Here is a 288,358-nt window from a genome sequence, read left to right as displayed (position 1 = left end):
AATTTAATACTGGTCGCCTACAAATGACAAATTAATCATACAACAATGCCTAAGGTGTACGTCTGACGTTAAACAAACTGTACTAATCAGTGTGTATGGGTGTGCAGATGTGATACCGTTAATTACGTATGCCCATCCACCACGCAAGGTCATATCACATCGGAGGGAAAAAGCGGTTTTTTTAATTGCCCTGAGGCCAAAAACCGCATAAAAATCATCAGTCAGATCGGTTTTGAATTTTCCTCTGGCCAAAGACCGCATAAAAAGCATCAATCAAATAGGTTTTTAATTGTCCTGAGGCCAAAGACTGCATAAAAAGCATCAATCAAAAGCAAATCGGATTATTAATGTCCATGTGACTGGCGCAAAACATGTTGAATATGCTGTCCACTGTTTTCTGCAACAAGTTGAAATCGAGAAACAGCATGTTCCACAGCTGATCAAAGTGTTTGCGAGGTCACGTTCGGAATGTGTTGCGCAATGAGTGCCTTCAAAGCAGTTAAATTTGCAATCACAACACTGAACACATCTTTCAGATAGGCCCACAGCCAGAAGTGACACGGATTACGATCAGGTGATCGTGACGGCCAGGCTGAAGGGAAATGGCGGCTGATAATTCTAGCATTTCCGAAAAGGCGCTTCAGCAGCTGCTTAACTGGATTTGCAATGTGCAGAGGTGCGCCATCTTGCACAAAAATGATCCCATCCACACATTCACGCTGCTGGAGAGCTGCAATGACGTGCAAAAGACACTCATAGTGCTTACCAGTGACAGTACAGGTAACAGGACTGGAAGCACCTCTCTCTTCGAAAAAATATGGCCCTATGATAAATGATGCCGTAAACCCGCACAACACAGTGACATTTTCAGGATCAAGTGGTACTGGTTGATTTGGGTGTAGATTTTCCGCTTCCCATATTCGACAATTCTGTGTATTGACATGTCCTGTCAGATGGAAGTGGTCTTTGTCTGTCCACAAAATCCTCCATGGCCAATCATTGTCCACTTCCATACGAGCAAGAAATTCTGAAGCAAAGTTCTCTCTTGCTGGCAGGTCAACAGGAAGCAACTCGCGCACATGGGTAATTTTGACTGGATAGCAAAGAAGGATGTATCGTAGGATTTTACGCACCGTGCTCACAGGTCTGTCAATGTTCGGGCAATTCTCCGTGCACTACACGTTTGCACACCACCAGTCGTCTCCTCCTGCACTACTGTGGTGACTGCTTCCAGTGACATTGAATCAATCCGTTTCCTCACTCTATCAGGTTGCACACCAAAAGAACACGTCTTTTCGAATTTCCGAATCATTTTCTCCAGTCCCATGGCAGTCATCGTACCAACTCCTTTTTTCAAACCCTTCAGTGTCCGGAACTTCTGCAGAGCGACGTGTGCACACTCATCATTCTTGTAATACAGCTTTACAAGCAGAGCGCGATCCTGCATTGAGACATTCATGGCGAACGTCGCAGACACGAAAGGAGGAAAAGCCGTGTACCCGGTGTGTTTATGCCAACTTCAATGGGTCTCGCTTTCGACAGGTGTTTTCATTTACGTATTCTGACACATACAGCGCCATCTATAGATCAATTTTAACACTATTTTTTTCTTCTGCCATACGCTTTCCCCCTTCTCCGATAATATTCCATTCAATTTGGCGTCATTCTGACCAGTGGTGTTATTTATACAGCGTTTTTAAAAATTAACTTTAATTATAGTCACCCTATACATCAAGACAGGACACGCATGCTGGTACAGTCTATAAATAAAGTGCATTGATCAGTTCCTCTTCTATTTCAGTTCAAATGGCTCTAAGCAATATGGGACTTAACATCTGAGGTATCTGTCCCCTAGACTTAGAACTACTTAAACCTAACTAACTTAAGGACGTCACACACACACATCCATGCCCGAGGCAGGATTCGAACCTGCGACCGTAGCAGCAGCGCGGTTCCGGACTGAAGCGCCTAGAGCCGCTTGGTCACATGGCCAGCTTCTACTTCAGTCCGACCATTGACTGCTGTAACGAGTAGCCAGTGTCAAATCGACTTTGCAAGTGGTGATGGCGCCGGCAAGGGCTCTCGTTTGTCGGATGTTGATGGCTTGCTTCCAAGCATATCATCACCGCACTTTGTTGCAACACCTCTCAACCAATTACTCCAACTACTTTCTATCATCCTTTAACGCAGACCCATAACAATTTAGAGACAAATGGTTCTCTTTTCCAGGAAAGCAACAAAGACAGCAGTCAACTTGTATGTATCCCTATTACCTCAATCGACAAATAGAAGAATGTTAAAAACCAACATCAAGCACAACCACATCGTTGTGATTGGTAGGAAGAACAGAGAAACACATTATAAATACTGTTTGTTAGGGTTTAAAACACATAAACAGTCTGGTACAGGGTCAAACATGCGATCTATTCTGTAGTTGTGTATTGCAGCCCCCAAGCTGGTAATACTATGCTCTTAGGCTAAGGTCACTGTATAAAAATCTATAAGGTGGTTGTCGATAACTTTGGGGTCACACCAGGGTTTTGTGATCCGACATACACTGAAGTGCCAAAGAAACTTGTATAAGCATGCGTATTCAAATACAGATATATGTAAACAGGCAGAGTACCGTGCTGCGGTCGGCAACTTCCATATAAGAGAACCATTCAACGAAATATCAACGATATGGGCTTTCGGATCCAAAGGTCCACTCATGTACCCTTGATGACTGTACGACATCAAGCTTTACGCCTCGCCTGGCGCCGTTGTTAGAGCGGCTACTGCTGCTACAATGGTAGGTTATCAAGATTTAAATGGGTTTGAACGTAGTATTAAAGTCGGCGCACGAGCATTGGGACACAGCGTCTCCGAGGTAATGATGAAATGGAGATTTTCTCTTATGACCATTTCATAAGCGTACCGTGAATATCAGGAATCCGGTAAAACATCAAATGTCCAACATCGCTGCGGTCAGAAAACGATCCTGCAAGAATGGGACCAACGACCACTGAAGAGAGTCATTCAACGTGCCAGAAGTGCAACCCTTCCGCAAATTGCTGCTGATTTCAGTGTTGGGCCACCAACAAGTGTCAGTGTGCCAACCATTCAACGAAATATCTTCGATATGGGCTTTCGGATCCAAAGGTCCACTCATGTACCCTTGATGACTGTACGACATAAAGCTTTACGCCTTGCCTGGTCCCATCAACACCAATATTGGACTGCCGATGACAGGAAACATGTTATTGGTCGGACGAGTCTCGTTTCAAATTGTATTGAGCGGATGGGCGTGTATGGGTATGGAGACAACCTCATGAATCCATGGACCCTGCATTTAAGCAGGGGACTGTCCAAAGTGATGGAGGCTCTGTAATGGTGTGGGGCATGTGCAGTTGGAGTGATATGAGACCCCTAATACATCTAGATACGACTCTGATAGATGACAAGTACGTAAGCTTCCGTCTGATAACCTGCATCCATTTATGTCCATTTTGCATTCCGACGGACTTGAGCAAGTCCAGCAGGACAATGCGACACCCCACATGTCCATTATTACTATAGAGTGGCGCCAGGAACGCTCTTCTGAGTCTAAACAGTTCCGCTGGGATGCCTTGCAATGTGCTGTTCGGAAGAGATCACCCACTCGTACTCGGATTTGTGGACAGACCTGCAGCATTCACGGTGTCAGTTCCCTCCAGCACTACTTCAGACATTAATCGAGTCCATGCCACGCCGTGTTGTGGCACTTCTGCGAGCTCGCAGGGGCCCTACACGATATTAGGTAGGTGTACCAGTTTCTTTTTTTTCTTTACATTTGGTGGTCATCCACGTCAAGCACTCTGTTTCAGTCGTCCTACTGATGTCCACGAAAAATGACTGTTTTCCTGGTTCCCAACGCTTCCATGTCAATTTTTTCTCGTATCCCTCTTGCTGCCACATCCTCGTTCCTGTGTACAAGAATTTTCCTGGGCCTAACAGACGTGTCAGTACTCCCTCATTCTCCATGAATTTCCCCGCACTTTGGAATATTTTCCCTCAATTTATACATATTTTCCGTCAATTTTCATATTTTTACCGATTTTATTTCACTTCTGCTCATATGGTAATGACATCAGTTCTCGCGACATATTCTAAAATTTCTTGCAAATGTGGTACAATTGTCAAGACATAGCCCAACTGCACTCTTTTTCTGTATGTGTGTGCGCCTTTATCAGTTTCACCTGGGGAGGCCCAGATAATACTCCGAACTTACCGCCAGTGAATCCACCTTCAGACACCACCTCGGACATATAGTGAGTTGACTCACCTTCGAAAGCTATCCCGGCTGGAACGGGTGGTGGCTCCACCTCTGAACCACATCCTGGCCATAACGGGAGGTGGATCCACTTTTGAACACTGTCTTGACCGGAACACGTGGTGGAAAATTCAACCTTTCCTCGACAGCAGCGGAGCAGTGTAATTGACAAAGTGTCTTTGGCGATAGTTTCCATATTTCATTATCCATAGACCACTTTTGTGAACATTACTTTATAGATTTCGATCTGTGCAACACAGTTTTCCGCTTAAATTCTCGTAATTTGTCCATCTGTAGGAAGTGGAGGACAGTGCTCCCACACCAACAACAGCAATGTGGTGGGTAACTTCAGTAAGAACCAATCAGAATACTCATTCACAGGAAGTTCCATGATGTCAGAGAGTCCAGGACATAGTTTGTGGTGGGCATAGGAGTCTCTACAGACTGGTTCGAAGAAGATAGGGGCAGAATAAGGTATCTACAGAAGGTTTCGAGATGTCAGACAGTCGCATGGTATCTTCTTTGCTCGAGTGTTCAGAGACAAGTCCAGGTAGACCAGCCCGCTCTGGTTGAGATGGGTGGGATGCTTTCCCACACCCGTCGTTGTGGCTTTGAAGCATTTTCATACCAGCAGGTGTAGCATATCGAAAATTCACCAAAAATGCCAGCCATTTTTCTCGTCTGTATGATTAGCGAAACTGAACAGCTCAAATTTCTAGGTGCTCAGATAGATAGAGATAGTAAGCTGTCGTGGAAAACCCACATTCAGGATCTTGTTCAAAGACTTAATATTGCCATTTTTACTATTCGAACGGTATCAGAAGTGAGTGATCGTTCGACACAAAATTAGTCTACTTTGCTTGTTTTCATTCGCTTATGTCGTATGGTATTATGTTTTGGGGTAACTCTTCCCATTCTAAAAGGATGTTTTTGGCTCAGAAACGGGCGGTTCGGGCAATAAGTGGTGTAAGTTCACCTGTTCGCCAGTCTGGGTATTTTGACATTGGCCTCTCAATATATATATTCCTTACTGTCATTTCTTGTTAGCAATATTAGCTTATTCCCAAGAATAAGCATCTTTCACTCGATTAATACTCGGCAGAAATCAAACATGCATTTGGATTGGATGCAAAAAGGTGTGCAGTATACTGCTGCATCCATTTCCAATAAGCTACCACTCGCATTCAAAAATCTTAGTTCTAGGGGACTGATGACCATAGATGTTAAGTCCCATAGTGCTCAGAGCCATTTGAATCTTTGAACCTGCCCCCTATCCCCTGGTGTCAATATAGCAACATTGCGCTAATGACATCATTAGATGACATCATAAGTCCTCCCATCCCTCTTCACGTTCCCCCTCCCCTTCTGGGTAAACACCAGCCCTCCAACTCCCTTCCCCCCACCTCTTCCCCCCCCCCCTCCCACTACATCCTCGGGAAAAAAAATTACAGGAAAACTCAGTCTGTGCTGAACTGTTGGTGAGGAAGGATTTCTTTACTTTTTCCTTATTTTGAGTGTTATCCTGTTGGAAATTGGCAGGTAAAGCTCTGTCTGTGCTGAGCTGCTGATTTGTTATCCTGTTGGAAAATATTTCCTTAAATTTTTTTCTTGTGTGCATGCTCACCTTGATGTGTGGAGACTGACTGACCTAGTTCACATTAACACCACCAGAGAACACTCGAAATTGTGACATCATGGGTGAAAAAATTCGCAGGAACCAGGGACAATGATGTATCTGATCATGTGAGCACAACATCAGGGATATAAGACGAGCACTGCAGCTCACTAGGACCAGTCAGTGGAAGCACCATGAGACGCATACAGCAGCAGCAGCTGAGACTGTCCAGAGCCTCCCAGCAGAACAGGAAGAAGCAGAAAGGTAATTACCAACTACATGTCTTTGCTATTGACGTTACTTCTTCTTTGTCCAGCTCCATTTCTTTGTCCCTCATGTAACAGTTCTCTTTCTACTTTGTTCAACAGCTAAGGTGACATCCAATGTGTTTGGACTTGCAGCAGTGGCAACGGCCTCCAATTTGTCAGGACCTCCAGCGAGCTCCAACTTGTTGGGACCTGCAGTGGCAGCCGGCATGTGGGATCCTATAGAGCACCTGCTCGGCATGTTGCAGGGCTGTCAAGTTAGCGGAATTTCCGCTAAATTTGACGGATTTTACAACCTGTCAGCGGGTGAAATTTTGCACTTAGCGGTCAACGGATTTTTTAACGGATTTGTGGATTGATATCTGCAAAAATATTTTTCCGTTTAGTTCAGTCTTTCCATTATAGAATTTGAAATTATATTTAGTGTGAAAAATCCTAAACTGGCAACAATATGGCTCCACCTAACTCTTAATAATCAGATTTTGATATAGTGTTTCCCCTGCGTCAACACAACAGAATAATCCTTTCCAGTCTTAGTTCTTTGCTTTTGGCATTGCAGTTACAAGTTACCGCGGACCGAAGTCGGTACAGTGCATAGTGTTGAATTGTTAATGTTTGTGGTACAGTTTATCGCGTTGTAATCAGTGATTTTCTTTACTTTTTTATTAGTTGTCTCATCAAAATGTCTAATCAAAGGGACAAAAAATACACTCAAAAGTTTACAAAAGAGTGGCTTAGCAACAAACAATTGAAAGACTGGTTTCCCGAGATGCCCGCCGATCCTTCTAGTGTGCGATATCGATTTTGCCAGTGCAATTTCAATTTATTGAATCATTCAAAAAGCAAGAAGCATGTACAAGCTGCGGCACCCTTTTCTTCACAGGGGCAGTTGAAAATAGATGCACATGTAGTTAGGCAGTCCAATGAAGTTTCTGCTGCAGAAGCTGCGTTATGTCTATTAGTGTCTAACCATTCCGCAATAAGATCTGTGGATCATCTCAGAACCCTTTCAAAAAGGTGTTTTATAGGTGCTGACCATGTGTCTCAGATGAGTTTGCATAGAAGCAAGTGTAGTGATGTAATAGAAAACAGTCTTTACCCACATTTTAACGCCAGTCTGGAAAAGGACGTAGGAGACGGATACTTCAGTGTACTTTTGGATGAATCTACAGACATTAGTGCCAATAAATTCTTAGCTGCGTGTGTGATATACTTTTCTGAGGCCCAGGGTCGCATTGTTCCCACATTCTTGGGAGTGGTAGTGTTAGAGGAAGGCAACGCAGTGGCAGTAACCAATGGTTTGAAATCTTTGCTTAATTCATTTAATGCGCGGTTTGGGTACTGACTAGCAGCGGTTATGGTAGTCGTCAATAATGGTGTGTATCAGAATATGAAAAGAGAAGTTCCTCATCTTGTCTTAATTCCTTGTATCTGCCATTACGAGCAGCTGGAGGTATCTCCTGCCGCAGCTGAAACTTTGCCCCGGAACTTGGAATGTTTGTAGTCAGAAACGTATTCTTGGTTTTCCAACTCTCCATCTCGTCAAATTGCTTATAGAGAGTTATTCAGTGCAGTAAATGACGGAGCTAATTCATTTAAAATAGTTCAGAAGTGCAATACACGTTGGATCTCTATTTTAGAGGCTGTTTCTCGTGGTTTGTCACAATGGCTTGAACTAGAAATCTAGTTTGAGATAGCAGCGCTTCATGAGAAGTGCTATACTGCCTAATTCCTCCATAACATGTATAGTGATAATGTAAACAAAATTTATCTTCATTTTCTGAAACCTTATTTGGAAGAATGTCAGCTGGTAAATAAGGAATTTCAGTCAAATTCTGCAGACGCATCACAGCTCCTAAACGATGTTGTTTTACTAATCAGTGGGCTCATAAGGAGAATTGTTGTTTGAAGTTATAGAGGCGGTCTTTTAACAGCAGAAGTTCGCAAATATAAGTCACCAACAATATACTTAGGTCATGAATCGAAGTTTTACTGCTGGATATGAATACTTCCAACAAAATTTCATCTGAGGTTGAGAATAGCATAAGAAAAAGATGTGAACATTTTTTTGTTTCCCTTGCTTCTGAGCTAAAACGCCGCTTGCTCCAAAATATAAAAGTGTTGCAAAAAGTATCCTACCAATAGTATCACTGGCCAAGGAACAGTAACAAAAATTGATTTTCGGTGGTCCAAGCTCACTACTTTCCAATGGAGAAAAATCAACAATACTGCGGCGTTCTGGAATGAAATTAAGTCACACAGAGATGCCAGCGGCTTAAATCCTTTCCAAGAACTCTCAGATCTGGCTATTGTGCTTTTGGCGTTACCATGGTCCAATGCAGAGGTTGAAAGGGCCTTTAGCCAACTAAATTTGATAAAAACGTCTCTCCGGAACAGACTAACTACTATTATGGTGAACGCCAAAATTACAATGACAGCTGGTCTTAATCGTGTTGGTAAGTGATGTCACGATTACGAGTTGCCGGAGAATGTTCTCCAAGAAATCGGCAACATCAGAGCATATGCCCCAGGGATATCGTCACTCGGTCCCGCTACTTCAGCAGTGGACACAGAAAACAACCTACTGCAGGATGAGGAGGAAAATGAAATACTGTGGCTTGAACTACATTTATGTGGTGAGTGGAATCTGAACTTCCTTTTAGTAGTAGTAGTAGTTGTAATAATAATAATAATAATAATATCTCATGACGATGACAAAAAATTTCTTTGTAAGTTATCAGTGCATTGAAATTTCGTTTTTAGGAGGCTAAATAACAATAATAAGCATTTAGCGGATTTGAGCAGAATTTTAACTTCAGTTTAGCGGAATACATTTTTCTGTGTTGGCAACACTGGCATGTTGGAGCAGGCCAAGGGGCTGCTATTGTCTGTACCATTCATTGATGAAGACACCCAGCCTGTCCCCAACTCTCAGAAGTGCACTGGGGCTTCAGACTGCATGGTGCAGATCAGTAGTGGACTCTGACATATGCACCATCCATTGAACCACAGAATATTCCAGTGATACTGCAAGGACAGAATATGGATGTGCTGGATGAGAAGATAGTGTACTACTACTATTTACTTCTACATGTAATTAAACTGCTAGAAAATCAAAATGATAGAAGATAGGCATAGAAGCAGCAGAGTGTGACTGACGTGCGGTGATGGAGATCGAAAATGCAACAGAGTGTTAAAGTGCGGTTCACTAAGCTCAAAAGGGAAGAATTATGTCGTGCAATACCATAAATCAAGGCTCAGATGACCGCAGAATGTAACCCATCTCTGTCTCCCGCGGACATTTATTGTACTGGCCTGACGCTAGTTTTGGAACAACACCGATTGTGCCCCAAAGTACCGTTATCCAAGATAGCGGCCGTGACATCACAGCCATAACCCCAGTGACGTCATCCAAGATGGCAGCCGTGACGTCACAGCCACACCCCCTGTGATATCATCCAAGATGGAGGATTTTGGTGGGAAGTTTGAATTTTGGCGGGAAAGTGCCACGCCCCCCTCACCCAGAAAAATGGCGCGAAGTTCAAATTCCAACATGATAATGCTTCACACCTAGGAAAATGGAGGGGAAAAATGGACTTGTATTTATTATTTAACCAATTTGAAGCATGTGTGTTCGCCACTGGGTCTGGACTCCAACTGGCTTAGTTCATATCGTCGCCACCAATACCATTATTCAAGATGGTTGGACCCAGTGTATCCACCACGTGGTGTAAGATTGGACACTCGGCCTACCTCCACCTAACTGGTGGACTATGCTCGCACGCGTTGATTGCCTTATTTCATGAGCGGCTCTGTAGATCCTGATATGCGCTATTTGGACAGTTTACGAGTACTGAGTGTCTACATATCATTGTGGAGAATTATTCAGAAGCAGTTTGCTATTGTGTACTGAAATTACGAGTTGGTTGTATGTATGTGGGCTGTGCAACGTGGCCCCAGGCACATCAGGCCGGCCGCGGTGGTCTAGCGGTTCTGGCGCTGCAGTCCGGAACCGCGGGACTGCTACGGTCGCAGGTTCGAATCCTGCCTCGGGCATGGGTGTGTGTGATGTCCTTAGGTTAGTTAGGTTTAAGTAGTTCTAAGTTCTAGGGGACTTATGACCTAAGATGTTGAGTCCCATAGTGCTCAGAGCCATTTGAACCATTTGAGCCAGGCACATCAGGGTGGATCTTTTGTATCAGTGTGATAGATATACTCTATCGTTAAATAAGTTGTTTGAAAATAAATAGAGTGCATTCCATCCTTACTCTCCCCAGCAGCCCAGAGCAGGCTGAGTCGTTTTCCCACCATTTTCCCTCACCATCTTGGTTTACATCACGAAACGGGCGATAGCGTCCTCTGCTGGTGGTACTGAGTATTAGACCTCATGGAGAGCACATTGTTTGCCGCCATCATGGATAACTGTACTTGCGTCATCAGCTGGTGTCACGGAGTCGTCCTCTGGCTGCGACGAAATGTACTAAGTCAGTTGGGGTCTGGAGCTCGTGGTGAACCCACTAGGTGGCGCCATCTGAGATTACTGTACTTGCATCCTCAACTAAGATCCGCGCGACCGCTACGGTCGCATGTTCGAATCGTGCCTCGGTCATGGATGTGTGTGATGTACTTAGGTTAGTTCGGTTTAAGTAGTTCTAAGTTCTAGGGGACTGATGGCCTCAGCTGTTGAGTCCCATAGTACTCAGAGAGCCAACTAATGTCATACAGCATCCTCTAGTGGCATGGATATGAGCTAAGTCAGTTGGGCTATGGACTCAGTGGCGAATACACCTGGTGGTGGTGCTGTCTCTAATTCTTTAAATAAAGGCTGGTGTATGATTTCGACAGTTGACTATTAGCAAGCATAGTCTTTTAAATGGATTTTTATTTTGACAATTTACGAGTTGTTTGGCTATCTGGAAGTAAACGTATTGCATTATTTACGAGTGGTTAACATGTCTGTAGGCTGTGCAATGCGTTATTTTCGACGGTTCACAATTAGCAAGTGTGTGTGTAAAGCCTTATACATGAGTTATGTAGGAGTAGTTTGCAGGTCTGTATGCTGTGTGGCATGTCAGAGCGTGTGTTCTGTGATGCATATACTCCATCCCTAAATAAATTGCGCCCAAATAAATAAAGTACATTCCCTCCTCTCTCCGTCAGCCTAGTGGGGGCTGAGTCCTTTTACCAGCAACCCCTACAAAAAGGTTGCGCCCTGGAGGGTTAAGTTAGTGGTGGCGAGCTTCGTTTGCAACAATTTTCTTGGGTTGGTAGCGAAAGCGGAAGTGATCTTTCTTTACTGCCAGAATTCAAACTCGGCGCCGCTTCCTAGGAAGAGGTGGCGGTCTGGACCTTGAAAAGCAGTTGGAAGTATACTGAACACCTTTTCCTCCCTATATGAAGTCGAATCACATGACCAATATGTGTGCAGCATTCTAGGAGTGGGGGGTGTTAGGTCATGAATGAACGCCGCGCTGGTAGTGGGAAAATGTGGAACTTCTCATTTGATCATTGAATATTGATATTGTAAATTGAATTATTGAATATGATTAAAATTGAAATGGAATTAAGTAATTGGGTAATTAATAAGTTAGATGAGCGATTTGAGTGTTAGAACATATATGAAAGACCATATCGCGCTCGGCCGCTCGCAGGTCTGTGACGTCAGGAGGTGACACAAGATCGCCAGCTTTCTCTCTGGCGCCGCGTCACGGTGGCGTCCTCTGATGGCACGGATATGAACTAAGCCAGTTGCAGTACAGACTCAGTGGCGTACACATCTGCTTGAAATTGTTTAAATAATAAAGACAAGTCTGTTTTTTCCGCCATTATCGTAGGTGTGCCGCGTTATCATGTTGGAATTTGAACTTAGCGCAAATTTTATTGGGGAGGGGGTTAGGTTAGTGGAGATAGGCCAAGTGTGCAATCTTACACCATGTGGTGGATACACTGGGTGTAGCCATATTGAATAACGGTACTTGCGTCATGATCTGATGTCACAGTGGCGCTCTCTGGTGGTGACGATATGAACTAAGCCAGTTGGAGTCCAGACCCAGTGGCAAACACACATGCTTGAAACTGGTTAAATAATAAATACAAGTCCATTCTTCCCACCATTTTCCTAGGTGTGAAGCATTATCATGTTGGAATTTGAACTTCGCACCATTTTTCTGGGTGAGGGGGATGTGGCACTTTCCCGCCAAAATTCAAAATCCGCCATCTTGGATGACCTCATATTCCAATACTGACACTATCTATCAAATCAATGTACAATGACGCAGCACTCAGGGTAAAATATGGAGACAAATCCATTTATTTACAGCACCCGACTGTGGCGAAATTATTTGGATTAAGGGTTGTGAGATCTCTTGTGCTAGAGAGACTGGAGTGATGGTTACAGTGTATTCAAGCTGTGTACAACGACATTGTGAACTATCTCCATGTGTTTAGTGTACATGTAGGTGATATACAACAATCCTTCAGTTCAAATATCAATGCAGTACCAGAACCGACTCTGATAAGTATAAAGTACAACCACGCTAAATTTACAAATGGAATACCTGAGTTTTGTGATGCTCTCATCAGTCTGAAGGAAATTCGTGCAGAATTTAGCGCATACAAGAAACATTTATTCGGGAAATACTGTAAAAAATGAACCAGTGGATTCTTTTGTTGCTAATGCATCATATGTACCATCGCTGAAGTGTAAATGAAATGTATATAGTATCGCAAATCGTGTGATTTCTTATTTCATAACCCTGTCATTATAATGTAGCCATTGCAGCTCAATCAGTAAAGTAAGTGCGCTGTATTGAATATATATATATTATTACAATTATTATTATTACAAGTGTTTTTTTTCCTATAAAGGCTCATTTCACATCAGTACCTGATGTAGTCGATACCATGGCAGGGCGCATGAAGCTTCCTCATCACAGGGATGTCGTTGTGAGCGACTGGTTCTGTGATGGTGCAGAAGACCAGAAGAAAAAGGAGAAGAAGAATGGAATACTCCTTCCCGATAATATACAAGCCACAACTGTAGGTCCATCCAGCTGCTGTAAGACAAATGTTCTCATGCCGCTGCTAACATACCTGGAAGGAGTCGGCTTTGAGCACGTATGGCTGTTCTCAAAACCACCGTTTCAGCCAAAATACCAGCTATTACAGTAGATATTGCAAGGTGTCGATGATGTGATGTACACAACATAAATTGAAAGCAATGATATCCCCCCATCAGTAAATGTAAAGCCAAACACCGTGTTCATATCTGATGGTGTTGCTGTGGAAAACCAGGATCAGATTCGAAGGTATTGCTGTTTTGGTCGTCATGTGGGCGTTGATATATTTTATTTGAGTCAGGCATATTCCATAATCCCAAAATAGTTGCTGAGGGATTGTGCAAACCTCATTATAGCCTTCAAACAAGGCAGTTTGAATTTGAAGCACATTTACTAAGCACATGTATGATCTGATACGTCAATCAGTGAATTTGTAAGATGTGTGGAGATTGCTGGAATCGCACACAGTACTAGTTTCTTGTTACTGATAAAACAAGAAAACTGAGTGATGGTAAGTGTAGAAGAAACTTCCTAGAGTTCCTGAGAGGATGGGTATAGATAGACAGACCAGTCAATTGTATGTGGATGCAAAAATTCAGGCTCTGGATCATAAAGTTGGGAATGTACGCAACAAACTACAGAGGTATTGTCAGACTCTTCTGAGATTGACCAACTCATTAAATGATAGGGTTAATGTAACTGAAAAGAAAGTAAACGACTTAACTGTAAAGTTCGATGCAACTGAAAAAAATGAGTATAAGATGTGCTCTGTGCAGAACTGCTTAGTATATAACAAGATGTCGACTAAGCATAAAGTCATCAAAACACATAAGGGTGTTCGAGAGAAACTGCAGTTGTTAAGGTTAGGACATTTGGAGTGGGATCAAACACTAAGAGAATCCTTTAAGCCAGTTACCGAATCTTTCGGCCAGTTCTCGGTAAAATTAAGTGACGATTGTGACGATGGTATTGCCGATTTCATTAACCGTCATAACGATACTAGGATAGACAGAATATTCGGTGCCAGCAGGGTACCCTTTACCCTGTAGCTCCTGCAAGATGCAATTTCCACCCCCACACAGCTTATAAGTTGAACTGATAACACAATAAGCATCAGTGATAGGGAATTTCAGAGAACACCAGGTCTGCTTAACGTTATTTTCCTGAGACCTTCGAAAACCCTAAATTATTCAGCTAAATATCTGGAAATGTATGGGGAAATACTGCATATGGTTAATCTACATAAGCAAGTAAATGGAGTCTCAAAAAACGAAAGCAGTGTGCAATACAAAACCATTGTAACACTTATATTGTGAACGAGTGGGTGCTATTCTGTCATTCTGCGCAACGGATTAATCTGAGATGTACCCTTTACCCTGTAGCTCCTGCAAGATGCAATTTCCATCCCCACACTACTACAGAAGTCAGACAGACGCTCGTAACGTTCTAAAGAGAAATGCCTGAAAAACTTACAGCAATAAATATCTTCTGGAGTCATCCGCTGTAAGAAAATGACACAAAAATTCACAAAATTTCTTACGTAACTAGTGGGATACTTGGGTACTGGAGTAGTGCTAGTTAGTGTACGAAAAACATGAAACTAACGAAAATTATTATTTATTTTGCTAAAATTCTGAGAAATCACAATGGCACCTTTAGCTATGAACTGAACAAGTTACTTCCGTGTTCTTTTTTGGAATGTGAAGTTACCTCTCAAGGATAGGATTCGCTAATGAAATTTCTATACAAAGTTTAAGATTGTTATTGACTTTGCAGAATGGCTGAGAGCCGCGCCTACTCAACTTGAATGATTATCCGTTAGAATGTTGCTAGGTACGGTCGAGGCTGTCGCATGTGAAATGCAGTGAAGTGTACTGTTGTGGAGGAAATATGGGGCTTGCAAGAGCTGTAGCGCACAATACAATAAGCTGCGATGACTGCTGCCTGCACCGCTCGCTGCTGACAAATAAGATAACTCTCGTTCTATCTGGATTGACCATCGCCAATCAAACTCTCCCTACACCTTGATGAAGTCAAGGACTCCTATTCGCCCCTAGTCTAACTATTGGCGTGGTATACCGGTCAGATAACCAGTCCACCGCGATGCCATTCAAAAATTCGCTCGCATGAGTTTAACTATAACTCTGTTCACACCACACAATAAGCATGACAGCCAACTCAGTGAACAACGCTTAATCGCAAGGACTCAATATAGAGTCGCACGCCGATTCGCTCTCGACAGAGGTGCTCTGACAGTGAAGTACTGAGGAGAGACTTGTTTCTCGCTCTTTGAGTACACGTACGAGTGCGCACGCTCTCGTTACGTGTTCTCGCTCCAAGAGCGACAACGGAACGGCCCCTCTCCACGCCAGACGTGAAGGGGTATATCTTTCAGTCTCTTCCATTACTCCTTAAGCTCAAGGCGTCAGAAATATCGTCTGCCAATCAGCATAGCTCTTCTAAAACGGGAGAATGACATTTCGTTTAAGGCGATCAATCTGGAAATCTGTAGCATCAGCGTTTGGCGTTTGCTGTCTCCCTGTGAAAATTTCTGAAACTGCGTGCTATGTTGTAAAGAATGCGTAGGCTGGGTGCTCCCACACAATGTACCGGAATTTGCTTTTCAGCCGAACACGGGATCGTTCTTCCTTTCAGTCGGGCAAATGCTGTCTGCTCTATAGGCGGTCACTGGCCGACATAGGCTGAGTCGTCCTCTGAAGGGACCGGCCTCCCGGAGTGCGGTTTGTGTCTCCTGAACTAAAAGCCCCTGCGACCGTCGTGTCTTGAATGTGTGTGTGTCCGCCAGCCTCGAGTATTTCAATCTCAGTGCGCATTTGCGATTTATTAGTTATTTGCATATCGTTTACATGAATTCATAGAACATTGTCTTTATGTTATCGAGTTTGCGTTCGAATGAAGCGTCTTGATCTGCGGAATATGATTGTGAGGGCGGAATATGTAAGCAATGAAGGTCAGGAGACCATGATGTCTTACATACCTCCCTCCTTCTGACAAAATTTTTGTCTGGGGTTTGTCAATGCCGAGGAAAACATTGACAAAGTCAGGCAAAAATTGTTCTTTTAGATTTTCCAATAAACTTTTCTCAGCCATTCTTAACAATTTTTTCTAATGATTTCTTTATAGCTATTGTTTCTATTTTTTAATTCTACAATTTATGTTTTGTTGTTGGGCAAATATAGACTTTACAAAGGTTGTTATTCTTTGTTATTGCCAGTACGTGTCTCTGTTTTTCTTTTTCATTTCCAAAAATTGTTTTTACAATATTAATTTTTCTGAACTCGTAAGTGTACAGTGTATCATGTTTTAATGTGTTTATATCTTTTCTTTAGTTAAGCTTCGCGTGAATGTTCGCAAAAGCTCTGTTGTGTGACTTGGTTTTATTTATTTAGGCATTATTTGTGTCACTGTTTTAAGAGTGAAGAAGTGTTTTTTCTTTATTCTATCCTCCTTCAACCTATTATTAATCAAAACCCAAAACCTTTTTTATATAAAAAACTAACTTGGCTTACAGGGATTTTTGAGATTATCTACTTATACTAATTAATTTTCATTGCATAATACTTTAAGGTCTCTATCACATTATGGGCTTTACATATATGATAAAATAATTACTTTTACAAAAAAGGAAAAAATATTTTTACAAATATATCATTTTCTTAACTGTACATTCGTATTTTGTAAGTCTTTTCGTTTTGTGCTGCATCAGTTTCTGTGCTCGACAATCCCCACTGAAATACTGAAAGGCGTCGACTCATTTGTAGGGGTGTCACAAATCATGAGAGAAGCACTCTAGCATGTGATGCCGGGTCTTACTTCTTGACATTTTCATCATGGAGTGTTACTTTTAACCGACGATGATGACTGTGGTTTACTGCATAAACAGTGATGTCTTGGTACTCCTTTGCTGCCACACCAGGGGCGGTATGGCAGTTCGATGATTGTAGTTGACTACCGATGATCGTCACCCAATATTGTGCTATGACGTCTTGGTATTTCACACGTGGTTCAGTATGGCAATTTGATGATGTGGTAGGGAGAATACTGTTCATTTTGCTGAATTTATTTCTAGGTAATGTTGGTTGGTACTACTTAATATACCCTTTGCCGTTCGCTTGTATTTGTTTGATGATTCAAAGTTTATTTTTGGAGAGATGGTTGTAGTATTTGCCATGCCTCAAAGTTCATGGAAAGACGTTTGTAGCAATTTGCTTTGTAGGATAGGAGAGAAAGGTATCTTGCTGTCTTCTGCCCTTCTTCATCTTGCATCTTCTGTTCTTCTCTTCTTTCTTGCATTCTTTTGTTCTTCTTGGGCTAGGAATATGTGAATTTTAGTGTAGGAGTGATATAGGATTTGTAGGATCTGACTGCCTTTCCAAATGTTACTTGATGAGTTTGTAGATCTTAGTAATTTTTTGTACCTTCATTGTCATCTCGTCGTATTATGATTCTCTCCAAGCTCTTCTGTTGTGTAGCAGTGTCATGACATATGAAATGTCCGTGCTGTGCCTTGTCCTCCTGAAGTCCAATCTGGTTGCAACGTGCAATTCTAGTGTAGCGTTGGTCTTCATGTTGTTGTTATTGCCCTAAGTGCTTTCTCAACATGTCTGTACCCTCTCTGTTGCTATCTCGAAGCATCTGGTGTTAATGGAGCTGGTGATTGGTGTTGGTGGCGATGTCCCTCTGATGCGTAGAAATATTTACAATTTTTGTTTTACATATATTTGTTAGTTACAAAAAAAACTCTGATTTTATATAATGCAAAAAACTTCCTATAGTGGCAAAAATTATTGTATATATATGATTTCTTTTCTTTATTCTAATTATGTACTACCACTTCTTGATTCTTTTAATTGTTGTGTACCATTTATTGTTCGTGTGCATGTTGTAGTGTACTTGATACTACAAGAGATTGTTAGTGTGTATTGTGTCTCTTTTTCTTTTAATTAATGTGTTATTTTGTTGATCTATTAATTTAACTTTTATTTAGTGGTTAGTATAAGATAGGGTGGACGTTAGTTTGCCTAACCTCTTCCGCATTTTTCAATTCAATCTTTACGTTTTGTAGTATTCGGTGGCCTAACTTCTACATCTGGTTTCTCTTTGCTGTGTTGTTCGTGTCTCTGTGGACCATAATTTCCTCTGTAATTATTCGCGCCCTGGTCTCGCCAGTTGTTGTTTCTAACATCGTGGCCTCTTTCAAAGTACCCTTGACCGTTGGCATTTTGATTCCTAAACCCATATCCGCCACTGTATGAGTGTCCATTACCGTTCGTATTTCGGTATCAATTATTCTGGTTATCGTTTCTATGCCAATTGTCTCCATTGTGCCACTGTCCTTGTCTGTTAAATTGCCTGAAATTATTGGTGTTAGGATTACGACTATTACTATTGGAATATTCGTTCCTAGTCCTCTCCTTTTGCTGTTCCCTTTCCTTTCTTTTTTCTTTCACCTCGTCTTCTTTAAACATAAATTCAAGTTCCTTTAAAACTTATTTGAATTCTTCGGTATTTTCATTTTTTCCTACTGTCGCCTGTTGTACTTTACCGGTAATTTCATTCTACATAGACGTATCAGCTTTCCGATACTGTATGGTTTGTCTAGGCATTGATTCTTTTTGTCCATTGTATCAAAGAATTCTACCTCGCTTTTTTCTCCTGAGTTTTCATATGGTGTCATCTGAAGTAGCTCATATTTAATTTCGTTTTGCGCCTCCTTAGACCAATATCTTTCGAGAAATGCTGTTCTGAACTGTAGGTAAGACGTACAGGTAGCCGCAATCTTTTGCGTCACCTCTGCTACTGTCCCTGACATGTGTGCACAAATGAAGTCAAGTTTGTGAGCTACGCTCCAGTGGTTTGGTAAGCCTACTTGAAACTGATCGATGAATGTGCGTGCATGCAAGCTACCGCCCTCTTCCTTGAAATGCTGAAATTTTCTAACTGTAAGGAAGTGGTCTGTATCGTATCTACTCATAAATCCCGTTTGTGGCTGATTCATGGACTCAAATAATCTGCCACTGCTTGTGTCGTTGTGTTTATTCTCTGGTAATCTACTGCCTGTCTGCCTATTCTCAATTTCCTGACTCATGTCCGCGTCATATCGTATCATTGGTGAACAAAAGTGTTGTTCGTGTGTTACTACTCTCGTCGTTCGCGATATAGTACCTGTGCTGCTATTATGTTGTGTCATTGGATTTACTGGTTCAGTTGCCTGTCTTTCGATTGGTATCGGCTGAATGTATGTGTTCCGTTTTTCTAGATACTGTGCCCGGTCCTGTGGCATGTCATGTATTACTTTAATCGGGGTTTTCTGTTTCGATTTCTGCGCGAGTGTTACGTCTAGCCTTGGTTCTACTTGAACTTTCTTAGACGGCGCGTGTTCGTGTGCTGAATTAATGCTTGACGTGTCAGTTGTTTCGCTACAGGTGTAATCGGTCACGATCTTTTCTTCGATAGTTTGTATCAACTCTGTTCGTAGCTTTTCAAACTGATCTTTGTTTTTAAGTTCTATTTTATTGATCCGCTGATCATATCTTTTCAGTGCAACCTTTGCGACCTTGCTTTGAATTTCTTGTTCTTCCGAACTTTGTATTGCTGTTCGAGTGGCTTTTTTCGCAAAACGTTCCACCTTTTTGTCAACGTTTACGATGTCCAATTGGACCTTGTCCACGTCAGAGCGTGATTGCTGCTGACCTTGTGTTAGTACCTGAATTCTTCCTCTAGATTCTTTCGCGCCTTTGTTTATCTGAGTGATCTGACTATCAATTCTGGCGATCCCTTCTTCCATCTGGATTTTAACCTGTTGGATCTATGTCTTAATAGCCTGATTATCCTGTTTTAATTCCTGATACTGTTTTGTCATCTGTGTATTAATAGCCTGATTCTGTTTCGTCATACTAGCGTTCATTTTTTGTAACATCTCCATGATCGCGTCCTGTCCTGTAACACTGCCTTCTGCTGAACTCTGTATTCTTGATCTATTGTTCTCTACTCGGTCAGTTACGTCGTTTACTGGGCTATGCTGTGGCGTTTCTAAGTTTGATAACTGCAATAACCCGTGCTGTCTGTGTTGAGGACTTGTTGCGTTTGTCATTGAACCATTACGTGGCGCAAACAACTCCGCATTCTGCCCTCTCTGTTGTGTATGTCTTGTGTTTGCAGGTACAGTTGCGTCTGTTACGGAACCTTTTCGTGGCGCTCGTAACTCCGCAAAATTCTGTGTCTGTTGTTGGGGCGTATTTAGAATGATTAGAGGTTTGGATGACTTGACCTATTACAGGCTGATCTTGTAGATGTGAGGGAGTATTCACATGTGAATCACGGTTTCAAACATATTCTAATGGTCACTGATATATACTCTAAATTTGCTTGTGAAAACAAAAATGGGGAGAGATGCCGCAAAGGTAATTGATCGTTTGTTGCAGACAAGAATGAATCGATGACTGGACAACTTTCAAACAGATCACAGTTGAGAATTTTACAACACATGTTCCAAGACCATGATACGGCGCTATGGAATACAGCACCACTCAACATTCACCCACTTGAAGGCAAGTTTCGTGGAACATCTGAACAGAACAATAAAAGGTCAAATATGAATGCATTTTAATCTTCGCGGTTCATACAAATGATTAGATATCCTCCCACAAACAATTGCACAGTATAATGGAACCAAGCATAGCACAATAAAATCGCTACCAATTACTGTTCATGATAATGGATTCCTAGATATGGTACACAACGCATTAAAAGGCTAGATCCACGCAAACAAAAGCTTAATGAGGATGATTTGGTATGTATTTAATAGCACAAAATAGCATTTGAAAAGTCATACCTACCAAACTGGTCAACTGAGATATTTACAGTTTCCAAGGTGCAAAGAACGAATCCTAGGGCTTATATCTTAAAGGATAGTAGTGGCACTGCAATTGCAGGATGCTTTTACACAGAGGAATTGCAGAAAAGCTCAGAACTACATGTGTTTCTTGTAGAGAGGGTCATCAGACGTTGAGAGAATAGAGCACTAGTTAAATGGCTTGGTTTTCAGGCCCTACAAAACTGTTGGACGGATGCCGCCGATTTCCTATATAACAGGGTGCATAGACCGCAACTACTATAGTACTATAACATGCGTCAAGAAGACCGATTAGAGGAGGTGGTGGTTTTCTCGACAAACTAATGGTCGAATTACACGTTCCTGCATATTACTATTGTCGACCTGAAACAAAGCTTCAAAACGATTAGCACGCAGTGATAAGAGGATTAATCTGCTTGAAGATGCATGTGTGGAACACGATACTGCATACACAGTAAATAAACATCTCTCAGGCCGTCACGCTGAAGATCGAATTTTAGCTGATAAAGCCAAGGCAATACGTGGAAAAAGGGATATTGGCATAGATCAACGCATTGCGGCACTTGCAGTTGAAAAACCATGGTGGTAAAATTAAGTTTGGCTTGGGGATGAATTTCAAACAAGTTATGAATGCAACACATCTCACACTAAAGAAAAAGGAGAAGACGATTGAGAAGAAGACGGAACAGGGTGTTTGAAAAACAGTATCCTTACAGTTATGTACATTATTTAGCTAAAAGCGCTCTGAAGCATAAAGGAGCAGTTAAAGAGGGTTCTGCCAATACCCAAGACATCAGATGGAATTATACCATTTCTCATTAATTATACCCTTCTTTATTCCAGCCTTCACAGGTCTCTCAGCAGTGGGTTCACTGGCTGGCAGTGCTGCAGCTATTGCCACAACAGTCAAGAACGCACAGAACTCGCAGGAGCAGCTAGAGGAAGCAAGAAGGCATAAGCCCATGATGGAAGCAGCAGCCATCAGGAAAGGACTATACATCAAACCGTACAGGAAAGGAATAGGTGTCTTCATAAATAAAAAAAAACCATTAGCTATTCTACTGGGTAGAGCGCTTAGAAATGCATACCTGTTCAAGTTTGTTAGAAAAATATCCAACATTCCAAGATTCCCTGGTGTGTTTATGTGAGACACATTACCGAAGTCTGTTTGGGAATCCAGAGGATAAGGAACTGTGAGTTTACATGTTGCTGGAGGACCTGGAAATCAATAGGTAGCGTATCCTGAAAACATGTAAATCACGTCTAGTATTTTAACTCATTTGGTTACCTGCAACCTCCAGAAGAATTACAACGATACTTCACCTGCAGAAGATATGTGTACTATTCCTTTCAAAGTTACCAATACTTTAATACATACCTATGTGGTCATCTATGCATCATGTTCCTCCTAAGGTTTACGAAGAAGGATATACAAGGAGGTGCATTAAGCAAGCATCCATTCACCAGTTGAGGTTCAGATGCAATGTCATACACTCCGACTTTGAAAGAACGATCGTCAGTATTACGGGTAAATTACTTCCCACCGACTGATTTAAGCATTGAAGGTCGGAGTACTGAGCTGATTAGGATGGAGATGCACAGTAGCGTCCCAAATATCATAGTGGCTAGCAATAAAATGCATCTGGAAATTAATGGTAAAAAATAAATTGTTGAAATGGAACCCAGTGCAAACTATATTGACGACTCAAACGAACCTTTAAAACAGTCTGGAAAAGGGGTCGAGCTATGTGCAAACAACAATACACTCAAATCTGAAATAAGTAAGGTGAATGCAATGATTGAAATCAACCAGAAAAGTTCAGTAGGACAACTACTGCTTTTCACAAAGGAACAGGTATTGAAGAAGGATTCTGATAAGTTTTAGAAGTCTGATCAGACAGTGAATACTACCTGTCAGTATAAACTATGTCGAGTGTAACACTGTAAGGAACTCCTGTCTCAACGATAGATTGATTCATACAATTTACAGATTCTTCCCGTCAGTTGGATTGGGGTATAAGTTCGTTGAGATTGCCACCAATGATATATACGTCCCAGTGACAGTTCCGACAATGGACTATCTGAAGCTATGTATTGTGGTCCAGAATAATTAACTTGTCGTCTTCCGTGGTGAGGAAATCATCATGTGACCACTACTAAGGCGTGATGGGCGTAACGCATAAAACCAGCCTACACAAACCAGCTCTTTGTAGCAGAAACACAATGTGATAACATATGCGAATTACAAGTTTTTTTAAATAAGTAGGCTTGAAACCCTGCAGTGATGTCGCTCAATATAATAGTCCCAGTAGATATGATGAGCGAATTATATGCATAAACCTTATGCTTCAACCACATTTAATAAGAACGACAAAATTACGAGTGTCATCCAGCACCAAGAAGCTTTAATCCTCCCATGCAAGAGTTTCATATATTTGAATTGGTGAAAATGTATGGTTCTCCTATAATGAAGTCGAAGCTTACGCATAATGCTTTAGCATTCTTGTTTCAGGAGGTACGATATGAACTTAATAGGGTTGAGATTTCTTAGAAGTAGATACCTTAGGGGTTGCGAAGCAACTCAAATCGCTTGATACGGGCAAGTCTTCAGGTCCAGATTGTATACCGATTAGGTTCCTTTCAGATTACGCTGATACAATAGCTCCCTACTTAGCACTCATATACAACCGCTCGCTCACCGATAGATCTGTACCTACAGATTGGAAAAATGGCGCAGGTCGCACCAGTGTTTAAGAAGGGTAGTAGGAGTAATCCATCTAACTACAGACCTATATCATTGACGTCGGTTTGCAGTAGGGCTTTGGAGCATATACTGTATTCAAACATTATGAATCACCTCGAATGGAACGATCTATTGATACATAATCAGCATGGTTTCAGAAAACATCGTTTTGTGCAACGCAGCTAGCTCTTTATTCGCACGAAGTAATGGCCGCTATCGACAGGGGATCTCAAGTTGATTCCGTATTTCTAGATTTCCGGAAAGCTTTTGACGCCGTTCCTCACAAGCGACTTCTAATCAAGCTGCGGGCCTATGGGGTATCGTCTCAGTTGTGCGACTGGCTTCGTGATTTCCTGTCAGGAAGGTCGCAGCTCTTAGTAATAGACGGCAAATCATCGAGTAAAACTGAAGTGATATCAGGTGTTCCCCAGGGAAGTGTCCTGGGACCTCTGCTGTTCCTGATCTATATAAATGACCTGGGTGACAATCTGAGCAGTTCTCTTAGGTTGTTCGCAGATGATGCTGTAATTTACCGTCTAGTAAGGTCATCCGAAGACCAGTATCAGTTGCAAAGCGATTTAGAAAAGATTGCTGTATGGTGTGGCAGGTGGCAGTTGACGCTAAATAACGAAAAGTGTGAGTTGATCCACATGAGTTCCAAAAGAAATCCGCTGGAATTTGGTTACTCGATAAATAATACAAATCTCAAGGCTGTCAATTCAACTAAGTACCTGGGTGTTAAAATTACGAACGACTTCAGTTGGAAAGACCACATAGAAAATATTGTGGGGAAGGCGAGCCAAAGGTTGCGTTTCATTGGCAGGACACTTAGAAGATGCAACAAGTCCACTAAAGAGACAGCTTACACTACACTCGTTCGTCCTCTGTTAGAATATTGCTGCGCGGTGTGGGATCCTTACCAGGTGGGATTGACGGAGGACATCGAAAGGGTGCAAAAAAGGGCAGCTCGTTTTGTTTTATCACGTAGTAGGGGAGAGAGTGTGGCAGATATGATACGCGAATTGGGATGGAAGTCATTACAGCAAAGACGTTTTTCGTCGCGGCGACATCTATTTACGAAATTTCAGTGACCAACTTTCTCTTCCGAATGCGAAAATATTTTGTTGAGCCCAACCTACATAGGTAGGAATGATCATCAAAATAAAATAAGAGAAATCAGAGCTCGAACAGAAAGGTTTAGGTGTTCGTTTTTCCCTGCGCTGTTCGGGAGTGGAATGGTAGGGAGATAGTATGATTGTGGTTCGACGAACCCTCTGCCAAGCACTTAAATGTGAATTGCAGAGTAGTCATGTAGATGTAGATGTAGACACATAATATAGGCATAGATCAACCCTTAAAACATATAACTCTGCCTTGTACTCACCTTTGCAAGGTTTGGAAAATGCAGGATGGTTCATAGGTGAGCCAGTGGGCAGAACAGCGGACGACCGCAAGAATATATCTGAAACTGTTTACGGGGTACTTTGAGGACATGTAGCGAATCATTATGAATGCTAGACAGGCGCTAATGCTGGTATGGAGTGTGATGGATAACAACTCATACACTCAAGGACACCAAGATGGGAATGAGATCATCTTCAATAAAATAATGTGGAAAATGCCTCACATTACTGTCGCAGACGAGGAGTGTTTGAAGCTTTCAAAAGTTCTAAATGCTGGTGCATATCTGCCACTAAGTTACCATTCATAAGAGCTTTTTGAATACCCAGTGCTACAGATGCCAACCACACAAATGTGGGCTGTTAAAACGTCAATTGGAGAAACCTGGATTGATCACACTTGCATTTCAGACCAGTAGAAGGGGGGTATATAGCAAATGACTCCACTGCTTTTGACAACTGCAAGTTAACTAATACCAGAGCCTACTCAGCGCACGGAAATTCAAGAAGCTGGCACCAATATTAGTAATAGACTACTAAAACCAGAACGAGATAATTAAATCAGGACCGATAGATGTACAAATAGAATTTGAATTTTCAGCAAATTTCCCAGAAAGCACTGCAGCATATGCTCTAGTTCCACATAACTGTGAGATTATCTGTTGCCCACACACTGGTGCTGTGCAGCGAGCTGCATAAATGAACAGGTGTTGTGCCATACCCAGAGCATTTCACAATGGCATCTCAAAGTGTGACCATCATTGCAGACGTTCAACGTTTCTGTGATAACGAACGCAGATTGTTCATATTTAAACATATTGTATTCATAGCAATCACAGAAGATGCTGGTGTAACAGAGGCATTCTCAGCAAGCACTGCATTGCCAAGGTCTTTCAAGGATGCGAAGTGTGCTAAAACACAGAGAAGTGCAAAGTGGTTAACACGTTTATTCCATAGAATTCAGTGGAACGATTCAGGGATGTTCGCCGGCCGAAGTGGCCGTGCAGTTAAAGGCGCTGCAGTCTGGAACCGCAAGACCGCTACGGTCGCAGGTTCGAATCCTGCCTCGGGCATGGATGTTTGTGATGTCCTTAGGTTAGTTAGGTTTAACTAATTCTAAGTTCTAGGGGACTAATGACCTCAGCAGTTGAGTCCCATAGTGCTCAGAGCCATTTGAACCAGGGATGTTCTATAAAGATATGGTGCCATCGCTTTCATTATCCGGCTGCACAGATACCATGTCAAAGGCAAGGAGATCACATGGATGCGTCGCATCTTAAGTATGCAGCTATTCAAGACCTGTAATTCTAAGGCGCCTTGCTGCCCATCGACTCAAGAAGAAGATGTGTGAAAATAGTGTTGTGTCTCCTTATGAAAACGAATAATCACTTTTAAATTGGATGAGAAATAAACGAATTTTTACCTTACATTCTGTGTACTTTTTTACTGATTTCAAACTGCTCACACTTCAATAGTTATACAGTACGCAACTTTGTCAAGGTACTACGTCTGTGGTTCTCCTCAAGCACAGGTGGTATAAGTTTTAGATGTGTCTGCTATATGACTTTGGAAGCGTATATGGTCACTTTTCACCTGCCCGCATAACCCAATACGTGAACATGGTATGCAAAATCCCATGCAACCATTACGCATATTTTATTATTCATAATTTTAAACTTCACCTTCCTTAACAGCACTCACATTGAAAACTAATGTCATATGTGTGTCCTGCAAACCGTTTATAAATACAGTGTGATAGGGAATAGGTTTTCTATTAATAACAACAACAAAAAAGTATGGTAACGAATTTCATTTATTCAATTCTCGCAGATATATAGATACAATTTGGATCTTGAGATACAGTATCATTCTTTTTTTCTCACAACAGTGATACAATTTGGTTCTTGAGATACAATTTGGTTCTTTTTCACATAATATTTTTCAGTGCAGAGATACTTTTTTATTTACACACTATAACTAATAACAATAATTATGAGTCCACCCAACAGTAGCACTGGTTGAGCATTAAGAATTTTCAGAGACACAAACACTGACTGAATATATTCACAATTTCTTAGATGGCTCACTGGTAGAAAATATTCACATTTTTTTTCGATGGACTTGGTATTATATATACACTCCTGGAAATTGAAATAAGAACACCGTGAATTCATTGTCCCAGGAAGGGGAAACTTTATTGACACATTCCTGGGGTCAGATACATCACATGATCACACTGACAGAACCACAGGCACATAGACACAGGCAACAGAGCATGCACAATGTCGGCACTAGTACAGTGTATATCCACCTTTCGCAGCAATGCAGGCTGCTATTCTCCCATGGAGACGATCATAGAGATGCTGGATGTAGTCCTGTGGAACAGCTTGCCATGCCATTTCCACCTGGCGCCTCAGTTGGACCAGCGTTCGTGCTGGACGTGCAGACCGCGTGAGACGACGCTTCAGCCAGTCCCACACATGCTCAATGGGGGACAGATCCGGAGATCTTGCTGGCCAGGGTAGTTGAGTTACACCTTCTAGAGCACGTTGGGTGGCACGGGATACATGCGGACGTGCATTGTCCTGTTGGAACAGCAAGTTCCCTTGCCGGTCTAGGAATGGTAGAACGATGGGTTCGATGACGGTTTGGATGTACCGTGCACTATTCAGTGTCCCCTCGACGATCACCAGTGGTGTACGGCCAGTGTAGGAGATCGCTCCCCACACCATGATGCCGGGTGTTGGCCCTGTGTGCCTCGGTCGTATGCAGTCCTGATTGTGGCGCTCACCTGCACGGCGCCAAACACGCATACGACCATCATTGGCACCAAGGCAGAAGCGACTTTCATCGCTGAAGACGACACGTCTCCATTCGTCCCTCCATTCACGCCTGTCGCGACACCACTGGAGGCGGGCTGCACGATGTTGGGGCGTGAGCGGAAGACGGCCTAACGGTGTGCGGGACCGTAGCCCAGCTTCATGGAGACGGTTGCGAATGGTCCTCGCCGATACCCCAGGAGCAACAGTGTCCCTAATTTGCTGGGAAGTGGCGGTGCGGTCCCCTACGGCACTGCGTAGGATCCTACGGTCTTGGCGTGCATCCGTGCGTCGCTGCGGTCCGGTCCCAGGTCGACGGGCACGTGCACCTTCCGCCGACCACTGGCGACAACATCGATGTACTGTGGAGACCTCACGCCCCACGTGTTGAGCAATTCGGCGGTACGTCCACCCGGCCTCCCGCATGCCTACTATACGCCCTCGCTCAAAGTCCGTCAACTGCACATACGGTTCACGTCCACGCTGTCGCGGCATGTTACCAGTGTTAAAGACTGCGATGGAGCTCCGTATGCCACGGCAAACTGGCTGACACTGACGGCGGCGGTGCACAAATGCTGCGCAGCTAGCGCCATTCGACGGCCAACACCGCGGTTCCTGGTGTGTCCGCTGTGCCGTGCGTGTGATCATTGCTTGTACAGCCCTCTCGCAGTGTCCGGAGCAAGTATGGTGGGTCTGACACACCGGTGTCAATGTGTTCTTTTTTCCATTTCCAGGAGTGTATGTACACTAAAAACTGCTCAGATTTGGATGGCTAGTGTCAGGTGAATCTTAAAAACTCTTCTCTTTACATGACATGAAGGGACTATCTACAAGTGTACACTTTTTCAATAACTACTGTATTTATAACTATGCATTCTGTCAGCACACATGGTGAGCATATATTTTACACAATTTTTGGTCTATTTACATAATCACTGCACACCATATATTTGCAAGTGTACAGCTGTGTCAGTACATATGGTACGCATATACATTTACACTAAAAAAACTTTGTCAATATACTACATCTGTGGTTCTCCTCAAGCACAGGTGATATAAATATGATAAATAGGTCATACCATTCCGCGTACATACACTATTCACATGCACCCTCACTCTCTCTCATTCACATCACTCTCATCAGCTGAATAGTGTAAGTATGGGTGAGTTTCAGTCCCATCCTCACAACATGTCATGAGGTGAGAGATCGAGTTTAAATTGCAACGTAATGTACACTCTTTGACATAAAACTTGACCGGCGGCCGGCCGCTTCAGAGGCTAAATCCGCGCCGATCGCGACATGGGACAAAGAAACTGGCCAACTCGCTAATTCTCTAAGTCCGGTTATCTGCACAATCTGACAACACTGTAGACTGCGGCACTTCCTGGAGGAAAACTTGTCCCAAGATAGAGAGACTCTAGGCTGATTACGCCTGTGGTCTAGCGGTAGCGTGCGTTGTTTCTGTTCATAGTGTCAGTGGATCGAGAGCAGCTGGCATAAAATATTTTTATAGCCTCTTCTGTCTGAATGCTGAAGACGTGAATGTAATGGTAGCGCAGATTCAATCTATTTCGCTTTGTGACACACCGATATCAAAATTTTATCTAGTAACGATTTTGCGGCAGATTTCCTGCAGACTGTCCTCCTCTGGAAGCCGTATGCGGCAAAGCTCCGGGATCCATTTGCTGGCTACTGGCAGCGGCCGTGGAGACAGCAGCGGCGCTGCACTCCCCCGTTCTTTATCGAAAGCGCCTGCTACCGCTCATCGCTTTTGATGATTTGAAACGCTTTATTATTAAATGTTGCTCCACAGAAAATTTCTACAATTTCCATTCACGCTCAAAAGCAACGGAGACAGACGCCCTGATTAGTAGGCGGGTAATCGGCAAGAGCTGAGTATGGCCCGAAATTAATTTTATAGACTGGGACGAAATTAAACCACCTCACTACATTCGATGAATTTATAAATGCTTCATACCTCGTTTCTTTTCCTTTCAAACTTAATTATTTGTGCAACTTTTGGTCAATGATTGGATGTTTTCGTCAAGCCAGAGTGAGCGTCTGTGGTGTAAAATGTATTACAGTTCTTGTTTCATTCCTTATGGTAAGTCTATGCGATAAACTGTGTGAATACCTTGCAATGCATGCTCTGTAGCAGTGCAGGCACACTGCACATTTGGAGTTCCATGTATGGGTTCATGAAGTATTTATTGTTGATCGGAAGTGATAGTTAAGGTCATCAGATTTAATCCAGATAAATTTGTCGTTTTGAAGGTTTCAGAGAACGGAAAGGAATTGCTAACGCCGGTGTTAGAAAACGTCTACAGTTAAATGCTATTGCAAAAATTTAGAAGATGTGAACTATATTAATGAACATGTGCACTTCATAAACAACCTTCTGACATGTTAGACCTATATGACGAACAAAGCTCAAATTTATATCGTTGACAGTCGGTTTGAATCTTTTCAGGACCTATTTTACAGTGAAGCACCTTGGAATTTGCAAAGCAGAAATCCATGATATTAACTTAATTTACTAAGTCGAAATCGGACGAAGATTGATGTTTAAAGGCATTCTTCAGATTTCGCATAAGAAATGTTTACTAGCAGTTTGCAACACCATTAATTAAAATGGAAAATAAAAGGTTTTAGTCAGCGGCTTCTACCGTGATTCGAACTTATAGTACAAGCACTGCAACGCACAAGGGAACCTCTGAGCTAACGACACACTGGCGGCCAGAGGCGGACTATAGTCACTGCGATGTTGCCTGAGCCTCAAAACGCAACCTTAAACACAGAAACAGAGGAGATGGAGATTACTGTTTTAACGTCCCGTCGACAACGATGTCATTAGAGACGGAGCACAAGCTCGGATTAGGGAAGGATGGGGAAGGAAATCGGCCGTGCCCTTCCTAAGGAACCATCCCGGCATTTGCCTGAAGCGATTTAGGGAAATCATTGAAAACCTAAATCAGGATGGCCGGGCGCGGGATTGCACCATCGTCCTCCCGAATGCACACACAAACAGGTGTTACTTATGTGAAGAACGCCGTTCTTGGAGTCCAGAAATTAAATATACTTTCTAATTGTGTCATCTTGCAGTGGATTATATCGTACGAGTCTTCGATGTGGAAAACGAATGTTAAGTGAATTTAGCGAGGTAACGCCGACCTACACCCGGAAGTAAATGCACTATCAGAGTGTTGACAAATACTTGCTACGACGCTGTCATTTCTCGGCTCTCTGACGAGGCAGCTCTTCAGCGAAATGCTTGCCGTGATTCTCCAATACGGTTCTTCAGAGTGGAGACGCGCGCGCACGTTTGGTTTTTATGCGGCGTTCTCCCCTGGTGGTTTCTGACGTCGCCTTGTGGGCTATGTATACATATGAGACATTCAATTATCATTAATCCAGAATGATACAAGTTTCAGCTTCCGGCGTGGAAGAAGGCTGTTGACGCCGACATTATATCATTTCAACGTAGGGAAAGCAAAACGGATCATTCAATGTTTCTCATTCAACATAAAGCATGTGAGATAAATTTCCGTAACGTTCATAATCATCTAAAAATACAAACGAAGTAAAAATACACCGGAATCTTATTCGAATTGAATATAATGTAAGATACCAAACGCTTTGCACCTCGATGTCGAATTTGTCCACTTGCAATCGTTTGCAGCATGCACATAGATTGTCATGATTACCACGAGAATGAAGAAATATGTTGGTAAGGATGGAAGCAAGAAGAGACGCAGTCAACAAATATTCTATTCCTCATGGCATTCATTTCATTTGACACGTAAGAAGAGGTAAAGCGGGAATTTACTTTCGTTAACACGAAAGATATGCCGCACATATTGATAACGAGGAAGTCTGCGTCTTCATACGTTTCCTCCTTGAAATCTGTATGCTCTATTATATACTAAGTAGCCCGATCATTGTTTCAGTAATGTTACCCTCTTGTTTGACCCCGTAACGATGAACAGATTCCAAATGCATGTCTCTGCGTGAAAGTAGCTGTTCGAACCCTTCCTGGGTTGTTTTTTGTGTTTTATTGCTTGGAATTCCTGAAGCAGACCACTGTGCCTTCCCCCCTCGTGGGTTAGGTCTCAAAACTAAACCGCTTTGTATCCAATGGCATAATTTATTCATACAGCATCAGCATAAGACTCTTGCGAGTGAGAGAATGACAATAACAATCGTAACAAGAACAAGCAAATAATGAATGATGTTTATTCCAACGCAGAACGAGAATGGCTTTAAATATAAAAATCTATATCTATATCCATATCTATTGATCTTTGAGTTGGCACAATGAAAATATATTCTTAGCATTTAGTTACTGAATTTAGTTCTGGATGTTTGCAGAGAAAAGGAAAAGTCGGTACTTCTCGCTAGTGTAATATAATGTGAACCAGCAACTACCCTTTCCTTAGAACACGACTCAAGCAGGTCCTCAAGTAGGCACTGCTGCACTCTGTTCCCTGACATTGCTCTGATGACGGTTAATGCAGATAGTTCCGATTATGAAATACAAAACGTATTGCAGGTTAGTTCCTAGGATAGTAACATTAAATTTGCGTTGTAGACGGCACATGAACGTGACGACTATCCATATTACTCATCAATATAAAAAGACAATATTTTGGGAATTTAACAGGATTACTCAAAATGAATTCTGAAATTGGGTGACTGACCGCACAGGTGCTAAACGTCGTCAAGAGTATACGATGTCCTAATCGCATTAGGAATATGAAGATCGTCTTCGACAGCTCGCAACTTTCACATTGCTATCCCCACCCTACTCCAGACAGCTCTCGGTGGAGTTGCACTACGTTGCCGATGTTATGGAAGGCCTTCAAACCGACAACAGACCACATATTGAAAAATACAAGCGAATTCTCTTGCAGCGTAAGCTTATTGTAACTAATCTAAAAATTATTGGAGAGGAACATTGTCCTATTCAAAAAAGTAAAATGTTACACACTGTCGACGTCAAACGGACATTATCTATGTCCTGTCTTGTGTCCTACTCATCTATAATATCAAGTGTACTATGAAAATGATTATATATAATGGATTATAAGGTAATGCATTGATACCAGATGGTGGGGGCCGGCCGATGTGGCCGTGCGGTTCTAGGCGCTTCAGTCTGGAACCGCGTGACCGCTACGGTCGCAGGTTCGAATCCTGTCTCGGGCATGGATGTGTGTGATGTCCTTAGGTTAGTTAGGTTTAAGTAGTTCTAAGTTCTAGGGGACTGATTACCTTAGAAGTTAGGTCCCATGGTGCTCAGAGCCATTTGAACTATTTAACACAAAATGACATTAAAAATTTAAGTTATTCACGAGCAGCTAGTTGAGAATATGTATGAACATTAAATGACACGACGAACCGTCATGTTCTGCATATGGATTCAAACCCAGCTCATGCAGACTAAGCAAAGATTTCGTGACTGACAGAAACTAACAGTCATTCCTGATTAGGCATACAGAGAGTGATATACCTCGATTTTAGACAGTATCAGTTAGCAAATATCAACTTTAAATTGCATAACGCAAACATTTTTAACAGACGCGAATTCCTACCCAGCATCTATTGTCCCTGTTAACGAACTACGAGAGATGTTAAATATTGCTTCTTCACAAGTAACTTACTTGAAATGCCGTGAGGTAAAGCTGTGTGTTGGACACGGATTCGAACCCGGAACCTAATCGGATTGCTATCGAAGCACAGTCAAATGTGACATATCGGAATTTCGCGGCAGTAACTAGATGTTATAACTGAAATGACGAGACGAAAAATTAATTTTTTCCTTCCCAGGACTCCAACCCGGCACCTATCGCTGTTATATTCTAGAGAAAACTAACGTTAAATATGGGTTTGTTGCACCAGCAGTGACATGTGAGCATGTTTGAACTGAAATAATATGACGAAGAGTTCAGCGCTCACTGGGAATAGAGCCCCACACATATCGTTGTTGACTACACACAAAGAGACGTCAGCTACCGAATTTTTCTCCACCAGCTGCTCAGAATAGCATCTTGAACTTACAGTCATCTCGCAAATAGTTCTGTGTCTCACTGGGAGTTAAAAACGTCAGATATCGTTAGTGTGACAGCGAATGAAAATACATTAAAAATCAAAATTATTATCCACCAGCAGACAGGTGTTCTCATGCTAGAGCTTGATAATACATAATTAAATCTTTAGTGCCGGGCCAGGATTCGATCCCATTCACGCATAATATGTGAAGGTGTTGAGGAATCTGCAGTTTTGAACAAACAACAAATTGTAGCCGAGCTGTATTGCCACGAAGGGATCAAATTCCGCGTTAAGGGCGGTCTGAGTTGCATTCCCAGTTCAGAACCAATTTTATCGACATACAGAAGCTCAAATAAAAGATGGAATAAGTGTCCTGTGACCATACATAGCGTTTGTGTCGTCACTTGAAATAAATAACTAGTATAAGAAAGGTTACTGGTGGTAGAGTTTCTACATGTCGCCACTCCAGACTTTATTGTGGTTCAACCTACCGTCTACTTGGTAAAGAAGGAATATCATCTTTAATGTGAATTTTCTGACCATGCAGCCATTATATCTCCTTCACTTGGTGTAGCCAGGAGAGAATGGAATCTGTCTCTCCCTATCTAAAATCATTGACAGAAGTGGGAATCGAACCCAGACCATAGGTATAACAACCTACCATCCGTCCAACAGACCACGAAATCCTCTTCTCTGCGAGTCATTTTTCTATCGTAACGCAGTTGCGCCACACTGGATGAGAATTCTGACACACAGGCTCCCTGTAGTAATTTGCAGCATGTTTAGTAAATTCATTTACTTGGTTGACCGAATCACCATGAACTAGCTGCCTCGGCTACCCAGTGCATACATTCGACTATTTTGTAATCACAGAAATAAAATCACGTTACTGCCACCTACACGTAACTGCCAACATTGTAGGATGCAGAAGTTTAAATAAGAAGTGTTCCTTTTCACTTGAGCTATTCTATTGCGCTATCTGTTACTAGAAAACGTCGTTCAGTCCAAAAGAAAAGCTGTAACTGTTTGTCTCTCAGAAGTCAAGACATGGCCATATGCATAATCTCACAGTGCTGTGGAATCCAAAAGTTCTGGAGGAATAGTTGCCGAGCTCTGGAGCTGTTGTAGTTCCGTGTCAGCTTGCAGCATAGATAAGATGTCGCGAGTTCGAATACATTCAGTGCTACATTTTTTAAAACGCAATTCTGCTCTCTGCTGAAGTTATCAATCTAATGGAACTTTGAACAAATTCCCTTCACTTCTCAACCCAAAGTAGTCGCATGTGGAAAAAGGACTAACTACTGTGACATTTTGTCCTATTCAGGTTTAATAGACAGCAGGCAGCAGATGCATCTCGAAGATGTGCAGGGAGAGCGCATCGTGCCATAATATGTCAGAAAAGTATTTTCTACATTAGCCGTCGTGTGGTAGTGATATTTTATTCTTCTTCAAACTTTGATTGACAGCTTTAACTCAGAACAAATTTTCTACATGCATGTAATCAATAAACTGCATGTGCATTGTCAGACTGTCATAGGTAACATCAGAGAATTCGCATATATCGTTGATGATTAATTTCTCTCTCATGTTTACTATTGTTTTAACAACACTAAAGGAAACCTTACGAAAATTGTGCACTGTATTATAAGAAATGAAATAAAACTAACGATGATAACCTTACGACGAAAGTATCTGTACACAAGCATGCCTCTATCGACACGAATTAGTAAAATACTACTCACTTAGATTTTGATAGGGTCTGTGTTTAATTGGTATGCTGTGTCATACTCAAGAGGTATGCAAATGTGGCATTTCATAAATATAGTTACGTATTCCTAGAAACCCAAAATTCGCTTGTCAGCAGCGGAAAGAGGCGTTACCTGTTGTGCAGCATTGTAAGTTTTTCAACATTGCACTATGAGCTGAAAGCATTTTCTTGCGATTTCCGTATTGATGTTTGATCTGACTGCTTGTAGCTCTTTCACAGAAGGGATAAAAACGTTTCAGTCAGTGAGACTGGAACTGCGAACCGTAACAGACGCTGTTTCACATGTCAGCACGTTACCACAGAGCTGGCGAGGGCGTATGGGTCTCAGCTTCCTATTACGACGGCAATAGTAACTAGAACTCGTAAACCGCTATTTAAAGGTCGAGATTAGTTGCAATTTCCACCTGCAACGACTTTCTTGGGCTGAAAACCGTAAATTTTCAATCTTTTGTTACCCTTCAAGCTATAATAACTCAGATTATTCAATGGAAATGACAGGTAAAATCAAGTGAACTTTGAGGCTTAATTCCGTGCACACCAGGAAGTAACTCGTCGATCACAGAGTTGCCAAACATACGTTGCCTTGTTGCCAAATCTCAGTTACAGTACCAGCAGGAAGAAGACGAACCGATGTGATCCTACAGCGGTCTGGGAAGTGACCATAGCTGGTGTCTCCAAGTCGCGGCTGCTACGGCCTGGAATACGTAATGCGTCTGATTCGCTTTCTGTAACTAGGTTTAGGGACTGGAGTGTAGTTACTAATAATACTCAGAACTGACTGCAAACTGAGCATCATAAATCAGTAACTCTCATTGTTGTTTTTATATTTCTTTCGTAAGTGCACTCAAAACTAAGAAAGTCATTCACAGGCGTTTTCCTGCCTCGCCGATAGTCGAGCAGAACATACAAATAAAAATAAAAAAGAATGTGTGTGTGTGTGTGTGTGTGTGTGAGAGAGAGAGAGAGAGAGAGAGAGAGAAATAAAAAGCAATGAGAGAGTGTGTAAAAAATTGTAAAGAAATTGAATCATGGTATTTAAAGAAATCTTTCATTAAAATGACACGTTCCACATCATTACGAAATGTCGTATTCATGATCTATGGAACAAGAGTTAATCTAATGTAATGTAATCTAATCTAATCACATCATATTGATTATTAGCCATGAAGAGTCATGAACTACCGAAAGTTTTGCCAATACCAGTAACCAAATCTAAACTTGAAAATAAAAGACGACAATTTTTGTAATAAACCGTGACTCCTATCAAGACCCTTTCATCCCTGTTATCTAACCACGAAAGATGTCTGATATACCTCCATTCTAAAGTAACAAAGTGTGCATGCATTTAAAGATGAAGTGCATGATGTGAAGTTCTGTGACGGAGATACGAACCCAACACGTAATCCGATTGTTAACTAAGAAAAATCAAATGTTACGTATCGGTTTTTCTTACGAGCCGCTAGGTGTCTGAATCTAAAATAAGGATACAAACTTTTGTGCTTAAGCGACAATCGAACTGCACACCTACCGCGCATCCACGAATATAGCTTAAGTATCAGTTGCTTACTCATGAACAGTAAGATGTGTGCGTGTTTGACCAGAAATAACGACACCTGTTGCGATTGTTGGCAACACATGAACAGACATTGAAATTGCGCGTTAATTTTCACTAGCAGGTGGGTGTGCACTTGATAAAGCTAGAAATGAAATTATGAATATTTTTGTACTGGATCAGGTTTCAGACCCACATACTTACCTTTGGAAGAGAGCTAGAGAAGATTGCAGTCTTGGGAAAAGGAACGAAACGACTGAACTATACTGTTCCGAGAGATTCAGATCCTCGAAAGAGGAGATACGAATTCGAATCACAGTCCAGCACCAAATTTTTAAACGTCTCTAGTTCAATCAAGTACAAGTAAAATAAGAGCCCTGTCCCTTTAAATGGCTATCGGTTCATCAAATAAAATAAAATTTTCTAATGTAAGTAAGTTTACTGGCGACTGTATTTCTGTTTACCATGACTTCCGCTTTGTCATTTCCCAACGAAAACTGGCTCTGCTCAGTTGGTTATGAAGGAACGTGATGTTTAATGCGGATTCTGGATTATAACGTCTTTCTCTTGAGGTTACCAGAGGTAAAATAAATCTGTTTGTGCCTCTTAAAACTAAATGCCTGAACCCACGCATTGCACCTGTGATAGCTCGTTCCACCAGACCATTGTGGCCACATTACCCAGCCCCAGGAGTGTGCTGTAACGGATGATGTGCTTAGCTTACAAAATTAGTCACGGTGGAAAAAATGCGAGTCTATTAAATGGTCAAGTAGAAGCAAGCTTCTGACGCAGAGATTATGCTATTCTCATGTCAGCAGGATGTAAAGACTCTTCTAGGCATCATAGGCTGGATGTGAAGCCATTTTGATTTTTCACAAATTCAGCAAATTTCTTAGTTCGAGAAAATCCACTGTGAAGTGTGAAGTTGCCGGATAATTCGATTATTACTGTTATTATTAATATCATTTTATTCATACTGCTGCTGTAACACAAGTGCTTGAACATCATTTAGTATCTTTTGGTCACTATAGAAGTAGTTTCCCAAGAACAGGTTCTTTCCCTGTCTACGGAATCCTTTTCATGTTAATATCAAACACCAGCAATTACTCGTAGATTACATTAAAACTAAAGTAATTGACGAAGACGTTACTTGGTAACAAAAACGCACTGCCTTTCTTCATTTACTTTCGCCTAGAAGTGGCTATCGAGTACTGACAAACCAAAAGGCAAGAGATCTTACTGCCTTCCGATATACGTTGCTGTTAGTTCTTCCACATGATTTGGTCGACATGACCTGTTTCAAGTAGTGTATGACAGACAGTGTTTTAGAAAATCTATTGTTTCCCTTTGCAATAAACAGAAGTATTTTCATTCTAAGCTGTCTAAGTACAAAATTTTCGCAATATTAGTGCACATTTAATATTCGCTTCTATAATGTATAAAAGTATTTCACAGTCGCAAAGCTCGCATCCGAAACGTTGACCTTACACTTAGTCGCTGACCATAAATTCTAGCTCAGAGTGACACCAGTTTAAATAACCTAATGTAGCGAAGACTGTTTGCCAGTGCTCTTTCTCACCGGAAAATACGCAATTGACTCATTTGGCTCCATAAGTACACTGTAACAGTAATTTCTGTGTGAAATTTGTCAATAAGCTTTCGCCTTCCAACCGGCAAAATACGGAAGAGTACAGCCGGTAAACAAATCACAAATCACGATTTAGTGCCGATAAGACGATTTCTTTAAACATTGTCGAAGCTGAGGGAATTTATTTTCTGCTTAAATCGTCTTAAGCAGCAACGTTCACAGATATCTCAAATAGGAAAAAGCTGAATATCCAGGTACGAAGGTTGTAAAACAAACTTCCCACAGTTTGTGTCAGGTTGATCTTTTCGTCTGATAACACTGCTTAAGTATTTTGTCTAAGAGGTATCACAAGTAGTATCCCTGTAGCTGTGGGAATCATTGGTTGAAAACGAGTTTAACACCAATGGGTACAGTGCTGCTATATTTTCAAAATTATTATCAACTTAAGTCTGAGTTCATCCACAAACTGAGGCGTATTTATAATATTGAAGCTAGACTGTGTATCCTTGTCTTTCTTGAGTGGTCACTGGAAGGCGTTTACACACACGTATACAATACTATGAATACTTCGAACGCTATGGTTAACGTTGCTCTCATAAACTACTTTTTTTTTTTAAATTCTTCTGGGTCTTAAGCGAGCAATATGTGTTGTAGATACAGTCTCAGACCAAAAAATTGACCGCCGAGTCGTTCACGTAAGGTGGACAATACAGTCATGCTCCTCTCAGAATTCTATGTCTGGCAATATGCTCGATCTAGCAACATGTAGACTGCGGCACTTCCCAGAGGAAGTCTTGACTCCAGTCTTAGTACATTACTCTAGACTACGACCGTAGTCTTGAGGTTAAACGCGAGACCAGCTAATATGATATTGTAGATTCGCTTGAATTACACTCATAGCTTCAGCACCGAGAGGAAAGGGGCGATAAAAATTCTGTCGATATGTGCTTTCGGTCGCCAGACGTCATATTAGCTGGTCTCGCGTTTTATCTCAAGACTACGGTCGTGTTCCATCAGCGGTACGAATAAAATGATAGTAATAATAACAGTAATAATCGAATTATCCGGCAACTTCACACTTCACAGTGGATTTTCTCGAACTAAGAAATTTGCTGAATTTGTGAAAAATCAAAATGGCTTCACATCCAGCCTATGATGCCTAGAAGAGTCTTTACATCCTGCTGACATGAGAATAGCATAATCTCTGCGTCAGAAGCTTGCTTCTACTTGACCATTTAATAGACTCGCATTTTTTCCACCGTGACTAATTTTGTAAGCTAAGCACATCATCCGTTACAGCACACTCCTGGGGCTGGGTAATGTGGCCACAATGGTCTGGTGGAACGAGCTATCACAGGTGCAATGCGTGGGTTCAGGCATTTACTTTTAAGAGGCACAAACAGATTTATTTTACCTCTGGTAACCTCAAGAGAAAGACGTTGTAATCCAGAATCCGCATTAAACATCACGTTCCTTCATAACCAACTGAGCAGAGCCAGTTTTCGTTGGGAAATGACAAAGCGGAAGTAATGGTAAACAGAAATACAGTCGCCAGTAGACTTACTTACATTAGAAAATTTTATTTTATTTGATGAACCGATAGCCATTTAAAGGGACAGGGCTCTTATTTTACTTGTACTTGATTGAACTAGAGACGTTTAAAAATTTGGTGCTGGACTGTGATTCGAATTCGTATCTCCTCTTTCGAGGATCTGAATCTCTCAGAACAGTATAGTTCAGTCATTTCGTTCCTTTTCCCAGGACTGCAATCTTCTCTAGCTCTCTTCCAAAGGTAAGTATGTGGGTCTGAAACCTGATCCAGTACAAAAATATTCATAATTTCATTTCTAGCTTTATCAAGTGCACACCCACCTGCTAGTGAAAATTAACGCGCAATTTCAATGTCTGTTCATGTGTTGCCAACAATCGCAACAGGTGTCGTTATTTCTGGTCAAACACGCACACATCTTACTGTTCATGAGTAAGCAACTGATACTTAAGCTATATTCGTGGATGCGCAGTAGGTGTGCAGTTCGATTGTCGCTTAGGCACAAAAGTTTGTATCCTTATTTTAGATTCAGACACCTAGCGGCTCGTAAGAAAAACCGAAACGTAACATTTGATTTTTCTTAGTTAACAATCGGATTACGTGTTGGGTTCGTATCTCCGTCACAGAACTTCACATCATGCACTTCATCTTTAAATGCATGCACACTTTGTTACTTTAGAATGGAGGTATATCAGACATCTTTCGTGGTTAGATAACAGGGATGAAAGGGTCTTGATAGGAGTCACGGTTTATTACAAAAATTGTCGTCTTTTATTTTCAAGTTTAGATTTGGTTACTGGTATTGGCAAAACTTTCGGTAGTTCATGACTCTTCATGGCTAATAATCAATATGATGAGATTAGATTATATTACATTACATTAAATTAACTCTTGTTCCATAGATCATGAATACGACATTTCGTAATGATGTGGAACGTGTCATTTTAATGAAAGATTTCTTTAAATACCATGATTCAATTTCTTTACAACAATTTTTTACACACTCTCTCATTGCTTTTTATTTCTCTCTCTCTCTCTCTCTCTCTCTCTCTCTCTCTCTCTCACACACACACACACACACACACACACACACATATTCTTTTTTATTTTTATTTGTATGTTCTGCTCGACTATCGGCGAGGCAGGAAAACGCCTGTGAATGACTTTCTTAGTTTTGAGTGCACTTACGAAAGAAATATAAAAACAACAATGAGAGTTACTGATTTATGATGCTCAGTTTGCAGTCAGTTCTGAGTATTATTAGTAACTACACTCCAGTCCCTAAACCTAGTTACAGAAAGCGAATCAGACGCATTACGTATTCCAGGCCGTAGCAGCCGCGACTTGGAGACACCAGCTATGGTCACTTCCCAGACCGCTGTAGGATCACATCGGTTCGTCTTCTTCCTGCTGGTACTGTAACTGAGATTTGGCAACAAGGCAACGTATGTTTGGCAACTCTGTGATCGACGAGTTACTTCCTGGTGTGCACGGAATTAAGCCTCAAAGTTCACTTGATTTTACCTGTCATTTCCATTGAATAATCTGAGTTATTATAGCTTGAAGGGTAACAAAAGATTGAAAATTTACGGTTTTCAGCCCAAGAAAGTCGTTGCAGGTGGAAATTGCAACTAATCTCGACCTTTAAATAGCGGTTTACGAGTTCTAGTTACTATTGCCGTCGTAATAGGAAGCTGAGACCCATACCCCCTCGCCAGCTCTGTGGTAACGTGCTGACATGTGAAACAGCGTCTGTTACGGTTCGCAGTTCCAGTCTCACTGACTGAAACGTTTTTATCCCTTCTGTGAAAGAGCTACAAGCAGTCAGATCAAACATCAATACGGAAATCGCAAGAAAATGCTTTCAGCTCATAGTGCAATGTTGAAAAACTTACAATGCTGCACAACAGGTAACGCCTCTTTCCGCTGCTGACAAGCGAATTTTGGGTTTCTAGGAATACGTAACTATATTTATGAAATGCCACATTTGCATACCTCTTGAGTATGACACAGCATACCTATTAAACACAGACCCTATCAAAATCTAAGTGAGTAGTATTTTACTAATTCGTGTCGATAGAGGCATGCTTGTGTACAGATACTTTCGTCGTAAGGTTATCATCGATAGTTTTATTTCATTTCTTATAATACAGTGCACAATTTTCGTAAGGTTTCCTTTAGTGTTGTTAAAACAATAGTAAACATGAGAGAGAAATTAATCATCAACGATATATGCGAATTCTCTGATGTTACCTATGACAGTCTGACAATGCATATGCAGTTTATTGATTACATGCATGTAGAAAATTTGTTCTGAGTTAAAGCTGTCAATCAAAGTTTGAAGAAGAATAAAATATCACTACCACACGACGGCTAATGTAGAAAATACTTTTCTGACATATTATGGCACGATGCGCTCTCCCTGCACATCTTCGAGATGCATCTGCTGCCTGCTGTCTATTAAACCTGAATAGGACAAAATGTCACAGTAGTTAGTCCTTTTTCCACATGCGACTACTTTGGGTTGAGAAGTGAAGGGAATTTGTTCAAAGTTCCATTAGATTGATAACTTCAGCAGAGAGCAGAATTGCGTTTTAAAAAATGTAGCACCTAATTTATTCGAACTCGCGACATCTTATCTATGCTACAAGCTGACACGGAACTACAACAGCTCCAGAGCTCGGCAACTATTCCTTCAGAACTTTTGGATTCCACAGCACTGTGAGATTATGCATATGGCCATGTCTTGACTTCTGAGAGACAAACAGTTACAGCTTTTCTTTTGGACTGAACGACGTTTTCTAGTAACAGATAGCGCAATAGAATAGCTCAAGTGAAAAGGAACACTTCTTATTTAAACTTCTGCATCCTACAATGTTGGCAGTTGTGTGTAGGTGGCAGTAACGTGATTTTATTTCTGTGATTACAAAATAGTCGAATGTATGCACTGGGTAGCCGAGGCAGCTAGTTCATGGTGATTCGGTCAACCAAGTAAATGAATTTACTGAACATGCTGCAAATTACTACAGGGAGCCTGTGTGTCAGAATTCTCATCCAGTGTGGCGCAACTGCGTTACGATAGAAAAATGACTCGCAGAGAAGAGGATTTCGTGGTCTGTTGGACGGATGGTAGGTTGTTATACCTATGGTCTGGGTTCGATTCCCACTTCTGTCAATGATTTTAGATAGGGAGAGACAGATTCCATTCTCTCCTGGCTACACCAAGTGAAGGAGATATAATGGCTGCATGGTCAGAAAATTCACATTAAAGATGATATTCCTTCTTTACCAAGTAGACGGTAGGTTGAACCACAATAAAGTCTGGAGTGGCGACATGTAGAAACTCTACCACCAGTAACCTTTCTTATACTAGTTATTTATTTCAAGTGACGACACAAACGCTATGTATGGTCACAGGACACTTATTCCATCTTTTATTTGAGCTTCTGTATGTCGATAAAATTGGTTCTGAACTGGGAATGCAACTCAGACCGCCCTTAACGCGGAATTTGATCCCTTCGTGGCAATACAGCTCGGCTACAATTTGTTGTTTGTTCAAAACTGCAGATTCCTCAACACCTTCACATATTATGCGTGAATGGGATCGAATCCTGGCCCGGCACTAAAGATTTAATTATGTATTATCAAGCTCTAGCATGAGAACACCTGTCTGCTGGTGGATAATAATTTTGATTTTTAATGTATTTTCATTCGCTGTCACACTAACGATATCTGACGTTTTTAACTCCCAGTGAGACACAGAACTATTTGCGAGATGACTGTAAGTTCAAGATGCTATTCTGAGCAGCTGGTGGAGAAAAATTCGGTAGCTGACGTCTCTTTGTGTGTAGTCAACAACGATATGTGTGGGGCTCTATTCCCAGTGAGCGCTGAACTCTTCGTCATATTATTTCAGTTCAAACATGCTCACATGTCACTGCTGGTGCAACAAACCCATATTTAACGTTAGTTTTCTCTAGAATATAACAGCGATAGGTGCCGGGTTGGAGTCCTGGGAAGGAAAAAATTAATTTTTCGTCTCGTCATTTCAGTTATAACATCTAGTTACTGCCGCGAAATTCCGATATGTCACATTTGACTGTGCTTCGATAGCAATCCGATTAGGTTCCGGGTTCGAATCCGTGTCCAACACACAGCTTTACCTCACGGCATTTCAAGTAAGTTACTTGTGAAGAAGCAATATTTAACATCTCTCGTAGTTCGTTAACAGGGACAATAGATGCTGGGTAGGAATTCGCGTCTGTTAAAAATGTTTGCGTTATGCAATTTAAAGTTGATAGTTGCTAACTGATACTGTCTAAAATCGAGGTATATCACTCTCTGTATGCCTAATCAGGAATGACTGTTAGTTTCTGTCAGTCACGAAATCTTTGCTTAGTCTGCATGAGCTGGGTTTGAATCCATATGCAGAACATGACGGTTCGTCGTGTCATTTAATGTTCATACATATTCTCAACTAGCTGCTCGTGAATAACTTAAATTTTTAATGTCATTTTGTGTTAAATAGTTCAAATGGCTCTGAGCACCATGGGACCTAACTTCTAAGGTAATCAGTCCCCTAGAACTTAGAACTACTTAAACCTAACTAACCTAAGGACATCACACACATCCATGCCCGAGACAGGATTCGAACCTGCGACCGTAGCGGTCACGCGGTTCCAGACTGAAGCGCCTAGAACCGCACGGCCACATCGGCCGGCCCCCACCATCTGGTATCAATGCATTACCTTATAATCCATTATATATAATCATTTTCATAGTACACTTGATATTATAGATGAGTAGGACACAAGACAGGACATAGATAATGTCCGTTTGACGTCGACAGTGTGTAACATTTTACTTTTTTGAATAGGACAATGTTCCTCTCCAATAATTTTTAGATTAGTTACAATAAGCTTACGCTGCAAGAGAATTCGCTTGTATTTTTCAATATGTGGTCTGTTGTCGGTTTGAAGGCCTTCCATAACATCGGCAACGTAGTGCAACTCCACCGAGAGCTGTCTGGAGTAGGGTGGGGATAGCAATGTGAAAGTTGCGAGCTGTCGAAGACGATCTTCATATTCCTAATGCGATTAGGACATCGTATACTCTTGACGACGTTTAGCACCTGTGCGGTCAGTCACCCAATTTCAGAATTCATTTTGAGTAATCCTGTTAAATTCCCAAAATATTGTCTTTTTATATTGATGAGTAATATGGATAGTCGTCACGTTCATGTGCCGTCTACAACGCAAATTTAATGTTACTATCCTAGGAACTAACCTGCAATACGTTTTGTATTTCATAATCGGAACTATCTGCATTAACCGTCATCAGAGCAATGTCAGGGAACAGAGTGCAGCAGTGCCTACTTGAGGACCTGCTTGAGTCGTGTTCTAAGGAAAGGGTAGTTGCTGGTTCACATTATATTACACTAGCGAGAAGTACCGACTTTTCCTTTTCTCTGCAAACATCCAGAACTAAATTCAGTAACTAAATGCTAAGAATATATTTTCATTGTGCCAACTCAAAGATCAATAGATATGGATATAGATATAGATTTTTATATTTAAAGCCATTCTCGTTCTGCGTTGGAATAAACATCATTCATTATTTGCTTGTTCTTGTTACGATTGTTATTGTCATTCTCTCACTCGCAAGAGTCTTATGCTGATGCTGTATGAATAAATTATGCCATTGGATACAAAGCGGTTTAGTTTTGAGACCTAACCCACGAGGGGGGAAGGCACAGTGGTCTGCTTCAGGAATTCCAAGCAATAAAACACAAAAAACAACCCAGGAAGGGTTCGAACAGCTACTTTCACGCAGAGACATGCATTTGGAATCTGTTCATCGTTACGGGGTCAAACAAGAGGGTAACATTACTGAAACAATGATCGGGCTACTTAGTATATAATAGAGCATACAGATTTCAAGGAGGAAACGTATGAAGACGCAGACTTCCTCGTTATCAATATGTGCGGCATATCTTTCGTGTTAACGAAAGTAAATTCCCGCTTTACCTCTTCTTACGTGTCAAATGAAATGAATGCCATGAGGAATAGAATATTTGTTGACTGCGTCTCTTCTTGCTTCCATCCTTACCAACATATTTCTTCATTCTCGTGGTAATCATGACAATCTATGTGCATGCTGCAAACGATTGCAAGTGGACAAATTCGACATCGAGGTGCAAAGCGTTTGGTATCTTACATTATATTCAATTCGAATAAGATTCCGGTGTATTTTTACTTCGTTTGTATTTTTAGATGATTATGAACGTTACGGAAATTTATCTCACATGCTTTATGTTGAATGAGAAACATTGAATGATCCGTTTTGCTTTCCCTACGTTGAAATGATATAATGTCGGCGTCAACAGCCTTCTTCCACGCCGGAAGCTGAAACTTGTATCATTCTGGATTAATGATAATTGAATGTCTCATATGTATACATAGCCCACAAGGCGACGTCAGAAACCACCAGGGGAGAACGCCGCATAAAAACCAAACGTGCGCGCGCGTCTCCACTCTGAAGAACCGTATTGGAGAATCACGGCAAGCATTTCGCTGAAGAGCTGCCTCGTCAGAGAGCCGAGAAATGACAGCGTCGTAGCAAGTATTTGTCAACACTCTGATAGTGCATTTACTTCCGGGTGTAGGTCGGCGTTACCTCGCTAAATTCACTTAACATTCGTTTTCCACATCGAAGACTCGTACGATATAATCCACTGCAAGATGACACAATTAGAAAGTATATTTAATTTCTGGACTCCAAGAACGGCGTTCTTCACATAAGTAACACCTGTTTGTGTGTGCATTCGGGAGGACGATGGTGCAATCCCGCGCCCGGCCATCCTGATTTAGGTTTTCAATGATTTCCCTAAATCGCTTCAGGCAAATGCCGGGATGGTTCCTTAGGAAGGGCACGGCCGATTTCCTTCCCCATCCTTCCCTAATCCGAGCTTGTGCTCCGTCTCTAATGACATCGTTGTCGACGGGACGTTAAAACAGTAATCTCCATCTCCTCTGTTTCTGTGTTTAAGGTTGCGTTTTGAGGCTCAGGCAACATCGCAGTGACTATAGTCCGCCTCTGGCCGCCAGTGTGTCGTTAGCTCAGAGGTTCCCTTGTGCGTTGCAGTGCTTGTACTATAAGTTCGAATCACGGTAGAAGCCGCTGACTAAAACCTTTTATTTTCCATTTTAATTAATGGTGTTGCAAACTGCTAGTAAACATTTCTTATGCGAAATCTGAAGAATGCCTTTAAACATCAATCTTCGTCCGATTTCGACTTAGTAAATTAAGTTAATATCATGGATTTCTGCTTTGCAAATTCCAAGGTGCTTCACTGTAAAATAGGTCCTGAAAAGATTCAAACCGACTGTCAACGATATAAATTTGAGCTTTGTTCGTCATATAGGTCTAACATGTCAGAAGGTTGTTTATGAAGTGCACATGTTCATTAATATAGTTCACATCTTCTAAATTTTTGCAATAGCGTTTAACTGTAGACGTTTTCTAACACCGGCGTTAGCAATTCCTTTCCGTTCTCTGAAACCTTCAAAACGACAAATTTTTCTGGTTTAAATCTGATGACCTTAACTATCACTTCCGATCAACAATAAATACTTCATGAACCCATACATGGAACTCCAAATGTGCAGTGTGCCTGCACTGCTACAGAGCATGCATTGCAAGGTATTCACACAGTTTATCGCATAGACTTACCATAAGGAATGAAACAAGAACTGTAATACATTTTACACCACAGACGCTCACTCTGGCTTGACGAAAACATCCAAACATTGACCAAAAGTTGCACAAATAATTAAGTTTGAAAGGAAAAGAAACGAGGTATGAAGCATTTATAAATTCATCGAATGTAGTGAGGTGGTTTAATTTCGTCCCAGTCTATAAAATTAATTTCGGGCCATACTCAGCTCTTGCCGATTACCCGCCTACTAATCAGGGCGTCTGTCTCCGTTGCTTTTGAGCGTGAATGGAAATTGTAGAAATTTTCTGTGGAGCAACATTTAATAATAAAGCGTTTTAAATCATCAAAAGCGATGAGCGGTAGCAGGCGCTTTCGATAAAGAACGGGGGAGTGCAGCGCCGCTGCTGTCGCCACGGCCGCTGCCAGTAGCCAGCAAATGGATCCCGGAGCTTTGCCGCATACGGCGTCCAGAGGAGGACAGTCTGCAGGAAATCTGCCGCAAAATCGTTACTAGATAAAATTTTGATATCGGTGTGTCACAAAGCGAAATAGATTGAATCTGCGCTACCATTACATTCACGTCTTCAGCATTCAGACAGAAGAGGCTATAAAAATATTTTATGCCAGCTGCTCTCGATCCACTGACATTATGAACAGAAACAACGCACGCTACCACTAGACCACAGGCGTAATCAGCCTGGAGTCTCTCTATCTTGGGACAAGTTTTCCTCCAGGAAGTGCCGCAGTCTACAGTGTTGTCAGATTGTGCAGATAACCGGACTTAGAGAATTAGCGAGTTGGCCAGTTTCTTTGTCCCATGTCGCGATCGGCGCGGACTTAGCCTCTGAAGCGGCCGGCCGCCGGTCAAGTTTTATGTCAAAGAGTGTACATCTCGTGCCCTCATTATTGAATACTAGTTCGCTGTACCACATGCTGCGGCTGCCAGGAAGCACTGTAAATGCCGTTGCACAGGCACAGCGAGTAATGTTCAGTCATGAGAGCCCTTGGTGCCACATGACACACACTCTTTTCCCGAATCTGGGTGGCACCTCCCAACGTGCGATATGCATATATTTTGGATCTAAGACTCACATACTCCACAACTGGCAACCCATTCGCCTCATCTTTCATAAGGCTGACAACCTTCTTGCTCTGTGAAACAATACCGTAAGGATTATTGGCCATGCAGGAAGATGTGTCGAATGCATTGGCATAGTACTTCATTACTTCATATGGATTCCAGCCTTTGACCCAGTAGATGAAGCTATTCGTACCCATATAATAACTCCAGGTCAGTAAAATGAACTTTCTCAAACTCAAAGGAATCGGTACATATGGAGTTTGGACAGGTCTAATATGCACATCCCCACATAGACAGATTTCATGAACTCTACTGCAGTCTCCGCCACCTTCTTATTGAAGGTTGACTCTTTTAAAATTTGGTCCAGCGATACATTTCCTTATACTTATGTTGTTCTGATATGATTTTCGTGGTGTTTTCTCAAATTTTCCATTGTGTTGCCGAAAATCGGATTATCTGTCAACTTAAAAAATCGTTTTTAAAATCATTCTTCATGGAAGCCCTCTTCTCGGTATTTAAATCAATATATTCCATTGGCAAATCTCTGTACACATCATGCAAACTAATAGGGTACTTGAGGTCTGCCTCCACAACATATCCTACACCAGAATCAGCTGCCACACTATGAATATTTCGACCTAAGCCACTTGAATTTGTTTTTGGACAGTGAGCGAAACTCGCCAATCAGCAGCGATTGTTGCATGGTGTGCCTGTGTAGGTTATTCACATTCAGGTACATGACATAGTTCGAATCAAAGGATGCACTGAAACTTTTGTCCATCAGCTATGTGGGGTAGCTGTGTGGTCTGAGGTCTCTTGTCACGGTTCGCATGGCTTTCCTCCGTCAGAGGTTCGAGTCCTCCCTCGAGCATGGGTGTGTGTGTTGTCCATAGTGTAAGTTAGTTTACGTTAAATTAAGTAGTGCGTAAGCCTAGGGATCGATGACCTCGGCAGTTTGGTCCCATAGTCCTTACCACAAATTTCCAATTTTCTCGTGCATCCATGGGTTATTTGCCTTGGCATGCCTATGGGCACATTGGCAAAGTCTCTCACGTATTCTCGCCCAAAGACAAAAAACATGTCACTGTCAGTCAGTAGTTTGATGCGTGCTTTCATTATCTTGAACACGGTGTCTCAAGACAACCCACGTGCTGTGTAAAAATGGCAAGGTCCAGAGCATATTTGCTCATGCAAACACTCTGGAAATTCTCAAATACATCAGCAAGGAAATGCACGTCTGTGTCTATATACAGCTCTTCATACTCTTATAAAAAATGGTTCAAATGGCTCTGAGCACTATGGGACTTAACATCTGTGGTCATCAGTCCCCTAGAACTTAGAACTACTTAAACCTAACTAACCTAAGGACATCACAAACATCCATGCCCGAGGCAGGATTCGAACCTGCGCATACTCTTATAAAATCGAGATGTTGAACTCCTGCCAATCATTCATTCACAGTATCCTCATACTCTGCATCCAATATGACATCGTCTCCAAGGTTACTGATGAATGCAATTATGGTGGGTAGTCTAGTTTCACCAAGTTCTCCAATACAATCCAGATACTCGTATGGGGAAATCCCCTTCCTTGTCGCTGGCCGGAGTGGCCGAGCGGTTCTAGGCGCTACAGTTTGGAACCGCGCGACCGCTACGGTCGCAGGTTCGAATCCTGCCTCGGGCATGGATGTGTGTGACGTCCTTAGGTTAGTTAGGCTTAAGTAGTTCTAAGTTCTAGGGGACTGATGACCTCAGAAGTTAAGTCCCATAGTGCTCAGAGCCATTTGAACCAACCCTTCCTTGTCACAAGTTGAAACTTCGTGTCACTGTAATTTGTACCTCAAACAATGTGCATATCCTCCTGAGGCAGAGTTTCAGCAAGATTCTGGAGTGCTGCCTGAATAAAACGTAAGGAGCCCAGGAATTGGGGCGTAATTGGAGGCATCATTCGTTTGGAGAATGAAATATATTTCTCAGTGCTCTCAACCTGTTCATTCTCCATAACGAACTCAGCCAAGTGCTCAACAAGAAAGTGAGCATCATACCCGTTCAAACTTTGGAAAAAGATGGTTATGTATTATGGTAATTTATACTTTAGATTGCATATGTTATGGGTGGCACCACAGAATTTACCCATCAGATGACAATAGTCTCTATGAGGCGTTTCCACATTCTAATCTAACAACTGAAAAAAAATTTTCCAATATGAAGAAAGATATTTACTTATGCTGGAAAATAAGAAAATACAGATAGTGCTACATAGACTAAATATAGTTTTAAAAATTAATATTAGATTCTAGTTTGTAATTTTTGACGTTTCTCCAGTACCATAATCACATGATTTGTAAGTGTATGTTATGAGACTAACAAATCATAAATCATAATATCATATATCACAATCAACCGCCTTCTTGTACAAATCATCATTCATCTTTGACTTGGTCATGGGAATGCTGGGGCTGTAAGGCTTACCAACCTCCCATGAAAGCTTTTCAAGCTCAATGAGCAGCCAAGTCGCAGGATTATCCATGAAATATGATTCATGGTGGCTAATATTGGAATCACACGAATATGCAGTGTGGTATGCTGGTGCATATGGTACTTGCCTTTCTGTGAAGGTGATATGTGAGGCTGTAGGGTCACCTTCAAAGCATGTCACAGGAGTGAGGAGGCACTCAAAGTCAGCACACACTACATAAGGGCATTCTTAAACTTCAAGATTTTGCTTTCATCGGTAGTTGCTTAGTAAAGTAGTCCACAAGATGTTCTAATAACCCACTTCTGCAAAATGCATTGAGACACCTAAGGCAAATATGGATTTTATCATTATGCTTACTCAGTTTGGATGAGAGGAGTCATAAAATACCTCTGATCCATACATAGTGACTATTGTTATCACCATTGGAGAATAGCAGCATGTTTACATGCAGCTTACAGTGACCATTGTAATCATAGAAACAAAGGAGTCTGACAACTTTGTTCATAACTTTACCATCATTATTTATTTGTCTTCTCAACACTAGAGTTCTGCTTCAGAGGGTTCAAAAAATAACTCTGAGCACTATGGGATTTAACTTCTGAGGTCATCAGTCCCCTAGAACTTAGAACGACTTAAACCTAACTAACCTAAGGACATGACACACATCCATGCCCGAGGCAGGATTCGAACCTACGACCGTAGCGGTCGCGCAGTTCCAAACTGTAGCGCCTAGAACCGCTTGGCCACTCCGGCTGGCTGCTTTAGGGGGTGTTTAAGTTCACAACATAGCACCATTTTTTGACACTTTATGGTGGGCTATCATGGATCCTTAACGATTCCCAGAATTCTGTTTCCAGAACAGGAATGCATGCATTCAAAGAACTGATGAGGTCTCTGTGCCCTCCTGTTGGGTTCTCTGTACAAGAGAACGAGATGCACTCCTCAAATGCATCCTCAATCACTTCATAGTTTAGGTGTGGCATCACACTACTAACCTGGTGTCCATCTATAGAAGTTGAGGAGAGGGAACTGGTAACAGGCACAGGATCGCTATTACTAGCACCCGAGGAAAGTGACCATCTTGTGGACGAAGCCAGCTGTGGGGTGGAGCAAGATGGCATGTGACGTGGTGTCACATCCTTATGAGGACGCCAGTTCAGATGAGGAGTAGATGCTGCATTGGGCCAGGAGAGGCACCCGAGCTGCAAGGATGGCTGCTATGAACTGTCCACAGCTCCCAGCCTGAACCTGGTTGCCTGCAGTGGTGGCATCCTAGTGGCCTGAGGGGTGGAAGCCTATGGCTACCAGAGCATTGCTGTGGAGGTGACAGAGGCGGCAGGGGCGGCGACGGTGGAGGCGACAGCAGAAGGGGTGGTGGCAGCTGAGGTGGAGGCAGCACACGAAGCCACGAGCCTCAACCCAGCAGGCGAGGCGTGCCTCATATGACTGCATTTTGGTGGTGTCTTTGCCTACCTCGACACCCATGCCACAGTGTACTGCGGAGATGGCAGAGTGATTCACACACCTGGTAGTGTTGTCTTGTCAGCTGTAGAGAGAGAGAAAGAAAAAGAACACAGGTTATATACTCACCTGCTGCTGCTGCAGAGAAAGAAAGAACAATTGATTATATGTGCTACAAAAAATAAAGATGGATACACAAATTACGTGAAGCAGTGGCGATATCACCGTGCCTCCATGATGACTCACATCCCCAAAGTCATCAGACTCTGTCTCCACTCAGTCAGGCGCTAGTGAATAGGATTCATGGAGCCAGAGCTCCTGCTCCATTTCTTCCACCCGCTGGGGTGCCTCCTCATCCGGACTGGCAAGGAGCCACCATTTCAGCTCACTGATAATGCTTCCAAGAACAATATATTGACTTAAAAAACGTATACAGTACTATGAAAAAAATCTGCGATAGATTTATTGAGTGTGGTATAAACACACCCCTTGATCTCCTCAAAATCACTTACAGCAGCAACAACACATCGTTTCGAATACATACACACGCACACACACACACACACACACACACACACACACACACACACACACACACACACACATACACACCAACTGGAACACTATGAAAAAAAATTCTTAGCGAGAATCTGTACTAACATAGCAGAATCGCCATGGAAGGCTGCTCTGGGGATTGTACAGCTCGTCAGCCTGTACCCTCTCAGCTTCCAGCTGCTGGTCAGGCTCGGCCATCATTTCTGGAATGAATGCTGCAATAACAAGGAACCTTTTTTCTAGCAAAAACATATTGCTGCTCATGCTATGAAATAACGAAAGTATACTTCAAAATCTGAACAGTTGCTACTAAATTCGTTCTAAGACATTTATTTGATAAAAACATGCTAGGAAATATACGATTAACACTTGCTACAAAATTCGTTTTAATGCAATCTGAACATTCAGCACAATGAAATAACGAAAATATCTTTCGAAATAACGAACACACACCGATTTGACAAACACTTGCTGATGAATTCGTTTTAACGAAATCTGAATACTCAGAGTAACGAAATAACGGAAAATATAAAACGAAATCTGAAGACTCAGAGCAACAAACACAAACGCTTGCTATGAAAATATGTACTTACATGCCAATTCCTACAATTACTGCCTCGGATGTTTCCCTCCCCCACTGATGCTACTGATGCTGCTTGAAGATTCTGAACACTTCATGGCGGTGTTAGATGATGACAACCCAACTAAAGAGGCAGACAGATGCTCTAACAACAATGACAACTGAATATAGTCACAGACTAGAGCAGAATGAAGATGACTGTGGAGATGGTATAGTTTATAAAAACTCCACCCACTGTTTTGGTGGGAACCAATAGAAACGCTTGTTCAGGGAGAAAACACAGGCCTGCGGATTCAGACACATCAGGTATTGTTCACATCCTTCAGGATCACCCAAGTACAGAATCTAGATGGAAAGACAGGTGCCGGCTAGTGTGGCCGAGCGGTTCTAGGCGCTACAGTCTGGAACCGCGCGACCGCTATGGTCGCAGGTTCGAATCCTGCCTCGGGCATGGATGTGTGTGATGTCCTTAGGTTAGTTAGGTTTAAGTAGTTCTAAGTTCTAGGGGACTGATGACCTCAGCAGTTAAGTCCCATAGTGCTCAGAGCCATTTTTGAAAGACAGTGAATGCCTTCCTGGAAAACCAGATGTTTGCTACACCAAAGATGGGGCAGATCCCCTGTGATGAGTATTGTTCACATACTTCAGGGCCACCTAGAAACAGAATGCAGGTGGGAAGACAGGGAAAGCCTTTGTGAGCGTTCGTCAGTCCTCCCTGGAAAACTCGTTGTCAGCTACATCATGGCCAAGTTCAACATCCTGGTTTTTTCCATATAACTTGTCGGGTGTCTCTGAAGCAAGCGCTTAGACAGGAAACGCGCCGTCCTTGATGGAACCACTTAGTGCTTTTGTCAGGGTCTTTCAAGTGAGCAGGTTAAGCTGAGGAATGCCTCAAAGAACCCGAGAACCCGCTAGTGTGCGACGACACGAAACGCACCGTTCTTTGTTGGTCTTTCTAGGAAGGTCTTTAAAGCTGCTGATACAGGTTTGCTGCCTCAAACACGGGGGGATGGGGTGTTTCACAAGGGAAGAGGATCCTTCAGACAGAGTGCAGGAAGTATGTTGTTAAATTATCCCTCCTTCCAGGAAATATCTTTGATGCTACCGCTAAAAGCCGACATACCACATCAAAGTGAGGCTGATACAACTGCCACAAGACACCGACAAAGGGGAGCCGCTTCCAGTCTGCTGGCGAGTAAACAAAGGCCCGCGCTAACCGGTAACGCAGCCCAGTAGACTGCTAACTGCTGCGGCGAGTGAATGTTCCACCAGCGCCCAGCTCATGTGACGCTCCAGGCGCAGTGCTCTAACGGTGTTTTCTAGTACCACCTATCTGTTTGGACAGGTGCACGTATCTCCATTTGCGGTGCGTATTAGGCAGATGTTTAGATCTTTATTAGTGACGTTTTTGGATCTTTATAGACGCTGTTTTTTGCGGTTGTTATTCGATGACCTGTAACTACATACGCAATTAGAGCAGGGCATCACAGACTGAGCGTTTCACATCAATTTGTAGTGGTATAATTATGTGTGGTAAGTGTTTTATGTTGATTTTGACGCCAACTTCATGGCAGTATTGCATGAGCGTTTGGAAAAAAGCGATTTATTTGCGTATTTCATTACTTTTCGACAGGCCGATAATATTTTTTTCGAAGTATTTTACAACATTTGCACCTTCCAACTGCAGAGAATGATGAGCTTTTCCTACCAAATAAAGAGATCCAAATAAGAGATCTCCTGGAAACTGGTTAAATAAAGAATATGCAAATTGAATTTTATAAATAAACACTATATCCTCCACAATGTAGTTGACATCGATTTCAATTTTGTACCATGAGGCTTTTCCAATCCAGTAGCCCAGCACAGACTCGGCGATTTTTCCCGCCATTTTTTTCCCTGAGGGGTGGAGGTGAGGAGGGGAGTGTGGAGGGGGAGGGGTAATTAGCTTATCAGTTTAATTAATTAATCTGATACCAAAAGTGCGACATTGCCACACCTACACCAGCAGGCATGAGTAGGGGACGGTTTGTCATCTTGAATAAATTAAAAGTAGTGTCGTTTTTTCTTTGCTATACTACTGGTAACGTCTTAGATCTTCTAGCAACAAACAGACCAGAACTTCTCGAATACATTAACGTAGACGAGGATATCAGTGATTATAGGATTGATAGGATCTATGACTTCAGGTATTACAGAGAATGTTAAGAAAGGTAGGAAAATATTTTCCTTAGCAGGAGTGAGAGGATATGAACTGTATCTGAGTAGTCAACATCAAGTATTCAGTGCTAGGGACGATGTGGAGCACAAATAGGAAAAAATTCTAAAGCATCGTCCAATATGCCTTAGACAAGTCTGTTCCGAGCAAGGTCTTAAGGGGTGGGAAAGCCACACCGTGGTTTTCATAGCTGTCAGAAAACTGCTATGTAAACAAAGAGAGCTTCATCTCAGATACAAGAGAATTCAAAACCTAGCTGACAATCAAATACTGAACGAAGCGAAAATGACCATGAGAAGGACAATAGGAGAAGCGTTCAGTGACTTTGAAAGTAAAATTTTGTCAACCAATCTGACTGAGGAGACTCAGAGGTTTTATATGTATGTAAAACTAGCAAGTGCTTGAAATCGTGTATTCAGTCAACCAGGGGCCATAATAATACTGAAATGGAGAATGACAGATCGAAGGCCAAAATATTAAATGAGATCTTCCGAAACTGTTTCACCATGGAAGAGTGTAACATGGCTCCTTCTTCCAATCAACGTAAGAACTTCGAAATGGCACATATTAAGATAACAGACTGTGGAAGAGAAAAACAATTAGAGTCGCTTTGTATTCGAAAGGCATCACGACCAGATGCGATATCTGTAAGATTCCACAGATACTATGTTAAAGAATTTGCTCCCCTTCTAGCAGCAGTTGATCGTACGTCGCTGGAACAAGGGAGGGTACCTATCCACTGGAAAAAAGCGCAGGTTGTTGTGAATTGGCAGGAGCCAATTCACGGAGTTTGGAGGAAGCCGAAAGGCACGCGTTTAAGCTCACGCAGGCTGGCGTGAGGGGAACAGTTATAGGAGTTTAGTCTAGTAACAAAGTACGGATCTTCTGGAATACTTAACTTTAATCCATAATTGGTGTACATCGCTCTTGACGGTACATTAATAACAATCTCAATATAAACTGGTAATGGCGCCTTGCTAGGTCGTAGCAAATGACGTAGCTGAAGGCTATGCTAACTATCGTCTCGGCAAATGAGAGCGTATTTGTCAGTGTAGCATCGCTAGCAAAGTCGGCTGTACAACTGGGCGAGTGCTAGGAAGTGTCTCTAGACCTGCCGTGTGGTGGCGCTCGGTCTGCAATCACTGACAGTGGCGACACGCGGGTCCGACGTATACTAGCGGACCGCGGCCGATTTAAAGGCTACCACCTAGCAAGTGTGGTGTCTGGCGGTGACACCACACAGGTAATTCCCGTTTTCAAGTGGAGTCGTAGGACAGATGCACATAATTATCGGTCTATCTCGTTGACATCAATCAGTTGTAGAATTATAGAATTATGGAACATATTTATGCTCATGTATTATGACATTTTTGGGGTACGAGAACCTCCTCTATAAAAATCAACATGGATTCCGCAAAAACTGAGCTTCCTCTGTTCCTCCACTAGACCCACAGCGCTGTAGACGTCGACGCACATGTTGATGTCGTGTTCATCGACTTCAGTACCACCGTTTAGACAAAATCGATAAATGTGAAAGTATGAGGGTTTCCCAGAAAGTAATGCACCGCATTTTTTTCTCATCCGAAAACAATGCTACGAATGTGAAACATTACATATGTATTATTTGAAGTCTCCTGAGTGAGCGCACCAAGTTCCCGTTATTTCCGACAGATAGCGTAGCTGCAGGACAGTTTCAAAATTAGCGTCTGCAGATGATGTACGTTACAAGCAACGTACCGTCATTGAATTTCTACTGCAGAGAAAGAAATTGTGGGGAATATTCACAAACGCTTGTGCAACGTCTATGGAGCATCTGCTCTCGACAGAAGTACAGTTGAGTCGTTTAGATGCAAAACTGTCCATGTCCACTTTTTAAAAAAATTGAGTTGGCAACTCTGTATTGTATAGCATGACATTGAAATGCTATTTATGCTCAAAGCTCTCCATGTCATATGGAAAACAGCTCACGAAAAGTGTGGTTAGATTCAAAACTGTCCATGTCCATCAGTAAGTTGGGTGCTAAACTTGCCTTGTCCCTTTTGACAAATCGCATTGAAGGCTGGGGTCATGTGACTGTAATGCAAGATGGCTACCATAAGCATGTAAACATTTACTTGTGTGGTCTCTTAAAGCTGTTTATTCTGAACGTTATACACATTTTTAATCTAAATAAATTATAAATTATGGAAGATAATCAAGGCATGACAGAAAGACAGTCTGACCGTTTTAGGAAGCAGGTACGACATGAAGACCAGTGGAAATGAAATATGGCAAAATTGAAGAGGTATGTATTATTTTTGTCTTTACATCATGCAGTAAATGGTGGAAATCTGAACATTAGAATAACAGTTCAGGGTGTTAAGAAAACATGTATACCCTATTAATCGTATTTATATGAAAGTAATAAATACGTGTGTTGACTATTATTATTGGCATGACCTAACATTGACCTACGAATAACTTTTTGTTTATATGTGTGATCTGAGATATTCGTCAAAAGGACTTCCTGAGTATTCAAAATGTGGTCATCGAGTCGGATGGGACTGTGCTAGCCTGACAATGACAGATATTAAGTCTTTACATACCAGCTATTATGCAAAGTGTGATAAAATTTACCAAGGTAATTTCCTTCTGAAATACATGAGTATCAAGACACCTTCGAGATCTCGTTGTTGGTAAGAAAGACAAATCAACAGAGGACAGACAATCTCTTATTTCGTACGAAAAAAAGTACCTGGTGGGTCAGTGAAAGTGAAAGTATATCGTGAAACATTTTTGAACATTCTTGGTGTTTCAAAAGCAAGAGTGCAAAACATAGCACGCCATCACCTCAAGACTGGAGATATTGCTAAGGCGAGAAGAGGAGGTGATCGCCAGACGATGAAGAATGAGCCCAAACGACAGGAAGTAATTGCTCATATAAAAAGGTATTTTCCAACTGAGTCACATTACTGCAGGGAGAAAAGCTGTCGCGTGTATTTACCTGCGACTCTCAACATTAGAAAGATGTGGCGACATTACAATTCCGTGGTTACTCCTAAAAAGCGAGTCACGCAGAATTTTTTTAGGAACACATTTAATACAAAATTTAACATTGGATTTGGGTCTCCAAAAACAGATGTTTGTTCCATGTGCCTCAGACTTTTGGAGCAAATCAAAACTGAAAAGTGTGACGTTAAGAAAGCTCAACTTATGGGGCGAAAGAGACCTCATAACCTTAAAGCAAACAGTTTCTATTCACTGCTGAAAGGAAAAGCAAGACAACCTTCTGACAATGTCCTTTGACTGCCAAAAGAATTTATCCTTGCCAAAAATACCTGATCAGAGTGTCTATTACAGTAGGCAATTATACCTACACAATTTTGCCATTGTAGTAGGTTCCTCTAAATCAAAGTTAACCACTAATAATGTCTTCATCTACACTTGGCCTTAACATGAAAGTAAGAAGAGGTCAAATGAAATATTTTGAGCCCTTTACCACCGTTTGTGCCATACAGACATGAGCAATGTACAAACTTTGAGATTAATTGCCGATGGATGCCCTGGGCAAATTAAGAACACAATAGTTGTCTCAATGCTGTGTCACTGGATGTACAAACATGCGCCAGGAGTAAACAAAATAGAAGTTATTTATCCCGTAACTGGACATTCAGTCATGCCTCGTGATAGAGTTTTTGGGCTCACTGAAAGGCAACTGCGGAAACGAGAAGTGACAGTTCAGCCATCGGAGTACCATACCATCTTGGAACAGTATGGGACTCTTCACATTCTAGGAAGAGACTGGAAGGTAGTTGACTGAAAAGGAGCCATTCAAAATATCACTAAACCCGCAGCATCATTCCCCTTCCAGATAACGAAAGTAAAACGAGTGATCATCATCCATGATTCTCAGAATGCTATAAAAGTCCAAGGGGAGCTTAATTATAATTCTGAAATCAACCTACCAGTGTCTGTATGCAAACGTGGGAAACACTAAGGACACACAAACTCGAGCTGCATTACGAACACGGTTGTTCCTATTAATGAAAAGAAGCTGGAGGATGTGTCAAAACTCCTCGAGAAACACTATGGTAAGTCCTGGATGGAACGTGAATCCCTGTCATGGTACATGACATTACTAGGTTCCAGCGGGTCAGGGGCATCAGTTGAATCAGAATGCCTAGCAGGAGAAGATGAAGACATTGTTCCAAATATGATGTATTAAGTGGATTGCAGTTTGTCAGTTGTTACACCATGTACCTTCAGAAATATTAAAAGAAATTACAACTGAATACACAGTTTTATGTTCATCCCATATCCTCTCCTCATGTACAACTAGTCAGGTTCAAAACTGTCCATGTCCATTTCAGCTGCATGCAAAAGTGGCCATCTGCAAAGTCAGATGCAAAACTGTCCAAGTCCATTTTTATTTTGCTTATATCTTTCATGCATTGAGTTCCTGATTTTTTTTTCAGTAGCCCAAATGGTTTTGTACTAATCCATACTTATGTATACAACATACAGTGTAGGGCAGTGTGTATTTACCAAGTGAAAACAGTTTTTCCACTTTTTCTCAAAACCGGTTATGGAGGACAGTTTTGCATCTAGGCGACTCAGTTAGTCGCGGTTCGGCGGAGCTCCACGATTTGCAGCGGTCTGAAAATTATCCATAGATCACACCTGGCACACCTAACCTAGCCCCCTCGGACTTCCACTTGTTTGGGCCATTAAAGATGGCATTCGTGGAAGACATTTTGAGGACGATGAGGAGGTGATTCACACAGTGAAGTACTGGCACCACAACCAGGACAAGAATTGGTACCGACAGGGCATTCACGCCCTTGTTTTGCACTGAAGGAAGGCCATAGAATGGGATGGAGATTACGTGAAAAAATAGGGTGTGTAGATAAAACACCATTCTTTCATATGTGTAATTATCATTATACTCAATAAAGAAGTGCTGAAGAAAAAAATGCGGTGCATTACTTTCTGGGACACTCGTAATTTCAGGGATACCCCAAGGAAGTGTGATAGGATTGTTACTTTTAACAATGTACATAAATGATCTAGCAGAATGCACTCAAAACTGTTTAAGGCTGTGTGCAGATGATGCAGTTCTCTATGAGATGATAGCATTCTCAGAAGATAGAAACGATTTGCAGAAGGACCTACAGAGGATTTGTGAATGGCGCAGGGACTCCAGTTGAGGCTGAACGTAAATAAATGTAAAATATTGCATGTACACACAAAAAGAAAGCCACTACTGTACAACTACACTATTGATGACAAATTGCCGGAAACTGTAAAATATTTAGGCATATCTATCAGGAGTGATGTTAAGTGTAATGACCACATAAAACAAATAGCACAAAAAGTAGATACCAGACTGAGATCCATATGAAGAATGTCAGTGAAATGTAATTCATCCACTAAAGAAGTGGCTTACAAGGCACTTGTCTGACCGATTCTTGAGTACTGTTTATTAGTCTGGGACCCATATAAGGTAGGGCTAATAGAAGAGATAGAGAAGATACTACGTTGAGTGGCGCATTTAGTTACATGATTGATTAGTTAGTGCAAGAACATTACAGAGATGCCCAACAAACTCAAGTGCCAGATGCTACAAGAGAGACGTCGTGCGTCGCTGAGAGGTTACCGTCGAAATTTCGAGAGAGCACTTTACAAGAAGAGTCAGACGACGTATTAGTTCCTTCCAGATACATCTCACAAAATGTCCACAATAAGAAAATTCGAGAAAATAGAGCCTATACACAGGCTTACAATCATTCTTCCCATGCACCAGTGGCTAATGGAAGGGGAGTTAGTGGTACCAGAAGTACCCTCTGCCACTCACTGTCACGTGTCTTGCGGAGTATTGATGTAGATGTCGATGTGTACTCACATGTGTTTGATCCCATTTAATTGGGGATTCTGTCACATCCCTCTTCCAATAGATGTTGCTGCTAAACAGGCATGCATTAATGTACAGCATACCAAAAAGGGGATAAATATTGCTTCATATGGTCGCTTCCAGTGTGTAATAGAAATTACCTAGAAAATGCAACAAACGCAGGTACACACAAAGCAACCAATGTTTGTGGGCGTTATAAATTCGAAGACATCTCATCATCCACCAAAATCCAAGACCTACTAAAATTCGATTGGCCAAACCCCAATTATTCAGTTCACATTTATGGTCTGCAGGAAGGAAAAAAAAAAAAACAGGAGAAACGTGTACACTGTACAGAGAGAACTAAAGCATAAAGTCGTCAGACCCCTTTACTTTTACAATGTAGCCAGTCAGTGCCCCAAACACGTTCTCCAAGGGTGAGAAGCACACTATATCTGGATTGAAAACGTACCTCCTGCCAAAGTATCAGAAAAATATGGGGCAAAGCATTTTTTTCTGCAGATGCTTCAACTCTCACACATAGTGACAGTACTTAGAAAGACATCTGATTGACTGCTCGAGACAGAAATCGATAAGTGTGGCAAGGCCAACTGTGGATGAAAAGTTCTTAACTTTAAGAATTCTCTCCAGCAGATACGCTGTCCTTTTGTTGTATGTGCTGACTTTGAATGCTTACTAGTTCCTGAGATAAATTGAGGCGGCTGGTTGCGGCGGAGGTTCGAGTCCTCTCTCGGGCATGGGTGTGTGTGTTTGTCCTTAGGATAATTTAGGTTAAGTAGTGTGTAAGCTTAGGGACTGATGACCTTAGCAGTTAAGTCCCATAAGATTTCACACACATTTGAACACTGATAAATTGTGAAGGTGATCTCACGTCGTCTAAAATCACTTTCACAGAAGGACACGTTTTGAGTGTGTTTGCGGGTCAAGATGTATGCTGATGTGATTCCAATCTCAGAAAATTCGAATCATATCTTTGGGATAATCCTGTGAGACGACTGCTCTCTGACTTCAAAAAACTTGCAGTGAGTATTGACGAGCTTCATCGCAACAGCATTTCTATGACCAAATCGCAAGACAATAATGCCTTTTGTGAGCAGCCAGTTCTTTTGTGTGGGTTGTCGAGACCTCTGTCGTCCATCAGGGAAGTTCCATGGTGCATCTCACAATGCGCACTTTAAATACAAATTGCCATGACACATACCAATCTCCTTCAATAATATGAGTGGGTATGATGTTCACTTTCTTGTAGAGCACTTGGGCGATTCGGTGTTGAAGAATGTTAAGGTCAGTGTCATACCTGAAATGTAGAAAACTACATTTCATTCTTCAAGCGAATCACATCAAGAATAGCTTTCTGCTACCGGGATTCATTACAATTCATGCACACATCTCTTCACAAATTTGCTGAGACAGTGCACTGAGAGGATGTGCATATCATGAAAGCTGCATATCTCAAGATTCCAAAGTTCCAGCTTGCCACAAAAAAGGGAGTCTTTCATAATGAATATCTGGATTCGATGGAGAGATTCCATGAAACCACAATGCCAAGTATAATCGCATTCATCAGCAAATTCACAGGCAGTGTCGTAACAGATGCAGAGACTCAGCACACGGTGAATGTTTGGCAGGAGTTCAACATCTCTAATTGAGAGGTATAGGCTAAATTGTGTATGGACACAGGTGTGTGCCTGCTCGTAGACGATTTTGAGAAACTCCAGACAGCATGCCTTGGTACATACTTTCTTGATCCTTCCTTCTATTATATCGCATCAGGGCTTTCATGGAATACAATGTTAAAAAAGACATGTATCAACATCGAACTGTTGACCAATGTTGATATGGTGCTTTTCTTAGAATACGGGATTCTCGGTGATCTTTTCCAATGCATGCAAGGGTAGGCCAAGTCGAATAAACCTATTACTGAGTGAGGAGCAGTGTAGGCCATCTGAAGATTTGAGTTACATCTTTAATTCGATGTAAACAATCTAATGGCATGCCATGCAACAATCTCTGCCATTTGGAGGGTTCTGATGGTTGTCCTAAGATCACATGGACAGATTGGAAGAAGATATCCAAGATGTGGCTGCGGATGCTGGTATGGGATATGGCCTGGTGACATATCCAGAATATTCCACCAATTTATATGACGCGCATAGTGACTTGCGGCTGTTTCCGGAGCACCTATTCCCGTAGAATGGTTCTGTCTCCAAGCTGATGACAATGCTGGAGAATAAGCAGAGCTACATTATTCTCCTGCAATGTCGCATGTCTGGGATGAGACTTATTGCGATCACATGCAGCACCTCCTCCGAGCAGTGTGCCTGGTAGAAGGAGTACATCAATCTTAATACTGGAAAGAGAGCTCTTGGGATGTGTGATTCCGGAAACGATTTTTATAAATAAATGAATAATTCCGTTATTGGAAAAGTCATGGAGAATATTAGAAACCACCACCAAATTTATTTATTTTACCAGTGGGATGGGTGTCGTCGCACAAATTTTAAATGGGTCACAATGTTCAATGAAAGATTAGTTGCTTTGGAGATGGCTAAGGTCTCAGTGGAGTTCACGAAGCCTGTGTATATAGGTGCATGTATTCTGGACATCTCCAAACTCCACATGTACCGATTCACCTACGAGTTTGCAAAACCAAACTTCGCTGATCCAAAGTAACTTTATATGGATCTACAGAGTAAAAGGCTACGCTGGACATGAAGTGATTAGGTACACTCTTGAGGAATTTGCCACGCCTGAATATGTGGCTCATAATCCTTACAGCATAACTTCCCAGAACAATTAAGTTATTGGCCTGATGAAAGATGAGGAGAATTGCATGAAGATTGTGGAGTTTGTGAGGCATGAGACCCAAAATGTATGCATACTGTACAGATGCAGGTGTCACTTGAAGTTCGGCTCACAGGTTGTCACGATGGAGCACTACAAGGAATGTCTGTGCGGTATGGCTCTACATATGATGCATCAAGTAGTCTTCCGCTCATGGAATCATGAAGCACATGCAGCACTGGAACTGAATGTCGGTCTGTTGCTCCATGATGACAAACGCTTCATATGTGCAGATTAGATAGGAACCCTGTTATTCTCACACTATTCGTTCGAGAGTGATTGAGATTGGACACAGTGTGTGTGTGTGTGTGTGTGTGTGTGTGTGTGTGTGTGTGTGTGTGACGTTTTTCTCTTCCCGTTGGATGCTGCTAGTCTCCCATACAGGGTACCTTTACTAAGAGTAGTCAGGTGAATTATCTCTGGTGTTTCGGCAGATACTTGCAATTTCGTTCTTGCAACGTGTAGCTGGAGTCAGCCCAAACAAATACTGGTTACCTTGTCTTTAATGCGACGCCCACTGTCAATGGAAAGCATCGGTTTGTTTTCCATCACAAGCAAAATGATTTTGAACTGGCATTTTTTATGCCCATTCAAAGTAGCAGTCCCAAATTAGTTTATTAGATATTCTTTTTATTGGTGTGTATGAACAGAAACGGTAAACCACAAAGAATAATCAGTACACCAGCAGAATCACTGCTGAATCTCTGCAGCAAAATTGATTATTCTTTGTGCTTTTCTGTTCCTGTGAATACAGGTTGATAAAACGAATAATGCGCTGGACTAATTTGGGACTGCTCTATCGAATGGGCTCATAAAATACCGATTTAAAAATCTTTTTCTTTGTAATGGGAAACAAACTGCAGCTGGGCGTCATATGAAAGACATGATTAGCAGTATTTGTTTGAGTTGACTCCAGTTACATATTGCAAAAACGGAATTGTAAATATCTGCTGAAACATCAGAGAAAATTCTCCCGACGACCCGAGGTAGAGACAAATTGTACATACAAGACGTCCCACCTAAATCGACCACCTCATATATTTCCGAAAAGAAACAAAATGAGAAACTTCAATTGGACAAGGATGCACCTATGTCGGTGGCTCACATGATGGGCAGGACTGCATGCTCCATAAAGGTCAACAATCAACACAAAGTAAGGTTTTTAAATGACACATGTATTTTTCTGTAGAAATGAACACTAGACTCACAATTAGTAATGGCAGGCTTGGTTACACTGTTCGAAACCTCATACATTCTGAAATATCAGGCTTTAAAGAATGGCTGCGGCTCCTTGGTTTCCGCCGTAATGCACAGGACAAGAGTTGCCTGCATTGTCTTGCATCCTGCTGTAAACAGACTGAGTATGCACGTTCTGCCTACCCTGTTCAGTCTTCAAGTGTCTCCTGCTCATGCCTACTGTGCTGATGGTGTCAAACAGGAAAATACACTGTGACGCATGTCGCATACGTTGCAGACAATGCTTTTCCTGTTTTCTCGTGCAGGTCTTCAGTAAAAAGGAGAAACTAGATCTGATGTTAATTTACGGCAAATGCCACAGAAATGCAACCACAGCTGTGGTAGCTTACGCTGAACGCTACCCAGATCGATGGCGTCCTTCACGTCGTAGCATTTCCAGAATCTGCACAAGTCTCACGGAAACAGGTAGCCGTAAAGCATCAACGTACAAACACAGGAAATAACAATGACAACGAAACTGCTATCGTGGCTGCTGTAGCGTACAATTCTGAGGTGGTTATATGACAGATTGTGTACGGTTCTGGAATAAGCTGTAGTAGTGTGTGGAGAATTTCGCATAGTTATACTTTTCATCTGTATCACATGTCACTCCACCAAGAACTGTACGGGAATGACTTTGAATTGCTCATTGAATTCTGTCACTTTGCACTTCCGCAGTTGCCAGGTCATCCTGACTGTCTACGTGATACGCTTGCTTCACAAATTACCACTTGCTTCGTGCGACTGCTCATCAATGAGAGTGGGATGTCCATGTCTGGTACGGCATCAGTGGTACCCATATTGTAAGTCCCTATTTTTATCAGGGAACAGTAGCTGGATGGTAATATACATCATTTGTGCAAGACACTCTACCCCTTCTCAACGAGGACATGGGATTCAAAACACGTCTGCCAGTATGGTTTCAGTATGATGAATGCCCCACACACTATGCACGTGTTTCCAGGGAAGTTGTACATACAATGTTTCCAAATTGGTGGATACGACAGGGGCTCCTGCGATTTGACCAGCCCCATCCCCCGATGTATCGCCATTAGACTTCTTTCCCTGGGGCACAGTAAAAGAGTGTGTACCACAAACCCCAAATGACACCAGAGGATATGCAACAACACATTACTGCCATTTATGGGACAATATGTTTGGAAACACTACGATCTGAGCAATACTCGCCGGCCGCTGTGGCCGAGCTGTTCTAGGCGCTTCAGTCTGGAGCTGCAGTGCTACTACGGTCGCAGGTTCGAATCCTGCCTCAGGCATGGATGTGTGTGATGTCCTTAGGTTAGTTAGGTTTAGGAATGCTCACTTGTTCACGAATTCCACAAGTGTACTGACGCAAATGGTGAGCACTCCAAAAACATCTTTTGAGGTGACACAGGTTCATCAGATGTGACATTACTGGCTATTTGTGAGTGCGTTTTCTGTGCCGGATGTCATGCACAAACTTGAAGTTTCTGTGAGCTATAGGCCACTAATAATTGTGTTTAGGACACTGAAACCACGTCCTATCACTTAATTGTACCTCTAGTTTTCATTTCCTTAGAAGAAACATACATGTTCCATTTAAATAAATGCGACTTTATGTTGAAAGTGATGTTTGTTTACTTTTATGGATTGCGCTTTTCTGTCTGTTGTGAGATTCCCACATACCAGGCTGCAGGACAGTGCACGGAGTACTTCACTGCACCTAATGGCAGAAACCATGGTGATGTTGCTGTTCTCCAAAGTCTGATATTTCAGAATGGATGAGGGGTTTAGAACAGTGAACCATGCCTGCCCTCACTTATTGTACTTCTAGTTATTTCACTTCTGTAGAAAAAACCTGTATAGATATGTGTGTGTGTGTGTGTGTGTGTGTGTGTGTGTAAATCACAAAATAAATGAAAAAGTTATTGTTAATTAAACGATTACTTTTTGTTATATGTTGTTATTTAGCCCTTACAAATGTTGAATTATTTTGAAAGAAAGTTGTAAGAGATAGCTAATTATTATTACTATTCACAATGTGTAGTTACATCTGAAATTGCACACATCTCTTTCACAAGAGTAAATGCTTTTCACATCAGCATAAAGTGTTCAGTATTAAATTGCACTGTAATAAAAGGAATCTGTCGTCCACAAACTTATGACTGCGTGCACAGCTGTCTGTGGCGGATGCCATTACGGCATGCAGGGGCTGGGTGGGCAGAGATGGTGGCAGCCATTGCTGTATGAGGGGTCCGCACAAGTGAGTCTTAGTTGGCAGGTGGGCTTATAGTTAGGCCTTGCCTCTACAAGTCTTATCTTTCTGGCAGGCTGGTGGGGAGGAAACTTTTCTTGCACCCTGCAGGTGAACTTACCTGCCTGTCTCACATGTTCTGACAGCAGTGCCGCGTGGTGGAGAATTAGTCATACTACTCAACCACCAATCAGTGCAGTTCGCCGAAACTACTTGCACACATGAGCACTGAGTCATGTATGTTTATCAGCATTTGAATCATAGGATGGGGATGTGTTGTGACAACAAGAACAATCAATTCTTTCATATTATTATTATTATTTCTTTATTCACATATACACGCATCACACAGTAACTCATTTTTTTTTTTGCAATATAGTCCAAACAATTGTTTTCTATGTCCTTTGAATTCAGCCTGAACGATATCCAGGCCTGTAGGTGTCATTACATACATGGGCATTCCTTCAGTAAATTCGACTTCCACAAATTTTTAGTTACAGGCTCAACACTTACATTCTTTGAAAATAGTTGAATACAAGTGTTTATACACTGTTTCGACTGCTTTATACACTCCTGGAAATTGAAATAAGAACACTGTGAATTCATTGTCCCAGGAAGGGGAAACTTTATTGACACATTCCTGGGGTCAGATACATCACATGATCACACTGACAAAACCACAGGCACATAGACACAGGCAACAGAGCATGCACAATGTCAGCACTAGTACAGTGTATATCCACCTTTCGCAGCAATGCAGGCTGCTATTCTCCCATGGAGACGATCGTAGAGATGCTGGATGTAGTCCTGTGGAGCGGCTTGCCATGCCATTTCCACCTGGCGCCTCAGTTGGACCAGCGTTCGTGCTGGACATGCAGACCGCGTGAGACGACGCTTCATCCTGTCCCGAACATGCTCAATGGGGGACAGATCCGGAGATCTTGCTGGCCAGGGTAGATGACTTACACCTTCTAGAGCACGTTGGGTGGCACGGGATACATGCGGACGTGCATTGTCCTGTTGGAACAGCAAGTTCCCTTGCCGGTCTAGGAATGGTAGAACGATGGGTTCGATGACGGTTTGGATGTACCGTGCACTATTCAGTGTCCCCTCGACGATCACCAGTGGTGTACGGCCAGTGTAGGAGATCGCTCCCCACACCATGATGCCGGGTGTTGGCCCTGTGTGCCTCGGTCGTATGCAGTCCTGATTGTGGCGCTCACCTGCACGGCGCCAAACACGCATACGACCATCATTGGCACCAAGGCAGAAGCGACTCTCATCGCTGAAGACGACACGTCTCCATTCGTTCCTCCATTCACGCCTGTCGCGACACCACTGGAGGCGGGCTGCACGATGTTGGGGCGTGAGCGGAAGACGGCCTAACGGTGTGCGGGACCGTAGCCCAGCTTCATGGAGACGGTTGCGAATGGTCCTCGCCGATACCCCAGGAGCAACAGCGTCCCTAATTTGCTGGGAAGTGGCGGTGCGGTCCCCTACGGCACTGCGTAGGATCCTACGGTCTTGGCGTGCATCCGTGCGTCGCTGCGGTCCGGTCCCAGGTCGACGGGCACGTGCACCTTCCGCCGACCACTGGCGACAACATCGATGTACTGTGGAGACCTCACGCCCCACGTGTTGAGCAATTCGGCGGTACGTCCACCTGGCCTCCCGCATGCCCACTATACGCCCTCGCTCAAAGTCCGTCAACTGCACATACGGTTCACGTCCACGCTGTCGCGGCATGCTACCAGTGTTAAAGACTGCGATGGAGCTCCGTATGCCACGGCATACTGGCTGACACTGACGGCGGCGGTGCACAAATGCAGCGCAGCTAGCGCCATTCGACGGCCAACACCGCGGTTCCTGGTGTGTCCGCTGTGCTGTGCGTGTGATCATTGCTTGTACAGCCCTCTCGCAGTGTCCGGAGCAAGTATGGTGGGTCTGACACACCGGTGTCAATGTGTTCTTTTTTCCATTTCCAGGAGTGTATTTTCACTATTCACACACAAATACTCCACAAAGTCATAATAATGCAGCTCTAATATATGGATGCCAGCAGCTCAGTCTGTCTGCACCAACTGTTAACACACAGTATCGAGCTTACACATTCACGACACTCGATTGTTTTGTGTAAATACATGTGTCCCCTGTCGTTACTTCAGGCATGGATCACTGTATTTATCCACTACTGGAACTTGCTTCCCAAATATTTGAATGTTAACTGGTGTATGAGATGGTTCGTAATCCGTCATCATTTTCTTCTCTATGTACTCCCTCATGCTGCAGAGATAGTCCCACTCATATAATTAATACTGCACTGCAGCACAAACACTTTGAACAATTTCTACTTCTATAACTACTCCACAGTCACCAGCAGGTGCTAGGCCTACATTCATGCATTTAGATCCACCAGCAGTCAAATTGTGTATACATATTGGCAAATAACAGTATCCTGCCGGCACTTACAAGGAATCCCTTGAGTGGGAGATCTCAAGTTCAATCTTTTGTAAGGCTGATTTGAAAGTGTTGTGTTAGCAGTTACGACAGGAAAAATATTAACTGCTAATGACTGGACAAATGCATCAGGAGGGCGGCAGAAAATGAGTGTCTGGGAGGTACAGAGATCAACTTTCTGTGGGATGTATGTATTGCACTTCAGAAAATGGACTTGTTGAAGTTCAAGAAATGCTCAAAATAAACCATTACTTTGCACCATGAACACCAAACGAAAAATAGCGCGCCACAGTGATCACAAAGGTTCGCACCATCAAGAGCGAAGACAAACATCTTGAGAATTACAAACTGTGCAGGCCGTTCAACCAGGTATCCCCTCTTAAAGAATACCTAAAGAATCATTTTGGTGCAATGGTGTGATGAGAACTGATGAAATGTGATGGCAAGCAACTGAATGCGAAACACTCTGTTGTGCAGCTTATCGTAAATTGGCTATCATTTAAGCCATAGCTGCAGATAGTTTGATAATGTGTTTTATAGGCTTGGAAAAAAAACATACATCCAGAGGCTTAATTTGTCCAGTGGTTCCTGGTGGTACCGGTATGAATTGTAATGTCACACACTTTTCAGGGGATCTTCTCTAAAGGAGTATGATTTTTATATGCAGATTGGGAATCAAGCAAAAGCAAGTTATTTTGACCAGCTATTGGCCATACTTGTAGTTCTCTTACGCCCATTTTCCGGCACTTATCGAGTTTAGGGGGATACCCATGAAATCTTTGGTTTTTTACCGATTATCGTCAATTTGACTACGTTGATCACGAATATAAGCCCATTCAATAGCTGAATCACTATCACGACAAACGTCGAACAAATTTACCATACGAAATTCGATCAAATCAGGGAAAATTCTAGTCATTACGAGTTAGTAGAACAAACGCACACAACAAACACCGAACTAGCACTTAACTACACTGTTATTTGACTTTAGTGTAAACTGAATGAGGCGATTTTATCCGAGTGCTTTGATGTGCTATGATTTAGCTTGAATGATGTTTGCAAATAACATATTCGTGGTCCGGTCAAAAAATGAGGAAAAAAAATTTCATTAAAAATTTTTTCTCTGGATATATTAAAAAGTTTTTATCGGGGATGAAAATAAATAACATCTTCGAGATCAACATAGTCTAACTGATCAAAAAGTGAGAAAAAATATTTTCTAAAATTTTGTCCCCCTAAACTCGAACCGCGCGACCGCTACGGTCGCAGGTTCGAATCCTGCCTCGGGCATGGATTTGTGTGATGTCCTTAGGTTGGTTAGGTTTAAGTAGTTCTAAGTTCTAGGGGACTGATGACCTCAGAAGTTAAGTCCCATAGTGCTCACAGCCATTTGAACCTAAACTCGATAAGTGCCCATTTTCCCAATCTTGCTTGCTGTGACGTAAATATTCTCTACAGCCCTTGCAAGGTCACACACACGCAAGAAAGAACCCTAGGTGAGAGAGCACTTCCGACTTCTTGCAGCACAATAAATAACATTCCAGCCAATTTACCACCCAGATCAACAGTCGGCATAATGGTATCCGATTGCGTTATGGCATTGATGTTAGCTGATCTTAATACATCTCTCTTGGCACCTGTAATTTTCAGGTTCCTTTCATAAGCATTTCCTCTCCAAATCTCGGTAGGTCGGAGTTGAAAACAAATTCCTTACTGGACGATTGGATAAGTTTGTTTATCTCATCTAAAACTTTTCCGGCCGATTCCGCCGTTTGCTTTGCATTGGCAAGTTGACGCTTTGTCTGAAATCTCGTAATCTTACGTCTTCCACTTCTGTAGCAGTGTTTGAAGTTATGTAACCACTCACTGCTTCGCTTGAAATCACTGTAATCTACACTCCTGGAAACTGAAATAAGAACACCGTGAATTCATTGTCCCAGGAAGGGGAAACTTTATTGACACATTCCTGGGGTCAGATACATCACATGATCACACTGACAGAACCACAGGCACATAGACACAGGCAACAGAGCATGCACAATTTCGGCACTAGTACAGTGTATATCCACCTTTCGCAGCAATGCAGGCTGCTATTCTCCCATGGAGACGATCGTAGAGATGCTGGATGTAGTCCTGTGGAGCGGCTTGCCATGCCATTTCCACCTGGCGCCTCAGTTGGACCAGCGTTCGTGCTGGACGTGCAGACCGCGTGAGACGACGCTTCATCCAGTCCCAAACATGCGCAATGGGGGACAGATCCGGAGATCTTGCTGGCCAGGGTAGTTGAGTTACACCTTCTAGAGCACGTTGGGTGGCACGGGATACATGCGGACGTGCATTGTCCCGTTGGAACAGCAAGTTCCCTTGCCGGTCTAGGAATGGTAGAACGATGGGTTCGATGACGGTTTGGATGTACCGTGCACTATTCAGTGTCCCCTCGACGATCACCAGTGGTGTACGGCCAGTGTAGGAGATCGCTCCCCACACCATGATGCCGGGTGTTGGCCCTGTGTGCCTCGGTCGTATGCAGTCCTGATTGTGGCGCTCACCTGCACGGCGCCAAACACGCATACGACCATCATTGGCACCAAGGCAGAAGCGACTCTCATCGCTGAAGACGACACGTCTCCATTCGTTCCTCCATTCACGCCTGTCGCGACACCACTGGAGGCGGGCTGCACGATGTTGGGGCGTGAGCGGAAGACGGCCTAACGGTGTGCGGGACCGTAGCCCAGCTTCATGGAGACGGTTGCGAATGGTCCTCGCCGATACCCCAGGAGCAACAGCGTCCCTAATTTGCTGGGAAGTGGCGGTGCGGTCCCCTACGGCACTGCGTAGGATCCTACGGTCTTGGCGTGCATCCGTGCGTCGCTGCGGTCCGGTCCCAGGTCGACGGGCACGTGCACCTTCCGCCGACCACTGGCGACAACATCGATGTACTGTGGAGACCTCACGCCCCACGTGTTGAGCAATTCGGCGGTACGTCCACCTGGCCTCCCGCATGCCCACTATACGCCCTCGCTCAAAGTCCGTCAACTGCACATACGGTTCACGTCCACGCTGTCGCGGCATGCTACCAGTGTTAAAGACTGCGATGGAGCTCCGTATGCCACGGCATACTGGCTGACACTGACGGCGGCGGTGCACAAATGCAGCGCAGCTAGCGCCATTCGACGGCCAACACCGCGGTTCCTGGTGTGTCCGCTGTGCCGTGCGTGTGATCATTGCTTGTACAGCCCTCTCGCAGTGTCCGGAGCAAGTATGGTGGGTCTGACACACCGGTGTCAATGTGTTCTTTTTTCCATTTCCAGGAGTGTATGTTACGGGCAATTTGATGTGCATAATGTGGTAGGTAATTATCATGCACATCCTGTTAATTGGATCAAGCATCCTTAAAATGCGCAAACGCCAGTTTTTGAAACAAGTGCACCTTATCCTCCCTCGAATATATCTAGTATTTCTTATGCACTACGAGCTCATATTGCTGTGGACGTATTCGAAATCTGTTCGTAATTGTTTTTAACTATGTAGCAGGTCGTCTTCCATGAACATAATTATGTTTAGTACCTACTTCTTGGACAACAATTGTCCTTTACTACTGTGCACCGACCAGTACAGCAACGCGAAATGGCATCAAGGAGGCCCTGACCTGTGCACCAATGGAAAGAGCGAGCAGCACCACAACTCCAGGAAGGCAAGAGTTCAGTGTCCCCTGTCAACGCTGACTTAACCAGCCGCCCAGTGCTCGTCGAGCCCAGTTCAGTTGCAGATTTCGAGAGCATCGGTACTGAGTAATAGGAAGATGATACCTAGCCTGCATTTTGCAAGTAGTAATAATGTGTAAAAGTAATTGCATGTAGGAGGCACAGAAAGGACATCAAACCACATCATAACAGAAGTTATGTTTCTTTCTTTTTTGGATACAAATTGTTATAATAATTTGAAAGTGTAATGTACAGACCATTTTGGATTCCACCGGCCATCGCAACTTCTCTCATTCCTTGTCTGTGCTGGTACTGACTCCCACAGTAGCTGACACAACATCTGGCGCCACGGATTCCAGAGTCAGTGCTGCCTTCGCTCTTCGCCGCTTCATCACAGTGCGTCACTAATATTTCTCTCTTTTCTTTCACAGGACTGATTTTGTTCTTTGTTGCATACTAGCCGCAACGCTGGACTTACTTTGTTACGGCGCTCCTCTCTCTAAAATGGCCTCTAACCTGCCTCCTACACCACCTGTGCCTACGCCTCCACTTGCTGCTGGCTTTGATGTAACGCAGTTTATTCAGTTTCAGAACCACCAAACGTCGCAGTTGATGATGGCAATCCAGCAGCTCATTAATAAGCCGCTATTGCATCAACTCCGCCGCAACGGCCAGCCGCATCCACAGCACCGCCTCCGTACATGCGACCATTCTGAGCTTCCAACGAACAACAAGAGGAATTGAACGAGTACTATACTCAATTCAACACTCACTGTGCCACACATCAAGTGCAAGGTACTGTGAAACTTTTTTCTTTCTTGTTAATGTCCGGCGCAGGAGATTAGCACCTTGCTCAGAAGTTATTCGCGACTAGAAATCTGGAGCTACTAGTTTTTGACGATTTATTTTCTACCATCCCTTGTATTACGAGGATAAGGTACAGGTTGGTGCAGCTCATTGCAAGTTCCTTCGATTGCAGAAAAAGCAAGAACACACATACCGACAATGGGTCGCTGAACTTCAGGATCTTACTCGACAGTGTCGTTTTCAGTGTAGCTGGGGACAGTACTATAGTGACGCAATGATTCGTGGTGCAATTACGTTCAATGTCCCAGACAGTAGTATTCATGAACAAATTCTCAGACATTTTGATCCTAATTTGAAACAAATATTACAGATGAAAACTTCCTGGCAGATTAAAACTGTGTGCCCGACCGAGACTCGAACTCGGGAACCTTTGCCTTTCGCTCTCCTGGAGAGCTTCTGTAAAGTTTGGAAGGTAGGAGACGAGATACTGGCAGAAGTAAAGCTGTGAGTACCGGGCGTGAGTCGTGCTTCGGTAGCTCAGTTGGTAGAGCACTTGCCCGCGAAAGGCAAAGGTCCCGAGTTCGAGTCTCGGTCGGGCACACAGTTTTAATCTGCCAGGAAGTTTCATATCAGTGCACACTCCGCTGCAGAGTGAAAATCTCATCCTGGAAATATTACAGATCGTTGAACATCAGGACTTATATGATAGTGCTGTGGAAAACTTTGAGGTAGCTCCCATTTACAGTGTAGAACAATGTTACAAACAGGTATAGCCTTGCAGCCGACCACCACAAGCAAACAGGGCACTGCGCCGTGGACAGAGTAAACAAGTTTCAGAGTGTGTATCTGCTGTGAAATTATGTCCTCGCTGCATTTCCGTGCATGAGAGACAAAATTTCCCTTCAAGGAACGGGACTTGCTTTGCTTGTGGAAAGCCAGGTGATGTACAGTCTGTGTGTTTGCAACAGAAAAAGAACTCTACCCGCATTTGCTCTCGTAAGCGCGGAGCACCTTCTTACTCAGTGAATGTAGTTCTTTCTAAACTGGCTACCGATAATAGTAATGACCAAATTCAGGATGTGCTTTTACTTCGCCCAAGTGCTGGGCAACGACAGTAGAAAAAAGTGTTTGTGAACTTAGTCATTGCCGGACGCTGTGTGTGTCTTCAGTTAGACACCGGCGCTTCCATTACATTGCTTAAGGCCTGGCCAGACAGAATCCGGCCTGCCGCTGCGACGGACGGCGCAGCGGTGGGCCGGACCCGCCAGCGGCCAGGGACGCCACACAGGCAACGGCCGGCCGGCCGGCCGCAGCGACTCTTGATGCGTCAGCTGTTACACTGTGGAAGGGGCCGAACCCCATTATGAAGCTTGCATGCGTAGCGCGATTGTCTTGGCGTTAGACGATTTGGAATCCTCACACGGGACGCGTTATCTTTGTGCGAGGTTTTTTTTTTTTTTTTTTTTTTTTTTTTTTTTTTTTTTTTTTTTTTTTTTGCAGAAATGAGTAACTCGCACTAGCGATACGAAATGGCACTAAGAAGAGGAGATGTTAATAGCAAGAGAGAGAGCTTAGGAGAATAACATCGTCTGTGTATTGATCTAAGAGTCTGACGAAGATAGGTTCTTCAAATATTTTCGTATGTCGCGAGAATGTTTCGAGGAAATGAATCGCCTGGTAAAAAGGTAGCACCGAGAAGTGCACAACGAACTGGAGAAAGCCTTGATACGAGGCACAGCCTAACCATTTGTTTGAGGTAAGTTTTACCGTTTGTGGCCTCTCTGTGCTTCAAACAGAGGTCACATACATTATTCCATTTCAGTTTTGCTGTATCATATGAAAGGTTCGGCGGAAGAAAGTGCTATCCCACAACGTAGTTACGAGTGGAGTGATAAATTTATTTGCAGTGTTTACGAATACAGCAAACGATAGTAACATCTAGTTCCGTATGTCCCGCTAGAGAGAACTTTCTACTTAATAGATTGTTTTGTTTCATTGTATTCATACCATTGTCATTGAATTTAAACAAACATATCTTTGGTCGTTAACTTATCCATTCGTTCTATCGGCATAACAGATTTTAATCTTTTCCAGATACTTGACTACAGGCGACAGTCACCAGACCATAGCTTTCTCTTTTCGGTTAGGACGTTCAACAGTCTCAGATATTGTGAAATAAGTGTGCCAGGCAATATGGACTGTTCTACAGCCCAAGTATTTACATACTCCTACAACAGAGGTGTGGAAGAAATCTGAAGGAGGATTTCTAGAACTATGGGGGTTTCCGGACTGCCTTGGAAGCACAGACGGAAAGTGTATCAGGTTAAAATGCCCGAAGGATAGTGGATTCTTCTGTTACAAACAGTTCTTTTAGCTAGTTCTCCTGGCGATCGTTGATCCATACTACGGTGTTTACAGTAGTCGATATTGGAAGTTATGGACGTCACAGTGACAACACTATTTCCGAAAATTCAGCTTTCTATCAAGAGTATATCGAGGGCAAAAGTATTCTACCTCCAAATCAGGATAGCGTGTATCAGACAAAAAGTTGTATTCTCTCACCTCCTCTGTAAGTCTTTCTGTGTCCATCATGCATGCACTACGAGCTGCAAGACAAAAACCGCCTCAAACCGCTGCTTCCAGTGTGACAGCAGAGCGGTTGAATGCGCCAACAGAGGCAAGCAGCCGCTCCGGCTTGCGGCGAATCTGTAATCTGTGACAACCCGGCGGCGGCCGGTGCGGCAGGCCGTATGCCGGTTCGTCAGAGCCGCACTCTGTGTGACCGCCGCCATACAGTAACGAGCGATTCAACAGTGCGGCCTGCCGGCTGCGGCTCAAGGCCACAGGCCGGACGGCCAGGCCGCATTCTGTCTGGCCAGGCCTTTAATCATGCCACATATGAACAGTTGGGCTCGCCACAGCTGACAAAATCTTGCGCGCAACCTACTGCATGTAAGTCAGGTCATTCCAGTGGTTGGTACATGCAGTTTGCTTGCCACATTCCAGTCTCACAACAGAACAGTGACATTTACAATTTTGCGTTCTTGAGACTGTGAAAATATTTTTGGGTTAGATTCATTTGATTTTTTTGGTCTTCGTATGTACTTTCTGTTTCTGCTTTCAACCCAAAAGACAGTGTTATCAATAGATTGCAGAGCTTCCTGATTTATTTTCTGAAGGACTTTGCAGAGCAAATAATTTTGTGGCACACGTTACAATGAAGGACAATGTGTAACCTAAGTTTTTTTTGGACGCGTCCTCTCTCACATGCACCTAGAGACAAAGCTGAAAGTGAACGTAAGGAATGTTAAGATAATGATGTTATTGCTCCTATTCAGGCTAATCTATGGGCTTCTCCCTCAGTAATCTTACCAAAGCCTTCTGGATGACTTCGTCTTTGTGTTGGCTATGTCCACTGTGAATGCACAAGCAATAATTGATACTTATCCATTGCCTCGCCCTGAAGAATTAATGGACAGGCTTCATGAACGCCACTATTTTTCAAAAACTGACTTATGAGATGCGTATTTGCAAGTTCCGCTAGATGAGGAGTCTTGGAAAGTGTTTGTGGTCAACACACATTTAGGGTTATTCAAATTTTTGCACTTACCTTTGGCAGCGCTTCCGAGCCTGCCATATTCCAAAGCTACTTAGAACAGCTTACTGAGAAAGTTCCAATCTGTTCAAATTACTAGAAGAATATTGTGGTGTCAGGACGTATACTATACTCTTTCAAGCATTTTCAGCTACAGGTTTGAAGTGTCACCCAGACGAATGTGCCTTTTCGTCAGACTAATATTCAGTACTTGGGCCATGTTCGTAACGGCCAAGGTGTCCATCCCCTAAACTCACATTTACAGGGCTTCCGGGCCCTCCCTGCCCCGTGGAACGCGACGCAATTGTAATTTTCGGGAAGTTGACTTGCTATATCCGGTTTATCCCCAACGCAGCCCAGATCGCGGCTATGTTGCATCGTTTGCGCCAGAAGAATGTGCCTTTTGTTTGGACCAGAGAGTGTCAGGATGCAATTCAGAAACTTAAACATGTGTTGCTGAGTGACAGATGCCTTGTTCATTTCGATCCCACTAAGCCTGTGGTTTTGGCAGTGGACGCTTCTTCGTATGGAATTGGAGCTGTGCTTTCGCACAGGTTTGGTTCACAGGACAGGCCGACTGCTTTCGCTTCCAAGCTATTGACCAAGGCTCAACGCAGGTATTCCCAAATCGAGAAGGAAGCGCTCACTATTATCTATGGCGTGACACAGTTTCTCCATTATCTGTTTTTTCGGAAGTTTTACCAAGTGACGGACCATAAACCACTTCCGTCTTTGTTTCATCTGTCCAAACATGTTCCACCACGCATGGCTCAGGAGCTTCAGCGTTGGCCTTTGTTATTGTCACGGAATCAGTACGAAAAACTGTACCAGCCTGCGTCGAAGCATGCAAATGCTGACACCCTTTCCCGCCTTCCTGTTGGTCCTAATTCTGAATTTGATGTTAATGCCGCATCTCGTTGTCAGATCGATGCGCAGGACACCGAACTTTCCCAATGCACTTTAATAAAATTGCTCAGGCTACAGAAGCAGACCATGACTTGAGTCATTGGTTGCACGACATCCGTATGCTTGGCCTCGTCCATTGATAAACATTCACAATTCTTTTGTGCGCCGGTATTTCGCTCGTGAGCATAGCCTCTCCGTCCAGTATGGTGTGATTTTATTGCGAAATGTCTCTGGACAATTACGTGCACTTATTCCCAAAGTTTTGCAAAAAGATGTGTTGGGATTGCTCCGCCAAGGACATTGGGGAATTGTACACACAAAACAGTTAGCGGGGCAGCACTGTGCTTGGCCAGGCATGGGCGCCCACATTGAACATAGTGTCGTGTTTGTGCTGAAACTCTATCGGTCGCGCTGCAAACGTTTTCATCTTGGCCAAAGTATCAATCGCCGTGGCAAAGAGTGCATATTGACTTTGCTGGTCTCTTTTGGAGCACTCGTTGGCTTACTGTTGTAGACTCTTTTAGCAAAAATCCGTTTGCAGTGCCCATGAATCCGACTACATCGCGTGGTACGATTCAGGCTTTGTCATCTATTTTTTTGCTTGAAAGGTTTGCCTCTAATGTTGGTTACAAACAATGGACCACAGTTTACCCCCAAGGACTTTGAACAGTTTTGTATAGCCAGTGCCTCTCTCCCCTTACCAGTGCTCCATTTCATCCTCTGTCGACTAGAGAATCTAAACGATTTGTGCATACGTTCGAGTATCAGATGAACAAACTACGTGCCTCCCACACATGGGACCTTAGTACTGCTGCTCTTCCCTGCAACGTACCACTCCCAGCCCCACGACGGTACGTCGCCATTGGAGCTTGTACATGGCTGGCGCCACTACGTGCTGCTCCAGTTGCTGCACCCACAACAGCGCATGGCGCCACCCACACTCCACGAGTATCGCTTTTCGCCTAATGAGTCTCTCCTTTTCAGTGTGTTTGGTGTCATCACACGCTGGGAGAGAGGAACGATTCTTTGAGATTTGGGCGCTTGCATGTGTTTAATTCAAGGTCCTGCTGGGTTGCTGCACCCTCATTAGAACCAGATTCGTGCTTGTCGATTGCGAGATTATTCTGTAGATTTTCTATCCTCAGATTGGCATCCTACCGGGATCTTGCAGCCGACACATCTGCCCCCAGGGGCCTCTTCAGCATTTCCTGTGGAACCGATGGAGATGGACCAGTCCCCTTCCCTCTGCAGCAACTCAGCTTCCCAGTGCTCGAATAAGCGCCATCGTCGTCATCAATCCCGCAGCCTTCATCATCGCCGCCCTCTCCATTTTTTTGTTGGACCTTCTCAGGAAGAGGATGGGCGCATTTTCAGGGGTTTTCTGACTGACGTTCCCCTCAGAGCACAGGATGGATGTTGGGGCATGGTCGGGGGCTGAGCATCAGTCCCAGTTGTGGGGCTCCCGGCTCTTCATGCCACCCAGCTTCCTCCCCCCCCCCCCCCCACCGTTGTTGTAACATGGCTACCTGCATGACAACGGTGCAGCTTTTTTTTTTTTGGGGGGGGGGGGGGGAGGGTGGAATCTCCAGTCCTAAACCATCAATGGCACAGCTCCATGAAAAAGTATCAAGAAGGTGCTGACCCACACGCCAATGGAAAGAGTGTGCAGCGGCACACCTCTAGGGAGGCAGAGTTCAGCACCCCCTGTCAACGCTGACTTAAATAGCCGTCCATTGCTGGTCGGTCCCATTTGGGCCACAGACTTTCAGGGCATCAGTGCTGGGTAATAGGAAGACGATACCTAGCCTGCATTCTGCGAGTAGTAATAGCATGTAAAAGTAATTGCATGTAGGAGGCACAGGAAGGACATCAAGCCACCTCCAGAAACTATGTTTCTTTATTTTTTAGAAAAAAATTGTTATATTAATTTGAAAGGGTAATGTACAGATCATTTTGGATTCCTGCCAGTGACCATCACAACTTCTCTCGTTTCTCGATTGTGTTGGTATTGACTCTCCCAGTAGGCAACACAATAACTACATCTTACTGGAGACAGGATTTGTAACTTCCTGTCCGACAAGGATGATGAACTACATGGCTTGATAACTGTTTTAATATCACTTTCACTTGTTAAGCACATATCGTCATCATTGTACCCCTCACATACATTGTCTGTTCAGTCAAGCATATATGACACCACACATTCCACTGACTCATCTTGCAGAAACGCTCACGCCTCACCTGGCAATTCTTTCCCGCTTTGCAAGATTCCTTGGGTTCCTTTCTTATGAAATGTCAACTTTGGCAACTGTTGTTGTAGATATAATGCAACGTTTGCTTTGTTTATCATTGTCATTGCTCTGCTTTGTATCAACACCACTAGCACTGTAGCACTGTTGTGAGAGACTCGCTGACCAATCTTTTTAACTATCCTCTGCTGTGCTCACCATTGGATACTTCCAATTCCTCCTCCCCCCCTCCCCAATTAGTGCTTACCAGCCAATATTGTGGTTGCATGGTAGACAATATGTGGAATGTCAAATGCTGTATACATCATTGGCCTTTTGCAACCTTGGACTCAAGGAGTTCCCTGTTAGCTGAGACTTCAGTTCTGGTTGCTGCTGCTGTGGCTATGCTATGGCATAGTCAAATAATGACAGATCCGATATGGGAGACATTCTGTGGATAGTGACTGCTGCTGTGGTGGTTCAGGTAACAGTAGCTTGTGGAACACCTGCATGTCCTCATCCAGACTCAGATCTGTAACAAAAACAACAAAAACCCTAGGTGTAATGAAACATACACACATGAAAAAAATATTAGAGTTGGCTGGACAAAGTACTTACTTACAGTCTTTTTCTGCTTTTGGCTCAATCCCTGCTGATAGTGGGTTGGGTTGGGTAGTTTGGGGAAAGAGACCAAACAGCGGGGTCACCGGTCTCATCGGATCAGGGAAGGATGGGGAAGGAAACTGGCCATGCCCTTTCAAAGGAACCATCCTGGCATTTGCCAGGAGCAATTTAGGGAAATCATGGAAAATCTAAATCAGGATGGCTGGACATTTGACTGAAACGTCGTCCTCCCGAAAGTGAGTCCAGTGTGCTAACCTGCAGATAGTGCTTCATGACAATCCTTTCACTACTGAATACTGACATCACATGATCTCTGCTGGACAAGAGCAAAGTGTGGGAGCTTAGTGGAGTGTAGGGGCAGGGAGGATAGGGAAGGGAGATGGGGGAGAGAAGGAGGGGACAAAGACGGGTATTAATGGTAACCTTGAATCTGCTATTCACCATTTGATCAACTGCATTCTGACACCAAGGTCATTTTAAGGGTATCTCATTCTCTCCTTTGGTGTGCTGGCCACACACCCCTTCTATCCACATCCTCAGCTGAGGATGACACGACAGTCGGATGGTCCTGGTGGGCTACATGTGGCCTGATAATGGAGAGTTTTTTTTTCCCCTCCTTGACACCCTACTCACTCTCTCTTGTTTGGATACAAACTTATTCCAATCACCCATGGTACCTGCTGGTGGCCAGAGTAATCTCCACTTTACACCATCAAGCTTGCATTCAGCACTGCTTAGTTATGGATCAGGTTTGTTTCTCCAGCAGTGTTAATTGTATGTTAACAGTGATGTATGGCAGTATGAATAGATTTAGTGATGAAGAGTAGGCCTCGTGTGTTGGTTCACTGAATGTAATAGATGAGCAGTGCAACAACACTATGACGAGCTGTTCCTGCAAAGATGGCAACCTCATTAAAATACTTTTGCCTTGCTATAAAGGTGCCTACTTAAAACTGGATACTCCCATGTTTGAATGATTGTATATTACAGTCATTTTAATTGATATGAATACATTTTCACAGAAACAAAGGAGACTGGGACAACAAACCAAATAAATCATAATTACATTATTACTCTGTAAGGAACAGCCAGAGAACATAGGTTCCTTATCCCAAAATAATCAAAAGGTATCCCTGAATAACACCTGAATGTTTTTCAGTGGAGTTCTGATTCAGCCTATCAAGTACATACAGGTATGTATGAATATATGTATTTATATATGTTTGTGTATATGTATACATGCTTTTAAGTAGGTATCTGTACTAAACTTTTTCAAGACTGCCAGAAATTTAGTATTTAATCTCTAAATGGAGAATGTCTAACAATTACATTGACATACCCACACTTTCGACGTGTTACCAAATCTGTGATGACAATGTAAGGAAAGAGGACACGAGGATGTAGCATATGAGCTAAATGATTGTTAATGATTATGAAACCAAAAAAAGTCTTTGCGAAAGTTAGAGAAATGGTGGATAAGTTACACAACTTGCTATTAGCTCACAATTGTAGATTTGCTATGACCCAAAGAATACACAAGTAGTGTGCTTTTTCGTCAACCAAAAGAATACACAAATAGTGTGTTCATTGGTCACAAGGACATAACAGAGACATTGCTTTGTCGCCAGTTTTCATTTGAAGACGCACATATGTTTTGTCATAGTGTTGGTGGAATAAAATAAGAATAGCACCATTTTGTTTGCAATGGATGAATTTTGCGTGTTTTTCATCTGAATCGTGAACTGTAGCATTGAACTTTTTCCAGACAACACTCTTCCTGTGAATGTATGCTTTCCCGGCGTATACAGCTGGCGAAGAGTTCTCGGGCTTCCAGCCGGGTGGCGGTGTCTTCAAACTGCGACGTTTCGACGAGTGACATACTCATCATCTTCTGGCGAAGTGCCGAGACTTTGCGGATGCCGGTCCCTTTATACCTGCGGTGTGCCCCCCACCACCTGGCCGCGGGAGGCTGGGTCCATAGGAGCCCGCGGGCGAGGTGGAGGGGGAAGCGGGTGCGCCGTTCGTGTCTCCGTCAGAGCATTGTGATCGCGTCTCGTGAGCTGGACGGTTCTTGTTGCGTTCCTGGCGTATTGCGGCTAATGCTGGATTCCAGGCCGCGCTCAGTTGATAGCCTTCGTCCCTGTTCACAAGATTCTCGTGGACCCGTATTTCTATTGATTCTTTAATGACGCTATCCCAATAGCTCCCGGCTCGGCACAGCACCCTGGTGTTTTCGAAGTCAAAGGTGTGGTTTTCTTTGATGCTATGTTCCGCTATAGCAGATTTCTCTATCTGTCCCAGTCGAACATGCCTGATGTGTTCTTCGCACCTTTTAGAGATGCAGCGCTGCGTTTGACCAATGTACTGCACACCACATTCGCAGGCAATGTTGTATATACCAGGTGTGTTTAGTTTGAGTGGGTCTTTAGCTGAGTCACGACTCCCTAAAGCTAACATTACTGCGCCGGAGCGAGAGGCTATCCGCGCACTGAGGGATGATGCTGACATCATGGTCCTCCCAGCAGACAAGGGAAATGCGACGGTGCTGATTCGCACAGTCGACTACCAACAGAAAATCTGCTCTCTGCTGCAAGACCCAGCCTACAGGAAACTCAACAAGGACCCTACATCGACGATGACCAGGAAAACCGTGGCGCTACTGAAGGACTCAGATCTACCAGAGGCAGTGCAGAAACGGCTGTATCCCAGAGCGCCAACGACACCGCGCCTGTATGGATTGCCCAAGATCCACAAAGATGGGGTGCCTCTACGGCCGATTCTGGACACCATCAACTCGCACAGTTATGGACTGGCCAAATACCTGGCGACACTATTGAAACCACTGGTGGGACACTGCAGTCATCACGTGAAAAACTCCGCGGATTTCGTTAGAATACTGAAGGACATCCGAATACAGAGTGATGACCTACTCGTGAGCTTCGACGTCACCTCCTTGTTCACAAGAGTACCGCTACAAGACGCCTTGGCGCTCCTTAATCAACACTTCGAGCCTGAAACAGTGAAGCTCTTTGAATATGCACTTACGACCACCTACTTCAAGTGCAATGGAGAGCATTATGAACAAGTGGATGGAGTGGCCATGGGATCTCCCCTTGCTCCAGGGATCGCGAATCTTTATATGGAACACTTTGAGGAGGTGGCACTACGAACTGCTCACCGTAAACCCAGGCACTTCTTCCGCTATGTGGACGACACTTTCGTGATCTGGCAGCATGGCAGGCAGGCACTGGAGGAGTTTATGGACCACCTAAACGGCATACATGAAAATATCACCTTCACGATGGAAGTAGAAGAGAATGGCTGTATTCCATTCCTGGACATACTGATCAGGAAGAAAGCGGATGGCACGCTGGGCCATTCAGTATATAGAAAAAAGACGCACACAGACCTGTACCTCCATGCAACCAGCTGCCACCATCCGGCGCAACGCCAGTCAGTACTGACCACCTTGGTACATAGGGCGCACGCCATTTGTGACAAAGAAAGCCTCTCAGACGAATTACACCACCTAAGAGAGGTATTTCGGAAAAACGGGTACAGTGAAACACAGATTGACAGGGCCTTCAAGAGGAGACAGGCTGACAAATTTCAGGAAGAGGAAGAGGAAGTTAGCAAGAGACTCGCCTTTCTCCCATATTTGGGGCCCGCATCGGCCAAAATCGGGAGGCTATTAAGAAAATCTAACATAAATACCGTCTTCCGTCCACCGCCGAAGACGAAAGAGCTGCTGGGCTCAGCTAAAGACCCACTCAAACTAAACACACCTGGTATATACAACATTGCCTGCGAATGTGGTGTGCAGTACATTGGTCAAACGCAGCGCTGCATCTCTAAAAGGTGCGAAGAACACATCAGGCATGTTCGACTGGGACAGATAGAGAAATCTGCTATAGCGGAACATAGCATCAAAGAAAACCACACCTTTGACTTCGAAAACACCAGGGTGCTGTGCCGAGCCGGGAGCTATTGGGATAGCGTCATTAAAGAATCAATAGAAATACGGGTCCACGAGAATCTTGTGAACAGGGACGAAGGCTATCAACTGAGCGCGGCCTGGAATCCAGCATTAGCCGCAATACGCCAGGAACGCAACAAGAACCGTCCAGCTCACGAGACGCGATCACAATGCTCTGACGGAGACACGAACGGCGCACCCGCTTCCCCCTCCACCTCGCCCGCGGGCTCCTATGGACCCAGCCTCCCGCGGCCAGGTGGTGGGGGGCACACCGCAGGTATAAAGGGACCGGCATCCGCAAAGTCTCGGCACTTCGCCAGAAGATGATGAGTATGTCACTCGTCGAAACGTCGCAGTTTGAAGACACCGCCACCCGGCTGGAAGCCCGAGAACTCTTCGCCAACACTCTTCCTCTAATGGAACACATCTGCAGTTGTACACATTGCATCACTTAATTTTTGTCTTTACGTCCTCCACAGTCTCACAAAACACAGCTTTGTTAGAGGCTATCTGATCCCAACAAATGGTCATTTCATCTTGTCAGTGTTTACACCATTCTGAGGCAAATATATTTTGCACTATTTGAATCCCATCTAAGCTATGGGATAGAGGTATGGGGATCCAGGAGTAAAGGTAATATGAAAAGTGTACTTATCTTACAAAAGAAGGCACTTAGAATTATGGAAAAGAAATGTGCCAGGGAGTCCTGCAGAAATTTGTTTAAAGAATTTAAAATACTAACTGTTCATAACCTGTATGTGCTGAAGATAATCATTATGGCAGTAAATAGTAACAAAACACTTAATAAAGAAATACACGATCACAACACTAGAGGTAGAGAGGACCCCACATCATCTCTCATAGAACAACACTCTATGAGAAAAGCCATCACTATGCAGGCATAAAACTACTGAATTGCTTCCATCCTAAAATCTCCAAATTGCCCATTACAAAACTAAAAATGAAATTAAAATTATGGCTCCTAAACAATCCTGCATATTCAATAGATGAGCTTCTAGATTTAGTAAACTCGTATGATGGAAGGCCATCTATCTAAAAATATATGTAATCTCAGATCTTAGACTGTGTCTCAAACTGTAAATATTTGAATGTCAGATATGAATACTATGTCACAAACTGTAGATTCCTTAATCTAAGTATGGCAATAACAATTTTTTATGTATACTCCATATATGTAACTGTTCTCTCAACTAAATTTAGAAAAATTTGTGTAGATAAGAATGCCAGCCAATAATATGTAATCTTAGTAAGTAAGGCTCTGACTTATCCAGAAGACTGGAACAGAAAAAACCTTCTTTGTAATCAGTTGATGTTGGATCAAAATAAATAAATAAAAAGTAAAAGAGAATGAGTCAACGAGTAGGAAGCGACCACAGTGCTACCATTTGCATACTTGTTATACTGGCAGAAATACAGCGGGTAGGAAGTAAGTCAGTAAAGCACTGATGTAACAGCAGTGCCTTGATGTGTAGTGTACCGAACCCTCAATACTAAACTCATACTCATACTCTGTTTATAACTCTAATAGGCAGCCATCTAACATGACCTGAAAATTTTGGGATAGATGAACTGATGACACCATACATCACATTTGTGATGTGATTCATCCAGTCTGTAATGCTGTCTTCAGAGCGAAACCCAGTCACTTGGCTGAATTGAGTCCATTTTGCTCTGTCGATCATCCATCTTGGCACCTTGTTATGAAGAGTTGCACCCTCTGGTAGATGGATATAGAGTAGGTAGTTGATTCGAGATGGCTGCTAACTTCCTACTGAGTGGAATCTGTGATTAATGGAGAATAGAATGAAAGATTTATGGTTAGGACTGAGGTTGTAACAGCTACAAAGAATGTATGATGACCTGGGCTACATGATGAGCCTCACAGCACATTTTATGAACTGAAGCCTCGCAGCAGGAGAAACTGGTTGGACATGTTGTAATATGAGTTTCAGCAGTGCCTCTCGTTTGCTAAGAGATGGCAGTATACTATTACCCTTTATGATGCAACTACTATAACAACAACAGCTCGAAGATCTGTAATCAGGCAAACAGGAGAAAAATGGTGTTCTTTGCAAATTCAGCCACTCCATGTCTGGTCTTACACACACACACACAGGTTTCTATGCTGCGCCAGTAGTTTGTCCTCAAAGTGTGTGCTGTACCAGTAATACATCACTGCAATATAGAACCCATGCATATTATAAAAATGTATGTATGTATGTATGTTCCAAATCTCCTCCTAAACCACTGGACTGTCCAACCAGACTTGGTACACATATCATTTACTGTCTGAAAAGAATCGCTATGGATATAAGAACCACCTACCTACCAAAGACATTGGGGTGAAAAGAAGTGTAGCTCACAACATGCTAACAGACTCTATTCATCTGGTATTTGAGAATGAGAACACTTAGTGTCTTGCAACAAACTTTATAAACAATTTCAAACTGTTAATAAAATTTTTATCTTTGACAACCCCCACAAAATAATGAAAGGAAAAAGGTTTATTGCTTACTACGTTTTCACTGTTCATGCAGTAAAACTGCTGCATCAGGCATTACGTTTTAACCTATTACTTATTTACTACTAACTGTATACATGACACATTTTTCAGACAGCATTCACATACAGCACTGAACGTACCAGTACCTGCAAAATTATATCATTATACAACACATGGTTTAGAAGATGTGAGGTCATAAACATTAAGCTGTGTGAAAACGAAATTTCAGGGTGAAATTCCCTAGAGATACAGGTGAATCATGTGTACAAACATGTTTGAAATATATTAAATATATGTGACAGGTACATGTTTGAGCAAAGCTGTAAATACTACTCCTAAACCTCTCTATCAACATCATCCAACCTTGATGCACTTACTACTTACTATCTGAAAAGAAATACTGTAATGTAAGAACCAGTAACCTCCTAAAGGGTGGGGGTGATAACGTGGAGAGAGAAGGGCAGCGGAGGGGGGGGGGGGGGGGGGGGGGGGAATAGATAGAAGTCTTGTTCTGTTCATTTCACTGGTATTTGCTTGAGTGAATATTAATGGTTTGGAGTATACTTATCATTTTTCTTTTGTCTGGCCCCTTTACTGCCACACTGTCCATCCCTGGTAGCTGAATGTTCAGCACGATGGAATGTCATACCTAACAGTCCGGGTTCGATTCCCGGCTGGGTTGGAGATTTTCTTCGCTCAGGGACTGGGTGTTGTGTTGTCCTTATCATCATCATTTCATCCCCATTGACACGCAAGCCACCGAAGTCGCATCAACTCGAAGGACTTGGACCAGGCGAATGGTCTACCCAACGGGAGGCCCTAGTCACACGGCACTGCCGTACTAACATGCACAGCTACTGTCTCTATGACATTGAATGACTAAATAGAAGGGACTGATGTTTCCCAAAATAGTTTACCTTTGCCACTACACTTACAGTTGCAGGAATTAGTAATTGCAACACATACCAGTGTTGGTAAAAAGACAGTAACTTACTATGTGAGTTACTTCATCATCTCAGCAAATAGGGTAGCAAGATATAATGGCTGCCATTTAATGTTCTGATATAAAGGATACATTTCAGCACATAAATTTCTTAAATTTTTTGACAGTTAGATATAATGTTCCTCACTACAAGGAATTTGTTTTACCACTGCATTTGACATAAGCTGCTGAGATGATGCTGTCATGCTGTTATTTACAGTCAGTCTACACTTCTTCCACATTATTTTCCATTACATACAATGACAAAATATATTTCATTTGAACCATCAGAATGGATTTAGTATGTATGTGTCTACCTTTAGACAGATGAAATCTTCAACAATGAATCCAGAGAGTGTACATGTGTTGGGCCCCCCCATGAACCTTAGAACTTTCTGTGAAGCTGTACCATAAGGTCAACCACAACGGAAGGGTATATGTTGAGAGGCCAGACAAAAGTGAGGTTTCTGGAGAGGGGCAGCAGCCTTTTCAGTAGTTTCAGGAACAGCAGTCTGGATGATTGACTGGTCTATCATTGTAACATCTACCAACATGGTCTTGCTGGACTGGTACAGTGAACAGTTGAAAGCAAGAGGAAACTACAGCCATTATTATTGCCGAAGGCATAAAACTCTACTGTATCATTAACTGGCGATGGCATCCTATTGGGTAAAATATTCCAGAGGTAATATAGTCTCCCACTCAAATCTCTGGGCAGGGACTACTCAGGTGGATATCGTCAACATGAAAATCAAAACTGGTGATCTATGGGTTGCAGCATGGAATTTTAGATCCCTTAATCAAGCTGTCCCCCACCACCCCCTCTCCCCCATAAACCATGGACCTTGCCATTGGTGGGCAGGCTTGTGTGCCTCAGCGATACAGATACCCACACCATAGCTGCAACCACAATGGGTGGGTATCTGTTGAGGGGCCAGACAAACATCTTGTTCCTGAAGAGGAGCAGCAGCCTTTTCAGTAGTTGCAGGGGCAACGGTCTGGATGATTGACTGATCTGGCCTTGTAACATGAACCAAAATGGCCTTGCTGTGCTAGTACTGTGAACAGCTGAAAGCAAGGTATAGCTGTAATTTTTCCCGAGGACATGCAGTTCTACTGAATGGTTAAATCATGATGGCATCCTTGTGGGCAAAATGTTCCGGAGGTAAAATAGTCTCCCATTCAGATCTCCCGGCAGTGACTACTCAGGAGGACATCATAATCAGGAGAAACAAAACTGATGTTCTACAGATCAGAGCGTGGAATAACAGACCCCTTAATTGGGCAGGTATGTTAGAAAATTTAAAAATGGATAGGTTAAAGTAAGATATAGTGGGAATTAGTGAAGTTCGGTGGCAGGAGGAACAAGACTTCTGATCAGATGAATATAGGGTTATAAATACAAAATCAAATAGGGGTAATGCAGGAGTAGGTTTAATAATGAATAAAAAATAGGAGCATGGGTAAGTTACTAAGAACAGCATAGTGAACGCATTATTGTAGCCAAGATAGACATGAAGCCCATGCCTACCAGAGTAGTAAAAGTTTATATGCCAACTAGCTCTACAGATGACAAAGAGATTGAAGAAATGTATGATGAGATAAAAGAAATTACTCAGATAGCAAAGGGAGACAAAAATTTAATAGTCATGGGAGACTGGAATTTGATAGTAGGAAAAGGAAAAGTAGTAGGAGAATATTGAATGGGGGTAAGGGATGAAACAGGATGCCACTCGGTAGAATTTTGCACAGAGCATAAATTAATCATAGCTAACACTTGGTTTAAGAATCATGAAAGAAGGTTATATACGTGGAAGAGACCTTGGGAGACTCGAAGTTTCAGATAGATTATATAATGGTAAGACAGAGATTTAGCAACCAGGATTTAAACTGTTAGACATATCCAGGGGCAGATGTGGACTCTGACCGCAATCTATTGGTTATGAACTGTAGATTAAAACTGAAGAAACTGCAAAAAGGTGGGAATTTAAGGAGATGGGACTTGGATAAACTGAAAGAACCAGAGGTTGTAGAGAGTTTCAGAGAGCGTATTAGGGAATGACTGACAAGAATGGGGGAAAGAAATACAGTAGAAGAAGAATGGGTAGCTTTGAGAGATGAATTAGTGAAGGCAGCAGACGATCAAATAGGTAAAAAGACTAGGGCTAGTAGAAGTCCTTGGGTAACAGAAGAGATATTGACTTTAATTGATGAAAGGAGAAAATATAAAAATGCAATGAATGAAACAGGCAAAAAGGAATACAAGCGTCTCAAAAATGAGATCAACAGGAAGTGCAAAATGGCTAAGCAGGGATGGCTAGAGGACAAATGGAAGGACATAGAGCCGTATATCAATAGAGGTAAGATAGGCATTGCCTACAGGAAAATTAAAGAGACCTTTGGAAAAAAAGAGAACCACTTGAATGAATATTAAGAACTCAGATGGAAAACAGTTCTAAGCAAAGAAGGGAAAGCAGAAAGGTGGAAGTAGTATGTAGAGGGTCTACACAAGAGCAATGTACTTGAGGGCAATCTAATGGAAATGGAAGAGGACGTAGATGAAGGTGAAATGGGAGATATGATACTGTGTGAAGAATTTGACAGGGCACTGAAAGACCTAAGTCAAAACAAGGCCCAGGAGTAGACAACATTCCATTAGAACTACTGATAGCCTTGGGAGAGCCAGCCCTGACAAAACTCTACCATCTGGTGAGAAAGATGGATGAGACAGGTGAAATACCCTCAGACTTCAAGAAGAATATAATAATTTCAATCCCAAAGAAAGCAGGTGTTGACAGGTGTGAAAATTACCAAACTATCAGTTTAATAAGTCCCAGCTGCAAAACACTAACACAGATTCTTTACGGACAAATAGAAAAACTGGTAGAAGCTGACCTTGGAGAAGTTCAGTTTGGATTCTATAGAGATGTAGGAACACATGAGGCAATACTGACCCTATGACTTATCTTAGAAAATAGATGAAGGAAAGGTAAACCTACATTTCTAGCATTTGTAGACTTAGAGAGAAGGCTTTTGACAATGTTGACTGGAATACTCTCTTTCAAATTCTGAAGGTGGCAGAGGTCCCATACAGGGAGCGGAAGGCTATTTACAATTTGTACAGAAACCAGATGGCAGTTATACAAGTCGAGGAGCATGAAAGGGAAGCAGTGGTTGCGAAGTGAGTGAGACAGGGTTGTAGCCTATGCCTGATGTTATTCAATCTGTATATTGAGCAAGCAGTAATGGAAACAAAAGAAAAATTTTGAGTAGGAATTCAAATCCATGGAGGGGGGGGGGGGGGGGGAATAAAAATAACCTTGAGGTTTGCTGATGACATTGTAATTCTGTCAGAGACAGCAAAGGACCTGGAAGAGCAGGTGAAATAAATGGACAGTGTCTTGAGAGGAGGATATAAGATGAACATCAACAAAATCAAAGCAAGGATAAGTGAATGTAGTCACATTAAATCAGGTGATGCTGAGGGAATTCGATTAGGAAATGAGACACTTAAGGTAGTAGGTGAGTTTTGCTATTTGGGGAGCAAAATAACTGATGATTGTCGAAGTAGAGAGGATATAAAATGTATACTGGCTATGGCAAGGAAAGCATTTTGGAAGAAGGGAAATTTGTTAACATTGAGTATGGATTTAAGTGTCAGGAAGTGTTTTCTGAAAGTATTTGTATGGAGTGTAGCCATGTATGGAAGTGAAACATGGATGATAAATAGTTTAGACAAGAAGAGAATAGAAGCTTTCGAAATGTGGTGCTACAGAAGAATGCTGAAGATTAGATGTGTAGATCACATAACTAATGAGGAGTTACTGGATAGAATTGGGGAGAAGAGGAATTTGTGGCACAACTTGACAAGAAGAAGGGATCGGTTGGTAGGACATGTTCTGAGGCATCAAGGGATCACCAGTCTTGTATTGGAGGACAGTTTGAAGGGTAAAAACTGTAGAGGGAGACCAAGAGATGAGTACAGGGAGCAGATTCAGAAGGATGTAGGTTGTAGCAGTTACTTAGTGATGAAGAGGCTTGCGCAGGATAGAGTAGCATGGAGAGCTGCAGCAAACCAGTCTCTGGACTGAAGACGATGACAACAACAACAACAACAACAACAACAATCAGGCTGGTAGGTTAGAAAATGTAAAAAGGAAAATGCAAAGGTTGAAGTTAGATATAGTTAGGACTAGTGCAATTCAATGGCAGGAGGAACAGGACTTTTGGTCAAGTGAGTAGAGGCTTATAAATACAAATCATATAAGGGTAATGGAGTTGTAGTTGTAATAGGGAATATGAAAACAGTAATGCTGGTAAGCGACTATGAACAACTTACTGAATGCATTACCAAAGCAAGATAGACACAAAGCCAACACCAACCACTGCAGTACAAGTTTATATGCCAATTAGCTCCACAGATGATGATGAGACAGAAAGAATGTATGACAAGGGGGCGGAAAAAAAAAAAAAAAAAAATCCTGTAGTTACGGGAGAGGAAAATTTAACTGTGATGGGGTCTGGAATTTGATATTATGAAAAGGAAGAGAAAGAAATATATCAGGTAAATATGGACTGGGGGAAGGAATGAAAGAGAAACCTGATTGGTAGAATTTAGCACAGAACATAATTTAACCATCACTAACACTTGCTTAAAGAATCGTGAAAGAAGGTTTTATATGTGGAAGAGACCTGAAGACATTGTAAGGTTTCGCATTGGTTATATAATAATGAGATGGAGATTTTGGAACCAGATTTTAAACTGTAAACTTCCAGGGGCATATGTGGACTATGACCACAATTTATTGGTTATGAACTGTAGATTAAAACTGAAGAAACTGGAAAAAGAAAGGAAATTAAGGAGATGACACCTGGATAAGTTGAAAGAATCAGAGGTTGTTGAGAGTTTCAGAGGGAGCATTTGCCAACGATTCACTGAAACAGAAGAAAGGTATACAGCAGAAGACGAATGGGTAGATTTGGAAGATGAAGTAGTGAAGGCAGCAGAGGTTCAATAGGTAAAAAGACTAGGCCTAATAGAAATCATTGGACATCCCAGGTGATACTGGGACAAAATATAAAAATGCAAGAAATGAAGCAGGCAAAAGGGAACAGAAACATATATAAAAAAAAAAAAAAAAAAAAAAAAAAATAGACTGACAGGAAATCAAAATGCCTGAGCAGGAAAAGCTAGATGACAAATGTAAGGATATAGAAATGTATATAACTAGGGAAATGGTAGATACTGCCTATGAGAAAATTAAAGATACATTTGGAGAAAATAAAAGCAGCTGTATGAAAATAAAAAGCTCAAGTGGAAAACCAGTAATAAGTAAATAATGGAAGGCTAAAAGTAGTATCCAGAGGGTCTGTACATGGGTAATGAATTCAAACACAATGTTATAGAAAGGGAAGAAACCATAGATAAATATGAGCTGTACCTTGTCCTTCTAGTGGCTTGACCTCAACTTTTGTGTCACTTCAGAGACACATTAACCCATTACAATATTACACGTTCCTTCCTTTTGTAAGCTAAATTATGGCTGCCCTGCGAGGATGAAGTGGGGCTTTTCCCAGCAGCTAATGTGCCAAGAACTGATTGCAAGCATTTGCTCCCAGCGTCCTCTGCAAAAGGGGAACCTTAAACTGTGCGATTAATACCTCAGCCTTGAAACAGAAATCAGTCTGCGATTTCAGTATTAAAAAACTATCAGCTACAATATCAGTAAACTGCTGCAGTCAGATTTATAATATTTTTATGCAGGAATGAGGAAACTGCCGTATTTTGTGATATTTCGTAAAAACTGTTGATTTTGCATTATGTCAGAAAAACTGCAATTTTCTGTTAATGTTTACACAAAATTTTCCTGTCCATAATTATTATGTCTTATACTAATGATTCAGCATAGGACTGTTTACACATTTTATTTTCACATTTGAATTGACATCTTTAGGATCAGCTGCCTGTGCAGGATACGACTGAATCAAATTCTTGTAAGAAGTAAAGAATGTGGACCTGATTGATGGGAGTTTGCTGCTCATAATACAAAATTGAGCATACTAAAGGTTTCCAATTCCATACATCCAGGATTTGTTAGAGAGCACTATTTCTTTAGAATACCCATTAACTGTGAAATATTCTTCTTCTTCTTTTTCTAATGGCATTACAACCTGTGTGGTTCTTAGCCTCTTAAACAAGTTTCCTCCATTCTGCTCTTTCCAGCATAGTACTATGCCATCCTTTGAGAGATTCTATGTCTTCCTCCACATCATCTACCCACTGCTTTCATGGCCTTCCTCTCTGTCTGCTTCCAGTTGGCCTCCAATTAAAAACCTTTTTAGTTGTTCTTCCAGTATTTCATCCTAAGGACATGTCCTAAGTAGTGTGGCTTCTTTTAGCTCATCTATTGTTTGTTCTCTCTAGTGAAACTCTTCTTCTACTAATAATTGCTATATCAGCAGAATACACTCATATCTGGGTTGGCGTTTTACCTACATACCCACATATTTGCAGCTTTTGAATATTCGCAATTCTGAATATGGACAACCATCAGCTCTAGAGTGAAATGACGACATTGAAAATTTGTGGCAGACTGGGACTCAAACCTGGGTTTCCTGCTTATTGCTTGTACCCTTTGGCTATCCATGCACAACTTACAACCAGACTCAAACTTCCACATGTCATCAACCATGCAACTACAACCTGTACTCATACATCCATTATGTATATTCCCATACAGGTGAGACATTTTACTTGAAAGTCACTTGCCTGCTGTCGACAGATAAATAAAGTACTGCAATGCCTGTATGCATGCATGTCCAAAGGAACTTTGCATCATAATTCAGAATAATACAGGCACTGTATTATTGTATTTACTGAGTTCTCCGTCCACTCACACTGCAGACTTGGAATCAGCCAATGTTGCTTAAATAAGTGAAGCATACTTATATGGTAGACCAAGCAGTAACAAATCATTTAGTGTCTGTGCCATAGCAAGACCATCAAAGGCCCGCTTGAAATCTGCATAGAGGTTATGAAGCTCAATACTATACTCATATGTCTTTTCATGTATTTGCCTCAACACAAATATCTTTTCTGTTGTTGACCTATTAGGCCAAAATCCACACTGCTATTCTCCCAGAATCTCGTCTTTGTATGGAAGTAGCCTGTTGTAAATAATACTAGACAGAATCTTATAGGTTACATTAATCTGGGTAATTCCTTGATAATTGAAACAAGTCTTGTCTCCTTTCATATTGGTTGGATTACACCTACGGTCCACTCTTCCAGGATTCTTTCTTGATTCCATATCAGCTTGATAAGTTTGTGGATTTGCTTATGGAGACCAATTGCCCCATTTTTCAACAGTTATTCCATTATTCCCCTTTTAGACAGTGCACTATGTTCCATACTTCCTCTAATGTGCATTGTTCTATCTCCAGATCTGCAATGTAATACAGTGGTTACTGACTTCTGGTACAATTACACTCCAGAATTCCATTAAAGTATTCTCTCCATCTATCTAGAACATCATGTTTATCTGTTAGCAATCATCCCTCTTTGTCCTTACATGCTGGTATTTTCTTGTAAAACTTTCTGCTCTCATTCCTTTGATAGTGTACTTCCATCTCCTCTATCTCTCTCCTTATGGCTTCCCTTTCTTTCATCTTACATAACCCTGCTGCCTCTACTCTCTTTTCATCATATAATGCCTAATTTGAGCTTTTATTTTGCTATAAGCACTTCAGTCTAGCTTCATTTTTCTGTTCCACTGCCTGTCTACATTCATCATCATGCCAGTCTCCATATCTAAGTTTCCTTGTTCCTTCAAGTTTTTCATGTGCTGTTGTCAAAATGGCATTTTAATAGAGTTTCATTCTTTGTCTATAAGGTCATCACCATCTTTTGTTTCTAACTCCTGTCTCAATCTGTTCTGATACTCTTGACAGTAGACCTTTCTTTCAGTTGTTCCATATTCTATCTCTTTACTCTGGTACTGTTTCTTTTGGTAGCCATTGCAAGTTTCTGCTTCATTTTGGCTCCTACTAGATAATGTTCAGAACTGGAACTACCTTCTCGAAAAGTGCACACATTTTCCATGTCAGACACCCACCTCTTCAATACCAGTATACGGCACATTTGATTTGCTTCATTTGTTCTTGGTATCTTCCAGGTCCCTTTATAGATTTTTTCCTTGGGAAACAGGTACTTACTGTCTAAACTCATTCAGAGAAGCAAACTGGGCAACCCTCATACTGTTATTAATAATTTCTTATGTAGACTTTCCTTACCAAACATGCTTCTGAAAGCCTGTTTTTTGCCCAGTTTGGCATTATAGACACCAAAGACTATTTTGGAGCCATATCTATTCTATCTCCTGTAGCTAATCATAGAAAGCATCTACCAAATCTTCATCCTATTCTTCTGTCGGCACATATAATTCACGAAAGTCACATTGTGAAATTTCCCTTTGATACACAGAGTACATATTCTTTTGGAGTGGAAGCAATAGCATATCTATGCACATCACTGGCAACTATAAGCCCAGTTCCGTGCTCCCCTTGCTTTCATCTTTACTTGAATGATACAGGGAGAATTTATGCTTGTGCATCTCACCTCATCCCTTCCATCTGACCTTGTAAAGTGCAACTGCCATTCCTCGTTAAATTATTCGGGATGACAGGCTTTTTACAAGGCAGGGATATCAGACCTGCTCTTGACCCCCAAAATGGAGGGCCAGGCTTTCATTTCGAGGTTAGCTCCCCTAGAGGGGCTGACAATCTAGTCTATAGAGGTCCCTCTACCCTATGGTGTGGGCCATACTTTGTCTGGCTCCTCTGTTGGGGCCAGTCCAACTTGGTGACCCTGCCAGCAGCTACACTACTGCCAATGTAGCCCCCAGCTTTCTCAGATCTCACAAGCCTCCCAATCCAGTATATAAAGTTCCTTTGACAAGGTGGTAACCCCAAGGGAGGAAATCTTAAGTATTAGCTAACAAAAAAACATATTACTGAGGAATGTCAGTGGTATTATTAGGCTGCAGGCACCTGTAGTATGAGTCCCAGTCTTGATTTCTAGATGAAGTGGCACAAATGATGACAAGCTACTGTAGTATGAGCTGCTGTTGTACAGCTTGCTTGGTTTGTTGTTCCACGAGGTCCTGTAGTTGAGCATGCTGCAGCTAGTTTCACGAGTTCCAGATAGTGTTAATTGAACTTGATCCACTGTCCTCACACACATGCTAAGTTTGAGTCCTCTCCATGAAAGTAACACCTGGCACCAATATAACAAAACTGACTATTTCACTATCTTCTACAAAACAAAAAATATACTGATATCTCGAACAATTAGTCCATGCCTTGATGTCACAAATGTGATAGATAGCCAATCTAAAGATCCATTATGAATGGCTGGAGTCCAATCAACCACAGAGTATAACAGCCTGAATAAATAACCACAGGAAAATTCCAAACTCACAGCCAGATAGAATAGAACACAGCGATAGTGAGAGTCACAAGCAAGGTGTGTAGTACCATCTAAAGTGGTTGTGCTTCATTGGACAGTGATGTCATCGGTTCAACCATATTACACAGTCTTGTGGCACTTGGAGCCTAGGTAGTTAGATAACCTCCTTGGCAAGAGCTGTCTGTGGCAGCAGTGATCTTCTTGCTGTCCAAGGACAAATATAACCGCACTGAGGTCACACGCATCTGAAAAGAGGGTGGGTAAGAGGGGGCACTCCTCCCTCCCACTGTAATCTGGAGTAGAGTTTTTATTTGTATATTGACTTGTTAACAGTCAATTCTCTTGGATATAAGTAGTTTCTTGTGCCACCCGTAAAATTTAGGTCTTATAGCATGATGTCTCAAAAGTGACCATCTCATTTATGTAAAAAAAAAAAAAAAAAAAAAAAAAAAAAAAAATGGCAATCTTTACACAGTCTTCTTGGCCTCCTCCCTAGAAAAATTTCTGAGGTCATCAGACTTTTTATTGGAGACATGTAAAATACTGTTTAAGTGGTCCAAATCTGTTTCCACTGATAATGCATCTGTTGTAACCCATTTGTTCTACATTTGTAGAACTGAGTCATAAGTCATGATGCAATTCCATGAACAGTATCTTCAGAGAGAGAGAGAGAGAGTGGGGGGGGGGGGGCAGGGGGGGGGGCATGGATAAAACTGTGTACTTCAGAATTTCTCCATATCCTTGAATGGGGCACTGATCCAGTCCACTTTACATCAACATTAATGAACCATTCTGATGCACTGCAGCCGCGTGGGATTAGCCTAGCGGTCTAGGGCACTGCAGTCATGGACTGTGCAGCTGGTCCCGGTGGAGGTTCGAGTCTTCCCTCGGGCATGGGTGTGTGTTTGTCCTTAGGGTAATTTAGGTCAAGTAGTGTGTAACCTTAGGGACTGATGACCTTAGCAGTTAAGTCCCATAAGATTTCATGCACATTGGAACATTTGATGCACTGCAAGTAGTCTGAACATTGAGGCTGGCAACTATTTTCCTTTTTTATAATTTGCCATGTGTATGCAGTTTTTTTTATTAAATTGTGCATAGGCAACAGCAGTTACAGGAAGTTTGATCCCATCCAATGATTTACTTTCTACTGTGATCACAACTTCTCAAAATGCATTTGATACTGTACTCTGTGAAAACACAATATCTTCTGTAATACAACAATTAAAACTGGAGTATCTTGTTTATATTAAGAAGATTGTCATCTGTTTTGCACTTAAGGCTTCACTTCTTGTTACTGTCATTTAAACAAAGATATAAACTCTTAACCATTTATATCGCCTTTCATGAATATGTGCATTTCTTTATAAATTTTAATTCCACGGTCACTATGGAAACACTATTATCTAATCTGTTATGATGTATAGCTCCTCAGTCTCCTGCATTCAAACACCAATTGATATGGATTAAGGAACTTCAAAATACAACTCAATACAATGACTACCACTTTCGTCTTTCTGAAGGAAATACCTCTGTGAAGGTGCCATGATTATAGATCAATATGCACCTGTGCTGACACACTAACTGAAGTGATTTCAGCATCTGTGATGTATGTTTTAGTTATGAGAGTGACCATTCACTTGTATTAATACCAAACAGATGTAACATCTCAGTCAGTGCTGTGTATGATCAGGTCACATGATGCTTGTGTCACACATGCATACTGGGACAGAACTGAACTACAGCTGAAAAAATTTTGTCAGACTGTGGCTTACTCTTATTGATACTACCTGTACCACTGTCCAACACATGGAAAATACTTCCATGTAAAGAAATAGGATCTCTCATACTCGCAGACATATCTTCGAAGGTAGCCTTTCCTGTCATTTACACACCATGTCATTTACACATCATGGTATTCAGAAGCCTCAAAAACATTAGCCAACAGTTAATATCTACATCTACATATAAACACCACAAGCCACCTGTGTACGGTGGAGGGTACCACTTACCAATATTAGTCTTTCCTTTCCTGTTAGACTTGCAAATAGAGCAAGGGAAACATGACTATCTAAAAGCCACTGTACATGTCCTAAATTCTTGCATCTTATTTTCAGGGTTGTTACACAAAATGTACATTGGCAGCAGTAGAATTGTTCTGCAGTCAGCCTCAAATACTAATTCTCTAAATTTCTGAATAGTGCCTTGCGAATAGTGTTGTCTTCCCTCCACAGATTCTCATTTGAGTTTGTGAAGCATCTCCACATTACTTGCGTGCCGATCGAACCAGTAGGTAACAAATCTTGCACCACGGCTCTGAGCTGCTTCACTGTCTTCATTTAATCCAACCTGGTGGAGTTCCCAAACACTTAAACAGTACTGAGCAATAGCTCAACTAGTGCTCTATACTAGGTCTCCTTAATCAATGAGCTAAACTTTTCCAAAATTCTCCCAAAAGACCAATTTGAGCATTAGCCTTCCCTACTACTGACAAAGTGTTCATTCCATTAGATACAGCTTTGCAACATTAAGCGGAGATATTTAATCAATGTGACTGTGTCGAGCAGGTCCATGCTAATGCCGTATCTGGACGTTACAGGAGTGTATTTTTTTCTCGTCCACATTAGCTTACATTTTTTTTTATATTTGGAGCAAGCTGCCAATCTTCAGACAACTTAGAAATTCTAAGTCACCTTGTATACACCAACAGACACTTGATGATAATGCCTTCCTGTACACCACAGCACCATTAACAAACAGCCATAAATTTTTGCTCACTCTGCCCATCAGATCATTTATGTATATAGAGAATAAGAGCGGTCATATCACTCTTCTCTGGGGCACTACTGACATCCTTGTCTCTGATGAATACTCACCACTGAGGACAAGGTACTAGGTTTTATTATTTAAAAAGTCTTCGAACCACTCACATATCTAGGAACCTAAACTCTATGTTTCAGCCTTTGTAAACTGTCCGCAGTGGAGCACTGTGCCAAATGCTTTTTGGAAATCTAGGAATATGGAATCTGCCTGCTGCCCTTCATCCATGGGTTTGTAGGATACCATCTGAATTTCACATGAGCAATGTTTTCTAAATCCATGTTGATTTGTGGACAGAAGCTTTTGTGTTTCAAACAAATTTATTACATTCAAACTGAGAATATGGTCACAAATTCTGCAGCAGTTCGATTTTAAGGATATTGTTCTGCAATTATGCAGGTCTGTTCTTTTACCTTTCTTATATACAGGAATCACCTGCACTTTTTTCCAGTCACCTGGGATTTTGTGCTGGATGAGATATTCACAGAGTATTCTCTGTGAAACGGAACTGGGATCCCACGTGGACCTGGTGATTTATTTCTTTCAGCTACTTCTCTGTGCTACTGATGCCTATTCCTGTGTCCTCCATGTAAGAATCTGTACAACACTCAAATGACAGTTTGTACAATCCTCCTGCATCACCGATTTCTTAAACGAGAAATAAATGCTTGGGCTTTGCTTTTGCTCTCTTCTATTACACCCCAGACTGGCTGACTAGTATATGTATAGAAGCCTTCAACCCACTTAGTGATTTTGCATATGACCAGAATTATCTCGGGTTCTCGTCAGTATCTTTCATTATGATTGGTGGCAGCTGTATGCTTTGCACATTGATCGTCTTGCAGACACATAAATTTCACTGACTTTTGTCTGTTAACATCTTCCTGTCCTCTTTTGGACTGAGAGTACAACAATCTCCGTTTCCTCAACATTTTTCAAATGTGAATATTAAACCACGGAGGGTCCTTTCCATCCTTAATCCACTTATCTGGCACCATGTCTCCAGAGCAGTATTTACAATCAGTTTGAACTTTGCCCATAATTCCTTCACATTCATCATGTTGAAGCTAAATGATGTCTATCCATTGTGTAAGTGAGATACTAAAACTGCTTATCTGATTTTTCTAGTATAAATACTCTCCCTGCCTTCTCGATAGATCTAATAACTTTAGCAACTATCATCGCTATAATTGCATCATGATCACTAATCCCCACCTCTGTACTGAACGGTTCATAAGGTCAGGTCTGTTTGGAGTTACAAGGCCTAAAATATTTCCATGGAGTGTAGGTTGTCTAACTATTTGTTCATGGCAGTCTTAGAAATATGTGTTCGAAAGTACTTCACAAGACCCTCTGTCCATACCACCGGTAGTGGATCTATAGACATCCCAGTCTATACTCAGTAGATTAAAGTCGCCTCCAACTAATCTGTATGATCTTAGGTATTTCCGTGCTACTGAGTGTAGACTTTCCTTGAATGATTGATGGAGGAATCAGGTGGTTAGCAAAAACATCCAGTAATTAACTCGAGTTCACCTGTGCTTGTTGCTCACGTCCAAATAACTTCACAGCCAGACTCAATTTCAGCCTTCATAGAGACAATATTTTTGTCAACAGCAATGAACCATCACCCTCCTATGGTGTCTAATCTGTCTTTTTGATAACTAAATATTTTTGAGCTTCCTACTTCGTGTTTCACCCAACTCTTGGTTCTGAGAAAAATTTGTGGGTGACAACTTTCCTGGAGGGGAATAAAGTCAAGAACTTTGTTACAATATGTTCAAGGGAGGCTTGAAGTATCAGATAAGACTTTGTTAGAGAAGCCATAACCCCAGACCCAAGAGTCCAAATAATTTAGATTATGGTGGATGAATCTATTCATGCTCACTTTCTAAAGTGTATGAGTCAAGTGAGTATCAGGATGATATACTTACACATAAGAATGACTGGTTACTAATGCACAATTATTTGATAAATAACTGGGACATCAGTATCTGCTGCCTGAAGACATCTTTCTATGCATCAATACTTTGGTGTTTTGCACCTGTTAATTACTCTCAAGCTCATTCTTGGTTTCCACCAATTTCGACACAATAGATGTTCCTACTTGGACTCTAAATTGATATTACTTTCTCTGTCAAATTCTGGTACATTCTATCCCCATCCCGCATTGCTTTTCCAAATAAAGTCTGCAAATTGTGTGTATATCCAGAAGATGTTACTGCTATTTCACTGTGGGAGTAATTCAGTTCATATATTAACAAACAAAAAACAAATATCTACAAATTATATTTTCTCTTTATTCAGGGTAATAAAAATATAAAAATATATGACATCAAATACATAGATCTTTAAATGCCAAATAAAATACTTTGTACTCTATAGTGCAGTAAATCATTGCGTATGCTTTGGAAACGTTTGTCCAGCTGTTGGAAACTTAGGCCTTTATATTTCTTATATATCATGCCCATTTCAACTGCCAAACTGGAATACATCTGAAACATGAACAAATTAAAAAATATGCAACTGTTGAGGCAAACCTATTGTGTAACAACACCACCAGTGCTACATGCTGAGCAATAAAATTGATAAAACAGTAAGTCACATGAAGATGAAGAGAAAAGTAAAGGAAAGGAAAGGAAAAGACTATCAGAAGTTATTGCTCTAAGAATTATTACAATTATCAAATCTCAAGCATTACAAAGTTTTGATTTCAGAGGAAAATTTATAAACAATATGAAGCTTTGCTGGTAGCCATGTATTGCTTCTACATTGATCAGCAAAATGGTGTAACAGAGGGAGAAGCACCCATCAGCCTGAAAACCATGTGCTATTGAGCAAGAGCACATATTCAGGACGAAAGAACACTCATTCAGTACGTCGACACTATGGAATACGCTAGTTAGTGTCCCCAAAAGACAAAGTTGTGGCATCTTACAGCTCCAACACAGCTCCTTGAGGAGTTGACTGGACAGGAAAACCTGAAAAACTTATTTCGTTTCTGCTCAAAGGCAATGTCTGGCCATTCCAGCCTGTTACAGTTTCTAGGGATGGGGGTGCTGCTGTTGGAGAAACACCAGCCAGCCAGCCAGCCAGCCAGCCAGCTCACAAATGTATCACCGAAATCAGACCCTCCATTCTCAGATGTTCATTGTACACAAATGTATCCTGGTGTGTATGGTATGCCAAGTGCTTCAGTTTTCGGCTGGCTGATAACAAGACACAGACCACTTGCAGTACAAGATCTTGCAGTACAAGATGGTACAAGTACCATCCATGGACTTTGCCACCAATAGCTGCGGGCTTCCACCTGGGCTAAAATCTGCATGCTATCAACTTGATGCCTTTGCATCACAGAGTCACCTGCTGGGTGACTACCTTCTGCAGGTTCGAGCCTAGCTATCTGCCCAGCTACACTGCCATTGTTCAATGCCCAATGCAGGCACACACCATCATCTTCGGTCATGCAGGGCAGTGCAGTTGAAACACCACCTAAACCTGTGTTTTGCACATGGTGGTAACAAGCAACTGACGAGTATGGGGCTGCCTCTGTCATCTGTCACTGGCAGCACACTGTCTCACATTGGGTCTTTAAGGCCACGCTGATACTGCAGCCACCGCCACCAGCACTTGCTGCCTGCCTGGCAGAAAGTCACTGACACTGAGTCTTACTGTGTCACACAAAACAACCACCTTCTCTTCAGCTGTGATTCCATCCCTGTAATTGAAATAAATAAAATTTCTTAACCAGAGATGTTTTACTGATGGTCAGCCATACAATTCCAATGACCACCACCTACATAGCCTACGTCCAGGCAAGGAAACAGCATTCCATCCTGACTTGCCAGCAGCCGATTCACCGACCACTATAGGAGTCATGTCCTGACTTCTACAGAGGTACCCACAGAAACTTCTCAAAAACAGTAACTACATTATTGAAATAAGACGAATGGCCTCATAGCTTCTCCTGAATACATCACAATTTTGTACTGCAAAACATACACATCACATTAGTTTGATTACATGTTTTAAAAGGAAACAGCAGTTGTTTAAAAGAAAATGAGATACAAATATGAGTTCTTGTTTTACACACATATTACGAAGTTTCTGACAGTGAAATGGAAGGAAAATTTCTGTTAGTTGTTCCACTTTTAATTGGTATAGAGCAGGTGTGGACAAATAGCAGCCTGCGGGCTGCATGTGGCTCACTGAATGGTGGTGTGCAATCTGCCAAGACAGTCAAAATTTTTATGTAACAATTTATAACTCTTCTGAAATGCAAAGTTAAGCAATGCTTGCAACCATTTTACAAGGTGCATCTCCCCACTAACCTCTGCTTCCACAATGTGGTTACCGAGCCAAAACTATTTACCCACTGCTGGTACAGAGAAACCCTGTCTTGTTCTTTCTCTGCTGCAAAAAATTCTAAAATTATTGATGACTGTAAGCTTGTATTTAAATTTCCTTGTTAGAAGTAACTAAGAAGGAAATTTGAATATTTTTAGCATGGTGCAGCAGAGTCAGCAGCTGTAAAATGTAATTATATTAAATTACAATATAGTATTGTGACAATATAATATTGTGACATTTCTGAAGAAGGCTACATTATTACAGCCAAAACATAAAGTTTCTTTGCTTATGCAACTGGAGGCTGAAATTTAATATAATAAGAAGGAAATAAACAAAACTTGTTTTCATCCAAATGGTTTTCTCAATAAAGTACCTGTGAAAGACACTTTAGGGCTTGAGCAGCTTTGGTGATAAACAATACAAAGAATTTTTAATGCTCCATTAATAAATAGATCTGATGTCAGGATCTTTAATAACCTGCTGAACAAGAAAATGAAGGACTTGAAGAAGTGTGGTTTTGAGAACTGACATTTAAGAAGGTACATACACGACCCCAGGACATCTTTTTCATCACAATGATAATGTGATTATGTATCAATTATCTCTGTGATTAGGTATAAATAACAGTTTAACTGGGAATGTATAAGCAGAAAACAGGGCACAGGTTGTGTGTGTGTGTGTGTGTGTGTGTGTGTGTGTGTGTGTGTGTGTGTGTGTGAGAGGGAGGGAGGCAGGGGGGGGGGGGGAGAGAGAGAGAGAGAGAGAGAGAGAGAGAGAGAGAGAGAGAGAGAGTGAGTGAGTGAGTGTTCATTGTACACACAGCAAATACTCAGATTAGAGAAAGATGGGCAGAAAATTGATCGTATGCTATCCCAAGCATATCTTTTGTGACAAACATATAGAATTTTCTCTTGATCTCCATAGCCAATATGTGAAGAAACAGAATTGAACTTTCTGAGCTGCCAGCACGTCAGGCACCACTGTCAAATCTGCATAATGGCATGTGCACACACATTCCAACAGCTCACATTTCTGTCTCAGAAGGAGATCTAGGAACTTTTCCGGGCATTATTGTTAAGCATTCAGTTTTTCACTCACTACCCACCCAAATACCCGTGTGTGCGTGTTAAAGCGACGTTTGTGAGACATGGTTGTGCATTAGCCCAGGATAAAATCCACTCAGTGGAGTGAGTGTGCCAGCCAGTCTGGATGTGGTTTTTAGGCAGTTTCCCACATCCGAATAAATGAATACTTGGTGGGTACCCAAGTCCCGCCACAGTTACATGATTTAGAAAACTTTTGCACACTCTCCCATGAACAACATTGTACACAGACAGGCTGGGTACACATATTCCATCCCCGGGGGTAACATAATGGCAACAGGAAGGTCATCTGGCCACTACTTAAATTAACCATGCCAAAGCTGTTAATAACCACGCTGACTGTGTGCAGCTGCAGGACGAAGGCACCAGAAAAAGATTATGATTCTGTTTTCATTTATTATTTATTTTTATTGGAATTTTCTAGTATAATGCAGAAAATAAAATGATATGTATTTTGTGTCATGTGAATTCCTGTAACTTTTATTCCCGTGGCATGATTAGTTGGAGCAGAACAGTTACAAAGAAATGTGTGAAAACAAGCATGGTTTGGACAAAATATTATTCACACCCATCTATGATGGAATAGGGCACTTTATAACTGAAAAATGCATTAATCCTCCTGAGAATGAATGGTGATCAATAAATATTTGTGAAGTAGTAGTTCCAGTTTCTTTAGAGATGTGCAGGAGAGTAATGCGCCCTTTGCTATTTTTCTAATAGTGAACAGAATGGTTTGAAAATATTAAAACCTAGCAATTTTAGAGACCAATGAAGACATTATATTTCATCTTCATGCTCCTCAAACCAATGCTGAACATTTCTGGCCATTTGGTTATGCTTGTAGCCATCTTGGAAGTTAAAATGTCTCACTGTAAAGAATATCTGTCAGTGAATCAACATGCCCTTTCACCCTGATTACAAAATTCCCTAAAAACATACCAGCATTGAAGCTAGTACAGAAACTCTTCCATTCTTCATAACTGGAAGCAAACTGCCTCAATTTCATGCTTGCCCCACTTTATCCATACATGTGTGTATCCTGTGGTAGGGAACAGCATAAAAGTGGATTCGTAAAATCAAATTACTTGTTAACATTGGCCAGTAATCTAGTTTTTGGTATTCCTGCATCACTGAAGCCTCTTCATTGTACTCACTTGGCATTAAAACTGGTTTAATAACAGCACCTCAATGATGAATGTTATTTACACAGTTGATCTTGATGTCCTTAGCTGTGAAAGTAGCTTCAGGCATAACCCAAGGGGTTGTTATATGACCATTATTGCTTACAATAAATATAAATGACCATGTAAATAACATAATATCCACATGTCTGTTCTATACAGGGAAACTACAATGTCAGAAAACTGTAGTTAAATACAGGATGACCTGTAGAAGATAAATGTTTGGTGCACATGCTGGAAGTTAACTCTCAACACTCACATATTTACTGTATTTCAAATAAATAGCCACATGATCCATTATTTTTGTTTCAACAATTGGTAATCAATCATTGGAGACAATACCAACCATTAAATACCTAGAATATGCATTTAGAGCAATGACCACATATAATTAGTTATAAGAAAGGCAAATACTAGACACATATTCATTGGAAGTGTCCTATGAAAAAGTAATTCTCCCATAAAGGAGGTAACTTACAAAACCTTCATTCAACTGATTCTTATTGACAGAAATGATAAGTAAAGTGTGAATCAGGGATAAGTTTACTGTTAAAATCCAAAGAGTGAAAACAACTGTATCTGTGTGCCAGAAGTCATATGCATGACTTCATATTTCACGAAATCGCAAAAAGTTTTTTTCTAAATACATCAAAAGGCAAGTCATCTTAGATTATTGTAACATCCCACAACAAGGTTCAAACACTGATAACAGTTAGCACTTTGACCCCACCATAAATCCACTTCACGATCACATTACCCCATCCGTCAAACTCCTTCATAAACAAACCCTCAAATATCTACCTACAAAAACAGGATTCCACAACAACAAAAACGTTCTCAACTAAGCAGATTCTTATATTCTACATTTCTTTCCATGGCTCTTCACTTTATGCTAATACCACAAGTGTTAATCTCAAGTTGTTCATGTTGTATGTTCTCAACTATGGAATTACCTGTCCTAAAACTTTAAATAAATTACAAATTTCTCTAAAAATTGCTCATTGCATTCATGGGGGCCATAATTGAAAGCTTCGTGTCATCCACATTTCAATTCCTAGTCTTTTTGTTCTCTGTTTTTTGATTCACTTCTTTCTTTATATTTTGGTAAGTTTTTACGGTCATTATAATAAACACATCATAGTTAACACAATATAAACCATTTAAACCAGCTTTTACTATACAAATTCACCATAAGTTTCATACACAGCAAAAAAATACCTTTTCCCCTAGAATAACAGCTGATGTGGATTCTGTATAAGTTCTTTCCACAAGTTGGAAAATTTTGCCACTGTAGCACCATCAATGATTCTATGATCAGCCGACCAGTTTATGCACATTATTTCATCCCTCATTATACTTCCATCACTGCCAAATCTTGGAAGTGTCTGTAACAAAACAATCAACAACTTGCAGTAAGTTATTTTATTTCCAAATGAGTTGGATATTTTAGGAGGACAAAATAGTAGGTTCCCATGAGCACACCATGTATAAGAATATGAAACCTTTTCGTTTTTTACACATATAGGTGATTTGAAAGAAATAATTACATCAAGGGCAAAACATCTTAAAAATTAAGTGTTTATAAATGGACTTAATATGATAGAAAATGACTTGGATGAGGTTGAAAGGGTATCCATGAAACATAGCTTCTCTTAGACAAGGATGAAAGTCTTTGATAAATCTAGTGCAAGACAATCCAGGCACATGAAACAGAATACTTGTGTGATGTTTTCAAGTTAACACAGCAATGTACTAAAGGTCATCTAATCTATACATTAAGTTCCTAATTCTGTAATACATGCAGCAGCTGTTGTTGTCTATAGTGTTGAATGAACATCTAGAACAAAAGTGAGACTGTGCTGCTGAACAACCACCACACCATCTTTTCTGCCACCTCTGAGTACAAGGATATGGTGACATGACCAAGCACCACTGTTTGCTTTTGGACCCTTTCCCTGATGTAACATCCTCTTCTGCCTTCAGGCATCCTACCAAGCTGTGCTCTGACTGCCTAGTTGTGCTTTGTCAGGCTCACATTTCTAGTAGTGACCACAGCCCTGCTGTGCTGTTGGCTCTTTTCTTTCTTCATGTAACATGGCCATACGTTACTAAATTCTCTCTCTTTCCCAGGTCTTCGACTGAGTGCTCTCCCCATGAGTTGATGTCTTGGTCACGTCATCAATAAACATGGTGGTACTATTTAATTCTGCCTCCCTCTTTATGTTCTAGTTACACACATCATTTCTTGTTTCTGATGTCTGTGGTCCAAAACCCGTCACAACCCTGAGCAGACAAGCCCCTAATTCCACAAAGGTTAGTTCTGTGATGCTAATCCCATAGTAAAAATTCCATTCAACCACTAATGAAAATACACAAATTGCAATAAGACTGATATAACCGTATCTCTCTTGCACTTCAAATCTACTACTGTGCCTTGTGGTATTTTGACCAGCAAGGACCACTGCTGTGGGATTATTTGCCTAGACATTTCACTTCTAAAAACAATCAAAATAGACCAGTTATATATAAAAATTCAAATTTAGGTCTGGTGCACAAAGGAAAAAAGAAAGAAAGAAAGATGGGACATGCTGAATTCTAAGTCCTCCTGAAGTGGATGAACTGGCAGAATGAGCCAATATACTATTGCTAAATATACACAATTTCTCTCTCCCATTGCCATTAGCACTTTCTCTTCAGTGTTTCAGCAAACTGTTCAGTTTCGACCCTAAGATTTATTCCCTCTTTGAGCCACACATCACAGCATATACATAATAACGTCTCCTCACAGCTGACAAATCCATTGCTTTGAAGTTTCTGTCCCAGCTATTATACCATTTGTTATTAACATATTGGGAAAATATATTCCATATTCACAGCATTAAAAATAACTTCACTTGCAGTAAATGGTACAATGAAATTGAGACGTTGCCTTGTGTCATCTGCGAGTAATTTTTCACAAGTTGCCTCCTGAACACGATTGGTTTATTCTACTATTCATTTGCTGATCATACGAACTTTGTATGCAGCTGTAAAGACATCAGATCCCCACGAAGACAAAGAAAGTTGAACAAATAAGAAATATTGTGAAACAACAGGTTTTCAACTGATATACTAAGCCTTCACAGTCTGTGAAGAACATTAGGGAGACAGCGGCATTTGCAAGGAACGGTGGAAAATATCACTTACTATCTACTGATCAAGCTATCTGTGCCTCCTTTAAAAACTGAAGGTCAATATCAGACTGATAGTAAGAGTACCATAGAGGAAAAATTAATGAAAAAATTATAAGGGGAACACGATGATTATTTTTCAATCAAGAAAAGTTGCCTGAATCCTTCTTGTAAAAGTGTATGATGAGACTGCACAAACTTAGAGAAGCAGTACAATTATGTTGAACCTGGGAGCATTTAACATACATGTGACATTGCTGAAGGACACAAACTATGAAGTCATAATAGGGGAAAGGGAATTCACTCTACAAAACATCATCCCTACTATGGAACCCCAACCAGTGAAATTTCCACAACTTTTAACATAAATGAACTTTACTAATTAATTGTGGCCACAGTGGTTAAGTGTTAGAGACCATGACTATTTGGAATAATTATTTTCATAATAATGTTGCCAGTTACTATTATATTTTAACTTAACGTAACACAACACACTTTGAGCATGTTCTACTCATCTTCTGGTGTGTACACACAAGGGCATATCCATCTGTTATGGTGCCCCATATCCAGCTCAATTTCACAGAGCTATGGGCTATATATAGGTCATTATTACAATAGTATTGCCACCCCCAAAGGCATTTTAAAACTGCCTGCGTTTATTGTCATCCCAGGTTGCATGAAATCGATCAGGAATACCCCTCTCCGATCCCAAAACACAGCAGACATAACCTTTCCTGCCGTCAGTGTTTGTTTGAATTTCTTTGGTGGTGGTGAACCGGAGTGACGCCACTGACGAGATTGTTGTTTTATTTCGGGATGTAGTGGAAACACCCATGTTTCATCTTCCACGATGATAGAGTCCAAAAACTTCTCTTTGTTGCATACCCATCACATTGTTGAAGAAACTTTTGAGCACAGTCAAGGCATTGCTCCTTGTGTCCATCAGTCAGCATCCAGGGGACCCAGTGAGCACATACCTTGCGGTAACCCAACGTTTCTGTTAAAGTTCTTTCAATTGTGCTGTGGGAAGCTTCAGGGATGTGTTCAACAAGCTCACAGATAGTGACCCTCCGATCTTCATGCAGAGCACTGTTGATCTTCTGGACAATCGCATCCGGAACTGGCGGTCTTCAACTCCGTGCTTCATCATGAACTTCCGTGCGACCCTCAGCAAAACCACTGCACCATTTGCAGACATGCTGAACAGACATGCACTCTTCACCATAAACCACAGTCAGTTGCTGGTGAATCTCCATGGGCGGTAACTTCCTTGCGTAAAGAAACTGCTCGAACCTCACACTTGGTGGGAGTGGCGATCAACACTTCCATCTCTGACGACTGCCAAGCCAACACTGAGCGACGTAGCAAATTACTGACGGGCAGGCTCGAGAGCGGGGGAACCACTGCACACGGCACTGTTGTAGGATTTAGCCTAGCACCTTCCCTCGAGGCTGTAGCTCATTGGGAACCTTATTTTTGGTACAATCCTTGTAATAAAGTAAATGAATTGGCAAAAATCATGAAGCCATGGTGGAATAATAATCTATATAATTACTAAAATAAATGTGCTTACAGGTATATTTATAACCAGCATAATGTGATATGAATGCCTTGCATTTTATATAAGTCTATTAATACAGGTATATTGCCCTATGACAATATTATTCTGTTTTTCAACTCATAGTGTTTCGCATTATGTATGTAGATGTTAACGCTTAAATTAGAATCATGGTGCACTGCTTTCACTTATAACTTTTCTGTGATTTCTTGAATGTTCTGAAGATGATCATTAATAATACAAACTGGTTACCAAATAAAATAAAACCTGTTGTGACTAAATACTGGCACAAATACTAGAGAGTAAACTTAACTACAGGAAAAAGATTGCAAATACTAAACAGTATTATTATTAAATTCTATGCCATAACTACAAAACAGGAACATTTTTACAAGCATAGTATGTTCTAGTTACTGACAGATACTCACAGGTTACAGACCCGTGCTCTTTTAATCAGCATGTCTAACATAAAGATACAAGGCAAGTTGTGCATAAATACAACGAAAAAAAAAAAAAAATGGTAAAGCTGTAATCAATCTGAAAGTTGGTTTGAAGACCACAGTGCTGTACTTGTTATGGTCCTATTTAAGGTAGTATGTCCTCAACCTTTCCTCCAATCTATGAAATGACATACCCAGACATTTATGCTTTCTACTACAAAGAGCAGACAAGCAGTTGTGACAACATCACTTTGACAATGAATTGCAATCATTTAGTTCCAGTATGACGGACACAGAGGAAACATGGGCATAGTCGAAACAGATTATAAACTGTGCTCTAGACAAGTACATGCCTAGTAAGTGGAGTGGAGTAAGGATGGTAAAGACCAGCCATTGTTTAGCAGCAAAATTTGGAAAATGTTGAGGAAGCAGATGCTGTTGCACTCTCGGTTCAAAAGAGAACACACAAATGACAACAAGCAAAGGTTAGCAGAGATTTGTGTGTCTGTGAAAAGATCTATGTGCGAAGCATGCAACAACTATCATCATCACACTTTAGCAAAAGATCTGGCAGAGAACACGAGAAAATTCTGGTACAACCTGAGAAAATTCTGGGACTACATAAAAATCGCTAAGTGGGTCTAAGGCTTCCATTTAGTCACTCATTGACCATCTGGTGTGGAAGCTGAAGATAGCAAAACAGAAGCAGAAGTTTTAAATTCCGTGTTTACGAAATTGTTCATGAAGGAGAATCAAATATACCGTCATCTGATCACTGCACAAAGTCCCGTATGTATGATATAGTAATAAGCATCCCTGACAGAGTAACAACTGAAAGAGTTGAAAACAAATACGTTACCAGGCCCGGATGGAATCCCAATTCAGTTTTACAAAAAGTATTCTGCAGCATTGGTCCTGTACTTAGCTTGTATTTATCATGAATCTCTCACCCAGCAAAAAGTCCCAAGCGACTGGAAAAAAAGCGCAAGCGACTCCTATACATAAGAATGGTAAAAGAACGGACCTACATAATTACAGACCAATATCCGTAACATCAGTTTGCTGTAGAATTCGTGAACATATTCTCAGTTTGAATATAATAAATTTCCTTGAGACAGAATAGATTCTGCCCACAAATCAGCATGGATTTTGAAAACGTTGCTCATTCAAAACTCAGCTTGCCCTTTTGATACGACACCCTACAAACCATAGATGAAGGGCAACAGGCAGATTCCACATCCCTAGATTTCCAAAAAGCATTCGACACGATACCTCACTGCAGACTGTTAACAAAGTTACAAGCATACAGAAAAGGTTCCCAGATATGTGACTGGCTCGAAAACTTCGTAATAAATAGAACACAGTATGTTATTCTCAATGGCAAATGTTCACCAGAGACAAGAGTATTGTCAGGATTGCCACAGGGAAGTATGATAGGACCATTATTATTTTCCATACACACCACTGATCTGGTGAACAGGGTGAGCAGTATTCTGCCATTGTTTGTTGATGATGCTGTGTTGTACGGGAAGGTGTTGAAGATGAGTGACTGTATAATGATACATGACAACTTAGGCAAAATTTCTAGTTGGCATGATGAATGACAGAGAGCTCTAAATTTAAAAAAAAAAAATGGAAGTTAATGTGGATGAGTAAGAGAAACAAACCCATAATGTTCGGATACAGCAATAGCAGTGTCCTGCTTGACACAGTCACATCATTTGAATACCTGGGTGTAATGTTGCAACATGATATGAAAATGGAACAAGCACGTGCTATTGTGGTAGGGAAGGCGAATGGTTGACACTGGTTTACTGGGAGAATTTTAGGAAAATGTTGTTCATCTGTAAAGGAGACTGCATGTAGGATGCTAGCGCAACCTGTTCTTGAGCACTGCTTGAGTGTTTGTGATTTGCACTGGATCGTATTACAGGAAAACACTTATGCAATTCAGAGGCAGGGCTTCTACATTTATTGCCGCTAGGTTCAAACTACAAACAAGTGTTACGGAGATGCTTTGGGAACTCAAATAGGAATCCCTGGAGGGAAGGCACTGTTCTTTGCGAGGAACACTATTGAGAAAGTGTAGAGAAACAGCATTTGAAGCGACTGCAGAACGATTCTGCTGCCGCCAATATATGTTTCGTCTAAGGAGCATGAAGATAAGATACAAAATATTAGGGCTCATACGGAGGCATATAGATAGTTGTTTTCTCCTTGCTCTGTCTGCAAGTGGAAAAGGAAAGGAAACAATTAGTAGTGGTACAGGATGCCCTCCTCCCCGCCCTGGTTTGCGGAGTATATATGTAGATGTAGATGTAGACCTGCAGTTTAATGTGGATTTTGAACCACAGAGCAACTTGGCATTTTTCACATTAACAAATGTTAGAGGTGAAGGAAGTGTCACGTGATAAATAAAAATCCTAGGACTGACCAGGGATTGGCTCTTTACCACTGAGTTTCCAAACCACACACCATAATGGCATAACTTCTTATTAAACTTTATGCCACAAGCCTTGTATGTGACACAGGGATGTCGAAGCTGTTTTATGAGGGAGAAGTTATAAGTCTAATATCTAGCCACTCTGGCAATGGTGACAAATATAAAGAGACGTGCCATAAATCTGAGGGTCACAGAAATCACCACATGGGGATGATTAGCAAAACCTCTACTGGAAACAAATATGCAGCATAGTAGGCAGATTAAGCAGTTCACATTTTGTTATTGAAGTTGTAGTTTCACGATTCTAGAACACATCCACTTTGTGGACCTGCACTTTAATTTTCGGACTTGTGGTGTTGTCTAAGATGGTTCTGTTTTTGTTCATCACTACTAACTGCTTTTAACTGTAAAAATAGCACTTTACTGTGTTTTAGGCTATTGATTTTTGGTGTTGGTCTTGGTTTCCACATGCTATGAGGATTGCTGCAGTGACTTTTTTAAATCAGTGTGAGGCTGCAAAACTTTTAGTGACTATGAATGCAAAGCCTTGCAAGTTATTAGTGCATCATAGACACAATGTTTACTGAATTGTGGCAGCAGGAGCTGATGTTGGTGCAACTGCAGCAGCAGCAGCAGCAACAACAACAACAACAGCTGCAGCATAGTCAAATACAGTTTAGGGTACTACAGAAACAGCAATGTGACCTGCTGAAGCACACAACAAAGTAGGACGATCTTCTGTCAGCACCACTGGTATCTGTACCTTTCTTGCCAGTACATACACATCCAGCATCTGACGAATCAAATGAAATTGGGATGCACACATAAAAGTAATGGACGCACACTTGAAAACTGTGCACATTAGCAGTGTGTTGTCATCCATGAGAGTGCACTGCGAAAGAGCAATACAGTGAACTTCCGATACAGCCCGGCAAAGGTGGGTGCCCATTTCAACCATGCCATGCTATGCTCACGCTCAGTTACCATGTTGTTACTGCTTGCATACATTTGCCTTATCTTACTGTGTTCAGTGTATGTTATAGTGATTGGTGTACATGCCACATTCTAATAAAGTTGTGCTAACATTTTTTGTTGTGTTGTGTGACCACGTTACAACACATGTGGCAACGAGGATGGGATTGTTCTCTGCGCTGTCTTCAGTCTCTGATTGGCCCTCCATGGTGTCTACAATGTCTGATGGTGCTACTGATGAGTTTTTATGCTGACTGGTTGATCAGGAAGGGGTTCTCACGGCAGCGTTGCCGGCTCTTAGTCAACAGCAGGAGACGTTCACCACAGCACAACACAATCCAACCCAAGTATTGCAAACACTTGCCTCTGTTTTGGCCAGTTCCGATCCGTCTCAATCTATGTTTCCCCTTGCACCTCCGCTTTTGCCTATCACTACCCTGGTTGTTTAACACCCCCCCCCCCCCCCCCCGGCTTGCAATGAGTCTGTTGGAGAATGGGAAGCCAATGAAAAGCGGTTGAGACAGCATTTTCATGCATTTGGATTGACTGACGTTACCTTAAGCCATGCTTTCTTTTTGTCCCAGGTATCGTCTCGCATGTATCAATGCCTTTGCCAACTGCCACCCCACTACCCCTTGCAGGATCCATCTCACCCTCTTTTGATAACATGTGTGACCTTCTGTCGAAATACTATAGTAAACGGACACACGTCGTTGCCACTTTAGTTGAGTTCTATCGGTATCACAAGAAACCAGAACATTCCTATAAGACCTGGGCAGCTGAGCTTCAGGTTTAAGCAGTTGTCATCATTTTGTCACCAATGTAAAGAAAGCAGTTGTACACTGGCCAAATGGTTCAAGATGCAATCATATGTTTGGCCCCTGATCATGAGGTTCATGAGCAGGCCCTTCAATGTGAACCTCTCTCTCTCTCTCTCTCTCTCTCTCTCTCTCTCTCTGACGTTCTGACTATTGCACTATTGTCTGAGCTTTTGGGGGCTGTGGATACTCAAATTCAATCATGATACGAGGTTGTAGAAGTTCAAACCACTTCCCCCTGCCATTTGTCAGATGATTCAAAGGGGGAGGATATGGTATCAGCAGTCCACACACGAGCAAAACATCACGGTGGCCAATGCAACTCACTGCAGCGGCCATGGCCACAGCAGCAGCACAAGCCCAGTAATGAACACCAACACAAGTGCTCCACATTTCCTTCTTGTCCATCGTGTTTTGTCACTCATGACATGCTGGATTGTCCCAAGTGGTGGGCCATTTGCTGCCAGGGCAAAACGGGCCACATTGTTCCTATTTGTAATTCAAAATTCCAACAGCCTATTGCAGATGCTGACATGGATGTCAATTGTGTATCAACAATCCCTATTGCACCCAATAAGCTTTTTAATGATGTCAAGTTTTATCAGGTTTTGCACATGCAAGTCGACACTGGTTCTGCTGTGTCATTACTCAACTTGCAAATGTACATGGACTTGGGTTCTCCCCCTTTAATGCCAGTATGACATACATTAGTCACCCACAATAAACAAAGCATTCCAATATTAGGTAGTTTCTCAGCCCCTGTCACATATAAATCTGTGGTTTGTCCACTGACTTTTCTGGTGGTGAACAATGCTTGCACCGAAAAGTTGTTTGTCTTGGACGCCTTTAACCTCTTTATGTTTGCTAATTCCAAGGAAGTTAACCTTGTCTCTGATCACGTGCCTTATACACAACTCGACTCTTTATGCTCTGCATTTCCTGCTGTGTTTTTTGCGGGTTTGGGTTTTGCCAATTATTTCAAAACTCATGTCACAATGAAACCTTCGGCCAAACCCCGTTTTTTTCGGGCTTGCCTGGTGCCGATGGCCCTTGGTGTCCAAGTCAAAACAGAACTCAACTGCCTCACGGTCTCTGGAATTGTCCAACCAATTGCATCCCACAAATGGGCTACCACCTTAGCCATTGACAAGAAGCCGACGGGACGGTTATGCCTTTGCGACAATTTCAAAGTTTCTGTCAATGCTCAGTGTATCATTCATACATATCGCTTGCCACGCCCTAACAAACTTTTTGCTAAGCTCACTGGTGATCAGCATTTTTACAAGGTTGACCTCTCCGATGCATATTTGCAGCTTCCCATTGACGCAGACTTTCAATGGCTCTTGGTCGTTAACGCATCTTCTGGCTTGTATCGATACTTGTGGTTACCATTTGGCAGTTTGTCAATGGTTCCTTGAGAAACTCACAAGATGTGTGCCAACTATCTTGATGATATTGTGGTCTCCGGCTCCTCCACCACCGAACATTTCAACAACTTATGTACGCTCTTTTTGGTGTTACAGGCCACTGGGTTAAAATGCAATTTGGAAGAGCACCGTCCCCCCCCCCAAGCCTTCTATTGTTGATCTTGGGTTCGAGGTCGAGGTCTCTAGTTCTGGTATCAAACCTATTTTTCAGAATGCCCCCCCCCCCCCCCCCCAAGCCTTCTATTGTTGATTTTGGGTTCGAGGTCGAGGTCTCTAGTTCTGGTATCAAACCTATTTTTCAGAATGTCACTGCCATTGTGGCTCCTCCGTGTCCTATTTTGGTCAAGGAACTCCAGATTTTCTTTTAGATAAGATTGCTTATTATCATCAGTTTTTGCAAGGGGTGGCGTCAGTTGCACAACAGTTACCTGCCTTACTGCATAAGGGGGCATCTTTCCAGTGGTCGCAGGCATGTGACACTGTGTTTTCCAAACTTAAGTCTATTTTACAATCTGCACCTTGCCTCATAACCTAGTAACTGAGTCAACATTTAGTGTTAGCAACAGATGCATCCCAGCATGGGCTGGGGGCGGTGTTGGCTGATAAATTTTCTGATGGCTCCGAGTGGCTTATTACATATGCGTCAAAGACTAGACTTGATATTCATAAATACAGAAAGAAGCCCTCATCATTGTTTATGCTTGAAAGAAGTTTCATGTTTTCATGTATGGTATAAAATTTCATCTCATCACAGATCACAAGTCGTTAGTTTTGCTGTTTTACCCCCCCCCCCCCCCCCCTTCCTCCCAGTGTCATTGGCAGACAAAGAAATGCATCACCTTCAATGTTGAACGCTATTCCTCTCCTCTTGGTAGAACAAGATGATTCACTTCGGCCCCACAGCTAAACACGCAAATGCTGACGCACTCTCCTGTCTTCCGGCTGGTCCAGGCCCAGTTTCTGATTGGGAGGAGTTACCCCGATCTTCCATGTTGATGAATGCATTCAACAAACTGTCGATGGTCTTCCAATCACTAGCGCTTGGGTCGCACAGGCTAGTGCTACCAATCTTATTTTAAGGCAAACAATACATTGCATACAACATAGCTAGCCTGAAGTGCCTCCACTGCGGGTGTCTGACCACCTTAATAACTACTATGTGTTTCAGCATCATTTCTCTGTCGATACGGACTATTCAGCTCTTCATGTAGTGATTCCCTTGGATCTCTTTTTGGAGATTCTGTAATTGCTGCACTCTGATCACTGGGGTGGAATGGGAAAGGGGCGGGGGGAGGGGGGTTCACGCACCAAGGCATTGGCCTGCCATCATGCTTTTTGGTCTGGTTTGGATAGCGATATCACTGGTTTGGTAATGACATGTTCTTAATGCACATCACAGCAATCTGCCCCAGTGGCAATGTTGTCTGCGTGGCCACAACCTTCGCACGCTTGAGACTGTCTCCACATCAATTTTACCGGCCCTTCTCTTAATGCATGCTTGCACTGATGCATTCTCTCGGTTCCCATGTGATGTTCGTTACCCATCAACTTCAGCCTCTACCACCGTGGCAGCCCTGTAGAAAACTTTTTCCAGCAAAGGACTTCTGGCAACGTTGGTCTCTGATATCGGCCCTCAGTTTGTGACACGGAAGTTTGCCTCCTCCTACAACAACTGCAGGATTTGCCACATTTTTGCCCCGCCCTTCCACCCACAGTCCAACGGTGGGGCCGAAAGGTTAGTTAGAACATTCAGAATGCAAATGAAGAAGTACATATCTTGGTCCCTGTTCAATGTTGCTTTGGATCAATTTCTGTCTTTCTAACGGTTCACACTGTTCAGCAACAACAGCCCAGCCGAACTGCTGGCTCGGGGTGGCTCTCTGGGCATGCAGGTTTGGTCATCACCCAAAATGGCTTCCCAACATCATTTCCTGATGCCGCAGCTGTCGTCACTGCGATGTCCGCATGGAGGAGGGCCTCTGTGTACGTCATTATGACTAGTTGCGCTTGCATGTGGCTGGGTCCCTGCCATGACATATGAGGGGTCCTCCATCACTGATGGATGAACCAATACCATTACCAATAGCAATTCAGCTGCCGTCCACAATGGAGCCATCTCCTCTGCCTCAGCTGCCAACTGCGGGGGACCACCAGACCCTGGACCTGATGTGGACATTGAGCTCATGCCAGCATCACCCACCCAACTGTGTGGGTTGACACGAGAAGGCAGAGGGCAATGCTGAGTGCGCCCCAAGTACTTCTAACCATACGCCCCAGTATCAGCATGTCGTCTCATTCAGAGCCTTGCAGAGGAAGACACCATGGACATCTCGTGAATCCGAGCTGTTCCCCAAGGCAAGAGAAATGAAGTAATGCACACCCACTTGAAAGCTATGTGCTTTATCAGTGTGTTGTCATCAGCGAGAGTGGGCCATGAAAGGGCAATACTGTGAACTTCCGATTGACCGTGATACGGGCGAGTGCCTATTTAAACCCTGCTGTACTATGCTCTCACTCAGTTATCATGTTGTTGCTGCTTGCATACATCTGCCTTATCTTATTCTGTTCAGCGTATGTTATGGGGATTAGCGTACATGCCACAGTCTACAAGTAATAAAGTTGTACTAACATTCTTGGTTGTGTTGTGTGTACACATTACAACAACATCTTCAATGGTTTCTGCTGTTTTGCAACATTAGTAACTTTTTCTGACACTCATGTTCAGTATGGTTTGTTATTGTCTTCTAGTAGTCACATTTATGAGATGGTTCAAAAATTACAACTACTTGTAGAACCTACCAACTATCCATTTTGATATCTTTCATAGTTTGTTGTCTTTATTTTGAGATGCAAGTGCATGTAATGGATAATAGACCAAGTTTCAAGCAGACAGAAAAAAAGTCAGTCAGGCGTATAAATTTGAACCTGGTTGACCTACCTGGTCTTAACCAACAATGAAATTTTCTGCACTCACAGTATAACATACTTCACACCAACTCCTTAATTCTGGATTGACGTTGGCTTATGCATGACAAAAGCGCGTCATAGGCAATGTCATTTCTGAAAGTCAACTGTTAATAGGACATCATTATCCACAGGCGCAGTGGCACAATCACACAAGTGAGTAAATATGCCTATTAGGAATGTAGTTAAAAATTTCTCATCAATGGACATGTCATTCAAAAATGTGACATTATATAGATACAAATTCTAGAAGTAGTGGTGTGACTTATCCCAACACTAGTTTACACAGTGTAATGAAAACAAGGAATGTCTGCGCTGTAAAAAGTATACAAAATCTATCACTGTTTGGTCGCATTTAAATGAGGCAGGCGTTTAGTCCTGGTAACAGATTCTTCACAATTTGGAACTGGCAGCATGCTGTGACATAATTTTCCAAACAGCATGGAAGAACCAATTGCATACATGCCTAACTTTTTTATATCTATGAAGATAAATCAAGCTAAAATCTCTAACAACTGAATTAGTGTGTTAAAATCGAATAATATGAACAACCTACAATACCCGTATTACCTGCTGTGCAGCGGCTGTTTTTGTAACATGCCGCATTGGAACAGTATCAATCAGCTTTACCAGAATATCAAATTGTGTGCAGTGCCAGTTTTTATACTGTTTTCTTTCTTGCATGCTGTAGTTAACAATGTCTAGGTTAATAATGCAATCTAAATGGCACGAGTTCCAAGTCAAAATGTCGTGTGGTTCACTGATGAGAGAAAATGTACAATGAAGTAGATTATGTAGCAATGTTGTAGAATGGGGAAGTATTTGCAACTAAGATGGATTCTATTGGAAAACGAAGTAATACAGTAAATATTTCAAACTTCAAATTGAGATACTCATATTTAACCTTAACAATGCTTTTGAATCTGATCATAATTAATGTGTTGCCATGTTTTAATGCATATTAACATGGAAGTCTGTGTCATAGGAACAGTATTTTGTTTTACAGGTAATTATATGAAACACAAGACATTCCATAGCTGTATTGCATTGCATTTGTGTGGTTACAGTTTCTGCACAGCAAGCAGCATGAGGGGAAAAATCTGAGCAACAGTTCCAGCTATGTTCCACTCTAATATCTGTCATTTGACACCTACCACATAAACTATCTGATCAAAAGTATGCCACGAAGCCACTCCGTCTGGGCTGCACCCTTCTATCAGAGTGGCTCTGTAAGTTACCAGAAAACTATGGAGGGCATTAGGTGCAGTGTTGGACATCATTTTCTTATGGAGCTGAGTCTCGATAGTGCAGATAACACACTCTGCGTAGCTTTTGGAGGCCAGGTGAAAGGACACGGTACAATGATTTTGAATCCTGTTAATGACACAAAACCATCCAAAGTCATCAAAGGTGTATGTTATCCTGTTATCGGGAACTACGGTACATTATATGATCAAAAATAGCCAGGCACCCTATGAAACACAGAAATGACAACTAGATGTCACAAGAGGTGGACTCACAAGTATAAAAGTAAGCCAGGAGCGTTTTATTACCATTAGAGAAGCAGAATGGATTAACCAGGCGAGCTTAGTGACCTCAAATGTGAACCAGAGAGTCAACTGACTAACAAATCCATCATGTCCACATGTCAATCCGTCTAAAGCTACTCAAGTTGACTGTTAGTGATGTGACTGTGAAGTGGAAATTGGAAGGAAGAACTGCACCTAAACTGACATTAGACAGATCTCATGTATGATGGACAGAGATCACAAGCATTGTGGAGAGCATTTACAAAAAAAATTACGTGATATCAGAGAAGGAGTAACTTATGAGTTTGAAAATGCTACCTGGAGTCTAGCTAGCATAATGATTGTGTGTACGGAGTTAAAAAGAATGGGATGTTCAATAGTCCAGAAGCTTCTCATAAGCCACACATTTCTGTAGTCAATGCACAGCAACACTTGAGGTAGTGTAAAGAGGGATGCCACTGGACACTGGATGACAGGAAATGAGTGATCTGGAATGATTAATCACCTGTTCTATGGCAATCCGATTTAAGGGTCTGGGTTTGGAGAAATTCTGGAGAATATATCTGCCATCATGTGCAACATCAACAGTGAAGTGCATAAGAGGTGTTACAGTATGGGGATGTATTTTGTGGTTACAATGTGATACCCTTATCACACTTAAGAAAACACTGAATGTGGAAGGACATAATCACATTTTACAGCATTGTGTACTGTGTACAGTAGTGGAACAGTTTGGAGATGATAACTGAGTCTATCAGCAGCATGACATTACACCTCGCTGTAAAGCAGCATGACATTACACCTTGCCATAAAGCAGCACGACTGAGCAAGGTATGCTCACATTTGGGAGGATGATGGTTCAAACTCGCATCCAGCCATACTAATTTAGGTTTTCTGTGATTTCCCTAAAATGCTTCACGCTAATGCTGGGATGGTTCCTTTGAAAGGGCTCAGCTGGCTTCCTTACCCATCCTTCCTAAAACAATGGGACCGATGACCTCGCTGTTTGGTCCCCTCCCCCAAAAACAAATAGCCAACCGACCAAAACAGCATCTGCGAGCCAGTGGTTTGTGGACAATAACATTCCTGAAATGGATTGGCCTGTCCAGAATCCCAACCTGAACATAATGCAACACCTTTGGGTTGAGTTAGAATGTCAGCTTCACTCCAGACCCCAGTGTCTTACATCACTACCTTGGTTGCAGCTCTTGAGGAAGAATGGGCAGCCATTTGTCCACAGACATTTAAACACCTAACTGAAAGTGTTCCTACCTTTGGGATGAGTTAGAATGTCAACTTCATTCCAGATCCCAGCGTCTTACATCACTACTTTGGTTTCGGCCCTTGAGGAAGAATGGGCAGCCATTCGTCCACAGACATTCAGACGCCTCATTGAAAGTGTCCCCAGCAGAATTCAAGCCATCATAAAGGCAAAGGGTGGAAACACCTCATATTAATGTCCATTAATAAGTGTCCACATACTTTTGAAAATGGAAGGAAGATTAGAGTTTCACATCAAATCAACAGTGCAGTCATCAGAAATGCAGCACAAGTTTGGATTATGAGAGGATGATGAAGGGAATTGGCTGTGCTCTTTTCAAAGGATCCATCCAGCATTTACATGGAGCAATTCAGGGAAATCTGATAATGGTCACAGTAGTCATTACACGAATCCACAGGGCTGCAAATAAACATCTAGTTGTGCTTTACCTCAGGTGCTTTATAACCTGTTAATTACTTCATGTCATCCCATGAATGTGAAGCATGACTTCAGTGAGTCCATAGAAGAGTACATGATCATTTAGGAATATTACAGTATCATAAATGCTGTGTCACTATTCTGTGCACAAAATTTCCTATATTGACTAGATAAACAGCTCTGTGAAACTGGCCAGATGGTTCCTGGTGGATATATAAAAGCAGAATGTGTTTGAAGTACATGATCTGTGTCCAACAGGTACTCATGCCCATACATAAACGTCCTGGTTCATCAGTGCAGCAAATAACATGCTATTTTGGTATCTCATATGCAATTCTAAATTTGGTCTTTCCAGGCTGAAAGGCATTAGCTGTTGATATACTTTCTGGGATGTGAGGTCGTGGTCCAAGAACTTTTCTGCTCCTTACGTTTTGTCCAGGACTGCGCTGGACTTCCTCAGAGGCGCTGCTCTGCTGAGTCTTGCCGACTGACTGGTCGGGTGTCTGAGAGCGACTTATATATTGTGAGAAAGGGGGGCGTGGTTCAGGTGACACGTGATGAGCAGTGATAATCCATAGCAAAGATAAGGTTGACTATCGATTACCACCTTGTCAAAGATAAAAATTGTTAGCAGTTTTGTAGAGCCACTGTCCATATATTGCTAAGTTTCATACCCTCCTCTTTCCTATTAAAATTATCGTTATGTTTATAAATTTCGATAGCTTCTCTATAAAGCCATGGGTAGTAATTTAACGTTGTAGATAAAACTTCGGTATCCGAAAACTTCACTTGGTGCTTGCCTGGTTGAAGAGCATGTTCCGCTACAGCTGACTTTTCTATTTTTCCAAGTCGACAAAGACTTTTATGCTCTTTCAGTCGCGTGTTTATGCTTCTTTTGGTAGTACCAATGTAAACTTTACCACAAGTACATGGAATTTTATTAACCTTATCACAATACTAGGAGGCAAAGTTTACACTCCTAAGATCAACATAACAGATTGGAATTTTATGACTAGCTACTACAACAGTGCAACAAACAGTGAAATTTCCTAATGTTCGTTCTCTTGACTGATGAAGTTACATTTACCAGGTAAGGTATTGTGAACACGCACAATGTATATCAGTAAGCACACAGAAGCCACGATCAGTATATGAATTGAGATTTCAAATCACATGGTCAATGTTTGGGCTGGAATTTTGCATCTCAGGACACTGAACTCCTTGTTTCTTTTGTAGGTGTCATTTTTGTCCTGTTAGAAAATACCCCTTTGCAAGCACATCAATGAATGAGAGCCAGACACATGGAAGGTTGTTGCACTGTGGATCTAATGTGTGATGCTACTAAAATGATAAATTCATGACAGAATAGTAACAACGTTATGAAAAGGATAGATTGCTACTCACCATATAGTGGACAGGTTCAGTTGCACATAGGCACAATAACTATTAAACACAAAAGCTTTTATCCAGAAGGCCTTCTTCTGAAATAGACAAAAGAAAAAAAAACACACACACACACACACACACACACACACACACACACACGCGCGCGACCACGTTTCTGGCTGCCGGGGTTAGTCTGTCCCCTGTAGCCAGACAGTGAGCTGAGTTTCGTGAATGTGTGGGTGAATGTTGTCTATTTCAGAAGAGGCCTTCTGGCCAAAAGCTTGTGTGTTTATTAGTCTTTAGTCTTTAGTCTTTTTGTTGGGCCTACCTGCGACTCAACATGTTCGCTAAATGGTGAGTAGCTATCTATCCTTTTCATAACATTATCATTACTTAAATGAGATGTGACAAGATGGGCTGATTGGGAGTGTTAGCTCATTTGGTAGCGAACAAGGTCTATTCTCTGTCTATGAGAATATTAGAAGTTGTCAGTGTATGAAACTGTGTTTCAGTTATGAGCACTCCTCTACACAGTCATGAGTAACATTTGTACTGACACATAGCAGAATGTTCATATACATATTATTCAGTTCTCTAAGCATTATTTGCACAAAACATGGATTACTTTGAATACATCAATTCATTTGTAGTAATAAATAAAATTACAATGGAAAACAGCAAAAACATGTACCTACTGGCAGAGCTAGTATTGAATGAAAAGCTTCTAAAATTTAGTTGTTATGTATGCAGAGAGTTTCAACATATAAAAGAAAATAATGGCATATTTTCCTCCACATATATGTAAATTAGGAACTGCAAATCGTACTATGAAATTATGAGTACTGAATTAATAAATGAAAGTGAAGTGCACTAAAATTTTACCTGTATCTTTCCAATTGCTACAATTGCAACCTCAGGAGGGAGAATAACTGGAGTTGCAAACATACCACCAATCTGGAAAAAAAACCACAAATAAAATATTGTAAAAATGTATACTAGATACTCAAAATACATTGATAGCATATATTTACTTCATTAGAATCCCCTGTCTATTATCCTCAATGCTCGAAGCCTCACAGGATTCCTGCAAGGGTTCAAACAAAGAGTGCATCCACTCTGAAGGTACCATAATTTGTCATTGAGGCACATATTATTATGTGTGTACACATATAAAACAAAAAGCAACACTGTTAATGAGTAACTGAAAAAAAGGATAATTACTTCTACTTTTTCCACATCATCGAGGACCACATGACTTAGGACGTGTGGAAGGCATATTAGTTATTTTGTAAATATATTATGTATTTATGTTTTTCTGACATGTTTCAAGTCCACAAGGATCTCTTCACTATAGGTCTATGAAATGTATCTAATTTAATCCGAGTTGAATCTCTTCATATTTGTTGTACTTATCGAAAACAGCTCTGGGACCCCAGTTTACTAAAGAAAAACAGATTGCTACTTTTATTGCACCTCTGTATATGACAGATTTACGGGCAGGTTAAAACTGTGTGCCAGACCAGGGATCGAACTAGAAACCTTGCCTATTGCAAGCAATGGAATAGAGGATGTTTATTTCAATTTATGCAAGTAGATTACTGTTTAGAACAAACACTTAATCTAAAATTCCTGTAGCTCGTCCTACAATTGCTGAAGACAAACAGCAGCTTGTAATGGTTCATAGTATTTGTTTCTAAATTCCTGTGGGCCAATTGACAATTGCTTCCAAATCAAAAGTGATGGTTCTTGAGCTCTACAGCAGTTGATAGTTTTAGAGCTTGTTCCACATATGCACATTGCTATTGCAACACCAATATTTTGCACCATTTATATGTTCATTAGGTTGTGGAGCCTGGCTGGTCTACTAACCAAAGAGCCACAGTTCAAGGCAGGATCAGAGAAAGGTGCTACAAAAATGTAACCAACAGGACCACAGAGACTTCTGATCAGACATACAAATGTATTTAGTGCCATCAAAGCTAACACACATTTTTTCTGAGAAGAAATTAAATGTTATTCATATGCTCAATATTGTTGGTCAAGTAGATAGAGGCAAAGAAAAAGAGTTATCTGCATGCAGAAGCTATTGCAAGCCTGTGTATTTATGCCAAGCATGTTTAATCACTTGTTAGGTTTCTTAATAACTGCAGCACAGGAGATGGCAAGCACAGAAGGCTGCACTATCTTGAAAACACTTTCAGCCTAAGCACGTGGAAATTATCTCAGCACCTTCAGCTTTTGAACTTTTCTCTCCTCAACACAATGTTTAGTAGTTCCACCCAACTTTACTATGTAAATCACATAGCTGGCACAAAATTACTGTAAACTATGTTGGCACCACTACCTAAATGGTGTTTGTCATCAGGAGTGCCCTCTGATGAGATCATGCCACGATCCTGCATATAAGCCAGCCCAGGGTCAATCTGAGGCAGTTGTAATTTGATCAGTGAAGTGTGTGTTGATTGGTCTATTAGTTTGGTTTACGGTGTTTACATTTCTGGCTGTTTGTTGCTGACAGAACTCTGATACTGTGAGTACTGGGCAGCGATTCGAACGCTTAGTTAACATGTCTCACATTACTCAGGAGTTGTTTTATAACAGATCTCAAAGTGTCAAATAAATCAGGACAAGTTTTCTGTTCTGTGTTTAACTCACCTTTATAAAAGCAGCGATGACACTGGAACTGTGACATGTAGAAATCACACTCTGAACATTTTAGTGATTTGGAGAGTTGCATTTTCAACCATGAGGAAGTATAACAACTATTAATGCTAACCATGTGGGGTTATCAAGAGGTAATGGCAACATCGTTATAGGCAGTGACAACATTGCCAAATGTAGCAGGAGACTCTTCCCTAATGCCTATGTTTACAGCTTTTCCACAATTTAATGACTGAAGTGAGAGTGGGACACATACTGCTGACAACTGCAGTTGCATTTGATGGCTTGTAAAATTTCTGACATGTAAAGATGGTTTTGTTGGTTGATTGGGGGTAAGGGAGTAAGAGAACGTAATCAGTCCCTCAGTCAAGGGTTCAGTCATCTGAAGATATTGACATCCACCAGGAATGTGCTTCAACGAGAAAAAGATGTAGGATTGACAAACATGGGCATTGAAGGCAATACTGATGCTAGAACTGAAAAAGAAATCTATGGAAAAGTAGAAGTACGAGGGGGTACCCGAAAGAAACCACTTTTTTTTAACTTATTTATTCACATTTTAAGCACAAACCTTAAATCCTGTTCAAACCAGTAGCCACTTGCACTAATACACTTGTCTAATCTTTTATTCCATATTTCAAAACATTGTTTAAATTCATCTTCTGTGATGCTTGACAGTCCCTCCATCTTTTTTCTTCACCTGAGCAACATCAGCAAAACACTTTCCTTTTGTGTCTCTTTTCATTCTAGGAAAAAAAAACCACTGGGCAATGTCGGGTGACTATGTGGAATGGAGGGGTGTGTGAAGAACTGGGGTCATACCATTTTTGGTCAAGAACTGTAATACAGACGAGACTTTGTGAGCAGGGGCATTGTCATGATGGAAAAACCAATCACAAAACCAATCACCCGACTGCCACAAATCAGGATGCTTCTACCACACACTGTTGCACCATCTTTTCAAAATTTAAAGCCCGGTTAACTATGTGACACTGTAGAACAAACTCTGAATAGACAACTTTTCTCTCATTGTAAAAACAACTCAGCATTGTCTTAATGTTTGATTGTACCCGACGAGCTTTCTTGGGGCAAGGCAAACTTGAAGTCTTCCACTGGTGTGATTGTTGCTCTGATTCAGGATATTAAGGATAGCACTAAGTTTCATCACCTGTGAGAATTTTTGAAAAGAAGTTTGGATCATTCTCGGACTCTTCTTTCAAAGCACAGCATGCTTCCATGTGGCCTTGTTTTTGTTCAGCATTTAGCAGCCACCTTTTTCATTGCCAAATCTTCTGTCACAATCCACTACACTGAACTCCAAGTCACTTCTGACAGTTCCACAATTTTTTCAATGGTCTGCTGTCGATCTTCATTGATGACTGCACGAATGTTTTCACTTTTTTCATGTGTTCAGCGCATGGAAGGACAACCAGAATGAGGTTCGTCATTAATTGACATTTCAACATTTTTGAAACGGGAAAAAATCAAACATATGAGTTTTCCCACAGCATCGTCCTTGTATGCCTTTTTAACATTTCAAGAATTTCTGTTCCACTTTTTCCAAGCAAAAAGCACAATTTCACTGCCACACGCTCTTCACAAAAATCAGCCTCTGCAAAAATGACAATCACACAAAACAGTTGTCACTGTAAACTCTCCTGAAACTAGTCCTGACCTCCTCCTGTAATGGCACTCGAATAACTGACTTTGGAATGTTTGCTCTACGCATTCCTATCAGCAAACCACAGTACAATAAAAGCTCAAATGTGTACGATTTCTTTTGGGTACCTCCTCACATATAGATTGGATTGGATTGATCATAGGATAGAGCAGACAAGTGGTCTTTCAGGGCTCACCCAAGGCGAGAGAAACTCCACCCATATCTGACCCCTGCCAACCTGATTAAGGGCGAAGACAGCTACAGAGTAAAGAATGCCCTCTAGTCAGGAGATCCAGAAAAGTAAAAGGGGAAAGGCTAAAAATATAATGGACATTGGTCGGACCATTAATAATAAAACGAGATGAAAGAAATTGTTAAGGCCTCACATGGGCATGCCCTGGGGCTCTGCATGCGAAGGTGGCAGGCTCTCCCACAACTGTCCCACCCCCAATCCATCATAGACAAAGCGTTAAAAAGGAGGACAGCACCCACTAATCAGCAGAGTGCTAGTCCTAAAATGGAAAACAGGGTGTGGTGGAAAAAGAGGCAAACTGCCTAAAAGCAATTACAACAGATGAAAGTAGGGATGACAGAAGCAGCAGGGAAATTAGGCAGCATCGAAGGTCTCCCTAACACAACATTGGCAAGGGATTCTCCCAACCCCAACTACCCTGTCTCCACCTCAAAGGTTGTTTAAAACATAATATCTGACAATAAAAACCACTGTCACAGAGAAAATGGAGTACAAGTTGAATTGTCTGAGAGTCATCTGCCAACAAGAGGGGCAAAGAATTTGGAAGACAAGCATGAGGGGCATTTCACCATGATATGAGCAACTGTAAGTAAGGCTCCGTAAGCACGATGTGGGGGGTAATGGAGGGGGGTGGCTTGTTTTGTAAAATAGTAAGTCACTCTGGTATGACCAATCTGGAAGTGACATTCAACAGTGGATTCCTTAAAGGAGGAATGGAAGGAAGAGTGCCATGCAGCAATAGCCTCCTTGATTACGCAGAGTTTATTAAAGGGGGCATTAGTGCAAGTGAGTAGAGGCTTCAGTTGCACATGCAAATCCATACATGGGAATGTCAGTGGGGGTGAGGAATTGTTTCTTCATTCCCTGTGATACCCATGAGACTAGGGCACCAGAGAAAGACAAAACCACGCAGATAGTATGATTAAGTTCAGAGGGAAGGTCATGAATAGTAGATATCACAGGGTGACAAAAGTAACATCAGTGAATGACCTGGTGACCACTCACTGAGCCATTACATATTAAAACATTGTTAAGGGAGTCATGTCCACGCACCGTGTATGCAAATAGAGTTATGGGTCAGGATGGACTTTGGTACAACAACCAATATACACGACTTCAATTTTTGCAGAATAAAACTGGAAAGCATGGGAAAAGCTCCAATCAATGGTGAATTAAGGCTGGCCTTCAGTCAAGACCACACAGTGAAAGCTGTATACAGTGTGGGGCCAACCAGTGGCCTGACAAGAGGTCACCTGCATGGTGATGGCAATGAGCAAGTGTGTGACACTCCGTATCGAGCCCCGCGGAATACCATTCTCTTAGACCTGTTGGGAGCTGAGTGAAGTATCAACTCTAACCTGAACATCTGTTGGAATAAAAACTGATGAATACAAATGGTAGGGAGCCACCAACGCTCCAGTCATGGTGGATAAGTAAAATGTGATGGTGTCATGCGGTGTCGTATGCCTTATATGGGTCAGAAAAGACTGCCATGAGGTGTGGGCATTTAGAAAAGGCCTGTCAGACTGCTATTTCCAACCTAATCAGACGGTCAGTTGTGGTTTGTCCCTCCGGAAAATCACACCAATAGAGTGACAAAGGATCCCGAGAATCAAGAACACAGCACAATCAATGGGCTACCATGCTTTCACGTAGTTTGCAGAGCATGTTTGTCAGGCTAATCAGCTGGTAACTGTTGATGGATGTTGGGTTGTTGCCCAGCTTAAGCATTAGAACAATAATACTATCTCACCACTGCAAAGGGAAGACACAGTCGAGCCAAATACAACTGAGCACCCAGAGTGAAGCACTTCCCACTCAGTAAATAGTTCATTATATAATTCTGCACATCGAGGGTTGAATGTCTTCAATTTTTCATTTATGGAAGACACCCACACAAGAAGATGGCACCATTGCAAAGTGGGTTGCCTACACATCAGTACAGAGACTGTTGTCAAGGAAGACATGTGGTACAATTGTGGACCTTCAGCATCCAGGAAGACTATGGTGTTTGATCCACAACTAGGATGAAGAGGCATATGTTTCCGCAGAGGAGACGTAGCACTCCCAGTATTCCTTCTTAATGTGTCTACAATTAGATGACGAGCCTAAGGATGAAGTACCTTCAAAGTGATAAAATTGGTCCGTGGTGGAAGTCATTTGAAATGTGGGCTCTTTGGCAATCGTGAACGGCTACTGCATCTCTGGTCCACCATGGCACAGGCCGACAATGGAGGGGGGCTATAGAAAAGGGAATAGCAGTTCCAGTGGCACAGGTGATCGCATCAGACATGCCTTGCAGAACCTCGTCAGTAAAATCTGACAGAGAGGCAGCAAGGTAACAGTAGAGGCATACACCTGTCAGCTGGCTTTTCAAAGCATGGAATGTGGCACTTGTTCTATCTGGTGATGGCAAGGAAGTGTGAGGATCACTGGAAGGTGGTCATTGTCACAAAGATTTTCAAGTAGTGACCAATGCAGTGAAGCCATGAGGCTTGGGAAAGACATTGTTAGATAGATAGCTGAAAAGGTACCATGGGCAGCACTTGAGTGGTAGGAGTACCATCACAGAGCAGAGACAGATCAAGGTCTGTAAGATACTGATCAAACAGAAGACCCCTACCAGATGAAGTGGTGCTCCTCCACAGGGGCATGATGCACACTGAAATCTTAAAGTAGGAGAAAAGGGGTGGAAAGTTGTTGGATTAAGGTGGTCAACTCAAGGTAAGTAAGCAGCCTGCCTAAAGGTCCATAAACATTGCAGATGGTGATCGCTGAGGTCGTTGCACTCTCTCTGCTATTCCTTCCAACCTAATACAAAGGCTAACCCAGTCACTGACCACACTTGTGCAAACCAGTGTAAAATCCTCTCCAGATGCCCTCTCAGGGCAAAGAATGCATGATAACCACAGAGAAGGCATTGTGGCATGGTCATCAGAGAAGTGATTCCCTGTACTGCAATGCAAATTGCTGAAAAGGTGGAAATGAGGCATTGTAGTTACAGAGGTGATGATACTATTCATTACAGTTCCACTGAGTGTCCAGGTTAAATGGCAAGGGGCCAAGGGGACTGGTCATACCTCAGCATCATTGCTTGTCACCAATGGCACTGGAACCACGTCAATGAGCAATGGTTCAGAATCTGATGGTGAGAGGAATCTGCCACTTCCAGGGCCATCAGAATAACATTGTCCATATTATTCTTTTTCTCTTCCTCCTCCTCCTCTGCAGCCCTAAGTGGCTGGGATTCTGGCAAGGGCCTATCTGTGACGAGTGTGAGGACAAATGAAGAGCAGGCAGTCCTGGGATCCACAGGTCATGCACAGTTCCTTTAGCCATCAGGTAGCATTGGATCATTGGTCTGTGGGTTTCCCGGGAGATGGGTCTCGAGAGGGTCTTTCACATAATTGGATGTCACATCAACAGGATGTAGGCATTCACATTTTTACATGCCTCAGAGATGTGGTCAAAAGATTTATATTCCTCTATTTTCTTTTCTTTCTTGAAGACGGAAAACCGGTGATTGTGGAGGATGGTGTTCCTTGCAACTGACACACAAAGTTGGTTGTTCACAATGACTACCTTCGTGGAGTGGTCATCTACAGTTACCACATTTAGGTTCTGCCACGAAGCGAGATGACATATGATCAAAGAGTAAGCATTGAAAGCACCTCATGGGTGGTGCAATGTATGCTTTCATGTCACACTTGTACACTATGACTAACTTTTTTTCCAAGAGAACATTCCCTTCAAAGACAAAGGTGCTTGTACCTCTTTGATTATCCAAGGGGCCTTTTTGGATATGTTGGATAAAACGAACATCTCGCTGATCGAGGTTAGCCTGTATCTCCTTTTCTTTTTAATGCATACAGTCTCTCTGTGGCAGATGATTCCTTGGAGCATATTCAAAATTTTGTATGAGGCAATGGTGACTGGTACATTACCTTCGTGATCACATGCTTGAGGAACTGCAGATTGTGCCGCAGAGGAAGCTTTAATCAATAACAATCCATTGCACATTTCCCCCAAAGACTCAACTTCTCTGAATTTATCTTCTTTTGTTCCACAAAAAATAACTGCTTTGTCATAGTAAAAGTATCCCCATAAATTCAAGTACTGTCCCTTTTCCTAGGGGCTAGTCGTGGCAGGGAGAGCAGTAGGGTTATAAGTGTTCGCACTGAAATGTCTAGAGTTATTTGATGAGATGGCCTGATCAGAATGGCCATTGTATTAGTGTAATCTGATATGTTTCATGTGCGAAATGTCTGTCCTCCAATCAAGGGCTCTCCCCGTGGGCACCCCCAGCTGCAGAAAACACCATCTGGCACATCCACTGTTGGGAGTTCTTAAGCCCCATAAAATAGGCATCTACACATTGGCATGAGTTGGGAGTCAGCAGCTAAGGCAACTACAGTGTTGTCAGGGGGCTCAATTGAAGGGGTATATAACAACCCCACCACTTCAGATTGGCTACTGCATTGGCTCTGAAGTGCATATAAAAGTGTATATAGTGAGTGAGTAGTCACATTGACATCAAAGGCTGCCATCTTGAAAAAGATAGTAAGAGAAAAAAGAGCAGTCAGTGATGAGGAATTGCAGCACAGGACAGAAAGCACGTGCTGCAATAGCTTGTGGACCGATGCTCGGCACGCACATAATCACGAAAGTCATGAGCCCCCTGATGGGGACACAGAAAGACGAAAGGCTACTTTCTTCTCAGGAAATCCCAAACTGTACCATCTAGTATGGAAATGAGAATCATAAACCCAGCAAACATGAGATGCCTGGAATATCTGGTTTATTAAAAGAATATTTTTAGGTGAAAACACATGTTACTGCAGCCAAGTTATAATTCTGGCAGTGAAAAAAGTGTTCCAATCAAACATGCAGACTGGGCCTGTCAACCTATAGGGATTAAACAGGAATTATAATTTTGAACGTTGTGTTGGCAGGACTACACTGATTCTCTAACGAGGGACATCATGGTGCACCTCACCTACAACATGGAAGTGAGGAACCATGTATTTAGGAAGTCAGATCCTCCTCTGACACAAGTAATACAAATAGCTCAAGCCGATAAAACTGCCGATGCAGCACACAGTTAGTTTACAATAACAATTGCCTCTCTGGCACCAGTCAAACGGGATGTAGGGTTCTCATCTACTCTGAGCCTGGACAACCCTGTAAACAACCTCACCAGCAGTGATGGGCCACATTAGTGGCAGTGTCATTGCCTGGCTGCAAAGATTGGTTCCTTCATCATGCAAAGAGTGCATGCCCCCATCAGTGTGTAACATGACACAAGTGTGGCAAAATGGGACACTTGCAAGAAATAGGCTTTAGAAATTCCACAAAACACACACCTCAATCTGTTGAAGTGAGTTAAGTGCAGGATAAATCTTAAGAAGCGCAAACTTCTCAAACACAGACCAGAAAATCTACTTAGATACACCCATAAATGAACACACTGTGAGTTTGCTCCCATACACTAGTATTTTCGCATCCTTACTAGACCAACCCACTTTCTTACGTTTAGGGTTACCATCTTTGCAGGCAACTGAGGCACAAACCTTTGGGCCTATGGGCATTATCATATGTCCTTGCAATGAAGGTTTCAGATTTACTCACACACAGCCAAGTCATTCATCTAGTAAATTTTTTTGTGGTATCTGACCCCAATGTGGACAATGTTTTTGTAGTAGATGCTTTCCATCTTTTTGGATTTACAGTCCATGAAACAGAACACACTATGCAATCTGAAAGGCTTTGCACCATCCTAAAAGAGACTATGTGATAGATATGCTCAAATCTTCTCACCTGGAATAGGGAGGGCCTGGAACAGGGAGGGCAACTGATTTTGAACCTCACATCACACTTAAGGCGGAAGCTGCACTGCACTTCTAGGAAGCATGTCTGAAGCCTTTGGCCCTAAAGTGCAACCTCAATATAGAAGTGGACAGACGCACTGTGAAGATGTGTTAATGCCTATTGCCCCCACCTCACTCAGTTTATGTAACACGGGTTGCCAGATACCTCTCGGGTCTGATTTTTGCCCTACTAGCACGGTGAAATCAATGGCACGTAAACCAAGGGGTTCTGTTGTGGCTATTTGACAAGGTCCACTGCCGAATCCTAATTTTCCCTCTCTTTGAACACAAGTGCTGCACTTCTTGCAACTGTCCACTGTTGTGGCACATCCTAGATGAAAACTTTTGTGAGATAGAACATGTTCTGGGCCAATATTGATTATGACATTGTCCATTAATGTTCCACTTGTCAGGCCCATCAAGCTGCACATCGCTAGCATTTCCCTCCTTGGCCCGGCACTGTGAAGCCATGGGAGTATACCCACCTAGATTTTGCTGGCCCATTTTTGGGCTGTATCTGGCTGGTTGTGACTGACTCATTTTCTCACTTCCTTTCATGTCTGCATGTGCCATATCACTTCTGCCACTACTACTGTAGCCTTGGAAAATGATCTTCAGCCTTGAAGGCACTCCACGTACACTGTCTGATCAAAAGTACCTGGACACCTATTGGTGAGCATTAATATGGGGTGTGTCCATCTTTCTCCTTTATGGTGGTTTGAACTCTGCTGGGGAAACATTCAATGAGGTGTCTGAATGTCTGTGGACAAATGGCTGCTCATTTCTCAAGAGCCAAAACCAGAATAAGACAGTGATGTCAGACGTTGGGAACTAGAGCAAAGTCAAAGTTCTAACTCATTCAAAAGGTGTTGCATTGATTTCAGGTCAGGACTGTGGCGGGCCAGTCCATTTCAGGAACGTTATTGTCCACAAACAGTAACCTAACAGATGCTGGGGATGACAGGTTGCATTGTAATGCTAATAAAAAGCAATCATCTCCAAACTGCTCCTTGACCATCTGCATGACACAATGCTGTAAAATGTGTTCATATCCTTCTACATTTAGCACTTTCTTAAGCACAACATGGGCACCACATCCTAACCACGAAAAACACCTAGATCCCATAACTCCACCTTCTCCATACCCTCCTGCTGGCACTACACACAATGGCAGGTAACATTCTCCAGGTATTCACAAAATACAAACCCTTCCACTGGATTGCCATAAGGCATTGAATAATTCATCACTACAAACAGCTCATTTCATTATCCACCATCCAGTGGTCTCACTCTTTACACCACCTCAAGCAACACTTAGCATTAATTACAAATGTGTGTGGTTTATGAAAATCTGCTTGAGCAGTGTACCTCATTCTTTTTAACTCCTACACACAGTCATTTTGCTACCTAGAAATTCAGGTAGCACTTTAGCACTTTGGAACTCACGAGTAATTTCTTCCACTGAGTTCATTCATGTCCCCCCCCCCCCCCCCCCCCCCCTGGTGGTCCCAGTCCATCAGAGCATGACGTCTATGTGGTCTTGCCTTAGCTCTGGGTGTTCCTTCACTTTTTCACTTCACAGTCACATCACCAACAGACACCTTAGGGGTCTTTGGAAGGGTTGAAATGTCCCTGATGGATTTGTCACTTAGGTGACATCCAAAGATTCAAAGATTGGTCCGCATTTGAAGTCTTTCACCTTAACTGACTGATCCATTCTGTTACTGCTTCTCTACTGGTAACAAAATACTTCTCGCTTTTCTTCAAACTGGTGAGTCCTTCTCTCGTGCTGCCCGGATACTTCTGATCAGGTAGTGTACTTTTGTTTCTAATAACAGGACGGCGTTCAACTTCCATGACTTGCAGTTTTCAGGCAACTTATAAGAGCCACCCTGATTGAAGGATGCAGCCTGGTGTGGTGGTTTCATGGCTGCCCTCAACTACATCCTCTTTCACATGCTCCACCCACCACTGGAATGTCATCATTGAGGCCTCTTCCTTATGGATGGATGTCCCACTGTGAGTGAAAGAGTTCGGACGCCACCTAACCTGGATCTGTCATGGTCAGAAATCTGTGGCACAGTTTCTGACCACCACAGATCTATGATGCATACTGTGGCATCTGCTCATGGCTTTCTGTGGTGCCACTGAAATCAACTTCACCTCCACCATCCTGATCAGTGGCCACCTGCTTCTCTTCCTCAGACCCTTGGTGCTCCTGCAACTTTCATTGAGCTTCGTCCTGTCTCAGCTTTCTACAACCACCTCATGGATCTCAATCTGTCACCCTCCATGGTGGATGCACCATTGAACCACAAACCACCTACTCATTCTCCTGCAGGAGTCACTGTTGATGGACAGGGGGAAGGGTGGACATGTAATAGTGCCAGCCAAAATTACTATAGAAACCAAGCAGCTGGCGCAACGTTACTGTCGACTGCTGTGGCTCCAGTACTAAGATGAATTTCGTCGTCAGAAGTGTCCTCTGATGAGACTATGCCATAATCCTCCAAATAAGCCAACCCAAGGATGGTATGAGGCAGTTGTAATTAAATCAGTGAACTGCACACCAATCATTACATTGCTTTGGTTTACTGTGTGTATATTTCAGACTCTGTTATTGATGGAACTCTGATACTTTGCAAGCTGGACTTTGATTATAATGTTTATTCATCATACCTTGCACAGAACCAGAATTCCATCAATAAACTATCAGAGGTGGTAGTTTGGAGCAAAACATGAAAAACTGTCTATTAAACATAGTCTCTAAAATGCATCCCTATGAGCTATAAGCACTTGTTCATCTTCACACTTTTAGATGTGGTAGTATACACAAAAACATGAAAAAATGTCTGGCAAACACGGGCTCTAATGTGTGTAGCTTAAGAGCTTAACTAATTTTACCATAAGCATATTTAACCAATTCAAGAGATATAGAAATGACAAAGCTAACACATTTTTTTCTTTTATTTTGATACTTACTGAGCCAATATTAGAGATTGTAAATGTGCCTCCAGAAAGATCTTCCTGTCGTAAGCGTCCTTCCAGTCCCAATTTTTGAAGTCTATTTATATCATTTGCTATTTCCACAACATTCAGTTTTTCTACATTTTTTATATTGGGAACTTGAAGTCCTTGTGGACTGTCAACAGCAATTCCAATGTTGTGCTGAGATTTATAAACTATATGTTCCAAGTTTTCATCTAAGGATGAATTCAATATTTGGTATTCTGAAAGACACTTTGATATCGCTTTGACAAAGAATGGCAAATATGTTATTCTTATACCATTTATGCTTTTCATCTGTGAACGTAGTTCCACAAGTTTTGCAACAGATACTTCATCAGCGTAAGTAAAGTGAGGAATATTCTGAAAAAATATAAGGAAGTGTTCAGTTTGTCACACAAACTAAGTTTATTCTCAGAACATTTGAGAAAGTCATATTATAAACTGTACTAACATTTGCTTTTGTCATAGTCTTCAACATGGCCTTTTGAATACCAGTTATGCGAACTTGTTTATCACCAGAAATATCTTTGCTTTCTTCAGGTTGCTTTCGATGTAATTTTTCGTGATAAGCCAAGATGTCCTCTTTTAAGACTCTGCCATGTTTACCTGTACCAGAAACTAATTCTATTGGAACCTGTACAAATAAATTCACTTTTAGTACACGCACAAAAGGTCTACAAACATCACATCTCTGCATACTTGACCTACCTGGTATTCTCTTGCAAATCTACGAACTGCGGGGGTTGCTAGCACTTTATCTATTACTTTCTCTGTAACCTCATCAACTGAGTCAGTCTCTGCTTCAGGCTTTTTAGCACTTTGCAGTGGGATACTCTGTGTTGTCTCAGGACTAACTTCAGTTTCTTTCACTAGACAAAACAGTATTAATTTAGAAATGGAAAGAGTTTCAAAGGTTTTACATCCTGCAGCAACACAAAAATTACTAAAGATTATACTTTTAGGAAACATTTATGGCTCTTTTTCTGTGTATATCAGTTTTATCGTGATTTTGTGTTTTTTTAATTAAATTTAACTGCCAAAAATACCAGAATACTAATTTTGGAAGAGTGGAAGATTGGTAATGTCATATCAAATCCTGGATTGGCCTTGAGCCTCAGTCTAATAATGTTGCTGGTAGAGAACTACCTCCAAAATGTAGATATCTAAGTGTAAATCTTGGTTCCCTGCAGAGATTTTATACATCAACACATTTCATTGCACAAGTTGTATACAGAGCCAAGAAAGAATGAATAAAAGGAAACAACTAAAATGATTCAATAAACTTTTTTCCTTGTTCCTTTCAACAACCATCAGAGATTTAGCACTAGTATGACTGTCATACGGGGGAGGGAGATATAACTAGTATAGATATGTAGGAAGATCTATTCTAATATTCACATTTAGCAATACTGGGAAACCGCAGAAAACCACTGCACCTGGTTAAATAATTGATGGAGTAAACACAGCAGTGTCAATAATTATTAACACCAAAAGATTGTGAAGCATTACATTATGTGCAATAGTTTCAGTTTCTTGAGCCCATAATTCTTTTGGAGACATAATAACATGAACATAATTGGAAAGGGGTTAGGATAAAGGGTACGCAGAGAGAAAATGTTAAGAGTAGGGAAATGAAGTAGGTATGTCACACAGCTGGCTGCCTCACAGCTGAGCTGTCAGTGGGCCTGATGTGTTATGCAGAGGACTTAGTTTCAATTCTCAGTACTGTCAGGGACGTTTCCTTGGTGGGATCACTGAGACAGGATTGTACTCAACCTCATGATATCAGCTGAAGAGTTACTTGAAAGAGAAGTAGTGTCTCCATGGTTTGGAAAGCTGACAATGGCTAAGAGAGCAGTGTGTGACTCCATACCCATCCATACCGCATCCGAATGATTCTATTGGCAGAGGATGACATGATGGTCAGTTGCTATTACATGGTTCTCTGGACCAGAACCTGGTTTCAATATGTCACACATTTCAGGTCACGTGAAACCTATTCTTGAGAGAACAGAAGGGAACTGAATATAAGGCAAGTGTGGTAATCTGTTGTAAAGTTAAGAGGAATCTTCTTAACCATATCTGTCTCTCCCAAACATCACAATGTCCCAAAAATATTCCCTTCCTGGCCAAATGTACTTTTGACTATAGTATTTGAATTTCTTGCTTCCAAAAGTTAACCATATCCTAGAGTGAGTGTGTTACTTCCCCCAATTGATTGAACATCTACATTTATTGTCGACTTAATTTCTACAATATCCTGTTCAAATATTGAAAAAATCCAACAGCAGTTTCCTCTGTTTATAGTTTTTATGCATGTACCAGATGGTATTTCAAAAACTGTCCACATACTTGTCTATTACTTCTGATTCCAGCTCCATTACTATAAGGGCTTTTCCATTGTGAGATATCCCCCTGTCAGAGTCTGTATCTCTATCTGATTAGTATCAGTATACTAAGATCAAAGTAGTAGTGGTGGTGGTGGTGGTGGTGGTGACAGGGGTGGTACATAGCTGGAAAAGCAAAAGTAATTGTGTCATGGAAACGCTGTGCGAACTAAGTTCTGGCTGGAAAACACTGAAACATTTGTACTACATAGCACAGCAGTGCAAGACCATTTAACAGCCCTACAACAGTCTATGTGGGCACAGATCCAGAATATAGCAATGCTGACTCTGTGGTGTGCATTTGGAACACAGTACTCAAGGCACTAGGAAGTCGAATGAAACGTTAAAAATGTCTGAATTGCATTAAAAATGGAAAGACCTGTTGGAGATTAGAGACAAGCCTCAGTCAGTGAAAAAATGGCTGAGAGTCCAATGGGGTTTGTACAGATGGCACCCTTCAACAGTAAATGGAAATTTTCCACTGTACGTATTGATCTGGGTTTCACCTGGTGGATGGTAATGCAAGAGGAGACAGAACAGTCCTGGTGGAGACATATCTGCAGTAGGAGGACATAAGGATTCTAGCATGATCTGCTTGTTCTGCAGATTTAAATCCAAATGAACATGCATGGGATGCTCCAGGCCAAGGGACATAATCCCTGAGACTGCCACCACGACTACTGCAAACCTAAAGGAAGTGTTAGCTTAGAAATAAGAGACATTACTGCAAGCCATTCTGGACAGTGTGACACACAATAAGAGGAAAAGTTGCGCATACTGTATCACCATTCGAGGGTGTTACAACTTGTATTGACTTCTGTATGCCCCAGAGGAGAGACATCACACAGGATGCAGATACTTGCAGCCCATGGCTGGCTTTCTGGTACACTTCACACCCATATCACTGTGACACAATGCTGCCACTCACAGAATCTTCAACTTATGGATATGAGTGTAGTTCTTAATGATGGAATCTATATAACATCACATGTGGATTAAAGATTGGATGAATACAATTAATTATCTCAGAATGACACTTAAACATTATTTGTTCTTAACCATAACTTACTATGTTTCAGCAATACTTGAACAGTCTAAAATAAATCAAACTGAAGAGGAGATACTTAACAAGTATAAGTAATTTAAATGTTTTGTTAGTATTTGTGCTAAAACTTTTGGAGGTGGGAGGGTGGTAGTGAAGGGCATCAATTTACCTGGTTGGATGTGGCACACCACCATTTCCTCTCTTCATCTGAAAGTAGTACGTACACCAAACAACCTCAACTACTTGTTGAGATATATTCCACTCTCTCTCTTCCCTTACAATATTTGCCCTCTACAGCTCCCTGTGGAACTATCGGAGTTATACCCTAATGCAGGGCCAGCCAAACGCTGCACATTGTGCAGACGTGCGGAAGTGCTGCACATGTGCGACAGCAACATCTGTTATTAGACATGTGTCCTAAATGAATGGCAGGGGCTCCACTTGCCCGTTTACGTGGTACAAGCAAGAGTGCAACATACCCAGTCTCGTTTACCCCTGGTGACCGTAAGAGAAGTACTGAGAAATGGCAGGTACTGTGAAAAAGCACAGGATGGGAGATCTATGTTCTCAGTCGTTTAAAAATGACTGAGAACTGCAATTCTTTTTTGTAGCCATTGGTGAAAACTCACAGTGTTTGCTGTGCCACCGAATAATAGGCGGCAAGCATAAGTTTTCAACTGAAAGACACTACAATACATATCACAAAGACGAGTGTAGTGTACTCAACAGTGAAGAACGGCAAGCAAAATTAAATGTCCTTAAGAAAATGGATGAGACACATCAACTCGATTTTACTGTACGTCAAAGTAACTGATACTTCTTGAACTCTTAGTTTCTTGTGTTACATTTATATCTATTTTACTGTACGCTGTACAATGTACTGTTTCCAATTTTCCAGAATGACAACCACACTAAATCTTCACTGTGAGCAAGTTTTAAAATTGCATTAAGAATTGCACAATCTGGGAAACCCTTTTCCGAAGGGAAGTTTGTGAAAGGGTGTCTGATTGATGCTGCAGAACTTGTGTGTGACACGAACGTTAGCAGGTTTCAAGAAATCAGTCTATCCAAACAAACAGTGGCCGGCGATGTGGACAGGCAGCTAATAAATAAGGCTAAAGACTTTGTTGCTTTCTCTGTTGCGCTCGATGAAGCAACAGATCTTACAGATACAGCCCAGGTTGTGATATACTGGTACATACGAGGTGTCGATAACACATTTTGTGTAACAGAGGACGTTTTGCACTTAGTACCTTTGAAAGGGACTACTATTCCAAGCTGTAGAGCAAGCGATTGATGGTGTCAGTATGGACTGGAATCGGTTAGTCTCAGTGACCACAGATGGAGCACCATCAATGCAAGGCCATCAGAGAGGACTCATAGCACGGATGTGCAAAAAGCTACGGCGCACAGACGAGACATTGTATGGAATTCACTGCATTCTGCATTGAGAGATGCTTTGTGCAAAATCAGTAACATTAGCAAATGTCGTGCAAATTGTTGTAAGTACTGTAAACTATCTAAAGACACATGGGCTTACTCATCGCCAGTTTCGGCGGTTCTTGGAGGAATTAGGAGCAGAGTACGGCGACATACCTTACTATACCAAAGCACGCTGGCTCAGTTGAGGTAAAATGCTGAAAATATTTTTTTATTTACGTTTGGTCATAGTAACATTCTTACATGAGAAGGGAAAAAGTGAACCTATGTTGGAAGATACTTGTTGCATATCAGACCTTGCATTTCTCGTGGACATTACATCTCACATCAACAGCCTGAATGTCAGTTTGCAAGGTGAAAATAATTTAACTTCTGACATGTTGGAAAAAGTAAATGCCTTTTAAAGGAAGCTTGTGCTTCACTGCACATTTCCCGACTCTTGGACTGGTCCATGAAAGTGCTAGATTTCAAGAATACATGTCAATAACTGTAAAAATTAAGGAACAATTTCGAGCACGATTTGCAGATGTTACAAGTTTGTCTCCTGTCATTAGCCTCTTTGTTCGACCGTTCTCGTTGTCAGTTGAAGATGCTCCGAATGATCTACAGATGGAACTGATCAACCTACAGTGCAATAAAAGACTGAAGGACAAGTTCTTTGCAGTGCGAAGTACAAAAGAATTCTACGAAAATTTTTCACAACAAGAATTTCCACACCTGCACCGAGAAGCCACAGGAGTTATACCCATGTTCGGGTCGACATATGTTTGTAAAAGATTTTTCTCGGTGATGAAAAGAATAAATCAAGGTTTCGATCAAGCATAAGTGATGAAAATCTTCGCAACTTCTAGCATTTGTCAATGAGCCGTGCTTTTCTGCCCGATATTAACAATATCATTTCTCATGACCAGTGATAAACGTGTTTGGCTTTATTACTTTCATAATTAAAAATTATTGTTTACTAACTGTGCATTATTGCCTCATCTGCTCTATGTTACATTATTATCAGGAAAATTGGTCATTAAACCGATTGTTCCAATGTATACTTACATTTAGGTTTTTTTTTTGTTTTTTAATGTGTGAAGGGCTACGCTCAGCTGAAGTTGATAAAACATAACATTCGTCTAATTGTTGGTTATTATGCAGATTTCAGACGGAACTGATGAAAGATATAGTAATAATGGTATTGAAATAACAGGTGATCATCGAGAGGTCTGCGGTTATCATTCTGTTCAGAGGTCAGTGAAGCAGAAATTATGTGGGTGTAACTGAGGGCACCGAGAATTAATTATAGGAAACCTTGCATTAGTTTAATGTTATTTGAAATCATGGAAGATGCTAAGTGCTCTCTTTCTTAAATACTAGATCAAAAACATTACGCGTATTTACGTGCCATCTGTCAAGCTGCCTTAATAAAAACCCACGGTTGTTAACTGTATTACTAGTCTTACTGGGTTAAACTGTTAACATAAAAGTAGACGTCTCAATGAGTAGACTGTGACAGTATTTTAAATGTTTAATATGTGAAATACCTTCCCATGGTTGGCTTGCAAGCTGTAGAAAGAGCACTAGTATGCGCCGGTACAGAGTATCCCACCAAGTGGATAAAGTGACATTTGTGCATAGAAACGTGCACTACACGGACGCTGATGGCTGCGGCATGCATGCTGTGACCCGGAAGTTGCACATGTGCAGGAGCACCACACACATGCAGAATTTCTGGCCAGCCCTGCCCTAATGTCTTAAGTCCTATCAACCTACCCCATCTTCTGGTTAGTATTCGCCATGTTGTCCTTCCGCCACTGACTCTACAAAGAACCTTATCTCATCAGTCTATTTACAATATAATGTAATACACAATGTAGTGGACAATTAAATTCTGTCAGGCAATTGTGAATCTGTTCGCCAATCATGCCAAATACACAGTATACAAGATAGTGAATTAATATGAAACACAAAAAATATGGAAACAGTACGCTGAAAATGGGTGGAATGTGGATTAACTGACCACTGATGCACAGTTTTTATCAGTATGTTGGATTACATATAAAATCCTGAATTAATTAATTACAGCATAAGAGATGAAATTTAACTTTTTTAACAGTGAGTCATTTATTGGATAAGAACTTAGGACCATAAAAGTAGAAATAAACAATAATGTATAAACAATGCTACAACATTATAATTTAGTGGGAGTCTCTCCTACACAATAGAAACATTACACAACAAACAACAGATTTCTATGGTAAACACAATGCAAAACTATTTATAACTGCACAAGAACACATTATAGTTCTTTCCTGGGAGCAAAAAATTGACTAATTGTAAAAAATTATTTTTCCAATATTGTTCCAGCACACATTACATTCACACCAACCTTAAATTGGAAACAAAGGAGACTTAAGTGCATTACACATTGAGCTACTATGCTGGCATTTAAAAGTATGTGCTGATTAATATACCTGTTCCTTCTGCGTCTTCAGCTTCAATATCGACAAGTGGTTTTCCAACCATTGCAGTGTCGTCGACATTATAATACAGTTTTGAAATTTTGCCATCATAACGACTTGTTATTGTCACAGATGCTTTGTCACTCTGAACTTCACATATGTTATCAAACTGTTGCACCACATCACCTGGTTTCACATACCTGAAAAAGATAAAAATCATCTCCAGAAAATGCATGATCAGTGACACAATACTGAGTTACATGAAAGTGAGTGTAACCTCACACAAGCAAATCATTGTCACAGATGGAAGGACAGCAAGACACAGCAGAATGCACAAAAGGTTAACAGCAATTACTGATGAGACACACACACCACACACACACACACACACACACACACACACACACACACACTAGTGGAAAAAGAAGCTACAAGAGTTGACTTACACATGAACAATCAATGATGTAATAACGAACATGATTGGCGCCACACACCATTCCAATGCACCATTAGAGCTCACAGCTGTCCTATAAGTTCCACCTCAGCACAACATGGGACTCAGTTGCTATCATGTCACTGTAGTATCACACTGTTAGTTCTTAGTCTCTACTTTTGCTATGTCTCAGGTTTTCCCTCTCTGAATTACTTGACAGAATTTATCTGTAGAGCCATCTCCACTTGCCTCATTCCTTGTTGTTTGTTTTCTCTATTTGCAATCGGTGATATGCTGTTGACAGCTGCAGACTGATTATTCCATTTGAGTCATTTCTGGCATTCAATCAAATTTTGGTAACAATAACTGGCAACAAGGTAAAAGGTTAGCATAGTACTGTGGAATCAAATCCTGTGAAACTTCTTGTAAACAGCAACAGCTGCAACAGCAGTTTTGACAACAGCAACAACATCAGCACCAAAGTGAGTTGCTTCATCAACAAAATTCAGCTCTTGAAGGATCAACCGCAGATACGTGGTACCAACCCAGTACAGGCAGAGGTAAATTCCCACGCACAGAGCCACCCACCCACATTTCCGTCATGTATCAGCGACGAAGAGGGATACTTACTTATAGTGGCTGCAACAGCACTTCACTGCCTTTCAAGTCGCAGATGACAGTTTCCAATGGCCACTATTCTTGTCTTGGGCTTCTCCGGAGATGTTTTTCTTACTTAAGAAGTTGGCTACTCTCTTGAATCCTGTAGCTCTCAAATTTGAAGAAATGTGCACTTTATTTCAAATTATTATTCACTAAGATTCCAGGTGGTAACATCATCACTCCTACACACAACCTTGTCAGTCATATCACTTCTGGGTAGCTGATTTATAAGGGTTAAGACACCAATGTGATTGGTAACCTTATATACAGACTCCAGAGACATAGGTGTCCAATTGGCTTCCAAATGAGAAGTATGCAAATCAGCTCAGAAACTAGAAACTAATCATTGGACGATAGTTTGCCAATTGCACCCTCTTTCAAAATTGCATAGGCAAAATATGTGTGCCTTATGGCCCAAATGCAAATAGGGATGGTCCTGACCCCACACCATGCCCCCAGGAATGTGAAATATCCGTAAACCAGTTCCAAAATGGCAGTGTTGTGTTACATCAATATCAGATATATCAATGGCCTCTGAAAAGTCAGTTGTACCCCATTAACATATGCAGCATAGATTTTCATCATGCTCAGACTGCTTCACTGCACATCCACGTGTAGTGTGTCCAGATTGCTGGGCACACTGCACCCACTGTGGAAAAGCTAGGAATCTCCACCTTTGCCATAAACAGTCAGGATGATCAAATTCAGTTCCTCCCATGCATCCAGCAGCTGTGCATAAAGTACAGGCAGTAGTTTCCCCAGGAAATCCTTTATCCAACAAGTTATTTATAAAACTCACAATTATTCCAATGACACCTGTTTCTAAATGAACACTCGCCTATGTTCCCCAGAATTAGTAACATATGGTGAAGGTTCAGATTCAGGGCCAATTCACAATGGACACTGCCTACAAGAAAGTCACAGAATCAATACTGTTGTATGTTGTCGATAGCCACTCTGCCAGAAACATTACACCGTGGATGACTTGTTGTTTGGCTTCTCCATTTCAAACCCAGCAAGGGATGTGCCACAAATTTTGAATCTCATATCTCCTCATTGTCAGACATGACGCCCCATTTCTGCTGAGCATGGTCTACTTCATTCTCCTTACTGATAGCTGTTAAGTAGGAATTCTGTCTACTCCAAGATGTTGCGGTGAAACCAGTTGAAATGAGCACTTGATCAACACCTCTGGAAGTAGTAAAGAAACTCAATTGCTCCCTCTGGCTATGCAGAGACTTAAAATCAACTATACAGGCCCAGACACCAGTAGAAACTCACTGCATACCACATACAGAAAACCTCATCACAAATCTTGCTGAAAGAGAATATTTTTCTAACATTGCTCTTGCGATGCGTATTTGGAAACACCATTAGATGAGGAGACAGGACATTGTAGTTATCAACACTCCCTTCAGGTTGTACAAATACAAATACTCCCTTTTTGGGATATCTATCACTCCTGCAATCTTACAGAGGGCCCCAGAACAGCTAACCATGCCCATCCATATTTGCTGTAACTATCTAGATGACTTAATCATCGCAAGAACTATACATCAAAAACATTTGCACAAAAGAATTACTCAGAGACTGAAAAGAAGGCATCAGGAATTGCATATGCAATTAAGAAGTTCCAGGTATTTTTATTCAGGGCAAAATTAACTTTTATCATGGACCATACACCACCGGTAGCACTATTCGGACCACACTACGCAGTCTACCAGAATGAACAGCACAACGCGGAACACTGGGCATTTTTCCTGCACACCAACAATTTTGAATTTATTTTGTAGCCCCACCAGCAGACATAGCAATGGAGGCAGATGAGCTGGCATGGGTAGAGCAGCGGAGCAGTTTGGAGACATGCCATGGAGGCAGCATGCATCGCTCAATATGGACAGATCCACTGACGGAAGTTTTACTTGCAAGCAGCAGTACACAGAGCAGGCCAGTGCTCACCCTGAGCTCAACCACCATGGACCTCCCCTTGCACTTCATGCTGAGCATTGCTGTCATGTAGTTAGTTGTTAGGGGAGGTGGGAGGAAGAAGAAGAAGAAGAGGAGGAGGAGGAGGAGGAGGAGGAGTAAATGTGGGCACTGATACACCACAATGCGGACTTGCTTCACAACCTTGCTTTGTCCAGCAGAGGGCATGGTGTCTGTTGGGCAGTTCTCTTCTCTGCTCTCACTGCCTCCAAGGCTGTTTGCTGCTTTTGATAAGTCTATGGAAAGGTGGGAGAATTACCTGTGCTGGTTCTTGCTGCACCGCCAGGTGAGGCTTGCACTGATCCAGTAGATATGGTCACCCCATTGTTGTACAGCAGCACAGGTTCATATGAAGTTGTTCAAAATTTGAAGATCTCCACTGAGACTGAGAAATTCCCTTTGACAAAACTTTGTTGGTTGCTTACGCAGTATTTCGGTCATCAAACCCACATGCTGACAGCATGGTTGCAGTTAAACCAACACCACAAGTGCCCGGAAAGGTATATATGGCCTGGATCACTGATTTACAGAGCCTCTTGCACAAATGTTGTGTTGAGTGTCTCAAATACGCTACCTCTTATGCAGACTCATTAATTTGGGATGACATTGTCCAGTTAGCTCCTGATCCTGAGGTTCAGGCTAGGACAGTGACCTTGTCCAACCCTTTTCTGGTTACTATCGCCTGAACTGTGGAATTGCACGAGCTAATGGCAGCAGCATGGGATGTCCTTTCTGATAATTGGCAGGTGGCAAAATTAGGTGTGCATGGTAAACAGCTCCAGGTGCCCCACAGTGTACCCAGACAGCAGTTTTCAGGTTCCTAGCACTATTCTTCCACTGATTGGGTGATCCAGCTGTCCTGCCCCCATTGTCATTTCTTGCCTGTTTGCCGAGACTGCCTGCACATGGAGGCCACATGTGAAATACACAGTTGTCAGATAGAACATTTGACGACTGTTTGTGACAGTCGGCGGGATATGAATCAGTAGTCAGACACCCAAGTCCTTTCCTTGGACTCTGTGGCTGTCTCCGCCACCCTGCACGTGTCACCCCACTGTATTTTGCTAACAGAGACAGTGGATGGGCGACCGGTCAAATTTCAGATAGGCATGGGAGCATCGGTCAGCCTCATTAAGTTGGATACATCACAGGCTGTTGGGGTGCCTCGAGTTGCAACAGCTGCTACAGCAGGCTGTGTCTTATAGTAAAAAATGCATTCCCTTGCGGAGACAGTTCTCCATCTCCACACGTTACAAGAATGTGGAACACAAACTTAAATTTGTAGTGGTCATTTCACTGCTGACTCAAAATATTTTTGGGCTTGATGCTGTTTCTGTTTTTGGCTTCCAGATCATTGATGAAGTGCATTTTGTGTCTCAGTCTGTTCCTTTTCATGATTTGGACTTCTTACTGCAATTACTCAGCCTGCTGTTTGAGAATACTTTGGGCTGGGCAGAAAACTTCAAGGTAAATGTTTCTCTTCTGCTGTCAGTGATACCTAAATTTTTTCACCCACGGTAACTTCCCTTGACCATGGGTGACATGGTAAAGACAGAGTTGCAGCACTGGCAGGATCAAGGAGTCATTTCTCCTATTTTAACAAGTCAGTGGGCCGCCTCTTTGGTGGCAATTCAGATCACTGACAGTGCCATGCGCCTTCGTGGCAATTTTAAAGTGATGGTCTATACACAATGTTTAATGGATTCATATCCCATTCCACAGCAGACAGATTTTTGTTAAGTTGCCGGTGGTGGTGAGGGTGTGTGTGTGTGTGTGGAGGGGGCAAAAAGGCGGGGGGGGGGGGGGGGGCAGTCAGTAATTTCCAAGTATCAAAAATTTATCAGTTTAATTACTTGCCTTTTGGGATCTCATCTTTGCTGGGAATTTACCAATGCTATTTGTAGCAGTTGATTCAAGACACCTTCTTGTGTCAGTTACCTTCATGACATTTGGTTCACGGTCCCTACTCAGGAGGAGAATTTACAACACCCTCAGTCCAGTTTTCCAATGCCTCCTGGAGAATGGCCTTCATTTCAAGCTGAAAAAGTGCAGTGTTTTCTCCCCAAAGGAGCATTTCTTGAGTTGTGCTTAGTAAGGCTGGTTTCAGCTCTACAGATGGCCACATCAAAGCCATCATCAACCTGCCAGTGCTCAAGAACCTGAACGGCTCCAGTCTTTTTTGGGTGAGATTTTGTACTATGCTCAGTTCATTCTCTGGGCCACACCAATCTGACAGGATCTTAACTGGTTTCACCAGAAGGGCGTTAAGTTTGTCTTGTCTGCAGATTGTCAATGGGCTCTTCAGTCTCTCAAACAGAGTTAATGCTCAGCTCCCTGTCTGGCTTCCTTTATGCTGAGTAAACCATTAAGTCCGTCCTGTGACATATCCCAGTACAGCATTGGTGCTGTGCTGTGCTGTGCTGTGCTGTCCTGTGCTGTCCTGTCCTGTCCATTGGAACCCAGATGGCACTGAACAGCCCATTGCTTACACAATGAAAACGCCTTGGGATTAGGTTCCTCCTCATCACTGACCACAAGCCATTGATTTTCTAATATGGCCCATGTACCAAGGTTGGTTGGTTGATTTGGGGGAGGGGATCAATCAGTGAGGTCATTGGTCCCATTGGATGAGGTAAGGTTGGGGAAGGAAGTCAGCTGTGCCCTTTGAAAGGAACCATCATGGCATTTGCCTGAAGTAACTTAGGGAAATAATAGAAAACCTAATTTTATTTGATCCAATATAAATGGTTTTGAAAGCCTTTGACTGTGAAAACAATAGGTTCGTTTATAAATAACTCATCTGCTACCAGTCACGATTTTCTTTATTTTATTTTGCACATGACACGTTTCGGGAAATGATTCCCATTTACAAGTGAATTTTTTCTGTTTGTTATGCCATTTCTATGTGATATTATGGATGTGTGAGAGTCTGCTTCATTTCATTGACTTTAAGTTTCCTTATGGTCCATTTCTGCAGAGTCTCACACACAGCTTCTTGTACATTTTTAACATTGATAACATTTTTTCAATGTTTAAAAGTGTACAACAAGTTGTGTGTGATGTTCAGTGTGTGTGAGACTCTGCACAAATGGACCATAAGGAAACTCTAAAAGTCAACAAAATGAAGCAGACTCTCACACATCAACAACATCATATAGAAATGGCATAACAAACACAAAAAATGTACTTGAAAATGGGAATCATTTCCCAAAACGCGTTGTGCGGAAAATAAAATAAAGAAAATTGTGACTGGTAGCAGATGAGTTATTTATAAACAAACCTATGGAAAATCTAAATCGGGATGGCCAGATGCGAGTTTGAACCGTAGTTCTCCTGAAAGCGAGTCCAGTGTGCTAACCATTGCATCACCTCGCTCGGTCACATACCAAGCTGTTGGTTAGGAGTGCCCACAGACTGCGGTACTGGGCCCCTTCCTCAGTAAATATTGTGATGATATTCCTTACAACCTGACCACCCAGCATGCCAATGCTGATGCGGTATTGTGGCTTCTGATGGGCCCAATCCAGAGTTCGATCAGCAGGTGACTCTTGCGTTCACATTGAATGATGCGTTGCAGCAAGCCCTGTCACATTTTCCATTAAGGGCATGCTAAGTTGTGACAGCTGCTGTTACTGACTGCTTGTGTGGAAAATTATTTTGGCTATCCAGTTGGGTTGGCTGGAGCGCTTCTCTTCTGGTGGAGATCAGGCATGGCATACTTTTTCCTCCTAGCGATCGGCTCAACATTGTCCAGGGGCTCCTCAGGCTCGCCATAGAGAAGAAATGCTGTCAGGTGGTAATAACCCAGCACTGCGTCCTCTCACACTCCAGCTGCTGCATGTGATGCACTGGGGTATGACCAGTGTGAAGGCGTTGGCACAATGTTACATCTACTGGCTGGTGATTGATCGTCACATCAAACATCAAGTGCAGACTTCCAGGGTCTGTGCACAGAACCAGGCTGCATTGCTGTGCCAGTTCTCTCCTTGGGCAGTCCTGGAGCAACTTTGGGCCAGAGTGCACATCAATTTCACTGGTCCATTTTTGGGCAGTATGTGGTAGTTGGTGGTTGACACATTGTCCAATTTCCTGTACGTGCCAAGCTGACCTCCACATGATTGATTCCCACAATTTGTAGATTGTCAGTTATTTATGCCACTCAAGGGTCCCCAGGATCCTCATGTTCAATAACATTGGGAAATTGTTGTCATGGGTGTTCGAAGACTTTTGTGTCCACAATGGTATCCAGAATGTGATTACCACTGCTTCTAACTCGCAGATGGAGCACTTCGTATGTAGATTCGAGACCCAAATTAAGAAGTCCATGTCTGCCTCTTTATACAACAATGCATTGTCGAATTTTCTGGCTATGTACCCTGCAAAACCAGTCAGAGGGTACAGTCCGGCAGAATGTTTGAATGGGTGCCGCCCTTAGTCACATGCCACGGACCAATGTGCCCCACCGTGTTTTCCTCCCGGGGCTGCCAGTTGGATCCAGTCCTTAGGCTGGCAGCAGGGATGGGTGCCAGGGTCATGGTGGGCCACAAAGGTCAATAGTTGTTTGTGGTAGTAGTTGGTGGAGAGCAGCTGACACATCATACAAAGCAGCTGCTTTCACATCCTATTAGGGCACCACCGCTGAAGCCTTCTGGTCAGCTGAGCAGCAAGGTTGATCATGACATTGTTGCAGGGGTGGGCTCCCACTTGTACAGGCCGGCCACCCCACTGCCTCCCTCCTGCACCCTTTGATGCTGCCCTTTTGCTTGCAGCCCTGAACTCAGAGAGGCTCACACTTCCACCGGCCAAAATGGAGCCCACAGATTTCGCTCTGCCTCCTTCCCCTACTGTTTCCTTCCTGACTCCCCTCTGCCAATGGAGGTGGCCTCCTGCCCACTGTCACAGGCAGACTTGCTGTTGCCACATGCATCCTCCATGTCCTTCCACCTTTCCAGCAGAGCCACTGAACTTCGGTGATAGGTCTGCTGTTGCTTTCTCCTGTGCCCTCTCTGGTTCCGCACCGGATGTCACAGCCCAAGAACAGCTACTTTAGGCCCTATGTGACCTATTCAGGGGGGATGGATTTAGTATCCTTGCTAACGGACACTGCAATGAATGCAGATGATCTGGCATAAGTAGAACAGTGGAGTCCTTCAGAAACCTGCCACGGAGGGCACATGCGTCATGTAGTACAGGCAGACCTACTGATGAACTGTTTACTTGCTGGTGGCAGCAAGGGGATTGGGCCAATGCTCACGCCCAGCTCCACTACCACAGACCTCGTCTCGTGCTTCACGCTGAGTTTTGTCATTGTGTGGTTACGCGTTAGTCACCCATGCAAGCTGCATGCTGAGTTTACTGCCGTGCAAGCCTCTACACGGGTTTGGATGCATTGCTTCCTGTAAGTTGACTTGCATGTCGAGTTCTGTTCTTCCCAAAGGGTTCTCTTCACTGGATGTTATCAAGCCACTATCAGCCTGCGATGTGCCCGCATCAATAATGTAGAGTAGAGGCATTGTCATGCCTGTGCAGATATTAAAAATTAAATACAAGGCATCAATGCAACACACACGGGACCTGACCCTGCCTTTAAATAGCAGGACATCTTACGTTTCCCATAAATACAGAAAGGAGATAGACATTTGAAGGATTTCCCATAACAAATGCCCAAATTGCTGCAGACATGCACTGCAAGCCAACCATGAGACAAATGATGCACTATGTTCTTCACAGGTGGGCCACACTCATTTCAAAAGTAAAAAAAAAACAAGAGTTACAAATCTGTTATTTTATCTACCACTATCTAGCAGTTATCAATGATGTCCCCATAATAGTCACTGAGGCAGATACACAGTATGCCATCCCAGCCACAGATTTTACAATTACTTCATCATGGGGACTGGCACAGGTGAAAGCACTACTGAGACAACACACTTGTTAGCTAAGTTTAAACAGGGATGTGCAAACCACAGAGTGCAACTGTTAAGCTAGGTCCTATCAACAACATCCTGCCCACCACACCCCCAACTTTGGCCACAGTATCGCTATGGGAGAGATGAGTTATACTACTTTGTTATGACTCTAAACGCCCATCTCTTAATTCATTCAATGTCTGCTGTCATGCCTACTTGAAATGGGTTCCAAATGCTGGAGCAGTATTTTAGAGTTGGTTTCACTAACATCTTGTACGATATTTTCTTTACAAATGCACTACTCTTTATCAGAATTCATTCAAAATATCTATCTTTCTTTCACCTTGTCTACTAATAAGTTTACATGTTCACCCAGTTGCTTCTTGGTATTAACACCAAATGCTTTACCGAGCAAGGTGGCGCAGTGGTTAGACACTGGACTCACATTCGGGAGGACGACGATTCAATCCCGTGTCCGGCCATCCTGATTTAGGTTTTCCGTGATTTCCGTAAATCACTCCAGGCAAATGCCGGGATGGTTCCTCTGAAAGGGCACGGTCGACTTCCTTCCCCATCCTTCCCTAGTCCGATGACCACGCTGTCTGGTCTCCTTCCCCAAACCAACCAACCAACCACGAAATGCTTAACTCTTGTACTGGATTCCATAAGTTTGTCACTACTACTGCAATTGGATACCATTTGGTTCTCTCTCTTTATTATGGCTATGCTCTTACATCTACCCATATTTAAAAACAGCTATCATCAATAAAATCAGATGCAAATTCCGCTCAAAGGCTTATAAAGAAAGCTGGAACATGTGATGGATACTGACTACTAGCAAGCGTACTAAGAGCCATTAGCCATTAAATACCAAAACCATTTTGTTATTCTCTGCAAAATTAACATGAGCTAGTTCCTTTAACAGGTATCACACTCCACAATATTACTAGTGTTTGATGTTTCACAAAGTCGAATACACTCCGGACTGAATGCTTATCCCGTTCTTCTTCAGACGTACAGTTTTCCTACATTATGGTGATGCCAGAATAATCTCTGAATTTGGAACGTGAGTATAAAATTTTGAATTTACAAATAAATGATTAAGTTTTAATAAAGTGCCTACTGTAAAATGAAAATCTCATGTGCATAAACAGGTTACCACAATGAACAGCGAAGGAAAATATGTTTTCTCATTAATCTTAATTACATAGCTCTTTGCCTAGTCATCATCAGTCCTATTTATGAAGTTCCTTGGCCCAATGAAGTCTTATTTTTCATTGCAGATGTAATCTTCTGGCATTTCCTTTGACAACTAGTTTTTAAATAAGCTTTGAACAATCTCCTCCCCATAATTACAGCTGACAGTTTAACAACCAAGTCTTTCATTTGATGGAAAATGTATGTCGATGTGTGTAGGTTACTTTTTTGGGGCCAGTTTTACAAGTTTCTCATTGTTCTCAAGGAAATTTTTCTTTTTCATCCACACTTCCACAGTTGTTGTGTTCAGTATATACCATGCCCCTCCAATGAAACCTTGATTCTGCAAACAGTCGTCTGCAAACACTGGCTGTATCTGCTTTCATCAAGCATCAATGAAACTCTAGCCACTTATCTGGGTGAAATGTCTTTTATCTCACCTGTAAGCATAAAATTATGGACAACTGTAGCTCTGCTCAATCCACATAAAAGTAAAAAAGTTAACAACTACCAAAGCAATGAAAGTAAGAAATAAAATAATACAATCAAGGAAAATACCTGAACACTTCTAAAGTGAAAAAATGTAGGTTTTCCTACTTTGGTTGATGCCAATCTCTGTGAAGCTTTGACGGAAATTGCTGTTCTCCATTGCATACTACAATTATTGAAAAACAACTGCAAAGAACTTTCAAAGAGAGAAATATGTTGTAAACGTAAGTTAGCACAGATTCTCTGACTGTACATGGTCATATTGAGAAAGTAAGTGTACTGTGACCAGACTGAGCAGTGGTTTTTTTTTATGTCTTTTCTTTTTTTTAACAGTTGGCAACACAGAGCGGTAAAGGGGGGGGGGGGGGGGGGGGGAATCCTCTGAACAGAATAAGCATCACACGAAAACAGTATCATGCAAACTCATGTTGTAGTGTCCACATGCATGAAAGATGTCGGTAAGAAATCCTGCCAAGTGCAAGCTCTGATTTGCTTCCTACTTGCAGAAGGAATAACACCTATCAAAATATTTTCACAAATCAAGAAGGTTTACAGCAAAGATGTTATGAATAGAACGAGTGTGTTTAAGTGGTAAAGGGAGTTCAGTGGAGGCAGAACAAATGTTCATGATGAACAGAGGAGTGGAAGACCTTCCATTTTGACTGATGAGTTGACGCAAAACATTGAGGAAACTGTTTGCGAAGGCTGCCGATTGACAGCTGATGAAATTTCTGTGCTGTTTCCACAACTCTCCAAAATTGTCTTATAATAGAGAGCCACAGAAATGCTGGAATATCACAAACTGTACATGAGACGGGTTCCAAAACAGCTGACAGAGCAGCACAAGTAAAAACTGGTCAATAGCGCTCGTGAGTTTCTTGATCGATTTTGACTGGAAGGTGTGGATTTTCTGAGCTCTAACATGACTGGAGACGAAATGTGAGTGGCTCATTACACACCTGAAACAAAAATACAGTCATCACAGTGGCGTCGGACAAATATCCCATCTGCCAAAAAATTCAAAATCACAATTTCAGGCACAAAAATCATGGTCTCAGTGTTTTGCGACTTAAAAAGGCATCATTTTGGTCGAATTTCTGCCTCAAAGAGTGGCCACAACAATACTGTGAGAGCCTTTAAAAAAAGTGTGCTTAAAAAGAAATAGGGGGTGGTGGGTGGGGGGGTGGGGGGTGGGAATGCTGATGAGAGAAGTGTTCTTGTTGCACGACAACACCCGTCCTCACACAGCCTCAGCCAACAAGACACTCTTGGACTCATTTGGTAGGGATGTTTTGAACCCCTCACTTGGTGCCTTCAGACCGTCATCTTTTCATCTCCCTAAAGACACACATGATTGGAATTAAATTTTGAAATTACGAGCAGGTGCAGAAAGCGCTTCTGAAATGGGGGAATGAGTTAGCAGGAGAGTTCTTTGAGGAGGGTATAAAGGAGCTCTGTGCCATGGTTCAACACGTGCATTGAATGAGATGGTAATTGTGTGGAAAAACAGTCAACAAGTTTATCAACTATATCCTGTATTTTTTCAAATATACTTTTCCTAAAAAAATATAAAAAATCTAGTACACTTACTATCTGAAAATGCCTTAAAATGATAAAATGCTTGAAAAATTGCCTAAGAGTGTAATGATTTGTACAGATCTGTAGTATTTCATCTTTCTGTCAGCTTTTTCACTTTCCATACCACAGGAACCCATCGATATTGGGTGGAAGATTTGTATCTGTTAACTGACTTATGACCATAACTTCCTAGGATTTTCTGATTTATCTTTTGTCAGTACCTGATCATAGAAATTATTGTAGAGTTTGCCATAACCTGACCACACAAGTCCACATGGTGTCATCCTTTAGGTATAAACTTAACAGGTTGAATCATGTGACAAGCCCACTTTAATGCAAGCTTTTTATTTCATCAAATGACCTTCCATTAGGAAAGTGGAATTTCTGTTCCGAATTGATAGATCTAAAAAAAAATAATGGATCTATTTGTTTCAATCTCACATTTGAATTTAACTGCTTGAAAATGGCATCTTTTGCACAAAGAAAACCCTTGTACTGATGGTACTGTAAATTTTACATCAAACCACCCAACTCCACATAAAAGGCATTTTTTCAATTTTTCTATCAATTGAGTGTTCAAAATTCCTTTGTCAAAAAATGAACATGATGATGAAACAGCAATAATAAGACTTTTTACGTAACATATATAAGAACAGTTTACTTTACTTTGAAAAAGTGAGTACAAGGATTCCATCTGTCTTTCGAAAGTATGAAATGAGAGTATCTTTTGAAACCACAAATAGCTTGGGGTCTATTTTGCTGCATATTGTCTATACAAAGAACTTATTTCATGCTTTGGATTTTATAAAATTTGGTTACCCAGACTGTGGGGCCTGTTACGTTGGCCAAACAGGAGGGAGGCTGGAAATTAGGTCACATTACGTCAGAAAGAAAGGAAGCCACAGAGAGACTGAGTATGGCTGCTCATTTACTTACAACAAAACATAGCTTTACTTGCACCAATACATTGCCTCCTACCTTCCAAGCTTCACACAAGTTCTCCTGAAAAGCTTGCGGGACTAACACTCCTGGAAGAAAGGACAGTGCGGAGACATGGCTTAGTCATAGCCTGGAGGATGTTGCTAGAATGAGATTTTCACTCTGCAGTGGAGTGTGTGGTGATATAAAACTTCCTGGCAGATTAAAACTGTGTGCCGGACCAAAATTCGAACTTGGGACCTTTGTCTTTCACAGGCACGTGCTCTACCAACTGAGCTACCCAAGCACAACTCACGACCACACCCCACAGCTTTACTTTCGGCAGTACATTGTCTTCTACCTAAAAACCTTCATAAAGGGTCCTGAGTTCAAGTCTCGGTCCGGCACACAGTTTCAATCTGCCATGAAGTTTCATATCGCTGCACAGTCAGCTACAGAGTGAAACTCTCATTCTGGAAACATCCCCAGGCTGTGGCTAAGCCATGTCTCCACAATATCCTTTCTTCCAGGAGTGCTAGTCCCACAAGTTTTGCAGGGCAACTTCTGTGAAGTTTGGAAGGTAGGAGATGAGGTACTGGTGGAAGTAAACCTGTGGTCACGGGTCACGAGTCATGCTCATTAGAGCACTTGCCTGCAAAAGACAGAGGTCCCGAGTTTGAGTCTCAGTCCAGCACACAGTTTTAATCTGCCAGAAAGTTTCAATCAGCATACACTCTGCCGCAGAGTGAACATCTCATTCTGGGAACAAAAAATAGGTTGTTGACTTTGATGTGAGGCTGTTGCATAAGGGTGAGAAGGGCATGTTCCCTGACATCCTAGAAGAGCTAGAGATCTTTTGCCATCAGAAAAATGTTAGCTGCAACCTGAATAATGATCAGTTCATTATGAAAAATGCTCTTTTTTGGGAATTATTTGAGAACTGCTTCCTTGGAAGCAGTGAAAAATATGACCCAGGGGATACGAAATAGGTCCTGACTTCTTGCCAATATCTAGCAGCCACTGATGTATTACAGTATGAGTATGATGGCTATAATATTGAACTTAGGTAACTTTTTTCAAGTTATTTTGGTTTAGATGCATGTACACTGTTGATAAAAGAAATTTCAGTGTCTTGTTTTATTGTGTTTATAATTAAAAATCTGTACAAAGTGGCACAGAGATCAATAATCTTTACATCCGTAATGGATTGGCAAATCACACCAACAATCTACCCTGGTGATATTTTATACCATCTATGAATTATTCAGTAAATAATATGAGCCTCATACCTTGTCACAACGATTAAAATAAATAAAAGAAAAATTATACAAATCAGTTCCCATAGTCACTGCATGCATAATGTGCCTCCTAGCTGTTCATAAATTTTATGGATCTGATTTTACCTATGCTTTTAAAGATTAAAAGAATAACTGCTCACAAGGAATGAGTCTGGCATTTTTTATATCTTCTGACGTTGACTGTTAAATGTGGTAGTAAGCCAGTACAGCAATGTCAGTAATCTTACTTGTATTTTATTTTATTTTGTTCCTATGTATCACATAGTTCATATAACGGGTGCCACACGACAAACCAATGTGTTCTCTGCACAGCCTACCCTCATTACGCAGTAGTCTTTAATGACATGTGACAAGCGTGAACAACCAGGTGTGGACGTACTAGACCATGTATAGCAACTATGAAATACTGGTACATAACTTAATGTACAAGTGATATAGGCTATGTCGTGACCTGTAATTTCTGTATACTATGCTCTGACTATGTACTACTTATATTCTTAGCACTGATAATGGATAGATACTAGCCAATGTCTGAATCTGCTATAATAAAGCTAGAATGGAAACAATGACTGACTGCTGCTCTTTACCATTTTGAAAGCTCTTTATTTCACAAAATAGGACATAGTGTGGCAATGAAGAATACCATGACTTTCATATTCAACACATGTTGTGAATATGCTGTTGTAACACTTCATGTTCTGAACCTGACCACTCCATGTTTAAAACAAGCAACACTGTGAAATCCAAAGTCAGCGTGTCAGGAAATAAGCACTTCTGAAGATGGCTTTTTATTTTATTGACAATTTGACAAGAGATCAAATTTTAAGTGGACTGAAACAATGGTATCAATTAAAAACTTGCTTACTTTTTATCATTTAGGAGCCCCGCCGCTGTCACCAGTACATTATTTTGTTACTTACAGCAACCAGTAAATTCTCATTACAGACCAGTTCGTGATAGAAGCCTCCAATAACAAGTGGTCAGAATGAATTATTTCTATGTAGTCAACAGTCCACTGACTACAGTCACTTTTGGACTGAAAACTTTTATAATTTTGGTTTTTCTATTCAGGATGAGCCCTGCATTGTGGTTGACATAAATCTGGTTTAGGGGCTCTATGTTTCATTCTAATATTTGTTAAGCAGCACAAATAATTTTGGGACTCAACCAATCAGAAAACAATACTGTTTCTGCCAGTCATGATTAACCCTTTTGCATTATGAGCAACAGCCAAACAAGAATTCAACTGATCACAAAATCAATTTGTCACAGAATCAGTATCATCCAGCACATGGGCAATGCTGTCAGTAATTATTTGAAAACCTACAACTTCAAATCAACTATAAATGCTCAATTAAAAATTGATATCTACTCCATTCTGTTTCTAAAACATCTAACACAGCATACATCTGGGTGCGAAAAATTGTCCCGAGGACCAAAAGTATCTGCACAATTTGTTTATACATTTCCTGCTGTTACAAAAAGTATGGTAAGGAAATGAGCTTTAACCACAGTAATCACACAGATGTGTGTATAGTGAACAGATAGTTTACGCTGTAAGAAAAGAGGATAGTCATTGATATGCCACAGAGCTCATTTCTGAATTTGCACAAAAGATAACTTTTTGTTTAGCAGCTATTCTTAGCAACAACAGGAAGGAAATACAGGGTTTTCATGTCCCATCAATAACAAGATCATCAGAGAGAGAGAGTGTACAAGCTCAGATTGGTGACAGACAGGCCAGGAAGTCAATGGTGACATTATCAAAGACACCATCATAGGTTTTACATGATGTTATTTATGGAAACCACAGAAAATCATATCTGGATGGCCTGATGGGGAGCTGAACCACAACTCTTACAAAAGTGAGTCCACTGTCTTGACCACTTCACTCGGTCTCAATAATGCAAACCTATACAGGGTGAAAAGTATTTAAACCGACAAACTCTGGGAGGTTGTAGGTGACATCAAAACAAATATTTTTCCCTAATGTCATTTTTTTGTATGAGGAGTATTTAAACCGGTAGAGGAAGATTTCTCTGGCGGCAAATTAATTAAACCAACAAACACTTTTCCATTTTTTTATGACCAAGAGACAACACATTAACACAACCCAATTTCAATTACAGTAGATTTTCATAAATGCCTCCATTGACACGTAAACAAAGATTACACCGTCGAATCATGTTCTGTCTGACACGGGCAAAAACCCCAGGAGTATCCTGAATTGTTCCTGCTGCTGCTACTATCCGGGCAACCAGATCCTCTTCTGATCCAACAGGAGTTGCGTAAACAAGGTTGCGCATCTCCCCCCACACAAAAAATTCCAGAGGGGACGTATCTGGGGATCGAGCAGGCCATGGTACAGGACCACCTCTGAACCGCCAGTCCAGGAATCGACGACTGAAATGTGCCGGCGTCCCGTCATGTTGGAACCACATGCGTTGTCTTGTAGGGAGCGGGACGTCTTCCAGAAATTCTGGCGAGAAAATTGTAACAGTGCCTGCCATTTAATGGCCTAGGTAGCAGATACAGCACAATTAAACAGTCCCCAACAACACCGACCCACACATTAACGAAGAACCACACTTGATGAGCACTAGTAACTGTGGCATGTGGGTTATCCTCATGCCAAACATGCAAATTGTGCATGTTGAAGACTCCATCACGCCCGAACATTGCTTCATCAGTAAACAACACAGAGGATGGAAATGTAGGATGCATTTCACACTGTTCCAGGTACCACTGCGAAAACTGTGCTCTGGGTAGATAATTAACTGGTTACAGGTTGTGGACATGCTGTAAGTGAAATGGGCGTAACAATTGCTCTCAAAGGACTGTTCTTACATTCGTCTGATTCTTCCCCGTGTTACGTGCAATTGCACGAGTGCTGATTGAAGGATCCCGCTCCACATGCTGCAAGACAGCTTCCTCAAATTAGAGCGTTCGTATCGTGTGCGGTGTCCCTGTCCAGGTAATCTGCTAAATGACCCAGTCTCACGCAGACATTGGTACACAGCAGCAAAGGTCGTATGATGCAGGATACGGCGATTAGGATATTGTTGGCGATAAACCCGCTGTGCAGCTCGTCCGATGTGATGTGCTACATTGTATGCACCTATCATATCAGTGTACTCACTCCAAGTGTATCGCTCCATAAGTAAACAGAGACAATGCACTACTACACTGGTGGACAGCAGTTGCCTACAACTGAAGAGCATAATACGCCCTCTAACAACTGAAGATCGTAATACGCCCTCTAGCAACTGAAGATCGTAATACAGCCACTAACAACTGAAGAGCGTAATACGACCTCCACCGGTTTAAATAATCGTCATAGGAAAAAATATTTGTTTTGATGTCCCCTACAACCTCCCAGCATTTGTCGGTTTAAATATTTTTCACCCTGTACAATCAATATACAACGAAGAAGATACCTGCAATCCTAATGCACAAGCAGTTATAAGGCATGTTCAGAAAGTAAGTGTACTAGATTTTATATTTTTTTTTAGAAAAAGTGTATTTGAAAAAAAGAAAAAAGATAGAACAGATTTGAATGCAGGGATACAATCAAAAGAGATGAAACCATAAATCTGGAAGATGAAATACCTTTGACATTAACATACCATTCTTTTATAACCACCTCTGTAATACCTTCTCCAATGTCAGACAGTTTGAATGAAACTTTTTCTGCTAATATTGACATTACTTGAAAATTTCTTCGTGACTGGTCTATAAAAGTGACTGGCCTCAATCTCTTGTTAAAAGTATGCTGTGGAATGCTACAGGAATATTTTGCTGTTGTTGGCAGGCATGTTAAAACCTAAGAAAGACAAAAGAATTACACCAAATTACTTGAAATAAAAAGAAAATTAAAATAAAAGATACAGGAAAATAACTGAGGGTGAGTACAGCAGTAACAACCACAGTATAAAAGAAAAGAAAAAAAATAACAGCTAGAAAAATGCTTACAAGTTAGTGAAAGTGAAAAATTGTTGGGGCATCAAAACAGAATATTTGCAAAGCAGCAGCTTACACACACACACACACACACACACACACACACACACACACACACACATGAGAGAGAGAGAGAGAGAGAGAGAGAGAGAGAGAGAGAAGCAACACAATGATAAAAGTATGAAAACAAAGAACGAAGAGCTTGTCATCCTCGCCTACTGTGAGTGATATACAGGAGTAATTCTAGTGCATATCTTATGACATCCTCAAACAATAAATGCAGTTTTGTGTGCATAGCAGTGGAAAATTCTGATTAAAACTTTTGAGTTGAACTGTCACTACAATCCGAGCCTTCACCTTTCATGCCAGTGATTTCAATAAATAAGTCAACTGAGCACCCCACACTACCTGATTCAAAGCTTCAATCTACCAGTAACGTGTTCCTCTTTTGTCAAATTTTGAGAATGACTCTCCAACATACTTTGCCCGATTATTAGCAGAACTAAGGGATAGAGCAAAGAGTGACTTCAAGACAGCGTATTGGTTCTCCACACGATTATCTCACCTAGGAGAGATATTGGAAGAGACAGGATGGAGAACTTTTCTAGAATTTGGAAAAATAGAGTAGCTTGAAGCTTTTTGTTGAGTTGAAGGCGCACGAGCTGAGCAAGAAAGGCAATACCTGGTTCTGCAAATGGTTTTAATCTCTAAGGAGTTTCCATCAAAAATCTAGGTCCTAACTTAGAAAAATAACCCATCTGTCAGAGTTATGATTTACAGAAATAGCCTCAGCACACTCCATTCATTTCTAGGATTCTCACTGCACTGGTTCGGCATCATCAGCATTCATTAGTGCCATTAGAAACGGATCAACAGTCACTGTTGGAGATGGTAATGATATATCGAAAATAATATTTTGAAGAAATAATATTGATATTTATAACTTGATATTATGCTGTCAATACATATACAATATTGCACATTTCCACTATATGCATATTGCGCTATCATAATTTTATTTTCTATATTGTTTTATTAATTGGGTCAAAGCAACTGCTGTTTTTCATAGAGCTTATCAAATAAACTTAATAAAATGAAAATTCATTACATTTTTTAGTACCACAATGACATGTATTAAAAACATTACAGACATTGTTAGATTTTCTTGAAAGTGAAACTTTGAAAATGGCTCAGGATGTGAGGACATATTGGAACTCCACAGTCCACATGATGGAATGATTTTTGGTTTTGTCAAACATGGCAGCATTCTTGTTTCTTGGCCTGAATCCCTGCCAATGCTGACTATTATGGAGCTAGAACTGCTAAAGTAGTTCAGAGCTTAACTTATTTAGTGTGTCAGACAGGAGAATTATTGGGAGAAATGAGTGTCACAGCAATAATGGCAACTCCACTGCTAAATTGTTTCCTCCAGTCAATAAACGTATGCTTTCCAAAAGTATGCTTGATACCAGCTATTCTCAAGAAATTTGACATGCGATCTCAGGAGAGAGTACACACATTTACTTGCTGTGCCTGTTTTTTTTTTTTAATTTTTTTTTTACCCAAGGCTCAAAAACAAGTCTTTCTGGGTACAAATTTATCAGCTAGAGCTCTAAACTAGATTAAAAAAAAAAACATATTGCAGTCCTGGCAGAAAGGTATCATCACTGGAGTCTGAGACTAAAATAGAAACACTAATAGATTCTTCATATACACAGAGGCAACAAAAGTCATGGGATACCTCCTAATATTGTGTTGGATTTCTTTTTGCTCAGCATGGTGCAGCAACTGGACATGGCATGGACTCAACAAGTTGATGGAAGTCCCCTACAGAAATATTGAACCATGCTGCCTCTATAGCTGTCAATAATAGTGGAAGTGATGCTGGTGCAGGATTTTGCGCACAAACTGAACTCTTGATTATGTTCCATAAATGTTCAATTGAATTGACATCAGGCGGTCTAGGTTGCCAAATCATTTGCTCAAACTGTCCAGAATGTTCATCAGATCAATCATGCACAGTTGTGGCCTGGTGATATAGCACATTGTTATTCATAAGAATTCCATCACTGTTGGGGAACATGAAGTCCACAGATGGCTGAAAATGGTTCTCAGCTAGCTGAACATAACCATTTCCAGCCAATAATTGGTTCAGTCATGTCAGAGGACCTAGTCCATTACATGTAAATACAGCCCACATAATTATGGAGCCACCACTAGTATGCACAGTGCCTTGTTGACAACTTGGGTCCATGGCTTTGTGGGGTCTGCGTCACACCCAAACTCTACCAGCACCTCTTACCAACTGAAATCGGGACTTGCCTGACCAGGCCACAGGACTTGCCTGACCAGGCCACAGTTTTCCAATCATCTAGGGTCTGACTGATATGGTCATGAGCCTAAAAGAGGTGCTGCAAGTGATGTCATGCTGTTAGCAAAGGCACTTGCATCATCAGTCGTCTCCTGCCATAGCCCATTAACGCCAAATTTTGCTGCAGTGTCCTAACAGATATGTTTGTCATACATCCCACACGGATTTCTGCTGTTATTTCATGCAGTACTGCTTGTCTATTAGCACTGACAACACTATGCAAACACCACTGTTCGCAGTTGTTAAGTTAAGGCTGTCAACCACTGTGTTGTCAGTGGTGAGAGGTAATGCCTGAAATTTGGTATTCTCGGTACACTCTTGACACTGTGGAAATCTTGGAATATTGAAATTCCTAACAATTTTCAAAATGGAATGGACAATATGTGTAGCTCCAACTACCATTCCGGATTCAAAGCCTATTAATTCCTGCTGTGCAACCATAATTACATTGAAAACTTTTTCACATGAATCACCTGAGTAAAAATGACAGCTCTGCCAATGCACTGCCATTTTATACCTCGTGTATGCGATACTATTGCCATCTGTGTATCTGCATATCGCTATCCAATAACTTTTGTCACCTCAATGTATATGATTACTTCACAAGCTGCTAACACTGAACATTCCCCAGAAAATGTGAGAGCCTTTGTACTGTGCTGTGAAGCTTTAGTAAGCAGAAATATCACTCTACTTGTTGAAACCTGTAGCTACCAATCACAGAGCAAATCCTTTGAAGATAGGGAAAAATCTCAAGCACGTGTACCCGACACACTATTTAAGCAAGACAATATTTAGGTGTTGTTGCTATTTCTGTAGCAGCTAGAAGGCTGGCAGAACAATCACTTAAAAAATATATATATACTTTCCTTTCTTTTTAAGTGACTACCACAGAACTATTAGAAGTCCTTTAAACCAAGACACATTAACAACAATGAACTACTCCCACTCTTACAATAAAGAAAAATCAGCTTTCTGTAAAGTGTGTGGGAGGGGGGGGTGCTTTTTTTTAAGATTTTGTCAAATATCCATTTCTTTAACAGTGACAATATTTTTAAATTAATAATTTTTTGTTAGTATTTACCTTGATACCAATCCTGAATATCATTCCATTGAGCCAACAACTGCATCTACATCTGTATATGTATTCTGCAAGGCACCACACAGTGCATGGTGACGGTGCTATGAGTAGTCATTCCATTTCCTGTTCCTCACAAATGGAACAAGGGAAAACTGACTGTCTATATACCTCCACACGACCCCTAATTTCTCTTATCTTGTCTTCCCAGTTCTTACATGACACATACAATGGTGGCAGTAGAAGTGTTCTGCAGTGTCACAAACACCAGAGCACTCAACTTTCTCAACAGTGTTTTGCAAAAAGAATGTCATCTTCACTCCAGGGATTTCCATTTGAGTTCATGAAGCATTTCTGTTGTACTTGTGTGTTGATCGAACCTGCCAGTAGCAAATCTACCAGCAACATTCTGAATTGCTTCAATTTCTTCCTTTAATCCAACCTAGTGGAGTCCCAGACACTTTAGAACTACTGCAGAATGGGCACAAGTGTTCTACATGTGGTCTGCATTATATATGAGGTACACTTCCCTAGAACTCTGGCAATAAACCAAAGACAACCATTCCCCTTCGCTACTATCGACCTTACATGCCCATTTCATTACATATTACTTTGCACTGTCATGGCTAGATATTTGAACAATGTGATTGTGTCAAGCAGTATATCACTAATATTGTAATCGTAACTTACAGAATTATTTTTCCTCCTCATCTGTATTACTTTACATTTTTCTTGATTTAGAATACACTGCCAATTATCACACCAAATAGAAATACTGTCCAAGTCAACCCATATCACCCAACAGTTGCTCAATGACAATAGCCTTCCATATTCTACAGCATTATGAGCAAACAGTTGCAGATTGCTGCTCACTCTATCTGTCAGGTTGTTTATGTAATATAGAGAAAAAGAGTGGTCTTATCAGAGTTCCCTGGGAGACTTCTGACGATCTCTGATGAACACTCACCATCCAGGACAATGTACTAGGTTCTGTTATTTCAGAAGTCTTGAAGCCACTCACATATCTGGGAACCTATTCTGTAAGCGAGGACCTTTGTAAACAGTCTACAGTTTGGCACTGTGTCCAGTGATTTGCAGAAATCTAGGAATATGGAAGGAGCTTGTGTCTTTCACAGTAGCTTGCTTGGTTGGTTGGTTGGTTAGTTAGTGGGTGGGAAGAGGGAGGGAGGCGGGGGTAAGTGACCAAACAAAAGATCATCAGTTCGTTGATCCAAGAGTGGTGAATGCACATGTAGAGATGTCCATGGAGAACGTTTTCTGATCTAGTCTGGCTAAAAACAAAACAGACATCCTTTGCATTGTCAATAATAAAAGCAAAATGAAGGAAATAGGGAATTCAGCAGGTGAGTGTTCCTGGGGCTCTGCAAGGAACAGGGAAAGTCCCACCCACAACATAGGACAGTGGATTCCTTCCATGAGAAGCAGAAGGAAGTACCCCGTACTGCAGTAGTGTCCTTGATTGTGTGTAGTTTATTAGATGGGACAGTAGCTCATCAGATGTCATTCCACTTCTGAGCGAGCAGAGATCTTATGTCAATATAAGAGCTCCTCTATCCTAACAATCAGTCAGTTCATTCCTGGGATATCCACATGACTTAGAACCCACAGAAAAGCAACTAAGCAGGCAGCACAATGAAGGTTAGTGAGAAGGTCATGAATAGCAGAGACCAAAGGGAAGCAAGAATAGCATTGATCAATAGCATGGAGACTATTCAGTGAGTCAGTAAATTTTAAAACACGGTCAAGGGAGACATGTTTAGTAAAATGGAAGGCTCTGCTAACGGCTACCAGCTCTGCCATAAACACACTTCATGTGCCTGACAATGAATGGTGTTCCATACCAGCAGGAAGTGTAAAAGCATATCCTTTCTGATCCACAGTTTTAGAGCCATCAGTGTAAAATAAAGTAGCACCCTGGAACTCTTGAAGAACTGGACTTGATAGACGATGAAAGGCCACAGGGGCAAGACTAAGAATTCAGAAGACATTGATCCTAATCTGTGGCCCAGGCATCCACGGGGAAGTGTGCAGGTAAACAGGGGGAGCACAGTCCGGGGAGGGGAGATCAATACCTTGACAGAGAGAAGCGAGGCGCACTCCAACTGGTAATCCCACCTGACAGCGGGTATCAGGAGGACAGCACCCTTCGTATGTAAAGAGAATGGGATATGTGGGATGATCAGGGAATTGTTGAATAGTGGTTCAATAGGAGACCAAGAGCTGGTACTGCCAAATCTGAAGAGGGAAGATCTCCATTTTGGCAAGGAGACTGTCTATGGGAATAGTCTGAAAGACACCAGTGGCCAGACACTCGCCATGGTGGTGGACTGGATCTAAGAGCTTCACAGCTGCCGAACCGATCCGCACCCCAAGATGTATGGGTAGGGAAACTGAGAGGTTAAGCTTCTACATACAGCTAGTCTTCAAGTGGTGAATATGGGGCAGCCGGGTCAGAATTTTGTCAAAAAGGATGACCAAAAAACAGGACTGTGCTACAACATCCAGGTGCTGGGTAGCCAAGCCGAGTTTCAGGTCAGGATGGACCGTAGTACAACAGCAGAAATGTGTGACCTATGTTTTTGTAAGGAGAGAATTGGAAACCATGGGAAGGAGCCAATGCAGACACCTGTCAATAGTACCTTGGAGCTGGCATTCAGTAGAGGCTACCGAGTAGGAGCTGTACCAAATGAAAAAATTGTCAACATGTAAAGCAGTGGTGACCAGTGGCCCAACAGCAGAACTAGCCCACAGATGGCGATGAGGAAGAGAGTGACACTCAACACAGAGCTCTATGGATGCCATTCTCTTGGACCTGTGGCGAGCTGACCGAAGTGCTAACTCTTACTCAGAACAACTGGCGGGATAAAAACTGACAAATAAAAGTTGGCAGGGGGCCTTGAAAGCCCCAGTCATGGAAGATGAGTAAAATGCGATGACACCAAGCAGTGTCGTATACCTTAAATAGGCCAAAAAGGACTGCAATAAGGTATTGAGGTTTAACAAAAGTATGTCAGATTGCACCTTCCAACCTAAGCAGATGGTCGGTGTGGATCATCCCTCCCAGGAACCACACTGATAGGGGGCCAAAAGGCCCCAAGATTCAAGAATCCAGCATAATCAGCAGGCAACCATAGTTTGAAGCAGCTTACACAGTACATTGGTCAGGATAATCAGCTGGCAACTGTCACGAGATCTTGGGTTCTTTCTTGGCTTAAGGATTGGGTCAATTATGCTAGCCTGCTATTGTGAGGGGAACGTCATCTTGGCGACAAATATGGTTGAAGACCCTGAGGAGAGGATGCCTTTGGGGATCATTGAGGTGTTGGATAAGGGCCTAGGGCTGTGTTGTGGGACGAGGCAAGAGTCTGAAGAAGTTCCCAGTCACTGAAGGGTTCATTATAGGATTCAGCTTGGTGGGGAGTAAAACATAAGGAGATGTCTTTAACTTGTCGCTTCTGCAGTAAAAAGGTAGCCAGACAGGAAGACGACACTGATGTTGTTGGAAAGCGGGTCACAAGGTGTTCTACAAAAAACAATGAATCGGTGAAAAGACCATCCTGTAGGACAAGACCAAGAACAGCTGTCGATGGTTGGTAGTCCATAAGACAATGGAGCTTGGCCCACGCTGAGATGAAGAGGCATATATCTCCAGTGAAGACACACAGCACTCCTAGCATTCCTTCTTACGGTGTTTGATCAGACAGCAAGCCTTGGCATGAAGTCACATAAAGGTGATAAGGTTGGTCTACGAAGGATGTTGTTTGAATCGTTGCAGGGCTCATCAGCTTTTCCTGAATGGCTACCACAGTGTCTTTGGTCCACCACAGCACCAGCCAACAGTGTGTGTGTGTGTGTGTGTGTGTGTAAGGGGGGGGGGGGGGCAGAAGCTGCAGAAAGAGGAATAGCAAATAGCAGTTTCAATGGCATAGAAGATCGTGTCTGAAAAGCCTTGCACAACCTCATCTATACAATCCAACAGACAGGTGGTAAATGTAACAGCAGAGGTATACAAAGCTCAGCTGGTTGTGTGAAGTACCCAGCAAGGTAGTCGGTCCATTTTGTGGACAAAAGGAAATGACAGGATCACTGGAAAATGGTCACTGTCACAAACGTCACCATGTAGTGACCAATGTAGCGAAGCCACAAGATTACGGAGAAGAGAACATTAGATAGATAGCTGAAAAGGTGCCGTGGGTGGCACAGAAGTGGGTAAGAGAACCATCAATGAGGAGGCATAGATCATGGTCTGTGAGAAGCTGGTCAATTAGAAGGTCCCTACCAGACAAAGTGTTACTCTCCCACATGAAATGGTGCACATGTTTAAGTCCCCAAACAGGAGATGGGTTATTGGATTAATGTGGTCAATTCAACGTAAGTAAGTGGCCTTCCTGAAGGTAGGTCACCAATGCTAATGGTAACCCAAAGTCATTCACTGACAATATCCCTATGAACCAAAGTACAGACCTCTCCAGATGCCGTCTCTGGACAAGTACAGTTCTGACAGAATGCACAATAACAACAGAGCATTGGAGAATGATTTTCAGTGAAGTGCAATTCTTGGAGAGCTATGCAAAACTTCAGAAGAGCAAATAATGTTATGTAGTTCTGATAAGATAACAATAGTACCCATTACAATTTCACTGAGTGATCACTTGACCGGTGCCCAGGTTAGATGTGAAGGGGCCAGGAGGACCTGTCACACAACGGGATCACAGCCTTTCATCTGTGGAGATGGAACCACACCCACAAACACTGGCTTCGAATCCAACTGTGTCGGGGGATCAGGTGTGTCCATGGGCACCAGAGGGGCCTTGTCCCAATTCTTCTTCTTCTTTCCTTCATAACCTTTGGTGGACAAAGTTTGTTCAAGGCGCAATCTGCAGTGAGCGTGGGGACACATGAATAGTAGACAGCCCTGGGACCCACAGGCTATGGTTCCTTCAGCCGCTGTTTGGTGTCAGGCCTCCGGTCTTGTGGTTGCTAGGGAGAGTGATCCTGAGAGTAAGCCCTGTCACCAGTAGATGCTGAGGAAGAACACTTCTCTGGCCAAGTGCAGACAGTTGTTCCTGAAGAAGGCACCATGGGAACCATGGGAGAGGAAGGTGGTGACAGATCTGGTTTGGGGATGATCTTGCTTTTAGCATAATTTATCGTCAGGATGTAGGCGCTCGTATTTCTTCCATGCCTCAGTAAGTAATACGCAGTCAATAGATTCGTATTCCTGGATCTTCTGTTCATTATTGTAAACTAGGCAAACTGGCAAAAACGGATGGTGACATTTTGCACAATTGACACACAAAGTTGGATGTTTACAAGGATCACCTGTTTACAAGGAACATCTTTGTGGTAATTAGCAGTTGCCACATTTTGGGTCCACCATGCAGTGGAATGACATATGTGCAAAGCAAGAACATCTGAAGCACCTCACAGGCAGTAGGACATATGGTTTCACATCACACTTGTACACCATGACCTTAACTTTCTGCTGGGGAAATTTTCTTCAGAAGCTATGAAAGACACCTGTATCTATGTTTAACCTTGGGCCCCTTTTGTACACTCCAAACGGGGGCTCTCCATATGGGCGCCACCCAAACACAGCAATGGTTACATGGCCCGTAAACCATTTCCCAGAGTCCCTGTGTCCCAGCCTGGGCACTACTCCTTGGAAACCACTGCCCAGAGTCCCTGTACCCCAGCCAGGATGGCACATACTCCTTGGCTTACATGGCGAGCTTCCAACTCAGGCACCAACAATATGATCCCTGCATGGTCAGAGGACTACCACCATGCAGAGGTACTTGACAACCCCCTAACAGACTGGCTACCATGCCCGGTTTGCAAAGAACGATAGGATGCTGGTTGGTTGGTTTGTGGGATTGAAGGGATCAGACTGCTAGGGTCATCGGTCCCTTTTTCCACGGACGCGAAACACCCACAAAGAATAAAAACTAACAATGGAGACGACAAGAGACGACACAGGACAATAAAGACTCAGACAGAGACATGACAAAAAAAAATTAAAATCACACACAGTGTGACAGTGGTTGGCCAACCATAGAGACAAAAAAAGGAAAAGCCAACCATCAAGAAACACACTAAAAAACTCAGTCTAAAACCATAGGCCAAAGGCCAGACTCAACACAAAATAAGGACAAACACTTAGGTCAAGTGATAAAACCCCATGCAAGAATAAAACGCAAAACTAAGCCAGCCATGGCAGTGTCATCTGTTGAAAGTGCAGGGAGCGTATCAGGCAGCGCAAACGTCTGCCTGAGTGCAGTTAAAAGGGGACAGGCCATCAAAATGTGGACCACCGTCAAAGCTGACCCACAGCAACATAGAGGTGGGTCCTAACAGCGCAATAAATAGCTGTGCATCATCCGGGTATGGCCAATGTGCAGCCGGCAGAGGACAACAGACGCCTTGCGACAGACCCGCAAGGAAGTGCGCCACACACCAGTAGCATCCTTGATGGCCCAAAGTTTGTTGGGTAAAGGTAGGGTGTGCCATTCTTCACCCCAGGTGCAAAGTACCTTCTGCCGCAAAACTAACCTGAGGTCACTCTCTGAAAGGCCAATCATCAAGGCTGGTGCACCTACATCCTGTTTGGCCAGTGTGTCAACTCGTTCATTTCCCGGGATGCCGACATGACCCGGGGTCCACACAAAGACCACAGAGCGGCCGCAACAGGCTAGAGTATGGAGGGACTCCTGGATAGCTATTACCAGACGAGAGTGAGGGAAACACTGGTCGATAGCTTGTAAACCACTCAGGGAGTCACTACAGATAACGAAGGACTCACCTGAGCAGGAGTGGATATACTCTAGGGAGCGAGAGATGGCGAACAGCTCGGCACTGAAAATGCTGCATCCAGCCAGCGATGAGTGTTGTTCACAATGATCCCCAAGAGTAAGAGCATAACCGACACGACCAGCGACCATCGAACCGTCAGTATAGACTTCAGAGCCTTCAAAACGCGGCAAGGATTGACAGAAAGCAGTGGCAGAGGGCCTCAGGAGGGACTGAGTCTTTTGGGCCCTGTGCCAAATCGAGCCGAAGGAATGGGCGGGGCACACACCACGGGGGTGTATGCAGAGGGGCCCAGAAAAAGAGGTGGAAGAGGGAAAACCTCAAGCCCAGAGAGAAGAGCTCTCATGCGAACTGTGATCGTACAACCCGACCGGGGCTGCCATGCGGGAAGATGGACGACGGACTGAGGGAACAGGAGATGATAATTGGGATGCTTGGGCAAGCTACGAATGTGTGAAGCATAAGCAGCCAGTAATCGTTGGTGCCGGAACCGCAATGGAGGGACACCTGCCTCCACAAGTATGCTATTGACAGGGCTTGTCCGGAAAGCTCCAGTGGCGAGTCGTCTCCCGCTGTTAAGGACGGGGTCCAGCAAGCACAATGCGGACGGGGATGCCGAACCATAAGCCAGGCTCTCATAATCTAGTCAGGACTGAATTAACGCCTGGTGCAGCCGTAGAAGGGTAGCCCGATCGGCACCCCAGCGGTGTGGCTTAAGCAACGGAGGGTGTTAAGATGCCGCCAGCATGTCTGTTTAAGCTGCCGAATATGGGGCAGCCAAGTCAACTGGGTATCGAAAACAAACCCCAAAAACCAATGCATCTCCACCACTGCAAGAGGTTCGCTCTCAAGATAAAGCCACGGCTCAGAGTGAACAGTACATTGCCGGCAGAAATGCATAACGCAGGTCTTGGCAGCCGAAAACTGGAAGCCATGCGCTACAGCCCAAGACTCTGCCTTACGGATAGCGCCCTGCAGTTGTCGTTCAGCAGCTGCAATGCCAGTAGAGCTATAGTAGAGGCAGAAGTCGTCAGCATACAAGGAAGCTGAGACAGACGTTCCAACTGCCACAGAGAGCCCATTAATTGCAATTAAAAACAGGCAGACACTTAAGACAGATCCATGCGGTACCCCAATCTCCTGAACTCAGGAGGAACTATGGGAGGCCGCAACTTGCACGCAGAAGGTACGAAGTGACAGAAAATTCTGTATGAAAATCAGCAGCAGACCCCGAAGACCCCAACCATGAAGCGTAGAGAGGATGTGATGTCGCCATGTCGTATCGTATACCTTCTGCATGCCAAAAAAGACGGTGACCACATGCTGATGGCGGGCAAAGGCCATACGGATGGCAGACTCCAGGCTCACCAGGTTATCGGCGGCAGAGCGGCTCTTACGGAACCCACCCTGAGACGGAGCCAGAAGGCCGCGAGATTCGAGTAGCCAACTCAACCGCCGGCTCACAATGTGTTCGAGCAACTTGCAAAGAACGTTGGTGATGCTAATGGGGCGGTAGCTGTCCACCTCCAGTGGGTTCTCGCCAGGTTTCAAAATGGGGATTAAGATGCTTTCCCACCACTGCGACAGGAACTCGTCCTCAAACCAGATACGGTTGAAAAGGTCTAGGAGGTGCCGTTGGCAGTACACCAAGAGGTGCTTCAGCATCCGACAGTGGATGCGATCTGGCCTGGGAGCCGTATCAGGGCAAGTGGCTAGGGCACTTTGGAATTTCCACTCACTGAACGCAGCATTGTAAGATTCAGGGTGGCGTGTGTGAAATAAAAGGCTCCGACTTTCCAACCACTCTTTCAGGGAGTGGAAGGCCAGTGGGTAATTCACAGAAGCGGAACTCTGAGCAAAATGCTCCGCTAAGTGGTTTGCAAGTGTGGCGGAGTCAGTACAGACTGCTCCATTCAGCAAAAGCGCAGGTACGCTGACGGGGGTCCGATAGCCATAAATTCACCTAATCTTGGCCCAAACCTGCGATGGAGAGATACTGAGGTCAATGGTGGAGATATACCTTTCCCAGCACTCCTGCTTGCATCGGCGAATGAGGCGGTGGGCTCGCGCATGGAGCCGTTTAAAGGTGATGTGTTCCAATGAGGGACGCCGCTTGTGATGCTGGAGGGCCCACCTGCGATCTTTAACCACCTCAGCGATCTGTGGTGACCACCAAGGCACAGTCTGTCGCTGAGGGGACCCAGAAGAACTGGTAATGGCAGATTCTGCGGCAGTAATGATGCCGTTGGTGACCGAGTGAACCACCGCATCAGTGGCATCATTGGAAAGAGGCTCAATAGTGGCAATGGAGGTGAACAAATCCCAGTCAGCCTTGTTCACAGCCCATCTACAGGGGCGCCCAGAAGAGTGATGCTGTGGCAGTGACAGAAAGATCGGAAAGTGGTCACTATCGCACAAGTTGTCGTGCACACTCCATTGGACAAATGGTAATAGGCTAGGGCTGCAGATCAAAAGGTCGATGGCTGAGTACGTGCCATGCACCACACTGAAATGTGTGAAGGCACCATTATTTAAAAGGAAAGGGTCGAGTTGTGCCAACACTTGCTCAACAATGCTGCCTCGGCCTGTTGCCATTGATCCACCCCACAGAGTGTTATCGGCATTGAAGTCGCCCAGCAATAGAAAAGGTGGTGGCAATTGGGCTATCAATGCAGCCAGGACATGCTGCGGGACATCATCATCCGGGGGAAGATAGAGACTGCAGACATTAACAGCCTCAGGCGTCCACTCCCGAACTCCGACTGCCTCTAAAGGTGTTTGTAGAGGGACACTCTCACTGAAGGGCGTGAAGGACGTAGATGCAAATGCCACCAGATACCCTCTCATAAGCTGTCCAGTTTTTATGATAACCCCGAGAGCCACGGAGGGCGGGGGCTCACATAGCTAGAAACCAAGTTTCCTGAAGAGCAATGCAGAGGAAAGGGTGAAAGCTGAGAAGTTGTCGGAGCTCAGCAAGATGGTGGAAGAAACTGCTGCAGTTCCACTGGAGGATGACATTGCCCATGGCCGAGAAAGGCGCGAAGGGACCGGGGAGGCAGATTACGCCACTGGGTCACCTGCTGCCACCGATTGAGTACCTGTGCAAGGGCTATCCATTGTGTCTGAGGGACCGGCGAGATCTAGGTCCTCAGTGGATGCCAGGATCTCCACCTCATCCTCAGATAGAGCTTGAAGGTTGCGGTGGGGTGGGTGCCAATGCAAGTTCCTTGGTCTTAGAGGTCTTCTTCTTGGACTTCTCTCACTGCTCCTTGGGTTTCACTGGCTGGGAGGGCTTCAACGATTCAGTCTCCGGGACAGAGGAAGATCGCGAAGCCCTACGACCAGCTGCTTGTGGGCACTTATGCCACTGACGGACATCATCCTTTCTGCTTGTGGAAACCTGGGAAGGGAGGGACCCAAGGGTCCCCTTGCGAGTGAGAGGAGCTGAAGAAGTTGGATGCTTCTCCGGCTTAGAAACAGGAACGGACATCCCCGATGGGTGGAGGGGGGTGTTGCTCCCGAGGTAGGTGGTGCAGGAGCAACAGGGTGGGTAGTGACCCCCCATGGGCAAGGGGGCATGTGGAGTTGTACAGCTCGGAGATCCGACTGGGATTCACTGAACTGATGGTGCTAGCACAGTTGTCGTAGTGGTGGCATATGAAGAAGTCATTTGAACAGGACGTAGTCATTGATATTTCCTCTTAGCCTCAGTATAGGTCAGTCGGTCCAGGGTCTTATATTCCATGATTTTTCGCTCTTTCTGTAAGATCCTGCAGTCTGGTGAGCAAGGTGAATGATGCTCTCCGCAGTTCACACAGATAGGAGGTGGGGCACATGGAGTATTGGGATGTGATGGGCATCCGCAATTTCGACATGTGAGGCTGGAAGTACAGCGGGAAGACATATGGCCGAACTTCCAGCACTTAAAGCACCGCATCGGGGGAGGGATATATGGCTTGACATCACAGCGGTAGAACATCACCTTGACCTTCTCAGGTAATGTATCACCCTCGAAGGCCAAGATGAAGGCACCAGTAGCAATCTGATTATCCTTCGGACCCCGATGAACGCGCCGGACAAAACGAACACCTCGACACTCTAAATTGGCACGCAGCACATCATCAGATTGCAAAAGAAGGTCCATATGGAAAATAATACCCTGGACCTCATTTATGGGGTGTGATGGTAGCGGAAACATCCCCCAACTTGTCACAAGCAAGTAACCTAGGTGAATGGGCAGAGGATGCCGTTTTTATCAATACTGACCCAGAGCGATCTTTTGGACAAGCCTTCCACCTCCCCAAACTTGTCCTCTAAGTGCTTTACGAAGAACTGAGGCTTTGTTGACAAGAAAGACTCCCCATCAGCTCTCGTACAAACTAGGAACTGGGGTGAATAAGTGTCACTGCCATCTTGAGACATACGCTCCTCCCACGGTGTGTCCAGGGAGGGAAATGTTTTGGGGTCGTATTTCTGAGTGTTAAATTGAGCCCGAGAATGCTTAGAAACTGCTGGCGGCTGGCCAACAGCGAGAGATGATGTACCACGCTTCATTACGGGTCATCTGCCTTGATGCCACCCACTCCGACCAAGGGGTCTCCCCACGGGTGCCACCCAGCACCAGCAAAGGCCACCTGGCAGGATGGTCATTGCCGGGAGTCCCGATGCCCCAGGGAGATAGGCATCTACTCCTTGGCATACGTGGGGAGGTAACGGTGCAGGCATCAGCAGAGCGATCCCTGTGTTGTCAGGGGGCTACAACCAACAGGGTACATGGCGGCCCCACCACAACGGACTGGTTACCATGCTGGACATTTGGTGCAAGGAAGTCCATGGTGGTTGTCGTCTCTGCAAAGAGCAACACTGCACAGTGCATAGTGGAAATCACACCCAGGAATATATCCTCACCCAAGAGATGGAGAACGAGCGGGACAGCAATGCGACGACGAGAAAGCTGGCTAAAGGTCGCAAAGCACGATGAACACAATGCACCATGTAAGGCGCGCTTCCCCAATTGGCACGCTCTTTGGAAGAATTTCGAAACGTGGAGGTCAAACCTGAGAGGGGACCATCACATTTAGGCCGAAATGTTTGAGACTCCTTTTAGTCGCCTCTTACGACAGGCAGGAATACTGCAGGCCTATTCTCACCCCCGAACCCACAGGGGGTAGAAAGGAAGCAAAGTGAGAAAAGCAGAAAAGGTGGGCAGCCTCCCCTGCATAATCCATACTCCTGTAAAATTTGGAAAAGGAGTACAAAGTCAAACCCAACAATCGGACCATGTAGTTCAGAATAAAAAGCTTTTGAATGCCAGAAGGGAAGCCCTTCATCCATGGTTCGCAAGATAATGTGTGAGGAAAGGGAATGCCGAGTTTCACACTAGCTTTCTAAATCCATGCTGTTTTGTTGGTAGAAGCTTTTCTCTTTTAAGGAAATTTATTATATTCAAACTCAGAATATGCTCAAGAATTATGCAGCAAATCGACATATTGGATATTGGTCTGTAATTCTGCAAGCCAATTCTTTCCTCCTCCTTATATATGTGAGTCACAGTGCTTTCCTCCCGTTTCGTGGGATTTGCATTGGGCTAGAGATTTGCGATAAATGCAAGCTAAGTCAGGGGCCAAAGCCAAAAAGGAACTCTTTGTAAAACTGAACTTGGATTCCCTGTGCACTGGGTGTCTTATTTGTTTCGAACTCTTTCCATTGGCTTATCAATACTAGGGACACCTGTTTCAGTGTCCTCCATCCAAGAGTCTGTGTGATAGTCAAATTATGGTATGTCTGTACAATTCTCCTGCAGGAATGATTTTTAAATGCGAAATTTAAAACTTCAGCTTTCCTTTTGCTGTCTTCTACTGCCACACACTGGTTGCTGAGTGACTGACCAGAAATCTTCAACTCACTTAGCAATTTAATGTGGGGAACCAGGATTTTCTCAAATTTTCAACAAGATCTTTTGCTAATGTATAACGGTGGATGTTGTATGCTTTGTGCATCAGTCTTTTTATAAGCACATGAATGTCTACCAGCTTTTCCCTCTCGACAGTTCTGTATTCCTTTTTTTGAACTGAGTGCACAACAACCTCTGCTTCTTCAGAATTTTCTGTCTTGTTACTGCACCGTGGTAGGTCCCACCTTTAATCCACTTACTCAATATGTACTTCTCCAGAGTGTGATTTACAATTGTTTAAACTCCACTCATAATTCTCTACACCCATCACATTGGAACCACATAATGTCCATCTGTTGTCTAAATACGAGTCTAACACCCACTTACCTGCTCTTTCCAGAATACAAACTCTTATCATTCTAGATGGATTTATTAACTTTTGTAACCAATGTCGCTATGATCACACCACGATCATTAATCTGAGTGGGTATTGACACTGTCGATAAGGTCCACCAACCTGTTTGTAGCTACAAGGTCTAAAATGTTTCCATTGCATGTGGGTTGCTGAACTAGCTACTCCAGATGGTTTTCAGAAAGTGTATTCCAAACTACTTTACAAGACTGACTGTTCATACCACCAGCAATGAGAACAGACATCTGAGTCTACACTTGGTGGATTAAAGTTGCCTCCAATTAATATTGCTTGATCAGGGTACTTCCACAGTACTTAGTGTTGATTGTCTTTGGATGATTAACTGCTACAGTGCAGTCGGGTGGCCAGTAAAAACATCTGATGATTAACTTCAGTTCACCCATGCTGGTTTCTCACATCCAGATAACTTCGCAGTAAGACTCAATTTTGGCCTTGACAGGCATAATATTTTTACCATTTGCCATTGTAATTCCTCCTCCTTTGGCATCTAACCTGTCTTTTCGATACACATTCCACAACTCGTTAAATAGGCTATGGAGGGAGGTAAATTCATGGACTTTGTTACAAATTCTTTGGCAATTTACAATTTAAATCTTGAAATGCTGTCTTTACTTTGTACATGACCTGATACTGCCATCTGTGTGTTGACTGGCGAGCATTCATAAGAAGACCTAACCTAAAAAAAAAAAAAAGTGCACTCCACAAGTGCTCTGCTAACAGGGTAGCTGCTTTCTCTGTGTAGTCCACCCCTGAAGTATCACACGGAATCCTACAATCTTCCACCCCATAACAGGTTCAGAAATCTGCTGGCAAGACATTAACAGAAATAGCAGTGCCTTGGGTTGAGATCCTCCACCCACCTCCAAACGAAAGGACTCCAATCAGTTATGGGTACAATACCACAAACTGAAAGCTCTGCTTGCACCCTGCAACTATGGCCAGCAGTCTTCATCACTTCCCCCAGCCACCTGTTTGAATTGAGAATGGCCTTATAAATCAAATGAAAGGTGTCACTGATGCTGATGTGGGCCACAACTCACTGATAATTACTCCCTGCACCCTCAACAGCCTTAGGCAGACTCTCCTCCACATCACAGATGAGGCCACCAGGCGCACCCACTGAGTGCACGTCAGACTTCTTCCTAGTCTGGGATGCTGTTTCTCTAAGGGGCTACTCTATGTGCCTAACATTGGAGCTCTCAATCTAGAAAATTAGAATATTAAGTAGAAATTTTAATATAATTGATTTCTCATTTCTAACTGCAATTTAGAGGAATTATGTTTTTTCTCTGAGCCTAAATTAATGTGATTTCAGTGAATTAATCAATGCTACACATTTTATTATCTTAAAACAAAGAAGTCATTACAGTTTTTGCTTTACAAATCGAGCTACTTGTGTAAATAAACAACCAGAGACATTGAATACAGAATATTTTCTCAACAATGTATTCCTGTTTCAAAACTAACACTGTATTTTATATAAGAACCCTGTTTTTGACATACAGGGTGTTCAGAAATTCCCATTAAAAACTTCTAGGACTTGTAGAGGGGAGATAGTATATAATATTTTGAACAGGAACCCCTGTCCAGAAATGCACCATTTCTGTTCTACGAGTGTTTCAATTCAGATGTTTAACTCATCCACTTTTACTTGAGGGATTGAATTACACATGACGCAACACAATTATAAGGTAACAATTCGAAAGGAAACAATAATGAAACACCCATTTATCACTTAAGCACATATATTTGTATTAACACTTAAACTTTACGTTCTGTACATATAGAATGCTGGAATCTTTTTCATTTTGTAATAATATAAACACAAAATGTTTAAGTGTTGACACAAACAAATGTGCTTAAATGATAAATGGGCATTTTGTTATGTTTCCTACTGTGCCATGCCAAATTCAATTCTTCAATCAGAAGTGGATGAATTACACATCTGTGTTGAAACTATCATAGAGTGGAAATGATGTGTTTCCATACATGGGTTCCTATTCAAAGTATTATATACTCACTCCCCTCTACAGGTCCTGGAAGTTTGTAATGGGATTTCTAAACACCTTATAATGAAAATATCTATATTTCACTTCCTATACATCACAGCATTGCTAACACTCAAGTGATTTATCAAAACGTCAATGTATTGATGCTTCAGAAAATTTTGATGCCTCTAATCAGTGTCCATGTCAGTGGCCTGGCCAGCACAACCATCATAAACCTTGTAAGACCAGGTGTTTCTCAATCATGAGCTGTCTCTCAGGACTGTTCTTAACTCAAACCTAATTAACCCCATATCACAACCATTTTTTTCAGTGGCCAAGACTGTAAGAACCTTGGGAGAAAGTGCATGCCGATTATACAGGCCCTTTCCTCAACTCCAAACACGTAGTATCGATCATGCTAACTTCCAACACATGTGATCATCCAAGTGCACACAAAAATTTTCACAACGGAAGGTATGGTTGATAACCTAGCACATACAATGGAGAACAGCTCTTGGCTACCAAATTCGATAAATGCTGCTGTCACAATGGTGTTAGCCTTATACCACTAACAAAACCAGGGAAATTGAAAAAAATAGTATGGACTTTCAAGCACCAAATACTAAAGACCATTTGGGAGTCATTAGCTAATTATCAAGCAGTAAGATCAAGAACTGAGGACTGTCAACACCTGCCAATGTTTGGTGATTTAAGTATAATTTTGGATGTGGGTGAACAACAGACCTTCCATCAGCATAAGTGGATAAGCTGGGATTTTTCTATGAAATACAGTACCCATAATTTTCAGACATTAGGTCCTGTGGTAACACAATTTCATTTATTCCAATGGTGAAAAGAGTACTACTTAAAATATAACTATGTGGTACTCTGTTCTGTTCTTCACATAGGCTACCATTGGTTGAGTCAATGTGAAAGAAACTATGAAATATTAAGTTTGGTATGAAAGCTAGCCTGTGGCCCAAGAAATGGAATTACATAAGTAAGGGTAAGGCGAACTCTAGATTGCAGTTTATTGGTAGAATCCTGAAGTGATGCAGTCCTTCAACAAAGGAAATTGCTTATAATACTTTAGTTCAACCAGTCTTAGAGTCACTTGCAGATAGACAACGCACTAAACAGAAGGGGCAGCTGAAATGTTGAAATGTGTGTGAAATCTTATGGGGCTTAACTGCTAAGGTCATCAGTCCCTAAGCTTACACACTACTTAACCTAAATTATCCTAAGGACAAGCACAGAGAGAAGAAGGGGCTGCTCACTAAATTCCAAAATCCGGTCTTCGCAGAGGATGTAGAGCATATATTATTAACACCAACTTTCAAATTGCGCAATTATCACCATTCAAAGATAAGGGAAATTAGAACTCATACTGAGATGTTCAGACAGTCGTTTTTCCCTCGCATGGTCCATGAATGGAACATAGAGGGAGGGGGAAAATATGACTTTGGCGTGAATAGTGCCCTCCGCCACACACCGCTTGGTGGCTAGCGGAGTATATATATAGATGTAGATGTAGAAGAAGCCTTTGGGCAATGTAGCTTAGATGTGGTAGCTCCACCTAGTGCTGTAAGCGTATTTTTAGTGAAGGAATACTGTGATAATGTGTCGATGATGCAAAAGGCAAGTCTGATGGTATATTCAAGTAGCAAAAAGTAACCAATAGCAGACCTCGTCTGTCTAAATCCACACTGGAACAGTGATGGCAAATGTTTAGATTCGATCCACCAGGAAAATCTCTTATTACCCTCCAGTAGGGTGCATAGAATTGCCATTAAGCTAATCAGTCAATAACTATCCTTACTGTGTGGGTTTTAGCCAGGTATCAAAATTTGTATAATCATTCTTTCTTTGCAGTGTGTAGAAAAAATGTCTGCTTGCCATATCTTTTTGAATGTTGTTAGTATACCTAATTTCCCATTGCCACTACAGTGATGGAGCATTTGTTAATGTATTGTGTTTGGTTGTGGGAAAGTATCTGTGCACTCCTAATGCACTATCATATTCTCAACTGGATGACACTGACATTTCTGCATAATTCATTGTTAGAAGTTCAGAGGCATCATGGTGACCAGCATGCGACAATAATTTCAGGGATTTTGACTTGGGAATAGTAGCCATTTATGCATCTCAACTTGTCCCAGACTTTATCAGCTGGAGTACATGTGGTTATCAAAGCAGCATAGTGTTCCAGCAGTCTTTTATTCTGTTGTCCAGTAAGATGCTGTTCTCTAGCTCTAGAGTCTCAGTCAAATTGGGTTTGGAGTCAAGGGGTCTGTGCCATTTTATGGTTAGTTTTCTCACTTTAATTGCAGCAGATATTTCTGTGGATCATCAGCGAAGCGACTTGCATTTAGAATATCCCTATGAGAGAGGTACAGCAATTTTCGCTGCTTGCAGAATCAAATTCCTAACGTCTTGCACAATTTCATTGAGTTACTTTGTTTGGTTCATTGTGATTTGGGCTACTAAGGCCTGCAAAAAGGCTCATTTTAAAAATGTAATAACTATCTGGTTACTTGAAAGCATGGGATCAATAAGATGATGGTATTAGTAGTTACTAACACACAAGTCATTTTAAGTGCCCCATTTCATCACTGGTATTAGCGTGGAGCTACATAGCATAAGACCAAAAGAGCAAAAGCAGAGGAAGTACTGTGTGCATTAACGTGTATTGGACAGACAGTGCTGTGCAAACACAACATGGTGCCCTTTCCACATTTGTACTGTTTTTACAAAATACATAGTACTGTTCAACTGTGAGAGGATTCTTATCAGTCTGCTGCTGCAATTCATGTAATGCAATAGACAAAAGGGACTCATCAATGTTAGTTGCTTTAATTTGGCCCAATTACAATAACACACATTACAGTTCCATCGTAGTACAGCAAATATTAGGGGTAACAAAGATGAAGGATGATTAGATTGGTCTGCTGTTTGATCTTGTGCCATCTGTGGGGTAGTTATCCATACTAATGGCTGTGTCTGCCACTGGTGATGCTTGTGGTGGTGGTGGTGGGGAGGAGGGGGGGGGGGAGGGGAGGTCTGTACCATTTGGTATGTTATTATTACTTATTTTCCTTGACCTTTCCTCAACTCTTACCTTTTCTTTGCCCTTACTGTGATGCTTGATATCACTGCTACTTCTGAAATTCCTTGAATTATGATTGGCAATCACATGTTCTGAAATCATGTGCCGCCCCCCCCCCCGCATTTTCTTTGACAAACTGGGCAAACCTTCTAGCACAGAGGATGTCAACCTATGAAATTTGGACACTGGAATGGTTGTTGACAGGGCTGCTCAGCATGTGCTGATCACAGTTACTGCAGATGGGTTCTGAGGTACACTGGGTAAACGTATGGCAAAATCAGTAACAACAAAAGCATCACATAGGTGGTCGAATGTATGGTCAACCATTGCATCTGAGCACCATACCTTTTACTTTTGTGGGAAGGTATTCAATTTGAAACCCGCAGGCCTTGGGCGAGCAGAGTAATTCAGCGGGATTGTAAGTTTCTTTACTGAATCTTCGATTCATTATGTCAGCAGAGGCAGTCAAATCAATTTGGAAAATACAGTGTAGTCAAACCTGAAATGGGAACTACACTTTATTCTGCCGACAAGATGATAGCACAAAGTATTAAAATCGGGACCTAATCAATGGGCATGTGGGCATAAACATGTAACACTGGGAGCAATGGGGGCTGAAGAGAGATACACGGCGGAACAAATAAAAGTGGCCAGGATGAGTGGATATGATTGGTGGTGAATGCATGCATATAACCACACCCCTTGACGTGCACACCACATGTACGCCTGCCATGTGATCCACACAAGTTCAGAGCGTAGCGCAGGTTGTGTCAGTCCAAGTACGGCAATGCAAAGGGGCAATGGTACTCACAGAGGAGCAGTGGGTGTTCGTTGTGGAAAGTTACCTGACAACAAAGTCATGGAAATGGTGTGGTCAGTTGTTTGCTCAGAAGTTTAATGGTGCCAGCAAAGAGTGCCATGCAACATGTAGTCTGGATATGGCATCAGGGATCTTTTTTGAATGAGTCAAAAAACATTCTGTATCATGCCCGCACACCAGAAAGTGTGGCTGCTGATGACCAGAAAATGCTTCAGAGTTCTACTAAATCAACCTGACGCCTGTCACAAAAGACTGGCATCTCACGTTGATCATGCAGACAAATACTCCACCTGGACCTGCACACGCATCTGTACTGAGTGTCTGTTGTTCACCCATTAAAACTAGAGGATGCTCCTCAGCTCCTCCAGTTTTGTGAGTGGCCATTCACTGAGATAACGATGAATGGCTTGGTCATGGATCTGTTCTTTATGTCTGATGAAGCCTGGTGTCTCCTAACATGTCAACTCACAGAATCATAGGTTCTGGGCATTGGAGAATCCGCATAACTTCCACACAAGACCTTTACATGATCAGAAGGTTGGGGTTTGGTGTGCAATGTCTGCACACCGCATTACTGGTCCCATCATCTTTCATCAGACATTGACTATAGCGTGTTAACATTGACAACATTCTGAAACTATTTGTAGCAGCATTAACGGAAGAGGAAAAGACCTACAATTACTCCCAACAGAATCGAGCAACTGTCCATACAGCCAGCTGAACCTTGGGGCACAGTTGCACAATCTTCACGTCTGACAGAGTTTTTAGCAAAAGTCAGTCTGGTCACAGCCCTAGCTGGCCACCCAAGTCTCCTGGTCTGCCAATGTGCGATTACTTTGTGTGGGGAGCCCTCAAGTCTGAGGTGTATCACAACAACCATCACAGAGTTCAAGAACTGCAACAGAACAGTTTGGATGAGACTGAAGCAATTCCAGCACTCCAGCTTAGATCCATCTTAAGCAATTTGCTGACCAGGGCCCAAAAGTGCCAAGAGATGATGGTAGTCACTTTGAACATTTACTATAGTCAGGTTATTACTGTATTTTCTTTCCACTACTGTGTTTGTTTGTATCCCAGAAATCTGTTATCCAGGTCAATTTTATTTGCCCCACCCTGTATATAATCATAGGAGGTGGAATTGCAGCATGAGAAAGGGATTGCTCAGGGCCCTATGTTCACCATGCTCATATCTCTGAAGGAGTAGAGAGCCTTCTGAAGGGACCTGGAATGGACTAAAATTCAACACTGCTGGGATTTCTCAGCAACATGAACTGACAGGGTTATCTGGTTTCCAGCCTTGAGATTATCTTAAGCTGTGCTTGTTTTACTGTATCAATAACCACTCTAGTAGTAAAGATGCAACTTTTCACTCTCAATATGTTAAAAATTACAGTAAAAACAGTATTAAATTGTTTGTATTATCTGTGATGGCATTCACATGGCACATTCAAATTTTATTTCCTTACATGAGGTGACAGATGATGGCAGCACTCATGATGTCAATAGAGACATGTCAACAGAGACTAATACTCAGTGTTCTTAAAATAAGATGCTATAATTTCATTTTACTCAGGCAGTTTGTGTCATAGTTTGCAACTAATCTTCTGTAACTTTCTCTTAGTTCCAACTTACCTGTCCACAGAAACCTTGTCAAACAACATTCCAGTTCAACAGAGAACATTTCTAACAAATTGACCATTTCTGATAGTTTTGTTTTGAACACATCCTGCCATCTACTGAACACCAGTAGAACATGTCCAATAAATGCTTTATTTTTTCCACAATGAAACAATGAATAACCTGGAAATTTGCATATCTGTACATCTACTGTCTATAGAAATGAGTTGTAAGCAGTCAGTTTAAAATAAATAATAATATCAATTACTAAAAGGTAGATAAAAACAGTGAAACTACCACTAGGTGCTAAAAAGTTGGACGTCAACGACTCTTCACAGAACAGGGGGTTCACAGGCTTGTCTGCTCCGTAAAGTAGGATGATGGTGATCTGTGGCATTTCTGCCAAAAGAACACAATGTTGGTGCACGCACAAGTGTTTTGGAGAACATCATTCATTGTACATTGTGAACATAGAGCTCCGCAGCAGATCACCCCACATGTCTTCACACATTGACCCAACAACTTCATCAATTGTAACTGGAGTAGGCACTAGACCAGTGGGATTCGGGTCAACGGAAGCATCTGATTCCACTCGTCTGCTTTGAACCATGACATAAGGGTGTTGTGGTGTGTGACGTCATTACGACATGGAGTTTGAGTTGGTTGTGTTTGTAGATGTCGTTGTGTTTGATGGCGTCTCTCTCTCTCTCTCTCTCTCTCTCTCTCTCTCTCTCTCTCTCTCTCTCTCTCTGTGTGTGTGTGTGTGGGGGGGGGGGGGGGGGTTAGGATGGCGGGCCAAAATTTGTTGGTGGTAAAGTGTTTGTTTTTTTGGGTCTATTTTTCTCGAGTTGTAATGTTTTGTGTATTGAATGTGTTTCAATTTAGCTCAGGATGTTTGGGTTTTCAATTTTTGAGGTGTTGTGGTTTTGTTTTTCATAGATGTAGGTGTTGGTTTTTTCATATCAGTAGTTATAGTTGACCTGTATAGGTCAAGGGAAATGACCGATTCCAATTTTCATATTTTTATATGTGGGTATAGGTGTTGTGGTACCATCAGCTGTGGCCAAGAGAAATGTCTGATTCCAATTTCCATAGTTTTTGCTGTACACGTGAGTGTTTTCGTATCGTCAGCTGCCGTTGACCTATATAGGTCAAGGAAGGTGTCCGATTCCTGCAGATTTTGTAATTATTTTTTTGTTCATCTTGTGTATTTTGGGATCGTGGTGTTTTTTTTTTTTTTTTTTTACTGTTATATTTAGCTTGTCGCCTCCCTAAAAGCCCTGATTACCCGCAGTTGTCCTGTTAGTTTGATTGTATTTTTGGAGGGAGATGTTATTGTCTTATTTATACGTATTTTCGTGTTTGTTGCCGTGTGTATGTAGTGATATCATAGGCACCATATTGGAGACGCTTAGAATAGCCATTTCCACCATATTGATGACATCATGGGTCAAAGCAGACAGGTGGAATCGGACACTTCCATATTCCCTGGGATTTGACTGTTGATCAATGGACACTTGTCAGATCTTTGGATGAATCACATTTCTGCTTCAATAGGTTGATGGTCGTCTTCACAAATGCCATCACTGAAATGAACGGCAGCTCAAAACATGCAGCAGACCATGGGTGCAGGCTGGTGAGAGCAGTATTACACTATGGGAGACATTTTCCTACACTTGCATGGGACCTGTGGTAGTAATCGAAGACACACTGAAAGCTGCAATCAATCTGCATCACTTCATGCTTGATGTCTTCCCTGACAGTGATGTTATCTTTCTGCAGTATAACTGTCCATGTCTCGGAGCCAGAACTGTACTTCAGTGGTTTGAGGAGCATTATAGAGAACTCATGTTGATGCCTCAGCGATCAAATTCGCATGATGTAAGTTCCAAAGAACCCCTCTGGGTCACTATCGGGCACCACCACCTCATACGCAAATCAGTGGCCCTTTATTTATGCGAATTACATGACCAGTGTGTAGACATCTAATTCCACATACCTCCACAAACCTCAATAAACTGCCGGGTCCCTGATACGCATATTCAGTGATGTATTTCATTCCAAAGATGGGCAAACAAACTATTAGGCAGGTGATCATGATGTTTTGGCTCATCAGTGTATGTGTCAACACATTTGGCTTGGTGGGTCAGTAATAAAGTGCCAACTACAGGTCCAAAATTTATGTCACTAATCACTTCTTTCATCTGTGGCAATGTTAGCTAATGTGAAAAATGTTGAGTTGCACTGTGGTATGGAGTCTGGGTTAAACTGTAGGTCCTCCTGTAACTGGCTGAGTAAGTCAGTTCACAGATCAGAGGAAGGCAACAGCATACCACCTCCAATAGGACCCTGCCTAATACAGCACTGTGGTGTTCAAACTAACCTTTGGTTTGATGGCAGCTGTACCTTATTCACAGCTGAGGAATGAAATCATTTTGGCTGATAATCAGGAACGAGGTACACTGACACAAGTATTTGGTCTCACCAACTACAGATTAATGTATGTAACTTGCAGATGCCATTCTTCCCACTGACTCTTTAACTCATCACTTCTTCAACAACTTTGTTAAGTTTCAATACACTGCACATCAAGCCACAGGATTTTCCACACATACTTTCTTGGCTGCAAAATCTGTTAATATAGGCCCTATTTCTCTGAATGCTCATGTTTTCTGGAACCCAGCAGATTGCACATGTGGCTTTTACATCAACTACACACATTGTGTGGTGTAATACACAAAGCAGCTATTAGAGTTACAATATTTTAAAAATAATTGTTACCTTCGGAACTGGAATACAAACGGGGGACAACTTAACTGGGAATTCTCTCTTGAGGTGTAATGTATAACAGTGATGGGTTCTCATATTAGGTGTCTATACTACATACAATTTTGCAATAGTTGCTCAACTGTTGACAGGGATGTAGCAAATGGATCGAAGTGCTTGCTTTCATAAACATTGCTTCATTTATATGTGAATGTAAACTTTTCCGAAGAGTAATACTAGTGAATGTCGTTTTCAGGTTTCCAGCAAGGTGGCAGTGTGAAAAATCACAAAGTTTTCATCGGCCTCATGGTTAGGCCTTAAGGGACTGAACAGCAAGGTCTTCAGTCCCTCAGCCAAGAGATATTTCATCTGGAGTTAGTGATGCCAGCTAGAAATGTGACTGAATTATGGAAGTATGTAGGAGTGGTAACATCGAGGCAATCAATGCAATATTGATTCCAGAGATGAGAAATAGTTTAAAGAGAAGTAAAAGTAATCACTCTGTCTAGTACATAAGTCAGAGCAGACAAGGGGTCCCCCATGGTTCACCTATGGCGAGAGGAACCCCAGCTGCATCTGACCCCTGCCAACTGGATTATGGGAAAAGACAGTCACGGGGTAAAGAATGCCTTTTAGCTGGGAGATTAATAATACAGACAGCTAAAAACGTAATGGGCATCAGTTGGATCAACAATAATAAAATAAGGTGAGAGAAATAAACATGTCTGGAGGTGGGTGGAGGCTCAGGCAGGTGCTTCCTGGGGCTCTAATCCAATGGGGACTGTTCCTCCCACAGTTTACCCAACCTAGATCCATTCCAGTGAAAGTGTTACAGAGAAATGACACCCATTACACATGGGAGTGATACCCCTAAAATGGAAAATACAGAGTAGCCAAAAAAGGGACTAACCACATATAAATGCAATTAAAACACAGTAAAATAGGGTTGACCAAGGCAGCTGACAGAGAAGGTAGGGTTAAGGATCTCCCAAACCCAACATGTGTTTGGAGATGCCCCAAACTGAACTAGAAAGTAGTTTGAAGTTATATCTGAGAATAAAAATCATTTTCACGTAGAAAATGGAGAACCAGTTCATGTTTTCTGTGAGTAGTCTGCCAAAATTATAAGCAAAGAATCTGCAGACAGCCCGGTTAGCATGGAGAGCCAGGAGGATGAGCGTTCTATCAGGATGTGAGACACTGTTGCTAAGGCTCTGGAACCACACTGTAGTGCTGGCTCATTACAAACAATAAAACTATGGGTTAATCTGGTATGAACAGTCCAGGACTCTAACGAGAGCCCAGTGCAGCAGTACTATTGTGGACTTTGTCAGAGAGCACAGTGGCCCACCAGATGTTCCATCTCCAAATAAGGAGGGGTCTTATTTGCACCCACAAATATGCACCTAGGATTGTCAAAATGAATGTTGGGTACATTACAGGGTGACAAGAATAACATAGGTAAATAGCCGGGAGACAGCTCATTGAGTCACTCCAAATTAAAAAGCGGTTGAGGTCTCTTTAATAAAATGTAAAGCTCTGTTAAAGACTATCAGCTCTGCTTTAAAAACACTACATGTTCCCACCAACAAATGTTGTTTCTGATCAGTGAGGATGTAAAAGCATATTCCATCCTATCCATGGTTTTAGAGTAGTCAGTGTAAATTATGATAGCAGCCTCATACTTCTGAAGAACTGATAGGAACAGACAGGTAGACACAAGAAAGTCATGTGCATAAAAATTTATGCCCTTGAAGCAGATTGGTCCTAATTCATGGTCTGGATACTGATCAAGGTGGGAGGGTCTTGTAGGGCAGGTGGGTGAGTAGGAAAACACAGACAGCACATTCTGAGGGAGTTAGGCAGAGGTGCCATCAGAGGGCTTTGAGACACATTCTAACTGTAATCCCACCTGAGGGAAGGTATCTGGAGTCGATGCCCCTTGTATGCAAAAAGAATTTGTAAGTTGGTTGATTAGGAAACTGCTGGATGGTGATTGCATTAATGTGCAAGAGTTTGTACCATCCGAGTTGAAGAGGGAAGATTTCCACTTTGTCAAGGAGACTGGCTACGGGAGTAGTCCAGAAGCCACCAGTAACATCTTACTCCACTATGATGGAAAGGGTAAAAATAATTTCAAAGCAAAAAGTGTCACTGAGCTGGAAATCTGGCAACCATAGTCCAATCAGGACAAGACCAGGGTATGGTAAATATGGAGGAGAGTAGTGCGCTCTGCTTTCGAATGCAGCTAGTCTTTGGTTGACAAATATGGAGCAGCCACATCAACTTTTTATCAAAGAGGAGCCACAAAAATTGGGACTTCACAACAAAGTTCACGTGCTGGATATCCAAGTAGAGATCTGTGTCAAGATGGAAAATGGTACGATGACAAAAATGCATGACCTGCGTATTCATGGGTAAGAACTGGAAGACAATAGAAAGTGTGCCAGTGGATGCCCTTCAGAGGGTGCCTTGAAATTGGCATTCTGCCCAGACTGCAGAATGGGAACTAGACCAAATACAAAAGTCATCAACACACAGCACCACTGGTTGGATAGAGGTCACTTTCCCATCAATGGTGATGAGGAAGAGAGAAACATTCAGTATGGAGTGCTGCACGACACCATTCTCTTGGACCCATGGGGAGCTGACTAATGTACCTATTCTATCCTGAAACAACCAATGAGATAAAAAGTGACGAATAAAAATTGGTAGAAAGCTTCAAAAGCCACACTCATGGATGATAAGTTAAACGTGATGTCGGCAAGCACTATTTTATCTCTTACGCAGGTCAAGACAAACTACAATGAGGTGCTGATGTCTAGAAAAAGCCCATCAAGATTGCTGATTCCAACCTTACAAGATGGTTGGTTGTGGATTGTTCCTCGTAGAAACCATACTATTAGGAAGACAAAAGCCCTTGCAATTCAAGAACCCAGCATAATCGTCATGCTACCACCCTTTCAAACAGTATGCTGAGTATGTTGGTGAGGTTAATCAGTTAGAATCTGTCGATGGACATGTAGTTTTTGCCTGATTTATGGATTAGTACAATGATATTATTTCGCCATTATGAGAAGACAACATTTTCTATCCAAGTGTGGTTGAAGACCCTAAGTAAACAGAGCCTTTCAGATGCTGGACCATCTGATTATGAACCAAATCAAGACCTGGGGCCATTTCGTGTGACAAGTCAAGAGCATGGAACAGTTCCTTATCAGTGAAAGGTTCATTATATAATTTAGCATTATGGGGGTAAAAATGTCTTCAACATGCCTTTCATGCATTCAAAAAGTAGCCAGCTGCGCACATTGTTGGAAAGTGGGTCATAAGGTGTTCAAACAAGAACTGATGCACTGGTAGAAATAGCCCTATGAAAGAAGAGACCCAGAACAGTTGATGGCCTTTGCACGCCCAGAAGACTATGGATCTTGGTCCACACCTGGGTTGAAAAGGAATAAATTTTCAAGGAGGAGATGTAGCACTCCCAGTATTCCTTCTAACTTCATTTAAGTAGACAGTGACCCTTGGCATGAAGCCACTTAATAGCAATGAGCGTGGTCTGAGGGGGATGTTGCTTGAGTCGTTGCAGGGCCCTTTGAAGATATTGAATAGCTATTGCAATGTCTTTGGTCCACCATAGCATTGGTCCACAGTGGAAGAGGTCTGTAGAAAGGGGAACAGCAGCTCCAGAGGCAGTGAGTGATCACAATGGAGACATACCCCACAACATTGTTAACGCAATCTGATGCTGAGGGAATGAAGGTGATAGCAATGCTTCACAATTGACAGCTAGCTCTTTGAAGAGAAGGAGAAGAGGAGGAGAGAATTTATTGGATTAAGTTGGTTCTCTTAAAAGCGTGTCAGTCCCCTGCCTGAAGGTAATTAAATGTTACAAATGATGATAGCTGGGGTCATTCAGACTCTCATGCTTCCAATATGATACTGAGGGGAATCCACTCACTGATAATATCTGTGTGAACCAATGTACAAACTGCTCCAGATGCTCTCTTGGGGTCAGTATGGTTCTGACGGAACGCAAGGCAAACTCAAGAGGTTGAAGAATGGTCGTCAGTGAAATGCGTTTCTTGGAGGACAACACAGATTGCAGAAACAGAAGAAATTAGTGGTTTTAGTTCTGGCAAGCAAAAATAATATCCAGTCTAAATAATATCCATTCTCACTGCATTGAATTATCCTGTTAAAAGTATTCTAGTTAAGCATGTATGACCAGAAGGATAGGTCATGCCCCAGGGTCACTGTCTGTACCAAAGGGGATGAAAACAACAATGAACATTGATTCAGAATGGGACAGTTTGGAGGGGTATGGCACCTCTGGCGTCACAGGAGCGGCTTTCTTCCATGATTTCTTATTTTTCTCTTTCACTACTTTTCACACTTGAGAATCTTGTGAGGGCTTATCCATCATTGGCATAGCAACCAGAGATGAGTGGTCAGCCCTGGGACCCACAGTCCACAGCTCCTTCAGCCACTGGCAGCTATCCATTTGCTGGGCTACAGACTTCTGGGGAGAGGGTTTCCTAAAGGGTGCCCTGTTGATGGTACACACCAGATGAGGATACTGCTTCTCCGGCTGAGTGTAGGGAGCCGAAGTTTCTGCAGATGATCTACATCTACATACATACTCCGCAAGCCACAGTACAGTGCATGAGGAGGATACCGATCGTTTCCCTTCCTGCTCTACTTATAGGTACAGCAATGAAAAAACAACTGGATATATATCTTCATATGAGTCCTAATTTCTCATTTCTTGGCTGTCCTTAGGGGAAATGTATGTTGTTGGCAGTAGGATTGTTGTGCAATCAGATTCAAATACTGGTTCTCTAAATTTTCTCAGTATTGTTCCTCAAAAAGAATGTTGCCTTCCCTAGAGTGATTCCCATTTGAGTCCCCAAAGCATCTCCATAACACGTGTGTGTTGTTTGAACCTACCAGAAACAAATTTAGTTATCCGTCTCTGAACTGCATCGATGTCTTGCTTTAGTTCAACTTCTTGTGGATCGCAAACACTCAAGCAGTGCTCAAGAATAGGTTGCACTAATGTCCTATATATGGTTTCCTTTACAGACAAACAACATTTTTCAAAAATTCTCCCATTAAACTGAAGTTGACCTTTTGCCCTCCCTACCACACTCCTCATATGCTCATTCCATTTCATATCGCTTTGCAACATTACACACAGATATTTAAAAGATGTGACTGTATGAAGTAGGCCACTACTAATGCTGCAGTCAAACACTATGGCTTCATTTTTCCTACTCATCTGCATTAAATACACTTTCCTACATTTAACGCTACCTCTCATTCATCTCACTAACCATGAAAAGCAACAGGATATAGGGTTTCCTGTCCACTCACTCACCGAGCAAGGTGGCTAAGACAGCGTTACTGCAGTGTTCTCATGTTTGGGAGAAGAGGGGTTCCTAGCCCGTCTGGCCATCTTGGCTTGGGTTTTCCCAAGTTGCTACTGTGAATGCTGGGATGAACCCATTGATATGGCCATGGCCGACTTCCTACCCTATCCTCGCCTACTTTGTATTGGTTTTATAAATGTATTTCTTATTTCTGTGATGTCTGATATGTCCGATACTGTTGTGCAGAATGGTCTAAGGACGAATAAATAATTTTATTTACGCCACTGAAAAAGGAAATCGAATCGAGCAATATAAGTTACCCAGGGGGAAAAAAGCGGTGAAGTACAACCTCTTGCCAAATCTACGGGAAGATTGCCGGTCAGCAGTTCGGTCCGTTTGTACATAAAAATTCACCGGAAAACACTGACGTTACCTACACATTAAGCATGCATATAACTACAGTGGATGGACAAAAATATGGAAACACCATACACACAACACATTACCATGTCTTAATACGGTATAGGGAAAATACTGGCATCCAAAACAGCTTCCAGTCGTCCAGGGATGGATAAATACATGCCCTGTATGTTTTCAAGGGAATAATATACCATTCTTCCAAAATAGCGTCAAGTTCAGGAACGATGGTACACGTAGATTGCGATTACGCACGCTCCTCTCCAAAGTAGAACACAAAGGCTCAATAATATTGAGATCGGTTGACTGTGGTGCCAGGGGAAGATGCGATAATTCACCCTCGTGTTCACAAAACCAGTCCTGCGCAATGTGAGCTGTTTAAACAGGGACACTGTCGCCTTGAAACACAGCATCACCATTAGGGGCAAACACTGAACCATGGAATACAACAGAACAACCTGTAGGCTTCGTCAGCATCTGCATTTATATTCAAGCATGCATTTCGCGCGGTGTTTCCGTATCTGAATCATGAAATACAACAAAACAACCTGCAGGCTTCGCCAGCATCTGCAGTTATGTTAAAGCATGCATTTCTCGCGGTGTTTCCGTATTTAAGTCCAACGCCTTGTCCATAAATACATATCAAATGCGCCACAAAAATTCAAGAAGCTGTTTTTACCCTTATAGGAGCTTTCCCAGAAATGTTCTTAACTGTAGATAGGCTCAGAGTTTTTATGTACGTTGCCATAGTTTGTCTGGAATGTACGAAGCTCAATCCAAATCAAATTTAGAACACAATTACGCGAAACAACTTTCAAAACAAACAACTAAACACCAACGGGTGTAGACATTTCTAATAGTAAACACTTCCTGTTTCCTTATCATCTCCTACACGTGTATTCAAAGATATTACCATTGTTAAATTACTTCATATTATCTTAAAAAAAGACCGCCTTAATTGTTTCCTTTTTCTCTGCAGGAAATTAATGTGAACAAATTACCCAAAAAATTCGTTTATTACGTGATTTTGGAAGCATTACAGGTAATTCAAGTATTGTAAGTTTTATTTTCCTTTTGTTTAAATTAAATGTCAGGATATTTCCTCGTTGCCTTTGTTTAATTGAGATAAAGTTGCATTTGTTCCTGGAGCAAACAATTCTGCGACGTCTACATTTTCAAAATATTTAGTTTTCTATTGGCACATCGACTACCGTCATCTGCAGAGCAGTACTGCTCATGCAAAACTGCGTGGTGTGACGTCATATTGGTTGGTAGAGGGGCTAAGCGTTTGTAAGCAGTTTGTTTTGTAGTTCATTTTGAATTGCAGAAACTTATTTAAAATTACTGAGTTCGGTTATTGGTTTGTGATTTTTTAATATACTGTACTCAAATATTATAGTAACTAACCGGAGAGAATGACGTATAGGTTAAACTACGTACGAAACGGGCTGGAATTATGTGCCATTTTTTACTAATGACATTAAGAGGTTTTTGTGACAGTTTATACGCCGTGGCAATTCCATTGCTTGTATCGTAGACAGTTATCATCAGCCTTGAACGTATATTCATTTATAATTATTTTTTTATAGTTCTTTGTAAATTTCTTCATAACGTTCATTGAAGAAAATAAGACTCCGTTGAAATGTCACAGGCTGTTATGCCTACAAATCAGATGCGTGAGAGCCCACCAATGGAGCGGAATATACACGAAATGCTGAAGGATACGCCGGTGATGAATGATAGCAATACAGCTGTACACTCAGGAACAGCTCCCCCGACACCGCAGCGTATGGGCTTTATCCAACACCCGACATCGTTACCTCTAAGTCAGACTGCAGGTAAATATCACCAACTGTTATTTGAACTTTATTGCCTCATTGTTAAGAATATTTTATTCGTTCCTTCGAGTATTAGTTACATCACGACACTCAATGTTTGTAAACATAAACATCGTCTGGTGTTAATTACAGATGACATTATCTATCTGTCAAAATCATCATAATGATTTCGTGTCAGAGACTTAATGTTACCTAATGATATCCGAAACATCGTTAAATGTACATTCACATGTGCTTTGTCTTAGGTGTCATAATACTTACAAAATGAGATGTGTTGTCTCTCGCCATTATAAATAAGAACACAAAGAGAATGAGATGCACACATTGCAGCACAGAGGAGTTTTTCAATTTGGTGGTACACAAATGATTTGTCTTCACAGAAACATAGTAGTTGCTTGTGACATGATTCCTCCATTGAAGTGAGGTGGTTTGTTCCATGTTCATATTCCTTGGATCATGCAGCAGCACTTTTTCTTGACCTATGTGTGGAGTGTGGCATGCTATGGGTGTGAAACATGGACTCTCGGGACAGAGGAAGACCAGAAGCTAAATTCTTTTGAAATGTGGTGCTATAGACGCATGCTCAAAATAAAATTGATCGACAAGGTCACAAACTAAGTGTTTCTGGAAAGAGCAGGTGAGAAGAGAAGCTTCTGGAGTTTCATTGTTAAAAGAAGAGTGCAATTTACAGGCCATCTATTAAGACATAAAGGACTCCTGAACACAATCATAGAGGGATATGTTGAGGGAAAAAGACCAAGAGGAAGACCACGACTGAGGTACATGGATCAAATCGTGAAAGATGTTGGATGTAACACCTATAAAGAAACGAAGAGAAAAGCTGAAAGACGCACAGAATGGAGACAAGCTGCCATTGTAGCTGTTGCAAACCAATCCTTGGATTGACCACTATTTCTTATCAACATACACAAGTCTTTAATGTATGTGTACATCAAACATGGAGACACACCTGTCTCAAAATATGATACCATGTGTTGTCAGCCTGAATTTAGGTTTCAAAATGATCTCTCAATAGAACATGCTATTTTTAAATTCACGAAACAGATTTCACGAAATTTAAGTGGCAAAATATTGGCTGTATTTTCTTTGACCTGTCAAGAGCATTTGATTGTGCAGCTCACTGCATTGTCCCAGTAACTACAAATGTTATGGAATCTGAGATCGTGCTGGTAACTGGTTTTCATTCTATGTAACTAAAAGGATACAGAGTGTTGCAGTTAAAATGCTTGAGGGGTTTTCTTGACAAAACATCATCAGAATGGGAATTCTCAGTATCAGTGTGCCACAGAAATTAATATTGAGTGTGCTCTTATTGTTTTTATATATGAATTATATTTAATTATATATGCAAGTAGCAAAAATAGTTTCCTTTGCTGATGATGGAAGTATTGTAATAGTCTAATGGAGTAACTTCAACACTAAAATCTGAATAATTTCTCCGAAATTAATCACTAGTTTTCTGCCAATGGACTTTCACTGAATTTAGATAAAACACTATACATAGGGTTCATAGTATCGGAAATAATGCAAGAGGATAAATCCGTAAATGAAACAAAATATTCTAAATTTTTGGATTTTTATATTGATAAGAAACTAAACCAGAAGTTGTCTGTGACAGATCTCTTTAAACCTCTAACATCTACATTAAGGATAATATGTGGTATCTGCTCTGGAATGCAGTTTAAACATTTGTGCATACTGACGACAATCTCACAGTCCATTTACTCCTTTATGAAGTGTAGCAATAGCCAATCACAGCTTGAACACAATGGTAACATTCATAAATATAATACTAGAGGGAGACACCAAGCAGTGCGACACAGTCATGAGCACATTACAATAGGATTCAGGAGGACGATGATTCAGATATTCAAATCTTTGTCCATCCAACCAGATTTAGGTTTTCCATGATTTCTTTAAATCACTCCAGGCAAATGCAAGGTTAATTCCTTTAACAGGACACTGCAGATTTCCTTTCTTATCCTTGAAAGAACTGGAGCTTATGCTCTGTCTATATTGACCTCAGTGTAGACGGGACGTTAAACCCCATCATCCTTCCTGGAGGGAGATTTACACCATCCATCACTCACTCTTAGTGTGGCACAGTAGGGAGTGAGATATTCAACCATAAAAATCTTTGGATAAAGGGGAAAATCAGACAATGAAAAAGTTCTGGATGGAATTATAACAGTATTATGAGAAGGGTAGATTGCTGTTCACCATATAGAGGAGACGTTGAGTCGCAGACAGGCACAACAAAAAGACCGCTTTACATTTAAGCTTTTTGTCTAAAGGCTCCAGAGTACAAACACACACACATTCACACAAGCACAACTTGGACACACATGACCACTGTCTCTGGCTGGAAACAATGGCCATTTGTGTGGCAGTTGTGCTTTTTGTGTGTGTGTGTGTGTGTGTGTGTGTGTGTGTGTGTGTGTTATTTTAGAAGAAGGCTTTTTGGCCAAAAGCTTAAGTGCATAACATTATTTTTGTTATGCCTTTCTGCACCTCAATTTTTCCTCTGTTTGCTGTCTAGCTGTCTATAATTTTCATAATATTGTTGTTATTCCATCCAGGACTGTCCATTGTTTGATTCTGCCTAATGGATTTTTTTTTCCATCCCACAACCCAATACTGTTTTCATTTGTTCCTATTCTCTAATGCATTACCTTAATCAGTGTATCTCCTTTTCTGTTCTTCTTTCCTGTGTCTTTTCTGTTGCCTTCAAAACCACACACACTCTGACTTACGAACCATGCTGTATCAACAATCTATTCTGCACACGACACGTGACTGTGTGACTGCACAGAATGTTCGTGCAGCAGCTCATAATCACATTCTTCCTGCCTATATAATTACTTCCATACCTTCAAATTAGTTATACTTCCTCACTCAGTGTCATGTATGTATGTGTGTTATTTTCTGTACCTACCTGTGCCATCTGAACTTAGAATGTTGATGTTACCTCCACCTCCCCCTTTCTCCCATTATTCCAGCATGCACATACTAATTTCATTTAATCAGTGTACACCTGCTGTCCACTCTCTTTCCACACATATCCACCCAACAACCTGCAGCACATTATTATTGTCTTTTTACTTATTTTTCTCTCTGATGTCATTGCATTTTTACATCTGTTTTAGGTAGTTTTCACTATCGGCCATACTCCCTCATGTTTCATCTTTTTCCCCATACTTTATTCGTCTTGTGCCTGTTGTGAATTTTACCCACATATTTTTACTTCTTTTATGCATTTTTTTATCCTCCACCATGGATACTTGCTGCTATCATCTGAGCCAATGCAAACAAGTTTCCTATGCCTAAACAGAACTCAATCCCACATAGACTCCTCCCAACCCACCCCAAAATGGTCTGTGTGACAAATGTCATAAACAACATGGCAACAATAACATCATAATCATTACTGCTTTCTTTTCCAACCGTGCTAAACTAAAAATCAGTCTGTCACCACAACCAGGGTGTTTCTTTACATTTGTTGGCTTCACCAGCTAATAAACAGACTGTTAAAATATGCACCAAAATGTGACATCACAGCAGCCATTAATGTTATGTTACTGGTCAAAGGTGAGTATTAGTATCAAATATAAAATATTCCTCTTGACCCAAAGCTGTGACCACCTATCTGGTGACCTAAAGAATTAAGTAGACCAAAAAATTACCCTTAGATAAAAACGGAAATCATATCTCATCAATAATACAATAATTGGTCAGCATGTTGCCATATTTTTTGCTGATAATGTGTTCTATAACTCTATATCTAACTCCTCCATCATAGCGAGAGGTCACAGTTATGTTCTACAGGACATACCAATAACTAACTATCTCTCTCTCTCTCTCTCTCTCTCTCTCTCTCTCTCTCTCTCTCTGTTCAAAAATTTTTATACATTCAGAATTTTCCATTCATTGTCAGAGTAGACAATTCATGAAGAGTGCAACTCGTTATTATTTCTGTTTAAAGTTAACGCTATTTCCAAAAGATGGTTCTGGTTAACAACCAAACTTCAGGAGGCAGTAAATTAATAGCAAGGCTTTGATCAGGATGTCCAGTTGCTTAAAGAGCATTCTGCAAGAAATTATTTATATATGGTACTTCAGAATTATTGTATATTATTCTACTGCAGTGAAATGGTACCCTTGTTCCCTCAGTAACTGCCGTATGTCACTTTTTGTTAAGTTACAACACTTTTAAGAATATAACATTTTACAAAAGCTACACATTTTATGTCAAAGGGAAAACCACAACCTCTGTGCCAATAACAATTTTTATTTAGCCATCTGGTATCACCATTGTTTTCCTATGCAGCTGATTTAGATGTACAATGAATCAGTTCTTAAACCTTATCTAAGAAATTTAAGTTCACTATAGCTGAAATAAAGTACATTTGCGGTTGACAGATTGCACTGGAAAAGTGCGTATTTGGGGGGGGGGGGGGGTTATTGCGATGATGAATGTATAGCTTGAACTACATGACATATCAGTGTACATGATAATCTTATTTTTGTGTTGAGATTTGTTGGCTTCACCAACTCACAATCAGATTATCACATTTCAACGTAACCTAGAGCTTGGCCTAAGTGAAAGATCAGTCTGTCACCACAACCAGGTGTTTTGCTGTAGCATTTGTTAGCTTCACCAGCTTGCAACCAAATGGTCATATTCTGACCTAGCCTGGGCCTCAGGCTTCGCTTCCGGTCAGTCTGTCTGCACATCCCAGTTTTTGAAGTCACCAAAGAAATATCAAAATCAGTAAACAGTCTTAAAATTCACAACAGTCATATCATTAAAAGTTATTCTGATGATGTCCATATCAAAAACAAATGTAATCAACTCTAATCTTCTGCTGAAAGAAATAATTAAATCCAGTGATGCTCATTGGCCGCCAATGTCAATGAATTGCCATCATCCTCACACAGTGCAAGAACTGTCAACACCGTAAGTTCACTTCGAAGCATGATTATTTTGTTAATTTTCCACAGCCATATTACAGAAAGTCACCTTTGTAATAGCTCCTTGACTTGGGTGCCCTCTTTAGTTCCTGTGACATGTGGAAGCTGTTTAGCTCCTAAGCTGATGATTTATTTGATAATGAGGATTAGATGGTTTGGTTTCGTAAGTTGTAGAAGTTCACTTTTCTTTAACAGGCCTGAGAATGAATTTCTTGTTAATCTGAAATCAATCATGTAAGAAATAGATTTGACAAACTTGGGCTACTAAAGAGAAACTATTATAGCACTTCAATTAATGTTAGCAATAAAAACCAAATTACTGACTGAAATATTGATTATGGTGTAAGCTCCAAAACTTTGTTAATAGGTGTCCCTTGTATTTTCAGTGTTCATTGTCTATGCATTAAATACCATCTATGGACATTCATGTTTTGCTCTGTTCATGCACGAAAGCACTAACTTAGGCTTTTTGTTGACCCTCCTCATATAGACTTTTGCGCAGTTTTCTTCCTTATAAAAATGTTCATGTTCCACAGTTAAATGGTGTAAATAAATACTGATCAATCAGAATATCCCTTCTCCCAAAGATGTTTGCCCACCAGGATATACTGGAGAGCCCCCAAGGAGTTCAGAAAAGTAGGAGAGAGGAGTTACTATGTTTTGAATTGAAGTCTTAAGCCTGGTCAGATGTGTGAACAAGTAGAACAACTGCCTGAAGCAAGTAGAGATCAGGTCCTGGTCTGACACAGTTTTAACCTGTTTTCATTATCATATATAAAATCAAATTTTAACTGCCTTCTAATTTTTATGTACTTGTAAACTTGCCTATCATCTGTTGGGCATGAAGGTAGCTCAGTTAAACAATTGACATGTACGACATATTGTATACAAACACTGTATCAACATGATTTAAGGTACATATAAAATAAAATTAAAAATATATATGCTGCATTCTTGAAAGATTAGAACTATGTACTGAACTGTAACTGGAATCAGGATACATGCCAAAAGACAGACAGTACTATTGTTGTTGAAGCTGGAATGGAAGCTGTGACCTTGACCATATGTTCAAATGACACTACCAAAATTGCATGGCCCAAGAAAATGCAGATGTCCATGGCTGAATATTAAATTACTGCAAAATTTTAATGCAGTATAAATTCGACACAGCAAGTACATTACCAGAAGTAAAATGCTTCAGTCCAGTATGAATAATATTTGTTGACCATTAAGAAATGGACCTTGACAGTTGGTTGAAAAAAGATCCTTTATTTATGTAAGTATGAATTCATGCAACAGACTGACCTGAAGCGAAGCCTGAAGCCCAGACTAGGTCAGAATATGACTGTTTGGTTGAAAGCTGGTGAAGCTAACAAATGCTACAGCAAAAAACCTGGATTACTCAGAAGTTTTCATTAAAAAATAGTGCTCTTTAACAATATCTTAAAGTGATTATATCTTGTTCTGTTATCTGTATAAGACATCAGTTTAGATACTCAGGTGGTTTCTGTATTGAAAATTGACATTGAGATCAGTTAAAGAATGAAAATTGGTAGATAGTTGTGATACCAGCATATTGTCTTCTTTGTCCCATTATACACTCAAAAAACACCCCAAAGAAATTATCTGAATGAAATGGAAATTGGTAGATGTGATGTACAGGTATAGACAAATAAATGATTATAATTCCAAAAATTTTGAATGATTTATTCAAGAGAAAGATCTTCAGAAATTGAGCAAGTCAGTAACGTGTTAGTCCACCTCTGGCCTTTATGTAAGCAGTTATTTGGCTTTGCAGTGATTGACAGAGTTGTTTAATGTCTTCCTGAGGAATATTGTGCCAAATTTTATTTATTTGGCATGTTAGACTGTCAAAATGATGAGCTGGTTGAAGGGCCCTGCCCATAATGTTCCAAGCGATCTCATTTGGGAAGAGAGTCAGCAAACTTGCTGGCTAAGGTAGGGTTTGACAAGCACAAAGATGAGCAGTAGAAATTCTCGCTGTGTGCGGGTTGGCATTATATTGCTGAACTGTAAGCCCAGAATTTCTGGCCATGAAGGGCAACAAAATGAGGCATAGAATATCATCGACTACCACTGTGCTGTAAGGGTGTAGCAGATGACGAACAAAGGGATCCTGCTATGAAAAGAAATGGCACCCCAGACTATTGCTCCTGGTTGTCAGGCCATATGATAGGTGACAGTCAGTTTGGTATCTCACCACTGTCCTGACATGTCTTGGCTGGTCATTAGGGCTCAGTTCAATTCGGAACTCGTCAGTGAAGGCAATTCTACTCCAGTCAATGAGATTCGAGCCCAAAGATTCAGCTGGAGATGCCCTGGGTAGCTGTGGAATGCTAACCTGGCTGTCGCCCACCACACGACCCTCCAGCCAGGAGTGATGGTCTAGGGTGCCATTTGTTTTCATAGCAGGACCCCTTTGCTCATCACCCATGGCACCCTTACAGCACAGCGATATATCGATGATATTCTACACCTCATTTTGTTGCCTTTCATGCCAAACCATCCTAGGCTTACATTTCAGCAAGCTAATGCCCGCCCACACATGGCGATAGTTTCTACTGCTTGTCTTTGTGCTTATCAAACTCTACCTTGGCGATCTAGGTTGCTGGATCGCTCTCCAGTTGAGAACACGTAAATCATTATGGGCATGGCCCATCAACCATCTTGGGATTTTGACAATCAAACACACCAGTTGCACAGCATTTGACACAATATTCCTCGGGGACATCCACAACCCTTATCAATCAGTGCTAAACCACATAACTGCTTGCATATGACATACATCTACAGATTTTCACCCCATTGGGAGAATTCCTTCATGTTGCATCATTTGTTAGTGTATGTAAGAGGTACATGGTGTGTGATGAGATGTTTCCATTTCTGTGCTTGTGAATTTTCTCATTCTCATTTTTAAATCACTTTGGATACATTCATTTCATGCCACTAGCCATTAGTTTTTCATTATATCAGTTTCTTAATTTATATCCCCATGTCATGTAAAAAAAATTGAACATGAAACACTCCAATCGACAGACATCAGGTGCAACATGCTAAATCCTACTGCAAACACACAAAATGTTGTCTCCCTCCTCCCACCCCACCCAGAAAGCAATACTATGAATGCAATCACAAAAACTCTTTGAAACAAAAGTTGTGATCAAAATCATATTATTGTAAAGTATGTTGAAGCATTGCATGAGAACTCTCATTTTGAAGGTGAGAGATAGATATTGTTACACCTCCTTACCGGAACAAAAATGTGTGTCTTGTAGAGTCGAGCTTACGGTTATTTATCTGTGTGCATACATATACACTTCAGAATCTAAAACTGTATGATAATTAGAACACAGATGTTGACTTAAAATAATTGACTGACATCTTGTCTAGTTTAAACACTATGTTATGTGCTGTTGGAAAGTCTGCTGGCTGGTTCACTCGTTGGCTTGTTGTGTAAATCTGAATTTATGTAACTTGGTCATCAAAGAACTAACATCAATGATGCAGTGAACCTTCCTAATCAGTCGCATTAAACATTTACGTATCATTGAAAGTGGATACCACATCCAGTTTACTGCTGGCAGCCTGTTTTGATTGAATTCCTTGTGTATTACCTGTATGCTTAAATATTTGTTTCAGCCCCAGCATCAATGACATCACCATCTATGAATTCAACGCAGAATGGTGATCCTCAAATCATAAAAGCCCAACAATCAAAAATTGAAAGTATAAAGAACTGGAGTATTTCAACATACAAATGTACAAAGCAGCTTATGTTTGAAAAATTGGGAAAAACTTCAAGAACTGTGGATAAAGGTGAGAATTTCAATAAATGTAAAGTCAGTTTGAATATTTTCAATAATAAAATGACCGAATTCTTGTATCCCATAGTTGAGCTAAGCTTCTGGTCTGAGAGCCACTAAGCTGTGTGTAATGGAATAAAATAATAGTTATGATTAAACCTCAAATGTGTAATGCAGTTATCATGTAGATGGTTACAGTATCATAGTACTACTCCATGGCTTTTATATGAAATATCAAGTACACGGAGATTGGTAGATTTAATTATTCCTTCAATTTCTTGACAATTTGATGCAATTTACTTATTCATATACATGTTTTTTATTTCTGTTAACAGTGCCATTACCAATTTTGAATACTCTAAATCCACAAATACACATTGTTCATATGAAAAGTTGTTTTGTTTCTGAATTCATATTGGCATATGTGCTTCATAGTTTACTTGAGTGCTTTTCTAATGTGGGTTTAGCAACTTTTATCTTTTCAAATTTGTTTTTAATCATCATCACTGTAATCTGTATTATTTCAGTGTTTCGCAGTGCTCGAGCAGTTAGCAAAAAATATATGCTTGAATGATATTACCCTTACAATTAAGCAAATAATCAGTGTCTCACGTCTCTCACTCCTAAGCACTGGTATTATCTGGCTCCTAATAATTAAGATGCTTCACAACTATTATGTCGGTTATGATTTATGATTAAATACTGGACGATGCTGAACTCTGATGACTGAATCTAACCTGAGAATTTTACATAAAATGAAGTTGTTATGTAGTTTGCAGTTATATTTAATAATCAACAGAGTGAGTCCTGTAAAACTGAATGGATTATTTTTCTGTTAGCTGTTTATTGCCTTCCATAATCTTGAAATTTTTTGGATAATATTGTGATTGAAAATGTTTGATGAAATAACTGAGAACTATATGGCATGAGAAAAGTTAATTTGTGTAAAATAACTTTTGTTTTATTGCTAGTATCCTCCTTTGACATAAGTCTCCAATAAAAATTAGTTAGAAAGAGTTTAGCGTTGTTTTTCACATGTGTAGTAGATATGGAACTAATTAATGATGTCAGTGTTTCATTGTTTCTAAGTTAATATGTTTGCACTTTGGTGCTGTAGTTTGTGAATAGTATCATAATGACCACTTCATAATTGTTTTCTGCATTTACTGGTGGTTCAGCTTTGTTGTAGGTATCTTTTTCTGGACAGTACATAGTGAAGTGGCACACCTGTAAGACACTGGCCTCATATTCAGCGCTAACAGGGTTCAAATCTCTGCCAGGTCTTTCAAATTTAATTTAAGGCAAATTTCGAAAAGGAAAGCCAATTTTCTTCACCCTCTTGTCTACATTGAACTTTGGCACAATTGTAATAACTTGATCATGACTGTGACATTAATCTCTGATGTTTCATATTGATTTTTGAATTCGTTTTGATAATCTTAAAGTTTGATTTCAAAAGAAATACAGTCTTGGTTGCAGGGAAACAATACTTTTATCGACATGTTTTGCCCCTCTGGGGCATTATCAGAAGATCTGCAAGGAAAAGAAAATAGTATTCATCAGGGTATGGTCCTGTCCTGCAGAGCTTTACTGGAAGTTTAAAAGATTTACTAAAGACCGTACTTTAATATAAAACAAAATTTGTTTTTGTCACATACTATGAGAAATTGATACAGCTACCTATACTTACTTCCAAACTTTACTTTTAAAAAAGGAAGTTTAAATCTGGATTTAAGTAATAAACATTTATAAAAATTGGTTGTGCATGCTTCTTAAAGTACATGTCTAGTGCTAACTATTTGTAGTTAAAACAGGGTGCTATTCAGATGAACATTTTAAAAACTGATAGCACAGAGTTGTAGTAAGTTTGGTTTCTGGTAATCAGCTGGTCATTAAGGACTAACTCTTCATCTATATGTGAGTTCTTTACTATCTCAATTTCCTTAAGGTGGTTTCTCTTTTTGCCTTTGGAGCTTGGTGCAAGATTTGAAAATTATGTAACACATGCAGAACATTGCTTCACCTCCCCATTCATAGTAAGGAAACTAGATTTAAGCCCTTAGTAGTCCCTTGGGCATTCGTAATATCCCAGTTTATACATGCCTGAGGCAGAATATTTATTGCATTACAACTGTTCATTGTGTATGTAGCGGTGTTGCATTTTATCCTGGGTTGCGAATGTTATTCTGCCATCATAATTTTTGAAGAGTTTCTTAAATTGATATGAGATGTTCCCCAGAAAAGGAAGAACAATGAACTTCATCTACTTCCTTATTTATTATTGCTGTTTGGTCTTTAAACAGCTTACCTACTAATTTAAGGTTATAGCCATTATTTTTAGCCACGTGATTCACGTTACTTAGCTCGTGGTTGATAGCTGCTGGGCCTAGTGTATGTCACACAGACAGTCGATCATAGATTTGTAAAACTCAACTTATGTTGCTAGGGGAGGCATGCATCACCTGTGGTAGGTTTACGGTAAATATAAAATACAATACGATTATCTGTAAGCTGGATTTCTAAATCCATGTAGTTGTGGTCCCTGCCTGGACTAATAATGTAGTGAGTGAAGTTCATTTTTGGGTGTAGAGCATTAAATTCATCTCTCAGTAGGGGAATGCTTTCATTAGAGCCTTCAGAAACAATTATTACATTGAAACTTCCTGGCAGTTTTAATCTGCCTGGAAGTTTCATATCAGCACACAATCTGCTGCAGAGTGAAAATCTCATTCTGGAAGTTATTACATTGTCAGCATAATGACAGTAAAACAGAATTTATTTACTAAGACCAGGGCCTTCAATAAAATATTTACATTCAAAAGGCAAGGCAACCGGTAAGACAACTACGCATCAATAATACATCCTCCAATTTATACATGTGATTATTAAAGGAGTAATCATTGTATGTCAATACTACCCTAAGCAGTGAAATCAATTCTGGAACCTCATCGGGTTTGAGTTGACCGTGATTAAAAAGATTTTTTTGTGTAACAGTTATCGTATCCTCTACATGAAGCCTCTTTATGTCGAACACTTTGGTGGTAACACCCTGTCTTTCAATTTCTGAACCAAATCATTTCTGTTGGAGATATAAAAATTGTGTTCATGAATGAACGTTTTATGTATTAATTGCAACAGGAATATGGAGGAAGATTTACCAGGATTGCATATCCCATTCACCATAGGACGTATAGAGGGGTCTTGCTTGTGTGTCTTAATTTGCGCATGAAGAGCAGGTGCTTTCAGAGTCATTGCTTTCATTCTGCGTTGATTATCTGGGCTAATTATGTTACTGCAGCCTACAAGGCATGTTTTATGCTTCTTCACATAATTTTGTGGTGGATCATACTGTATTTGTTTGATGTTATTTGCTCCAAAAAACCTTATCGTCTTAGCAATAATTCTTATATATAACGACCACAGTATTACCGTTATCCGTTCGGACAGTCATCACTTCACCAGACTTAAGCTTTTTGTTGATAGAACTCATTATTGCATAGTCTTTATTCTTGGACTTAGTTTGGAAGGCTTTCTCTATCAGATTGCTAGCTTTAATGTTATTCTGAGTTTTTCAGTCTTCTTATAGACTGCAGTCTCCAAGGCTATTTTTAAGTCGAGTACCGACTCTGTGGCTACCCTGTCATTTAATTGTGGCTGAATATTGTGATTAATTCCATTGCTCAATAGTTCTTTCTGCTGCACATTAAATTTGATGTGTATCATATTTACTTTGTGTTCAGTGAATGGAAATACTTCATTCTTATTGCGTGTATGACTGTGGGCTGACTGGCAGTAAACTTTCCTAGCTTTCAAATTTTCTGGCAGTGTCCTTGTGTTATCAGCTGACTACTTACCCAAATTGTAACATTTAGAATCCTCAGCATTTCATCTAACTCACTGTCATTAAATAGCTTTGCTATGCCCATATAGGCAACTAAAGCAAAAACTGTAAGCATATCGTTTTCTTGATAGAGGCATCTAATTTTGTTGTTGGTAAGTATTCTAGCACATTTTTGCATGGATCTGTTAAGATATTGGTTCATAGGTATTTGTGAATGTAAATAGGAATGTGATTCTTCAATTTCTCCAGGCGTATTTTAAGACAAAATAAATCTGTTTGTTAAATCTTATGCTCAAAACCCACAGTTTGATTGTAATCAGTTTACTAGTAACATTATTGTTGGTAAACACTCTTAATTTGATTATGTGGCAGTGTACTCTAGTGTGTAATCCATGTTAATACATGTGGCAGCCGTTTCACCAACAAATTAGGGCAGCACTGCCTGTGCTAAATAGCAGATACATAAAGTACTATATGCACATTAATTAATTACTTTTTTTTTTTTAAAGTAAAGTTTTCAAGTGAGTACAGGTAACTGTATCAATTTCTCGCAGTATGTTAGAAGTAATGGTAAGGAGGCGAATAATGCGCACCAGATAGGAGAACATTACCTAGTCAACTGACAAGTGAACAGCATGTGTTATGCATGAAAACTTCTAGGTCTGATTGAAATGAGTTATTGCTTAATGCACAGATTATGTTACGTGGTTTCACAACCTGTAAGTGTGGTCCCATGCCAGCTCTGCTTTTTCAACTAACTCTGATGTGTTTAAGGTAAGGTTTGCAACGAGCATAAATCTTTTCATGGTTTTCTGCCACACCTTAGTTCTCAATAGCTGAATTGTACCGTTCTTTGCCCAGCAGGTACAAACAATGGTTCCCATAGATGTGACGAATACAGATTTTTGCAGTATATGGAAGTAAGGTCCTTAGTAAATCTTTCTAATTTCCAGTAAAGCTCTGCAGGACAGGACCATACCCTGAGGAATGCTATTTTCTTTTTCTTACAGGTTTTCTGATGATATCCCACAAGGGCGAAACCCATCAGTAAAAGTATTGTTCCCTCTGCAACCAAGATTATTTTACTTTTGTAATACTGCCCATGGGTACTGTACCTGATACGCCATGGAGAGGGAAGAATGGTTAAAATTTGAAATACCAGTCTGAAAATGCATCTCCCCCCCTCCGTCCCCCCCACCACACACACACACACACACACACACACACACACACACACACACACACACAAAATCACTAGTGCAATTGTTCACATTGCTAATTTCAAATAATGGCTTTTTTTTTCTTTTTGTACAGAATTGGAGGCTCAGATTGAACAGCTGCGAGACACTCAACGGAAGTATTCAAACATCTTGAGACTGTCTCGTGCCCTTGCCAGTCATTTCTATCATGTTGTACAAACTCAGGTAAGAAAACTCATCATTAGTTACTCACAATTTAAAATACGATAACCTCATACCCTATCCCATTTGTCATTTCTCAAAAGTGAATGTGTCTGCTATAAGTTTCAGGTTGAGAGGTTTTGTTTTTATTCATCTATATTGCTTGCAGTTTCATTTTTTAAATTCTTTTTGTTGCAAGTAAAAAGACAGTTTGGAATGGAAAGGTAGCTCAGGTAATAACAGGACCACATTCTGTGAAGGGGGAACGACATACAAGACACTTGAGTAATTATTGTGTGCTGCTGCAGCATTTGAAATCTTTTCCAAGGCTTGGTGGCAGACATTTTGGAAAATGCTGTTTGGTAAAGTTAGAGAATCAGTATTGGAAAGAAGACTGTAGGACAATTCTTGTACCTCCATTGTGTATCTTCCATAGGGATTGTGAGAAGATGAGAGTAAGGTGCACACCAAGGTGTATAGATTTTTTCCCCCTTGACTCCATATGCAGTTGAAGTAGGATAGAAAATTACGAATACTGATATGAAATATCTTGTCATGCTCTGTATTGTAGCATGTGGAGTTATACTTTACAGATGAAGCCAATGATTATAAATAGGTTATTTGTCAGTAATAGATGGCAAGATATGAGCCTGAGTCAGAATATAGCCTTGATTTAGCTGTAAAAATCAGCATCTTGAAGTGGAAAGTTTAAGTTCACTTTTACATAAAAGATATGGGCAGTCTTCCATTGTAGGTTCCAGGAAGTGTGGTATGATGGTAAATGCAATATTGACAACTGTAGCAATATTGCAACTCCACTTTGAGGAGTATATGAGGCAGGAGAAATACAGTGCAATTGACTTTAGTTTTAAGGGTGAGCAGTCAGCAGACATACATCTGAGGATGAAGACCAAATATAGGGTTTCCTGTTTGTCACCTCAGTATGAGTATGAAGCACTCTCATTGCTCAAAATTTTTATGTTAACATCCATTGATACATTGTCCCCTAATGCCTATACACTGCAACTACTACTACTACTACGACTACAAAATTTTGCTTCATTAAATCGAGTGATAAGAGAGAGTCTAATTAGGTAACATATAGTGAAATTGATACAGAATTGAAAATCAGTCATGTGTCTATGGACTTTGTCTTTAACGATTTCCTAGATGGCCATAAAGTTTCTACGTGGCAGAGACCAAAACATCTTACCTCTCAGTTAACGGGATGTCATATGGATGCCTTTGAAATTTAGCTACAAGTTTTGGAGACTGAAGGACTTTGTTTCTTTAAATGTATTGGTTCTGTTGATGGCTATTGGGCACACTACATTAACCAGCACCCAAACAAACAAATAAGGAGCTAAACATTTGTCTTTGGTAAACCCCAAGAAACCCTGTAAACTGTTGATTGTGCCCTTTTGCCACTGCACGGATGTAGTCCTGCACCATTGTATGCCTAGAGAACATACAGTAAACAGTGAATCATATTGTGATCTACTTATGGCAACTTCAAACATACAATCAGGTCAAAACATTTCAGTTTGCTGGACACAGCTATATAATTACATCTCTCCTAAGAGTCTTCTGGTACATTTTCTCTGGTGCTTCGGCAGATATTTGCAATTTTGTTTTTGCAGCGTGTAACAGGAGTCAGCCCGAACAAATACTGCTCATCACATCTTTCATCCAACACCCTGCGTCGATGGAAAGCGTCAGTTTGTTTCCCCGTTACAAACAAAATGATTTTTATAGTGGAATTTTATTTGTCCATTTGACAGAGCGGTCCCCAATTAGTCTAATGCAATATTCGTTTTAACAGTGTATATTAACAGGAACAGTAAAATATAAGGAATAATGAGTACTCCAGCAGTGACATACCACCTTCGCCTGCGCAGAATGCTAAATAGTGCAGAAGCGTAATAGTGCTGATTATTCTTTGTGTTTCACTGTTCCTGTTAATACATATCAGTGAAATGAATATCGCACTAGGTTAATCTGGTAGTGCTCTGTTGAACTGGCATATTAATTTCCAATTTCAAAATTGTTTTGTTTGAAACAGGAAACAAACTACTATATTGCGTCAATGCTGGCTTTTGTAAGACAGAGGTGATGAGGAAAATTGTTTGGGATGACACCAGCTACATATTGCAAGAACAAAATTGCAAATATCCCCCTGAAATACCATAGAAAATGTACCTGACAACTCTTAGGAAAGATACGCTGTATATATTTTTTCCTCTCATGTGGCACTGAGATATCAGTAAAATAGTAAGAGACTTGGATCGACGGCATTAGAGGCAGTGGTGAATACATTTATCAAATCTGTCATAAATATTTCATGAATAAAGCATTTATTCAATTTATATTGTGACTCTCATTCATATTTTCTTATATGGAATTGACACAAGAGAGATTCAATTTTAAACATCACGCGTGACATTCTCCCACCTAAAGTATCTCAGCTCTTGTTGATAAACACCTCCAACCAGTTTCACACAGACGTGCTTTCCATATGGATGACATGAACCATTTCCTTTTTCAACCATCAACTATCCCCATGCTCTTACCACCCGGAATGCTACTCTTCATTGTTTGCACCACCTTCCTACACACATCATCTCCCACGCCCTTGGTCTGGCCACTGTCAAACACTACCTCCCAACGTTACCTTCTGACTCTAAAACCACCATCTTAATCTTTATACGTCTAAACTACCTATATCCACACACATAACTATTTGTTCATTGGGGGGAAGATATACAAACAAACCAGCAGCACGGTCTTGAACACCTACATGGCACCCACCTGTACCAATCAGTTTATGGGCCATTTAGAGGAAACCTTCCTAGTCTCCCAAAAACCTTGTCTGTTTCAGGGTCATTGGCAATATCTTCATGATTTGGACATGTTATCATTCCACCACAGCTCCAACACATACTTTCCCATGTGCTTCATTGTATCTACCTCAGTGCAGTGTACAACTTTCCTGGACATTGACCTCCCCCTCTGATGGGTTTAATCAAACCTCCATTTTTGTAAAGCAAACACTACAACATTGCAGTTTTAGGTTTAGGGTGTTTGAACTATGGTTTTGGGGTAAAGTTGGGCATGAACAACCTCGTTTGACACTGCCAAAACTGGCAAGCATTTGCTCAGTAGCCATCACTGAATGATAAGTGTACTCCACTTTGCTTTGTGTTGTGTGTTGCTCATTGTTTCCTTTTCTACTTTTGAGATGAATGAATGACTAATCCTGGTCCTTCACTGAGTTCAAGTAGGGCTCCCGTGACACCAGAAGGGATCAGGAAGCCCAATGACTATGTTTTTGCGGAAACACAAATCTTGGATGTAGACTGCCAACCCTGTGAGGAGGAGATGGGGGTTTAATGCCAGATCTAAAAAACACTCGAGATGTTCATATCGCCACTATAGTGGGTCCTAGCAAGACTAGATTTATTTCTGGAGGAAACCGATCAGGTACTACAACATACATAAAATATTAGATTATTTCATTAAAACTTGAACAAGATATAATACTTAACTTGGAAACAGTCAGTGTCCACAAGAATGTCACTTATGTATTTGTTACTGCCACTGTACTGTATAACTTATCACTTGACCCCATACGGAATGATAATCTCATCTCAGTGCACGATTTACTATAAACTTCAACACAGTTGTGACTTCTAATACAACTAGTGCTGCTGAATCTGATGTAAGATGATGCAGTTGTAAATGCTGACTGCAGAATTGCAAAGTGGGCTTAGTGGCATTGTAGTGGCATTGTACTCTGATGTAGGTCACTCTTCAGGCAGTGGCGGTGTATTGAACATCTTGAAGACACTCTTACATCAGGCAGTGACTGTCCTTACTTGTGGTTCCGTCGTGAGATGTTCCCATTTTGTCATGGACCTCGTTCTTCGGACAACACCACACAAGACATGTTTTCCACACTGTTCCTCACCCCTCAGGCAGTTGTACATTCTTGTTTGTTTACTCTTGCAACTGACTGCCATGTTAAAACGTTTGTGTTATACCAAGACCACTAACCAGTAACAGTATTTGCATTTTGATAGCTGCCATCCCTTCCCATCCGGAAAGTTACTCCCTTGTACTCTGACTAACTGTAGACAGTGCATCTGCAGTGATGAGAAGTTCCTCCCCAGTATGCTGAAAGTCTTGCTAAGGTCTTCACAGACAGGTATTACCTCCCCCACCAAATCTAGTCTGCAGCCAGATTTTCCACGCCATATCCACACATGCCCTTATATATAACCCCAGCAACCAGTCCACAAAGAAACACTCCTCCTACAGCCCCCAAAAAAATCATCCCATTATCACCCCAGACTGAAACAAGTGAACCGTATCCTTCACCAGGGCATCTGTTTATCATCATATCCTGAAATGAAGAACATCCTATCCACATTCCTTGCCACACTTCTGAAAGCTGTATTCTTATGCCCAATCTACAAAATATCCTAGTCCATATTTTATTAGTTGTGTGTACCATAGTTAGATATGCTATCGATATTCCTATATTCAATAAGTACCATATGTCACAGTATGTGCTGCTCAAGCTCTCTCCGGACTTGGAAACAGCCTCCTGTTACGGTTCTAAAATGTAAAGGATCCAATTATGACTGTTTGTCACAATCTTCAAAATAATAGGTGCACCTAAATTACAGAATAGGATTCCTGTGGAGTGGTAACAATTGAGCATCTGTACACTGTTAATGCACTGAAGGAAGGTGGTCTTTGGGACTCTAGGTGGGGTACAGCATATTCACACACAGAGTTGATTTTGGCATGAAAGGGGCAGAATGGAGACGCATCTAATTTCCACCAGGGATGGGTCTTTGGAATATGGCTATTTTTATTAATCGTACATAATCACTGTGTTAGTAATATTGAGAACAAATGTGTCCAAGGTGACTGTGGCATACAAAGCTAATAACAGACATCAATAAAGAGTAATAACAACTGAAAACAAATTCTCGGCAGTTCGGATTGTTAAACAGTGATTAACATTGCCCCAGAAAACCATATGTGATGAGGTCCAAATTATATCACAGTATCTTTGGTGTAACGTCACATGTGCTGCACTGCTGTTGAAATAGCTCGTTAATATTTTATAAATTTTAGACTTCATTTACTTATTTTAAAGTTTATTTGTTTTAATATTTGCCATAAAAGTAACTTATTAGTGGATTTTCATTAATCTCAGTCTTTCTTCCTGTGTTATTGACTCGAGTGGTCTATTATTCGTGAGTCTGCTTTCGTCGTTTGTCTATGCCTCGTGCCTCAGTAGTGTGTTTACATTTTGCGGCGTGCACTGCAGCTGTAGCGGATGTAAGCTAAGTACTGACAAACTTATTTGTGCTCTGTAATACAGTTATTAAATTTAATAGATTTCAGCGGTGTTGCATGCCGTTTGTGGCAAAATAACGACTTAATAAACTTTTGTAATCGTTCACTCGCTGTGTTTTATAGTTTTTAGTGTGTTGAAGTTGTTAGTAAATTTCGTGCTTTAGTTTTCAACTGACGTTTATTATTCTTTCTAGTGAAATATTTCAGTAAAATTTTCATTTAGTGTTTTAACTTCGCTTAGTGTTACAGTGGTCGTTTTAATTTTTTGGTTTTAGCTAATAATGTTGTGAAGTTTTGCTGGTATTGGTATCAGCTGTGTTGTAGTAGTATTAATACAAGTAGCTTCGTTCTTCGTAGGCAGAGAATTTTGAGACCATTATTGTTAGTTCTTAAATAGTTCTACTGGTGTAACTAACTTCGGTAACGTAGACGTATAGTTTTTTTGAGTAACTGTAAAATTTTTACCATGAGTGAAAAGTGTGGGCTCTGTCGTAGGTTTGTGAGTAGTGGATTACAGTGTGGGATTTGTTCAAAGTATTTTCATTGGGGGGAATGCAGTGGGGAAGCCAGTGGTCATTTTAGGGAGATCCTCTCCTGGGAATGTAGAATCTGTAGTGGAAACAAGTTAATAGAGGAGCAGGAGCGCAAGATCTGTGCCCTTCAGGTGCAGTTACAATGCGCAAAAGGGGAACTAGATAGGTTGAGGAGGGTGAAGGGTGGTGGGGAATGGGAACTGGCAGTTGGCAAGGAGGTAGCTAGGAAGAGGAGGTATTCAGACAGTTTTACTTTGCATACATGCAATAGATACGACCAACTGTCAGACTTGAGTGGAGAGGAGCCTCGTGTAGCCGTAGATGTAGGTAACTTGCAGCAGTCCTCAGCAATTAGGAGGCCTAGGTTAGTTGCAAAGTCTAGCGGAAAGAAGGTTCTGCTGCTAGGTAGTTCGCACGATAGAGGTGTGGGCCAGCAGTTGAAGGAAGTGTTGGGGAGTGAGTACCAGGTCACCAGCATTGTGAAGCCTAGTGCAGGATTGGCTCAGGTGATTGAAAGCATAGGGGAGTTTTGTAAGAATTTTACGAAAGAGGATCAGGGAGTGATAGTGGGTGGAGCAGGGAACAGCCTCGATAGGGACGGGGAATATGATGTAAGTGGTGACTTGGTTAAGATAGCTACTCAAACTGGTGGCACTAATGTGCATTTTGTGCAACTGTTTCAGCGTCATGATCGGCCTCACCTTAATGCGGCTGTTAGGCACGTTAATGTGGGGCTGGGGAGGGCACTGATGGCGGCGGGCATGGATCACATCTCAGTGGTGCCAGTTGGGTCTATCAGTAGATGGTGTTTCACTAGGCATGGCCTGCACCTCAATAGGTATGGGAAGGGGCGGCTGGCTAAGCTTATAGGTGACAGTGTAGTGGGTGGTGGTGGTGGTGGTGGTGGTGGTGGTGGTGGTATCACTCATGGAAAAATTCCTGTAGTAGTTGGTGTTAGAGCTGCACCTTTTTTAGACTGAAGTCAGCTGATAGATATACCTGCTTAAAGGAAGTGCCTCTAACTAAGGGCTCACCTCCAGAGGATGTAATGTTTCCAAGTAGAGAAGGAATTAGCATATTTCATCAAAATATAAGAGGTATTAGAGATAAAGTTGGTGAACTGCTAATAGATGTTAACTCTGAAATTATTGATATATCAGAGCACCACTTGAATAATTTGATAATTCAGAGGCTTCCTTTACCAGGCTACAGATTAGCTGACTGTTTCTCAAGGAGTTCCTTGCGGGGTGGGGGAGTGGCTCTGTACGTAAAAAACAGTATTTCATTTGAGTACATAGACGTATCATGACACTGCACTGAACAGATATTTGAAAGTTGTGCAGCATTAGTTGAATTTAGTGAAACTAAACTTCTAATTGCTGTTGTTTATAGGTCCCCTAACTCCGACTTCAGAGCATTTTTGCTTAAGCTAGAGAGGGTTCTTGATTCACTTTGTAGGAAGTTCCAGAAAGTAGTGCTATGTGGTGACTTCAATATTAATTTTGTACATGATTGTGCAAGGAAAAGGATGTTGGTAGATCTCCTAAATTCATATGATCTGATGCAAACTGTGTTTTTTCCAACTAGGGTGCAGGGAAATAGTAGCACAGTCATAGACAATATTTTTATTCATTCTTCATTACTAGATGGGCATTCTGTTAGTAAAAGGGTCAATGGCCTTTCAGACCATGATGCACAAATTTTAACATTAAAAGGTTTTTGTACTCAAACCAACGTCGTATTTAATTACAAACTACGTAGGAAAGTTAATCCAACAGCAATAGAGAGTTTTTCAAAACTTGTCAAGGAACAAGAGTGGCAAGATGTTTATAGTGCCAATAATATAGATGATAAATACAATGCTTTCCATAACACATTTATCATGCTCTTTGAGAGTTGCTTTCCATTAGAACATTCTAAACGGGGTACTAGCAGTAATGGACAGCCTGGTTGGCTGACTAGTGGGCTAAGGATATCATGTAGAACAAAGTGGGAATCATATCAAAATGTTAGAAGTAGTCACAATCAAGCTATGGTGGCCCATTACAAACAGTATTGTAAGGTGCTTAAAAATGTTATTAGCAAGGCAAAAAGTATGTGGTATGCAAATAGAATAGCTAATTTACAGGATAAAATTAAAGCCATATGGTCAGTTGTGAAGGAAGTGTCTGGTCAGCAGCACAAGGTTGATGATATAAAGTCAGTTTGCAGTAATAATATTTACTGTTACTGATAAATCAGATATATGTACAGTCTTTAACAACCATTTTCTGAGCATTGCTGGTGAATTAAATAAAAATTTAGTTTCTACAGGAAATCATTTAAATTTCTTAGCAAATGCCTTTCCGAGATTGACGTCTGAAATACTCCTCTGTGATACAGACAAGAGGGAGATTGAGTCAATAATTAAATCACTGAAGACTAAGGACTCTCATGGTTATGATGGAGTGTCTAGTAGAATATTAAAGTACTGTGCTGCACATGTTAGCCCTGTATTTAGCCATATTTGTAATTTTTCCTTTAGGAATGTCAGTTTCCTAAGCGATTAAAGTACTCAGTAGTAAAGCCGCTTTATAAAAAGGGAGAAAGGGATAATGTAGATAATTTTAGACCTATTTCTATGCCATCAGTGTTTGCAAAAGTTATCGAAAAGGCTGTGTATGTAAGGTTAATTGATCATTTTATATCACATGATTTGCTATCAAATGTACAATTCGGCTTTAGAAGTCGTTTGACAACTGAAAATGCTATATTCTCTTTTCTCTGTGAGGTACTGGATGGGCTAAACAAAAAGTTTCGAACGCTTGGCGTATTTTTTGATTTAACAAAGGCATTTGACTGTGTTGATCTCACAATATTGCTCCAGAAGTTGGATCATCACGGAATAAGGGGAGTAGCTCACAATTGGTTCACCTCTTACTTTAGCAACAGGCAGCAAAAGGTCATTATTCACAATGTTGATAACGGCTGTGATGTGGGATCTGAGTGGGGTACTGTCAAGTGGGGGGTGCCACAGGGGTCAGTGTTGGGGCCACTCCTGTTCCTTATTTATATAAATGATATGCCCTCTAGTATTATGGGTAACTCTAAAATATTTCTGTTTGCTGATGACACTAGCTTGGTAGTAAAGGATGTTGTGTGCAACATTGACTCGGTTTCAAGTAGTGCAGTACATGACCTCAGTTCATGGCTTGTAGAAAATAAACTAACATTAAATCACAGTAAGACTCAGTTTTTACAGTTTCTAACACACAATTCAACAAAACCCGACGTTTTAATCTCACAGAACGGGCATATGATTAGTGAAACAGAACAGTTCAAATTCCTAGGTGTTCAGATAGATAGTAAGCTGTCGTGGAAAGCCCATGTTCAGGGTCTTGTTTAAAGACTTAATACTGCCATTTTCACTATTCGAACTGTATCGAAAGGGAGTGATACTTCGACACGTAAATTAGTCTTCTTTGCGTATTTTCATTCACTTATGTCGTATGGTATTATGTTTTGGGGTAACTCTTCCCATTCTAGAAGGATATTTTTGGCTCAGAAACGGGCGGTTTGGGCAATAAGTGGTGTGAGTTCACGAACCTCTTGTCGACCTCTGTTCACGAGTCTGGGTATTTTGACATTGGCCTCTCAATATGTATATTCCTTATTGTCATTTCTTGTTACCAATATTAGTTTATTTCCAACAATAAGCAGCTTTCACTCGGTTAATACTCAGCAGAAATCAAACCTCCATTTGGATCGGACTTCCTTAACTCCCGTGCAAAAAGGTGTGCAGTATACTGCTGCATCCATTTTCAGTAAGCTGCCACTCGAATTCAAAAATCTTAGCAGTAATCCACGTGCTTTCAAATCGAAACTGAAGAGTTTCCTCATGGGTCACTCCTTCTACTCTGTCGAGGAGTTCCTTGAAAAATTAAGCTGATTCTCATTGTAATGCTGATAGCGTTTGCTTAAACTTATGGACTGATTTTCTTTCAGGTTCATGAACATTTATTTTTATCTATTATTACTTTTATGTTGTAAGTTCATGTACTGACACATTCCATGAACTTGGAGATTTGCTCCTCAATTTGGTCCTACGGAACTTGACATGTAAATAAATAAATAAGTATAGTTAACATACTGAACAACCAACTTATGAAATCACTACATCATATGCACAGCACAGAGTATATATTCAGAACTTTCTGGAAGTCCATTGATCAAACCCATAACAGTAACAGCTACTATGATAAACTGACGAATAAGTCAAAGTGTTTGACTAGTGCACTCGTTCTGCTTATCTGTGGTGTTATTATTGGAGGTAACGTGCAAATTAGAGGTGAGCCAGATTAAATGTAGCAGGCCGTTATTTGACTGACACTGACTGATGCACTCTGGGTGGCTATTCTCAGTACTGTCATACAAGGCTAGGAAAAAATGAAGGAGGCACTCATTTGCAAAGAATAGTGAACAGGCTTCCACACTGTCTGTTGTGGTATATTGTTGTGGTATATTTTACATGTCACATAATGTGACCACCACCTGTGTTCAATGTCAAAATGCAATAACCACTCACAGTGCAGTGCGTACGAAGCATGTCAGCGGGATGCAGAAAACAGTGCAGTCGTTGTTGTAACATGGAAACAATGATTTATATGATGTCCAAAATGGCATGATAATTGGCTTTCGGGTCAAGGGTGGTAGCATTCCCAAAACGGCTATGCTTGTAAACTGTTTGTGTGCTCCCTATGGCTAAAGTATACTGTCTATTGTAAAATGGCACTACCCAGAATCAGTGCTGAGGCAACTGTGGTGCACCACAGGCTATAGATGATATGGTTAGATGATGGCTGCGGAAATGTGTTTTGGGTGAATAGACGAGCAACTGTAAAGCAACTGACTGCCCAGATGAACCAAGATGCTACCAACAGTGTCTCTTCAGTGTTTCTACATATCAGCCTCTGCAGCAGGTGCTTGCTTCTGCACCCATGCTGACTGCTGTTCATCAGTGACAAAGGCTGGAATTTGCATGTGAGTGGTGACAGGTAGCCATTTCAGATGAGTCACACTTTGTGCTCCATCGAACAGAAAGCAAACACCCTGCAACATTCATCAGAAGGGTCCAGGCTACAGGAGGGACCATTATGGTCTGGAAAATGTTTTTGTGGCATTCCCTGGGTGATATTGTCATTGTTAAAGGCACAGTTGATCAACAGAAGTATGTACTTTTGTTTTTTCCTGGCACAATGGCATCTACCAGCAGGACAATGCAACATGTCACAGCTCACAGTGTACGCGGGTGGTTGGAAGAGCACCAAATTTCCTGGATGTAAATGCAATTGAGAATCTGTGGGACCATCTCAATTCATTTGTTTGTGCCATGGATCCTCAACCAAGAAACCAACCAACAGCTGATCATGGCGTGGTGTAGGCATGGTTCCACATTCCTGTCTGTACCTTCCAGAACCTCATTGACTCCCTTCCTGCTTTTTTTGCAGTGGTCCTCACAGGAAAAGGTGGTTATTTAGGATTTTCTTTGAATTTACTAGAAATATGTAACTGTTTCCATATAACTAGTTTGTTGAAATAAATTCTTTATTCAGCACCATTTTCTACTTGAGGTATTGTAAAGCACACAGATGAGTTTGGACACATCTCCATAATAGGTACACAAAAAATTACATACCATTCTAGTTTAACATGGCATGACCATAAGTTGACACTTTCTCAGATATATCTGTGTAAACCAATCTGAGTAGACTTATTGTTTTGAGGTTATGCCAATCTGTGGCTATGCAATGTAAACTTGCATGGCTTGTGATTTCTAATGTTTACTAGTTGTAAGGAAGTGTCCACTTCCTTCTACTCTGCTTGTCAATAATCTAAAGTAAAAACTGGCCAACAGTATTGAATAGATAGAGTCTGTCTTTCCACCAAAAAGCCTTTGTGGGAGTAGTTATGTCCTCCTTTGAATTTATTTAGACTGTGATGCTCAACAAGAAGTAGTAAATTTCTCTTAACTCTTATTGTGCTTTGGAATTCTGTTGCCACTACCACCAAGGATTGCACTGTTGAGAGCATTAATTCTTCCAACAATACTGAACGCATACTTCAGCACAGTTGTAGGTTTTTCGTGACTGGTCTCTCATTATGCTTTTGCCCCCGTTATCCTTTTGCCTTTTACTTTTTGGGAGAGTCTGAATATTTGCAATCCACTAACAATTTTCTGATATAGCTACAGATATCTGGCTGAACAGTTGTCCAAAACCAGCACTCAGCAAGGTAAACTGAGTGTTGTTCAGCCAAATGGCTGTTACGGCATGACATCTAGAGTAAGTGGACTGTACTTTTAAACTACCATAATCCTCCATGTTAACAATTCATATGTACCAGATTCATCAGGTCAGACAGGATTAGTAACATTTTCCATTGCCATTTGTACACCAGACATGAATTACTTGAGGGAGACCATTTTGCCCATTCACACGATACTAGAAAGAAAGAAAATTTTTTGCTCCCCACCCACCGCCTCAGACTAGATGCCCAGGGACCTCAGTACATGAGAATAAAAATTTGTAATAAATTAAAAGGGAACAAGTTAATGTGGATGAATTTAGGTCCACTTAAAAGAAAGCTATATGAGGCACTGACACGGAAATGTTATTACAAAGTGGATGAATTCATTCAGGACAAATTGGAAATTTGTGCCATACACGATGTGTCACATATTTCAAGAAATATCATTATATGGTTATTATTTATTAGTCTAAAAATCATTGTAACTGTATTATAAATTTTTGACATGTCTCCGGTACGCAAACCAAAGTGGATTGCAAATGTGCATCATAGGATGAATAAAACACAATTCCACATTCATAAGCATATGTGCACCATTGCAAAAATTAAGATATAGACTAAGTGCTCAGTGCCTTTCAGTATATCAGGAAGTAATCACAAAATACCACCACATTGGTAGAGGAGGAGGAGGAGGAGGAGGAGGAGAAGAAGAAGAAGAAGGAGGGGAAGAGAGAGAGAGAGAGAGAGAGAGAGAGAGAGAGAGAGAGTGATGGGGGGGGGGGCGTGAGTTGTCGCGACAGCTGTAGTTGCTGAACTCAGTAAACTTACAGTTGTGTACTGAGTGCCTAGTTACTTTTGTAAAATAAAATTTGAAATGGAGAGAGAGAGAGAGAGAGAGAGAGAGAGAGAGAGAGAGAGGGAGAGGGAGAGGGAGGGGGGGGGGGAGATATCCATACAGGTATGTTGCCAGTACAGTGGCAGTGAATAGTGTGAATTTTAATTTCTTTGTATTTGTAGGATAATTCCATGTAATATGTAACAGTCACAATTTTTAAGGGATGAATATTGACTGTCACTTGATGTAAAATGAGTACACTACCTCTCATTCAAGTGTGAGGAAACTAATAAAGCACTAAAAAAATTTATTTCTTTCATATCTTATAATCTGGTATCACAACTTGATGCTGGAGTGTCTATTTATCCAATATTCATCATAGTTAATGTGATACTTGATGTTCAGGTAATCAGAACACAAAATTTGAAGCGTTTGTAGTGAAAATGTGGTCGCTCACTATTTTACTTTTGATTTATTTTAGGCAATATGTCGCTCTGTACTAAATCTATCTAACCTATTGACATTGTTTTTAAAGTTGGAATGAAAGCCACATCTCACTACAGTGTGGAGAAAATAGAAGTAAAAGATGGCACCATGTGCAAGTAGCCTGCAGCCCAGTCAGAAACAGTTTGTGCAAGTAGACACAGATTTCTCAAATTACTTGTAGCCAATTTAGTGTTACATAATGGAAAAACTGAAACACACATTATAATTAGGGCAAAGCTTCACAAAAGTTTCTTTGCGATTCTTCTCAGTTGTCATTTATTAAATGAATATGATTCATATTACATAATATGTTAGAGTGAACTTTTAGGTCTGGGCCTAATTCAAAACATTTATATAAACTAAATTTTAATGCAGCGTACTTTTTTATTTGAAGTAATAATTACTTTCAGGTTGAAAACATTAATGAAAACTGAACACTGATACAAACACTGATATTCCTGCAGTGCATCCTACAATGACTATTTCTGATGGAAGTGAAGTTGATTTACTAATGCAAAGCCCCAAAAAAGAAAAATAAAGGACTAAAATAAGTTTGCTGCAAGCAAGAAGGTGGTATTTACAGAACAAAGTTGTTTCATTGTCATCTGAAGCAACAAGCAGTGGCAGCTTGTACCTGTGAACAGTAATGGATTTAAAAGCTTATGTGATAAGTTGTGAGCAGAAGGTTTACCACAGATTGTTTCCTTAGTGTTTCCTTTCAAATATGTTTTCATTTAGTTGGTTAGGTTACTTCAATTTCATGAGAATGTCCATTTTCAGATGAAGAAATAAACAGGTAACATTTTGCATTTACTTTGTTTCGATATGGTGCCAAGTTCAATACGTGACTTCATACAAGTCAAAGGAGCTGCCTTCTGCTTTCCTTTCTGTATACTCTATATTCTGTGACAACATGATGTTCCATCCTATAATGTCTGTATGTAGCATTATGCTTCTGGGTGCAGGGAAAACATTTAGCATCGAGTCTCATGCTATTTTAGGTACAGTGATGGTATTTAGCTGCTGAGTTCCTTATAAGTGACATAAAACAAACACAACAAGTATTACTTCAACAGTTGATAGTGATAGTTGTATGACTATATACATTTTTGTAGGGAAACACACAAGCAGAAACAGTGGCCCAGTGCCGCAGTTACCTCAGCATTGCCAGTTAGTGGTGTAGGCAGTGGCTGGAGCACAGGGCATGGAACAAAGACAGGCAGCATATTGGAATCACCATGTAGTACTCTCCGTTTCTTTGTCCACAGATGAATCAATCAGCTGACTTCTTACTCGCACGTTACACACTCTTTGAGTCCTGTCATTAGTGTGTAAACTCATAGTTATGTACCATTGCTCTATACACTCAGTCTGCAGCTATGGTACCTTCTTGCCCTTATTTTTTAAACCATGTTAACAGATTAGGTCTACAGTGTTAAAACTATGGATAAAGGCCATAAGAACAATAACTAAAAACAGTAATCAGGCTCATTGTAAAAAGTTGCTTAAAGAGTAGGGGATTGTAACTGCACCATTTGATTACATTAACCAATCCATTAGGCACAGTAAAATTAACATAAATAATGAACACACTAATATCTCTGTTCATTATTGTATAACAAGAACCAGGATTCACTTACAAGTACCAAGAAAAATTAAACAAAATCCTCAATATTTTCTATTATGAAATCAAAATGTACAATACATTGTCCAAGTAAATGAAAGAGATAATTGAAACAAATAAATACAAAGTAGCGGAGGGAAAAAAGAGTTAAGATTTGTAGACACTTCAAGAAGTTAAACATATGTCATTCTACAACATACTTTTAAAGTTCAATGTGTGTTGTTGGAATATTGTGTGCCCAAGAACTGTGATGGAAAATGCTAATTATCTTTCATCATTTTGATTTCAAAGACTTCTTTTTGAAGGTATGGTGATTGTTTTTCAGGCAAGTAAATAGGAACACACAGTGACTGTAATTGAGATGTGGTGAAAATGTTATGGTCCTGATGTCAGCCGATGGGATTTGTGTGTAATGTTTGCAGTGATTAGTGATGGGTGAATAAACGTGTAACAGCAGTCTTAGTACTAACTAAACCAAAAAGTAATTATACAATTCTATATTTCTCAGCCTTTTATTGTGTTTTATTGTTGTATTAAGCTGACATCCCTAATGTTATTGTAATGTGATATGTGGATAAACAAACAATTATCCAACCAGCTTAGAGGGTTGGCTCTAGTTGCTACTATTGCCAGCCAGGATTAGTCATTTTGTTGCTGCCAAGCATTAGTAGAGAAAAGTGCCTGTAATTTTGGTTCCAACAGTGACAGCGTGTATATTTTTACCATCATGTTAGTCTCTGTAATACCTGCAACATGACACATCATCAGCTTCGAACATGATGCATTAAACCATGTTAAAGAACATCAGAGCAAGGACCAAGGAAATCCTTGACACTTCTAATTTGGTGTGTGAAAGAAGGCGCTTTCTAACTAAGTGAAATCCACAATACTACATCTACATACATACTCTGCAATCCACCATACGTTGCGTGGCGGAGGGTACCTCGTACCACAACTAGCATCTTCTCTCCTTGTTCCACTCCCAAACAGAATGAGGGAAAAATGACTGCCTATATGCCTCTGTATGAGCCCTAATCTCTCTTATCTTATCTTTGTGGCCTTTCCACAAAATATAAGTTGGCGGCAGTAAAATTGTACTGCAGTCAGCCTCAAATGATGGTTCTCTAAATTTCCTCAGTAGCGATTCATGAAAAGAACGCCTCCTTTCCTCCAGAGACTCCCACCCGAGTTCCTGAAGCATTTCCGTAACACTCACATGATGATCAAACCTACCAGTAACAAATCTAGCAGCCCGCCTCTGAATTGCTTCTATGTCCTCCCTCAATCTGACCTGATAGGGATCCCAAACTCTCGAGCAGTACTCAAGAATAGGTCGTATTAGTGTTTTATAAGCAATCTCGTTTACAGATGAACCACATCTTCCCAAAATTCTACCAATGAACCGAAGACGACTATCCGCCTTCCCCACAACTGCCATTACATGCTTGTCCCACTTCATATCGCTCTGCAATGTTACGCCCAAATATTTAATCGACGTGACTGTGTCAAGCGCTACACTACTAATGGAGTATTCAAACATTATGGGATTCTTTTTCCTATTCATCTGCATTAATTTACATTTATCTATATTTAGAGTTAGCTGCCATTCTTTACACCAATCACAAATCCTGTCCAAGTCATCTTGTATCCTCCTACAGTCACTCAACGACGACACCTTCCCGTACACCACAGCATCATCAGCAAACAGCCGCACATTGCTATCCACCCTATCCAAAAGATCATTTATGTAGATAGAAAACAACAGCGGACCTACCACGCTTCCCTGGGGCACTCCAGAAGATACTGTCACCTTCGATGAACACTCACTATCGAGGATAACATACTGGGTTCTCTTCCTTAAGAAGTCTTCGAGCCACTCACATATTTGGGAACCAATCCCATATGCTCGTACCTTAGTTAGGAGTCTGCAGTGGGGCACCGAGTCAAAGGCTTTCCGGAAGTCAAGGAATATGGCATACTTCTGATACCCTTCATCCGTGGTTCGCAAGATATCATGTGAAAAAAGGGCGAGTTGTGTTCCACAGGAGCGATGCTTTCTAAAGCCGTGCTGATGCATGGACAGCAACTTCTCTGTCTCAAGGAAATTCATTATATTCAAACTGAGAATATGTACAAGAATCCTGCAACAAACTGATGTTAAGGATATTGGTCTGTAATTCTGAGGATCCGTCCTTCTACCCTTCTTATATACAGGCGTCACCTGTGCTTTTTTCCAGTCGCTCGGGACTTTACGTTGGGCAGGAGATTCGCGATAAATGCAAGCTAAGTAAGGAGCCAATGCAGTAGAGCACTATCTGTAAAACCGAATTGGAATCCCATCTGGACCTGGCGATTTATTTATTTTCCACCCATTCAGCTGCTTCACAACCCCAGGGATGTCTATCACTATGTCCTCCATATGGGAATCTGTACAAGACTCAAATGGCGGTATGTTTGTACGATCCTCCTGCGTGAAAGACTTTTCAAATGCTAAATTTAAAATTTCAGCTTTCGTTTTGCTGTCTTCTGTTGCCAGGCCAGACTGATCAGTGAGTGACTGGATGGAAGCCTTCGACCCGCTTACCGATTTTACGTAAGACCAGAATTTCCTTGGGTTTTCAGCAAGATCTTTTGCTAAGGTATGACGGGTTGTATGCTTTGCGCATCGCTCTTTTTACAGCAGCACGAATCTCTCCTAACTTTTGCCTGTCCTCATCTTCCTGATCTTTCTTGTACCGGGAGTGCAATTGTCTTTGCTTCCTGAGCGTTCTCTGAATTGTGCTGTTAAACCACAGTGGGTCTTTTCCATCCGTAACCCACTTTTTTGGCACATACTTGTCCAATGTGTGATTTACAATGTGTTTAAAATTTGCCCATAATTCTTCCACATCCATCGTACCGGAAGTAAATGAAGTCGATTCATTTACTAAGTGGGATGCTAACAACTGCTTATCTGCTCTTTCTAGTAAGAATACTCTGCTAGCCTTCTTGACCAACTTTTTAACTTTCGTAATCATAGTCGTAATAACAACATCATGATCACTAATCCCTGTCTCAACACTGACACCGTCGATGAGGTATGGTCTGTTCGTGGCTACCTGATCTAAAATATTTCCGTTACGCATTGGCTGTCGATTTAGCTGCTCAAGACAGTTCTCAGATAATGTGTTGAAAAGTAATTCACACGACGGCTTGTCTGTACCACCTGTAATGAATCCATAGACATCCCAGTCTATACTAGGTAGGTTGAAGTCGCCTCCGACTAATATAGCACGATCCGGGTACTTCTGCGATACATAGTGTAGACTCCCTTTGAATGATTCTAGAACTGTCATGGTGGAACCTGGTGGCCAGTAATAACACCCAACAATTAACTTTATTTCTCCTAGCCCTGTTAAACGTGTCCAGATAACTTCACAATAACACTCTACTTCGACCTCAGTAGACACAATATTTTTGTCAACTGCAGTGCAGACACCACCTCCTACGGTGTCTAATCTGTCTTTCTGATACACGTTCCAACCCTCACTAAATATTTCAGAACTTCCTATCTCAGAGATCAGCCAGGTATCAGCCCCGAGAATAATTTGCGCACCACATGCTTCCTGGAGGGCAGTAAATTCAGGAACTTTATTCCGAACACTCTGAAAATTTACTGCTAATATCTTGATAGCTGAAGTGTCTTTACACTGAGCGCGTCCTGATTTCCCTGCCTGCATGTCAACTGGTGAGTGTTCATCAGGACACCTCGCACTACTGCCTAGCCTATAAAACCCCCATGTGTGCGCCAAAAGTACTCTGCTACTCGAGTAGCTGCTTCTTTTGTGTAGTGCACCCCTGACCTATCTAGGGGCATCCTACGATTCCCCACCCAATAGCGCAAGTCTAGAAATTTGCAGCCAAGACCATCACAGAGTCGACGAAGCCTCTGGTTGAGACCCTCCACTCGGCTCCAAACCAAAGGAACCCGATCCACTCTGGGAACGATGCTGCAAATAGAGAGCTCTGCTTGCACACCGCGTGCGAGGCCAGCGGTCTTCACCAAATCCACCAGCCGCCTGTACGAACTGAGACCCAAGCGACAGGCATCATTGGTGCGACGCGAGCAACTACTTGCAGACGACTGCATCCTGTACGCTCGATAGCCACAGGCAAGGCCACCTCCACATCTTGGATGAGGCCCCCCGGCAGCAGACAAACCAAGTGCACGTTGGAATTCTTTCCAGCCCTGTACGCTATTTCCCTAAGGGGCTCCATCACCCGCCTAACGTTGGAGCTCCCGATAACCAGCAAGCCTTTGCTCCCGTGTGCCTGCTCGGGCTCTGCTGAAGGAGCGGCCACCTGCCCACTGACAGGATGAACGGGCGAGGCCAGCCTCCACATTGACCCTCTGCCTCGAGCAACGCGAACGCGTTGCAGTCCGCCACTCAGCCTGAGGTGAGGGCGGCCCAACGCGCCGGGTACACTAGAAGGTGCCTCGGCGGCTGAGTCAGCGGACGCAGCAAGCGACACCTGGAGTGTCTCAAGTGACGCGCCAAACCCTCCACCGTCGCTGCACCTCGAGGCAGCAGCCTGAAGGCGGCTGACCGTGGCCAACAGCATGCTCAGCTGCTCGCGAACCGCGGCCAGTTCCTCCTGCACCTGCACACAGCATGCACACACCCTATCCATCCTACTGCTAATATCTGGACGTATAGAGTTGTGACAAATAAAACAGCAATTTACGATTGCACAGTTGCGTCACCAGCGCCAGATGGAGCTGCGATATATGAACAGTTACTTACGAACTAAGCAATCAAATGACCACGACTACGGCACTATACAGATATTACAATGCAATCCTACCCCTGTCTTAGTACAAATGACAACCGCCTACACGATGTTACACTCTACCGTTATTAAAATTTGATACTACCCCTTTCTAATTCGAAAATACGCAAATATCCGAAAAATTTCACCATGCAAGCACACAAACACACGAAGTAATTTGAATTAAACCTGCGGAACTAATACGAAAAACTGAATATAATACTAGTTTCTGCTACTGCTGCTCGCACACGTCACTCTGCAAGCACAGATGAAATTGCACTGGCCTCTGTCTGCTGCTGACTGACTCTACAAAATAAACAGAAAGCACCGGCTGTCCAAAACAAACAACTGACTAACGACTCTGCGAATTTATACTTTACAGCTATCAATAAGCAATATTACTCCTCTCAAATACGAGAATACACAAGGATTTTATGTAATTAAATATGCAAGTGCACAAACACTCGGAAAGAAATTAAGAATCAAACTACAAAACAAATATGAAAGATAAATATGCGACTCGCTACTGCACAGCGGCTGCTCACTTTTAATCCTCTTCCCAAAACTCTGGCAGGACTTTGTGATGAGTAGCTATTATAGCGGAACTCTCATTAGCTATGTCAGGAAGAAGTTGGAGTAAATAGTAAGGAACTGTCTTGTCTTAGTTTTAGAATTCAGAGGGTTCCTTAGTAACTTTCAGTGTGTCTTTAGGATATATCATTCCACCATTGATAACCACACACTATTAGATGTGGTTGTACTACTGTCTCTTTTATGCAAAGATCACCTGCTAGATGCCATTTTCAATCTTGAAAAGGCTTGTGATATTTTTTTTGTATGCAAGTTATATTTTTTGAATGCGCATCATCCATGGACATCTCCATGAGTAGAGATGCTGAACAAATTTTCTTAACATTATGTAGTTGGTCCTCCCCAAGTGCTATTTGATGTATTGACCAGTAATGTCATGTTAATTCCTTTCACCAAAGTAGTGGTGTCATTTGTTGAAAAAACGTTAGGAACCAATTGCACAAGAAAAATTTTATTTCTTCACCAGTTTCAGTCACCTAGTGCCCTTCTTCAGAAGACTGTACAGAAAAATATACCACAAATAAGTACAAGTTAGATAAGAATATTAGAAAGTTTAAAAATTTAAAGGAGAAAGAGGTGGTACATTCTTAGAATTATCGCATTATTATCGAGTGTCAAAAATAAGGAAGTGTATGCAGCGTAGTACTGTAGTAATATGTAATACTCTAATAAAATGCTTTGATGCAGAAAGATCTTGTGATTGCTCATATGTGGATCATAGTACATGTACAGATGTGGTATACGGACACCAATCAACAAGTGTAGACATGACGCAAGAACTGAAGCTAATCAATTGATGAAATGCAATATTTTCAGGTTGGTCCCAGAGTGGGGGCTAACTTCAGTACCAGGTAGATAGCCATTTATTGTTAAATATACTAAGCCATCTACAACATGCAGGCAAGAATTCATTTTTGCTGTAGGTGGTGAGCCATATATAAGCAATGAGCTGTAGACATTGTATTCTTATAGTTACAGGTGTTTTACATTATAGTTACTATTAGTGTTTATGATTAAGTAGCACTTTTAGTAATGTAACATCGGTCAGTCGGTCAAACCTATTGTATTTATTTCGTACAATTTGTATGAATGTCGCTGGGTAGAATATCTTCACGAAGTGCATTTACGACTTTGTATACGTTCCTGAACTAGTTATTTCACTACAACAGAAGTATACTACTATGATCACGTTTCTTTTCTTCTATAGTTATTTTGACCCTTCATCTTGGCTACTGATTAGGAATTTATTTCTGTACTTACTCCAGTTATTGCTTCAAGCTCCATTGCGCATCTTGCACATTGTTTACACAGATGTGTTTCCTGCAAGTATGCTATTGACCTCTCTACATCAGTTCAGCAATGTGTTATAAAGCTTACCATACAATTGGTACGAATGTCGCTAGTTAGAATTGTTTCATGAATCATATTTGTGATCTTGTATATGTTCCAGTACTAGTTTCACTAAAATAGCAGTATACAACTGTGCCCATGCTTGCTTCCTTCTGTAGTCATTTTCTAATCCTTCATATTAACTACTGACTGAGAATTGTTTCTCCAAATACTCCAGTTACAGCTTCTGACCTCCTGATACGCTTCACACTTGGTTTCATTAATATGTAGGATTTTATATATAGTTAATATGCTGGTTATGCACACTTACACTTTTGTCTTACATTTTATGCCAACTATAATTGTGTAAGTTTTTGTTTTATTACTTTATCTTACTTTTAGCGCCACTGTGAGACTAATCTGAAGGTATGCATGTCATCTGCAGATTAGCTCCAATTCTCGCATGATGTGTGCACTTGTTGTTCGGTGTCCTTACACCATATTTGTGCATGTACTGCAATCCATATGTAAGCAGTCATGCACTCATTTTGCTTTAATGCATTTCATTATTGTTCTTGTGCTCTTATAGGACTACAGTACTATCCTGCACACACCTGCTTATTTTTAATGTTCATAAATAATATCATAATTCTAAGTATGTGCCACCTCTTTAATTTTTTAAACTTTTCTTTCTTAAATTTTCTAGTATTCTTCTCTAGCTTGTACTTATTTGTGGTATATTTTTCTGCACAGTCTTATAATGAAGGGCACTAGGTGTCTGAAACTGGTAAATAAATAAAATTTCTTTTGTACAGCTGATTGTTGATTTTTTGCAACAAGTGTAGTCACAGTTGCTGAAGATGGATAAAGTGTTAATGTTCACAGTTGTGATTAATAGTACAATACCCACAGTTAATGTCACAGTTCAGTAGACCTAATTCATAAGCAGTTTTTCGGAGCCCTGCTCTTCTGCAAGCACTGCAGTGATAATACACTATTTTCTGTTGATAGAGGAGAAGTTGAGAGGTTGTAAGTTTTCAAATGAGATATCTGTACTTTTCACCCTTCTTTTATATTCATTTAGCCATTTGGAGACAATGAGAAAACATTAAAGGCTGTAAAGTTTTGGATAGATTACTGGATATCACATGCAACTATAGGCTTACCTGGTTTACCATATCTGAGGAACCTAACAGCCAAACTCCCTCAAAATGACGAAATTAAAAATTTTAAAAGTTGGTCACAGGTCATGGGATGCAGATTGAACCTGACTGCTATAAATTTACACTCCATTCATCCAACCTAGGTAGGACATGAGTGCTCAAAATCATAATTGTTTCCAGCCTCTGTGCGGAGTTTTGTGACTTATTACATAACACGAGGTGACAAGTGTTTATGGAGCAAATGGTACATTAGTGAGTTCCATGTCACAGTCATATATACTATCTCATCAAGAGTATCCTTACACCCCTATGTAATTCAAAAGTGACCACTAGACTTCATGAGAGTTGGAACAACTGATATAAAAGGAGGTGGGAAGCATTGTGTTGTTCATAGAGAATCAGTAACAGCAAAATGGGCTGTTCAGGACAGCTCAGTACTTCAAACACGTAGTCATTGGATTTCATCTGAGCAACAGATCCTTCTGAAGGTGCCCAAGGTGACTGTCGGTGATGTCATTGTGAAGTGGAAACGCAAATGAACAACCACAGTTAAACGAAGACCAGGCAGACCTCATGTACTAACACACAGGGATCGCTAAGCATGGTGAAGGGTAATTGTAAAAAATCTCATGAAATTAGCAGAAGGAATCACTCATGAGTTCCAAAGTGCTACCAGCAGTCCAGCTAGAACGATGACTGTGCATAGGGATTTCTTCTTCTTCTTCTTCTTCTCTTTTTTTTTAAAAAAAAGGGGGGTACAATAGTCTAGCAGTTCCTCATAAGCCACACATTTCTGCAATCAGAACCAAGCGATGCTTGAGGAGGAATAAAAAGCAATTCCACTAGACAGCAGATGACCAGAAATGAGTGATCGGAGTAATTAATTGTGCTATACCCTCTCATAATCCAATGGGAAGGTTTGGGTGTGGTGAATGCATGGAGAATGTTTTCCCATATGACCATTTCACAAGTGTACCGTGAATATCAGGAATCCGATAAAACATCAAATCTCTGACATCTCTGTGGCTGGGAAAAGATCCTGCAAAAATGGGACCACCATCGACTGAAGAGAGTCGTTCAACATGACACAAGTGCAGCCCGTCCGCAAATTGCTGCAGATTTTAATGCTGGACTATCAGCAAGTGTCAGCATATGAACCATTCAACGAAACATCAGCAGCATGGGCTTTCAGAGATGAAGGCCCATTTGTGTACCCTTGATGACTGCATGACACAAATGTCAACACCGACATTGTATTGTTGATGACTGGAAACTTGTTGCCTGGTCAGCCAAGTCTCGTTGCAAGTTGTATCGAGTAGTTTGACATGTACGGGTGTGGCAACAACTTCATGAATCCATGGACCCTGCATCTCAGCAGGCGACTGTTCAAGCTGGTGGAGGCTCTGTAATGGTGTGGGGCCTGTGCAGTTGGAGTGATATGGGACCCCTGATACGTCTAGATATGACTCTGACAGGTGACAAGTATGTAAGCATCCTGTCTGATCACCTGCATCCATTCATGTCCATTGTGCATTCCGATAGACTTGGCCAGTTCCAACAGGACAATGTGACAATCCACGCATGCAGAATTGCTATAGAGTGGCTCCAGGAAAACTCTTCTGAGTTTAAACACTTCCACCGGCCACCAAACTCTCCAGACATGAACATTATTGAGCATATCTGGGATACCTTGCAGTGTGCTGTTCAGAAGAGACCTCCACCCCCTCGTACTCTTACAGGTTTATGGACAGCCCTGTGGGATTCATGGTGTCAGTTCCCTCCAGCACTGCTTCAGACATTAGTCGAGTCCGTGCCATGTTATGTTGTGGCACTTCTGTGTGTTCACGAGGGCCCTACATGATATTAGGCAGGTGTCCCAATTTCTTTGGCTCTTCAGTGCAGTAGAGTAACAGTTTGGAGATGATAACGGATTATATCAGCATGACAATGACCTTGTCATGAAGCAGAATCTGTTAGGCAATAGTTTGTGGATAATATCAATTATGAAATGGCCTGGTCTGCCCAGAGTCCCAATCTACACCCAATGCAACATCTTTGGAATGAGTTAGAACATCAACTTCACTCCGGACCCGTGTTCACAATCACTACCTTCTATGGTTTCGGCTCTTGAGAAAGAATGGGCAGCCATTTGTCCACAGATGTTAACATCTCATTGCAACTGTCCCTGGCAGAGTTCAGGCTGGCATAAAGGTGAAGAGTGCACACACACATTAATGTCAACTGGTAGGTGTCTGGATACATTTGATCAGATAGTACATGTGCTGTACCATTGCGTGCTCCACCATAGAATTGCTTTTCCAAAAACTGTCTGTAAGCAACAGATTGCAACTGATTGCCAGATAACATTTTAGATACACATCACAATTTTAAAGTACTTCGTGTAAATTAAGGGGGACTTTCTTGACTGTTCAACCATTCTTCAGTGACCCTATGGCCAGAATTTCCTACTGGATCAAATCTACAGTGTTAACTGCAGAGTTAAAGGCATCAAGACAATCAAGAAGCAAATGAGGTTTGATCACTGGAGGAATATTCAAACCTGACCATGTTTCTGTAGCACTTTTGAAGCACTTAAGAAAATGTGCGCAATGTAGAACTGATTCAGTACATCCAGGACTGCAATGACTGCATCTTAAATAGTGCCTTACTCTTGATACTTGTGCAGGCACTTTTGCATGTACATATGCTGCTAGATGTTAAGGTAGTTCAGTGTATTGGTACTGATTGCACACTTTTACTTAGCCTCTGAGCAGAGGGTGCTGGGAGCAGAAGCTTCTGATCGCCTCATTGCACATTACCTACTGAGAAAAGCCCTCCCTGCTTGCCCCAGCACAGCCAGTTTACAGCATATATAAGAAACGATCATGGAATGGATTAATGCATCACAGAAGTGATGCGAAAGTTTATGGCGAGTTGCTAGAGGGACTAGGTACAGTCATTTCACTCATATTAGTAAATAATATTAATGATCATTACACACAACATAAACTTTCTGGAGAAGCACAAAGTCAGAGGGATCAAGTAAAAATGTGCGACCAGGCGAATTTTGGTGTTACTGTTATTCTCTCAGGGGTAATTATGTCCAAGTATTATGCTGACACTTATGACATGTTAAATGGTACAGAACCCCCTGAAAAGTTCGTTAGTTGTAAGCACCCATTCTGTGATGATTCACCACTGTACAATAAGTTACAAATATCCTACTGCAGTGGAAATTGTGCAGGTTTGGCAAACACACTCTGTTGTACTCATCATTTCATTGTCATCATCATCATCATCATCATCCTCATCCTCATCATCATTCGTGACAGTGGGTAGAATGGACTGTGAATAAATTGGTACTTTGTACGGGCACCGATGACCGCATAGTTGAGCGCCCCACAAACCAAACATCATCATTGTCCCTCCCAAGCCTTCATCCCTCTCATCATTCCCACTCAAATGCAAGAGTTTTTTTAAATAAGAAATCAAAAGCACTGCCAGAGTTATTGCCTGATTTTTTTTTAATGAATAACTGCAATCTTACAGCTTAATAGTTTGTAAGGAAGACATTATTTATTTTGTAATACTGTAGTAATAGATGGTATTTTCATTTCTTCTCATTGTTACAGCATGCACTTGGTGAGGCATTCTCAGACTTAGCACAGAAGTCACCAGAGCTACAGGAAGAGTTTCTGTATAATGCAGAAACACAGCGTAGCCTTACCAAGAATGGAGAAACACTACTTGGGGCTCTGAACTTTTTTGTTTCATCAGTGAACACCTTGTGCAATAAGACTATTGAAGATACCCTTCTGACTATTAGACAGTATGAAACAGCCAGGTATTATCAACATTTGATTCATAGTATCGTCAGTGCCGAGTACAACACTGGTAGAGCAATTATAATTACTAGCATGTTACCATATAGTTTTAATTTTCTTTGTAAATTTACTGTACATGCTGATGCATTCCACTACAGTCAGGACTGTTCTGATAAATGGAATAGGAGTTATTTACTGTACATCTTCAAAAGCAGACAGTGTTTGCCTGTTCTAAATACTACTCACCCTTTTTAAAATACCAGCATGAATAGATGCTTGCTATGTGGACCAGTTAGACCTCTTTGTTTCATAATTAGATTCATTCCATTGTGTGGGTGTTAGGCTGGCCATGAGCATTCAGAGCCTGTTCAAAACCCTCTTGGCTGAGATTGGTGACTTACAGCTTATCACCAGGTTTCAAGTCGTCATGGTGCGTTCGGTGTGTAAAATTTATGCCACATCACAGGCATACAAATACTTTATTGTTGTGTACTCTGGAAAGAGTCTTGTAAATAACTGTGCATGAGCAAGAAAGGTTTTAGAATTTATTTGCAAAGATTTATGTTGTAGAAGGGATGTAGCTAATATTAAAGCTTATAACTGAGGGTAGAAATCATCAAATACCAATTTTTTATGTGTTTGTTAATTTTATAATGAAGATCCAAAATTAATTCAAATTTGACGAAACTGGAAACAATCCAATATTTAATTCAATTTTATATAACATTTGAAATAATCACCACAAGTTTTAAAGCTGAGGTTAATTGTATTTCTTTCTTTCTTTTTCAGAATAGAATATGATGCATACAGGACTGATTTGGAGTTGTTGGCTCAAGCTCCAAGAACAGATGCAAATACAGCAAGATTGGAAGAGGCGCAACATAATTATGAACTTCACAAAGCACATTTTGAAAAGTTAGGCTCAGATGTATCTGTAAAACTGAAATTTTTGGATGAGAATAGAGTGAGTATATGGAAGTTCTCTTTCCTTTATATCCCTTTTAAATAAAGCTGTTGTTAATTCAAAGGTAAATTTGAATACCACAGTGCTTTCCTAGACTGGGTCCTATTGTAGGTGGTATGTTCTCGTCTTCCAATAACCTTAGAATTGACTTATCGAGGCAAGTTATGAAGGGACCAAACCATAATGCAACTTGAAAATTTTTCACACATGCCAAATATTTCCAGAGGTGAAATAGGTAGTTTAGTGTCCATGCCAGCAGACATCACAAAGGAGGCAGATGAGCTGGCATGGGTAGCCCTGTAGGATAGTGCAGAAACCTGCCATGGAGGGCACAAGCGACATGAAGTATGTGCCGACCTGCTTGCAGAAGTGTTTACCTGCAGGCGGCAGTAGATCGAGCAGGCCAGTGCTTATTCAGAGTTTGACCACCATGGATCTCACCCGTAACATGCTGTGTATTGTGCTGAGTGTGTACTCATCAACCATCCATGCCAGCCATGTGTTGTGTTCTTCCATGCTCATCTACATGTGGATTCAGACTCCCTGCTCCCTGTTGATCTAATTGCATGGTGACTTCATTTCCCTCCCATGGGGTTCTGTTCTCTGGCTATTGTCAAGCCACCACGGACCTGTGAAGTATCTTTTCTGGGTTAAGAATTCGTATTATGCTCAATTCATTCCCCAGGCCACGCACATCTGCCAGCTTCGTCAGAAGGGCATTAAGTTTGTCTGGCCTCTTGTTTGTCAGTGGTCTTCTCAGTCTCTCAACCGTTGTTTCTGCTCTGCTCCCTGTCGGGCTCCCTTCACACTGGGTAAACTTGTGACGCTGGCCTGTGACATGTCCCAGAATGGCATTGGTTTCGTCTGTCCCATCACAGCTAAGATGGCACTGAATGGACCATTGCTTATGTGTCAAAGGCGCTTTCCACTGTGCAGCAGAACTATTCACAGATGGACAGAGAGGTGCTAGCTATTTTTTGGGGGGTAAAAAACTTCCATGTCTTCCTGTTTGGGGCAAGGCTCCTCCTCATTACTGACTACAGGCTGTTGGTTTTCTTGTTTGGCCATTGTTCCCAGCTACTGAATAGGGCTACCTAGCATGTCACTGCTGGTACACTATCGCAGTTACAGGTTGGGCCTGATCCAGACACCCTGAGTACTCACATCCCATTTACAAGTATGAGCTTGGCCACCATGGGTCCCCATCCCTTGCAGCGCTACATCCCCTTCCCGTGCTGCAACTCTACCCTTCTACTGTTCTTTTTCCTTTTCTGTCTTTCCATTGGATGGTCTTCTTGGTGCCAGTTGTGCTTGGATCTTCCTCGTGATTTTGGACACTTCCCTTCAAGTATTCTACAACTTCTCATTTTTATATTCTACAACTTCTCATTTTTAATCATTTAGGCCCCTTGTTGGACTTGATTTGCTACTCTACCAAATTTTACAGAAATGTAGATCATGCAGGGAAGGTCGCCCAGCATGGCATATATTCCACCTTCTGTGCCTTTCTCTCTTTGCACCTATCCTTTCGTGCAGGGGTACTGTGCCCTAAACCCAGAACGGTAGTCATTCTGTTGTTGGTTGGCTGAGGGGGTGTCATAAAGTACCTAAGCATCTGCACGGCTGTAGCCCCCTGACTTGACTGTGCAGAGATCGCACAGTTTGTGCCTGAGATGGAAACTACCCGCACAATCCAAGGAGTATGTGCGCATCATGGCTGGGGCATGCGGACTCTGGGCAACATTTTACCGGACAGGTAACCATTCCTCTCGCTGGTTGGTGGCCAAGGGGAGAGCCCCCATTCAGAGTGGGTGGTACCATGGTGGAACATAATGCACATGAAGTGAATTAAACTTTATCCTACTGGCAGCCACAAGGCCCCAGCAGTCTCTTCAGATCAGAAAGATTATTGTAATAGAGAGAAATACAACTGCATGATGCTTCCTTCACTGGCTATGTCATAGGAAAGAGATCTAAACCTCTTTAGGCCTGTGATCAACTAGGCGGCATATCTGAGACCATTGCCCCACACAAAACTTTGAACGTGGTCCAAGGAACCGTCTTACACAGAGATCTTATGCTCCTAACAGATGAGGAGCTCCAGACTAATCTCTAGTCGTGTGGCGAACATTTTATCATGCATGTACAAAAAGAGCCCGATGGTAATTGGGATACAGGCACTTTACCTTGGCCTTTAAAGGGAATGTCCTTCCGGAGAATCCTCTCGCTGGGTGTACAGGTGTGACATGAAATCATATGACCCACCAGCTATGAGGTGCTTCTCCTGTTTACACTTTGGGGATATGTCATTCTGCTGTATGGTGGACCAAAAATATTGCGTGTAGCAACTGTGGACGATCACTTCACTAAGGTAGGCTTCATGAATATCCACCTTCATGTGTCAGCTGCTTGGAACATCACCATTCATGTTTGAAATCTTTTAAGAAAGAAGATGCAGGAATACAGATTTGTTGACCATCTGTCATATACTGAGGCACTGAAGGAATATGAACACTTACATCCTGTGGATCAGACTATCAATTACACTAACAACATGACCATCACTCCTCCTACCTCATCTTTCTCTAAGTCAGATTGCGCACCACTCTCCTCTCCGATGGTTATTGCGATACCTCTTCGGGAACTGCTGCTGGCACCTGGCTGTAGAAGCGTTCTCCTTCTTCAGTGTCAACTGTTGATAGGGTTCCCTTTCGGTATCCCTCTCACCAACAACCCCTGACCAGAGGCTTGACTGCAAACATTGAGTGAATAAACCACAGCCTGGAGGTTTCAGGGCTGTCCTCTCTTCATCTGTCCTTGCTCTCAATATGGATAGCCCCTTAAGTGAACCCTGCCTACCAAAGGCTACAAAGGAGAAGCTGAAGAAGAAGAAGAAGAAGAAGAAGAAGAAAATTTGTGACCAGGTTCCTTCCTCTGGTCCCCATGGATGTGCCTGATCACCCCACACAGCTGGATTCGGAGCCAAAGTTTGTGGATGTGGTTCCATTCCCACAGCAGACAGGCAGTGGGAACTGTCCTCATGGTCCCTTCATGCCTAACCCAGCCAATGCAATGTAATTGTTATGGGTACTACAGTCACCTGCCAGATGCGGTTTGCATTGCTCTCTGAATTGCGCTTCACTGATGACCATTCTCCAACACACTGTGGTTGTCGTGTGTTCCGTTGAAACTGCTGATCCCATTAGGCCATCGGGTTTGGGGTGGGGGGGGGGGGTGTCTTTGTATTGGTTCATATAGATATCTTCAAACAATGCATTCCCCTTGTTGGAGGCAATAGCAGTGCAAGTATTAAATGACCTCAGTGATTGCCATTTGCATTGTTAACCTACCTCCAGGCAGGCCAGTCTGAAGGGGGACAATTCCCACTTCAGCAAGGAGACTGTCTTCCCCCTCTTCTCCTGCTTGGTGACATCTCCTTGACCAGCATCTCTCAGACCATGATCTGTGCTGCCTTCAGTGCTCCCTTCAGTGCTGCCCACGGCACATTTTTCATTGTCGATATAACAATCTTTACCCCTAATCTTGTGGATTCGCAACAGTGATCACTACATGATGACCTTTGTGCCAGTGACCAATTTACAGTGATCCTATCATTGCCTTGTCACTGCCAGTCAGACCAAGTACCACATTGCTTGCTTCAAAGAGTCAAGTGGCCTTTGTATGTCTCTGCTGTTACATTCACCTCCTCTCTGTGGAATGTATTGATGAGGTTGTATAAGGCGTCTCAGACACAATCATCCATGCCGCTGGAACTGCTGTTCCCCTTTGTACAGATCCCTCTCTCCCCTCTGTCCTGGTCTTTCTACAGATCCTCCCTCTTCAGCCCGCCCTCCCCCTCCCTCTCCCCCTACCATTGGCTGGTGCCTTGTTGTACCAAAACATTGCAATAGTTATTTGGGGTCACTGACCAACGATTCAAACAACATCCTTGGCGGACAAACCTTACCACTTTCAAACGACTTCATCCTATGGCTCACTGTTTAATCAAATGCAGTAAGATGGAGTGCTGGGATCACTGTGTCTCCTCCCTGGGGACCTATGCCGCTTTATCTCAGGTGTGGGACAAGCTCCATGGTCTTACAGGTCACAAGCCTTCAACAGCTGTTCCAGGTCTTATACAGGGTAGTCTTTGTACCGATTCATCCGCTCTTGGAGAAGACCGGCATCGTCATCTTCTTGCTCACCAGCTACCTTTCTACTGCAGAAGCTAAAAGTTGAAGACATCCCCTTGTGCTTCATTCACCACCAAGCTGAATCCTATAATGAACCCTTCACAGACTGGGAACTAGTTCCGCCCTTGCCATGTTCGACAACACAGCTCCATGCTCTGATTCCATTCACAGTCAATGACCCAACACTTCAAATGTTCTCCAAATGCCACATCTCCTCATGGCTTCGAGCCATCTTTGTCTCCAAAGTGCATTCTTTTTACAGTGACGAGGGAGCATAGTTGTCCCATTTCTTAAGCCAGGCAAAAAACCAAAGTCTCTTGATAGTTACTGGCCAATTTGCCTGACAAATGTGTTCTGTAAGTTGCTGAAAGGATGGTGGCCCCTAAATTATGCTGGGCTCTTGAATCTTGGGGCCTTTTAACCCCATATCAGTGTGGTTTCCAGGTGGGACGTTCTGCACCCAGCCGTCTGCTTGGAAACAGCAATCTGATAGGCTTTTTCTAAATGTCAACACCTTATCTCAGTCTATTTTGACCTACATAAGGCATATGGTGCTGCTTAGTGTCATCACATTTCACTCCTCCTCAATGACTGGGGCTTTTGAGGCCCCCTATCTATTTTTGTCAGTCAGTTTTTATCCCACCAGTTGTTCCGGGTAAGAGTTGGCACTTCAGCCATCTCCCCACGTGTCCAAGAGAACGGCATATCCCAGGACTCTTGTTGAGTGCTACTCTTTTCTTCGTTGACGTTATGAGTTAGTGACTTCTGTTGAGCCACTAGTCATCCTTGCATTGTGTGTTCACAATTTTTGCATTTGGTACAGCTCCCAGTCAGAAGCCTCTGCTGAACACCAGGTCCGAGGTGCCATACAGCAGGCATCTGCATGGGCTCTTTCCCATGGTTTCCAATTGTTGCATACAAAAACATGTCGTGCATTTCTGCTATTGTACCACAGTCTATCCTGACCTGGAACTCTATTTTAGGTACTCGACACCTTTTCGTTGTAGCACAGTCCCGTTTCTTTTTGATAAAAAACTGACCTGGCTGCCCCATCTTCACTACCTGAAGACTAGCTGCATGCAGAATCTTAAAACACTCAGCTTCTTTGCCCATACATCTTGGGGCATGGATTGTGCTACTCTTATCCATATTTACTGGACCCTGATTTCGTCTCAACTGGAATATGGTTTCCAGGTTTATGGCTAAGCAGCTTCTTCAGCTTTGAAGCTGTTAGACCCAGTCCACCACTGTGTCATGCATCAGGCCAACAGTGCCTTTTTGACTAGTCCCATAGACAGTCTTCTTGCCGAAGTGGGGATCTACCCCCTTCAGATTTGACGGTAGCAGATCTCGTTCTCCTACGCAATCATCGTTTACGTATCCCGTCTACGTGAAAGGGGTGCTGTCGTCCTGATTCCTGCCATCTGGTGGATTATCGGTTGAAATGCAGCTCTGTTTCCTCTGCCAAGTCCTCTATCTCCCCTCCCTGGACTGTGCTCCTAGTGTATTCTCGTGCACTCCCCCTTCAGTGGAGCCCAGGCCACAGATCAGGATAGATCTCTTCCAAGGCCCAAAAATCTCAGTGGTCCCCATAACCTTGCAGCTCCAGTTATGTCCAGTTCTTCAAGAATTTCAGTGTTCTGCTGCCTTTTACACAGATGACTCTAGACCTGTGGGTCAGACGGGATGTGCTTTTACATCCTCTGCTGGTATGGAATGGCATTCACTGCCGGGAACATAAAGTGTGTTTACTGTGGATCTGTCAGTTGTTGGCAGAGCCCTCCATTTTATTAAACAGGCCTCAAGTGACCCTGTTTTAATATGTACTGGCTCAATGAGCAGTCTGCGGGCTATTGACTGATGCTATTCTGTGCACCATTTGGTCTCGTGTATTCGTGACCATCTCATTGACCTTTATTGTGCTGCCTGCTCAGTTGTCTTTCTCTGCGTCCCAAGTTATGTGGATATCCTGGGGAATGAACTGGCTGACCATTTGACAAGAGGAGCACTTACTCACTTCCTGTTCGCTTTAGCAGTCCCAGGTGCAGGTTTGCGGGAACACACAAGATTTTGCACTCGCCCAGAAATGGAACAACATCTGGCGGGCTACTGCCCCATCTAATAAACTCTGTGGAATCGAGGAAAATTTTAATAGTAAGCTTGTGTTGATTGCAATGAGAGCTACAACTTAATTAATATCTAACAGCAAATCTTCTAGATTAGGCCAAATAGTTGTTGCTGCTAATCTCTGCACCCATTTTGATACCATTGTAAATGTCCATTAGGAATTTGTAACAATTGTTTCATGTTGTTGCAGATCAAAGTAATGCACAAACAGCTTTTGCTGTTCCATAATGCGGTATCAGCATACTTCTCAGGAAATCAACAGGCACTTGAAGCTACATTAAAACAGTTTAACATCAAGGTTAAATCTCCTAATTCTTCTTATCCATCATGGTTGGAGCAATAGTAGCAGGAGATAAGTAGGACTTGTGAGTCGTGCCCATTCCAGATGGTTTGCAGTTATTGTAAAGTAGCTGTGTAATTTCACTTAATGTCAACATGACAATGCTGCAACAATTCCTGCATCACCTTGTTTATCAATCTGTGTGTGCATCATATGTGATAAATGTAAATTAAGTGCTTTATAAACTTTTGTTGCCATTTACTATACATCAGGGCCAGAATTCTGCATTAGTTAACTGCGAACATTAATTATGTATACTAAAACCCTTGTTCATCAATCATGCAGTATCATTTTTTCAGTGAGTTCCTGTTTCATGGTTTTGTATGATTTTGAGACTACAGATAACTGGTGAACAGTACATATATTTCATGTATGAGATATAGTGCATATCATTAATAAATGACTTCTTTACAACATTGTTTGCCAGTTAGCCCACTTGGATAAAAATTTAGAACTTATAAGAAATAAAAATGAAAAAAAGGTTTATATTTTCTAATTTAAAGAAAATACAGTTATGTTGTAGCTGCAGTTCAACATGCTTAATATCTGTGTAATGATCAGATTTTGTCGAATACGTATATGGTCAGCATTTAGCTATGTTGTGCAGTGTAACAACTGACAGCTATTAGACTATAGATGTTTCATGTATTGAAAAATAAATGATATGAACACCTTCATTTTCTGTCCAGATGTCTAGGATTAACAGTGTGTTTTTATGAGTAAAATTGTTACTGCTACATGTTATAACAGGACAAATTTGATATTCTTAAAGCACGTCATGTGTTAATGTGATCCATGTGTAGTGTGATGCTGAAAGAAAAAGTCATGTAGTATCTGTACTATGGAAAATTGCCATAGATTTCTTTCTTTCTTTTCTTTCTTTTTTTTCCTTTTTGTACACAGTACAAACTTTCAAAGCTGATATTGTGAATGCCACTGGATTTATATTGGTTTTAGTGCACTGTGACTTCAAGACAGTGCATTCAAATATAAACCTAGTATTTCTAAAAAGAGTAGGTATCAGTTTCCAGTTTGTAATGACAACACTGCTGATAAAAGGAGAATATTAGACCTCTTAGACAGTATAATTAATGAAAGACAGAATTTAGAATTGATTGTCACATGCTTGTCACATTACAACTACTGCGCTTTTTTGTCGTAGTTGGTGTGTTCACCTGTACTCTGTTATATGCTTGTATGAATGTCACAGTAATGTGATGACATCTCATTGAAATGCACCATTACACTCATTGTATTCTTTTGCAAAATGTATTTTAGCCAGTTATTTTCTTCTGTCTTTTTTGTATGGCTCTTTTGACAAAGTTTAGTCAGTTTTTTTAACGTAATTTTTCTCTTTTGAACATTTGCAGTGTTGGCTTGGTTTAGCGCTTTTAAAAGCAGACGAAAAAGTATTTATTACAAATAATTAGTTCTAACTGGGGATAATTTTTGAAGTTCAGGTAAATATACCCTTTCAGGTATTTTGTGCTCTGCGCAGTTACTTTCCAGAGAAAGTAAGTTTTATTCAGTGGTAATTTCAAAATAACACTGTTTGTCTTTGTCATTGTGACATCCACCTCATCCAAAAAGGTACGATAAACAATGCTTTGGTGTTAATAGTTTGTTTTGAAGTTGTATACTGGAGCTGATGTTTTGAACAATGGTGTTTTCTCTATGTGAAAGGCTTTAGTGTCTCCTCGTCATGTGCAGTATTTAAATGCTGCCAATGCTTTCAGTAAATAGTAAATGGAGATTAGTGGTACCTTGTGCAAGTATGACAATATCTGGTGGTGTAATTGAGCAGGAGAATAGTCATCTATGGGAGTGCTGATTTTGTGTAGTACAGCACTTCTGTTGCTACCGTCCACAATTAAATTTGCTCTCCTGGAATACTGCCAAGTATTTTACTTCATTTTAGATTACCTGCAAGCATAGCTCATATATAATGTGCCATTAATAGCTGACGTAATGCCTTAGTGACAGTGGTTGACAACAGGAGACTTGTAACTCTTTTGTCTTTGTTTTCTATACAGTATTTGCCGATAAACATTTTTTCCCCATGTGATTCAGTATTTAAAGACTGATACTAGAAATAAACATTTAAGTGGTGGTAGAAGAGGTAGTATGTGCCGTGTTCTCTCTCCCTTCCCCTCTCTGGCATAAGTAGTTCATTATGACCTAAGGATGTGTTTCCTCCTTTCATTTGTCATATTATCTTTGCATTCTCACAAGTGGCAAACATTAAAGCCCTTGTTATAAATTTCATTTGATGCTTTGCATGTGTTGCTGTCATTGATCAAACTGTGCACATTTTGGCTTGTGTTGTCTGAATATCATATCTCATATAATATTCATATCATTACAAATTTGTCTCAATTAAAAACAAAGAAAGAGTAGAGATTTACAACTTACTGTTTGGGCAGTAGACATACACAGAAATGAAATTTGGAACTTGTAAGGATATGCACATACTTCAGAGCTAACTACAAGTTCCAAATCTTATTTATGTGTCTGCTGTTGCCCAGACTCCAAAGTATACTCATCTACTGTTTATGTTGCACTCAGAATTTTCCAGTATCTTATTAGTGTTTCAAAAGTCATTATGTAGAACTGCATAGTAGCTCGACTTGACACTCCATTAAGGTTTTTTTTTTTCTGGGGGGTGGGGGGGAGATATTTAATATCTTATAGTTGAAGCGAATTGTGGTTTCCATAGAAAGTTGTGTGAGAGAATGTTAGAAATGTATTTTGGAGCATTTCAGTGAATGATCTATCAGTGAAACTTTTACATGCTTTTTTATATTTATTTGTGATATTTGTTGTCAGCTTTAATATAATTTTTAATGTAAAGCTTTTTATTTGTACAGAAACTTTATTCGGCATAGAGTATAATTCTTAAACATGTATATTTTATACACACAATAAACTCACAATGGTTAAAGTATTCGTAGATACAATCTCACAAAATTTGTAACACAAATACGTATTTGAAAATATGAATCAGAGTATGTCTCTCAATGTCTCTGCCAAGTTCTGACATACTTCTTATTTTAAGGTAAGCTTCTTGCAGATGTCTGCAGTTGAGTTTTTTGTCTGTTATTGGTTTGATGGTGTTTATTGTAATCTTACTTTAATATAAAACATGATATTTAATTGTACTTTTATGAACAGAGTTAAAAATACAAATGAAATTTCTTACACGATGAGATGAGTGTAGCAAAAACAACTTCTTCATTTCATAATAGAAAATTGTCTATGTGGTAAAGTTGTCAGTGTGTTGAGATGCCCTTGCATTAATTAACTGTTAACTGTAGTAATGTATCATGTTAACTGTAGTAATGTGTCATACATTCATATTAAAAATATTTTAAGTCAAGAGTATTATTTTCCTTTTTGTCTCAGTGATGTAAGAAGGCAATTGTATATTCCATAATGAGAAATTTAAGATAAAAACTACAGAGCCCATAATTATTTTATGTGGCTCAGTTAGTAGATAATATTTATGTTTTTGGGCTTTGCGCACACGCACACGCGTGTGCATGTGTCAGTGAGTGAGAGAGAGAGAGATTTTAAAGCAGCTGTGGTGTATTTGAGGTAATGTGAGACAGTGTAGTTAGTAGTATATAAAGTTTTTTCACTCAGACCCTTTCATCTCTTAAGAATTTTATGTTGCAAGATATTTGTTTGGATAGAAAGGGATGAAAACTGAGTTATCTTTTGATAGTATTGTAGAAATGAAATATTTTTTCACAAATGTCTTTTAATAACTTTTGTGTTGTGCTAGTAATAGGACAATAGCTTGAAGAGTAATTATATAAATAAGACGAGGCATATGCATGCCTGTCGTAAGCTATTTGACTGTTACCTATATAAATATCAATTCTCAATGCTAAGAAGAATTTAAATTGTACATGTGGTGCATCTATGATTGTTTTTTCTATTCTCGGCAACACCGTGTCAGATTAGTGAATATTTATTAGTTCTCTGCCCTGTAGGTTTTGCTCCTAATTTTGATGCTGTTTCAAATGATTATTTCATGTTACACAGTTTTTATTTGTTAATTCCTGCATATAATTTGCTTCATTTGAATGCTTTTTAATCATATAATGATCAGAAATCTGGCCCTGATTATTTAAGGCAAAATTTTGATAATGGTTAATGCTGAGCTGGTTTCAGTTTCCAGCAAATGTATGTGTATTTGTGTGAAGAGTTATTTATTGACTTTTGTGGCCATCAGATCAAAAACTCAAGTAATATTAAAGTATTTTAACAGGCTTTCACCTCAAACTTATTAATTCAGTTAGTGGTATTATTACATTACCTGATGTATCTACAGTTTATAAAGGAGGATACATTTTAATTAAATCAACCCTGTATTAATCACTGTATGTCACCAGGGATGATTATAATTTACAAAGTTGTTTGCTCCACAAGTTAGTTCCAAAACATAGGGAAGTATATCATGTGGATGTGAAATATGTTCATTGTGAGTAGAGAGAGTGTGGATTCCCCCCCCCCCCCTCCCCCCCCCCCCCCCCAATTCGCTTAGGAGAATTTTAAATAAGATGGTGAAAGGAAGTTTGTATGATGTTGCAGTAATTGAGAAAATCTTAAATTTGGTGTTTTTTTTTTTTTTTTTCAAGTCATAAATGCAACCATGAAACCAGTAAAAATGTAATTAAAGGTAGGAAGGTGCAAATAAGGGGCGAATGGGTGAATGATGATTGTAATGATGAACGGCATTGGTATTGATTGATGCAAGTAGAAAGGTGTCTATTGAGCTTCGTTTCTATGCAGAAATACACTGGCCTCTTTGATCCCTCTATGGGTTTGATAATTATTGTAAACATTTGTAGCTGAAATTCACTTCAGTTCAGAGTGAATTGTTGGTTTTCCTGCTGCTACCAACACACTCTTGACCTGTGTGTGTCGTGGTATCCACTGCTGTGTGACATGGGGAATCCTTAAAATCATCTGTGAATGCAAGGCTCTTGAGGTGTATTAAGTGCCAGTTGTAATGAGTGACTTATTACCAATTCAAAAGTAGACACATGTGTACAGGTGTTTGTCTTGAACAGTTTTGGCAGTGGAATGGACATTGCCTAATGTGAGTCACTCTAATAGTTACAGATTGTAATGATAGAACACTGAGTCACTAAATACAAATGCATTCTGAATTAAAATCTGTATATAATTTTAGTGTATTGTTCAGCCATAAGCGTGTTTGGTGAGCAGTATCATCTATATTTCTGGAGGAGGGTATAGCACATTCTCACTCTGAAATTTTGTCATTAATTGCCATTGACTATTCATTCATAATTTATTGGATAATCTATTATAGACGTAAAGTGACATTAGACAGTAACAAAACAGTGCTGGAGATTGAAAAGAAGAACTTAGGAATACTTCAGAATCCATAATAAAATCTGCTAAAGTTCACATTATAGTGAAAGATGAATTTTCAAGAGCTAAATCTGTATTTTATATAATTTATAACATAATTTTCTTTCCCTGTGTGCTAAATGTCTCATATTAACTGCTATACACCATAGTATTGAATGCAATTTTGAGAAGGAACGAATGTTTTCTGTTTTGTTTATTACCTGCATTCACAATTTTTTTGGAAAAAAAAGAGAAAGCTCTAGCAATTATAGACAGAAGTTGCCACGTAATGAACACCTCTCCCCACTACTTGTAAATGAATTTGATATTTTACTTCACAATTCATCGACCAACATTGTCATAACACCACAATGTTGTGACAGTGTTGGTCTGGTGAATTGGGGATTTATTGAAGGAAATATATAGCTAATCATTTGTTGTGATGTAGGTAATTCAGTTCTGATATTTTGAAGTGAAGGGTTCAAAACCAACATTACACAGTGGTGAAATGTGTGAGGTTTCACACGGAAGAAATGATAAAGGAACTGGAGCAAATGAAGAAGCTCCAACTATCTAAGAAATTTGGAATCAGACAAAGTATAAAAAAGAGAAAAGACTTTTGAATTCAAACTAATGAGTGCCAGCTGCTGGTGAATATTAAAACTAGTAATTGGCAAAATGAGCTAATGTTTATATTTGTTCATAATACTTTTGTTTAACACATGATTCAGTTGATATGTTGTATTCAAAGTTGTGTATATTGATTTCAGATTTGTCAAATAACTGGATCTTCTCCATTTGTTCTAGTTCTTTGATCATCTTTTTGGCCCGAAACTCAACATATTCTGCCGTTATGTAAGGTTTGTTAAGTAACTTTTTGTGTCCCTTTGTGATGCCCATCACTCATCAGTTTTTATTCAAAGTCTTTTCTCTTCTTTATAATTTGTCTTATTTCTGATTCGTCAAACAACTTTAGTTTCTCCATTTGCTCCAGCTCTTTTATCACTTCTACCATGAGAAATTCCGAATAGTCTGCCATTGGGGTTATTTTTGAACACTTAACTTCAGAAAATCAAGAGAATTGAATAACCTACACCATAACAAATGATTAGCTACATATTTCTGTCAATATATCTCCAATCAACTGGAAAAACACCATCATGTCATTAAAGTTTCCTGACAGTGTTGGTCCAGTGAACTGGGGATAGATGGAAGGAAATGTGTTGGTGATCATTTGTTGTGCTGTAAGTAATTCAGTTCTCCTGATATTTTGAAGTGAAGTGTTCGAAACTAACCTTGTAAATTGGCAGAATATGTGGAGTTTCTCATAGTAGCAATGATAAAAGAACTGGAGTGAATGAAGGAGCTCCAGTTGTTTGATAGCTCAGAAATAAGACAAACTGTAAAGAAGAGAGAAGACTTTGAATACAAACTAATGAATGACAGGCACCACAAAGGGAGACAAAAAGTTACTTAATTTAACTAACTTCATACGGTGTTGGAATATGTAGGGTTTCACACTGAAGAAATGATTAAAGAAGTGAAACAAATGGTGAAGCTCCAGTTGTTTGACAAATCTGAAATCAGACAAATTATAGAGAAGAGAAAAGACTTTGTATTCAAACAAATGAGTGGCAGGCACTGCAGAGGGATATAAACATTACTTAATTGACACAAAAGATAAACAGCTTTCTTGCTTGTGTCTTCTTGCCAAAGCAATTGTGTCATCTTAGTTAGTCATTGAAAAATCTGTGGTAATACATGGTTTGCTATTTAGTTTATTATGAATGCAGAGTGACATTGCTGTATTTCCAAGAATTAGAGGCTTACTGTTTAATATATCACAAGAATAAGTGAAGCAGAAAAAGTTTTAGACAGCGTTCATTGCTGTTTTCGCTGATAACAACATCGATTGTTGACGTGGATGGGTGGTGTTAAATAGTAAGAAGCAGCCTCGTATTGGAAGGCAATGGTTGCAAATTTATAGATGACATTAGACTTGGAGGATTTACTGAGTACTTGTGCTTAGCACAGGCCCCTGCATTCATTACAGGAGAAGTTGGCATATCATGCTCTTATGGGGTAAGAAGCCAAATGATATGTATATATCAGTGAATAACTGTGTTGGTAATCATTACACATGCTTAACTGTTCATATGTATTTTCAGAAAGCTTGTTTGTTCATTGATTTTTTCTAAACTGAATTTACTCATGTGTGCCCTCAGGATAGTTTAAAATAATTTTGCATTACTGAAAATTTTATACACGTTGCAGCTTTTCAACTTTTTCTCTCAATTCATTTTACTTATTATTCCATTGTCATTTGTTTGCTTGTCCTTTTCTTACTGTCACCTTACCTTTGATTTTCAAGTGTTTTACCAAATCGTGGAATTATGTTTAAGTACCAATAATGTTGCATACCTTCCCTTTTGAAAGATTGATTTCCCCCAGTCTATTTTTTGCGAATCTTTATTTTTGCATGTACAAAGAAAACAATGTTTTAGACACACTATAACCAAATAAAGGCACAAAATGCATCTACTTTGGTGCCATATCATCTGTTATGCAGATGTCACAAGGTTCATTCATTTATGTGGTAACTGACATTCGTCTTGTACTCTATTGCATCCCTTTCAAGTAGCAGCATTTAATTTTCAACGTCCATCATATTCTGTTCTGCTTTGCCACTTCTGAGTGACTTTTTTCTGTCTATTTTTTGTAAAACCCCATTTTCTCTGCAGTTTCACCTTTGTGTGTGTGTGTGTGTGTGTGTGTGTGTGTGTGTGTGTGTGTGTTGCTTTCAATTGTTTAACTGCCTGTTAATGTGTTAGTTCTTCATGCTACTCTTTTCATCTTTTGTTGAGTTTTACTCTCTTTTTTTCTGTATAGCGATTTCTGTCAAATGGTATGCATAAACATAAAAAAATGGAGAAACGTTGGTGATTGCAGGATGTCCTGTTTCCAGTAGTATTTTTTTTATTGCCAAAGGAAGCATTGACATATAGACAAACATTCCACTTGGTCTGTTGTATTAAGTTCCTTATGTGAAACATTTTCTTTTCTTAAAATGTTTTCCATTTTTGCACTACAGTAACCAACTTTTCTGCTGGTTTCCACAGGTAGAGGTTCACATATGTGATGACTAGACTCATGACATACAACAAAATTCTATTACTGTGATGATATTCAGGCTGGTAAAAAGTCTGAGTTAGTACTAGACTTCAAAAAAAATGAAAGATAATTGATTTAATGATCCATGTATTGATGGTATGGAGGATTTATTTAACACTAAACATTTCAGTCAGAAGATTACCCTTATTTTTTTCTAGTCAGTAATTTAATCAATATAGTAGTTTGCATTGTTGACCATTGTAAATTTGGAGAAGTGTCAAATTCTTACAACAGCTCATTAGTGCAAAAGGTACTCTTGGGGCCAGAATGTGATATTTATGAATACATTTTGCAAGAATACTTGTCATACTTGTTTGTACACTATTTTGGTGATTTACAGTCTAATGGAATAGACGCTTTGATACTTAATATGAAATCATGTAGTTTATATTGTTAGCCAAGTGTATAACAAAGTTGTAACCTTTGATGTCTGTTAGGTTAGTGTGAATGTTTTTACAGGCACAGATATCTTTATAGGAACTAGGACATTATTAGTGCAATAAAACTTGAATTCAGATGAAGAAAGCTGGCCAAACTCTTAGCCAAAGCAATTCCTTTCTATCTTGCCTTTTAATTTAGCAGTGTTTGTAGAACTTCAGTTGAGCATGCTTCTGTTGTGTAAACTAAGGAGATATCAGTGCTCAAGAATAATTTTTGCAAAATGAGTACTTTAATTTTAGATGAATAAAACTGATGTATTCCATGTATTGTGTTGCAGCACGTTTTAGCTTATGTAAGTAAATGTAAATACGCTTCATATTCACACTATATGTAGCACTCTGTGAAACATTGTATATACTGATGATTACTCCTTTTAAGTGAGAACTTTGTTTGGGATAATAAATAAATATCACATATTAATATTTATACAATTAACTATTTGTGTGCCTGCTGTATTTCATTTGCCCAGTGGTTTGGAGTACTTATTCTTTTTCCTTTTTTGAAATGTGTGTACGAAGAATTCACTGTCTAACACGTGTAGATCTAAATGGTGTTCTTATTGGAAAAATTTTTATGCCCAAGTTTGTGTGGCAGTCCACGAATAATATTCAGAGCTTTTGTTTAAAGTAGGCAGACATTTCCAAAAAATGGGATATCGTCATTATAGCAAATGTAAATATCCTTGAAAACTTTTTGTCATCCACTTCACTAATGTGTCGTGTGCTTATTTCATTTTTACAATCCAATTTACCGTTTATAATGCTTGCCATGCTGATCACATATTTCATCAAGTCTATGTTATCAATTCCATAATTATGTGTGGATATCATTGTACAGTGGTGTCATTATTTTCCAAGTACAGCAAATTAATATTTTGTCATTGCATTTTACATTAATGTTCTATAAACATGGAATTTAAAAACAGAAGAGATTTCCATAGCAGTTAATCCTCTGTTTACAATAAGTACACAGACATATTGTGTTTTACCATCTTATTTGTAATTACCTCTTTTGGTTTGTTTGAAACTTACATTCAATCTTCCTGTGAATGTGAACACTCTCAGGATTTTTATCTTCATCTTCATACTACATATGTAGCAGGATTATAAAATACTTGGTATGATTGTTATGAGTGTTATGAGTTCATTGTTCTATGAAAACAATCCACATAATGGCTGTTTGGAAACATGTCATTGAGTTCCAGCCAAAAGCTGTGTTTATGTGTGTGCACAAGTCTTGTTATAGAAAATTTTGAAAATATCAGTGTAATTTCACACGTGACATGATGCTGACAATTTTTTTTCTTTTATAAGGGAAATGAAAATCAAAAGGTCTGCAGCCGTCTCTTGCATTTAATTTGGTTATGCAACCAGTTTCGGGATTCCATTAACCATCTCCAGGCCCCTTGACCAACATAAATTGAGAGAAATTAAATCTCATGTGCAGTTATAACAGGAATCAGTATTAAATAACCAGTGCCCGTAGATATCCGGTTTACACAACACTATCCCTTCATGCATTTCATACAGAGCAACTAAAGTCCTTGTAACTATGTATCACATGGATGGACGTACAAAGATTTTTTAACTGTTCTAAGCTGTGAATAATCTGACTTCTCCTACATTTCTATTGGATAACAAATTTTTATTATTATACTCTTGGCCTTTTCTAAGTTTATGGCCAGTGCTGTAATCACACATTCTGGTACTGATCAGGCAGTTTGAACAATGTCTGTGTATGAATTTCAGGCTTGAAAATCAAGAAAAATGTACTTTGTTTCCAATTTGACATGTTGTTGGAACAACAGTGTCTTGCTTTGTTTCCAGTTTGACATGTATATTGGAACAACGTCTCTTATATCCATAAACGTAGTGCGAGGCGTGTCCCTGCTTAGTATCACTTGGCTTTATATATTATTCTTTATGTGACAGCAGAGTTCAAAAATTCTACCTTCATGGTTTTTTTATTAAAGATATTAAGAAATTGTAAGAACAATTTTAGGATATTATCTAAGAATACATTAAATATTGACACTAACTTTTACAAAGCAACTGCTGCTTTCCCCGTATTCTCCTATATACTGGTGTTAAGATATGCTGTGGCCTTCTGTTCTAATGTTAACAAGTGGCTCAGAGAAAGCCTCAACTGTTGGCGACAAATTTTAAAAATAGCATTTAACATATCAGCTTTTTTGCGAATCTTCAGTGTCTCAACCTGACAGTGTCACTGAATAGGTGATTTCAGTTTGCTCAAGAATTTAGACAAGTTTTTGTGCAAGACTTTCATTTGGATATTGCATTATAAGCCACTCAAGAATTACCCATTGCTGTTTTTCTTATACACGTCCATTTTATTAGATTTTGTCTGTCCACCATATTTAAATTTTTGCTTGAATGCAATTAATTCTCTATCATTGTGCTATAGGTGAATGTCTGTAACTGAGAGAAGACAGGTTGTTCTTAATACCCTAATCATTACTACTGTTTTCTTTTGTTTGTAAGTATGATAAATCTTGTAACTGTAGTCATGTCTGCGTTACTAATTACTGTCTGCTCCCCAATAATTTTGGAGACCTGCATGTTGTTATGCTTGTTGTGAATAGAGTGCTGAACAGATTGTTGTAAGTAGTTTTTGAAGGCGGTGTATGGAATGATTTCACTAAAAATTTTAAATATTACATGTACCAGGAATGCATCTCTAGGGAAACAAAAGATGTACAAATGAAAGTTGTTGTTCTCATTAAGGAACCGGAGCACGAGTGATGAATGTATTTAGGTTGTTCGTTTATGCTTGGAGAGCGTCATAAAACACAGATACTCTGGAATACATGATTGACTATGATGAATGAGATGTCAATAAAATTATTTATTTGACTACAAAAGCTAAAGTATCAAGAGTTTAGTATTTTGGATCTAGGGCTTCATCTGACTGTGAAGTCTTTCTCTTTTTCATCCTTAGACATTATTAGAATATGTTATTTGTATAGAATTCAGCTGATGCATATGGGGAAAAGACATTAAATTTCCTAACATGTAAATAAAGGATTTTCTTTAATAAGGACTCGTACAGCAAAAAAAGTGTATATAATAATTGTTTAAAGTATTATTACAGTATGTGCATAATAAATATTGTTTGGCCAGTAGATCTCATGAATGGTATGTCAGTGTTCATTCTTTTCAATTTTTAGAGTGTGCCTAACACCTCTCCTTCCTCTTGCACCCCCTGCCCCCCCTTTTTTTTCTTTTTTTTTCTTTTTTTCCATGTCTTCTGGCTATAAATCTGTTTGTATGTATATTACCTGTTTGAATCCCAATAAAATTATGCTACTTCATTTGGCAGTGCTACGGATTTTGGATTATCCTAGAAGCACATCTGATATTTGACAGTATTTTAACATTTTTCTTTTTCCAATGTGTAGTTTGAACTACAGATCTTTGTAGAAAAAATTTCATGCTGTTCCACATATTTAAATTTGTAGGAATTGTATAACATGTAAAAACAAAAAGATAAGTGGTACTGAGTGTTGGACACCTACCTGAAATTTCGGAAAATGTTTACCCACAATTCCACACAATTTAATGTGTGTGACGTAGAAATAGTGCCTTATCCACATTCGTGGCAGTTCAAATTTCACAGGAAACCATGCATGGAGTGGTAGGTGCCATACACCATTTAAAACATAAACTTTGCCACTGCAGCAGTGTGTGGTACCAAGGATTCACTAATCTGCAAAATAACCTTGTAGTTTTGTGATACTGTTTGGTGGTATCACTTTCCCAGGTGGTGGTACAGTATACAGTTCTTTGCCAAGGGTAGCAGTTTGTACTGCCAGTTTCCCAGAAAGACTCTCTTCAGTCTTTGTCTCTAAAATAAAAATGTAAAATTAGCTTCTGATGAATTTTAACTATGAACCTGCTGTCATGTTTCCACTTAACCTTGACATCAAGAACAAGTATTGCTGTATTCAGGAGGGTTATAATCTTCCACATTAATTTTTACATGTGATACTGAATCATCTCACCATATTTGAACCATGTGAGATCTCCAAAGCCAGTAATATATTACATAGATCATTTGCACAATTTTTATCAGAATGATGTGGAGTTAGTTAGTTTACAGGCCATGTATGAATGAATGTTGGCGTATAAGGTTGCATGCTGGCCATTTTCAAGGTACAAAATGGCACGGTGATGTGAAGTTTAATATTATTACTGCAGTGTATTAGTATTTGTCACTACTCAAGTTAGAAGTGAAACATATATTTAAGAACAAAACAAATATGTTTTTCAACTGTACCAGTGTTTAATTAAATATATGTTTATGGAATAGGAGGAGTGGTTCAGAAGAAATGATTCTAGATCAACTTTAAAATTTGCTTTGCCCTTATGATGATTTCATCTTTCACAAGTGTGTATGGCTCTGTAGAACTTGATGTTCATTTCATGCTATTGAACACACCATAATGGCACATGGTAAGGTGTCAGCAAAATAGCAATTATTGCTCTCATGTTTAATCAGTGTATTAACATTGTGTATCCACAATGTTGAAACACCAGCATTTGGTACACAATAAGAGAAATACAATTATGGACTTCTCCAGCCAAAGTACAGAACAGAAGTGGCACCTGCTACATGATTAGTGTGATGAACTGCAATGAGACGGCATTAGTGAGCAGAGAACACCACTCTATGGATAAGTAAAACAATTAAAATATGTTGTAGAAGGAAAAAGGAAATGTACATAATTTTCAGAACATTGTATAAAAATTACTGCAGTATATTAAGAAAAATTAATTAAAAATCAATAAGTATTCACATTGTGATAAAAATTGACAATGCTGCAAGCTGTGGTGCACACAGTGTGGTGTAGTTGTTAGCATAGGTGACTGGCATGCTGCAGGCCGCCTAATCACCAGCAGCTACTTAGTATTTGTTATTTAGTATTTATCAGTTCTGGATGATCCTTGAAATATCTTGTGCTTTTAATGTTTGTATGTTCTGGAATATTCGATCTATGTATAAATACCACCGCTCTGGAATACTGGAAATCTGTATAAACATACTTACAGTAATAATTGTATTTTATTGACAATCCTGCTTTCAGATTTGGACTTGATTCTGATTGCTATGTGATATTATCTGGAGGGTTTGCCAGATACTTAAAACATCTATATAACTGTGGCAGCACTTCGGCAACATAAAAGCTATTGCCTACATGGACAGGAACTGGAACAGCAACAGTATGTCATTTCAAAGGTCCATATATTAAGGAGACCAATGGTTCCAAGCCACCAGTAAGTCAGCTACACATGAGGCAAAAGGGCAATCAGGACATGATGAAATGGTTGAAAGGATTAAACAGAGTTGCCAAATACACCAGATGGGATGACATGATGTGCTTGGCGAACATACACTTTTACTTGTACAGCACAGCCCAGTGATGGTTCGAGAATAACATAGAGAATCTCAGTAGCTGGAATAAATTTCAGGCTGAACTGAAGAGAACATTTTGTGTCAATCAACAGCAAGTATGCTTAGCACAAGAAGAATTGAATAACAGAGCCCAATATTATGGTGAAGATCACGATTACCTTGTCTGTCTCATATGCTAGATTGTAAGCAAAGAGAGAGACCATTTTATGGCAGCCTGGGATGTTGGACCTAGTACACAAGAAAGAGCAGCTATGAACATGAACATGAACATGGATCTCATATGCCAAGAGGTAATAGAGAATATTGAAGAAATGATGCATTTATCTTTGCCACTAATCTCCAACATCAATCAAACACAACATGAAGAACATACTCGGCCAACGTAGACCTATGCCATCAATATCAAACAACCCGGCAGCTGACCTACACAGATACAATCAATTCCTACACCAAGTAGAAGAGACATTTGGAGGACGGACACATTTGTCTGTTTTCACTGCAGACATCCTGGACACATTGTCTGCCACTGCTGAGAAAGAGGACAAATGTCTGATGGCTACTATGCCTGAAGACATCAACCGTCACAATTGTTCTGTTCACAACATTCAACTGCAGATCCAGCATGCCTTAGACATCACTCATCACCGTATAGCGGTACCAGTCCCTTGCCTAGCTGCCAAATACAGGAAAACAAAAGGCAGGCAATCATCTGTGGAGGGGAGGCCATCACAGATGGAAATCCTACACATACAATGGCCACTAAGATGTCAGGGAATCTCACTGACATCATCAATGGCCAACTTGTCCGGGCACTAGTCAACTTAGGGGTCTCCTTTTCTGTAAAGCTACATTCATATCACCATCAACTAAAGAAGACTGTGTTCTGTGATATGAGAGCAATTGTCGGAAACATGTTCAGCTGACAGGAACTTGTATTGCAACAATAACAATTAGTGACAGAACATAGCTTTTGAATTTGTCATTTTTACAGAGTGTAATCATGATGTAATTATCAGATGGTGCTTTGTGCAGACATCACAAGCAGACACAGACTTTGGAAAATCAGAGTGCCGGATTGATAAAGCTATTTCAACAAAAACATGTTGAAGATGAAGTTATCCCACTGTCATCAAAGGGTATTGTATTTCATTGATGACCCTGCTTTCTGATTTGAACTTGATTCTCATTATGTTGTTACAGTACTGTTGACCTATGTAATATACTGATTCAGTACTGATTATACAGTGACTTATCCATAGAAAGCATGTTTGTCATCATTCTGAATAGAATTCCATTGAAGTGTATATTCACTTTACTAAAATATGGTTTTACTTGCTGATTGTCTTGAAGCTGACTTTGTTGTTTGTTATAGAGGTTTGAGAATGTTGCAGGTCTGTTTTGTATGAAGAACAACCACTGATGTTGGGATTCTGAAAGTCTGGTGAATCTCTAGCTATGAACTGAAATAAATATCTGAACTTTGAATTTTGTATTTTAACTCTTCAAACATCGGGATAACAGAATGTAACATTCATTTTCATTCATGAGCTATCAATTCCAGATACAATGTCTGCTTTCAATTGCATCACAAATACAACATGTCTCCTTAACTCCTCAACTTGCCCCCAGGTTTTCACAAAAAGGAAGTACAAAGACAAGCTATGGAGCAAAGAGGTTCACATTGTCATAGCTCACAGACAGTAGCTGATAACTACTTAGGAAAACTTGGTAGATTGAAGTTGACAGATTTGTATGTTAAACCTTCAAAATTTATTCTAAAGTTAAAGATATAAATAGTTATAAAGAAAATGAATTTTAGTGGGTGTAGTTTTACATGAACATGTAAAATCATAAAATAAAATTAGTTACTTGACAGTACTGAAGAAGTCTAAATATGTCTCAGGCTCGACTGCATCACTCCATATAATTGGAACTACATGGAATGTTGTGATATGGCAGATGGGACAACCAATTAGTGCAAAATATCACAGTTAAACTGAGTGGCTGTACTGTGGCTGTATTTCTTTTATAATATATCCACAGCCTTGGAGCACAACAACAAATAAAATGGATAAGTAATTGTATAATGTGACTGATTTCAACATCCGCAAATGAATTTAATAATCACTTTCTAATTATAGCAGCAAAAGACATGCCAAATAGTTCATCTGAGAAGCAAGGAATATATTGAAAATGTCATTACACAATAAATTAATGAACTTGATGTAGCACCAGCATTCTGCACTGAAATGGATAGAATTATTCAAGGTCTTTGAAACAAAAGCTAGAACAGAATTCTTATCACTCTTATTTAGATATGTCATGGATCACTAGACAGATGAAAATATACTGTTGTTAAACTTCTCTATAAAAAAAAAAAGGCAACAGGAAGTTTTTAACACTCGAGATCCATTTTCCTTAATAATACTGTATTCTAAAATGTTTGAGGAAGTAAATTGTGTGCTTCGGTAGAAACAGTTTACTTAGTAGGGCCTACTTCACAGTCTGGGCTCCAGAAGGGCACCTCAACTGGAAATGCCATGGATACATTTACACAAAATATTTCAAACCTTAAGTTTGAAAAATCAACGTCTGGTATTGTTTGTTATCTGTTCAAGACTTCAGGAAATAATTGTGTTAGAAATTACTTATTTGAATTGTAGGTAACAAAAAGAATAGTTGAATGGGAGAATTTGCTAGTGACTGTGGAAAAAAATCATGGTTAGGCCCCCACAAGTTTCTTTTTGAGTCTATTCTTATCCCTCGTCAATGGAAATGACCTTATACTTAACAGACATCAAGCAGACTTTTTCCAAATGACACAAGTTTTGTAAATAAGCCAACTAAAAAGACAAGTATGGAACAAATTTCAGTTGTGTTTTACAAAGAATTGATTACTGGTTCTTTGCAAACAGACTATAACTCTGAATAAAAATTCTGTGCATAATTTCTGTCTTTAGAAAACAACATGAACATCTTAAAATGTAAATTCATCATAAATAACCCATCACAGTTAGGAATGAGTTGTAATTTCCACAGCTGTAACATTGGAATTAAAAAGTATATCCACGTATTAGTGACTTATAAAAGTACTCAACACAGAGATGCAAAAATCTTTGAGATTTTTCCCAATAACATAAAATTTGTGATAGGCAACAAAGCAAATTTTAAATCTATGCTGAAACCGCTACTTCTAAATGACATGGTACCAACAATTTTAAAAAAAAAATTAATGCTAGAAGCATGTATAGTATAAACAGCAAAGATCTTTAGTTTTGTAATTGCATTTAAGTATGTTGATAATATAATATGTCCCAAAGATTTTTTATTAGGCACCATTCAGTAATTTCAAATGGCCATGTGCTCTTTAGAAGTCTGGAAAGGACGTGGGTCCCAGTATGCACAAACAAATGCAATAGCTTGTAAATTGATTGTAATAGAAATTATGCAAGTGATCTGTAGAATATGGAATAAATCAACTAAGAAAAGACTTGAACTTCAGCCTTGTTTGTACAAGACTGTCCTGTCCTCATACAGCTCCTGCTGTTGCTGTTGCTGTGCCATTGGAAACTCCATGTAAACTACTACTACTACAGCAAATACCCAAATGACTTTTTTACACCTTTAAATGCGCTTTACAAAACAATTATGGATTATTAAAACCTGTGCCTGTCTTTCAAGAGCAATTCCTTGGAATTTTTGCGTCAACTAAAGCATTATATATTGTGAATTTTGTACAACGAAGAGCATCATGATAATTTTGATGAGAGATAAAACTTCAAATGTATGCTGTTCTACCAATCTGAGCTTGAATTCAGGTCTTTTGCACACTAATGTTGATCTATGAGAATCATGGTTTGTTGTAGGTTTGATGAACAAATATACCTTACTTCATATGTTTCCTGTTATCTGCAACATAGTTTCAGTGCATTTATTGTAAGTTTTTCCCTTTGATCCATACTGGACTGCAGGGCTGTAATTATAACAATGCAAATAACTCTTTTATTATGATACTGTCATCTTTACAACACCTTGGTCCCAGTTGTAATACACTAACTTGGATGAATGGAGCATAGTCCATCTTCTGAATCTTAGGATGTTCACTAGTTTTTGTGCTGTTGGTTGTATACAGTGCAATGTACAACGGCACTCAAATTCTGTCTACCTCAGGTGAACAACTTGTTCATTTAGACAATGTTTGCCGTTTAAATGTACTTGATGTGCTTGTATAGAACAATGAAGTCATTTCATTTAATGATACCTCTTCCTGCCTTCACCCCGTGTGGGTGCGGGCGTTAGAATAGGCCCGAGGTATTCCTGCCTGTCGTAAGAGGTGGCTAAAAGGAGTCTCACACATTTCAGCCTTTATGTGATGGTCCCCTCTAGGGTTTGACCTCCACTTTTCCAAATTTTCCTGAAGAACAAGCCAATTGGGGAAGGGCGCCTTACAGGGCACATCGTGTCCATCATGCACTATTGCATCCTTTGTCAATGTGGATCCGCACTTCTGCTCATTCTGCAACTGTTGGGCGAGGCACCCTCCTGGGTGCGTATTTTTCCATCAACGGTGCAGTATTGTTTTCTGCACTGATGATGATAATGGACTTGTTCGCTTGGTTGCACCTGATATCCAGCACGGTAGCCAGTCCGTTGTTGTGGGGCCACCATGTACCCTGTTGGTTGTAGGCCCCTGACCACACAGGGATCGCTCTGCTGATGCCTCCACCGTTAGCTCCCCACATATGCCGAGGAGTAGATGGCCGTCACCCTGGCGCATCGATACTCCCAGCAGTGGCCATCCTGCCAGGTGGCCTTTGCTGCGACTGGGTGGCACCTGTGGGAGGGCCCCTGGTGGGAGTGGGTGGCATCAGGATGGATGACACATGATGAAGCATAGTACATCATCTGTTGCTGGTGGTCAAACACCAGCAGTATCGAAGCGTTCGTTGGCTCAATTCGACACACAGAAGTATGACCCCAAATCGTTCCCCTCCCTGGTTACACCATGGGAAGATGGGGTGTTGCTCCCAAAGTAGGTGGCAGCAGCTCTTATTCGCCCTGGTACCTTGTATGGTTGAGAGCTGATGGGAAATCTTTCATGATGATGAAGCCTCAGTTTTTTGTTGAGCATTTAGAGGACAAGTTTGGGAAGGTGGAGGGCTTGTCCAAAACGAGATCTGGGTCTGATCAAAACAGCATCCTCTGCCCAGTCACGGGCGTTACTCGCTTGTGACAAGCTGGGGTATGTTTCTGTAACCATCACGCCCCATAAAAGCTTAAATATGGTCCATGGTATCATATTTCACTGGGACCTTCTTTTGTAGTCTGACGATAAGCTGTGCACCAATTTAGAGCGGCGAGGTGTACATTTCGTTCGCCGTATGCACTGGCATCTGAGGGATAGTCATGTTGCCACCGGTGCCTTCATCTTGGCCTTTGAGGGTGATACATTACCCAAGAAGGTTAAGGTGATGGTCTATCCCTGTGATGTAAAGCCCTATCTCCTTCCCCCAATGTGGTGCTTTAAATGCTAGAGGTTCGAACATATGTGTCACGTGAGATTGGGGATGCCCATCACATCCCAATACTCCATATGCCCTGCCTCTCATCTGTATCAACTGCAGAAAGCACCATTCCCTGACTGCATGATTCTCCAGAAAGAAAGGAAAATCGTGGCGTAGAAGACCCTGGGCTGACTGACCTACACTAAGGCTAAGGAAATTTGAATGCCTACATCCTGTATGTATGACATTGTCTTACGCCGCCGCTACAACAGGTCTAGCCCCATCAGCTCTGCCAACCCCAGTCACCTCTCAGAGCCAGAAGACTCCACCTACCCCCTCGATGGGGGAGGGGGGGGGGGGGCACTTCCCTCCCTGTTGCTCCTGCACCACCTACTTTGGGAGCAACACCCCCCTAACAGTTGGGGATATCAGTCCCGGCTTCTGCACTGGAGAAGCATAAGTCTTCTTCAGCTCCTCTTGCTAGGAAGCGGTCCCTTGGGTCACTCCCTTCGCAGGTTTCTGCTAGTGGGTAAGATGACACCCACCAGTGGCTAAAGAGCTCAAAAGCAGCTGGTCTTAGGGTTTCATGCTCACCCTCAGTCCCGGAGACTGCATCAGTGAAGTCCTTCCAGCCAGAGAAACCCAAGGAGCAGTGAGAGAAATCCAAAAAGAAGATCCCCAAGACCAAGGGAATTACGGTTGCACTCACACCATCGTTACCAACAAGCTCTGCATCTGCGGATGAGGTGGAGATTCTGGCATCCGCTGAGGACCTAGATCTCGCCTGACCCTCACACACAATGGATATAGACTGCTCAGGCAATAAGTCGGTGGCAGCAAGTGACCCTGAGGTGTAAACTGCCTCATTGAATGTTCCATGCCTTCCCAGTCTCACGATGATGTCATCCTCGAGTGGAATTGTGGCAGTTTTTTCCACCACCTGGCTGAGCTATGGCAACTCTTAAGCTTTACACCTGCTTTCTGCATTTCCCTCCAGGAAACCTAGTTTCCGGCAATGTGGACCCCTGCCCTCCGCGGCTATAATGGATATTACAGGAACAGTAGCAACTATAATTGAGTGTCAGGTGGAGTTTACGTTTATGTCCTAAATTCAATCTGTGGTGAAACTGTGCCCCTTCAAACCCCTCTTGAAGCTGTGGCTGTCAGGATAAGGACGACGCAGGAAATAACTGTCTGCAATGTATATCTTCCTCCAGATGGTGCAGTACCCCCAAATGTATTTGTTGCACTGATTGATCAACTCCCTAAACATTCCCTACTTTTTGGAGATTTGAACACCCATAACCCCTTGTGTGGTGGCACCGTGCTCACTGGCCGAAGCAGGGATGTTGAAACTTTACTGTGTCAGTTCGACCTCTGCCTCTTAAATACTGGGGCTGCCACACATTTCAGTGTGGCTCATGGTAGTTACTTGGCCATTGATTTATCAAATTACAGCCCAGGACTTCACCCATCTATCCACTGGAGAGCACATGATGACCTGTGTGGTAATTACCACTTACCCATCTTCCTGTCACTGCCCCGGCATCAGGCTCCCAGGTGCCTGCCCAGATGGGCTTTAAACAAGGTGGACTGGGAAACTTTCACCTCTGCTGTTACCGCTGAATCTCTCCCACACGGGACCATCGATGTGATGGTTGAGCAGGTGACTACAACAATCCTTTCTGCAGCAGAAAACATGATAGCTGTACAGCGGCGTACGCCGCACCCTTCCCTGGAGCACCTCACAGCATTTAAATGGCTCTGTGCCCAAGTTCGCCAACTTATCAAACAACGGAAGCAGAAATGTTGGAAGAGATATGTCTTGACCATTGGGTGTCATACGTCACCTTCCCAAATATGGGCATGGATCAAACGTGTTTTTGGGTACCAGACCCCAACAGGTGTTCCCAGTGTTAACATAAATCTCATGTTATTTACCAACACAATCGCGATTGCCGAGCAGTTTGCTGAGCACTGTGCTCCAGCCTTTGTGGCGGAGAATTACCCCCTACCCTTTTGCACTCTCAAACAGTGGCTGGAAGGGAAAGTCCTCTCTTTCACTACATGGCACAGTGAATCCTATAATGCCCCATTTACAAAGTGGGAGCTCCTCAGTGCCCTTGCATGTTGCCTCGACACTGCTCCTAGGCCAGATCGGATCCACAGTCGATTGATTAAACATCTCTCATCTGACTACAAGAGACATAGCTACGGGCCCATCAGCCTCACGAACGTTCTTTGTAAGCTGCTGGAATGTGTGGTGTGTCAGCGGTTGGGTTGGGTTCTGGAGTCATGTGGCTTACTGGATCCATGTCTGGGCGGCTTCCGTCAGGGTCGCTCAACCACTGATAATCTTGTGTCCTTCCAGTCTACCATCCAAACAGCCTTTTCCAGATGCTAACACCTGGTTGCCATCTTTTTCGATTTACTTGATTTACGAAAAGCATATGACACAACCTGGTGGCATCATATCCTTGCCACATTATACGAGTGTGGTCTCCGAGACCCGCTCCCAATTTTTATCTAAAATTTCCTGTCGTTTCGTACTTTCTGTGTCCAAGTTGGTGCCTCCCATAGTTTCCCCCATATCCAGGGGAATGGGTTCCCGCAGGGCTCTGTATTGAATGTATCACTAACTTTAGTGGCCATTAATGGTCTAGCAGCAGCTGTAGGACTGTCCGTCTCACCTTCTCTGTATGCAGATGACTTCTGCATTTTGTACTGCTCCACCAGTACTGGTGTTGCTGAGCGGCGCCTACAGGGAGCCATCCACAAGGCGCAGTTGTGGGCTTTAGCCCACGGTTTCCAGGTTTTGGCCGCTAATTCATGTGTTATGCACTTCTGTCAGCATCGCAACATTCCTCTGGAACCAGAACCTTAACTTAATAATGATCCACTCACTGTAGTGGAGACATATTGATTCTTAGGACTGGTTTTCAACACCTGATTGACTTGGCTTCCTCACCTTCGTCAGCTTAAGGGGAAGTGCTGGCAGCACCTCAATGCCCTCCGCTGCCCGAGCAGCACCAACTGGGGTGCAGATCGCTTTACACTGCTGCAGCTCAACAGAGTCTGTGTTCAATCCCGCCTTCACTATGGGAGTCTGGTTTATGGTTTGGTGGCGCCCTCAGTGTTGTGTTTACTCAACCCAGCGCACCACTGTGGTATTCACCTAGCGACAGGAGCTTTTAGGACGAGTCCGGTGACCATTGTCCTGGTGGAGGCCGAAGTCCCTCCATTGCAGGTTAGGTGTGCACAACTGCTGGCCAGTTACGTTGCACATGTTCATAGTTATCCTGCTCATCTGAGTTACCGTCTCCTTTTCCCACCCACAGCCATTCATCTTCCGCATCGGCGGCCCAGGTCAGGGCTTCCAGTTGCAGTTCAGTCTGATCTCTTCTTTCCAAACTGGAGTCCTTGCCTTTACTACCTAAACTACAGACACCTCCATGGTGTACACCGAGGCCACGGATTCGCCTGGACGTTTCACATCGCCCTAAGGATTCAGTTAACCTCGTGGATCTCTGCTGCCACTTCCTCTTGATTCTTGACATGTATCGAGTCCGTGAAGTTGTTTACACCGACGGCTCGATGGCTGATGATAATGTCGGTTTTGCATATGTCCATGGAGCATATATTGAACAGCATTCCTTGCCTGATGGCTGCAGTGTTTTCACTACTGAGTTGGTGGCTATATCTCGTGCTCTTGGACACATCTTTTCATGCATGCCCTGGGCAGTCATTTCTTCTGTGTACTGACTCCTTGAGCAGCCTACAAGCTATCGACCCACGCTACCCTTGTCATCCTTTGATAGGTTAGACAGTTAGCGAGAGCGCATCGCTAGTTCCTGCTACTACTAAGGCGAGTACACCGTTCGCTTTTTACATATTTTTACGAGCTTCAAACATGAGCGACTTATTTTCAGTTATCTGTCTAGTTACTAGTTTATTTTTGTAATTTCTTGTGTGTTCGAGTGCTTACTAGGCACAACCTTTTATTTCAATAACAGTGTAGTGTACAGTACCACAATTGCTATCAACTGTTGTATCAACTCTCGTATCGTGCAGGCTTTTCTTTGTTTGGTTAGAACAGCTCAGTGTCAGTTAGACCGTCAGCGAGAGCGCATCACTAGTTCCTGCTACTACTAACAGGAGGAGTGCAGTAATGGATAGGAACTGTGATTTTTGTGTACAGATGCAAGCTGAGCTGGTGACCCTTCGCTCACAGCTTCAGACTGCGTTGGCTTCCTTCACATAGCTTGAGGCTGCTGCCAAGGGGTCTCACTGTGGTGGATCGGATGCGGGGATCCGAGGGACGTTGAGCACGTCCCACGTGTCCTCCGATCAGTCCACTGCTGTGACCTCCCCAGGTACTGCCTCCACTGAGGTTGACCCCTCACCCATGGTCGAGTGGGAGATCATTCCAAAGAAAATTTTCCGTGGGGCCGATTGTAGCCCCCCCCCCCCCCTCCCACCCCCGGTTCATTTACGAACAGGCTTTGGGCACTATCTGTGGCTGACGATGTCTCTGAGCCGGATACAGTTGTCCACCCTGTTCCAGAGTAAGCTTCTCAGCCTGAAACGTCTGGGCATTCACAGAGGGTGGGTTTGCTGGTAGTTGGGAGCTCCAATGTTAGGCACGTAATAGGGCCCCATAGGAACATGGCTGTTAAGGAGGGGAAGGAAGCCAGTGTGGACTCTGTGTGCATTCCGGGGGGAGTCATTCCGGATGTGGAAAGGGTGCTTCTAAATGCCATGAAGAAGAGTACTGGGTGCAGCCAACTTCAAGTGGTGGCTCACGTCTGTACCAATGATGTGTGTCGCTTTGGATCGGAGCAGATTCTGTCTGGTTTCGGGCGGCTAACGGAAATGGTAAAGACTGCCAATCTTGCTTCCGAGATTAAGGTGGAACTCACCATCTGCAGCATCATCGATAGAACCGACTGTGGTCCTTTGTTGCAGAGCTGAGTGGAGGGTCTGAATCAGAGGCTCAGGTGGTTCTGTGACCGTGTAGGCTGCAGATTCCTTGACTTGCGCCATCGAGTGGTGGGTTTCCGAGTCCCACTTAATAGATCAGGAGTCCACTACACACAGGAGGTGGCTACACAGGTAGCGGGGGCTGTGTGGAAGGGACTGGGCGGTTTTTTAGGTTAGAGGGTCTCAGGGAACCACAGAAGGGGTGTCCATCAGAAAGTGGGCAGGTAAAATACAGTAAGGTAGAAACGATTGGTATTGTAGTTGTAAATTGTTGTAGCTGTGTTGGGAAAGAACCAGAGCTCCAAGCCCTAATAGAAAGCACTGAAGCTCAAATAGCTGTAGGTACAGAGAGCTGGCTAAAGTCGGAAATAAGTTCAGCAGAAATTTTTCAAACGATCTAACAGTGTTCAGAAAGGATACATTAAATACAATTGGTGGTGGAGGATTTATTGCTTTCAGATGTAGTTTGCCTTGTAGCGAAATTGAACTAGATAGTTCATGTGAAATAGTATGGGTAGAGGTTATACCTGACAATCGGACTAAACTATTAATAGGATCGTTTTACCGACCCCCCAACTCAGAAAACATAGTTGCTGAACAGTTCAAAGAAAACTTGAGCCTCATTTCAAATAAGTACCCCGCTCATACAATTATAGTTGGTGGTGACTTCAATCTACCCTCGACATGCTGGAAAAATTATACGTTTAAAGCCGGCGGCAGGTATAAAACATCATCCGAAATTGTACTGAATGCTTTCTCAGAAAATTATTTTGAACAATTAGTTCATGAGCCCACTCAAAGAGTGAATGGTTGCGAAAGCATACTTGACCTTTCAGCAACAAATAATCCTGGACAAATAGTGAGTGTTGTGACGAATACAGGGATTAGCGACCACAAGGCAGTTGCTGCTAGGCTGAATACCATAACACCTACAACCATCAAAAAGAAATGCAAAGTATATCTATTTAAAAAAGCTGATAAAAATGCTCTTAACGCCTTTTTAAGAGACAGTCTTCACTCCTTCCGATCTGATCATGTAAGTGTAGAAAACTTGTGGAATGATTTCAAAGAGATAGTATCAACAGCAATTGAGAGATATATACCACATAAATTAATAAGTGTTGGTACTGATCCCCCATGGTACATAAAACGGGTCATATTGTTGCAGAAGCAATGAAAAAAGCATGCCAAATTTTAAAATGCAAAATCCCCAAGAACGGCAAAGTTTCACAGAAGTTCGAAATATGGCGCGTACTTCAATGCGAGATGCTTTTAATAATTTCCACAACAAAATTCTGTATCGAAATCTGGTAGAAAACTCAAAGAGATTCTGGTCATACATAAAGCACACCAGTGGCAAGACACAATCAATACGTTCACTGTGCGATAACAACAGTGAAGTCACTGAAGACAGTGCCACTAAAGCAGAGTTATTAAACACGGTTTTCCGAAACTGTTTCACCAAAGAAGATGAAGTAAATATTCCTGAATTCCAATCAAGAACAACTGCCAAGATGAGAAACATAGAAGTAGGTATTCTTGGTGTAACAAAGCAGCTTAAATCACTTAATAAATGCAAGGCCTCTGGTCCAGATTGTATACCAGTCAGGTTCCTCTCAGAGTATGCTGATAAAATAGCTCCATATTTAGCAATTATATACAACCACTTGCTCACAGAAAGATATGTACCTAAAGACTGGAAAATTGCTTGTCACACCAGTACCCAAAAAGGGAAGTAGGAGTAATCTGCTGAATTACAGGCCTATATCACTAATGTCGATTTGCAGTAGGGTTTTAGAACATATACTGTATTCGAACATTATGAAGTACCTCAAAGAAAACGATTTATTGACATATGGTCAGTACAGATTCAGAAAATATCGTTCTTGTGAAACACAACTAGCTCTTTATACTCATGAAGTAATAAGTGCTATCGACAGGAGATGTCAAATTTATTCCATATTTTTAGATTTCCAGAAGGCTTTCGACACCGTTCCTCACAAGCGTCTTCTAATCAAACTGCGTGCCTATGGAGTATCGCCTCAGTTGTGTGACTGGATTTATGATTTCCTGTCAGAAAGGTCACAGTTTGTAGTAATAGACGGAAAGTCATCGAGTAAAACAGAAGTGATATCCGGCGTTCCCCAAGGAAGTGTTATAGGCCCTCTATTGTTCCTGATCTATATTAACGACATTGGAGACAATCTGAGTAGCCGTCTTAGATTGTTTGCAGATGATGCTGTCATTTACCATCTTGTAAAATCATCAGATGGTCAAAACGACTTGCAAAATGATTTAGATAAGATATCTGTGTGGAGCGAAAAGTGGCAATTGACCCTGAATAAAGAAAAGTGCGAAGTTATTCACGAGTACTAAAAGAAATCAGCTAAATTTCAATTTTCCGATAAGTCACACAGATCTGAGGGCTGTAAATTCAACTAAATACTTAGGGATTACAATTACAAATAACCTAAATTGGAACGAACACATAGATAATATTGTGGGTAGAACAAACCAAAGACTGCACTTCATTGGCAGAACACTTAGATGGTACAACAGGTCTAGCAAAGAGACTGCTTGCAGTACGCTTGTCCGCCCTATTCTGGAGTACTGCTGTGTGGTGTGAGATCCGCATCAGGTGGGACTGACGGATGACACTGAAAAAGTACAAAGAATGGCAGCTCGTTTTGTATTATTGCGAAATAGGGGAGATAATGTCACAGACATGATACGTGAATCATTAAAACAAAGGCATTTTTCGTTGTGACAGGATCTTCTCATGAAATTACAATCACCAGTTTTCTCCTCCAATTGTGAAAACATTCTGTTGGCACCCACCTAAATAGGGAGAAACGATCATCACGATAAAATAAGAGAAATCAGGGCTCGCACAGAAAAATGTAAGTGCTCGTTTTTCCCGCATACCGTTTCAGAGTGGAACGGTAGGGGGACAGCGTGAAGGTGGTTCATTGATCCCTCTGCCAGGCACTTTATTGTGAATAGCAGAGTAATGACGTAGATGTAGATAGCGACCATCCAGGAGTCCATATATGCCCTGTAACGGTCCAGTCATTCAATGGTGTTTTTCTGGACCCCAGGTCACGTCGTAATCACAGGCAAGACACTTGCCACCAAGCTGGCCGTACAGGCTACGTGGAAACTGCTTAAGGAGATCGGCTTCTCTGCAACTGACCTGTGTTCAGTACTACGCCACAAGGTTTTATGTCTTTTGGAGATGAAATGGCATAACCTCAGTATGCACAACAAACTATGTGCCATTAAGGCGACTATGAACGCGTGGAAGACCTCCACGCAGGCCTGTTGCAGGGACTCTGGTTCTCTGTCAGCTCCACATTGGTCACGCTTGGGTGACACACAGCTACCCCCTGCACCGTGCTAACCTACCTCATTATCAGTGCGGCGCCCGGCCAGCAGTGGCCCATATCTTGGTGAGCTGTCCTTTGGCTGCTCTGAGACGGACTCTTCAGTTACCGGACTTGTTGCCATTAATTTTAGCTGACAACGCCTCATCGGCTAATATGGTTTTCCCTTTTATATGTGACAGTGGGTTTTATCATTCTATAAAAGTTTTTTCGCATGTCCTTTGTCCCTTTGTGTTCTCCACTGTAATGCTTTCAGGCTGGATGTTTTAATGTGTCTCAAAGTGGCTGGATTTTCCTTTCTATTCTTGTGGTTGGCCAGCCATGGTCATCTGCTCTCTTATTTTTATCCCTTCTACCTGTTTCTTGCTTCTATCTGTGGTTTTATTTTCCTGTTTTGTCAACAGTAGTGTTGGTTGTCCTTCTATCGTTCCTCTGGTTCTTCCATTCTCCTGTTATTGCGCTGTACGTCTCCTTTATTTTCTTCTTTCCCTTATGTAATTATTTTACTGAGAACAATGGACCGATGTTCTCACAGTTTGGTCCCTTCCCCCCCTCCTTTAAACCAACCAATCCTCAATCCTACTTTCACTCCTGAAGGCACCACTCAGTGGGATACGTGCATAGTCGTCTTTTTTTTTTTTTTAAATATGAAACCCTATGAGAAACTGAGGGCAAACCAAAAGGAATTTAGAAAGTGGTTCTTTGCAAGGCAAATTGCATATTGTATAATACCCATCATTGGGGTGTGTTTAAATTAATGATGATGTCCAGGACATGGTGGACCAAGCAACTGTTGTGGCATTTTAAAATTCATATGGGCATCTCATGCTGTCTGTTGGTACAGTAATGCCACTGGCTATACAGAAGTTCAGACAATCAGCAGAATACCTCACAGCCAAAGATACATAATAAAAGAGAGTAAGGTGAACTGCTGGAGACAATTCTTGTATTAGAGTGCCCTTTCCACACAAACATCACAAGTGTGTGAATCAATAACGTAGACTTGAGGCAAATTTAAAATACCATGTCTGATTGCAATAGTGAGTAATGGCCCATGCAATGGCACAACTATTTTTTAGTATTATCAACTCAGACAGGTGTGTTACAATATTCCAGGCTTTTTGCAAAATCTTTAAAACAGAAGCTTATGCTTTGATTTAGTTAATGGTGAAGTATATTAGTAACTCAGCTTTCTGTTGAAACCAGAACCCACCATTTTCATGGCATGTGAGATAACCAGACAATCAAACCAAATTAAGTATACTATGTTAGACCTCCTTCCAACTGAGTTATTTTAACTAGCTGCATTGAAAAGAGTAGAATAGATAGGGAACTGATACTTTATTGTCCTTGAATGAGTTGTTTTAACTAGCTGCATTAGAAAGAATAGAATAGATAGGAAACTGATACTTTATTGTCCTCGAATGTACTCAGATGTTACTGATCTTTGCTTAACAACCTGTTTCTACCTAAGGCAGTCATAGGAGAGTCTTTTTGGCCTTTATTCACAAAAGAGCTATAGCAGTACTCAAAAGTACAGTATCCTTCAACAAAATTAAGAATATGCTATGCATGTTGCTGGGAGCAATCTGATGTAGCTGTTGTCTTTGGATCTATGATGTACAAGGAGAAAACGTGACAATCCACACACCTGTACAACCAACATACTGTGAGAAAACAACATAACAGCCAGATCACAATAGTTTTTACATACCTTCTGGAAATACAATGAAGAGGAAGAAATGCATCACCACGAATGGGTTGCGTAGCATAAAAAAGTTAATAGGCATGTTTATACATCTGAAAGATGATCTCTATTAAGATTACACACATCGAATGAGAGTGGTGCTAGTAGAACCACTATGAGGATGCAAATCAGGTTTGCTTTAAATGCACACTGTAACAGTCATGAGTTTAGTTACCCTTGAGATAGGATGTGGTGAGTTGATGTTTGTCAAGAATGCCTTTAAGATGACAAAGACGGCATTACCAACACCTCACTGAGTTTGAAATAGATTGTGTAATAGATCTATAAGAAGCTGAATGTTCCTTCTGCATTTTTGTAGAAAGTCTTGGCAGGAATATAGCCACTGTAAATGATTGCTGGCAGTGGTGGTCATGAGAATGTATGGTTGTAAGAAGACCAGGCACTGGACAGCCATGTGGCACTACTAAGGGAGAAGATCACTGTGTTTGGCGTATGGCTCTGCCTCATCATACTCCATATGCAGCAGCAATTTGAGCAGCGGCTGGCACCACAGTGACACAATGAACTGTTACAAATCATTACTTCGAGGACAGCTCGAACTAAATGTCCTGTAGCACCTGTTGACCCCAAACCTCCGCTATTTGTGACTTCAGTGGTGTCGAGTGAGAGCTTGTTGGAGGGCAGGGTGGAGGTATGGTGTGTTTTCTGATGAAAGCTGGTTCTGCCTCAGTGCCAATAATCACTCTGTGTTGATTAGGAGGACAGAAGTTGAGGGCCTACAACCAACTTGTCTTTGTACAACATACACTGGACCTACACATGGAGTTGTGGCCTGTGGTATGATTTTTTTTGTACGACAGCAGAAGCACTCTCGTGGTTATTCCGTTTGCCTCGAACGCAAATTTTTGTGTCGGTCTGGTGATTCGACCTGCTGTACTGCCATTCGTGAACAGCATTCCGGGGTTGTTTTGTGACAGGGTAATGCTCGGCCACGTCCTGCTTTTGTAACCCAATGTGCTCTTTGGAGTGTCAGTGTGTTGCCTTGACTTGCTCAGTATCTGTTTCCAATTGAGCACATATGGGACACCATCGGATGACAACTCTGGCATCGTCCACAGTAAGCATTAACTGTCCCTGTATTCACCAACTGAGAAACTGGCATACAGCGCCTGTACAATACAATGCATACATGTTTTCACCCTCATATTCAGCATTCCGGCAAATAAACTGGTTATTAATGTACCGGCATTCCACATTTGCAGTAGTTTATCTGCCACTTACATTAACCTGTGATCTTGCAATCTTAAGCACTTATAAATATGTTACCTATACAAATGTATTCTTGAAATTTCATTACTCTACATTAATTTTTTGTCTTGTGATTTTTTCCTCAGTGTAGTATTACTGTGCATGAATCGCACAAACATAATGAGAGCACAGTGCACTTATAAAATGAAGGCACCACATTCGCTTGTCAGACAGATAAAACAGACTAAATAAAAAGCCATAGCACCACCGGTTTTCTGCAGAGTGGAATCTAGTTTGTCGATGGAGCCATTCTGTAAGGGCTCCATTGACAAACTTACTTCCACTCCGGGGCACACTGTTGAAGCTATGGCTTTTCATGTACTGTGTTTCATGTGTTTGACAAGCCAGTATGGCACTTTTGTTTTATTGGAGTATACTCATGTTATATTTGTGCAGTCCGTGCACAATAACATTATTTCCAGAAGATATGTAAAAAATATCGTGACATCTGATTGTTATATTGTTTTTTGACAGTATACTGCTTGTACAGTTGTATGGATTATCGTAGTAAAGTTTTATTCTGGTACATTGTAGATCAGAAGATGACAGCTCACTCTGTCAGAACCACTCATTGGGGAAATGAAATAAAAATAAAAATATTACAACATGCATACTTGGCTGTCAAATATTCTTATTGTTAAGAATAGGGATTCTGAAGACATTGCCAAACTTTAGTAGTCTTTAGGGAATTCTGTTTTCATTACAGTCAGTGATCCAATGTTCGACAATCTTATTGTGGAAAGTCGTATCTCCAAAGACAGTGTTTTAAGTGTAACCCTTCTCACCATAGTGTTAATAGCAGTTCCTCCACCATATGTCATATTAAATGTTATTTATCTGTAGATGATCATTTCCAGTTGAATGATCTTCTTTCAGCCTCACACAAATGTCCATCTATAACAGTTGACAATTCAAATTCTGGAAAATCGTGGAGAAAACGCTGGTCTGAGAAAATATTCTTATAGATTTTTATTACTGGTGCTGCATTTTTACCTTCACCAAATTGATGCTTTAAGAATTTTTAATGGTTTCTGGGAATAACATATTTTTGTCTGTTTTAACTCAAGTGCTCACTAGCAGGCATCTGAGTGCCCACATGCAAGGATGGCCTCCAGCTGACACATGGGCAGTCAGGCATCCAGACTGAAGCCTATACAACCACACTGCACCAACTGAGCCCACATGGGTAGTGGTGGCCACGTGGTTCTCACATGCACAGAATTTGAGCAATAGAGCCACCTGGTAGGTAGACTGTACTACCTGTGCCTGCCCAAGGGCAAGCTGAGGAGCACCCATTGCAAGTTAATATGAGAGAGCAAAGAACAAGGAGTGTGAAGTCTTTGAACATCTTGATAGTCTGTTCATGAAATAATTGAACTTTTAAAAAATTTAAAAATATTCACTAATGATGGTTAGCATGCACCAAATGCTTCATTTTCTGAATGTGAGTGCCACAAGTTGAGGTGACCTGTTGACAGACATCTTCCAATGACCAACTGCTTTTGAATTTGGAGAATCCTTTTGTAATGCTGTGTTCAGCCTAGAGCATCATATTCATAAGCTTGGTTCAAAAGTTTATACATTTTCTTAAATGTTTGCTCCACTTAAATAAAAAAATTTCATGATACAGTATTACACCCATGAATCAGCCAATGCACTAATCACAATGAACCCTGTGCCAAATTTCACTCAAATAACAATAAGAAAGGAATTTGTTATTTATAATATAGATCTCATACTTTTGGAACCAAGAGGTCATGCTTTTTACAGCTCTGATCTCAAACTGAGTGTAGCAGAATTGTTCTGTGAAGGAGCTATTCGCAGCCTATCATGAGGGAATTAGCCTGGTGACAGATTCTTCCTAAACCAGTCCTGTATCCAGTCTCTACACTGAGGCTGAAAAACAATGTTGTGTGTTACAATAGCACTTAAAATGCTATAACACCTATAATCACTCCCATAAAACATTGTTGCACTTCTATGTTTCCAACAGTTGTTTGCAAACTGACCATGCAACACTGGGGACAGCCATTTGGGACCTGCTCTAAAGAATGGCTCGGGAACAGTACATCAGGAAGTTGTGAATCAAGATTCAAATACACATACATCCATGTGACTCACAACATTGAGATTGATTTTAATTTTGATAGAGTACAGGGCATAATATACTCCATATTACATATTTATGGATATGTTTTTCCATAATTTTAAGTATGGTGCATATTTGCTCAACAAACCATGCAACAACTCATTCTCAATGGAGAGAAGTCTTCCGAAGTAAGAGTGATTTCAGGTGTGCCGCAGGGGAGTGTCATAGGACCGTTGCTATTCACAATATACATAAATGACCTGGTGGATGACATCGGAAGTTCACTGAGGCTTTTTGCAGATGATGCTGTGGTGTATCGAGAGGTTGTAACAATGGAAAATTGTACTGAAATGCAGGAGGATCTGCAGCGAATTGACGCATGGTGCAGGGAATGGCAATTGAATCTCAATGTAGACAAGTGTAATGTGCTGCAAATACACAGAAAGATAGATCCTTTATCATTTAGCTACAAAATAGCAGGTCAGCAACTGGAAGCAGTTAATACCATAAATTATCTGGGAGTACGCATTAGGAGTGATTTAAGATGGAATGATCATATAACGTTGATCGTCGGTAAAGCAGATGCCAGACTGAGATTCATTGGAAGAATCCTAAGGAAATGCAATCCGAAAACAAAGGAAGTAGGTTACAGTACGCTTGTTCGCCCACTGCTTGAATACTGCTCAGTAGTGTGGGATCCGTACCAGATAGGGTTGATAGAAGAGATAGTGAAGATCCAACGGAGAGCAGCGCGCTTCGTTACAAGATCATTTAGTAATCGCGAAAGCGTTACGGAGATGATAGATAAACTCCAGTGGAAGACTCTGCAGGAGAGACGCTCAGTAGCTCGGTACGGGCTTTTGTCAAAGTTTCGAGAACATACCTTCACCGAAGAGTCAAGCAGTATATTGCTCCCTCCTACGTATATCTCGCAAAGAGACTATGAGGATAAAATCAGAGAGATTAGAGCCCACACAGAGGCATACCGACAATCCTTCTTTCCACGAACAATACGAGACTGGAATAGAAGGGAGAACCGATAGAGGTACTCAAGGTACCCTCTGCCACACACCATCAGGTGGCTTGCGGAGTATGGATGTAGATGTAGATGTAAAAAAATGTGTCCAGCAGGGAGAAACATTCCAAGCAATGAGAACACCACCTGTTTTGTGCAAAATTAGGAAATTTTCTTCTCACTTTGGCACTCATACTCATTACAACTCCAGCTACTCTGATGAGAATGATGAAATTTCAAGTAGAATAAGGGAGGTCAGTGCAGAGCCAGTCCACATGTTGCCAAAGTTGTTTTGAGTATACTGCAGAAGTTTTGCTGGGAACCCCTTGCACATCTTCCATACAGTCCCAACCTTTCCCCATGTTATTTCCATAGTTTTGGAGGCTGTAGAAAGCTTGTCTCACAGTGGGGTAAATGTGTTAACAGATATGGTGATTACCTTTGAAATAATGTAATATTTTTGCATAACTTGGAATTTTATGCAGTTAGGGAAAGACTCAACACTGATTCCCTTTGTACCTGGGAAGTCGGAAGCAGGAAGTTGTCCTCCACTTTCAACAAACAGGGATGAGGTTTGAATCTGATTGGGGTTGCATAAATGAGTGGTTCCACAGGTTTCTACTCATAGTCTGGGATATAGATCAATGATCTGCCATGAAACATGACAGATGAATCAAGAAAATTAAGACAAGTGTTGCTGTGAAAGACTGGAAACCTAATACAAATTATGTAGCTAACAGGTTAGCCAGTAACATCAGCTTGTTGGCTTCCAGAGTACAGGTCAGTGCTTAACTGTAAAAAAATCACAGATAATTCAGTTTATGACATGGAACGCTTGTGAAAATGAAATAGTTTTGTGCCAAGGTAGCCAAACTGTCAGTTAAGTTGACCATTTTAAATTCTTACATCAGAGGATAGGTGAAAGGTTTTGTTGAAAGTGTCATTTTCAAGATCTTGTGCAGAGACTAAAGGCTGCTATGACCACTATAAAAATGATCTCCACTGTCTTTGACAGTTAAATGCAGAGACTTGTTTACATTGTTTACTTTCACTGTGTTGTCTCATTTGGTGTAATGTTTTGGGGCAACTCTGTGCACCCACCAAGAATATTTTTAGCCCAGAAATGGGAGGTCAGACTGATATGTAATGTCAGTTCACAAACTTGATGTAGACTGTTGTTTAGGTGTCTTGGAATTCTAACTCTACCAACCATGTGAAAATATTACGTTATGGTTGTTATTGATAGTATTGACCCATTCAGAAGAAAGTGAAACATTAATTAAGTGAGCACTAACTGGAAAAATTATATACTCTTGGTTAACACTTCCTTTAGCATTGTACAGAAAGATATGCACTATTCAGCAGGTTTGACTTTCAATAGGCTTCCAGAAGAACTTGAATTTAGTGATAATCCTCAAGTATTCAAATTCAGACTGGATCTCCATGTAGTACACACCTCGTATTCTGCACAAGAGATCCTCGCGGTAGTCTCTCTGTGATGTAATTGATTCATATACTCTTTCGCAGTTTTTTTCCACAGTTTATTAATTCTTTAACTCTTTTGTTAATAACTTTTCTACTCTGCATTCTGTAAAGTACGTATTGACTTTTTCCGTGACCCAGCATATTTGGCTTTATGGTCCCATGGATATTGATAAATAAATAAAAAATATCATAGTGTCACATTGGGCACTTATTTATTGCAGTTAAAGGGTATCAGGAACAGAAAGGGAGCTCTTAACACACTGTCCTGAAATACAGAACTCAACTATGTTATGAAAGGGATGCTTTCATTACACAAATCCATGAAATGACATCTCCGGTTTGATAGCCTCATCATTTACTATCATAGTAATTATTTTTGTGTCTGGATGTGTTAGTCTAACCAAAATTTCACTTTAATTCATTTTTGTTGTTAGTCATCTCTGAATTTTTAAATTTTTATTACAATAATAAAATATTTTATGGTACCACTGAGGTTTCACAACACTTAAATGAGAATTGAAAGAATCACTTCAGCCTAATTTGTCAGATAAACATCAAATAAATTTAATAAATGGTATGTAATATATTTTTTTGGTCCATAAGAAATTTGCCAGAATATCTTCTTTAAAGGGAGAAAGTAGAGTTGAATGTTTTTGTGTCTTGTTCATTTTTTGTTCTTCCACATTTTTACTCTGATATATTTTTTGCTGATTTCAGAAATTCTACATTATATTGTTACATATAAATATGGAACAAGCCAAAGAATCATTTATAAAGAGTATTCATAGAAACTAATTTAAAACAAAAGGGAGACACCATGAGAGAAATCAGGAAGATCATCCAAGCACTTGAGGGTTACAAAACACCAGCTGAAGATTAGATAATTCATGAGCTGTGGAAGCATGTAGGGAATAAGGCTCTTCATAAACTTGTTGCAATTATTCAAGAGATCTGAGAAAGTAAAAAAACTTCCAAGTGTATGGACCTCTGCCGCAATTCATCCACTATATGAGGAAGGGGACAGAACGGGTATGAACAACTAACATGTCATCTCACTTCTATCAACAGCTTACAAGATCCTCTCAAAAGCTCTACAGAGTAGGACAGAACATCAAATGAATCCACAGTTGGAGGAATATCAACTGGGTTTCAGGAGTAGATAATCATGTGCTGAGCAGATTATGAACCTGAAGTCCATCCTTTCATATCTGAAACTCAGTAACAGAGAAGTCATGTTGACTTTCATCAGTATCAGGAAGGCAAGTGATTCAATTGATCAAACAGAATACAGGAAGAGTTTGGCTTTGATAACAAGAAAAACTTGGTTATCCAGCAAACCCTAACCAATGTCACCTATAAAGTAAAGTTGTGAGGAGAGATATCTGATGCCTTTGAAACCTGGACAGGAGTGAGACAAGGAGGTGAATATTGTCTCTGCTCTTCAACTATATTTTAGAAAAGGTCATCCAAGAATAATGGAAAGAATGAATCACTCAGGTAAGGCTACACAACAAGTATGTGAACCATACAATTGACTGTCTAGCCTTTGTGGTTGATCTTGTAATCTTTACAGATTCTATAGATATGGCAGCAAAACAACTTAACTAACTGAAGACACAGGCTGTGAAGGCTGGGCTTCAGATCTCCTTTGAGAAGATGCATTTTATGACAAATTTAGCACCAATAGAACTGGAGCTCAGACAAGGAAAAGTTAAGCAGGCTAGAAAATCTAAATATCTAGGTGAATTGATAGATCCTAACCTATCAGAGAAAGAAACCTTCATATCATGCATCAACAAAATGGAAATGTTGTATAACTAACTAAATTCATATCCAATTAGAGACGGATATCCTTATGTGCCAAAAATTAGACACCACTACACTGTTATAATACTAGAGGCACTACTATGAGAGAGACTCTTACAATGAACACAAAAGGTCTACTGGAGAAACCTGAGGGCAAAGAAAGAAAAATTTTAAGAAAAAATCCTGAGACCCGTCACAGTAAACAGCAATTACAGGAGGTGTCACAATCATGAAGTATATGATGAACACGTGGAGAAAATAAGTGACACAGTTCGTAAAAGAAGGACTGCCTTTCATGCCCATGTGACATGAATGAACCGAGGAAGGATATCTAAAAGGATATTAACCTACTTTCAAGATAGGAAAACCAAAGGGGCATGATTCACAGAAATCAAAATAGATC

At 41.3% G+C, this 288,358-nt stretch overlaps 2 protein-coding genes across 6 annotated transcripts; one reads left to right on the top strand and one right to left on the bottom strand.

Annotated features, from left to right (window-relative positions):
• Positions 1–105,230: 105,230 nt before the first annotated feature.
• LOC126184238 (lipoamide acyltransferase component of branched-chain alpha-keto acid dehydrogenase complex, mitochondrial) lies at positions 105,231–200,766 on the bottom strand. The gene is made up of 9 exons (XM_049926607.1): positions 200,562–200,766; positions 166,857–167,053; positions 148,775–148,962; positions 142,149–142,309; positions 141,892–142,074; positions 141,414–141,800; positions 128,873–128,944; positions 110,803–110,969; positions 105,231–105,445 (listed from the first exon to the last, which is right to left on the bottom strand). The coding sequence occupies exons 1-8, from the start codon at positions 200,628–200,630 to the stop codon at positions 110,811–110,813; spliced, it is 1,416 nt and encodes a 471-aa protein (XP_049782564.1). The 5' UTR covers positions 200,631–200,766; the 3' UTR covers positions 105,231–105,445; positions 110,803–110,810.
• Positions 200,767–201,134: 368 nt separating this feature from the next.
• On the top strand, positions 201,135–254,759 carry LOC126185187 (arfaptin-2). Of its 5 annotated transcripts, none has more exons than XM_049928049.1 (7): positions 201,135–201,172; positions 201,534–201,720; positions 210,373–210,549; positions 215,692–215,801; positions 242,435–242,646; positions 243,416–243,590; positions 250,101–254,759. In XM_049928049.1, the coding sequence occupies exons 2-7, from the start codon at positions 201,540–201,542 to the stop codon at positions 250,251–250,253; spliced, it is 1,008 nt and encodes a 335-aa protein (XP_049784006.1). In that variant the 5' UTR covers positions 201,135–201,172; positions 201,534–201,539; the 3' UTR covers positions 250,254–254,759. The 5 variants fall into 5 exon arrangements, with proteins under 5 accessions (XP_049784006.1, XP_049784004.1, XP_049784005.1 ...); XM_049928047.1 differs by having other exon boundaries at positions 201,472–201,720; XM_049928048.1 differs by having other exon boundaries at positions 201,144–201,441.
• The last annotated feature ends 33,599 nt before the right edge of the window (positions 254,760–288,358 follow it).

The sequence above is a fragment of the Schistocerca cancellata genome, chromosome 4 (assembly GCF_023864275.1).
Source record: "Schistocerca cancellata isolate TAMUIC-IGC-003103 chromosome 4, iqSchCanc2.1, whole genome shotgun sequence".
In the NCBI taxonomy this organism is placed as follows: domain Eukaryota; kingdom Metazoa; phylum Arthropoda; class Insecta; order Orthoptera; family Acrididae; genus Schistocerca; species Schistocerca cancellata.
This window is presented reverse-complemented; position numbering and strand designations above follow the sequence as displayed.

Coding starts and splice junctions, on each gene's coding strand:
- LOC126184238 (XM_049926607.1), bottom strand. CDS start 200,630: ATGGCAACGTACATAAAAACTCTGAGCCTATCTACAGTTAAGAACATT. Junction 141,801..141,891: donor AGACTATGACAAAAGCAAAT/GTTAGTACAGTT, acceptor ATATTTTTTCAG/AATATTCCTCACTTTACTTA. Junction 128,945..141,413: donor CAATCTCTAATATTGGCTCA/GTAAGTATCAAA, acceptor TTTTTTTTCCAG/ATTGGTGGTATGTTTGCAAC.
- LOC126185187 (XM_049928047.1), top strand. CDS start 201,525: ATGTCACAGGCTGTTATGCCTACAAATCAGATGCGTGAGAGCCCACCA. Junction 201,721..210,372: donor ACCTCTAAGTCAGACTGCAG/GTAAATATCACC, acceptor TATTTGTTTCAG/CCCCAGCATCAATGACATCA. Junction 215,802..242,434: donor ATCATGTTGTACAAACTCAG/GTAAGAAAACTC, acceptor TCATTGTTACAG/CATGCACTTGGTGAGGCATT.